Raw genomic sequence first — 288358 nt, 5'->3', positions numbered from 1 at the left:
GTCTGGAGTGAGCTCAGTGCTTGAAAGCAGGAAAGAGGAAGACAAAAGCCCTTTGTGTGAATCCATGAGGCTAAAATGGGCAATGAAAGAGACAGGGCAGGGCCTATTTACCACCTTAGAAGAAGTCAATGAATTCTCACCAGGAGAACTTTGACCCAAAGAATCAAGGATGTGGAGTTCCAATAATTAGGTTAACTGCAACTCTTCTTCTCAGTGGGCTGAGAGAGAAAGGGTTCACACCCACCCTGCTACCCATGGAGAGAGAAGTAAAATCACCTTTCACTGTAGAAACATGTGAATAGGATCAGGAAACTCTTCTCCTAAAGGGGGGCAGTGCTTGCTAAACAGACCAGTGGACATTACATAATAGAATAGGGCCAACAGATATAAAGTAGAGGCAGTCAGCCAACTTGCTCAGGGCCAAGAGATGCCCCAGGATGCAAGACCCAAGCAAACCAGAATGGTTGTTTAACAGAATGACAGATTTCAGTCCAATTAAAGGAATGCATAAGAGTCAGAGCTGTCCAAAACCAGCTAACAACCTCATAATACCACTAGAGATGCTCAAAAATAGGTGACCCTGAGCCAGAGGCTGCCAGCAAGGGAGGTGGCAACTAATGATTTTCAAAGGCAGAACAACCTGTGAAATATAGTACTTCATATGTATAAGCCATGTGAAATGAGAAGATAAGTTCTACATGCCACCAAGGAAGAGATTCTTTACTTCCAAACACGTCTCATATTTTTAGCATTCATAGCTTTTTTCTCACGGTTGATGGCTCACAACTAAAGCCATTACAGAAATCAGTGCTGATGCCCTCCCCCAGGGCCAGCCTCAGGGTCTCAATTAAAGTGGCAAAACTAGGATCAGTTCACAAGAACTGCACAGGAGAGTCATCTGGTGCTACTTAGACTTTTAAAAACACATATCAGAATAGAAGCATTATCAAAGTGATTATCAGTTTGCTTTGGGCACCTGTATAATAATCTCTAGGAAACTTGTAATTGTGTTGCAGATGAAAGTCTCTAAAGCAGACTTGGCTTTCACTTGCCATGGTGGAACAGAAGTTGAACTGGACAGAGGTTGAGTGGGGAAAGGGTGTTTGTTCACTCAAGCCTCTGTCCCTTCCTTCTGTCTTAAGGTGACCTAGTGAGGGTCTGCTTTATTTTGCAGAAAATGGATTGGAAAAGACCAAAAAGGATAATACGGCCACTATTATCAAAAACTTGTGAGGAGATGACTAAACTGTACTTGTGGAAATGTAATAAGTCCCTAGATGGTGACCAACAGTGCTTCCTGTCCACTTTAAGCCTATGGACAAAGTGCTGCACTAAGACACAGTTAAAAGGGCCAGAGCCTTTAGCTCACAGAAGAGCAGAGAGTGGAGGGGGGTTGGTTCCACAGTCATTAGACCTCATTAGGATGAGAGTGACCATGTTTCCATTTTTTCAGAACAATCCCAATTTATTCATGCTATTACTGCATAATTATAAATAGTGCCCCAGTTTGGATGATAAATTAAATACTCACCTAGATATTGCTATTGGGCATGGTCAGACTAGGGGCTGAAATTGGATAGTAACCCCCTGGTCCTTTATTATGTATTACATTTGTAGTATGCACTCCTATTTAGTCCAGGCCTCAAGGAGATTATTAATACCTCTGTGTATACAGGAATATTTTCATTACCATTAAATCATGATTAAAAGAAATTTATGCCCACTCACGAAAGAATACATATTATGAAATTGTTAATTCAAAATGTTCTTCAATTATAATACCTTTGCAGACTCTTGTTCTATTTTGTTTTCATATTTGTTTAACAACAGAAAAGTGGAGAATAATACCAGCTGACAGTTAGTGACTTTAAGTTAGATGTTCTTTTTGGCACTGTTGATGCTTTACCTGTCAAACTGGCCAGACACATCCCCCAAAAATGCACTGGTTGGGCTTCTCATAAGAAAACTCTAATTTTCATTGTCAGTATGTTTCATAGAATAATGATAATATTTTAGTGGCTAGACAACAAAAGTCAAATCTGCAAATAACTTTGACCCAGATACTTAAGATTTCAGAAGAATAGAGACAAGATCTGGACCTTAGCCACCTGGCCCCCAAACAAGGATATTTTGTAGACTATAGAGCAACGTAAGGCTGCTACATTCTTAAACTGGTTCAGAGATGCCCATCAGACACCACCAAAACAGCAACCTGAAATTTATGTTTAGGAAGAAAGAGATTTTATAACTCAGGCACATTCTGCAAAAGAAGACTACAAATGTGTGGCCAGAATGGTGTATGTGCATGGAAAGAAAAGGAAGAAGGGAAAGAGAGGAAACCCAGACCTAAACTAAAGCTGGTCCTACATGGGACTTGGAGATATCCAAGAAGGAGGGGAGCCCATCAGCAAGCCCACCTCTTCTTTGATTGAGGGAGGAGGTAGGTTTTGAGGAGAAAATTCATCCTGATTTTAGAGTCAGGCGGACAAGATTCCTCCAGTTAACAAAAGCCTAGTTGTCGTAGAGAAGAGATGTTTCTAACTATAGCATCGTATCTGTCACTCAACAAATCCTCATTGAGCGTCTGCGATGTGCCAGGCATTGTTCTAGGTGGAGGCATGAGACACACAGTGAACAAGTGAACAAATAAATGAACAAGATAAACTCACATAATAGGTTCTATGAAGAAAATAAAGCAGAGCGATGCATAGAGCCACAGTGGGGGAAGGGAGGGACTATTTCAGAAGGAGTCAACACAAAAGGTCTCTCTGAAGAGATGTGATTCTGAGTGAAAAGATGCAGCCATCCTATGAGCAAGTTCACTGAAGACTGGACAGCATCCATTGGGAGCTCCCCGGTGACCTTAGCAAACCCGATTTCAGTGAGGAGTGGTGTAGATGCCAAGTGAGAATGGGCTGATAAGGTGGGGATAAAGTGAATGTGGGGTGAGGGAGAGGAGATGGAGATTGAAAAAGCTGCCCACTGCAGATCCAAGGTGCCTAGAAGTTGATAGAGTGCATGCAGCTGTAGGAGGGCTGTTAGCATAGACCATCCTGCAACACTGCTGAATGCTAAAGGAAGGATCCCACTTGCAGGAATGTCCTTACAAAGACAGTGAGGACTCATAACCAGAGCCCACATGGAAAGGCTGGTTGTTGACAGGAGGGACACTTCCTCAACCCAAACAGGAAGCAAAGCAAAGACAGGACAGACCTAATACAGAGGGGGTTTTACCATCCCGACAAGGGAAAGTTGAAGGTGTTCCCATTTCATTTTCTTATTAACATGAGAAATGAGGTTGTCAGTGAGAGCATGCAAGACGTGTAGGGAAGGAAGAAAGTATAAAATAGTTCTCCTGAGAATGGCTAAGTTTACTAGGGAAACACTGTCAGGCAGTGCCAAGACCTATTTAAGGAACTTAAATAGGATGATGAATTCATTTAATGTAACAATCAGGCAGTCTGGGTATTGATTTTTCTCCAGCCGAACACAATTGTTCAGACGTAGGTGCAAAGAAGACAGAGTGGAGCTTAAACAGTGCTAAAGTTCTTCTAGGTGAATGTGAGTGTCAGAGAGGTGACTAAAGAAAGTGAGAGCATCCAGAAGGACATAATTATACTTGAACATAAAATCTAAGCTGGGCAAAAATGGAAGGATAGGTATTAGATAATGAAATTGTGGCATTAATGGAGTGGAGTCTCAGCAAGGATGATGGGGGCAGATTCTGAGCTGCGGTGGGAGACAGAAATGAATGAGTCAGATTTCAGAGGAAGTGAGAGACACAGGGTGTGTGGTGACAAAGAGGTGAATAAGATAGAAGAAGGTAGTTGCAGCAGACAAAGCAAAGGAAACAAGACCAAGAAACAGCCTAGTTCTAGAGAACTGACTTCAGAGGCTGGGACCCAAGGATACATTCCTGAATGAAAGGTCAGAAGACCATCACCTGCCAGGTGATTATAATGATTAAAGACATGTGTTCTTAAGTCAGACTGCCAGGGTTTGAATCCCAGATTCCACATCTTCTCACAGGGGCAACAAGAATAACAGTAGTGCCTTGGATAGTAGTAGTAAGTGCTTTCCCTACATTTATACTTCCCAATAATCCAAATAGGTACTCTTCTATTCAAGTGATATCGGTGACTATAAGTATTTTGGCCTCTGTAAACCTCACAAAGATACAATAATAATGATAGCTCCTACCTCATGGGGTTCTTGTGTGTTTTCAGTGAAGCAATCTATTCAAAATGATTGGCACACTGTCTAGCTCAATAGAGGTGCTCAACGCATGTCCACGGCAGCTCTTAGATGAGAAGAAGCAATGGTGTGGAAGCAACATTAAGAAGCCAGGATACTTGCCCCACTTGAAGAACATGGACTGTGAAGCAAAGAAATAAACAACGATGACAAAAAATACATCAATTTGAAAAAAATTAAAATCCTGGCCAAGAACACTCACCTGGGTGTAAGGTAAGGAAAATAACATTAGAGTCGGAGGAAAGACTAAAAATTCTAGGGAGTTTGTTACTCAAAAGAGAGGAGGTTCAGAGCCCAGAGCAGAAGTAAGAGTGAGGTAGGGATGTTGAGTTTGGAGGAGAAATGCACAGAGGAATGTGGGCTGGGCTGAGTCCAGCAAGCTCAACACATCCACGCTTACCTGACAGGCCGGCTGTTCATCTTAACCCTTGAGGAAGTAGTGCCTCGCTTCAAGGGCCATGAAAGTAACAGCTGCTCAAAGAGCTTGGGAAAACAGGAAACAGGTGGTTCATTTTCAGAAACCATGTATACAGTTATCTGACCAAGCAAGATTTAGCCTGAGTCAAGCAGATGTTTTTTGAGCATCTACTATATTGGTGGGGCCTGAGCTAAGTACATTCATGCATTATTTGACTTTTGTCCCTGTTACTTGTAATCATGAATAAATCAACCAGTTATTTTGATAGCCTGAAATTATTGAGGGCTTTTTTATTTTATTTTCATGACCACAGATCAAATTATATGTGTATTTAGAGTCTAAAGACTTAATATTAAAACAGAGTGGAGTATTCAGCAGAGTATATCCTCAAAACTACATAATCAATCCTTCTTAGACAAGTTAAAGGATTTGCAGAATACTGATTTTGCCTTAAACACTAACTATATAAGCCCAAACCCGTGTTAAATGTGATTTCTCTATGCAAGAATTTATTGATATGCTGAAAGGCTTGCATTTTGGTTGGAAACTCCTTATAAGAGGGAAAATGAACAATATGGCGTTGTCTCTAGCCCTGTCTGCAACGGTTTAAGAACTGGCTCTCCTAAAATCACATTAAACATTATAACACAAGGCAGTGTAGGACTTTGGCAACTTTCTCACAGAGTATTCACCAAAACAAAGAGAGGGTATTTCTCTAGATTGGCTCAGAGAAAACATATCATGGCAGTACAGGTGAGGCAGGAAAGAAAATGGGACAGGGAAGGAGATAGGAGAGTGAGGATGAGGCCTCAGCAATTGATAACACCTGCTGTGTGCAGCTATTTGTGAGGACTTTTGGAAATTTCTGGGAAGAGGAATTTATACAATGCTAGAATTCAGAATAAGCAGGTAAGACAAGAGCCAATGAACCAGATTACAGGTGGAAATTCTCAAACCCAAGAGGAGTACTTGGGTAGTAGACTTTAGAGGACTTGTTGGTCTTGTGGTGGTGGTTTATATTTTTGTTATTTGTCTCCTTTTGACTTTTTTAAATGAAAATGTTGTTAAATTCCATTTAACTGGTTTTCAGGTTTGCTTTGAATTATGAGAACTTTTTTTGGTTTGTTTTACTAATCCATAGAGGTCCAAAAATGTCTAAAAACTGTTATGTGAATGCATACAGCTGGAGCACCCAATATATATTTAGGCCCTCAATAATTTCAGGTTATCAAAATAACTGGTTGATTTATTCATGATTACAAGTAACAGGGGCAAAAGTCAAGTTCATTGACACAAGTCAATAAACAAAACACTTTGTTGACAAGGTAGAAACCACATTAAAATTGCAACAAAAAAATTTTTTGTGGTTGATAAACTTGGTAAATAATATCAGAAAACAAAAGGATAATACTTTCTTCACTTTGATTTTGAAATTATGAAGTTGTAGTAATTCTTAATTTGCTCTTTGGTAACTGAGAACTGGCAGGATAATATTTGAAAAATAATATAGATTACAATTAAGGCAGGAAAATATTTTATTTTCCCTAGGAGAATATCTTAGAAAAAGGTGCATTACAATGGGTCAACTTTTACGTACATTACACCACTGAAAATACTTCAATAAGCAATATCATTTGAAGTGCAATTATCAGAGGATCTTGCATCTTTTCTTTTAGTAATGTTGATATACTCATATATTTGACATTATAAAATCCAAAATATGCATGGCTAGTAGACATAGGCTTGATTTCTAAAGTATATTCTGATCCCAAAATTCTGTACTTAGGATATTTATTGTCAAAACCTGTCAGACGGCGGGGGGGGGGGGGGCGGGGGGGAGTGTTGTGGCTCAGTGGTAGGGCACTTGCCTAGCAAGCACCAAATAAAAACAAATAAAAGGTATTGTGTCCAACTACAACTACAAAAATAAATATTTTTTTAAAAAAACTGTCAGATGGAAAAATAAAAATCATCAATGTATTTTATTTTCTAGATAACAAAACCAAGAGGATTTCTGGAATCTAAATTCCAGGTAGAACAGGATGTCAGAGTTCTTTCTTTGCCACTCACTGACCAACTAATTTTTCTGTCCATCTTCATTCATTCTTTTTCCATTTAGTGAGAACTAACTCACTATCAGTTACTATGTCTCCAGTCACTGAGAAATCAGAGATAACGGTTCCTGACCTCCAGGAGTTCAAGGAGGGAAATAATTTCAATATAAATGAAAAAGCACTATGACCTAAGCACAAGATTTAAAATAAACTCACAAGACAGGCAACAAAACCAAATTGTTAGACTTCTCAGAGGAGCCAATGCCTAGGCTGAGTTTTGAAGGATGCACAGTTGTGAAAGGAACAGGAAAAATGTACCAAAGAGCAGCACACAAAATACAGAGTAATACAAAAATACAGAGGCAGAAAAGCGCTTGGCCCTTTCCACAAACTGAGAGTGGATCAACGCAATTTGAGTGAAGGCACCAAAAAATAAGTGGCAGAGTGTAGGAAGAGATGAGTTTGGTGAGTCAGGTAGAGACCAAATTAGAACTTTCTCAACCAGGCTAATGAGTTAGGGTTTTTTTTTCCTAAAGATGTAAAGCTACTAGTACAGTGTCAAACTGGAGACTGAATGACATGATCTGAATTGTGTTCTGAAAAAGTTACTATTTTTTTTAAGGTGCAGCATGGATTTATGAGATCAGGCCTGGACTTAGAAAGAGTAATAGGGTGCCCATTTCTAAATTCAGCCAGTGATGAGAGGAAGGGATGAATTCAGAAGTTATTAAATACATAAAATTGACAGGACTCAGCCACTAATTAGATGTAATGTGAAGCAGAGAATGAAAACCAAAACTGAGTCCCAGTTTATCATGAATAAGGGGCTATCTGCTGGTCCACTGAACAAAAGAGCATACAGGAGAAGATGAGATGGAGCAGAGACTCCAGTCCTGAACTAGTTGGGTTTGAGGTGTCTGTGACATAGCCAAGGATGAAAGTCCAAGAGATACATCCGGGATATAAATACGAGTCTGAGTTTCACTAACATGAAGGTCAGAGTCAAAGCCATCAAACAGATAAAACCTTTCACAAAAAGTAGCAGATTCCAAAACAGAGGTCTGAGTACTTACTAGACGACTAGAGAGTACCAATATCCAGAAGAAAGGGAAAGGATGAAGGAACCCAAAAAGATAGTCTTAAAACCATGAAAGACAATGCAGTGGAAAAGAAGTGGTGAGAATGTTTCATACACAAAACAACCAATAATGCTGAACGCTGAGAAATATTCAGTTAGAAAAAGGTTGAAAGGTATCAAGTTTCACAAAGAGGACCTTGGTGATTTGAAAGGAGAAATTGTCAAGTGTCAAAAGACAAAATTATTACAACTTAAAGGTCTTAATTGACATTATTTTTTATCCTAGAAAATAGTTCCTCCCATAGACTAAGTACTCTAATGCTATTCCGACAATTAAGAGCTTGAAGAAAGCAGAAAGAAAATCAAAAACTGGATTGGTCATTACAAAGATGGTTTCCATTTAAAGTGGAGACAGGGAGATGATAGTAAATAGAAAATAGCTGATTGGTTAACATCAGGTTACCTTTTTGTGTGTGAGGATTAAAGCAGAGGGTACATTATCCTGGCAATTAGAGCTAGTCTGTTTGGAAAATTGGGCTGTTAATTGAAATTTGACTATTGTTTTCTTAGAGGTCAGATAAAAAGCTTGGTGAACTTTAGCAGAAGTGACTCTATTTTAATTTTTAGCCTGATCGGTGGAATTTAGCACCGAATCCCAGTTCAAAACAACTTGCTGCAATTTTTAATCTAACAAGTTAAATGATGGGAATGGACTGCAGTTACATACAAAAAAAAAAAAAAAAAAAAGATCAAGAGGTAGAGACAAGAGTTGTCTTTGGGAGGATTTCAGCTATCGATGAATTAGAAAAATAAACTAACAGATACAAAGGACTGTAGAGTTCATGGAGCTTTCTGTAGGAATGTGGTTTTGTGAATGTGTTTTCTTCAGCATGTTTGCATACTGAAGAGGTAACTTTGAGAAGACAAAGGTGCAGGAGAGAGGGAATGCTCATAGACACAGAGAGGAATGGGGCCAAGAAAACAAAGGAGGAGTAATTACTAACAGTGAGAAAAACAATTTCTCTAAAATAAGTAAGGTAAATTATGTCCTGGTCTCCATAAAGCATGTTAATAGAAAAGGGGTGGCGGAGGAAATAGGAAGTTGAGAAACTTGCCTCCTGATAAACTGATCCTCTCTGCAACTTGGGAGATAAGAAAAGTCATCTGCTGAGAGCCATCTGGCTGAAGGAAAAAGTGTCAAGGCCCAAAATAGTTCAATATAAGGTTGTGCTTGTTTGTTTATTGGTAAATATCTTACTGGAAAAAAAAATACTTTCACAAATAAAAATGTTTCTCAAAATAAGAGTTTACTTCTTGTGAACATTTTCACTCCCTAACTTTTGTATCTTAATTTTATTTGAATCCTGTTCCCTGTCACTAAGTGGCAACAGCACTATGAGGAGATTTTACACAGTCAGCAACAAATTATCCCAAGCCAGGAGTGGTGGCATGTACCTTATAATCCCAGGTACTTGAGACACTTGAGATAGGAGGACCACCCAATTAAAAGTCTCTTGGAAACTTAGGGAGATTCTGTCTCAAAATAAAAAGGGTTGGGGATGTGGCTCAGTGGCAGAGCCTTTGCCTAGCATGTGGTTCAATCCCCAGTACCAAAAATGAAAAGAAAAGGAAAGAAAGAAGGGAAGAAAGTAAAAAAAAAAAAAAAACCAGTATTGCCTTTCTTTATGTTTACCTTTACTATAAAGTTACATTATTTTCCAAAACAGTGGAATTCCTTGAAAATACTTGAGTTGGAGGATGAGCATAAGCCTACATAAATAGGAAACCTGTAAAATTAGTTTTTACATTGAGATTAATACAATGTAACCACAGTGTGCCCAAATCCTTAACAAAGAGCTATATTAAAATGGGTTTCCATTTGCAATTTTTTTCTCATAACCTTTCATTTTGCTTAATTCTACTTTAATTGCATTTTAATTATTGAAAGGAAATAGTAGAATAAAATAAATGACACAATGATTTAGACACAGCAGTAATTTAACTTGGATTGAAGATAGATGATATACAACTGAGGTAATTGAAGAAATATGTTACATGAGTAAGATTTTAAGCGGGGGCTAGGGGGGATCCTGTATTTCATATATAGCTACTGTTGAATTTCTATGGTGTCATATCACTCAGCCAAGAGAATGATCTAAATCTGAACAAAAACTTTTAGTGCAAAAACTCCCAATAATCCATGGAGAATGCAGTGCGATGAACTGTAAATTAAAATCACCTATAAAAATTGAGCTGGACATTTCTCTAAGTAATAAATTTGCTCAATACATTTTTTAAAATCTATTTCATTTCTGGAAAGGACAAAAAAATCAGTCAATCAGAGTAATACTGGTACAAAATAAAATAGCTGTGCCAGTAAATGGCTGTTAGATATGCTACCTTGGATTTGATACTGTCCCTCCAAAGGTACTGTCCCTTCTATAACTGGACCCTTTTAAACTTGAATTAAAATATTTTTAAATTTCACAACAGCCATGAATTAGTCATTGGCAAAATTTTTAAACATTTAACCCAATATCTCTTTCTCCTGTTTCCTAGAACTATACTAGATTTATGAACAGAAAGCCTACATGAGTAATCTCCTAATTAAGGGGCAGTGCCTGATAATAGAAAATGGATGTGTAATTGTGAAATGGGCAATCTGTTGATGAACTTTTCCCATTAAACACTAATACACAGTTTAAGTGAAATATTTAATTACAACTAAAATTCCATTTTAATCCCCCAGCTTTAGTGTTTATAAACATAATATCTTTGTTAATGTAAAAAAAAAATCATTTCAAATTTTTGAAAAAAAATGAAAGGAGAATGGAGGATTTATTTGTATCTTTTTCTCTTCTTATACTTTACACTTAAGAAGATTAAAAAGTGTGCATTTAAAATGCCATAAAACACTAATTGTGGTGTATATAGCAAATGTGCTATCCTTAATGTCTACAAAGCTATTATAAAGACAAGACATTCAAACTTTCAGCACAGTATCAGTAGCAAACATTGAGAAAATAGCCAACCTAACTGCTGTAGTATCATAACATACCAGAGAGAAATAACTAACTGGTTCAAAGAAAGACAACGACATTTGGTTTTAGATTAAAATTAAATTTAAAGTTAAGGTTAACCTTTATTACTTGTTTTAACTCATTAAACTAAGTAGGCATTGTGTAATATTGATTTTATTGTTGAATTATGGTAAAAAATGCAAACATAAAATTTACCACTTAACTATTTTTAGGTGTGTAGTTCAAAAGCATTAAATATATTCACATTGTTATACAACAGCTCTTTAGAACCTTCTCATCTTGCAGAACTATGCCTCTAAAACTATTGACAACCTCTCCATTTCCCATTCCCCCATCCCCTGGAAACTACCATTCTACTTCCCTTTCTGTGTGATTACTTTAGTTTCCTCATATTAGTTGCATGCTTTGATTTATTCACATTGGGGCATGTGACAGAATTTTCTTCCCTTTTTAAAGCTGAATAATATTCCATTGCATATACATATCATGTTTTCTTTATCCATGTATGCATGGGTGGATATTTAGGGCACTTGCTCTTAGCTATTCTATATGCTTCAGTGAACATGAGTGTACAAATATGTCTTCATGTGTCTGTTAGTATTTCTCTCTCTCTCTCTGTCTCTCTCTGTCTCTCTCTGTCTCTCTCTGTCTCTCTCTCTCTCTCTCTCTCTCTCTCTCTCTCTCTGTGTCTCTCTCTCTCTCTTGTTTTTTGCTAAATAATAATAAACTACATAAAATATGCTTACAGAGAATGTTGAATTTATTCTTTTTTCTTTTTTTTTCAGGTTGGGAATTGAACTCAGGGCTTTGTACATTCTAGACAAGTGTTCTGATACTGAGCTAAATCCCTAGCCCAGTATTTGGATCTTTATAAAGAAATGATTCTAAACAAAATTAAGAATGATTACATGCACAAACTGGTAAATGACATAAAAATAAATAAATAAATAAATAAATCGATCAATCTTGGAAATTGGCGACGTTTTGTTTGTTCATATTTTTTTAGGCCCCTTTTGTAGTTTTCTGACTTACTTTAGCAGTCAAGGCAATTAGTACAGTTCAAAGTGTTACACAAAAGCAGAGGCCATTCTGGGAGAAGTTCAGATGTAAAGGGTTGATTATTAGCAGCAGAACTGACACTGACTTACCACCCCAATCTTGGAAGCAAGGGAATTAGGAGAGAAACAGAAAGATGAGAAGGAGCTTTCAGGCAATTATTTATGTTATTTATGGGGTCTGACTTGTGCATGTGGTTTCTCATGACTTTAAAAGTGCATTAATCAAAAACAATTATTTGCTTACCCAAAAATAATAAAAAAAATTCAGACTAAGGGGTTGAGGATGTAACTCAGTAGTAGAGTGCTTGCCTAGCAACCACAAAACTCTGAGTTCAGTACCGAGCATTGCCAAATTAAAAAAGAACTTATTTTTTTCAACATAAACCTCATCTCAAAAGACTTTTATTTTAAATCTAAACTCATAAAATGAGAGAAGTTACCTAAATTATAATATTGCTAATTAACTTCTAAAAATTCTTATTTGAATGTTTTAGTAAAAAGATGACAACTCTATATTATAAACAGTTCTAGGTGCTTAGCAAAATGGATTTGGTAAAATGAAATTTCAAAAGGCCTTAAAATATTTTTCCAATAATAAGATCAGTTTTTCTAAATTTTCTGATATGAAACTTCATTATTTTCATAAGAAGGAAAAACATAAATATTATTTTTTAGGTATATACAAAAGGAATCAGAAAAATCTTTCAAAACAGTCTATTGACCAGCAATACCTGAAAACATGGGTTAAAAAACATACTCAGTGGTCACAGATTGAACACAATGTAGTCAGAAAGAAGGAAAGATCAAATACAGACATCAAAAAGTGCTGTGACCAGAGGGACTTTCTAGTATCGGGTCAACTTTTTCATCACAGTGAAATTGTTCTGTAACTCAAAAAGCTATGTCCTTCCAATGGCTCTATGGTGCTTTAGCCCAGATTTAATATTTAATGCTACAATCTTACAGCAAGTAATACTAATTACCTTCATGTTCTTAGTCCCCAAAAAAGATGCCCAGGTGCCTTCAATTCATAGTGTCTTGCCTTGTGGAATCATACTAACATCTGTCAATGAAGTAGTCTTGAAGCTGATCTTGTTCCTGTCTTGGAACCAGTTTGGAATAAAAATTAATAAATTGTATATGCCAGCAAGACAATCAGAGAGTTCTTCTTAAAAGCCTAGAGTAATATAAGCAGATTCCATCTTTTCTGATTTTTTAGGGTGTGGAAGAATTGAAGGAAATTTGACTTTTTTCAGAAAAATATTACTCCTTTGAACAGGTCTAATTAGTTAATAAATAAGGGAAGCATTTGCTTGACCTAATGGTAAATTGATCAATGTGAATATAAATAGGTAATACTAGAATTAACAAATTAACAATGTGATGATTCTCTTATTAAGAATTTAGGCACATTTCCAAATATTTATTTTGCCAATAAGGAAAAAAGCTTCTAATATATTTCACATAAAACAGTTTTAATTATGGATGTTTCTTCCCGTTATGAACACACTTAAAATGAAAAATAAGAATTCTGTTTTAAATCTTTCATGGAAGAAAGATGCCCAAGAATTTAATAAGTTAAGTCTCTCTCCCACTGGTTCTCAAGTTTTGCAAACTTTGCAAAATAATCAATGGGATGTTTATTACAATGCTGATTCAGGTTTTTAGCTACAGAGGATCTAATATGGCAGGAATATGAAATATATAGGTATACCAGGCAAACAAATTGAGGAAGAAGACTGACTACATAACAGGTAGAAAATGAAGAAAAGGGAAAGAAAAATTAATTCACCATGGTAATAACAGAGTATTAAACCAAGAGCAAGGCCGTTCTAAATGTGAGGTCCTGTATAACTGCATAGATCACAAGTCCATGACGCCTGTCCTACTGGGGAGTTAGCAACATGGTTCCAGGTAAAGTTGAAGTCAGACAACCCTAGATGCTTCAAGAACCCTTGGAGACTGAAATAAAATATACCTCCAATGCTCCAAAGACCAGTCACCTCAGAGCAATAGCCCAGGATGTCTTCTCTTTATGAGGAACCTTGAGGGACGTGACTTATGATCCTCTAAGAAATTATATGTTTTCAAAGTTTTCAGGAAATTTCAAGAAAGTAATATGCCAATGGCTAAAATTTGGTTTACATCTGTTTTTATTTTTCTATTTGATATCTATAGTTCTATATCATCAATGGGATCATTATAAAACATAAAGAGAAGAAAAAAGATTTAAAAAATGGTACATGTTAATCTTTTCTCCAGTTACACTGAGCCTTGGCTGTATGCCCTCACTTGGTTTAAATTTTTAAGCCATGTGTGGAAGATGGGAGGAAGCAAAAAAGACTGTGACCGGGAAGTCCCTGTTTCCTCAAGGACTGTCCCTCCAGTGGCATTCCAGGGGTCACAGAAGGACAAATGGAAGAGATTAAGCTGAGATGGTAGTGCCTGGCAACTAAACCATATGACCAAAACATCTATGATAATAACGTGGGTAACCAGAATATCATATGACCAGAGAAGTCACCAATATCACCTAGACAAGGAGGTCTCAGACTGGATTTCTGAAAAATCACAGAGAATATACATAGTTAGGTTGCAAAGTACAGCACAAGAAAAGCATGAAGGCAATCAATCTCAGCACACAGCCCAAAAGCTTCAAGCAGAAAGTAAAGAATTTATTGAGGAGAAATACAAATTATCTTACTAAAGCAATCATGGAGAAAAGCTCATGAAGAAAATTGAAATCCAGGGTTAATTATGAGGAGCAGAAGAAAACAAAGAGGGACTTGCCATTCAGAACTGGCCTTTAGTCTTAGGATGAGAAAATAGAAGAAAGTCTAGACCAACAGATGAAAGGTTGATAGATAGATGGATGGATGATGAATAGATAAAATCTGCCTTATCTTTAGGAAGGAATATGAAGTAAATATTGCAATTTCTCAAATAATTTATTTGTTTTATATTGTCCTAGGTATACAAGGAAAAAAAATTGAACTGCAGTGGACCTATACCATGCTCTCTGGTTTCTAATTAAGGAATTAAGATTTTAGGTCCAACTTACAAATACATCTGTGAATAATCTTCTTTTATTTTTTATTCTAATTTGTTATATATGACAGCAGAATGCATTAAAATTCATATTACACATATAGAGCACAATTTTTCATATCTCTGGTTATATACAAACTATAATCACACCATTCATGTCTTCATACATGTTAAGAGTAATGATGTCCATCTCATTCCACCATCTTTTGTACCCCTATACTCTCTCCCTTCCCCTCCCACGCCTTTGCTGTATCTAGAGTTCATATAATCCTCCCATGCTCCCCACTCCTAACTACACTATGAATCAGCCTCCTTATATCAGAGAAAAAATTCAACATTTGGATTTTGGGGATTGGCTAACTTCACTTAGTATTATATTCTCCAACTCCGTCCATTTACATGCAAATGCCATGATCTTGTTCTCTATTATTGCTGAGTAATATTCCATTGTGTATATATATCACATGTTCTATCCATTCATCTACTAAAGGGTATCTAGTTTGCTTCCACAGTTTAGCTATTGTGATTTGTGCTGCTATAAACATTGATGACTGTGTCCCTGTAGTATGCTGTTTTTAAGTCCTTTGGGTATAAACCAAAGAGAGGGATAGCTGGGTCAAATGGTAGTTCCATTCCCAGTTTTCCAAGGAATCTCCATACTTCTTTTCATATTGGCTGCACCAATTTGCAGTCCCACCAGCAATGTATGAGTGTGCCTTTTTTTCCCACATCGTTGCCAACAATTAATGTTGTTTGTATTCTCAATAGCTGCCATTCTGACTAGAGTGAGATGAAATCTTAGAGTAGCTTTGATTTGCATTTCTCTAATTGCTAGAGATGTTGAACATTTTTTCACATATTTGTTGATTGATTGTATATCATCTGCTGCAAAGTGTCTGTTCAGTTCCTTGGCCCATTTATTGATTGGGTTATTTATAATTTTTGTGTTTAGCTTTTTGAGTTGTTTATATAGCCTAGAGATTAGTGTTCTATCTGATGTGTGAGTGGTAAAAATGTGCTCCCAAGTTGTAAGCTCTCTATTCCCCTCACTGATTGTTTCTTTTTCTGAGAAGAAGCTTTTTAGTTTGAATTCATTCGTTTCTTGATTCTTGATTTTAATTCTTGTGCTCTAAGAGTCTTTTTAAGAAAGTAGGGACCTAATCCGAACTGATAGAGATTTGGGCCTACTTTTTCTTTTATTAGACACAGGGTCTCTGGTTTAATTCTAAGTCCTTGATCTACTTTGAGTTGAGTTTTGTGCATGGTGAGAGATAGGGGCTTAATTTCATTTTGTTGCAGATCTTAATACTTGAGATTTTTGACAAGACTATGGTCGAGTCATGTAATTTCCCTGAACTTTTGTCTTCTCATCAATAAAAAATGGAAAAATCTTTTGGAACTGTTAAGATTAAATTAAATAGCATGTGTGTTAGGTTCAGGATTCTGGAGAAAAGAAGCACATTCTAGTCATTTCAATCTCACTGCTATAGTGCCAGGACAGTGCCAGACCTCCCAGATAGAGAAGCAGCTGAACCCTAATGATGATATGATTCTCTCTGCCTCTGCCTCCCCAGCCTTTCCCCCTGTGATCTGCTACTTTCTCCCTCCATGCCTACCAACCTGCACTGCCTCTTGGCTTCTTCAAATCCCTCTACATTCAAGCTCTCAAGTGACACTGCTTGGGTTGGTATGACACTATCCAGAACAGTGTTCCTGTTGCATGGCATTCTCTTGTGATGTCTACTCAAGGTCACTGACTGGCCTATGCATGCTGCCTTCAAATCAATTCTTTGTCCAATTTCTGTCAGAAAAATGGCAAGGAATAATTGCCTGTAATAATGCTTTTCAGAAGGGCCAATGACAGGGCCAGAACTTAGAACGACATCCTTCCTGTCCCATAGAATATGGTAAGCTCTTATCTCAGTAAGGAATAACTAGTATGGACCCTGACCTGTGCTAAAAGCATAAAGTGAAGAAATGGAACTATCCATTCTGTGTTCTCCATTTTCAAATGGTGCACACAAACTCTTGGTAAATGCCAACCTTGATATAAATGTCACCATAAATACCATGAGGTATTTATGATTCCCGTGGCCTTTAGGGGGCATAGGGATATAAAAAAGAGAGAATGATGAAGAAAGGGAAGGGAGAGAATGTGTGAGTGTGTGTGTGTGTGTGTGTGTGTGTGTGTGTGTGTGTGTGTACCACATGCAGTGTTGAGGAAGACAATGAATGAGGCCACTTGGCAGAAAGTGTGAGCAGGACAGACTCAGGTAAACAAGGAAAGAACAAGAAAAGTACTAGGGAAAGTAATGAGAACTAGGAGTGCTTAGACCTGAAGTCAGTCTCTGAGACATCACAATCTTTCTGTTTTCACCTTTGTGCCTAACCAACCTCAGGGTCGGACGGAGGTAAAAACAGAAGACAGCAGTCTGAGTTGCTTCCCACTCCCAGGCACTTCTCAATTCTGCCACTTAAACTGCTGCACTCTTCTCAGCTGAATCTGTTTCTCTGACAGTAGAAATATCTCATCAGTTATGTGTTAATTAGGCAGAAATAAATTATCCTCCTGCCTCTGCTGTACTCAGGAATCAAGGATATGTTAAAGACAATAGATTCAGGTATAAGGAAAGACAGAAAACAAAAGATGCCTTCTTTCACTTTTTCTATGTGACTTCCCCCATACTCCCACCTCAGTTTCTTTAAACTTGGGTTCATTGACATAATCTGATGTACTTAGCAACTCTTTTGAAGGTGGAAGTATCAAACACACTTAGGGAAGGACAATAATGCTAACTAGAGTAAGACTGAGGCATTTGTCAGCCCATCTGCTTCAAGAAAATTGTTGCACCATATCCCATTCAAAAACTTCACCCATCCAACATCTAAAAGTAAACCAAAAGTAATCAAATCCTTCACTAATCTTTCAAAAATGTCCCAGTCATTACATTCACAATGTATAGCCAAACTCCAAGTTACCCCTTACTGGATCCTTCTCTCAATGGTTCACACCATGAAAGAGCTCTCCTCTTCATCTCTGCTCCAGAAATCCCTAAAAATACTTCCCCCAAACATAGCTCTTGCCTAATCTCTTCTTTCTCTACTTCCTTCTTTTCCTGGATCTGGTCTTCTTCATCCTGAAGAAACATTTTGCTCTATCCAGTTTAAATCAGGCAAGTCTATGTAACTTCTGCTCCTCTCTCTTACATGTCTGTTACCCCAGTTCTGCACAAAGACCCAAGGATGACCTAACAAGGCACATGGCAAGACAAGGTGAATCAGGAGTCACTCATACATTGCTTATTTTCTACAAGTCATCTTTTTGTTTCCTATATATTGTATATGAACTTATGACTTTAGGTGACCTAGAACATGAAAAAAATAGAAGAAAGAAAAACTTCTATTCTAACCATTTCGTGATTCAGACCTCAGAACAAAGATCTTCACTAGAGGTTTAGCTCAAAGCATCTTCTTTAAAATTTTGCTTGGTGAACACAAGGTTTTATTTCCATCCCAGCTTCAAATGTGTGTACCCCAACAAAAATTATGGCTTGGGATTTATGTTCTGTTCCTATGTTTGAGAAATCTTACTGTTCAAGAGTTAATTTGAGAAACCACTTTCCAAAGTAAATCCTCCTTACAGGAAAAAAAGTAGGAAGCCTTGTTTCTCTGACATCTTATATAAGAACAATCGAAATCTGAAAAACCATTTGGCATTTGGTTTTTTGCAACTGGCTAATTTCACTTAACATTATATTCTCCAGCCCCATCCATTTACCTGCAAGTGCCACCATGATTTTATTCTCTTTTAATGCTGAATAATATTCCATTGTGTATATATACTACATTTTCCTTATCTATTCATCTACTGAAGGGAATCTAGGTTTAGATTTCTCTGATTTAAAATCCTGATTCATAATATGCTGTGTGTGGGGGGGGGGATAGGAGGATTAAATGAACTCTAGATAGGGCAAAGGGGAAAAGGGGAAGGAGGTGAAGGGAGGGGCCATAGGGATAAGAAAGACTGTGGAAAGCAACCGTCATCATTACCCTAAGTACATGTAAGAAGACACGAAAGATGTGATTCTACTTTGTGTACAACCAAAGATATGAAAAATTGTGCTCTATATGTGTAATGTGAATTGTAATGCATTCTGTTGTTTTAACAAGTTAAACTTGTTTTAGCAAGTTAAAATTTAAAAAAATTTAAAAATTTAGTGAGGCTTCTGAAAACAGGATTTTAATTGAAGAATTCTATTATATCGTTTGTTTTGAAATTGATATTCTTAGTTTTTTACTGATTTGCATATTGTTGCAATAAATATAGATTTTTTTTCTCCTGAAAAAAAATAGAACAAACAAAAATGATTGATGAGAGCTTACGTCATCAGTCATTTTCAAGTTTACCAATCAACCAAAATTTGACTCAACCAAAATTTTTATTTATAAACTTTAATCTATGCCTAAACCTTACCCATTTAAACTCACATTCACTAAAACAATTATTTTAGAAATATAGATCTTCATCTTTTTTCCTGACAAACAAGCAATTCCCATTTTGTCCCAGTATTTCACAATTGACCAAGAGAACTACTCATAAGAAATACATCCATTATTATAAAAGAAAAATGTTGATTTAAATCATATTAAGGAGACAGAGTTCTAAGGTATCCCCTCTCTCCAAAACTCACATTGGAGTTTAGTTCCCTTTGAGAGATATAAAGAGAGTAGAAAAGTACTGGCCTTTGGGAGGTGACTTGGATTAGATAAGGTCATCAAGGTGGAGCTCCTGTGATTGAATACTAGTGGCTTCATAAGAAGACGAAGAGGGCTGGGGCTGTAGCTCAGTAGTAGAGCACTTGCCTGGCATGCGTGAGGACTATGCTTGAATCCTCAGCACTGCAAAAATAAAGGAGAGACCAAAAGAGCATACACTCCTTGTCTCTCACCAGGTGATGTCCTGCACTGCCTCAGGATTCTTCTAATAAGTTACAGCTCCTTGACCTTGGATCTCCAGAGCCATGAACCAAATTAAGCCTCTTTTCATCAAAACTTAGTTTGTGGTACTATGTCATTAGCAACAGAAGGCAGACTAAGACACAAAGCATATCATGAATACATAGCTTCCCACATCCATTCTTCTCTTTAGAGGTGCACATGTAGGGCCCTTGCTTTTCCCGGTTCATCATGCTATATTTCAAGAAATTCAAAAGATTTGCAGTCCCCAGGACACAACACCCCATCCCCCTTGCTGCATCCTGCTTCGTATTCCTGGGTGCTAATGACTAAGCAGTCTTTCTAGGTTGCTGGGACTCCCAGGCTGTCTTTCCCTGTCACAGGATCTCCACCTGGTTTCAGAGGAGGTTGTCAGGGAGTCTTGGCAGCGTGGGTGTTTGGAGTCGTATCTGAGTGGAGGATTTTCCTCGAATAGGTGCCAGCCGCTGTCTGAGGGCAGGGTTGCTGAGTCCTGATATGCTGGCTTCTGACCCAGATATGCTCCAGTCAGATCTGAGATGCTATGGGATTTCAAGTTTGTGTTGCTGTCATGCTTGTAAGGGAGGGTGCTCTTATCTGGCTTATAATAACATATTGAGACATCCTGAAAGCCTTTTTGAAAGATGGATTTACCTTTGAAAAAAAAGTAGGTAGTTTACTTTTAAAGTTTATCATTATAAATTTCATGTATTCTGTTTTTAGTTAGAATATAACCCAAAAAAGGCAGAAAAAAAGTCATCCGCATTGATTACAAAAATTTTACAGCATGAGGAAATGTTTGTGATCAAAATTATGCTGATCAACTACACCAGGAAACAAAGTGGTTGATTCTGCTCTTGCTAACTTCACTTCACATTTAAATCAACAGAGCAGAAATCAGATTGAAAGTCATGCTTCAAATACAACTGTTAACATTTTAGTGTGATTCTTTCTGTCTTTTCTGCATGTGTTTTTAAAAAGAAAGCTGCAATGTACCTTGCTAACAATCTTGCAAGCTTAACATTTCTTAAAGAAATCCTTAGGAGACCCTCCGTAATCACAGTTCTCACCATGTATCCCAACTTTTACATTCATCATTCCTAGCTATTTATTTTAGATTTGTTCAGTGGTAACATAGCAGCAAATATCTGACTTTTCATTGTTAATTTCGCCTCAATGTTAAACTTTATACAAATGAAATCCCAATTTATATGTTCTTATGTGATTTGTTGTTCCCTGAACGCTTGTTTTTGACATTCTTCCATGATGGTGCCAGAGACTCTATTTTATTTGTCATCACTGCTTCCTAGTATTCTACCATATAAATCATCTACAATCTGTATTATCCATTCTGCAATTGGGATTAGTAAGGATTAGTGATCTAATCTAGTCTTATAACTTTAAATACAATCTGTATGTTACCAGCTTCCTCATTTGTATTTTGAGCCCAGAACTCTCCTTTGAATTACAGATCCACATATCCAATACCTCACCATCTGTTTGGAAGTCTAACAAACATCTTGAAGTGAGTTTGTCTAATACACAGCCCTCTATTTTTCCTCCCACTCATTTTTCACCTATGTCCTCCCCATTTTAGTTCCTGGCAAATCTATCTTTACAGTTACATTGGCCACAAACTTTGGAGTCATTTCTGATGCTCCTCTCTCCCACATACATTTACCCCCTTGAACCCTTCAGCAAATCCTGTTGTCTATAACTTCAGAAGACACCTAAAATCTGACCACTTATCACATGAACACTGCTCTTCTCCAGGGTCAAAGCTGCACTGTCTCCCATCTGCACTACTGTAATACTCCCCAACCTGGTTACCCTGTTTCCATCTTGTTCCCCATGGTCTATTTAACTGGATTTCACTGTTAAGATATAGTTTAGATCATCTATCTTCTCTGCCCCTCTTTACTTTCATAGTAAAAGTCAACTTCCTTGCAATGATTTATATTTTCTAAAAATCCTGGCCTCCATCACCTCTCTGACCTCCTCTCCTAATGTTCCCCCCAGTTCACTCCGCTGAAGTCAAACAAACTTGATTTTTCTCAGAAGCAACACAGATGTACCAGCCTTAGGGCCTGCTATGCACTTAGGCCAAAGCTTACATACTGATATGACTATATTTGAAGGTAGGGCTTATAAAGAGGTCAATGAGGTTAAGTTTAAATGAGGTCATAAGGGTCAGGTCCTTCTGATAGCATTAGTATCCATATAAGAGACACCAGACACCAGAGTTTCTTTTCTCTCTCTCTCTTTCTCTCTCTCTGTCTCTCCCCCCCACACACACACCATGTGAAGACACAACAAGGCCACATCTTACCAAACCCTGTAAGAATCATGATCTCGAACTTTCCACCCTGAAGAACTGTAAGAAAATAGATTTGTTATTTAAGTCACCTTACTTACTGTTTACAATAAAACTATACATAAATAAGTTCATCTCCATTAATTAATGTCAAACTCTTTTCCACAGTGTTTCTATTTCTATCAACATATCTCCACCAGGATAGGAAAATAATTCTTTTTTAAAATTTTTAACTAATATGTTAAAATGGTACATGGTTATGAGGTACCGTGTGATGTTCAGATACATGTATACACTATATATTGTTCAAATCAGGGTAAACCTATCTCTTCAAATATGTACCATTTCTCTGCAGTGAAAATATTTAAAATAGTCTATTCTAGCTTAAACAAAAACTGTGCATTATCATTACATATAGTACCATACTGTACAATGGTACTCTACAATGTCTTTCTCCTAATTATAAGCTAGGACACTTTAATCAACATTTCCCTATCCCACCTTCTCCACAGCCTCTGGTCACCATCCTTCCACTTTAAATTTCCATAAGATCACCTTTCTTAGATTCCACATATGAATGAGATCATATGATGCTTTACATTTTGTGCCTAGGTTATTTCACTTAACATAACAGCCAACATCTACATTAACACCCATTCATCCTGTTGCAAATAACAAGATTTCATCCTTTTACAACTGAATAGTATTCCATTGTACATATGAACCACATTTTTTTATCCATTCATTGGTGGATGGACACTTAGGTTGTTTCTATTTCTTGATTATTGTGACTAGTGCTAGAATAAACATGGGTATCCAGATGTCTCTTGAATAGATTGCCAGATCATATGGTTCTATTTTTAATTTTTAAAGGAACATATGAAAAGTTTTCCATAATAGCTGTACTAATTTACATTCTCACCAACAGTGTGCAAAGGTTCTCTTTCCTCCACATTCTTCTTAGTACCTGCCACCGTTTGTCTTTTTGATAACAGCCATGCTTACTGGAATGAGGTGATATCTCATTGTGTTTTTAATTTGCATTTCCTTGATGATTAGTAATATTGAGAATTTTTTCATCTGCCCGTTGGCCATTTGTATGTCTTTCTTAGAAAATTGTCTATTTAGATAGATAGAGTGCTCATTTTAAAATCGATTATTTGGGAGTTTTATTTGTTTGATTTTTTACTCTATTTTTATTTTGCTACTGAGTTGAGCTCTTATAAATGCTAGTTGTCAACCCTTTGCCAGATAAATAGTTCGCAAATATTGTCTCTTTATTGTTTCCTTTGCTGTCTGGAAGCTTTTTTGTTTGCTTGGTTTTTGTTTTGTTTTGTTTGTCAGTGCTGGAGATGGAACCTAGGGCTTCACACATGCTAGGCAAGTTCTCTGTCATTGAGCTTAACCTCATTGCAGAAGCTTTATTTATTTTTTTAAATTTGTTCTAATTAGTTATACATGACAGTAAAATGCATTTTGACACATTGTACACAAATGGAGCACAACTTCTCTTTCCTCTGGCTGGACATGGTACAGTCACACTGGTAGTGTAATTATACATGTATAGAGGATAATAATGTCCATCTCGTTCCACAATCTTTCCCACCCTCAAAACCCCTCCACTTTCCTCACTGCAGAAGCTTTTAAAGTTTGATTAAATCCCATTTGTTTATTTTTACTTTTGTTACCTGTGGTTTGGTAACAAACCAAAAAAAAAAAAAAATATTTTCTATCCCAATGTCTGAAGCATTTCCCCTATGCTTCCTTCTAGTTGTTTCACAGCTTCGGGTCTTACATTTAAGTCTTTAATCCATTTTGAGTTTTTGTTGTTGTTGTTGTTGTTGTTGTTACTTGTGTGAAAAGGGTCAAGCTTCATTTTTCTGCTTTGTAGATATCCAAATTCCCAGCACCATTTGTGAAAAGACTGTCTTTTCTCTAATGCATGTTCTTAACAGCTTTGAGAAAGATGAATTGGCTGTAGAACGTGGGTTTATTTCTAGGGTCTCAATTTTTTTAATTTCTATTTGTATATGTGTCTATTTATACCAATAGCCAATAACATGCTGTTTTAATTGCTACTGCTTTATACTGGGTTTTGAAATGTGGTTGTATAATGCCTTCTACTTTGTTCTTTATGCTTAAGATTGCTTTGGATATTTGGAGTGTTTGTGGTTCCTGACAAACTTTAGGATTTTTTTTTTCCTAATTCTCTGAAGGTTTTCTTTGGTATTTTGATAGGGATTGCATGAATCTGTAGATTGTTTTTGGTAATATAGATATTTTAACAATATTGATTCTTCAATGTCATGAACACAGGTTGTGTTTCCATTTTTTGTTTCCCTTAACATCTTTCTTCAGTATTCTCTAGTTTTTATTGTAATATCTATCAACCCAAAGATTGAATTTTTCCTAGATACTTTTTGGTAGTTATTGTAAGTAATATTGATTTCTTGATTTCTGCTTCAAATATTGGTGCATAGGAACGCTAATGATTTGTGCATGTTTATTTTGCATCCTGGAATTTTGCTGAATTAATTTATAAGTCCTGATAGTTTTGTGGCTGAGTCTTTGGGGTTTTCTGCATCTCAGATCATGTCACCTATATACAGTAACAATTTGACTTTCTTTATTCCAACTTGGATCCTTTTTTAATTTCTTTTTCTTTCCTGATTTCTCTGGCTAGGAGTTCCAGTACTATGTTGAATAACACTGGTGAAAATGGGCATAATTGTGTCACTCTAGATGTTAAAGAGAAAACTTTCAGCTTTTCCTCATTCAGTATGATGATTGCTGTTGGATTATTATATGGGGTCTTTATTATGTCGAAGTACATTCCTTTTGTACCTAATTTGTTGTGTTTTCTCCTGAAGCAATGTTGAATTTTACCAAATGCCTTTTCTGAATCTATTGATCATGTGTTTTTTATACATTATTCTGTTGATGTGTATGTTGTGTTTCTTGATTTGCATATGATGAACCATTCTTGCATCCGTGGGATGAATCCCACTTGATCATGGTGAATAATCTTTTAAATATGATATTGGATTCAATTTGTTAGTGTGTTGCTGAGAATTTTTGATCTATGTTCATCAAGGATTTTGACCTGTATTTTTTCTTTCGTTTTGTTGTTTTTTTTTTCTTGTCTGATTTTGTTATCAAGGTAATGCTGGCCTCATAGAATTTGGAAGAATTCCTTCCTTTTCATTTTTTTGGAATAATTAAAGAAGAAATGGTGTTAGTTCTTCTTTAATGTCTGGTAGAACATGGTAGTGAAGGCATATGATCCTGGGCTTTTCTCTGATGGAAAACTTTTATTACCAATTCATCTCATTATTTGTTCTTGCTCTCCAGGTTTTTTATGTCTCTATGATTCAACTTGGTAAGATAATATGTCTAGGAATTTATCCATCTCTTCTAAGTTATCAAATTTGTTTTCATATAATGGCTCATAAAAATCTCTAATGACATGCTGTCTCTGTGGTGTTGATTGTAATGTCTTCTCATCTCTGATGTTATTTGAGTTTTCTTTCTTAGTGAGTCTAGTTAAGGATTTGCCTATTTTATCTTTTTGAAGGAACAGTTCTTTGAGTTCTTTGTTGGTCTTTTATACCTTTCTATTATCTATTTCATTTATTTTTGTTCTAATCTTTATTATATCTTTCTTTCTACTAATGTTGGTTTGTCATTGTTGTTTTGGTTTTTGAGTTCCTTGAGACACAGTGAGAGGTTGTTTATTCAAGATCATTCTTATTTTCCAATGTAGCAGTTGAATGCTATAAACTTTCTTCTCAGTACTGCTCTTGCTGTATCCCATAGGTTTTAGTTTGTTGTCCATTCTCATTTGTCTCAAGAATTTTAAAAAATGTTCTTGATCCTATTGTTCTGGAATAAGTTGTTTAATTTCCTATTTGAACAATTTCAAAAATTTTTCTTGTTGACTTCCAATTTTGCTGCATTGTGGTCAAAAAAGATACTTGATATGATTTCAACTTTTTTAATGTGTAGAGACTCAGTTTTTGGACTACCATATTCTGGAAAATGTTCCATGTGCTACTGAGAAAAATGGGTATTATTAAGCAGCTGCTAGATGGGATGTTTTGTAGATGTCAACAAGATCCAACTGGGATAATGTGCAATTCATTCTGCTGTTTATTTGTTGATTTTTCTTTCTAGAGTCTGAACCATGTTGAAACTGAGGTGTTAATCCTATCATTATTGTATTGTATTTTAATCTGTTCCTTTAGGTCTATTAATATTTGCTTTACATATTTGGATTCTCTGATATATATTTAAAATATGCATATATATTTTAATATATATATATCTTATATCTATTTATGTATACTATATATATATTTTTTTAATTTGCCCCTTTCTCATTACATAATGACTTTGTCTCTTTTTGCTATTTTTAATTTTAAGACTATTTTATCTGACATAAATATAGCTACTCTTGCATTCTTTTAGATTCCAAAATGCATGAAATATCTTACTGTATTTCTTCACTTTCTGTCTATGTGTGTCCTTGGAAGCAAAATGAGTCTCTTGCAAGCAACATATAATTGGGTCTTGTGTTTTTACCCATTCATTCATCTGTGTTCTTTCTTTGGAGAATTTTATTCAAAGGTAATTATTAAAACATACAGTCTTACTACTACTCTTTTTATATTTGTTTTCTAATTTTATTGTAGTTTTTATCTTTCTTTTGCTCCCTTCTCACAGTCTTTCTTTGCGGTTAAATGAATTTCTCAAGTATAGTTTTGATTCCTTATTTATTATTTTTGGTATTTCTATTACAGATTTTTGCTTTGTGGTTAACATGGGGCTTATTAATATCACTTTTTGGTTTCAACAAGCTATTTTTAAATGATAGCAAGCTATTTTTTAATTATATGAGAAGAAACAAAAATCAGAATAGCAAAGAGATGACTGCATACTCATGTTTATTGTGGTTCTATTCACAATAATTAAGGTAAGGAATCAGCCTAGGTGTCCATCACCAAATGAATGGATAAAGAAAGTGTAGTATATATACACAACAGAATATTATTCAGTCATAAAGAAGAATGAATTCTGTCATTGTGTTTAAATGAAATACGCCAAACATAGAAAGATAAGTACTGTATGTCTTCTCTCACATGTGGAAGATGAAAAGGTCAATCTGAATGTTAAAAGGTGATTAAAAGAGTTTACAAAGGGTGTGTGTGAGGCAAGGGTGGGTAAAAGGAGGTTGAATATGATCAGTGCATACCTTATGCATGCTTGGAAATATTACACTGAACTCTATTAGTGCCTATAATAAATATTGTGCTATCAAAAAAGATAAATAAAATAAAAGACAAAAAAGAAACAAGAAAATATGCTAGTAAAAAATTTTAGGGCTGGGGTGTGTTCAGGGGTAGAGTGCTTGCTTAGGTTACATGAAGCCCTGGGTTCAATCCCCAGTACCACACACATAGACAAACAGAAAAACCCACAACTGTACACTACCACCTCATTTTCCCCCACATTTTGAATTTTTGATGTCTTATTTTACATCTTTATCTTGTGCCTGTTTCTTAATGTATTAATGTAGCTATATGTTTGTTTGTTTGTTTTTCAGTGATGGGGATCAAACCCAGGACCTTGCACATACCACTGAGCTATTTCGCCATCTGTTATGCTCATTTTTATTGAGCGTTTTTCAGTCTTTGTGCTAAATATATTAATGGTTTATATACTGTATTCACAGTATTAGAGCATTTGGAATCTGTCTGTATAGTTGCTCTTTCCAGTAAATTGTATAGCTTGTAACATTTTCTTCTTCCTCATTACCAACTCTTTTTTTTTCTTGAAAAATTCTAAAGGGAATTTTTCAAAAGAGGTAGAACAATTCTGGTGGTGATAAATTCTCTCAACTTGAAATGTCTTTACTTCCCCTTCATATTTAAAGGATCACTTTTCTGGATACAACATTCTTGATTGACAGTTTTTCTCCTTCAGTAATGTGAAAACATCAACCCACTTTCTACTGTCCTATAAGTTTTCTGCTGAGAATTTGGACACCCTTTTGATTTGTTTCTTTGCTCTTACTTCCTTGAAAGATCTCTCTATATCTTTGACCTCAGAGATATTGATTATATTATGGCCTGGGATAAACTTGATTGAGTTGAATCTGACTGTGACTGTTCTTCCTGTATTAGATGTGGTTTTTCTCTAAGTTGAGGAAACTTTTTGTTATTATCCTTTTGAATGATCTTTCTCTTTTACATTCTCAAGTTTCTCTTGGACCTCAACAACTCATATATTTGCTCTTTTAATTCTGTACCAAAGTTTCCATTATCTTTCTTCATTCCTCTCATTCTTTTTTCTTTTTTCCTCTCTGACTATATTTTTTAACAATCCATTTTCAAGTTCACTAATTCTTTCTCTGTTTGATCTATTCTGACATCAATGTCTTCTATCCCATGTGGAAGATGAAAAGGTCAAACTGAATGTTAAAAGGTGATTAACAGAGTTTACAAAGGTTGTGTATGAGGCAAGGGTGGGTAAAAGGAAGTTGGATATGATCAGTGCATACCTTATGCATGCTTGGAAATATTACACTGAACTCTATTAGTGCCTATAATAAACATTTTGCTATCAAAAAACATAAATAAAAGACAAAAAAGAAACAAGAAAATATGCTAGTAAAAATTTTAGGGCTGGAATGTAATTTTACTTCATATACTTTTCAGCTCAAGGATTTCTATTTGATTTTTAAAAAAAATCTTCCCTAAATTCTACTGTTACAATATTAAACCATTTCTCTTGTTTTCTTCAAATTTATTGAGTTCCATTTAAAACCCCTGTTTTAAATTTTCTGCCTGAGAGATCTCCCATTTTATACACACACACACACACACACGGATATAGATATAGATATAGATACACATACACACACACTATTAATAGTCAATTTCTGACACATTGTTTTGTTAGGTTCAGTCATGGTGTCTGAAAGTTCCTTATGCTTATTGATAAGCAATATCATCTGCACACTGAAAACAATAGGTATTTATGCTTGTCTTCATAATCTGAATGTGTGCCTATCTTTCCAAAAATTCTAAGCAGTTCACTTGTTTTCTCTGAACCTCTGGACACTTCTGCTATTTCAGCACTTAATGACACCCTAAGTTCAGGTGTACCACAAGTCAACTACTAGTGTATTGTTTCTGATACAGCATTGGAGAATGCTCCAAGCTCAGAGTTATCCTAAATCCTCAGTTAGTGTGTTGATCTGAATAAAAAGATGTGTTGTTTAAAAAGGGTACCCTGACAATGCAAGCCTCTACTTGAGACTGGGATATGTCTCCAGATGCCTCGTCCACAGACATTAGGCCTGGGTCAGGCACCACAGAAGCCTGTTGGAAATTGGGGATTAGTGGGGGAGGCAGTCATTTGATGTCCATGCTGACACTAAGCTAGGTCCTACCTAAGTCTCACAGTTGCGGGACCAGTGCAGTCTCAAGGATGCAAGCCAGGCCCAATTGTAGTTTGTGGGGATGCAGGCTAAAACACAAGTCAACCACTGGGCTGCATGTCACTATCTGATGCTGGGGAAGGGCTAGAGGATTTGTCTATCAGCATGGATTCAATGTGGAGCTGGTCTCACTACCCTGTACTGGCACTAAGCTTTAAGGCAAAGTCCTGTGCTAACTTTCCTGCCCTACTTTTTTATAACTGGAGACTTTTTCTCATTCTTAAAGGAGAGAATTCACTTGAAGATGAGGAAGAGTTAAGGAGGCCATCTCTTGGCCATCCAGGCTGACACTATGCCAGTTTTCACTGGGTTCTCACAGCTTCAGGGACCTGTGCAGTCTAAGGGGTACTACCTGACCCACTCACAGTCCATAATTATACAAATCAAAATATGTCTGTCCTATTATAATGTAGTGTCCTGCCTGATTCTGAGGAAGGTCTAGGGGCTCTGTTGTTGAGCATCTGCCTGTGGATAGGTATCATTGTGCTTATATCCTGTGTAGCAGGCCTGGCATTGAGTTTCCACCCACTAGACACTTACTCCTCGCTGCCTACCAGAGGTTGATGGAGAGGTGATAGAGGTAGTCCCTTGGCCCACCCCAGCTAAGGAGAGACCAGAGGCTCAGTTTGTAGGCACTTTCCTGAAAATATTGTAACATTTACAACTATAGATTTCTAATAAAATCTATATACTCAGTAGAACAAATACAGTCTTTGTCTTCTTATATAAGTGTACATTGACTAGTCTTAGGCTTTGACATCCTGAAATAAAATTTATAATCAGCTTGTTACATTTGTTACAGCCTTCCTCATCTCCAAAGAGAAAATCTATTTGAAACTTTATTGGACCATCGTTGAACCCATAGATCAATAGGGAATGAATAGACATTTTAAAATATTAAATTGTTCAATCATGAATATGGGGGTATCTCTTCTTTAGGTTTTCTTAAATAACTTTAAAGATTTGTAGTTTTCTATGTAAAATTGTTGTTCATGTATGACTATATTTATTCTTTTATACTTGAAGCTTTGATCTTATTATAAATGTTACCCATGATTTTTATGATTTTTTTAAAATTTATTTTAATTAGTTATACATGACAGTAGAATACCTTTCTGCACATTGATATATCATATATAGATGGGATATAATTTCTCATTTTTCTGAGTGTACATGTTGTAGAACCATATTGCTCACACAGTCACATATATACATCCAGTAATAATGTCTTTTTTAGAGGAAGAGAGAGAGTTTTTAATATTTATTTTTCAGTTTTCGGCAGACACAACATCTTTATTTGTATGTGGTGCTGAGGATCGAACCCAGCACCGCCTGCATGCCAGGCGACCTCGCTACCACTTGAGCCACATCCCCAGCCCAATAATGTCTTTTATTCTACTATCTTTCCTATCCCCACATGCCCTCACCTTCCCTCCCATCACTTCCCTCTACTTAATCTAAGGTAATGCTATTCTTCCCTAGTGCCCCCTGCCTTATTGTGAATTACTATCTGCATATTAGAGAAAACATTAGGTCTCTGGTTTTGTGGAATTGGCTTGTTTTGCTTAGCATGATATTTTCCAACTCCAACCATTTACTGGGCAAATGCCATAATTTAACTGTAAAGCTGAGTAATATCCCATTGAGTATATATACCACATTTTCTTTATCCATTCACCTATTGAGGGACACCTAGGTTGGTTCCATTTTTTTAGGCTTATTTAATTAATTAATTAATTTATTTATTTATTATTCACATATGACAGTAGAATGCTTTACAATTTTTCATATCTCTGGTTGCATACAAAGTATATTCACACCAATTTATTTTCTAAATATTTCCATGTTGTATAGAAATTCAACTGATATTTGCAATATGGTCTTTTAGGTCTAGGATTCTTACTAAATTAGTATATTAATTCAAATTTTTAGCATACTCCTTTAGATTTTCTTCCAAATCTAATTTTCTAAGAATGATAAAAATTTGCTTTTCTCCGGTTCTGTTGACTTTTTTGACTATCAAAACACTCCATAATTAAAATGTATAGAAGTAAAGATAGAGGACATCTTTATCCTCAATCTCAATGAAAAAGGTTTTATGATGAATAATGCTTTTTGTAGTTTTTAAAATAGATGTATCCCTTATAAAGACAAGAAAGACCCTTTCTATTACTAACTTGTTAAAAAATTAGTTTGATTTCATTTAAGTTATTAATTAATATGGATATTATTGCTTCCATTTTCTAAATCTTTTGAAATTATTATATAATTTTCCCTCTAATCTGTTTTTTGTTAATTTATATTAATTAATAATTTAATTTTTTTACTCTTCTCATTAATAGGATAAACCAAACTGATCATTTATTTATTTCATAAGTATGTACTACAAAGCAAATGGTGAAAAAGATGCTTAGCTGAGACTTTTGAAAGTGTTAACATTGGTATCAGAAATGCTTATTGTAGTATGCTACTGTGAGTGAGTGACTAGGTTACGGCTATTAAAAGACAGAAGGTCAAAAACTGACAGGGTATGGTCTTAAAAGGATTATATATGTGAATATTGAACTTGCCAGTAATTAAGACAGGAATAATTTTGGCAAGAGTAAAACATAACCAGGAATTAGGGTGAATGACCCAGGTCTCAGTAAATAACTGCAAAAATAAGAAGCTGTATTTCCTAATATTTTGCAATTCAAACTTTGGTGAGGGGTCAGGAAGAGAGAAGAAGAATGAGCTGGGACAGTAATGAATCTCAAATGTCCATTTCTGGGAGTAGAATCAGGTGTGAGGGTGTGGGGGGGGGGACTACCCGAGAAGGATGCATGGGAGAAATGTCCTTTGGAGAAAGTTAGTGTCCACTAATGGTATAGGTGAAGAAAACATGCAAACAAAAATGTTGAGAACATAAGAAGTTTTGCTAATGACTGAATGTCAGTTCCAGGAGGCCCAGTGGAAAGTTTTCAGATGAGGAGGAAAGGTGAGAAAGACAGAAAGAATGTTCAGATGTGTGGGAAAGGAGGGCTGAAAATGAGGAAGACCAGGAATGTGGGGTCTCTTGTGGAACTATCATAGAAAGGGAGAGCAGATATAAAAAAAAATATATGTTCAGATGACCTCTATGTAGGTGGTGGAGGTGAGGTTGTGAGTTTAGGAAAACAGACAACAAAGGGTATGTGGGATGACCTCTTGGCTCCACTTATGAAAACTTCAGAGACTTGGAAAAGGGAGTCCCCACTCTGGTGCACACGGTCTCGCTCTTGACCCAATCTGTGGAAAGCAGTTGAGAAGTACTCTTTGTTAAATATATTATATATTTTGTACATTGTTTATTTGATTTGCTTATAACATTTTTAAGATATTTCCATCTCTGACATAAGTGAAAATGTCCTGTACTGTTCCCATTCTATTTTTGTGAGGCTTTGTTATCAAGATTATGCTAGTTCCTAAAATGAGTTGGGTAATGTTCTTTTCCTACAGTCTAGGATCATTTCTGTAAAACAGGAATTGTTTGTTCTTTGAATGTTTGATAGAATTCAATCTCAACATTATGTTGTCCTAGAGTTACATTTGAGAAAAGACTTTTAAATAGCAATTCAATTTCTTTATTGCAAAAATCAGTAAACTTTTTCTGTAAAGGGCCAGATAGTATATATTTAAAATTTTGTGGGCCACATAATATCTTTGTCCCATATTCCTTTTTACTATTCTTCTTTTTTTGTATTTTTACCTTTAAAAGCTGAAGCAGGACAACTATTGGAGTCCAGGAGTAGGAGTTTTTGTTTCTGTTTTTCATGGGGAGTGGGGGCAAATATTAGGGATTGAACCCAGGGGCACTTATAAAAAGGGAATCCTTAGCCCTTATTATTTTTATTATTTTAAAATCTTGAGACAGGGCCTTGCTAAGTTGCTGAGGCTAGCTTTGAATTTGCTACCAACTGAGTGGCTGGGATTACAAACGTGCTACCATACCCGACAGAAGCAGGAGTTTGAGGCCAACATGAGTAACCTAGCAAGACCCCCATTAAGAAAAAAAAAAAAAAACTTAAGTTGTAGGCTGTGCAAAAACTAACCAGATTTATCCCATGCACCATCACTTGCCAATCTCAGCTTTGGTGGGTTTATTTGGGTTTCTGTCTCCTCTTATATCAGTCTGATATGTGATATTGTCTCAGAAATTTGTTAATTTCTTTTAAATTTTCCATGCATTGGAATAAATTACTTATAACATCTTCATCATTTTGACACCTGTAGAATCTGAAATTAGAACCCCTTTTATTTCTAATATTCCTTTTTTCTAATTGTGCTTTCCAGAAATTTATAAACTTAATCAAAAATTTATCAATTTAATTATAGAGATCAGATTTTTATTTTTGTTACCCTTTCTTCTTTTTTATAATTTCACTAATATCTATTTTTGTTTTCATATTTATTTCCTTCTATTGCTTATTTTGAAGTTTACTAAGTTCTTCCTTTTCTAAGTTTTAAAGTTTCGTGCACAACTCACTTTCAGTCTTTCTAATAAAAGCACTAAAAGCTTTGTTTTCCCCTCTAATAATGCTTTAGCCATGCCCCCCATAAGCTTCAAAATATAGTGCTTTTGTCATTATTCACTTTTATGTACTTCCTAATTTTCTTTATGGATTCTTCTTTATATATAACTTAGTTAGATTTTTAAAAATCTCCTGCCTACAGAATTTATTCATTTGTCAGATAATCATTTTATTAGAGTTTCCTATATTAATTATACTGTGATCAAATAATGTGGTCTTCAAAATGCCAATCTTTAGAAAATTGGCATGAACTTTAGGGACCAGCACATATATTAGAGAAACAAATGTTTATGCTTTAGTTGTGAAACATTTTTATGATTTTATTATAAATCGTGTTATTCAAATAGTTTATATGGAGGCTGGGTTGTGGCTCAGCAGTAGAGTGCTCACCTAGCATGTGCGAAGCTCTGGGTTTTGATCCTCAACACCACATAAAAATAAATAAATAAAAATAAAGGTATTGTGTCCAACTACAACTAAGAAAAGAATTTTAAAGATAGTTTATATGTTATAGTTTATATGCTATTTTTCCTGCTATATTTGTCAGTTACTGAGAGGTATATTAAAATCTCTGAAAAATAATTGATTTTCTTTCCTTACTTTTATGCTTTTTACCTTAAAATCTATTTTGTCTGGTAAAAATCATAAATTCATATAAGTTTCCTTTGACTAAGATTTGTCTAAACTATTTGTTTCTCTTCTTTAAAAATTTTTGTATCATTATATTTTGACATATCTCTCCAAACAATCTACATCTCAATTTTATTTAGTTTGGTTTATAATCTAGCCAATAATCTTTGATTCTTTTTAACTAAAGCTTTTAACTACTGATATATTTGGATTTCTTTCTACCAGACTTTTTAAAAATGTATTTTATCTTTTCTACCATTTTTTAGCATGATTTATCTTATTATTAATTTGGAATATATACATTCTGTTTCTTATTTAGGGCTTACTATAGAAATTTCAATAGATGTAGTTAACATAGCAATGTTTAAAATCGCAAATATTTTTTCTTTCATCTGAAAAATGAAAGAATAGAATACTTTAATTCCATTTAAACCCCTCATGACTTACATGCTATTAATATCAAGCATTTTATTTCTGTTCTTTTAACTTGGTAGATTGTTGTTTTTATGTATTTAGTGTTCGCTCAGATTTCTCCTCATAGTTGCTACTTTCTTTGCTTTTATTTATTCTTGCCTCTCAGATCTTCCATCACTCTCCTACCAAGAGTTAACACTTTTCAAATTTCTTTTATTTAGGCTCTGAGAGTAGCAAGCTTTCTTAATTCATATTGTCTGAAATGTCTTTACTTAACCCCAAAGCTGAAGGCATAGTCCTTTAGTGTTCCAGCTAAATGGGGAGATATTTTTCTGTTCAATACCACACATTAGGTAGGTTCTGGGTCTCATTTCCCATTCTCTAACCCACGCATCAAAATCATTACCCCCTAAAATGGAGATTAGGCTCTAAGTTTGCCAGGTTATACAAATACTTCAACTTTAAATCTCTGGTTACTTTCCTAGGTTCTTGATTTCATTTTCTTTTTAAACTTAATATTCCTACTTTAAGCTGGGGATATTGGTAGAGTTCTGGCCTCACATTCACAAGACCCTGGGTTCAATCCCCAGCCAAAAAAAAAAAAAAAATATATATATATATATATATATATATATATATATATATATATATATATATATATATATAAATCTTTAAAAATGTATATATTATTCAATACTTTTTGAGGGGTCAATCAAGTTACTTAGTGTTATGTTTTTATTTACTCATATAACATTCCTTCAAGAATATTTTTCCACATTATTTCAAAACCCTTGTATATACTGTTTTTAAAAGCTTATGTCACAGCCGGGCACTGTGGTACACTCCTGTAATCCCAGTAGCTCAGGAGGCTGAGGCAGGAGGATAGCATTTTCAAGACTAGCCTCAGCATCCTAGTAAGGCCCTCAGTAACTTAGCAAGACCCTGTCGCACAATAAAAATACAAATAAAAAAAAGGACTAGACAATCTTGGTATCAAAAAAAAAAATTATGTTGCACAAAACAAATCTATTACAGTTTACATACACATTCCTCTACTACTAGGGGTTGGTTTCCAATTTTTATTACTATAAATAATGTAAAACAGGAAACCTTTCAAAAAACAAAAGTAACAAACAGGAGAAAAAATATGAACACTTTACAGACTTGGTATATATAACTTGATACATTTGATTTTCTTCAGTTATTCAAAGAGCGAACACATTTCCATGTGTCTTTATTTCCTATTTATCTATTGACATCTTTGTTCAATTTTTATTCTTTTTAATATTATTATTTTATAGAAATATTGAATAAAGAGTAAGTTTAGTTAAAATGTTACTAAAAATGGTGCTATGATATATTACTAACACCTGTCAAATTTTCAATTTTATATTCATGCTATTTAATTCACTCATGGTCACCATACAATGTGGATAGCAGGGTTGTCTGGAAATATTTGCTATAACTCTGTGAATGAACTGGGAAGATTATTATGTGTTTTTTGGCACAAAATAAAGGATTTTCACACCTATGATAACTACAAAAAATAAAGAAAATGAATGTGTAAATATATATATATATTTAGAAATCTTATTATCTTGTGTTGATTTCTATATTTATAGCCACATTAATCAAGGAAATATGATATTGGAAATTTTATTGATAATACTATATGAATTATGTTTATAATTTATATATATATATATATATATATATATATATACACACACATAGACATCTGTATATATGAATGATATAATTCACATATATATTTATATGTGCATATATGTGTGTATACACACAAACACACACGACTGTAGTTAGTCAGTAACTGTTGTCCCAGATGTGTCATTTCTAACTTTATAACTTACCTCTGAGTCCTGGTCATACAATAAATTTAGCAACTGAAGGTACCTGCCTCATTTTGGGAGATAACTTGAAAAATCAGTCCTCCAGACAACTGAAGTAGACTTCTTCAAAGCTAGGAATAGAGGAGGCACTTCGGGAAAGAGGATCGCCTGAGAATAAAAATGACTTGCTTTGCTATCAATTAGAGTTGGAAGTATTTAAACAACTGCTAATACCTATCTTAGAGAGGAAGATGAGACCTAAAGGTGAAAAGATCAAATCTACTCACAAGACTGGAGTTAGAACCCAATTTTTCTAGTGCTAGTCCAGAGTGCTGTCTTACACATTGTCTTCCTTCTTAAGCCATAGATTATGTATATAATCACATTGAGCTGCAAGATCCATTATATGAGGAGGTTTATAAAATGAAATCTGTCCCTTTATCTTGACAGGATGAGAATTATACATTCAGAAGTCAATTATATTAAAAGATATGCTAAAGAGTGACTTAAACTTGCTCAGTCTCAAATTACTTTTCTTGAAACCTCCTAGAAGTTAGTGACTTTCAGGATGTATGTTTCAAGGTAATGTAATTCCTAATGGATCCACAAATCTGATTGAAAAGATAAAAGTTGTACATATTTGTGAACTGAAGAATAAGCATGTGTAAAAAGCAAAAGGTAACTCTGCTTTGTTCAAGATGTTATGCTAATTTAAAATATCACTAGCCTATGCCAAGGTAAGTAGTTGTCTTCAAATGTTAGTAGATGAAATGGCACCTAACATATCTCAGTAAATCAATTTTTAAGTAAACATTTAATAGTAAAATTTTGAGTGTTTTAAAACAGTGTACTTTTTTTAAAAAAAGATAAAACATGTAGTAAAAACATGATATTTTAAAATTTTTATTGATTGATTTTTTAAATAAATGACAGCAGAATGCATTGCAATTCTTATTACACATATAGAGCACAATGTTTCATATCTCTGGTTGTATATGAAGCTTATTCACACCAATTTGTGTCTTTATATGTGTACTTTGGATAATGATATACATCACATTCCACCATCCTTGCTAACCTCCTGCCCCCTCCCTTCTCCTCCCACCCCTCTGCCCTATCTAGAGTTCATCTGTTCCTCCCATGCTCCCCATCCCTACCCCACTATGAGTCAGTCACCTAATATCAGAGAAAACATTCAGCGTTTGTTTTTTGGGGATTGGCTAACTTCACTTAGAATTATCTTCTCCAATGCCATCCATTTACCTGCAAATGCCATGATGTTATTCTCTTTTATTGTTGAGTAATATTCTATTGTGTATAAGTGCCACATTTTTTTTATCCATCCATCTACTGAAGGGCACCTAGGTTGGTTCCACAGTTTAGCTATTATGAATTGTGCTGCTATAAACATTGGTGTGGCTGTGTCCATGTAGTATGCTATTTTTAAGTCCTTTGGGTATAGATCAAGAAGTGAGATAGCTGGGTCAAATAGTGGTTCCATTCCCAGTTTACCAAGGAATCTCCATACTGTTTTCCATATTGACTACACCAATTTTGCTGTCTCACTAGCAATGTATGAGTGTGCCTTTTCCCCCACACCCTTGCCAACATTTATTATCATCTGTGTTGTTGATTACTGCCATTCTTATGGGAGTGAGATGATATCTTAGAGTAGTTTTGATTTGCATTTCTTTAATATCTAGAGATGTTGATCAAATGTATATCTTCTTCTGAGAAGTGTCTGTTCGGCTCCTTAGCCCATTTATTAATTGGGTGAACTGTAAGAAGTCCTTTGCCTAGAACAGCAACCAGAATATACAACTAGCTCAAAAAGAAGACAGCCTTCCAATGCCTACCTTAATTAATTCTGATAGCCATTATTATCCTATATTAAACAAATTTTGAAATAGAAAATCCAATAAAGATTAGACGCTGGAGAGAATTCAAGAGGAATCACAACTTTGCCTATTCTAAAACAGCAGTTTCTTTTTTATTAATCTAAACAAGTAAGCTTAGGTTTCGAAGCTATGATTAAAATTCTGCCTAGGGGCAATAGAGGACAAAGAACAAAGAATAAGAAAGGCTCTTTTCTTATTAATTATTTATTTCTCCTTCCCCAAACCCTCACATTTGTTCAGTATACAAGTCATTAAGACAGAAGGGGATTCCAACATGGCGGCGGGCGCGGAAAGACCAAGTCTCTGACCTCTTCAGCTGTGCGGGCATAGGGAGTCGTAAATAACCTAAATGTGTTTGCTCAGGATCACTAGGCAATGCTGATCTGACATGGATCTGAGGCGAACAGTCTGGGCCTCTCAGAACACACACTGAGCCCGGATCGGCTGAATTCAAGCTCCCGTTCGCCTGCTTCCCGTAGACAAACAGCTGTGACTCAGCACTAATCCATCCGGCTGAAACAACTGGTCAGCCCTTCTGATCCTACGGAGGTAAATGCCTACCGAGCCTTCATAGGTAGTGGCCACAGGTTTGAAACGGGGCTTGGGAGAGACAGTAAGGACCCACCCGTTGCATTGGTCGCCCGGCAAAGAGAAACGAACTGTCGCCATTTGCAAGAGACACCACCATGGCAGAGAACTGATGTCATCAGACTGTGGCGGAGGAGATAACATCATTGAAACCTGCGGCTACAGGTGTGTAATTCCCTAGCCTTCCCTCTCCACACATCGGGGAAACCTTAAGGGCCCCTCCCAGCTCTTCCGTGAGCGCAATAGCCAGCCCGAGGGAATTAGAGGTGGCTCGGGACCCGCGGCGCGGAACTACCGCTCCCACCAGGGCTGACTGCTGAGGCCTCTTGCACCAGCTACCGGGGGCGTGGCTACCGGAGGGCAAGTAAAATTCGCTGAGGATTCTCAGCCCCAAGCTCTACAAACTTAGGGTCTGAGGGAATGGCAAACTGGAAGAGTGTGCCCAGTCGTTCATGAAAACAGGGCTCCCGGGAGCAGCAGACCTGGCGTGTAGCCAGTATTGTGGTGAGCGGCACCCGTGAGAGGGGCCTGGCTAGAGGAAAAGTGGGAAGTGACTAGACACAAAGGAGGCCCTAGGCACTCAGGACTGGAGACTCGCCCAGTCTGGGAGGAGCTGCTGCACAGTGATTGGTTCCCACGTATTGACAGTAGAAACTTGGCCTGGTGGGCACAGCGCCACCTACTGGAAGAGAAGTTAATCAAACTCTAAGACTGCATTTATTAGTGTTTTTTTCCTTTTTTTTCTTTTCTCTTTTTTTTTTTTTTTTTTGATTTGGGTTTTTCTTTCATTTTCATTTTTCTTCCTTGTTTTTTTTTAAATTTTTTTTACAATTTTTTAAAATTTTTTTCTTCTAATTTTAATTTTAATTTTTTTTATTTTTTTAAAATTTTTTTCTTTTTTTATTTCCTAGTTTTTTCTTCTTTTGTCTTTTCATTTCTTTTCAATTATCTTAACCCCCCTTCCTTGAATTCTACCTGCTTACTCTCATTCTCTTTAGTGAATTCCTCCCTTCCCTTCTAATACCTTTCCTCCCAAGCATCTAATAAATTTATAGGAGTAAACAGTAACTCAGCAGTTAAACAAAACAAGAAGTAACATGAGCAACTTGAAAAAGCAAGGAAGAAAAGGAGTACAAACAATGCAGGACAGCCTAAATATTCAGGAGGACCTAGAGTCATCAGAAAAATGGTCATATAAAGACCTCAAGGAACACCTTAGACAGATGGAATGGAACCTTAAAGAGGATATGACACAGCAAATTCAAGCAGCGAAAGAACACATTGAGAATGAATTACATAAACAGATAAAAGAAGAAGTTAAGCATCTTTATCAGGAGATAGAGATTATAAAAATCATCAAACAATAATTCTAGAAATGAAGGAAACGATAAACCAAATTAAAAACTCAATTGAGAGTACCACTAACAAAGTGGAGCAAGTAGAAGCCAGAACGTCAGATAATGAAGACAAAATATATCATCTTGAAAAGAGTCTAGCCAACTCAGAAAGGCTGGTAAAAAATCACGAGAAAAACATCCAAGAGTTATGGGATAACATAAAAAAACCAAACTTACGAGTCATCGGGATAGAAGAAGGTACAGAGATTCAAACCAAGGGAATGAGTAACCTGCTGAATGAAATAATTACAGAAAACTTTCCAGAAATAAAAAAGGAAACAGATATACAAATTAAAGATGCATACAGGACACTGAGCACACAAAATCCGATCTACAGATTGTGGGGTCGGGCTCCAAATTCCTTAATAGGACACCCATAGCACAAGAGTTAATAACAAGAATCAACAAATGGGACTAAATTAAACTGAAAAGTTTTTTCTCAGCAAGAGAAACAATAAGAGAAGTAAATAGGGAGCCTACATCCTGGGAACAAATTTTTACTCCTCACACTTCAGATAGAGCCCTAATATCCAGAGTATACAAAGAACTCAAAAAATTAGACAATAAGATAACAAATAACCCAATCAACAAATGGGCCAAGGACCTGAACAGACACTTCTCAGAGGAGGACATACAATCAGTCAACAAGTACATGAAAAAATGCTCACCATCTCTAGCAGTCAGAGAAATGCAAATCAAAACCACCCTAAGATACCATCTCATTCCAGTAAGATTGGCAGCCACTATGAAGTCAAACAACAACAAGTGCTGGCAAGGATGTGGAGAAAAGGGTACACTTGTACATTGCTGGTGGGACTGCAAATTGGTGCGGCCAATTTGGAAAGCAGTTTGGAGATTCCTGGGAAAGATGGGAATGGAACCACCATTTGACCCTGCTATTGCCCTTCCTGGACTATTCCCTGAAGACTTAAAAGAGCATGCTACAGGGATACTGCCACATCGATGTTCATAGCAGCACAATTCACAATAGCTAGACTGTAGAACCAACCCAGATGCCCTTCAATAGATGAATGGATAAAAAAAATGTGGCATCTATACACAATGGAGTACTATGCAGCAATAAAAAATGACAAAATCATAGAATTTGCAGGGAAATGGATGGCACTAGAGCAGATTATGCTTAGTGAAGCTAGCCAATCCCTAAAAAACAAATACCAAATGTCTTCTTTGATATAATGAGAGCAACTATGAACAGAGCAGGGAGGAAGAGTAGGAAGAAAAGATTAACATTAAACAGAGACATGAGATGGGAGGGAAAGGGAGAGAAAAAGGAAATTGCATGGAAATGAAGGGAGACCCTCATTGCTATACAAAATTACATATAAGAGGTTGTGAGGGGAATGGGAAAATAAACAAGGAGAGAAATGAATTACAGTAGATGGGGTAGAGAGAGAAGATGTGAGGGGAGGGGAGGGGGGATAGTAGAGGATAGGAAAGGTAGCAGAATACAACAATTACTAATAGGGCATTATGTAAAATTGTGGATGTGTAACCGACGTGATTCTGCAATCTGTATTTGGGGTAAAAATGGGAGTTCATAACCCACTTCAATCTAATGTATGAAGTATGATATGTCAAGAGCTTTGTAATGTTGTGAACAACCAATAAAAAAATTTAAAAAAAAGACAGAAGGGAAGAGGATAGTGACATGCCGCATTCCCTTGGCAGAAAGAAGCTACCCTCGGATCCCTGATCCAACAACCATGAGCCAACAGGTTCAAGGAGATTGTGGAGTCCGAGGTATTTGGAGGTGGAAAAAATCTGTAAAACAGCTCCATCTTTCATTTTATCCACTCAATTTTTTATGATTGTAGGAATTAAGTGATGATTAGAACCCTGGATCACAGTACCCAGTCAAAGGAACCAACACCAATTTTGCATCTCTGTCCATCACTTCTGTCCTCTGGGTACCTTGCTAAGAGAAATGAACATTATTTAGAATTTTGTTATTAGTCCATAATTTATACTTAATATTTTTAACTAACATCCTTTTCATCATCACTTTCTATGACTTAATAGTGTTGAATTTTTACTGTGTAAATTCCATCTAATGTAAATGATGTCTTCTTATTTTTTACCCACAAAATATCCAAACTTACAACCAGAGGAAAAACCATTAAAAACTGTTATAGCAGTAAATTTGGGGTGGGACATCATAGGCAAGAATTACTTTCCAATTTCCTTTCACACTATATTTTCACAATTTATGTATTTCAGAAGTAATATGCAAATTAACCACAGGAAATAAAATACCACTTGACAGTAGAATATATGTGTTTTTCTATTTCCCAGGTCTGTTCGTGATTATAACAGGGGTTAGATATTTTGACTACCTTAATCCGTATTTGTATATAAATTATCTAAGCCATTGCAATATCTGTGGTTTATTCATGAGATTATTTTGAACATGAAAAAGATAATTTATATAAAGCATTTAACAGATAATAAACATTTGAAGAGTGTTAGATATTATTAATTAATCTTATAGTATTCAATTTAAATAGACTTTTTATCCAGAAAATGATAGAAGACACTCCTTCTAGCTTTCACAAACCTAAATTATAATGACGAGTTAAAACAATGCATAATAGAAGACATAGGGTGAAATAAACTGTTTTGGAAGCAACAACGATTTTTATGATTTCCTCACTTTATCCTAGAGTGAAAAAAATGAGGGAAAAACCTTGAGTAAATACACCAAGTATTATATTCATTATCCACTATAGGCCAAGTGCTGAAACCTAGTAGTGAGCGACATTGATAGGTTCCCTATCCCTGCTGAGCTTGCACTTCATGATGAAGGACAAATATTAAGTGCATAATGTTCAACTGCGGTGAACATGAAGAAAGAAACAGCAACAAACAGGCCTCTAAATTAGTGAGATCTGAGTCAACACAGACTTCCTTGAGGAGATGGCAAGATTGCGTACCTTACATGGATATAAGATGTCATTTTTTTTAGAGATTTGAAATAATATGAACTGAATTTTCAAACTTACACATGTGGATGTAATAACTGTAATGAAGCCATCTTAAACAGTAGATTCTGAAGTTCTGGGCTATTGAACATAGCTAAAATTGCTTTGGGAAATCCCTCAAGTTGTAAAGGGAAGGAGGAAGGAAGGAAGGAAGGAAGGAAGGAAGGAAGGAAGGAAGGAAGGAAGGAAGGAAGGAAGGAAGGAAGGAAGGAAGGAAGGAAGGGGAAGGAGGGAGGTAGGGAGGGAAGAAAAAGGGAGAGAGAGAAAAAGGAAAGGGAGAAAGGGAGGGAGGGAATAAGAATGGGAGAGAGAGGAAAAGAAAAGAAAAGAAATCAGTATATGTAGTAATATTTATGTGATATTGACAAGGTTAAATATTAACTGAACCCTACTATGTGCCTGGAAAATAGCAAAAGTTAAGAAATCCACCCACTCTTCTGTGTTCCAGGAAAGGACTTAGTTTAAAGAACATATTTTTCCAGATGGCTTAGATAAGACTTACAGCTGACCCCCTTATTTACCTATGATGAAACCAGACAGACTCTGCAAGTTCTCTCTCTCTCTCTCTTTTTTATTTTTCTTTTTTTTTTTTTTGGACTCATATATGATTAGCTAAACTGCACACCCTTACTGACCAATTAGAACAAAATGCTTATTGACCAAATAAGAGCTTTGCTCTTTCCTCAAGGTCTCTGAACTTTAGCCCAACCTCAACCTAAATCAGTACACAACTCCCTTTATACAGGCCCTAGAGAGAGGAGGCTGGTCTCAGAGTAAAACGTTCTCATGCAACCCTTTCATCTGTCTTCCCCTCAGCAGTCACCCAGTTCTTTCTACTCTTGTTTACTACCCTTTTCACCTAACATGTGAGAGGCTTGCCCTTTTCCCAGCTTGCAATAATCCTTTCAAATAAAGTGTCTCTTTACTAAAGTCCAGATTTGATTTTGGACACTATCTACTGGAATTCAATCCAAAATCTCTCAATAAGCCATGGACAACAGGTTGACTCTAGCATTTGAAGAATTTAATGTTTCTCAGTTATTGAACAGATAAAATGTCTACCTGGTAATGCAGCACACATACAAAAAAAAAAATAAAAAATTATGTAGCTCCAAACATTGCACCATGGAGCAAGATGATTACATCAGAGAGATCCCAAGAAGATCTAAGATCAAAGTAACAGCAAAAGCCTCTCTTCGGCCCACGCTCAGGCCAATATATGTGCTCATGGAGTAGAGTAGCTGTTGAAAACACCACAGTGGGTTTTTTTTCTTCCTTTTCTTCCATTTCCTCCCCTGCAAACCTGAACCCTTTCAAAAGAATTTTGTCCTGGATACACATAGTCGAATTCAGTTAGGTGAAATGCAAGGATGATATGTCTTCTCCATACTTTAAAACACTATAATAAGAAAGGAGAGAAAATAAGGAAAATATAATAAAAACTCAACTCTGAGAAATCCCAAGAGGATATGACATTCTGAAATGTGGAAGATTTGCTCACTTCGATCTCTTTATAGAAATCTTTCTGAATTGCATTGCATATATTACTGCTCCCTTTAAGTAGTCTAAATATAACTTAACCTTTTCTTAGATGATATATGATCATTCTTATTTTAAAAGAAAGTCCCTTGTAGAGTAAAGCAATAATGACACCATTTCTCACTATGGTACTCAGGACTGTGTATTGCTGCACTTGGTGAGGTTTTCTCTGTTCTTCTTCCTCCTCCTCCTTTTATCTTTCCTCTCTACTTTGTCTTGCAGAAGATCTAGAGTTGTTTTTGTTTTTTTCATTTTTGTCATTGTATCTGCCTGTAACAGCAACTCTTCCCCTTCCAAATGCTGCTTTCTATATGCTTTAGATGGGAGAGGAAGGGAAAATATAAATATCTTATACTCCCAGGACCTATTTGAAGCACAACACACTGTTTCACAGTAAACTTTTTATAAAAGTAGGAGTGCACACCAAAATACCCAGAAAAATATAGTATGATGAATACATAAGCCAGTGACATAGCCATTTGTTATTATGATCAAGAATTATAAACTGCACATAATTCTATATACCATAGTTTTGTGCACCTGGCAGTATAGGGGATTTGTTTACCCCAGCATCACCTCAAATCACCTGGCTATGATGTCACCGGGTGATAGGAATTTTTCAGCTCCTTTGTAACCTTAGGGGACCACATGCCTACAAGTACATGCTGTAGGTCATTGACCAAAACATCATTATGTGACGCCATAAAAAAAATGAAAATCCTGGAAAAGCAAGATGATGGTAATAAGGATAAAGGCTGTCTTTGGCAGGATATGAAGGGGCAGGTTAACAAATGATGTGGAAAGATTTGACTAGAAAGATCAATTTCTTCCTAGGTAATACAATTTCTAGATCATTTTTTTTCTCTTAATAAAGGGATCAGGAAATGTGATTTAATTAAAAAAAAAAAAAGAGCCCTGGACTTGGGGCAGAGTGTTTGGTTCAAACTAAAGGTATGTCATGTATTAGCTATACGACCTCGTATAAGTGATTGATTTATTCACTCTATTTTTTAGTTCCTCAATTATCAAATGGAAATAGGAATTCTTGTTCTATCTATATAATAGTATTTCTGTGGAGATCAAAGAAAGTAATACATTTTAAAAGTGATTTCTAAATATAAAATAATACAAATGAATGGACTGTCTAAATACCATGTCATGAATATACTATACATTTTCTCTTTTTATAATAAAATAGTATATATTAGCTATGGTTTGGATGAGTGTCCCCCAAAATCTCACATGCTAAAGCCTTGGTCCCTGGCCTATGGCACTATTGGGATATGGAGGTACATTGCAGGGTAGTGCACTAATAAAAGGAAGTTAGGTCACTGGGGGTATGCCCTTGAAACACATAGAGGACCTCATCCTCTCTTTTTCCTCTCTCTCTTTCATTTAGGCCATGAAGTAAATGGGCTTCCTCCACCACAATCTCCCAGGACAATATATTGCCTTTGAATGAAACCTCCTAAATAATAAACTAAAATAAACCTTTCTCTTAATATACTTAATATTTTTGTTAGAGTAATGGAAAGATGGCTAAGCAATATTTATAGTATACAATAAAAATACAAAATATGTATATACACATATATATGTATATACATATACATATATATGTGAAATGATTACCATGGTTAAACAAATTAACATGTCCATCTCACATAAGGACTTTTGTGTATGTGTACGTATGATGAGAGCACTTGTAAGTCTATTCTCTTACCAAATTTCTAGTATAAAACAGGATTGTTAACTATAGTCCTCATGCTGAACATTAGATATCCAGACATATTCATCCTATATCACTATAACTTTGTACCCTTTGATCTACATATTCCCATTTGCCCTACTTTCCCAGCCTCATGACACCAATCCACTCTGTTTCTAGGTATCTAACTTTCTTAGTCTCCACATATAAGTGCAGTCATACAATACTTTCCTTTCCGCATCTAGCTTATTTTACTTAGCATGATGTTTTCCAGGTTCATTCATGTTGTCACAAGTAGTAATATCTACTTTTTCAAGGTTGGATAATATTCCATTTACTTATAAATAACAATTTCTCTATGCAATTTATCTGGTGAAAGATGCTTAGGCTACTTCCATACTTTGGCTACTGTGAAAAATCCTGTGATGACCATGAGAGTGCAAATGTCTTTTTGAGGTACTGACTTCATTTCCTGTTGGCATATGCCCAGAAGAGAGATTGCTGGATTATGTGGTAAATTCTACATATGCTTTTTTTTTTTTTTTTTTTTTTTAACAAACTCTACACGGGTTTCCTAAAAGGCTCAACTGATATAAAAATTCCCACCAATAATGAACACGGATGTACAAGGATTGGCTTGTCTGCACATTCTTACCAACACCTGTTGTCTCTTGTCTTCAATAATAGGCATCCTAACAGGTGTGAAGTCATAGCTCATTGTGGCTTCAATTTCTTTTTGTTGATGATTAGTTACATTGAGCATTTTTTCATAACTGTTAGCCATTTGTGTGTCTCCCTTGCAAAATGTGTATTCAAAGAGCATTCTGAATCATATTTGTTCTAAATTGCTAGCTGATTGTAAAATAAAAAATAAAGCAAAAAAAAAAAAGCAAAGGGAATCAAAAAGTAATGTCTATTTTGTTTGTTTTTGCTATGTGAGTTGTAAGACTCTTATATATTCGGGATATTAACCCTTATCAGTGTTAGAGTCTGTAAACAAGTCAGGATGGCGCCTGGCATTTTGCCAGGAGGAGTGGTTTGTGAAGTAACGCCAGCGAGCCATTAAGTGTGGAGATTCCTTATTGGTTGACTGCTGTATCTAGTTTATGTTAATTAAGATAAGCTGTGTGGAATGTATAAATACCTCTGTTATCCTACAATAAACGGCTCCTACTCCTGCTGTATCAATCTACACAAGTTGCTCGTCACCCCCCGGTTATTTTGCCCAGCCAGCTGGACTGCAGCATATCAGATGTATGGTTTGCACATATTTTCTCCCAAACTGTGGATTGTCTTTTCAATTTGTATATACAAATGTTCTTCAACTCAAACCAATCATTTGTGGCAGTTCTCTTAAATATCCTGATGATACACAAAAAACACCTCCACAGTACCTCTTGGACATTTGTTGGCCCAGAATTGTGTTGAAATACATTGTTAAATGCAAATTCTAATTTGGAAGGCTGGGAATGGGATGATGCTTCCAGATTATGCAGACATACCTCACTTGGGAGACGTATGCTACGCACATGATAGCTTCTTAGAAATGGAAAATCACCCATTTCTTCCAGACCTACAGAATCAGAATCCAAAATGTAACTGTGTACTTTAAAGTTTGGGAATCACTTTCATAGCCTACAGCAGTGAGTCTACCTATTAGAAATGCAAATTCTGAAACCCACCCAGACTTGCTGAACCTGGAGGGGGAGAAGGATCTTTTCTCACTTTTGGTTTTCATATGCCCTCTGGGTGATTCTGGGACATTAGTAAAGCTTGAGAACCACTGACCTAGAGCATTTCTTAAACGTACAATTTTCTAGGTCACATCTTTGGAAATTCTGATTTAATGGATCTGGGTCAGGACTGTGGAATCTGGGTTTCTGATCCATTTTTGGTGAATTTCCTGTTCAAACAAATTTAGGAAAGACTACAATGGCAGTGGAGTCTCACCTTCTGGACCCTTTCATTTGCCTTTAATTAGCCCTACCGTTGAGACCACTGCCAAACCCATCTCTATTCCACTGAATTCAGCAGTTTCTATTGAGCCTTTCTGTGAATCAGGCACTAAGGTTCAACATCTGAAGTCCTACCCTTATATATCCTAAGAATCAGTCCTAGATTTTAGCAACTCTATAGTCTGTGAAGAGCATTTCTTTACACCAAAACTTCTTAGGCTCTTAAGTGGGTTTTTTAGCAACATTTTATCCGTATATTTGATACTATAAACAGGCCAAAATTTGCCCCCAGAGCGACATAAACAATTTGTTATTTGAAAAGACAATAGTGTTGTTTTCTTTCCAACTGGTTACAACTAAAGCACATACTTACGTAATCTTTAATGTAATAAAAATCAAATCTGGAATTATACTCTTTTCCCAAACAATCCTGATTGGTTAATGTTCATTCATTTCTTCATACAGCGTCATCTGGCACATGGCTATTGAACATTAATTTCATGACTATGTGCTGGGCACTTGGAAAATGTATCTGAAATTTACTTTAAGATATTTTGGCAAGAACAATGTGATGTTATAAATGTTCAGGTTGTAGTCTAAGTGTTTGTTGTTGTTTTGTCCCTAAAAAGACACTGTCTTTCCCTGAGCTCCATGGGTTGTGCACTACTTATACTACTGAAAAAGGCTACACTTTAGATCCAGTTAGCACAAAAGGACTTCAGCCATCCTTATATATATGAAGCCGTGGTCTTTGCAAATTAGCATGATGAATATGAGAAGATCATTTCCTTTGGTAAAATTAGTGGCTTATTAATTAGCATAGTGGATATTAGAAAATGACATACATTAGTAAAATTTATGGCATTCACACTAATGAGTGGGATATTTTTGAGCTCCCTCCATCCCACTCCCCCATTTCCATGAAGAGGGCATAAGAATCTAGAGAACAGTTCATCTTCACTCTTCACCTTTCACCCCTGAAGATGAGACTGAAGGCGAGATCTCTGACTTGCCTTGATCCTAATCATTGCTTGAGACTATTCTGGCAGCTGGTGCCTACAAGAAAGATATCTGAATCCTGATTCTAAACTGACGTTGCACCTGCTTTCAGTAAAACTTTTCATAGATAGAATTAAAGCCCGTAAAAGGACCACAAACTGGGATTTTATGGAACTTACCAGGATATGTAATATATACTGATTTTCCCCTTTTTGTTAATTCATATTTATTTGATAAAATTTTTGAAAAAAAATTAGCCTAAGACTTGCTTACATCACTGCTAAAAGGAGAGATTGAGGAGCACCAGGCTTCACCTTCTACTTGTAGGTTCTATTATCTAACCACCGTGCTTGTCCAAATCGGATGAGATCAGTCCTTAACAAGAAACATTGGTGAGGAAAAACCAAACAAGATCCTTGTCCTTATAAAATTTACTCTCTTGAGAAATAAGACATATCAATCCCACATCACTCAAAGAAATATAAAATGCAACCAGATGTAAAATGTCCCTAATTTATAATGGCTTAATTTAGATTTCTTTTTTTTTTCTTTATAATGTTGCAAAGGTGGTAGGTATTCAGTAGAAACTCTACCTTAAATTTTGAACTTCGATCTTTTTGATGTGGTGTGTGATAGTCTCCTGTGATGCTGGGCAGCAGCAGAGAGTCACAGCTCCCAGTCAGTCATGTAGTCACAAGGGTATACAACCAATCCTTCAAAGTGCACTGTGAGGCTAAGCTATGACATTTGGAAGGCTAGATGAATTAAATGCATTTTAAACTTATGATATTTTCAATTTAAGATGAGTGTATCAGTATGTAACCCCATTATAAGTTAAGCACACATATTTTAGATTAGAGTCATAGGGGACTATGAGACCATGTAATAGACATCCTAAACTTGCCACAGAGTTTGGGAAAGTCAGTTCTTATGGATTAAATTTGTCCTCTCCAAAAATCATATATATTGAAATAATTCTAAACCTCCAAACAACAGTATTTGAAGGAATTGTGTTGTAAGAATGGGGTTTTTATCCAACAGAATTGGTGGCTTCAAAAGAAAGGAAGATTCTTTCTCTCCACAACCCTTTCTCCTTCCTTCCCCAGGCATATACAAAGGAAAGGTCATATGAAGACACAATGAGAAGTTGTTCACCACCACTAATAAACTAAATGTATTATACTAAAGTGTAGAACATTTAGAAAAAAGGACTGTGCCATACCAGTAGTTCTTTTATAAAGAAATCAAATGTAATCTTAGCCCACTCTTCATTTCAACCCTGAGTATTCCATGATCAAGTAGTCATTGCTAAAAATCCCTATAGCCATCCCATTTCATACTCTGTTCTCATAACCCCTATCTCTTCAGTGATTAGTGGCCAATCTGGTTTCTATCACCCTAGGGATTCCATATTCCTATTGAAATCATGAAATCCATTTCTATTTCAGCTTCTCCCACTGTCTCCAGAGAAGAGCCACTACACTTCTTTTGAAATATGTCAGAGTTGTGTTACAATATATACTTTAAAGTTCTAATGTGATACTTTGAATGTCCACACCAAAACTTGCATGGAAATTTAATCTCCATTGTTTTTCTTTCTTTCTTCCTTTCATTCTCTCTTTCTTTTCTTTCTTTCTTTTTTTTTTTTTAAATTAAGAATGTGGAAGCTTGTCTGACTGATCCTTTGCACATAAGACTTTGGGGAGGTAAATAAGTGAGGCCATAAAAGTAGTGACCTAATTCAGTGTAACTATGGTTTTGTAAGAGAAAAGACCTGAAGTCAAACATTCTGTCTCTCCACAGAACATTCTATATCATCGTGGGTTGGGTCTCCGAAGAGTCCCCACTAGCAAGAAGAATCTCTCCAGATGCAGCTGGCTGATACTGACCTTCCCAGACTTCAGAGCAGTGAGCAGAATAAATGATTACTGTTTATAATTTAGTCTGTGACGTTCAGTTATAGCAATAGAAGAGAGACCTAGTAATGGAATGTCTTCTGGTCCTGCTGAAGGGATACTTCAGTTAGATGGGTAACACATACCTGTAACACAACAAACCTGGGATTCTAATCCCCTAATTTCTTGAAATATTTTCTCTACATTATTCTAAGACATTTTTGACATCTCAAGTTCATCTATAATTCCAGGTTCCTTTTAAGCTGCCCAGCTTCTCATTATTATATGATATCAGGAATCCCTGGTAAGTAAATTTGCATCAATAAGTTCAGCCTAATCTAAAATGATACTTCTCCAACTTAATCTAAGATTATATTTTTCTATTCATGGTCATATACCTTAAATTTCTGCTCTTATATATGCACTCCAAATTCTGCTCATGTAAATTGGTAAATCCCAATAATCTTTTGATGTCTAAGCCTTCTTCTGCTAAGTTTTACTTTATAATTGGTACCCTAAGGGTTCTGGGTTTCTAACTATGGATATAAGTCCACAAGTAATTCTAGTTTCCTCTAGCACCCCAACCATCTCATTTAATGGAGTAATAATCAGATGTTGAGTTAATTCCATGCACCTATATATTCTTCAAATAAATTTCTTCCTTCATTTTTTTCTATTTTTCTTCAAATAAATTTCTTCCTTCTTTTTTTCTATTTTTCTGTATTTGTTTTACAATTTGCCTTTTGTTTGCTGTATGTGTATTTTTTATTGTTGTTGCTGTTCTGCTAAAGGAGATGAGTATTGCTTTCTGTTATTTGCAATCAAAAGAAAGCATCTTAACAAAAAAATTGGAAGACTGGAGGTATGACTCAGTAGTAGAGTACTTGCCTCGCATGCATGAGACCCTGGGTTTAGTCCCCAGCACCCCAACCCCCCCCCAAAATCAAGAATTTGAAATCAGAACATAGAATATTACAAAAATCCTTGAGAGCCTTCTTAATATTTTGGGAAAGATAAGTGGAAGGTCATGGTATAGCATGACAAAAAGATAATTAGATTATAATGTTTGGTCACCTGGACTCAGATACCCAATAGGGATAAAGCTCTGGGCATCAATTTTGTTGTACCAGCAAAGAATTCAAACCATTCAGTGGCCAAGGGCAGAAATCTGTGCTTTTGATAGCATTAAAAATCTTGGAGAAATAATTTATTAAATTAAAATGCCTAAATTTTTAACTCATAATTTAAAACTTAAAAACTTAGATATACACAGGTAAATGAACGTTTGTCCTTCTATAAAGCAAAACCAAATTTTTACAACTCCAAACATTAACAGGTTGCCACATTAAAATACCAACATAACTAATTCTTATATAAAATAAGAATTGATTGAGAAAGAATGATCCCCCCCCAAAATGATGAGGGCACAGAGAAAGATTCCTCCCAAATAAACAGCATACAGAGGACTGTAAACATCTCTTAAGAGAAATAATCTGACAGTAACACCAAAAACACTGTATCTGCACACCAACAAGCTTGGAATGAATGCTGATCACTTCCTTGACCTTCAATTATGAAGCAAAGAGGCAATCAGAAAACCCCCAATCACTGTGCTATAACCAGGAAAAGAAGACTAGATTTTCCTAGATTCAGTAACAGAAGGCTGGGAATTCTCTCTCACTAAGATAACGGAGTCTTTCCCAAGGGAGTGTTGGGAGGGGAGGGCCTAAGAAAAGAGGCAGATGTCAACTAGAGATATGGTAAGATGAAGATGTTTTGACACATTCAAAAGAGAATTAGCTAATTGGATATACAGATCTGAAATTCTAAGAGCTCTCGACCAGAAATATTAATTTTAAATTATTTTGCATATATGTGTTAACTGAATCAATGGATATGAACAACATTAGTTAGGAAGGTGGAGAGGGTTGAGAAGATATAAAGTTCTAGGACTGAGTCTTAAAGAAACGCCTAAAGCCTTTAAATAAAGAACAGGAAGAGGATAAATCCAGAGGAAACAAGGGAATTGACCAGAGATGCTGAAAATTAAGAGATTGTGGGGTCACAGAAATCAAGGGAACTCTGTTTCCGAAAGCAGGGAGGCAGGGAGTGATAAACATTGTTGATTGCTACTGAGAGGTAAGGTTGAATGAGTATTTAAAATTATCTCAGGAATTTACAACCTGAAGGGCACTGGCGACTTTCAATGGAGCTATTTTAATGGAATGATGGGGCTAGAAGCCAGACTCAAGAGGGTTGAGCAATGAGTGAGAGGTGAGGGATTGTAGATGGGTGGTATCATTAATAACTATTTGGAGGAATGTATTGTTAAAAGAGTGAAAGGACTGGACCATTATATGGAGGAAAAGGAGGTCTATTTTGTTTTCATTAAAATCAAAAGGAAGAATATAGAAAGCAAGATTGAACATATATAATAGAAAATGAATAATAAATATAATAATGCTACAGAGAAGGTGAGAACTTTGGAAATCCAAAGCAAAAGTTGTAGAGTTGGCTTCAACCAGGAGGAGGTTATAGCTCCTGTGTTGTAACAGAAGACATTCAGGAATCACCATGGTGGGACAAAAACCTGGGACAATGAAATAAACCCCTGAGTGCAAGAAACTGTTGTACCATAGTTTGTAGCTAAGCATGTGGCTTCTCCATGCTCTTTTCAACAGACCTGTCCTGAGAGTCCAATAAAACTACAGAAACACAATGTTTGCACAAGATGAAATTGTTACCAGGAGAAAACCTAAATAGACCCTTGAGCCTCACTTGTTGTTTTTGTTTGTTTGTTTGTGGTACTGGGGATTGAACCCAGGGCCTTATGCATACTGGACAACTGCCACATTATGGCCCCAGCTTCACTAGTTCTTAGCCTAAAAATCACTAATTTGTGAGGTCATACAGCTGAGCAATACATTATAAGACTCCCACTAGCTTTGCTGTAGATAATATCTCTGGTGTGTGATTTATGATGATAAACAGTTGCCTAGGTTACTTTTCAGGAACTTCAAGGCCTCTTTTGCCAAAAACGCTGACTCTTCACTTGGACCTGCAGATGTCTGATAGGTGACTAGTATGGGATCTCTATCTTTACATTATCTGATCCTTTTGGATCAGATTCTGTTTAGCTGTTCATGTGGATGCATTGATTTCCTGTTGAAGTTCATGTTTGTTTTCTTCTACCCCATCCTTATGCCTTTTTAGCAGATATAGTAAAAAGTCCTTCAGCCATATCATCACGTACAGATAGAGCCATGAGGCCAGGATGGTTGCACAGATTGATAGCACCAGTTGAATGAATAACTCAGCAGTTTCTGGAACAAGCTGACTGTGACCACCTGGTGGTCCGAGTCTTAAGCAAGAAAAGACATCTTTTGAATCTATGCTCTGGTCAGGAAAAAAATTATCAGTCTCTAGCCTACCACAGTAAATCAATAAAAGCTTGCATCCTTCTTTTTTTAGAAAGCAGCCAGGTCCCTCTATCTCAGTACTATCTCCCTTCAGCTGAATCCCCAATGAAAGTATTGCCCATATATTACAACTCCCTTGACCCAGTTTCATTTCATCATCACCAAGTCGAAAGTTCTCATCTCTAGTATCAAGAAGATATGAGGGCTGGCTACAGAAATATGTAAGTGATTTCTGTTTGAAATAGAAAAGATGCTGCTGCTATTTTCTCTATCAAGGAAGAAAGGCATATGTTGAGCATGAAGGTGCTAGAGGAGGGTTTTTGCACCTGAGCACTCTAACATTTAGACCAGATGATTCTGTATTCTGTGGGTCTATCCTGTTGTGTTGTGGAATGTTGGCCTTTACCCACTGGAAGTCAACAGCAGTCTCACCTACCTCCAATGGTGACACTCAAAACAGTTCTCAGACATTGCCAAATGCCCGCATGGAATGCCTGTCTCCAGTTGAGAATCACTGGAATAGAGGGAGTAGAAAAGAATGGGGAAGTTCTGAAGCTGTTGTAGCAGTGTGGGAAGGTGAATGAACCAAGGAAGTTTGTCAGGCAGTTGAGGACTGTTGGAGTTGGAGATGAATCCTGGCATTTTTAATCTGCCATATTGTACTTTTCCTTTAAGGCTTGGCTACCAGGGAATAGACACCGAAAGAGTAGATGCTTGTGTTCCCTAGGGATAAAATGACAGATGGAGGTACAAAAGTAGGGAGAGATTGGCAAGACATTTATTGAAATAATGAATCACAGAACCTAATAAGGTTTGAGGGCAGGGAAGATGGGGTTAAAAAAATGACCTCTTTTTAAAGAAAAATAATGGGAAAACTTTAGGAACTAGAAATTAAGCTGTGGCCAAAACACCTTCAAGATACACAGAAATATACACATGAAAACAACTTATTTCAAAAAAAGTTTACATCCTCTATTTTCTTACTTCTCTATGAAGAAAATGAGAATAGAAAATAATGTGCTCAATTATTTCGTAGCCTAATTTCAACTCGTGATTTCCAGTGTTCAGTCTCTCACTAACTAGGTTTGAAAACTTCTGCAAAGAATTTTATCTTTGCATTTCAGATTCCCAAATCCCTTATTTGCTACAGATAATAAAATATAAACAAATAGCAAGGGACTTTTGAAATGACAGAACCCTCTGTTTTCACTTAAAGATTGGTCAACTAAAATGTCATGTAAGGCTGCTGGAGGGCAGTGCCCAGAATTAAATCTTCAGAAAAAAACAGGAACACTGAGGGGAGAAATTAACAAATCTATTTTCACAGATGGGAAGAACTAATGAGCCAGTTTCTTCTGACTGGATAGGAGATGTGAAAGGCAGGACAAACAAAATGAAAAACATAAACATTTTAAATTGTACTAAAACTTCCAAATAAAGGGGAAAGCAAACTGCAACAAAAATGAAGAGCAGCTATACCTTTTTTAGTCAACCAAATGAGGTTCGTGTAATTTGAATTTACTAAAGAAGGCAGAAAAGGCACAAAGAATAAGGAGCTGATGCTAAGTCATCTTATACTCTAAGATTATTGCCCATACATGCCAAATTCTGCAGCTTGGGAAATAAATTATACCTGGAGATTTAGCTGTTGTACATTTATGTGTTTAAGTATTTTTAGTTTTATGTGTATATGTTTAAAGACAAGGAAGATATAAAAGTGCATTAAAGATGACTGTTTCTGAAATGAGAATAATCAGCTTTCTTTTTTTTCTTAATGTCTTTTTTCCCCAATTTTCATAAAAGTATATTTGTACTTAGAAAAAAATAGTTAACCACCTTTTAATTGTGTGGTATCACGAGAAAGTAAAAATTAAAAAAAAAAAATAGGTGGTCCAAATAAGTAGAATAGAGTTTGATTTTGATTTGAAAGAAAAGATCAGTGATAGAACCTCTTTCATTTCCCATTGGTTGCCATTTTTAAAATGAGAACATTTAGAGTTTTAGCAAAAGCATTACACATCCCCATCTGCCTTCAAGGTCAGGCAGGAAACAGAGCTATTACTCACTACATATAATTTTTTTAAAGAAGTGGGGAGGGAGGAGGAGGAAATCCAGAAACAATGTTTGTTTGAAGTTATTAAATGAGAGCATAACTTTGCTGCTTTAAAAGACAAGTGCTTTCTTCTTCCTCTTCTTATTATTATCACATTATTATTGTAAAAATGTTTTAGTCCATATATTGTACATTTTCTGTAATATATAGATTGTACTTGTAATAAGAATAAAAAACAACAAAAAGGTAAAAGATAAAAATAATTTAAAAGAGAAAATATAAGTTTAATGGATGTATGAACACTATATGAATGCAAAATTTTTAAAAATTCTCAGGATGCACTGGTAGTATTATTTACTGGAGGTTTATAGAACAATGGCTTTTATTTTGATAGGATTAACTGAACCTAGAAGAGTCAGATGTGTGTGTCGCTATCAGTTTGATTACATATCCCATTAAATATTTATGATTTATTTTTTTTAATTGAATAGTAGTCAATTCTTTAACTTTATGTAAGGATCTTGTAGAGAGACATAATTTTATCAATTTGGTATTCTTAATATTATTAAGAATTATTAGGATTTATTAATTATTAGAATTTCTGCGCTAAGTTATCTGTTTAATAGCAATAATAATAAATACTAATATTAACTGTTACTTAGTAATTAATAATCATTAATAGTTATTCAAATGCCTGCCTGTTGTAGAGCATCCTTCAGGACACAAGTGATATCTGTTTTGCTTTTCACAGCAACCTTATCAGATAAGAGAAGTCCCCATTATTATACAGAAGAAGAAATTGAAGCTAAGTGACTAACCCATAGAAACATAGCTAATTTTAAAAATGGGTCTTCTGATTTCTCATAGAGCTCTCTTGCCCCTGCAAGCAAAATGTTTTGCTTGAGTGTAAGACCCCTGTACTATGAGCCAGTTAAGCTCTCCTGGAAACATCCCGATTGCTACTGTGTTGTAAGGTATGCTCATCTTAATAGTAATTTTCCACATATCAAAAATATGAATGTTATTTCTTGGCTATGTTCTACTTAAAAGGAATAAGTATCCACCATGGGGGTGATTGAAAAACATTCCCTTGGTTTGACAACTCAACAAAAAATATGTATTTCTTAAGCTAAGAAACTCTGGCATTTTCTTCTGGTTTTGAAAATATTTCTTGATTTTGTACTGTTTACTTGTAACGTTTTAATACTTTAATATTTAATAGTACTATTTGATATGATGTGAGCTTCATCCTGTTATTGTTGTATCTTTTTTTCATTTAAGTCAATCTATTTTTCTTAGGCAAGATAAGTATAAAACAGTACCAAAAGGAAAATATTTTGTAAGTTTATTGAACTATAATTCACATGTCATATGACCACCTATAGTATACAACTTAATAGTTTCATATTATTATATTCACAGAATTGTATTCACAGAATCACGCAGTCATCATGACCATCAAGTTTAGAACATTTCATCACTCCAAAATGAAGCCTAATTCCCTTTAGTGGTGACCCTTCATTTTTCCATCTCCCCAGCCCTCCCCTGTCCCTAAAGAATTACGTACTCTAGATATATCATATAAATAGAATTATACCATATGTCATCTTTTGTGATTAGTATCTTTAAATTTAAAGGCTTATCCATGTTATAGTATGTATCAATACTGCATTCGTTTTTTTGTAAATAATTTTCCTTGTTTGGATATACAACATTTGTTTATTCACTTACCAGTGAACGTTTGCATTGTTTCTACCACTTGACTATTAAGAATAACGCTACTAAAAATTTTTGTGTACACATTTTTTGTGCACATATATTTTCATTTCTGTTGAATATATACCTAGGAGTAGAATTGCTGCATCATATGGGAATTCTATATTTATCCTTTTGAGAAACTGCCAGACTGTTTCCCAAAGCAGCTGCACCATTTTACATTCCTACCAGCAGTGTATATGGGTGAAAAACAATTTTTAAAAAGAGAAAGAGATGATGAAACTACATACACTTAATAAGATGTACTTGAGTACATTATATATAACTTGTTAGTAATTGAAAAGTTCCATAAATTTAGATTTTCTAACTTTCTTCTTATGGTAATTTATTCTACCTTATGAAATAATTATCCTACCTACGAAATAAAAGAAATTAGGTCTAAGATTATGGAAATAAACTAAATTCTTTATAGTGCATACTTAATTTTAAGAACACCGAATTTAATTTCTTGGTGTAATAGATATGGATTTTAAGAATGTAGACACTTGGGCTGGGGTTGTGGCTCAGCGGTAGAGAGCTCACCTCGAATGTGTGAGACCCGGGTTCCATCCTCAGCACCACATAAAAATAAATAAACAAAAGGAAGATATTGTGCCCTCTAGAACTAAAAAAATATATATATATATTTAAAATGAGTGTAGACACTTAAACATTTTCATTTCTTGTTGGTTACTGTTAAAGGTATCATCATACCATAATAGAACTATTATGCCTATTTAATATTTGGGGGAGACTGGAGAATCTCCTGATTTCAGAGAATGATCAAACTTGTTTGTAATCTAAAACCCAGATGAGGTATTTCAAACTCATCAGATTTAAAGCCTGGTAATTTATAGAAAATGTATATGAGGTTCTGCCAGTCCCAACCAATTTAGTTTATTAAATAAATGGGTCAGTAGTTTGGAATTCTCCCCTTCTCTTTTCCTATGGTAATTTCTATACTTCTTTCTCTCTGCTTCCCACAGTCCCAACCAATCTTAATTATATGAATAGACTACCAGTCAAACATTCAGTAGATATAATTTGTTCAGGGATTATCTGCAACACAGGTCTACTTTTACCTTTGCCCCTACATGAATCTGATGTACATTTCAAGAGAATGCTCTAAATGAAAGTGAAAAATAACTTAAAGTGGACAAAGAATCACATTCCTATTCATTTACAGAGACCCAAGGCTAAGACAAAATTCTATCCTCAAGGACAATAAGGACTGAATATCTTGTGCAAACAGTGTATTTTGCAAGGAAATTGGGAAGCCAAGTGCTGTCTAGTCATAGTTGTAGATAGATTCTCCAAAATAGGAACAAGCACATGTGGTTTCATTTCACTTTATTTCATGAAAAACATTTTCAACTGGGCAGAATAATTTATCACATTTTTTTTCTCTTTTTGAATTTGTTTTGTTTTTCTGGAAATGCACATAATCATTTATTTGATAAGAGGATGGAGAGAAAAAATTTTACAGAAAAATATATTCTTTTTAAAAATAAATCTAGTATATTAAAAACTTTTTAAGAAAGGAAAAATGTTATATCTTTCTTTGGTCAAGGAAAGAAACTTTTCCCTTGTTGAAACAGTGTAGTCTCAAGTCATAAATTCTTATATATTATTTTATATACAAGAGTCTGTAAGGTTCATTGCTAACATTCTGTATCTAACCTTTCTGCTCTAAGCCTGGTTTCCTGATTCTTTAAGCACCAACAGGCAATGTCATTCTCCTTACTTGACTTTGCCACTGCTCATGTTTTCCTAAGGCTTTAGGAACTAAAACCCTGGTTCACTAGTAAACTTTTAGGTTCTACTTATACAAGCAGAGAAACATTGGAGGAATTCACCACCTTTCAAACCTGAGCCCACCCATCCCTTATTTTCCAGTGGAAATTATTCAAAGGACAGGATCTGAAAAGTGACAATCCTATGAAGAACCACATAATTCACAATTTCTTCCCCATCACCCTTTTGTGGGTCTTCCTTATAAGAATCCTATAAATACTGTTCTTCTGCCACTCACAGCATGAATTTTGCTGGAGAGGGTTGACTTAATTTTTGTGAACGTCTGCTGTGCCAGACATGTTAGTTATATCATTTAGCCTAAGAGCCACAGCAATGCTGCTGATGAAGAATGAGAGTCACAGAAGATAGGTGACTTATCTGCCATTGTCACACAGCCAAGGACATACATGTCCTCTATAATAAATTGCTCCCTTATTCAAACCCTTGCCCAGTACCTCAGGAAAGCCTCTTCCTGTGCTGATTTCTTTCAGTCACTGTGCTAATCAAATCAAATCAAAACACAATAAAGATCACAGTAAGGATGTCCTTGTAATATTCTTCAAACCAAAAGAAAAGTATACATGATTAAGGAAACCTATATCTGAGAACTCCACATACATTTCTCACCTTGAATGTTGATTTAGAACCTCTCTGAAGCTATCATCATATCTTCTCTTTCAAATAAATGTTTGTCCTCAAGCTCCAACATTCAAGACAAATGAAGTACTTTCTAATTTAATGCAACTTTAATTACTAAAAGTGCAACAGTATTTTTTTCCCTCAACTTTGCAGTAGTCTTCCCTAGGGTCTTAGGTCTTTGAGGAAGAGGCTAGCAAATTTTGTTTCTATGTAGAATAAAGCTCTGAAAGTTCAACAATGACAACAACAACAACAACAACAACAACAACAAAATTTACAAATGCTTGTGAAACCAATGTTTTCAAATTATGGACAGCTAATATTTATGGAATGAGTGTTCAAAAGAAAAACAGATCCTTCAACAGGACACTGCAGGGACAAAGGGGTATGTTGGTTTAGCTCCTGAAAGCCACTCCTTTGGGCCTCCCCAAAAGTGATTGGAATTCTATAAAACAATCTGCTACTCACTTTAAAGTAAACCAAGGAAGGGCAAAAACATGGAGTTAGAGATATAACAGTAGACTCCAATTTTAGTACCAAAACCTTCAGTTAATTTCCATATTAAAAATTCAAAGTTTTGGACTGGGGATATGGCTCAAGCGGTAGCGCACTTGCCTGGCATGCGCGGGGCACTGGGTTCAATCCTCAGCACTACATAAAAATAAAATAAAGATGTTGTGAGCACGGAAAACTAAAAAAAAAATATATATATATATTAAAAAATTCTCTCTCTTTAAAAAAAATTCAAAGTTGCTCACTGAAATATTGCAATTCTGAGATAATGTTCACAATAAAGTATTTTCTGCATATTACATTTTAAAAATACAAGCAAAAAACTATTCTAACCTGAAATTTGAAGGCAATTAGAAAAGATTTTTTTTTACATCAGAAATCTAGCTTGGAAATTTTCAGTAATTACCACATATATATACATATACCGTGTATATCTATCTATCTATCTATCTATCTATCTATGAAAGTTCAACAATGACAACAATGTATATATAACATATATATACATATAATATATATTTTTATTTAAATATAAAAACATATGCCTACTTTTTATATATTTATTAGACTACTTTTTATTATACATATATATGATTACTTTTTATATATTTATTAGACTACTTTTTATTTTTAAATCAGAGAACAAAATCCTCAAAAAGATTCATTCATAAACTTCTAACTGGTACCTTCTGGAAACTGCCTATTAAGAAGTGTTCTTGCATTTTGGTTTTTGAAAACGTAATAATTTTATAAAACTACTAATTCAAAACAAGTTTTTATTAACATTTTGCCAGTTTTTCCTTTGTAACTCTGCTTATAATTATTATATTTAATTTTAGACATATTAATGTGAAAGTTAAATCTACCCTTTGTTAAATTATAAGAAAAAACGGTGAAATTCAAACAATCAAAAAAATTGGGGACGTGTGTGTGTGTGTGTGTGTGTGTGTGTGTGTGTTTTAGGGAGGTTATCTATGACTATAGCTGGGTTTTTTAAAAATGACTTGATTTTAAAGATTATATCTTGAAATATGAACACTCACAAATATTTGTCTAAGACACAAACATTGAAAAAAAGGAAAAAGTAAGAATTATGCTTATAAGCAACTTGCAAAAGGTTCATTCAAGGGAGCTGTACTTCAGAAAGACTGGCTGGTCAAATCAAAAGGCACAGCAAGTATTTAAAGAGAAAAAAAAATTCAACAACATTACAGAGGTTGCCAAGTTTGTATCAGACTACTCATGAGAAAACAGCAATTTCATCTCAATCATTGTACTCACAAAGATCACAACATTGTCTAGGTAGATAAGAGTGGGGAGTATGGTCTTACGGGACACTAAAGATTTTATGAGTTGAGAAACTGGAACAAAAAACATGTTTTTTTTAATCTCAGGGTGCAAAACATTTTTTTTTGTCAACAGGAGAACATGAAGTACTTTGTGACACTAAAATCAAGGCAACGTGTCATATTTCTTCTTCTACAGTAAGTACATTTTTCTTGTTGACTCGACTCTACTCCCTCCCTTACATGCATATACAGGACTACTACGCATGGTGGTTATTTTTAAGAAGCTTGCATGGCTGTTCTGAATGGTATATCTTCTAAGACAACTTTCCTGTGATTTTTAAAACTTTCTCTAGACCAAATATGAACATTCTCATATAGTTATCATTCCCACCTACCACAGACTGGTACCCTTTAATATGAAAGCTAATTTCTTCTTTAACCAATTATTAAGCCAGGTTTCAATCACAATAAGCTTCTGTCATAAGAAATACAGATAATAAAAAATCTTATAATAAGCTTCTTAAGAGTGAGTTAAAATTAAAAGAGCAGTCCTCTAAAATATTTAGAAATAATACAGATAAATCAAATGTAAAGTTCTTAGGGAAAAATCATTCTTAAATCTCAGTGCCAATTTTTCAATGTTTCCACTACAGTCAGTAGAGTCAATGCCCAAACTTATTGGTATCAAAATTAGAGTTCAGAAACAGAATTAGGTTATAACTTCCCCTTCACCGCTATTTTAACATGCACTAAAAAATAGATTTTATTGCTTTTCTGGAATACTTAAAAGATTAATTTAAGCAAAGTTTCCAAATATTTCTGTCACCATAAAAAGTGACCTCTTTCTTAAAACAAAAAATTTAAAAGAATAGGTCAGTCCAAAAATGATCATAAAGCAGTTTGCTTCCTTGGTAATGAATCCCAATTTCTGTCATTTATGTATCCATGAAGTAACTCGGTTTTAAGAATGTTGTTGGAAACAAACAATATTATTTCACAGTGATTCAAATTTTCAGCCTACCTATAACCTATAAATATAGTTTGAAGTAAAAATTACCTTCCCATCATTAAAAAATTATATCATTTTATTTTTTCAGTCCTAAATTTATTACCCTGCTTGGATATGCTGCACTCTTCTGGGCATAGAATTTCATAGCAGGTATCAAAATAACCAAGCCATCAGTTGTCTTTATCAAACCATAATTTCCTATTACTTAGAACTTCCTATAACTGGCGCATTTTACAAAAATAAATATATCAAGCAATAATAGCTAAAATCAATACGTATATGAAAACTGCAATAGGATTTCTGATTTAGTTTTGTATTTTCTCATACAGTCTAACACCTGAAAACAACCATATTGTGGGCGCCTTCCTGAAAGGTGTCAGCTATTTCCTTTGTTATAAGACAACAAGCAGAAACAGAACTAAAATCACATTTCCAGAGTAGGGTGAGGCTAAGACAAGGCTGCTACAAAATAGCTTTCAGTAATGGGAAGTCAGTCAACTTTTTTTTTTCCTTTTTTTTTTTTTTCTGATTACCCCTTACTATAGCAAAGGGGGAATCGGGAACACATTTTGGAAAATAATGCTGGCCAGCCCTCGGGGGGGGGGGGGGGAGTAGTGGGTTACCTACCGATTCGATCCTAAAGTCTTTCTATGTGGTATCAGCAGAGACCAGGACATTCCATGCGATGTCATGGGAGGTGGAGCCAGTCTCCATGACATTCCTTGAGATATCAAATACTGTAAGGCTGTGTTGAAAACATTCTATTGGACCCAGTCCTTACTTCGCTGGAAGTACTCGGATCCAAGACTTAATTTCAACAGTATTCAATTTATTGCTTGAAGCTCTGGCAGCATAAAACTGACTCCTTTGAATGGAAAATCTGACCAACTGCTATGAGGTAAATGAATTTCGAAAGTGAGGGTGGGCGGGAGAAGCACACAACTTTATTTTGAAGGGGGAAAGGGTGCATAGGAAGAGTCCTAAGCACCCACAAAACCATAAGTCTCTGAGGATGTAAAAGGATGTTATTCAGATAGACCAGAGTGCTCAAGAGCTCTCACATCATGGTTCTTCTAACGAGGAACTTTGGTTTAACTGCTATTGAGCACCGGGGAATCTCTGCCTTGGGTAAAAACAGGGTAATTGGAGAAAAAGACGCGCCTCGAAATGACTCAGTGCCCTGCGATCTACTGCCTTTTCCGGGACCCCTGGCAGTGGGTCCCCGACCGCTACGCAAGGTGCTATCCAAAAGCGAGTCCAGGAGGTTCAGCTTCCACCCCAGGTGCCTCCCGGATCTCTGGAGAACCAACCACCCCTGGGACCCGAGCCTGAGGCCCGCGCGGAATAAACTCGGGGACCTGAGACCGCCGCCTCTTCACCCAGGGCCTCCACGCGGGTCTGACCGCCCTGCTCCCGGTGGCCCCAGCCCGCCTCGTGCCTCCAGGACCAGCGACCTCCCCGCCCCCGGCCGGGCCCCCGCGAGGCTGCGCTTCCCGTAAACTCCCCGCCCCGCACTGCCCCCTCCCCGCCTCGGCTCCACCCCCGCGGGACCCTGGGCGGCGTAAGATTGGCCCGGCCTCGCTGTCACTCTCCGGACGCGTCACCGCCCTCGTTTCCGACCGCCCGGAGACCGGCAGTGATATTAGTGCTCGCGGGGCCGTGGTGGAGGGCATCGTGCTGCCCTGACCGTTCTGACTTACCCGCGGGTGGGCGCACTCGCCCACCTGAGTCGCGGCGGGGACTGCAGGGCAGCCCGGGCTGCACGCTCAGACGCCTGTGGGAAGAGGCAGCCGATCTCGGCTCGGAGATGGAGAGCGGGCGAAGTTGAGGAGCCCCCCACCCACGCTGCGCTTTTCCTGACAGAGGTGCGCTGCCCCCTCCAGGGGGTGTCCGCCAGCTTCTCTGCCCCAGGTGTGCGCGGGACATCCTCTACCCGCCGGGACTCGAAAACTTCACCTCAAGTCCAAAGAGTGGGTTGCGAGGGCGGTGCCCGGAGCTGGACTCAGGGTCTCTGAGCAGGGGGAGCTGTCCTGACGGCTCGCCAGGCCGTCGGAGGGCGGAGACCCGCTGGAAACTTTATCATGATTCGCATAATTACTATGTTTTACTGTTTTCTCTCCCCGCAGGCGCTGCAGCCAGCGGTGTGTCACGCGTGCTTGTTTGCAAAGGGAGCCGCCCCGGGGAGAAGATTCGGAGGGGAGTTGTTTCCCCTGGGGAGACCTGCAGCCCAGCGGAGCGGTTCGGGCGGCCTGGATGCGCAGGACCCAGCCCCGCAGCCGCTGACGCCCGACAGCGGCGAAGTTTGGCTGCTGACCCGCTCGGCGCTGGGCCACTGGACAGACGGCCGCCCGGCGGCCGCGGCGGCGGCAGCGATGCCCGTGGGGGGCCTGTTGCCGCTCTTCAGCAGTCCCGCGGGCGGCAGTCTGGGCGGCGGTCTGGGTGGGGGGCTCGGCAGCGGCGGCAGCAGGAAGGGGTCGGGCCCCTCCGCCTTCCGCCTGACGGAGAAGTTCGTGCTGCTTCTGGTGTTCAGCGCCTTCATCACTCTCTGCTTCGGGGCAATATTCTTCCTTCCCGACTCCTCCAAGCTGCTCAGTGGAGTCCTGTTCCACTCCAGCCCCGCCTTGCAGCCGGCCGCCGACCACAAGCCTGGGCCCGGGGCGCGCGCCGAGGACTCAGCGGAGGGGCTACCCCGGCTCCGGGAGGAGGGCGCGCCCGGGAATCCCGCGGCAGCCCTGGAGGACAACTTGGCCAGGATCCGCGAAAACCACGAGCGGGCTCTCAGGGAAGCCAAAGAGACCCTGCAGAAGCTGCCAGAGGAGATCCAAAGAGACATCCTGCTGGAGAAGGAGAAGGTAGCCCAGGACCAGCTGCGTGACAAAGATCCTTTCAGAGGGTTGCCGGAGGTGGACTTTGTGCCTCCCATTGGAGTGGAGAACCGGGAGCCTGCGGATGAAGCTATCCGTGAGAAGAGGGCAAAGATCGTAGAGGTGAGTGCATCATGTCATAATCCCTCCCAGTTGGCTGTTTTTTTTCTGGGAGAAATGGCAAACCTTTGAAACTCTGAAGACTGCAACATTACCCTGTAGTGGGAGATGGAGGTTTTCCTCTTCCACTAGGTGCTATGTCAAAGGTTCTTTCATTTTCCTTTTTTTTAGTTTTATAGTAGATGTAGCTAATTACGATATATGCTGAATCCCATTGCTTTTAACTTGCATGCTGTGGTGAACTTAAGCCATATGAAGTTGGTGTTAATACATCTGCTGGTGATAGACAAACCTCTACTGGCTGTATACATTTAGTAGTTTGGGTACAGTACAGTGCAGGTACTTTACAGCCCCCCTAATATGGCTTGGAAGTGGCTTTAAAGTGAAGCTTGCCAGTAAACCAAAGCCTCATTCAACCAGGATGTAAAAGTACTAACAGCAAGCCAGAGCTCCTTAGCGTTCAGTCATATGGCCCCATTCTGCCAGGTGGCATTTTGTGTGTACTTATAAAGTCAAAAGGTGAAACTGGAGAACTTCCCATCATAGGAGGTATACTATTGTTTACTTTTCCAAAAAAAAAAAAATGAAAATTTAGCCAGTCTACTAACTGTATTTCTAGTGCATAGTCAGAAATAGGGTATTCCATGTGAAGCAACAGGTTTGCTTCATAACAGCACAATAATAACAAACTTAATCTGGGACAAACATAGACTTTGATACATCCTCTGTAATTTCTTTATGTAATTTGTAGTTAGAACTCATAACATGTGATTAGTTCATGAGCAGCTTAAAGCTTAAGGAGACCTTAAACATCATTTCAGGCTGTCATTGCAGTGATGAAAGTTTAAGAGTCCAGAGCTCAAGAATCAGTTAGTGATCAGGTAGGGAATTGAATTAGGACCCTGGGACTTCTTCCCAATCACCTGTCACCAGGATGTCTATGGTCTTGCTCCCTTCCAGAGTTGCTGCCCTATGTGAAATGATGCCAGCCTGGGTTTTACTGAGAATTAAGAGCTGTAGGAACCATATTTAAAGCGTGTCATCCCAAACCTTGAGCAGTTTTCTAAAATACATTATGAATGGAAGTAATATTTTTGCCATTTTGAAAAATGATACATAGTGTCTGTGAAAATAAATTTTGTGTTTTGATGTTGGGTCAGTAATCAGGAAAGGAAGTTTCCTGGTCCCATTTTCAGAGAGGAAACAGAATTTTGAGGTGGTAAAGATGAAGGTTAAGTGGCTGCAGATGGTTAAGTGGCTGATAGATTGCCACAGCATTTTTACTTTAACATAAGACTAGATGAATCTGGGTAAGCTGTAGTTAAGCAAGTTAAAGTGAATTTGGGTCCTTTTCAGTTTTCCCTAGGAAGAGTTCCTTTATCCTCTGCCCTGCACAGAGCTTTCTTCAGTAATGCTTCAGCTTCCTGCTTCTTTGAGACTTCTGCTCAGGCACAGAACCAAGACCTGGGGGGATGGATTCTACTCTCTTGAACAACTCTCTAGCAGTTTCCCTTTTCCTTGAAATCCTGTCAGTATCACCAAACCAGGAGGGTGAAACAAAGCTCTGCCTCTTCCCAAACATCCTGCCATCCTCATCTTTCAGGTTCTGTAAAAATATCCAACCCAAACCATGGGAAAGCAATCCTAAATGATATTTATGTGCTTGTTCCCTTTAAACTTGAAGAAAGCAACCTGTGCATTTCATGCCTGTAGTTCATATGAGCTGCAGGTTAGCACACATCACAGTTTTCTGAGTAAGATTTTAAATACTAAAGATGTACAGGTATAAAAAGCTGTTGTTACTGACCAGTAGTGATTAAAAGTGCTTTTACAGCAGAAGCAGTGATACAATAGTATTCCATTCAGGTTAACAGTACGTGTATCTATTTCTATTGGATCCACCTCATCTGTATCTCTAAATCCAAAGTTCTTAATTTACCATGTTAAGGAAATTTATGTAGTCTCTGTTGAAAGTGTGGTGCCAACATCTTAGCACCAAAATGTGTTGAAATTGCCCAGTCTTGCAAAAAGTTGTAGAGTTCAGTGTGTTCTTTAAAATTCCATGTTGTGAAAACCCAAAATAGCTAGCATAATTAGTTGCAGTGGTTGGTCAAAGGCCAATGGGGGTAAAATGGATTATGTTTTTCATCAGATTAGTTCAAGCAGATGTAGTCCTTTGTTTAAAAAAAAAAAAAAAGTAATGCATGCTGCTCTAAAAGAATTTGGTGAGTGAGTGGTTTTAGGAGGAAAAAGTGGTTGCCCATTGTAAGTAAAGCAGTAGACTTCATACAAGTAAGATTTGGTTTCAGTTACCCCTCTGGGCTTCTTGTAATGAACCAATGAATCTTTGCTTTGGTTTTGTTCTTGTTCCTATGCTTTCTAGATTTTTTTTAATACTTACATTCTTTATCATACCTTACTGTACCAAAATTTTTATAGTTAAAATTTAGAAAATATAAGCAGGCCTAACATGTTGGGTCTTGGGCTGTAACTTAAGTCAAACTCTTATAAATGTGGCTCCAAGGCAGTTAATACTGTTTTTCATAATGCTGATACAGTTGGGTTATTGGTCCCACAGTAACTTTTTAACAGATTTGTGTTTTAGGGGAGATACTTAATTTCAAATTGGACATTGCCTAGTGCCCTTTCCAAAAAAGATGTTAAATGACTTCCACTACTAATTTGTTGGATGATAAATCTTTGATGTAATATTTCAAATTAAAATTATGATTTTCCTGGACTTACCCCTGTGAAAATTTTGTCAATACTCTGTAAATGCATTTACTCTGGAATTTCCCTGAAATTCATAATGCATACAGAATTCCTATTTATTTTCATGAATTGGATCTTCTTGAAATTATGCTCAAGTTGCCCTTAGCTTTAAAAAGCAGTGTTAGAATAATGAAGCTGGAAGCTAAAATAGCACCATGGAATTTTTAGAAAAATAGTCCATTTTCCCCTTTACTTCACCCCTTTTTAAAAATTAGGAAGTATTCTTAGTTTTTTTTTTTTTTTTTTTTTTTTTTTTGGTAGTGGTAGGGAGGTGGGTAGAGGAGTTCTACACAATGAGCTTGCCCTGTCCTTTAAGATTAGAACCCTAATCCAGTTTGGAAGGTGAATATTTTATTTTTCCATTTCCTGGAAGTATGAGGATTTCTCAGTAATAGATCCCGAAGACAAATTATCCCTTCTTAAACTGGAGTCCCCACCAACATAAGAGGCAGGTGGGGCTTGTGCAGGTTGTCATCCTTCTATCAAATAAGGCTTTAAGGCTTTAGGATCCATCAGTTCTTGGGACACAGATATCTGCTCAGTTTTTCAAAAGAGGCTTTTTAAAATTATTATTATTATTATTCCATACTTGTATAATCATAAATTTAAGGAAAATTTCCATATTGGTGGTGATTGGTTAGAATATATTTTTTATTATATTTTACACTAATCTTGTATGTATAGCCTTGGGAAAAGTATATCATTTATATGAACTATTAGCCATGAATGCTTTTGGTAGAGATCAGATGTGGGAATAATCTCAGCAGAGTAAAACAAAAGAGAACACTCTTTATTTTATTTTTTACAGTAATGGAGATTAAACTCAGAGCCTTGCACATTCTAGGCAAGTGTTCTACCACTGAGCTACATTTCTACCCCACTTTTACTTAGGTTGCTGGTATAGGTAGTTCTGGTATGGAAAATATTAATTACAAAGTAATAAAAGTGACAGATTGAAGACCTGACCTGAGGGGTTTAGACACCCTTGGGTGCTTCCTTTGAAACTGCTCCCTGCTCTGGGACACACAACATACTGAACAGAGGCCATTGTGAGACTGATCCATTCAGGGGCTCTTCCCCAGACCAGAGAGGACATGGAGTGTTTCTGAAGGTTTCTCTCTGCAACAAGTAAATGAATCAGTTAAGATTTCAACAGTGTAAGTACTAGAGTAGATGCTGACTGTTGAATGTCAATATACAAAATTAAGAAAAGATTGTCACTGGGTACTTAATTATGTTCAGCTATAAGTTATTGATAATTTCTTCAACAGGAGTATTCTGCCTTCCTGTTAATAGGCAACTAAGATTCGCATAAAAGTACTAATACAGGATTTAGAACCTAGTTAAAATTATGAAAGGAAATTGAAAAACATCCATTTTCAAATCAATGTATCATTTCTTTATGACCTAATAAATTGAACTGTGTTGAGAAATTGAGTCTAGTATTTTATATATAAAAAATTCCTTTGTATGAGATCTGATTTTTTATAATTCATTGTAGAACTTACATAGATTACTCATAAACTATAGTAGTACAAATAAATATTTCATCAAACTATGGTAACATGCATTCTTTGTTAAAGTGAGCTTTAAGTATATGTCTCAAGGTCAGAGGGAGGAATACAGATCTGTGTGAGGAATTAAGGGTAAGAGTATCAGGGAATCAGTATTGCACAGGAACCTGCTTATACGTCCTAGCCCAATAGAGTCCCTGTAGCCCTTTAATTTCTCTGTACCCTACAAAATCATAACATATGTGTTTGTGAAAGATGAGTTTAGACTTGTCAAAATAAGAGTAACCATTGTGGACTCCAGAAATAGTGTAATAGGTTTGGCAAAATGGTCTTCCTCTAAGTAGATAAAAATGATAAAGAAGAAATCTGTTTAGGGAAGAGTTTCCTTGTTTGAGGAAAATAAGTCTTGATTTTTCCCTCAGCGTTCTTAGCCTACAGCTCTGTTTGGTGTTTCGTAATTGAATTACCTGTATCCACCCTCACCACCCACGTCTGTTGAAAGGCCCTTTGCACAAACTATACAAATTGTTTTTTTCTGTTTCCATCAATATGCCATAAAGTAGTGACTTTAAATCTCATATTTTTGAAAACTAAACATATGCTCTAAGTCATACAGTACTATATGTGATTGAGACCTTAGAGACAACTCATTCATTTTATCGTACATGCAACCAAGACACCAAGAATGTTCTGGAAATCACATCACCAGTTAGTGGCAGAGTTAAAATTCAAAGTCCAATCCTCAGTAAGTTTTGCTCACTATCCCCTACACAACTTGACTACTAAATAAAATTCTAAAGAAGTATATTAATTACCCATATTTATTATTTGCAGAACCTAATGTAGAGTATGAAACATGTGCAGTATAATTCTACAATATTGTAGATTTGGTCTCATCTTAGATTTTTAAGTTTTTAAAATCATACCAATGGAATGATGGGGAAGACTTGTTTTTAAAGCCACCCAGAGAAAGTTTGATATGAAGTGTTTTTTTTTCTCTTTATAAAAGTCTCTGCAGGAAGCAGAGGCATTTGTAATTATTCAATTGAACATTCTTTTTGAAGAGAAGTGGGGAGGAAGAAAGAGAGAAAGGAAGAAAGAAAGAGTTGCAGCATATAAGAAAGGCATGTGTAGGTGCCCAGAGAAGAAGGGTGTGATGACTTGGGTGAATTCTTTCAAACTACAAATATCTGTGCTCTTCTGATGTTGTGCTATGGATAACAAAAAACTGACAGCTAACCTGAAAGCACGCTATTTAAAAGAAAAGTGATTTGGAAAATAAAAATACTCTTAAGGATAATAAATAAATAAATAAATAAATAAATAAATAAATAAATAAATAAACAAACAAATGGCATACATTTAAAAACCACACCAATCTATGGGTCATTCTCTCTACTCAAGTAAGTTCTGAAGAGTCTCCACTTGGGTGCCTTTTCTTATCTGCTCCATCCACTTGCAGAGATGTGGTTAGAAGGGTGGATTCTTTACTCAGATTACCTGGGTCTGTATCTATCTGCCTCTTCCTCTCACTAACTTTGTGACCTTCAGCAAATTGCTTCATCTCTCAGAGCTTCAGTTTCTTCACTGGAAAAACAGAGTTAATAATAGTGCCTATTTGGTTGGATCCTAAGGCTTAAAAATTTGATCCTCCACAATAAAGCACTTAGAATGGTATCAGGCATACAGTGATGGTTACTGGTCAACACCTAAGGCCATCAAGCCATGATACTGCCTAATAAGTGAGAAAAGTGGGTAATGAAGTTTTAAAAGGCTATCAAAAAAACAGTTAAAATTATTTTCTCAAAGCTTAAAGAGATATGTTTTCAGTTAAACTAAAGAATCTCTTCATTCCCCTAAAACTTTAGGTATCCTTAAAATGATACCCACTGCGTATATTTCTTCAGCTTCTGTACTTCAAAATTTATGTGCAAAAATTAAGTTGTCTCTTTCTCACAGTCGAACGTGCTTGTTCCTGAAGTGCCATCTTCTCAGAGTAGTCACAGTTGAGTTATCCCCTTAAGCACTGAAATTATTCCTCAAAAAATAGAGAGATGGAAAACAGTGAATTTGAATCTGTTTTGTTTTTGGAAGAATATTTTTAAGAAGTGGGATGAAACTTGTTTTAGTCTGAGCAAAACTTATAATAATTGTGATAAATCTTATTACCAGGGTTTAGTTCGTCACCCAGTAGTTAAATGTTGCATAAATCAAATATATTTCGTAGCTTAAAGAGTTTGGCTTTTTAAAGGAATTTCACGTTGAATTTAGGTGTATTAACCTTTCAAGCCCAGAAGGACCTCAGCACTCATCCTACATATACACAGTAGGGGCTGCTAAAGTGTATGTCCCTGAGGTTGTCCCAGAGTACCAAGGACAGAGCAGAGAACTGCTATTGCAGTGACCAGGCCCCATCAGCCTGTGATATCCTGGATTCTTAATGAGAGGTTGTGCTTTGGAGACTTGGCAGGCTGGGCCCTCCCTTCTCATCTAGGAATGGCAGCTCCGCTGAGAACATCCTAAAGGGATGAAATAGCTTTGCTTGAGAAGGTACTGCCTGAGAGAACAGTATTGGTTAATTCCTTCCTCTGAGGAATGTGGCCAGGCTGCCCCACCCCCAGGGAGTCCTGATAAAGACTTCTGTGATCATTAAGTACTTGAAAGAAAACCAAATGAGATTAAGGTTTAAGAGCCTTTAAGAGTCACAGCCCTCATTTCTGTCATGAATGCTCTGGCAGTTGCTTTAGGTACATCAGAGCCCAGCAGTCCTGCACATAATGCAGAAGAGAGATAATAAAATTAAAAAGTGCAAGTAGCTTTTGTATTTATTTGACTTTGGTAACTAGAATGGCTCCCTCACGCTCATCTTTTGTCAGTCCATTAGTCTCCCTGGCTCTTAAATTTATCAAAATCCCAGTCCTTGATTTGCTCTACTGTTTTCTGATCACTATTATTCTACATCCTCCGTACAGGTGACATTCAGACCAGCCTCAAATGACATTTTTCAGGTACTTACCTGTGGGACACCTGCCTCTATTCCCTTGTGTGGGGGAGTTCAGTGAGAACTTAGTATGAGAGAGGGCGTGGAAAAGAGAACGAAACCTGATGGCCTCCAAGTTCTGAATGGCTGGTTTAATAAAAACAATACTTGCTGCAGCACTAGTGAGGAAGTCAGTTTGCATATGCTAGGAGTCTGTGGGAAGGGTGTGGTGGTAATTGATGTAAGTAGGCCTATGAGTGACTAGTTGAGAAAGGGAACTCACACCATCCCATCCAAAGACCACAGAGCTATTGCTGGAGTCTCCAGTTCTGCCAAATCCTTCTTATTGAATAGCATTTTCAGAGTCCCTTGAAGAGCAAGTGATCCTTCTAAGAGACAAGAGAGTCTCAGAGATAAAGACTAACCCACACTGGAGGTGGCAGTCCAACTTCCCTGAGCTGAGGTTTTAGGACGTGCTTGACCCTAGTTTCTCTTTCATAGGAATGAATATATATATACACACACACATACTGGAGCTAGTAAAAGATGTGTTTATTTTTATCAGGGCATAAGCAAAAAGGACAGACCTGTGGAAATGTTATAGTAGGACAGGGACATGTACCCAGTCTCATTTCCAACTGCCTGAAATATCTCCCTTTCTTGGATGTATGACTTCTTGAAGGCTGTTCTTAATGGAATATCATTAACAATGCTCAGTAGAAATTATTGTACAGGAGATTTGTTATGGCAAGGGAGAAAAATAGGTTTGTAGAATGAGAAACTATCTTTCTTTGTATCTTTTCATTGTAAACAAATGTCTCCTTTGGAAAGAAAAGTTTAAAAGCACACAGGAGTAGAAAAAAGAAAAATAATCCTTCATACTCCTATCAGTTGCAGAAGGGTCAATTCTCCCCCTCCTGTCCAATGTTAATTTTTTTTTTCCTACAGTTAGGACCACACTGTAGACACATTTTTGTTTTGTTTTGCAGTGATGGGTATTGGACCCAGGCCTTGCACATGCGAGACAAGCACTCTACCCCTGCACTGTAACTCCAGACCTCACCTTCTTTTAATATGTGATTTGATTTGATTTTAGGTACCATTGAACTCAGGGGCATTCTACCACTGAGCTACATCCCCAGCCCTCTTTTGTATTTTATTTAGAGACAGGGTCTCACTGAGTTGCTTAGTGCCTTGCTTTTGTTGAAGCTTGCTTTGAAATTGCAATCCTCCTACCTTAGCCTCCTGAGCTGCTGTGATTATACACATGCACAGACATGCCCAGATGATATGTCATTTTATGATAGCATAATATATCAAAATGTTCCTACTGTAACCATTTCCTTGGACCTGAGCATTTAGCTTATTTCCTTTTTTGTTTGTTTGTTTTTAAATTTTAAAAATGCCAAGATAAATGCTTTTGTCTAGAAATTTTATCTCACTTCTCATTGCTCCCCATTTCTATAAGTAGAATTTTCCTCCCTTAAATTTCTAGAAGGGGAAAATGAATGGACTAAAAGTTTTAGTACTTTTTTTTTTTTTTTTTTTAACTGGGGATTAAACTCAGGGGCATTCGACCACTGAGCCATATCCCTAGTCCTGTTTTTGTATTTTATTTAGAGACAGGGTCTCACTGAGTTGCTTAGTGCCTTGCTTTTGCTGAGGCTGGCTTCGAACACGCAATTCGCCTTTCTTAGCCTCCTAAACTGCTGGGATTACAGGCATGCCCAGTGTTTTTAATACATTTGATGGATAACTTTCCAAAACTCATTTGTACTCCCACCTGTGAAATAATGAATGTAATCTATTGAATCTTTATAAGTTTTATAGGTGATGAAACAGTGTCTTATATTTTTAATTTGCCTTTGATTAACATTTGTCCTGTGTTGGTTGACTAGCTGCACTTCCTTGTTGTGAGTTGTACAGAACCAGGAAGTTTTTACAGGAGCAGGATTGGGACAAAGGCAGAACTTGGAGGCCTCAGGGGTTCAGATACCAGAGTAGATGGATCTGGCAAGCTGGCTGGAGGGATGTGATCTCCTAGGGAAGTAAAGTCCTGAAGGACTCCAGTTTTAGTAATAAAAAAATAAAAATTAAAAATTAAAAAAAAAAATGCAACAAATTACTTCTTCCCTGAGTTAGACAGGAAGTTAGGTTAGGAAGTACTTCTGTTGATAGGAGATCTTACCCAACAGTTTGGGATACTCCACTTTCCCTCACTTAGACCCAGTTTCACTGAGCTCATCTGCATTTTAAATTACTGGGATTTCTTCAGCAGAGATCAGATTAGCCTCTGGAGATCTTCGGAAAGCAGAATGGTCTTCCTCTGTTAGGATGATTTTCTAGAATTTTAAGATCATAGTTGAAGATAAGAAATAGTACAAACAGAATTTCAAAGATGATTTTAATGACAGAAAATGATGAGTTCTTTTTTTGGTTTTTCTTCTTTTTGTAGTGGGGATTGAACCAAGGTGTGCTGTAACTCTGAGGTTTACCCCAGCCCTTTAAATTTTTTTTTTTTTTTTTTTTTTTTGAGACTGGATCTTGCTAAGTTGCTTAGGGCCTAAGCTGCCAAGGTTGGCCTCAAACTTGTGATCCTTCAGCCCTGTCTCCCACCCCTCTGAGTTGCTGGGATTACAAGCTTGCACTACTGTGTATCGGGTTGTACGGTTGTACATTCTTAAAAAGTTAAATTCTTTTAAAAAATGAACTAATAAAATACCATTCATAACATTTTATAACAATGTATATTCTTATGTTTGAATGAGCAGACAGCTCTTTCATATGTTAGAGACCTTCGGTGTTTTAAATAAGTTAAATATACATTTTTGTTTAAGGCATGCTATATCTAAATAACAAAAAAGCATGATTTTTTAATGTTTTTTTGTTTGTTTGTTTGTTTGTTTGGGTGAAATTTGGGCCTAGTGTATTTGTTGTTTGGTTTTGGTGGGGGTTTTGTTTGTTTGTTAGCTGATTCCTTTAAGTCGAGTGCTTTTAGTAATGATTTTTAGGATTTTTAGTTAAGAGTTGCATATTTCAAAATGTGTTTGTTTGTATTCTGACCTCAGTTATTTTGTGAAACTCTGACACCAGAACTATTTAAATTTGGCTTTGAGGCCATGTTAACATGATGAATAATGATGGACATAAATGAACTATATTATTTTTGTAAATTGTGGCTTGAGATGATAGTAATTTTAGAATATAAGATGCTGATCTCTGAGGCATGTTATTTCTGTAGTCAACTGGCAGTGTTGAATATTATATCTAGTCAACTGCAGGTTTTCAGCTCATAATTAGAATGCCCGAGCAGTCCATATTGTGATTTAAGGGGTTATTAGCTCAAGTCAGCAACTTTATAAGGAATTCTTATTAAGACTTATAAAGGGAACTTTATGTAGTAAAAAGGGGATTTTATAATTGACATGTATTTAATAGGTTGCATACATTCATTCATGTTAAGTACTTGGCTAGTCTTCATCCTCCTGGGATTACGTAACCTAGAATGTGTAATGAAAAACTCAGTAGCTTTAAAAGGGGAGGGGTGGATTTGAGGAGCATGAAAAATGAAGATGATTTATTAACTACTGTTGAAAGCTGCATTAGCAGTTAGAGTGAATAAAAATTATGATTTATTAAGTATTCTATCAGTATTAAGATAAAGCCATACTGTAGGTTAGAAGTACTTGCTTTTTCTTCTCACTCCAAAAACATAGAATTTCTGTGGCATAGCTCTTTATTGTCATTGATCTGTTCCAGAACTATCATACTGGGGTTGAGAAACCTTCCCTATTTATCATATGTCCTCCAGGTCAGCTAGCTCTGGTCCTTTCCCATAAGAGGACCCAGTAAATATTTGATAAATGAATATGTTTAAACACACACACAGGCAGGAGTTACTCAGGTTAAGTTTGACTGCCTTCTAAGTAATTATACATTCCTAAAGGGTGTCCGCCCATCTTTGAACTCTTTTCCCCACAGTATGCATGAGCTGCAAGGTGTTGTCTTTGGAGGAGTCTTCATTTTTTATTTTATTTTTTAGAGCAGTGTCAAAAGTCTAAGTATATGATCTAGTGAATAAAGAGACTAATGAATGTAGAAAAATGACCATTTTTAGCTTTAAAGCTATTTTTTTAAAAATATTTCTTTATTTGTAGATGGACACAATACCTTTATTTTATTTGTTTATTTTTATGTGGTTCCAGGGATCAAACCCAGTGCCTCATACATGCTAGGCAAGCTCTCTACCACTGAGCCACAACCCTGGCCTAGTTTTAAATCTATTTTTCAGAATGATTTTTATAAAATAAAAATGGCATTTGTTTCTTACATGACTTGTAAACTGTCTGTGAAAGTGGATCATAAAAAAAATCTTTTGAATAAATGTAATATTGCTGAAATGAATGTAGATAATTGTGAGATTTCTTTAAAGGTCAACACTTACTTAAATAAAAAAAAATCTCTGTTTTTACTGTTGAAAAGTCAGTCTGCCTTATATTTACACCCAGCACTTTGTTTTCCAGGTATGTGATTTTTAAATTAGACTTCTCATCCATTTCTGTTCATTATTTTCTAGAGTTGTGGCTATATTTTATGTTTGCTATCATTTTTCTTATCTTTCCATTTTATACATTATACACCTAATTCAAATGTTGGGTTTTCTTTTTCTTTTCACTTTCCCATTCCAGCTAAAGTTTTTGAGAAAATAGTGTTTTAATAAGTAATGCTTATAGTGCCACACAGATTAAAATGTCATAGGTTAGGTATTATTTTCTACTAGAGAATTCAGAATTTCATGAACATGTTCTTTTGTAAGAAGAGGTGACCTTTTTTTTTTTAAAGAGAGAGAGAGAGAGAGAGAGAGAGAGAGAGAGAGAGAGAAGGAGGGAGGAGAGAGATAGAATTTTTTAATATTGATTTTTTAGTTTTCAGTGGACACAACATCTTTATTTTTATGTGGTGCTGAGGATCGAACCCAGCGCCCTGCGCATGCCAGTTACCGCTTGAGCCACATCCCCAGCCCCAAAAAGAAGAGGTGACATTTTGATAGAAAAAACCTTAGTCTTCTGTTTCCCCAGTTTATATTATATCTCCTGAAAAATGCTCTCTCATAAATTATTACATGGCAGAAGTTCTGTGAATTTTATAAATTTGTAAATGGTCCCCTTTCTAATAATCTTCCTAAAATACCATGTCTCTTGTTGTTATCCAAGGAGAGTTTCAGTGGCCCTTCATTTCCTGTAATGTATCCATTGAATCTGATGTTCTTAAGAATCCATCCGCTGGAGGTATGTAAGAACATAGATTACAGGGCTCTGTCCCCAGAGTTTCTTACTCAGTAGGTATGGGTGGACCCCAGAAGTTGCATTTTTAACATGTCCCAGGTAATGCGAATGCCAACAGTGACTTCACTTCGAAGAACATTGCTCTAGAAGTTACAGCTCTCTAGCTTAGCATCCATTGTCTTCTCAACATCTTGCTTCTCTTTCATATCTCCTCTAATGCACAGTGAAGGATTCTGTTCTTTCACTAACTTTGCATATTCTCCAAAACAGGATTTCACCCTGTTTTCTTTGTTGATCTCACTTGCTCAAAATCTATGTTCCCATCAAGCCCTTTCTACATTCTCAACCTTTACTGAGTTTTCCCTTCTCCAAATCCCCATGTCATTATTTCTTTCTGTCTTTGGACATGCTCTTGATAATTTCACAAGCATGTTACCTTCCTACTAATTTCAGACTCGTTAAACATAGAGACACCTTTTCCTATCCCATAAGTTCATGGCCCATAATTTGATAATAGAAAGTGACTCATCTTAAATGTAACTAAAATGAAGGAACAACTTAAGTATATAACCAAAATTCTTCACAACCTGGTTGGATTGTGAGGCAATATGCCAAAGAGGAAACACTTCTGAGTTTCCCTGTCCACACCTGTGAAATGAGGCTAATAATTCTCTTTTGCAGAATTGTTATAAGCATTAAAATAGAAATGTATGCGACTGTCTGGGCACAATGTCTGGCATGTGGCATTATTCAGTAAATAACATTTATTAGTAACTGGGGATTAGTGGAAGTAATAAGCTTGGACTTTTATTAAGAAAAAGCATTGGTAAGTAAATTGGATTCAGGAAGTTATTTCCAGGAAAGAAGAGGAAGTTTTGCTGCAGTATCGCTGTGTTGACCAATAGCTTATATTTTCCATCATTGCTTTCCCTTCTTAGCTGCTATTGCCAAAATCCTTGCTTCCTGTGGCAGGAAAGTAAGCATTATTTGCCTTGTTTCCATTGTTTTGCCACCAAAGTGATGCTCCTCTTTAGGAAAACCTTAGAGAGGGTGTGGAATGGAGCAGTTTCTTACTGATTCATCAGTGTCCAGTTTCCTCTGACTTCCCGGCCCCATGTCACACTCTGATCTGGGAGCAGGAAAGAAAGCTGGGGTGAAGAGTGAAATCTGGAGAAAAACATTCAGAGCGTCAGAAGAAATATTTTGTGAACTGAGAAGAGGAAAGTGTTTCAGCTATGTGTATAAATTTAGCTCAATAATTAGGCATATGGTGCTTTCCACAGCCTTTCTTATAATATTCGTTGATTATTAGAACTGCCACAGCTTTAACTATTTTGGCAGCAGACATTCCTAGTGCATTTAAGCAAGAATTGAAGAGTGAAATGGAAAAATTGAATTAATAATTTGTTTTCGGTGGGTTTTAATCTGCTTTTTATTAACTTTGTAGTTTATGCCTGGAGGATTAGATTTGGAAACACATCACCAATGAATGTTCTAAAAGTTTACTTCCCTTTATTGGAACTGTGTACTCAAAAAGACATTCTGAGGAACATTTTGCCTGCTTTTCGTGTTAACATCAAAAATGATATTTAAGTTCTTTGTATTCAACCTCAAATAATAGAAAACTTTAAATCCATAACATTGTTAATTTTCAGTTATTTGTTGTTGGAATTCAAGGCAGGACTTACTTAATAAAAACTGAGTGATATAAAAAGGTAAAGATATTCTCTGATAGACACAGGGGTATTTTTGTCTCCATTTTTCCTAGCTTTTAAAAACTCCCCTAGTTCTATGTTTTTCAATCTTAGAATTTTGAACTTGCTTGCCTTCAGCAGCAGCAAAAATTTTAAAAATTAAAATAAAAAGATCTATATCCCTTTCTTTCCTATGCCCTGTTAAATGTTTCAAAAAATGATCGAAAGCCATTATAATCTTATAAATTTAGGAAAGCGTTTTATCCCACGGTACAGCATAGTAAAGTGAACTGAAATACAGTGATTTAAAATGAGATGCCTAAGGGGAGTAGGGAAGGGCAGTGCTGTTCATGTCTTCCTTTCTTAATGCTTCTTTAACATAGTCCCATTAGAATATGTCTGAGAGTCTGGGAATTCTGTGTATTACTTCTGTGGTGGTAGTTCTCCACCCACCTGTGATCTTGAGAATTACACTCTAGGTTTTCCTAAGGCAGACACCCTAATATTTGGACATTTAGTAGCAATGACTTTGAGGATTAGGAAGCTTAGCAAACTGTAATTCCAGGCACCTTGTCTAAGAAAACCAGATGAAATTCTTCATTAGGAAAACTACTGCGGGTGTGTATATTCCTGACAGATGAAAGTTTTGATTTAAATTCTCTACTTTTGGCTGATGTGGCAATAGAGGCTTAGGATTTTAGCCACATTGTCACAGGTAATCAGGTGTTCATTTTAGCTTTTGTAATCTGGTAGTAGCTTGTACTTTACCGATAATATTATACTTTCCCTAAACTGTTAATCACCTTCTATCCCTTCCTGTTTTTTCTTGGAGAGAGAAAATGTTAATGCCACAGCAAAAGAGTAACCGAAGTGGGATCATACACGTTGCATGTGTCAGGTTACGAGTCACCTTAGAGATCATGAATTGATTATGGTTATCAACTGGGACTGAGCAACACTGTCCTTTCCTGGAAACTCCAGGGTGGGGGGGCGGGGGGAATTCCAGACATAAAGACTTGCGCAAAGACAGATGAGTTTCCCTTGACCTGCCCAGTACTTGCTTCATTTTAGAATTGCTGAGGGAGAAAGCTGTCTAACCACATGATTGGTTAGCTAGCATATCTGTGGGCCTTTGTCTCTCTGTAGAATTGTTCTAAAGCCATCTCAAGAAGTCATGCCTTTGATTGATTTGAAATCTCAGTCTTACCATAGTGTTGCTGGTGCTTCCCAAAACACCGGAGGATTTTTTTTCTTTTTTTCTTTTTTTATTGGTTGTTCAAAACATTACAAAGCTCTTGACATATCATATTTCATACGTTAGATTCAAGTGGGTTATGAACTCCCATTTTTACCCCAAATACCGGAGGATTTTTATAGTCGGAACTTTAAGGGTGGCAAACCAAACTCGCAGTGAGGAAAGGGTTTTTCTCCACCACTAAGTGAGGCATGTCACAAACCCCAGAGGACAGAGAGCACATTAATCGGCCATTAAAGAGAGCTACTGCTATGTATAATTCATCCTGGAGTTTTATCATTGTTATATAACAGGAACCCAAGTTAGATATTTTTTAAGCAGAATTTTACCTACATATTTAAAATAGGAATATTATTCCTTGACCTTTAAACCTCAGCAGCTATTGATTTGCAGGTATATTTGGTTTATGAATCTCAACTACTACAACAATGTCTGATACTTTTCTCTTTTTCTCTAGGTTTAAAATAGAGGCAGCTGTTAAGAGCACATGTTTAATAGAAAGTCTAACTTCTCACTGTGTGCTATACTACGTACCCTCTTTCTCTTAGTAGAGCTAGTTATTCTTCTTGTCTCCTTAACTGATTTTCTGTGTAACTTGATCTATATATAATTAAAACCACTAGTGACTTTGCATAGACTTTGCCATTTTAATTCTAGACTGGTAAAAATGATTCAAGAAAGTATAGCATACCATTTTTTTTGAGTGTTTATTTCTTATTAGCCACTATTCTATCCACTTGTATATTCTTATTTAATTCTCAGACATCCATGCCAGTTTGGTTTTATTTTCATAGGAAATTAAGTCTGAGAAAGGTCGAGCAAATTTACCAGGGTTACAGAGCTCCCGTGTGCCTCACTGGAGATCTGAACTTGGGTCTCTCTGGCCCTGCCATCCAACCTCCCCACCATCCTTTTCCTAAGCACTCACTCCTACTGGTCTCCTCAATGGCTCCTCAGTGCCTGGGTGTTGACATCTTGAGGATCTTGCCCACCTTGAGTGAGGACCCAGGACTCGTATGGTAGTTACTCCTTTGCCTGAGAAGGAAGTAGAGGGGAACATGGCATTGAGGCCTGACCCTGTTTCCATCCCAGGTTATGCTAAACAACATGCTTTAATTATGAAAGTAAAACCTATGTTCACTTTGTTTGGAAAAGCCTCTTTAAGAGTAATATTGTATAACATTAAGCATTAATATACATTCATGTGTGCATATATACCTTAATAATATATATGTACATAATAAATACATGGTTGTATGTATGTATAATTATATAAATAATGCTTTAACCATCAATGAAAGTAATTAGAGGCTCTGGAAAGTTGCTTAAATCAAAAGGAAAAGAACGATAATAGTCATTGAAAGAAACGGCATCTAAACTTGCTTCTTTTTCTCTCCATAGTTTTGGGACAACCATGACTACTAAATTTTACAATATATAATCTTGCAAATATTTAATTTTAAGCAAGAGATTTCATAAAGTATAATCATAATAACATAAATGAAATTTGAATTCTAAGTTCACAGCAAACTATATTACCAAAAAAAGATGACTTTGAGTTCAAGTAACATGTTGTTACTGACTTTACACTCAAGTTTTGTATAGGAGAGACAACAAAGGCATGGTCAACTGGTAATTAGAGATGCTCCCAGATAGTGTGGTAACTTTTTTCAAAGTATATACCCATGGGGGAGATATAGAAATCATTCACACCCAGCTGGTCTTTAGAATTTTTTATATTGTTTTCCTTCAAAAATCAGATTAAGGATCATTTCTGAAAATGCTCCTTCTATACATATTGAAAAATACCACGTATGCAAGGTACTGGAAGGTCAGCAGTCAGCAAAACAGATGAGCCTCTGCTACCATGGAATCCAATGATTAAAGTGCATATAAGCAGACCAAGAAGTATTGCAGTAGAGCAAGTAGATAGGGTGTGCTGTGGGAGCAGGTGGTAAGGACAGTTAAATGAGATATGAGTTAACTCCAAATGTGCCACTCCAACGTATTTGAATGATTCCAGAACCCTCTCTAAATGAAGTATTAGAGCACCATGAGCGTGAGTGGGAGTTAGCCGGTGATGGGCAAGATGAAGAATGTTTCAGGATAGGTAAGGAGGTATGAGAAGGTGCTGAGTATAGCCAGGTTGCTGGGCCAGTGTGGTGTAGCTGAGAAAAGAGGGCTAAGTATAGGCTACAGCAGTAAAGCGGAGCAGAGATCTATCCAGTTGTTTACACTTGATTTTGAATCTATGGGGAGTTATGGAAGATTTTAATCTGGGGATATTATATCAAATTTGCATTTTCTAATAAGATAGAGTCCGGGACATATGATAGAAGGCTTGATCTAGATGTGAGCCAATGATAGCTGAAATACACAAAGAGGTAGTGGAGACCCTGAGACATTTAAAAAACAAAATGTGTAGAATTTTGTGAGCACTTAAAAAGCAAGAGTAAGAGGGGAAATGGAGTCAAAGATGGTGCTTGCATTCTTGGTTTGAACAAGGGGTTGGCTGGCAGTCGGGATCCCCTGTGAAGGAGGGAATAGAAAAGTGTGATTGGTGTGGTTTGGGGTATGTTTCATGAGAGGAGAAAGATGTTCAAGTGGTGAAGGTCTTCCATAAGCAGTTGGGCATATATAGCACTGCAAACAGGTCGAGACAAGAGGTGCCAGTGTTGAGACCACCAAGCCATGGTATGAGGTAAGATTCCTCAGGATAAAGTATCCTGTTAGGAGAGACAAGGACCTAGAAACCTCAGGAACATCAACATTTAAGGGATGTACAGAGTTAGAGGTGACAGAGAAGGGAAAGTCAGAGATGGAATAAGAAAACTAGCAGAGTGTGGTAACCTGGAGCATTTTTTAGATATTTAAATATTTTATGGAGTGAGTCTCAGCAGTGTCAAATACTGCCAAGAGGCAAGATAAGGACTGAGAATTGTCCTTGGGATTTGATACCCAAGCAGGTTTTAGGTAACTCTGACTGAGGCAGATGCAGTGGAGTATTGAGGACCCATATTGCAATGGCATTGAGGAAATACATAGACAACTCCTTTTAAGAAGGTCATTGTGGATGGGACAGAGAGGTTGTGTGGCAGCTGCAATACAATAAGGGGCAACTGGAAGTCTGAGCAGAGAAACAGAAGGCTTGATGGACGCTGCTCAACATAGCTGGGGCTGGCAGCTGGGCGTTGTTATGATCCCCCCCATACACAGGTTTTATTATTATTTTTTCCTTAGCAGGATTCAGCCACTCCACCATATTTTAAGAAGGCAATAAGGTAGATTGTCCTAGCTTTTAGCCTTTTGTAAGTGTTTGGAACAGAGGGAAACCATATGGTACCCAAGTGCATTGTAGAGAATCTGATAGAAGAGATCATTGGTTTCTAAGAATCTAAATCCAGTCAATTTAGGTTAAACAAGAGGGGCAGAGAAATGTATTATTATAAGGGAAAAAGAGGTATCTCATGGATCTAGGTCAGTCTACCGTAAGACCTTACAGGGCCTGGAACTACAAATCTAAAAGGCACTAGGGACTAGACCACTACTCCTTCTTTCTTATCCTGGTATGTTTGGTCCTTTGTCTCTAGACACATCTGTTTTATTTTTTCCTCTACAGACAACCTCTCTATGAATCAATCTGGAATTTACATAGACAATGAGTTTAAGAACAAATAGAATTTCTTATAAGCATCTCAGAGGTTCAATTCCAAATTCCCAGAAGGGAAACTCTGACCCAGCTTTAGTTAGGTGTCTAATCAGCTATGACCAGAGGGTGGAGTATTGATTTTAGTACAAATGTAGCAATGGCACAGAATCTTCTAAGTGACAGGAAGGAGAGGGCTGCTTACATTCAATGTCTGCTTACTGGAAATCTCTCTGATGTGGGCCTATTTGTCAGAGACAGATCCTCTGAAGTCCTGCTACATATTCACCACAAAAAGTTCTGCCTTCTTGAAGTGATTGTTCCCCAGTTTTAGTATGTTATGTTGTTTGATTAACTGTAATACAGACATGTCTGAATAATGTCAGTTCATGAACTAAACTAACCTGCCCTGAGGTGGCCATGATGTGATGAAGTCTGAACACTGTAATAGTGATCAGTTAAAACACACACACACACACACACACACACACACACACACACACTTTTATTCCAACTTTGCAAAATAATCAGCTCTTACCATTCATCTTTTCAAATCCTACCCGTCCATCAAGACTAGATTTAAATCTTATCTGTTCCATAAATTCTTGCCTATTCTTATTCCCTGCCAGCAGAAAATCATTCTTTCTTTGTGTTTTTAGGACTCTCTTTGTTTAAGCCTCCGTATTCTTTGCCTTCATACTCTTCAAGGCAGCACATACAAAGGCAATGAGAGCAAAGAACCCAGGGCTTTGTCGCTTATTAACAGTCCAACCCTGTGTACATTCACAATGCTTTTGAGCCTCTGTCTCTCATCTACAAAAGTGATGATAATGCCTACCTTACATGGCTGTTGTTAGTTACATAGCTATTGTTAGGCACCTAGCTGGTGAGTGAATTGATGCAAAACTATTTGCATGTTAGGAAACGTGTGCAGATAATATTCAAGGAAATAATTTAAGGGTTTGGAAGAACAGATTTCTAAGCGCCTGTCTGCCAGGTAGTAATTCATGGAATGACAATGAGTGAATTACCGTTTTTTCTTGTCTCGATCATGCTGTATAAGTGTGTTTTCTATCATTGCTGCAACAAGTTACCACAAACATGGTGTTTGAGACAATACAAATTAATATCTTAAGGTTCCATAGCTTGGAGTGAGAGTGGGTTTTTGGTTTCTCTGTACTGCATCTTATGTAGCAATGGCACAGAACCTACCAAAAGAAAGATGTCTCTTTCTGGATTCTTATCTGGAGACCATGAAGGAGAATCTGCTTATAGGCTCATTAAGGGTTTTTCTGTTGTTATTGTTGTTTATTTGTTTGTTTTTTATGGTGAAAACTCTTTAAGAACCTCTCTTAACAGTTTTCAGGGATTTGATACACTGTTCTTAACCATAGTCATCACATTTTACAATTGATCCCTTAATGGTATGGAATGCTTCATGAATTTGTCTATTGTCCTTATCCAGGAACAACAGTGAACTTCCTGTATTGTTCCTAGTTTAGTATATGTGGTGCCCAAGTGAGCATGCCCCTCCATTTTCAGACCAACAACATCCCACCAATTCCTTGCTCAACGGAATCTCTGACTTTCCCTTGGGCTGCCTCTTATCCCCAGCTCAAATAATGCTGTTTTTAAGGACTCGGGTGATTAGATCACACCTGCTAGGATAATCCAGACTGATCTATGTTAAAATCAACTTAATTATCTTCAAGTAACTTTATTCCATCTGCCAGTTCTCTTTTGCCACATAAGATAACAGGTCCAAGGATTAGGGCGTGAGCACTCGTTCTGTTTGCCTCTTGTGGGTGTGGCGTGTGCATAGTATGTGAAGCCAGGCACAATCTCTTGTATACCTAGAGCTACTCAACAGCCATTGAGGATTCCTACAGCCAGTTGCTGTAATTTGTGCCCAACAAACAGACACTGTTACTCATGAAGTATTTTATGCCTCCTGTTACAGGTAGGAGTAACCCAAATGAAAAGAAGCTAGGTTCATAGTAGTTCCTTTGTATTGCCAATTGTTACTATTGCATATGCAGATAAATGGGGAAGGGAAACAAAAAGGCTGTCTCCATTTATGAGGAGTCTTGATAACTAGAAAAAATATTCTATTGTTTTAGACTTTCACTGAAGCCTTCCTAAGTGGCTTTGGAAAAGTTTATTTTAATCCCATTGTTGTTTCTACTTTACAAACAAGCATTTTGAGCTCAGTAGAGCTATTTAAAGTGCCAGTATTTTAAGACTACTAAAAATCTTGAATGAAAAATAATTCCAATTTGTGTTTATTCTCCCTGCTTCTTAGCAAGTCTAGTGTAGAAATTAGGAGCATGAACTCTGGAACCAGACTGCCAAGATTTGGTTCTGCTCTCTGCCACTCATGTGTTCAGTGATCTGTGTACCTTTTTCCTCATCTGTAAAATGAGGGAAGAATAGGCCCTACTTTATGTAGTTATTATTGAGGATTAAAATAAATATGTTTATAAACCTAAAGTGGTTAGAATTGTGATTAACACATAGTGCTCTATGAGTATTAGGGCTATTATTCTAAATGAACACAGTTTGTTTTAACCTTGGGTTTTCAATAAGGGCTATTTGACCCCCAGATTATATTTGACAATGTCTGCAGATGGTGGTTGTCTCATCTGGGGTGATATGTTGAGGCCAAAGATGCTGCCAAGCATCCTGCAATGCACAGAACTGTGCCTCCTCCGGCAAAGAATCATTCACTCTAAACATCAATAAAGTTGAAGTTGAGATACCTGTTTTAAACCAGCAGCTTCTAACAACTTCATTTGCAAATAAGATATTCATGTATTATGAGTGATTTTGAATAAATAGTGAGGATATTTCTGCCTGAAGTCATGAGACTCCATGATAAAATAAAAAGTAGGAAAAAAAAAATTTTCAGGTAATTATAAAAAAATATACAGAACAATATTTTTATATTGTTCTGTATATCTATTTTTTTCAATTTTTTATATGCAACACAGATAGCACTGGAAAAGTGTGTGCTTCACCCCTGGAATACACATTCAGGGATCAGAAATTCTTTGATCCTGTGTCAAATTGAGTGAAATTTCTAATTTTCTTAATTTCCTAATCTTCCAGGGAGCTTTCTTTTGCAGATCATAATAAGTTACTTGAATTTGGGATCTTACCATGTATGTTAAAATGCAGATAGCCAAGCTAACTATAGTTAACCTGGATCAGATTTGCCTTGTAGTAGGTGATTTGCAAGACCTGAAACATTCGTATATGTATGTGTGTGTGTGTGTGTGTGTGTGTGTGTGTGTGTTATACATATATATATATATACTGTATGACAGCATCATTTTTATTTCTGAATATTACATAAAGCTTGTGTGTTTACAGTCTTCACTCCTCCCACCCCACAGACATACCTAATCATGTAGACTGTTCCTTAGAATGTTCTTCAGCTACTCTTTTCTCTACCACCCTCACCCCTGTTGTCTCCACCACACTTTCCCCCCCATCACTTCTCCCTCAACTTTACCAAGAAAGCTGCCTTTCCCACTTTCCAAGACTCTGTTTGTCCATTCTTGTGTTCTCAGAATTTGTTCTTTTGATAACTGGTCAGTTAGTTATCAATACCTGCAGTACCACCAAGTACAGAGAGCCAGTTAGACCAACATCCGAGGAACATAGGAGATAATCTGGAGCATTCCTGCATCTTTTGTTCTGTTATCCGCTTGGAGAAACCAAGAACCACAAGACACAAAACAATAACCTGCAGTTCAATATCATATTGGATTAAGCAAAACACTGATATGCTGGGCGTCAGTGAAGCCCTCAAAAATCCACAAAGATTGATGATTACATGATACAGTTGCTGGTAAAATATGTGAGTTTGTGACCATATTATAATGGAAGTACATTGTCTTGTGGTATTTAACATATTCTTTACTTATATAAAAGTCAACAAGAGGAAGTACTAATTGCAATGGGGATGATCTCTACTTAGTCTTTTTTGCATCATGATGTTACAACTGGTAGAACTGTGTTAACTACCTCTTCACAAACTGTGTGATTAAGAGGGATCAGGTCTTCATGTAATTAGCATCTCTTAAGGGCTTGGGCAAAGTCCAGCTTCTCCCCTGTGATCTCAGGCTGTTAGAATGGAAAACCTCTTCTGTCAGCAGCAGGCTTGCTATGGACTTGATTGCGTATTTGAGTAGCACATCAGAGATCAAGCTACATGCAGTTGAAAACTAGATAAGGCTTCCTTCGGTTTTGAAATGACTGTTACCCAAAATGTTTCACCACTTCATAGTTCATATTATTGTGATAAAGGCATTTTGGAAAAATTCTCAATAGTTTTACCAGTGAAATTTGGGGAAATGCTTAAATTTCCTCATCAAGAATTAGTTGGCCTGCAGAAGAGGGACTTTGAGTTACTCTTGTAAGCAGGTTTGGCCTGGGAGCAAACGTCACAGGACTGTTTCTTGCCTTGTGAGAGTGTGTTTAATGGCATTTTATAATGATAGCCTGGGCCAGTGGCTAAAGGGGCCTAACAACTAGAGATCATAGTAAGAAGACATTTCCTACTATGAAGAAATGATTGGCTGCCGGTAGTTCTGAGACGAGAAGTGAGATCTGAGTTTGGCTTTAATAGACTACAAGTCAGACATATCACCAGAGTCGTAAGGTAAAGTGAGCATGTCCCGAAGATTCAAGTCAGGAAGAGGGAGAACAGCAGAAGTGGACCTAGAATTGTTCCATTTAGTAATATTCAAAGATGACCACAGAGACACACAGCTGTACTCCACTGGGTCCCTTGGGAACAGGAATCAAATGTTAGTGGAGGCCTTGTAATAGAGGTGCTAAGAAGATGTTTGTGGCAGGGGTTCAGCTTGGCTAAAAGGAACAGGTACGGATGGAATTTGGTCTGGTAATGGGACAGGTTGGTTCCACCCTGTGGCCCAGCTGAATCTCCTCAGGCATTTTCTTTTTGCCTGGCTGGTGAAGCTGTGGTTTGCTGCCTTGTATGAGAGTACTTTCTACAGGAGTATCCCCTACAGAGGAGGACTGAAGCTCCTGGACACCAAACCATTGCTGAGTGTAAACAATTTTAGGCCAAGTGGTTGATCCATTCAGTTTCAGGATCTCAGTTCCTTGTCAGTTAAATTCACAGGTGAGTAGTTAGTTTGTTTCTGGTAGAGTGACCTTCTGAGTCAGGGCCAAGGAAGCAGGCAGGATAGACAGATTCCTCATAAATTCTGACAGAGCATCCTGGTAGAAGGTAAAACATTTTCCTGATTCAAAAGAGCATTTTGAACAGGATATTTTAAACCAAGTTAGAGAGTCCTAAGCCAAGGACAATATTTTATATTCAGTAATAGGAAGGTATTTTTTGTCAATGGCGGAAGGTCATACTTCTCTGTTTGGAACAACAGTCTTGTTTCCAGAAATGAAGGATATGGAATTGTAATATTGTTCAAACAAATGTAAAGTATAAGACAGTCAGTTTATATGGAAATTGATAGTGGAAGATGAAAAGTATACTGACCTGATTTGAATAAGATGTGGTATAGTTATAATAAAACTTGGGGGCACAGTTATTTTCTTCCACAAACAAATGTGCATATATACACACACATGCAAAATGAAAAGAAAAAAAAATTGAGAAAGAGAAATTGTAACTCAGCTATGATATTCTTTAAAAGTAGACAAAAATTAAACACTTCAACTAGTATCAGTTTTACTAACAAGAAACACAATACTTAATAAAAATATCATTAGAATTTTTAAATTTTATTCATTTATTTTTTTAACTAGAGTCCTTTGCAGAAACCTAAAGCTGTTTAGTTGAGTTAACAAAATGTATTGCAACTGTTGAAGTAATTCAGTTTTTCGTAGCACAGTGGATAAATTGTGTTATTGAATCCTTAATTAATATTTAAAGTTTTTATCCAAAAATGATAGCATAATCTTCTTTGATAACAGCATTTACTTAAATAATTTATTCCATTTTAAACAAATATTTTACTCTTTTCCAACAAGGTCAAGAAAAACTGCTTAAATTGTTTATGATGTTGCTGTTTTCTGAGTGAATCTAGGAATCCTGACTATATACCTCTTTTAAAAACCATTTATGTGCTCCCCCAGCTTCATACATCAATCATTTAAAACTTGATCAGAGAGTTCCTGTGGTAAACCAGGCCACTTATTATCATACAACTTTGAAAACTTGAGTAGTTTCAGCTACCAAATAGTGTTATAAAAAGAAATACTGCAGAGAAAAACTTCTTGTTTTCCCAAATTGCTTCCATATGAAATCCAATTTTGATCTGGAACGTTTTAAAATAATAACCAAAGAATAACCACTTAAATGTTAAATTCATTGGTAATTGGTGATAGATCAGTAAATAACAAAATAACCTACACTTGAACTTTGAACAAGAACTCGCTGGCTATTCCGTGAAGGACCAGCCACTGAGGTTCTTCTGGGTTTACACTCATGTACAGTAGCAGAGCATCCACCGTGACTGCACAACTACATGTGCCACACGTTGGTTTAAGGCAGAAGGAAGAGGGAAAGAGGCTACCCACAGACTTTGGCAAATGTCCCATTGGCTGGAACCTTGCCAGATGGCCACCTCTGGCTGTGGAGAGATTGGGAAAGCACACATTTATCTGCCTCTTACAGTTCCTGTTCCAGGGACGAAAAAGGAAAAGGAAGCGTAGGTGTGGGGTGAGTCAACCTATAGTATCCTCAATAAGTAGACTATACATTTGTATTTTTCCATTTTTATTTTTGTTTTATAGCTTCATGTGGTTTATTTATAAAAATAAATTCATTTGACCTCTCCTGATGAACCTGCAAGATTTTTCTTTTTCCTCCTCCTCCTCCTCCCCCTTCTTTTTATGGATATCTTTGCCTTGCTTTAAGCTGAACAAAATTGGAAGTCATTGCACTCAACAGTAATACTAAATAATGCAGTCTATTTTAACAGGTCACTGAATCTGGCTTATATTTAATGCTGGACATTTGCCATCCAGTAACAGTCAAATGAATGATGATTTTGAAAAAACGGTCAAGCTTTATCAGATCATAATGCTCAGGCAGAATATTTAGAGCAGTGCACTCTCAGGCCCAAGAGATCTTTGCCATCACTTACAGAACATCTCAGATGATCTGCTAGCCGCAGAAAGAACAGTTTATAGGGTGGTAATAATACAAGGAAATTAGATGTCAGTGCTTGCCTTTAAAATGGTACTGTATCACATATGGTCCAAAATAATTGTTTGTCATTTTCAGTAATAATCTTAGTAATATAGAAGTCTAAATGAAATTATAGTAGAGACAACTTTAAAAAATAATCAATATATCTGTATTTATTTATTTATTTATTTATTTGCATCTGTTTGAAAAGAAATGTGATGTTGCCATTTTAGGGACAAATTTTAAAGTACTATTGATGTTTAAACTAGAATATTGAGCAATATGTCTTTTGTCAATAACCACAAAATGAAATTATTAGTGTGTTCCGTTGGTGATAAAATGTCATCTACAATATCAAGAATAAAGATTATGAGATAACTGTGTGAGACATCCAAGCAAAGATAGATATCTTTCAAAGGGAAAAATTTTTAGCTGTTAAAACTTTCTTAAAGCACTATATTCCAACATGTCTGGTAACTTTTCCCAGACGGCACCAGAACAAGAGTTGTTCTCATGGTTAGTCCCTTAATCTTCCAATAGATTTTATGTTTCCTCTTGAATCTGCAAGTTCTTCAAAAGAAGGATGATTGGAAGCTGGTTTTGCATATCATGTTTCTGGAATTCTCACTCTAAAAAATTTCTGGAAGTCTCACTCTAAAAAAATTTCCCAGAATTATTAGGTAACAGAAAAAGATGTGTACCAGATTCATGTTGGAGCTCAGGCCCCAGCCCAGGACTACCTCCACTGCCCCCTGAGGGAGCCCAGGCCCAGGTTACGCCCAGCACCACCCCATGGGCCCACCCGGGAGTCCAGGACTAGCCCACCTCCATTTTGGGGACACTATATCCATCACCATAGGCCTCCCCATGCAGTAGCCTCCAACTTGTGACAACAGACTGCTACATCTTAGAATAGGCAGCCGAAAGCCATTATAAGGCCCACCCTTTCAGCCCGATCTCTGAAAGTGATTGCGTCCATCTTGGGGCACCTCCACTGCTAACTCAAGTTATCTCTGCTATTGCTGCCACCACCTTTAGTTGCAACAGCATCCATCGCAGGACACCAACAGGGTCTGGAAGCCAGACACGAAGGTGAGGTACAGATAATCTGCACAGTCACTATAAGATTATAGGGTAGAAACTGTACTACCTCAGATCCATACTGCAAGAAAGTATGGATAACATGAAAAAAAAAAAAAAAGGGAAGAAAGTACCCCAAACAAACCAAGATACTACAATAATACAGTCCGTGGATGGCACAGTTGATGAAATGTCAGAGAAAGAGTACAGAATATACATAATTAAAATGATCTGTGAATTAAAGAAAATCCTAAGTGAGCAAACACAGGCAACCATTGATCACACCAACAAAGTGATAAGGGAGAAAATATAGGTAGCAAAAGATTACTTCAAGAAAGAGACAGAGATTATGAAAAAAAAAAGCAATCAGAAATCCTTAAAATGAAGGAAACAATAAACCAAATAAAAAACTCAATTGAAAACATCACCAACAGGCTACATCACTTGGAAGACAGAATGTCAGACAATGGAGACAAAGTGTACAATGTTGAAAATAAAGTTGACCACACAGATGATAAGAAACCATGAGCAGATCATCCAAGAATAATCTCTTTAATAAAATAATATCAGAAAATTTACCAAACATGAAGAATCAATTGGAAAATCAAATACAAGAGGCTTACAGGACACCAAATGTACAAAATTATAACAGATCTACACCAAGGCACATTATAATGAAAATGCCTTAGCATACAGAATAAGGATAGAATCTCAAAGGCCACAAGAGAGAAGAATCAGATCACATAGAGTGGGAGACCAATTCATGTCTCAGCAGAATTTTCAACTCAGACCCTCAAAGGAGATCATGGAACAACATATACCAGGCTCTGAAAGAAAATGGATGCCAATCAAGAATCATATCCAGCAAAATTAGGCTTCAGATTTGGTGACAAAATAAAAACCTTTCATGATAAGCAAAAGTTAAAAGAATTTACAGCGAGAAACCCAACACTCCAGAGCATCCTCAGCAAAATATTCCACAGGGAGGAAATGAAAAATAATAGTGAAAATCAGCAAAGGTAGGAGTTGCACTAAAGGAAATGCCAATCAAAGGAGAAACCAAGTCAAATTAAAAGCCAAAAATAAACCAAAATGTTCAGGAATACAAATCATGTTTCAATAATAACCCTGTATGTGAATGGCCTAAACTCATCCATTTAAAGACATAGGCTAACAGATTGGATTTTAAAGAAAGACCCAACAATATGTTGCCTTCAAGAGACTCATCTCACAGGAAAAGACATCCACAGACTGAAGGTAAAAGGGTGGGAAAAAAAAATGTACCACTCACATGGACCACGTAAACAACCATGAGTTTCCATCCTCATATCAGATAAAGTGGACTTCAAACCAAAGCTAGTGAAAAGGGATAAAGAAGGACACTTCATACTGATTAAGGGATTCATACATCAACAAACTATAACAATTATAAATATCTATTGCCCCCAAAATGGGGCATGTTGATGTATATTCATACATCAACAAACTATAACAATTATAAATATCTATTGCCCCCAAAATGGGGCTTCTCAAATACAAGAACAAATTAGAACACAGAACAATAATAGTGGGTGACTTTAATACACCTCTCTCACCACTGGATAGATCTTCCAAACAATAACCAAACAAGAAACTATAAAATTCAATAATGCAATCAATAAATTGGACTTAACAGACATACATAGACTATTCCATCCATCAACGAGCAAATATACTTTCTTCTTAGCAGCACATGGATCGTTCTCCCAAATAGACCATATGCAATGCCACAAAGCAAGTCTTAGAAAATACAAGAAAGAGAGAGAGAGAGAGAGAGAGAGAGAGAACCCAGCATTCTAACTGACCATAATGGAACGAAATTGGAAATCAATTATAAAATTAAAAAGAGAAGCTACTCCAACACCTGGAGAACTAAACAATATGCTATTGAATGACTCATGGATAACAGAAGACACCAGGGAGGATATAAAAATATTCTTAGTTGGGCTGGGAATGTGGCTCAATTGGTAGCGCTCTCGCCTGGCATGTGCGGGGCGCTGGGTTCGATCCTCAGCACCTCATAAAAATAAAATAAAGACATTGTGTCCACCGAAAACTAAAAAATAAATATTAAAAAAATTCATTCTCTCTCTCTCTTTAAAAGAAATTTAAAAAATTAAAAATAAATAAATAAAAATATTCTTAGAGTAAATGAGGACTCTGATCAACTTATCAAAATCTCTGGGACACTATGAACTCAGTGCTAAGAGGAAACTTTATTATATTGAGCTCGTTTATTAGACAAAGAAAAAGTCAACAAATAAATGACCTGACAATACATCTCAAAGCCATAGAAAAAGAGTAACAAACCAACCCCCAAAGTAGTAGAAGACAAGAAATAATTAAAATCAGGGCAGAAACTAATGAAATTGAAACTAAATAAACAATTCAAAAAATTGATAAAACAAAAAGCTGGTTCTTTGAAAAAATAAATAAAATTCACAAACCCTTAGCCACTGTAACAAAAAGAAGAGGGGAGAAAACTCAAATTACTAAAATTTGTGATGAAAAAGGAAATATCACAACAGACACTATTGAAATACAGAAGACAATTAGAAACTATTTTGAAAATTTATACTCCAGTAAAATAGAAAACCTTGAAGATACCAACAAATTTCTAGAGGCACATGATCAACCAAAACTGAGTCAAGAGGACATACACAATTTAAACTGATAAATATCAAGCAAGGAAATAGAAGATGCCATCAAAAGCCTACCAACCACAAAAAGTTCAGGACAAGATGGGTTCACAGCTGAGTTCTATAAGACCTACAAAGAAGAATTAATACCAGTATTCCTCAAATTACTCCATGAGAGAGAAAAGAAAGGAACCCTTCCAAACTCATTCTATGAAGCTAATATCATCCTCATACCAAGACAAGGCAAAGACACATCAAGGAAAGAAAATTTCAGACCAATATCCCTGATGAACATTGATGCAAAAATTCTCAATAAAATTCTGGCAAATCGCATACAAAAACATATTTAAAAAATAGTGCACCGTGATCAAGTGGGGTTCATTCCAGGGATGCAAGGTTGGTTCAACATACAGAAATCAATAAATATAATTAATCACATCAATACACTTAAAGATAAGAGTCATATGATTATATCAATTGATGTAGAGAAAGCATTTGACAAAATACAGTGCCCTTTCAGGTTCAAAACACTAGAAAAACTAGGAATAGTAGGAACATACCTCAACATTGTAAAAGCTATCTATGTTAAACACAAGGCCAACATCTTTCTAACTGGAGAAAACTTGGAAGCATTCCCTCTAAAAACAGGAACAAGACAGGGATGCCCTCTTTCACCACTTCTATTCAACATAGTCCTTGAAACTCTAGCCAGAGCAATTTGACAGAAGAAAGACATTAAAGAGATATGAATAGGAAAAGAAGAACTCAAGCTATTGTTATATGCTGAGGACATGATTCTATACTTAGAAGATCAAAAACAACTCCACCATAAAACTTCTAGAATTGATCAATGAATTCAGCAAAGTAGCAGGATATAAAATTAATACCCATAACTCAAATGCATTTTTATACATCAGTGGTGAATCCTCTGAAAGAGACAATAGGAAAACTACCCCATTCACAATAGCCTCAAAAAAATAAAATAAAATACTTGGGAATCAACTTAACAAAAGAGGTAAAAGACCTCTACAATGAAAACTACAGAACACTAAAGAAAGAAATTGAAGAAGACCTTAGAAGATGAAAGATCTCCCATGCTCATGGATAGGCAAAATTAATATCATCAAAATAGCCATACTACCCAAAGTACTATACAGATTCAGTGTGATTCCAATTAAAATACTATTGTCATTTCTTATAGAAAAAGCAGTTATGGAATTAATTTGGAAAAATAAGAGACCTAGAATAGCCAAAGCAATCCTTAGCAAGAAAACTGAAGAAGGTGGCATCACAATACCAGACCTTAAACTGTACTACAAAGCTATAGTAACAAAAATGGCATGGTGTTGGCATCAAAATAGATAGGTAGGTAGACCAATGGTACAGAATAGAAGATTCAGAGACAAACCCATATAAATACACTTATCTCATACTAGGCAAAGGCAACAAAAACATACATTGGAGAAAAGATAGTCTCTTCAACAAATGCAGCAAAATGAAAATAAACTCCTACCACTCACCATGCACAAAACTCAACCCCAAGTGGATCAAGGGCCTAGGAATTAGACCAGAGATGCTGCACCTAATAGAGGAAAAAGTAGGCCCAATCTTCATCACATCTAATTAGGCCCTGACTTCCTTTACAAGACTCCTAAAGCACAAGAAATAAAATCAAGAATTAATAAATGGGATTGACTCAAACTTCTTTTTAGCAAAAGTATTCTAAGTATAGAATCATGTCCTAAGCACAAAACAAAAAAAGCTTCTTTTTAGCAAAAGAAACAATGAGGTGAAGAGATAGCCTACATTTTGGGAGCAAATTTTTGCCACACACACATCAGATAGAGCACCAATCTCCAGGATATATAACGAACTCAAAAAAACGTAACACCTAAAACACAAACAACCCAATAAGGAGCTGAACAGACACTTCTCAGAAGAGATACATTCGATCAACAAATATATGAAAAATGTTCAACATCTCTAGTAATTAGAGAAATGCAAATCAAAACTACTCTTAAGATTTCATCTCATACCGGTCAGGATGACAGTTACCAAGAATACAGAAAACAATAAATGTTGGCAAGGATGTGGGGGAAAAGGCACACTCATACTGGTGGGACTGAAAACTGGTGAAACCAGTAGGAAAAGCAGTGTGGAGATTCCTTAGAAAACTTGGAATGGAACTACCATTTGACCCAGCTATCCCACTCCTCAGTCTATACCCAAAGGACTTAAAATCAACATACTATGGTAACACAGCCACATCAATGTTTATAGCAGCTCTTTTCACAATAGCTAAACTATGGAAGCAATTTAGATGCCCTTTAATAGATGAGTGAATAAAGAAACTGTGGTATATATACACAATGGAAGTATTACTCCACATTAAAAGAGAATAAAATTATGGCATTTACAGGCAAATGGATGGAGTTGAAGAACATCATGCCAATTGAAGTAAGCCAATCCCCAAAAAACAAAGGCTGAATGTCCTCTCTGATAAGTGGATGCTGATCCATAACGGGGAGGGGGGAATAATGGGAAAAATGGAGGAACTTTGATGGGGCAAAGGGAAAGGGGCATGGGGGTAGGAAAGATGGTGGAATGAGATGGACATCACTGCCCTAGGTACATGTATGACTGCACATGTGGTACAGTGCTACATCATGTACAACCATAGAAACGTAAAGTTGTGCTGCACTTGTGTACAATGAGTCAAAATGCATTGTGCTGTCATATATACTTAATTAAAATAAATTTTTAAAAAGATGTATACTAACAACAAACACGTGAATGACACTTTATTTGGATGTTTATTTGAAAGGCAAGTTTCCTGAAGATTGCACAGGTTACTTATTTGTCTTAGAACAATATACAGGACAATGTATCATAGGCTTCAAAGAAGCCTGAATTCAGAGCTAACCTCCAATGCTTGGTAGACCATGTTAGGAAGATTATTTAATATCTTGATTTCTTCACCTGTGCACTGGGACTTTCAATGGGGTTACTATATTATTCCCTGTAGGGTTGTTGTGAAGGACTGAGAGACTATATACATGATTTATATACTTCCTAACATATGAGTGTTCAATTAATGCCAGCTATGTCCATTACAAGGGTGATAAGAAAACACTTTTGGGGGACATAACCATTGTGGATTTTAAGTGTTTTGGAATCATTAGTTGATACTCAGAATTATATTTAGGAATCATATTTCTGGTAGTAGTATATAAATTTTACATTTCATAAATAATGTAAATGCTTACTTTTATGCACTTTTATTGTTATTATGCCCTTATAGCAATTTCTAAAACTACTATCTGTAGTATATAAAAAAATTACTTTCAGCCTTTTATAAGATCATCATGGATCCTGACAACAAGGGTATTCCACTTGTTTATTAATAATAGGCGATTTCAAGTATAATTGTTTAAGAAATATTTTCTACAATATGCAACATTTTATAATCAACCATTTTAATTTACAAATTATAATTCACAATGCTGTAGCTAAGAAAATAGTGATTTACGGTTTTAATTTGATCTCATTAAGAAAACACACAAAAGGAAAAGAAAACATATATATTCCGCAACTCTCCTCTCAATAACCAAATGACAAGGCTTGACTCTGTGGGGCTAGTATGCTTTATAAAGGAAAGGGAAGGAAAGGGAAGGGAAGGATTTATTCAGTTAACTTCCCCAATTTTTGCTCATTTTTTATAATATTCAAACCAATTCTTTTTCATTAATCACTAATTATGCTTTCATAATTAGTAACTTTACTATTAATAACTGGTATTAGTACTATTAATGACTTTTTAATATTGTAAAGCTTAAAAGGGGAATCTAAAAGAGCACAAAGTTGATCTTTATCAACTTGAAAAATTCATAAACAAATCCCTCAAAGAGAGCGTATTTCATTTTAGAAAGTCTTTGTATCATTACTGCAGAAAGATACATACAGTGAAAATTATAGACATTATAGAATGGCATGCATGAGTTCAAAAATGTTTCAATTTGCATTTAACATTTTTTTTCAATATTGAGGATTGAACTCAGGGGCACTTTACCCCTGAACTACACCTCCATCCCTTTTTATTTTGATTTTGAGAAAGGGTCTCACTATGTTATGGAGGCTAGCTGCAAACTTGCAATCCTCCTGCCTCAGCCTTCTGAGTAGCTAGGATTACAGGCATGCACCACCAATGCCCAGCTTAGACTTGCATTTTTATTATAAATATTTTTGAGGTGAAATAATATGTGAGAACAGTATTTGCTTTCCACGAAATGAGTTTTTAGATCTCCTTAGAATCTAAATGGAGCATTGTGATCTCAGCAGAGCATACTGTCTCTAAAAATTACTACAGGCAGCTTAAAAAGGTCTGTAGTTGTCTGTGCTTCCCTCATTGGGGAAATCTTCACAGGTCTTGGCTCAAGACCAGAGGTCTTAGCTGGGTTAATCTAATATATACAGTTTTAGCATTAATTAAAAACCATCTGGATAAGCAGACCCAAAAATCCTGAGGTGAACCTTTAAACTTAAGTGACAACTTTTACATAAAGAGACCAAAGACATTAACCACAAGATTTTTTTTTTGATGGAAAATATTGCAAGAAAGCTATTTTATATAACCAAAATATTCTCAACAATAGTGTTTCTTTCCAAAAAAGGAATGTCCTGGATAGTCACATATGAACAAGGGCTTTTGTAACCTCTAACCTTTGAGATGCTAAATTCCTATCAGTATTTTAGGTAAATGATTTTACAAGTTACTCAACTATTTCTTATTTTGCCTTTTTCCCAGTGGTTTGTTGTTGTTGTTGTTGTTGTTGTTGTTTTTGTTTGTTTGTTTTTGTTATTTTCCCAAAATACCCTTCCATTTGGTAACAGCACAAAAGTTTTGTAAAATAATGTCAAAATCTGTCACACAGTAAGAAAACCATCAAATGCTCAGGACATAATTTTTTGAGCTAAAATTAGAAACACTGCCAATTTCTTGCGAGAGTGAGATACTTCTTAGAAACAGGAAGATCTGCCCTCTACAAGTATACAAGTAGTGGATACTAGAAGTTCTTTCTTTCTTTTTCTTTCTCTTTTCTTTTTTTTAAACTGGCTTTATCAGAAATCAGAGTCTCTAATGAACTTGCTGCTGAAAACCAGTCTTTCCTTTCACTGGGGAATTAATACCCAGTGGCCCATTGAGATTTATGCAATTTCATTAAATAATTACTACCTCTTTATACATCTCCTGCTGTCTTTAAAGGCATAACAATGGGCCATGGGAGAATTCAGGACGTCTAAATCTAAAGAATATTCGCACACATGTATATCCACTCCTGATGAAGAGGTAACCTTGAGGAATGTAGTCAATTGCACATGTGGCAAGATTATCCTATTTCTAAGTAGTGTCTCATTCTCTTAAGAAATAAGACAGTGTTTCTAGTGTTAGCTCAAAAAATTAAGAAGTAGAGTTGCAGAGAATGGAGAAAGAAAAACTGACTTGCATTGGCCCTGATGATAAACCACAAAAAATATCTCAGCTGAAGGGAACTGGTGTTGCAGTCAATAGCCTGGCACAAAGAAGACGATTCAGAGTTTCTCACAAATCTAGTGACAGGCCAGGTCAGACTAGAATGGAGCCTTCCTATAGACCCAAGTGGTACACAGGGCCTGGAGGAGAGGATGTGGATACAGGGCTAGAACTGAGAGCTGAGATGGAGGGAATTGGAAGGCCTAGAGGATTAAGGATGTTAGGCAGGCAAGGAAGGGCCATGCTGTAAGCTTCATTCTATGTGTCACAGATCCCAAGTGTGATAAGGTGTGTGTAATTGTGATGCCAGGACTGACCAAGCTGTTCCTTTGACCACAAAGAGAGCTGCCCTCTGTGTGTGAGAGAATTGGAATGCTCAGAGGGCACTGCTGTCTTAAGATTTGAAAGCAGCCAAAATATTAGAGCTCTTTTCAGTGGTTCAGCGGAAGAATTAAGAGTGAGGTTCACATTCTTGCTTCTCTGTGATCTGGCAGGGGGCTTAGCTCCCTCAACAGTAAATTGGGGATTAGGATACCCCACAGGGATGTTGCAAGGATTAAGTGTGGTAAATTGTATCAAGTTCCCCTCACAGTGCAACATAGTAGATATTTGACAAAGTTCATTCACTTCCTCTTTATCCCCTCCAACTGGAAAACCTGCAGTGATGACAGCTCTTAAGGTTTTCTTTGTGGAACAGAGTATTTAAAATTCTAAATGCTTCCTAAAAGGTTGAACTACTACTCAAACAGGGAGAAGAAAATTGCTAAGAAGTTTATGCATAATGCTTTATACCTCTCAGATCTCAAGAGCTCTCAAGGACTTTGCAAATTTGTGGTAAAAAGACATTACCTATGGTGGGGCCAGAGTAGTTCAGGAAGCTGGAACTGCAGAGTAGCCTGTGCTGGAAGTGGACTGGAATTACTGAGCTATGGGGAAGCAGTGCTGGTGGGAAGCTGCAGGCCCACAGTCTTAAGAGCAGAGCCATTAGCTCTAGATCTGTGCCTATAAGCAGATGCTTGCAGTGTAGACTGCTGGACTGTGGGCTGTCTGGCTCACACATATTTTTTCCCCTTAGCCAGGATAGTATTTTTTAAAAAATGATTTTAATCAGAGCCTTCACTCTTGTTTTGCTGCATTCCCCATCATTTCCAGTTGCTCTAGACCTGGCCATTCTACTTTTGTTTGGCCCTTCAGTTTGTGTCCCTTTCTTGAGTCCAGTATAGAGCAGGGCTCAAGCCAGAGAACTGGCAGTGGAGACGAATCCAGGGATTCAATGTGTCCTATTCTTCTAATTCCAGGTAAACAAATTCTGTTTTTTTGTTTTTTGTTGTTGTTGTTGTTTGTTTGTTTTTAAAGTATAGGTATGTCTCATGATTCTACTTTTCAAATCTGGCAACTACATTCTGTCCTCATTTTTAATTCTTGTCCTGGCATCAATAGGTACTTAGTAAGTTGAATTGTTATTGTAACACTAGGAAAGAGAATCTTAGAAATAGAGCATCTTAGTAGCCCTAGGGAAAGGGAAAGATGGCTAATATATTTCAGCATTTTAAGAAGAAATTGAGCTAAATGTATGAATGCATATTTTAGTTTGTTGTGGGGTGAAATGGGCAACTCTCCTGGCAAGAAGGGTTTTTCTCCATATGCCCCAAGGATGACAGCCAGAAGGTAACTGGATGTGGGGCCTCGCTCAGAGAAGATCACTCCCTAGACACTCTTAGGTAGCATTTTGATACCTGTTCAGTGAGAGTGCTCTAAACGCTTTTAGACATAATTGTGACAGACTCCATGGCCTGCAGTCTCTGTGAATGCGGAGTCATGCCAGGCTCTGCATTCTGTCACCTCTGGGTGACATTGGCCTCTTTTCTTTCCTATCTGGTTAATTCATCTCTCCTTGAGTTGCCCTGTCCACTCTGAGTTTACTAAATGCCTGTTTTCTTTCTCTTATCTCTGCTCAACTTCTGAAGCCTTGGAGGGTTCTGAGGAGGGGGTGCTGTGGATAAAGGTCAGAAACACTCCTTGATCATCTTCTACTAGGCTGGTGCATTACCACATTTGATTTCCTGGCCAAGCTGTCAGGGAGATAATATTCTTTTTTTAAAGAGCCTTATTTTTTTAAAAAAATAGTTTTAGGTTTATAGCAAATTGAAGCAGAAAGTCTAGAATGTTCCCACATAGCCCTCCTGTCTCCACATAGACACAGTCTCTCCCAATGGCAATGTTTCACACCACCATGGTGCATTTGTTACAATTGATGATCTGTTTTAAGGATGAGAAAATTAAGGGTTTGGGGGTCTCAGATCCTTAGGCTGCAGGGCTTGGGCTTACCTACTATAGCCTGCCCTGCCATGTGCCTTTGGTAGGGTCTCAACATCAGATCTCTTGCAACCCAGAACTCCTTCTGGCCCTCTAAAACCTTCTTTGCTCCAGGGAGATGTTGATGGTGGGATAACATTAACTAAGCAAAGGAAATTGCTGTTTCTTGTTCACCTACCTGGAAATTTCTTTCTAGTGGATAAGGGAGGGCTGGGAGCATCTGAGAATTAACTCTATCAAGTTACTTTATATCTTGTTGCCGTCTTCCTTGTCCAGTTCCACCAAAGATTGAAAGAGAGGAGGCTAATACCATGGCTTTAAAGATTTTGTGCTAACATTAAATCTTTTTTTTTTTTTTTAAGAGAGAGAGAGAGAGAGAGAGAGAGAGAGAGAGTTTTTTTAATATTTATTTTTTTTTAGTTCTCGGCGGACACAACATCTTTGTTGGTATGTGGTGCTGAGGATCGAACCCGGGCCGCACGCATGCCAGGCGAGCGCGCTACCGCTTGAGCCACATCCCCAGCCCCTAACATTAAATCTTAAAGTTCTAGATGTTGCTTTTTTATGACAGTCAAGGAGTTCCTGGCAAAGTTTGGTGGAAACTATTGTCATGCTTCTAAAGTCAGTGTTTTTCAAAACATCAGCCCTAAGTATAGTTTAAAAAGTAATGGCATAGCACTGTCAGTTTTAAAAACCAGTGAGTTAAATCCATCTCCCACTCTGGACTGCACCTGAGTTGGACCCAGACCTTGTGTTCCCCAGAACAGCAGGGATGTGAGCATCACTGTACTACAGAACTTTTTTTAGTTGTAGATGGACAGAATGCCTTTGTTTATTTTTATGTAGTGCTGAGGATCAATCCCAGTGCCTCACGCATGCTAGGCAAGTGCTCTGCCACTGAGCTACAGCCTCAGCCCCAGAACTCCCTTCTTTTAGTACCATATAGCAATCTCTTTTTATAAATGAGAAGAGGATTGTCTCTGTCTTTGGTCTCCATGTTGCTTATTTCCTCCCCGTAGGCTAGGCTCATTAACCCCCAAACCTCCTGGCAGAACTCAAAGTTTTACACATGCAATTATTTTTTAAAATAGCTCAAGCATATTTTTAGCCATTTTGACCCTGCCTTCTTTATGTATTCCGTGAAATATTATTCAACATCTGTTGGCTGTTGATAAAATAGAGTGTTGTGGTTTCTAGAACTCAAGCTGCTGTTGCTCTTGAGAGTTCTCTGACCCAAAGACTCCTCAACACGCTGCTGAGCAACATCACCTAGTTGTAAGCCCTCTGTCCCACCCCCATCTCTATAAGGAATCCTTTTGCCCTCCTCTTCCTCTGGATGGTTACCCCTTGCCCTGGGCCTCTGGGCAATCTCATGCTGTGAGAGACCCTCTCTCATGCAACCCTGTCTAAGCACCACCCCATAAGGCTTCTTGTGCATTATTGCCTCTTGTGGTCATATCTTTTTCCTAGATCAGCTCCCAGATCCCTGAAACACATCCCCAGTGCAAGCTTACTTGGCACAATTAAGATTTCATGAAAGTCAGCCGATGAACCTTTAAAACTAAAGATCAACTCACGTTACCTTATACCTGAAAAGGACCCTTTCTACACTTTATCCATTCTTCCACCTTTTACATACAAAATAGTCATGTATACTTTTAAATGTATACATTTATAAAGAGTTTGTGAACAATAAATTTGTGTATATTTGTTCCTCCTATTTACATATGTTACCAAGAAAAATTATGAAACTCTTTGAGATTGCAAAGATCAAAGCCATGCTTAAGTTTTTAGTAAGAATATGAAAATGCCTAAAATGTATTGAACACTTACTGTGTGTCAGACCATGTGTTAAATTCTTTATACAAGTTATTTTATCATCACCACAACCAACAAGGCTGTGTTTTTGTTCATTCACATTTGATGGGTGTAGAAACTGGACTCAGAGAGATTAATTGCTTCACTGAGTGTCACACTGATATTGACAGAGCTGGGATACCAACCCAGTTTGTCTGATACCTATGCCTGTGACCTCCCGTTGTATATTGCTTTCATGAGAAAGTTTTCTGTCAAGGCACTCAGGAAGTAAATAAACAGTTTCAGTAGACAACGAGCCATGCATGATGGAGGAGAGGAAGATGATTAATTTGTCAACATTCAGGAATTAACAGCACTGCTTATAGTTCTACAGATCCTCTGAAGACTAAATGTAATTCCAGTGGTACTCCGTGCACATGACTGAGCACTTCACGTCTATTCTCTCTGCCTCCTCATTTCTTACCTTCTATTTCCCTCGTGGCTTAACCTGCCTTTTGACTTTCAACTTGTGGCTTTTCCTCTTGGGCATCTCTACTTCTGTGCTTCTACATCATTTTATGGCTACATGTTTTCTCAGAATGTTTCTAAGTTGCACTCCCCTGGGTGGAAGAGATGGTTGGGTCAGTCCAGCTTCATCCATCAGTGAGAACTCTGCACCAGGACACTTCACCTTAGAGGCTGGTGGCCAGCCATCTGTTGTCTGTCTTTGAATTGAGCAACAGGATCATTTGGCTGGGGACAGAATCACATTGGACAAATTATGGAAATTTTGTATAAGATCCCCTTCAAAGGGGGCTGTAAGTGGGACTTGAATGTCTAGGCTTCTTAAAGTGGCTTCTCTGAAAGCCCCAAATCTTTGCATAACCTGTTTTGTAAAAATGGTGATATTTTCACAAAGATTTTTAAAATATCTCTTATGAAAAATTTAAGATCATATGATTAAAACTTCAAAAAATGTAAAAATATCTGCTAAGGATAGTTCCTAGCAACAAAACACAAGTTATGAAATCTACACATAGTAGAGGAAATTCACACATATTTTCTTTCTATGTCCTTGGTCAGGTCAGAATATACTATTTAAAATAAATGGTTAAGTACAACAGTGAAATTGCAAATAACACTTAATTGGTTTTTCTTATTGTTTTCCTGTGTTGATAAACTTTTATTGACTACATAAGAAGGAAGACTCTTAAGCTTTCATACATTGTCCATTGGATTATAAGAGAGACAGAGTCTTGTATATTTCCCTTCTAGTCCTGTAGCATCTTATTATTCATGGAATAGTGGACACTCAATAAATGATATTGCCTAATTACTCAGCCTTGATATCAATTGAAAAGAAAGTACAAAGTGTTTTAAATACTATGTTTTATGTATATTATGCCTTATTTCCAGCTTCTCTGGGCCAAACAATAAATTGTTATGGAATTTTTGGTTCATTCTCTCGTTTGTTTACAGGTACACAGTGTTTTAGTTATACTTTTCACCAATGCAAATATAATTATAAAAATATCTTTGGTTTGCTTTCAGTTTGTTTTTTTCTGAGGGTTTCAGTGTTGCTGGAATCCCAGTCAGCCTCTAGCATAGGCCTGTTTTAATCCTCCTTCTTCAGATATAAGGGTGTAGAACCCTAATTAAGTTGAGGAAAGGCTACAAAACAAAATAAGGAGCTTGTAAAGAGCAGGGATCAAGCTTATTCATGGACTTATTTGATAACAGTGGAATTTTAGAAGTGACATTCTTGCCTGTCAGCTCATGGTTAACACTGGAGAGATTAAATGCCTTCATCGTCCAGCTCCTTAATAGTGTAAAATTAAAAGCTAGTAACATTTTGGTGTTTTCAGATATCTATATATTCCATAAATCTGTGTTAACTAGTTGATTTTATGTATGACTTGTGACTTCAATCTTACAATTATTCTGTGTACACACACACACACACACACACACACACACGATGTCTTACAGTTAACTTTAACAGGTCAAATCACTTCCAGAGCTGACCAACCACAGGAATCTGTCAACTATGAATGTTTCTCTTCGTTTTATAGATTATTAGAGAAATCACTGTTGATGTTCCATTCAGGGCATTTTGACCACACCACTCACTTTCTTTTCTAACTTTAATTTTAAAATCTCATGGGATAAAGAACCCATTTTGAGAAGTGTGTCACAACAACTTTTGAAATGTAGGAAGCTAAGCAATTAGTGTCAGATTTTCACTTGGGAGTAAAAAAAAAAATAAAGATGAGAAAAGTTAATATATACTACAGTGGTAATTTACTAGCAGTACATCATATAAATGGTAATTTTTGACAAAGCAACAGTTCTCTATGGGGAAGCTTTATGCCATGTTTAAGTCACTAATACTATACGGCCTGGTTTTCATTCATATTTGAAGCTGAACCAATCATAATTTTTTCCTTTTTTATGTCAAGTGTATTCCAAAAGGTTTTGAATTTTTAAAGAATTTTGGAATTTATGGGAATGAATAGTTTGCCAAATGTAGTATATTTAATGGTATGACCAAATAAAACTCAGGTGAAAACTCAAGGTGATTTTGTAGATTTCATATACCTAGTCTTTCAGAGGTTCATTGGTTTCTACTTTTTTGTAATGTGACTATACTTGGTTTTAATATAGATTTAAAGTTCAGTCAACATATGACTACCAGCCATCTATCAAAGCAGCATGCTGGGTGCAAAAACACAGGCCATATTCATGGAATCCTTACTTGTACCTGTGAGGACTTGTAACCCAATTTTTTAAATAAGGAAAGAGTCTCACAAAAACAATGACTCATCCATTGGTATGTGACTAATCTGTGACATTGTAGAGATTATAAATCAAGTTAGCTGACCCTCAAATCTATCATACTTTTCAATAAAATTACTTTATAAGAAGAAAATTTTGAAAGCACATTATATGAATTGTTGGATCAGCAACAATTTGATTCATTAAAGGCCATCACATTTCTGACTCAATATGAGTGGTTGGGTAATGCCTGAGGCTTTGCAGTAAGGCCAACAAGGGGATGAACCCTGGCTTCTTGGCTGTGCAGAACAGTCATGACTTTGAGTAAAGTTTTGTTTTCTTTTTAAATTCCATGCCTCAGTTTCTTCACCTACCAAATGATGGTAATAAAACCATATTTCGTAGGGTTGTAGCAAAAATTGAGAACCATACCAAATGTAAGCATTTAGCAGAGTACTAGCAGATGGTACAGATTGTTGGTAGCTTTTAGTAGTAGCAATAGTGGTGAGAGAGGAATATTCAAAACAATCAAAGAAAGATGCTTGTTATTGTTTTCAGAGATATGTGAGGACTGTTATAAATAAAATTGTATTAACTGAGAGTTTTAGTGATGCACAGCCCTTGAACAGTATCTGTAACTTTCTATGATGTTTTTTAATTACTGTTGCTAAAAAAAAAAAAAAAAGATGAATAATTTCTAGGAAGTTGAGGAGTTCCTAACCCTTTTTAAGAAAACTATGACAAAAATAACTAGATATAGTCTTTGAGTCATTGAAAAAAAGTTTACACAACTAGTTCATGAGAGAGAGATTTGACTGTTAAAAACATGGCTAGTACATGGATTTTCAATTAAGAATATATAGAATCAATCTTAAGTTACATATGTATAGACACATACATATCTAGTTAAAGATTGATTATATTAAAATAAATGGAAGTTTTTCTAAATCTAGCTATTTTAATTTTTTATTTCCTGTAGATATTTCAGAACACTTCTCCATATAGTATTGGTAAAGAAATTAGAGTGTTAAAGTGATAACTTTGAATATTTGTCTACATACCATGAGGTAAACAAAGTAGAAAGAACCTTGTGCAAAAATACAATTTTAAATATAGAGGCTTTACGAATCTTATCTTTTATGAGAATGAAATAGATCAATATAGGAATGATTCATCCTTTTAGGATAAGCAAACTATCTGTTGCTGGGAAGTGAGTTTTGAAAATGGTGTTTTTAAAAAATACCATTAAATAGGATTAAGTGGACTCATAAAAGAAGAGTTTCCATTTGTAAACTTAAAGGGGTAATCTGTGTGTGTGATATACATATGTGTTCTTATTTATTTTTACTATCATCACCTTTTTAATTAATCATCATCTCTTTTTTTACTAAAAAGTGATTTTAATATTTTAACCTTTAAATCTAAAATTTGTGGGTTGTCTCTCCCTCTAGAAATGGCCTGCATTCTCCCTTGAACCTATATTCCTTGCTTTACCCCATAAACTTCTCACTCTTGAGATAACCTACATTCTCCCTTGAATATGTCTCTGCTTTCCTAAATAAACCTTTGTCTGTTTCTCTAGGGGGTGAGGGAGAGTATGTCATCGAATTTGTAACAAAATTTTTGTTCAAATTATAATCTCATTTTTATTTCTTTTCTCAGATGATGAAACATGCTTGGAATAATTATAAGCGTTATGCATGGGGATTAAATGAACTGAAACCTATATCAAAAGAAGGCCATTCAAGCAGTTTGTTTGGTGAGTAGAATGTGCTTTGGTGACATATGTTCTCTCCAGTTGCGTGAGTTTATAGTCTTAGAGAAATTTGTGTGATGTGGTGATCCTCCAGGCCTTCCATGCTGCTTGGAAACCTGCACACCCAGTGGAGTTTTCTTCAAGGATTGTGCATAGTGTGTCATTTAAAAATAGTGCAGTGGCTGCACATCAGAGTGACTTGCATAACTTAAAAATACCGACACACCTGGAGCACACTTCCAGAGAGTCTTAGCTAATAGATGTGAGGTGCAGCATTAGGATTTGTAGATCAAAAGATGTATCCCACAGGAGAGCATTTGGTCTGCTGTATTAACTGCTTCCTTCCAGGTAAAAATGTGTATTTATGGGTAAACTGGCCAAGGCAACCAACCATGGTGTTCTTTACTATATCTCAACCTTGGCTGTAGGTTCTTGCTGTTTGTACCATGCAAAAGATCATGAGAAAACACTGGGCCATGTATTTGGGCTTTTATCTGTATTGCATTTGGTCCTCACAGCACACTCCATGATTGGTCCTGTGGGTATTAATGATGTTTCTAGGGTAGAAGTAAGGAAGCTAAGAAACAGAAGGGTTTGATGGCTCCCACTCAGTGTCTTGTCTACTGCACTTGATATCCTTCAGCTCCCCAGGTTTTGTCTAGAAATATTAAGATGAAAGGGAATGGAGTCTTATTCTGACGGTGCTGAATTCACCAGTAGAAAATGCAGCTTTCCATACTTCAACATAATGTGTTAATTAGTACCAATTCTTATATCAACTAACAATTTCAACTAACATTTATTGAGCACTTACTCTGTACCAAATGCCATTCATGCCACATCTCATTTAACCTCATTATTATACACATTTTATTGATGAGAAAAATGAGGCTCAGGGAATAGCTTTCCCAGAGATAGCCGCCTACTGACTGGTTGAACTTGACTTGAATTCTAGTGTTTCTGGCATCAGAATTCATGTTCCTAATCATTATACTATGCTTTTCCATTTACTTAGGACATTTCACATTTGGCTCTACTTCTGGCACTGGTGTTAATGAAAATAATATATCTTTAAAGAGTTCATGGTCTAGTGCAAAACACATGTATATAAACAGTAAATTCTCAAAGCCTTAGATAGTTCAGTAGATGTTCGTACAAAGTTCTGAGCAACCAGTAGGATTTCCAGGAGGGAGAAGGGTATTGCAGGTGATTGCAAAATAGGTAAAGAGGCCAGGCGTGGTGTGTGTATGCCTGTAATCCCAGTGGTTTGGGAGGCTAAGGCAGGAGGATCACAAGTTCAAAGCCAGCCTCAACAACTTAGGCGTTTAGCAACTCAGTGAGACCTTGTCTCTAAATAAAATACAAAAAAATGGCTGGGGATGTGGCTCAGTGATTAAGTGCCCCTGAGTTCAATCCCAGGTACTAAAAGAAAAGATAGGGAGAACTGGAAAGAGTAGACGAAAGGAGAGACTGCTTGGTCTCTCATAGTGACACAATTTAGAAATGAAGTGAGCTTCAACCTAGCAACAGCATATTTGAAGTTGTTTCAGAGATTTCTAAAATAGTGTTTTAAGACACCATTAATATGGGTGGTGAGAGGTACAAATTGAAGAGAGTAACCCTGAAACTTCATACTGAATCAGAGGTCTTTATATTTTTTTTAATGTTTACTATGACTTTTTAAAAAATCTGATTAGATTTTTACTTCTATCTTCATGAACTTAGTTTGTATCTTTTAAGAAATAACTTGCATGTAATTTTCCAGGTTTATCAAATAGATTATTTGCTTCTTTGTTATATTGATGGCTTTAAAATTTATGCCAGAACTTTAAAAACATACTAAGTATCTGGGCACGGTGATAACTCCTCTTTAATTTAGGAATGTTGAGGCAACTGAATGAGGCCATAAGCAACTTAGCAAGACTCTATCTCTAAAATATATATTTAAAAAAAGGGTTGGGGATCATGCTCAAGTTGCTAAGGGCCCCTGGATTGAATCCCCAGGACCAAAACAAAAACAAAACAACTCAAACAACAAAAACCCCAAATACTAAGTTTCTTCTGCCTTCATTTTTAAAATAATTTTTATTGCATTTTCTTGGTAAAAACACTTTCCATAATCCAGATAAGAACTCGTTCATTAAAAAAGTCTTCAGATATTAGCATAAGAAAATGAAATATTAATATTAATAGTCAAGTGATATTTCTCGTTCCATCTTTGAATTAAATAGGCTACATAAAAATTTTCTTGGTATAGTAATACCAATGTAGCAGGACTTGTTACAAAGAATAAGGTTTTTATTTTTACAGATAAAGGACCTTTTAAATGACTCCTTGAGCTCATTTACTGTTCAGTTCTTATCTGTAAATAATATGTTGTGCTTTATATTCTTCAGCAAATGAGGTAGAAGACAGGAAATTTCTAGTCCCTTACCACCAGGCTTCATGGAATGGCTTTTAGTTTGAGATAGTTTGTTCTGAGTTTAGGCTTTAAAAGCAGCCTGGTGTTTTCAAAGAAGGCATTAGTCTTTATGAATCTAAGTTTTCCCAATTATTAGTGTTCCAGGCTGTTTCTTTCTCATGGTTGTTTCTTTCCAGTTAGGTTGAGCCTCACATTTGTTTCTGAGGGGGGAGAAAACTCGTTACTTCTGCAACTTAAACATTAGTGAACATAAGAAATTATCTCAAGTATCCATCATCCCCAGTTCCACTTTAAACAAGAAACTCAAACTATTTTAAGATTTCAGAGATTAAAACAAAATTTCAAGTGGAATTGTACCTCAAACAGAGATAGGCAAGTGCAAACACTTGACCAGCTATACTCAGGATAAAACTAAAATATAAGAATAAAAATGCTTACTTGAAGTTCTTAATCACTGAAAATTAGATATCAGTGAAAATATGAAGCTACTGTCTAAAATTCTGCTTTAAAATATTCCCTTTATTGTTTCCCTGAATCTATAGTTCTATTTGAAAAATTTTTGTAAAAAAGTTGTCTTTTAGAGAACATTGAATCACAATAAAATCTGTAATGAAATGAAAGTATCTTCAGGTCTTTTTCTCCTTATCATTAGGTAAGACGCTGACTTTATATATTTTTGAAAATATTTTCATACTCTATTGCTTGTGGTTTTCTAATGATAATTTCTCAACATGGTATTTGAAGAGAGTGTGCCAAATGAAATAACTTTTAACGTGGAGCCATTTGAATTAGGATTGGCCACAACACTATCTGAGTAGAGTACCTAGTCTTTCAACAGACATTCATTGGTCATCATCATCACAATCATGCAGGGTTCCATGAAGAATGTAGAAATGAACAACACATGGTCTCTCAGTTCTAAGGAAATTTAGGATGAAAAGAGATGCGTACAGAACAGAAAATGATGAGCACCAGAGAAACATAAGGTCTCCTACTGTGGGAGTTTGGAGAAAATAAAACATTATGGACTGGCTAGGTGGGAAAAGGGAACTGGGATCAGTTAGGGTTTCCTAGAGAGGGTGGGATTTCGTTTTAGAGTACAGTAGTCCCCTCTCTTTGCCCATGATTTTGTGTTTTGAGTTTTACTTACCTGCAGTCAGTTGAAGTCTAAAAGTGTTAATTGGCAAGTTTCAAATATAAATAATTCTTAAGTTTTAAATTGTGTGCTATTCTTAGTAGTGTCATGGAGTATAGAGCCCTATTGCTCTGCACTGCCTACATGCAGTCATCCAGTGTTCACACCAAATGTGTTACACACCTGTTAATCAATAACCATCTTGGCTCATCTCTCCTTGGTATTACCATAACAGTGTTCAAATAACTCATTTCACTTATTTAGAGCCTCAAAGTGCAAGAGCAGTGACGCTGGCAATTCAGATATGCCAAAGAGAAGCTGTAAAGTGCTTCTTTTATAAGGGAAGATATGACATTTCTAAACTTTCTAAGGAAAGGGAGGGAGAAAATCATGCTCAGATTGCTAAGATCTAAGAATGAATTGTCTATCCATGCAATTGTAAAAGAGGAAACAGAAATTCCTGCCAGTGTTTTGCTGTTATATCTCAAACCATAAAAAGCATGGCCACAGTGTATAAGCATTTAGCAGAGCTGGAATAGCCATTTAATTTGTGTATGGTTAGCAAATAACAGTATATTTAGAGTTTGGTATTATCTGATATTTCAAGCATCCACTGGGTTATTGGAACATATCCACTACAGATAAGGGGGTTAATGTAATGATTTCTTTGAGCTATCATTAAACAATTTTAGATGTAGTAGTTATATTTAGACAGTTTATGTTGGTGCACTTTGGTGTAATTACATTAAAGTTAATTTGTGTGTTGCCCTTTGTTTTATACTTATTCTTTTCCTAGAGAAAGCAATCACAAATTAAATTTCTAAGAGATTTATTTTCTACAAATCAAAAGAAACATTAAAGATTTGTCTATCTTCCTGTAGTTTTTGGTTTGGTTTTAATACTTTTTTTATATTTTCTTTTGCTGGGAGAATTTTAGATTGTATTCAGTATTATTGCTTATTAATAGATTCAAAATCACCCTCTTTCCTAAGTATTACGTGTGTGTGTGTGTGTGTGTGTGTGTGTGTGTGTGTGTGAAAAGTATTTTAGTGAATATTTTTTCTGGTATTTCCAGGTAATATCAAAGGAGCAACTATAGTAGATGCACTGGATACACTTTTTATAATGGGAATGAAAAATGAATTTCAAGAAGCAAAATCATGGATTGAAAAAAATTTAGACTTTAATGTGGTAAGTTAAATAAAAGTTGCTAATTGAGTCCTTGAAGCTTAGTTAATGTGGATACATTTTGTATTAGGACAGAATGTCCTATCTTAATGTATCCTAGCAGAAACAAATAATGCAACTTTGCATAGCAAAGATATTACTAGCATGCTATGTTCTTACTCTCTCTTACATACACATCTTTGTTTTTTTGGTAAATGAAGGGTAAGAAAAATTAATATTTGTTGAAACCTACATGTGCCAAGTATTAGTCATTGTTTTATCTCATAATTGATGTTGACAAATAATTTATTCTAAAGAAAAGGAAGCATTGGCCCTAGCATTCATTCATTTATTTATTTTCTTTCTTTCTTTCTTTTTGCCATTTTTTACTTATGACTTCAATATTGGTACTGTTTTTAATCTGAGATTACTCTGCAGAAATCCTAGTAAACCTCTTGTCCATCTGTTAAGCATTCTGTGATATCTGTTGTAAATCTCCATAACCAGGAAGAAGAAATGTTCTGTATGTTGAAATTGGGCAGAGAAAGAGGGTTTTCCTGCCACATCTCTGTTTTGTGGCACTCTTTGTTATTTTAAATAAATTAAGCTACCTACCTTCAAAATCCTACAGGCTTATCTCCAGTTACATATGAGATATCTATCTACCTACCTATTTCTCTGTCTCTCTCTCTCTGCCCACCCTCTCTATCCCTCTCTCTCTCTCTCTCTCTCTCTCTCTCTCTCTCTCCCCCAACTGCCCACCCCCCCCCCATGTCTCTCCTCTCTCTCCTCAAAATTAACTAGATTCCTTCAAAATCCAATGATGGAAAACAGGAAAGTAGACTTAAACAGTAGATCTATGAATCACATCCAGGTCCTTTCCTGATACTTGGATTGGTCTGCCTGAAAATTATAACATTGTAGTCCCAAAATAATGTAGTTTTTTTATGGATAACATAGTATCATTCCCTCTTAAAAACATTATTGCTTATATTTAAATTAACAATTTTTCCTGATAACATTTTAATTGACAGTACAAGGTTATTATACACAATTAATGGATCCAGAAGTATTGTAAGGGAAGAATAAAAATGAAACTGAAGTAGAAATACTGCTGTTGAGAGTTTTATCCTACAGTGCTCCTAAATATAAACAAATTTTGCAGTCAGGGATAAATTTGTTTATATGCAAAATATTCAATTTGCATCACTTAAAAGCACAAAGTAAATGCTTTTCATTGGCTTACACTATCATTAACTAAAACTCATTTTCTTTTCATTAAGGCATAGCAAGTTGATTCATTTGCATACTTGGTAGCACAAAGTTCAAATGGCTTTAATAACTGGCTTAAAATAAATCACTGGGATAATATAGTTTTGGAAGTAGGAGCAAAGGCTTTACAAATGAACCTTTATGTTCAGTTCAAGACTCCGTAAAGGTAATAGATATCGCAGAAAACCCTAAGAAGAGACTCCATAGATAAGTTTTCTGATTTAATTCAAAGTACTCCTTGAACAAAGAGTCTAAGACAGATTTTTGTTTATTCACTATTCATTCACATATGTACTAATTATTTACCAAGTAGTACCCTCTAAGGATCACTTACTTACTCTTATGGAGCTTCTAGTCTAGCAGGAAAAATAGAGTACCCCAGCAAAGGCTGAGTTGTCTAAGGTATCAACAATTGAATGACTGCCTGATAAATTCCAGATATTGTGCTAGCTGATTGTTTTTCATAGGTTGATCTTAATCTTTGTGACAACCCTACAGGGTAAGTGGTATTTTTCCTACTTTTGTAGATGAAAATATGGTTAATTAATCTACCCAAAATTATATAGCAAGTAAGAGCTGTAGTTGCAATATGATCTGCCTAATTCAATGACCCTGTTTTTTTACTAGAGAGGAAATACAAAGAATTGAGAAATATATAGGCAGCCAGAGAATTTGAGTCCTCTGAGGTTAGGAATGTAATCTTAATATTACAGTGCTCATTAGAGTGTGTCATTTAATAAGCATTCAGTAAAGGCTTGTGAAATGGATAAGAAGTTAGTCCCCCTGTCCTACTTCTCAACCAAGTATGTTAGATTCAGCTGGAAGGCCTACTGACAGGGTGCAGAGATAGCTGCATTGTGTCATATGTTTATATGGTTAGACATGATCTGAAATTCAGAGAAGTTAACCTACCTGTTTTTAGCTAACCTACTTTCAGAACAGATTTGTGGTGGTTTCTCTAACAGGAAGCTCATCAACAGATGGACAAACAATCAAGGGTGTTTAACATGAGCATTTCTAAATTTAATTGTGAGTTCCCTCTTCCTTACTGGCACTGAAATAAACAAATAAATAAAAACACTGAAAAACACTTGTTACCTAGATCCTTACATGAGAAGTACTGAAAACTGCCCTTCATTAGAAAATTTTATAGAACATATAGAACTTTTCTTCAGATAACAATTTCTTATATAAACCCTCTGTAAATGCAAAAGCTATATTAAAACTATACTTGAAATGCATCTTTCTATATTGAGGTAAAATGATATCTTGGTGTAAGGCAGGGCTTTGTCTGAGAAAGACAAAGGATAGATGATTAGCTTGCTCAAGACAGTAGCAACACAACTCTAACAGAACTTTGGCAAACACCTGGATTGTGCCTTTGATTTTAATGAATGCCATATGTTTTGGAAAAGAGAGGTACTGGTGGCTAAGGTGACTTTATTTTTTAATTTAACGATCCAGGCTGTTTGTTCTTTTCATTTCAAGGAAATAAGGCAAACAAGCTGTAGGGGTCCCTGCTGGAAGGATGTAAGTTGACTTCAGGAAGCAGTTCTGGAACTTCTCATATGCCTGACTGACTACTTGACTTTGATCCAGAGTTCCATGCCAAAAGAAGGGACTTTTGCTCTAATAATGCTCTTGAAAATGATCTGTTTTGGAGAAGCACACATTGCATCCCAGTGGGCAGATAAATAAGTTAATTATCCTGTTGAATGGAGTTATTCAGTATTTTCTATCTTATATTAAGAAGTACCTGCCAGGAGTGATGATTTGGGCTTTGGCTATACAAGGAGCTGTTCTCTGACTGTGATTAGCAATAGATCAGGCTGTTATGTGAGACCCTTTCTGGACCTGCATGGCCAAACCAACCTATTACATAGACAAGGTGGTGATTTGCCTCTCATTGTGGCCCAGAAAACTTACATTTTGTTAACAACCTGGAGATTTATCATGTTAATTAAATATGAAACTAAAGCTGCTAGGATATACTAAGAATATAAAGTATTGCAATTTAATCTGTTACAAATGTTGTATGCTTACTCTTAATCTTCAAAGTATACCACACACATTTTGAAGTACTAATTATATAATTAAAGATGTATTTTAATTCTAAACAGGCAAGGATTATAGGCAGTTACCTGATTTAATCAGTTACCGAAAAGTCTAAAGTTTCCAGCATATTTCTTAGTAAGGTAAAACTCAGTTATCATACCTGTTAGTAGTGGTGTGGTTATTAAACATAGTTAGTACATTGGGTTTTAAGACAGCAGTTGTTATTAAATATAATTATTGCATTGGTATGTAGTAGAGCAACTGTTATTAAATCTTGCTTATTTCTCAGGTATGATAATAGCCTGGGGAGATCAGAGAACTGCCCTTAAACACACACACACACACACAGACACACACACACACACACACACACACACACCTACTATATTTTGAGTTCACCCTAAAATTCAAGCTGTCATAACTAAAAAGTTCTTGAAATATATCATTTTGTGAATAATTTTGATGAGCAAGTTGTTTCTAAGTTTCAATCCGATTAGAGCTTCTCTGAGTTGTTTAAAATTCTGCCTTTCCTAATGGAGGAGGCTGGACTTCCAGGCACTCATTGTGAAACAGATTTTGAAGCATTCATGTTCCTACTGCTCAGATAGGGTTGGATTCTTCACACACTTGAACTCATGACATTGATTTGAAGGAAGCCTTTCCTAGCAGGAGCAAGTATACTGTTGAGGATTGGGGGAAAGGGACATAAATTATTAAATTTTTTAATAATAAGATTTATAAAAAAAATTTAAAAACCATCTTTTTTCCAATTTTTACAATACTTATCATTTTATATTATAATTTTACATATGTGTATAGTAAATCAGAGGAGAGAAATGTAAAGAAAATGGAGTAACTTAAAAGGAAAATTACCAGGGTAAGGAACCCAAAAGGCTTAGGCACTAATAATTTTTTCCATGATTTACGTTACTCACCAGTTGATTTTTGATATAAATTTAGTAATACTACATATTTTATTAAGCTTATAAATGGATCTGGTTAGGTACCATTGCTGGAAAAAAAAGTCAAAATAAAAAAGCAGTTTCTCTAATCCAGAATTATTTTATGAATACATCTTTAGCCAAAAATTTCCAAGCTGTGCTTGTTCATCAGGTATTATACTAACTAATAAGTTCTTGCAATTTAAATAAAAGACTAGATCTACTTCTTAAATTGAGTCTAACATAGGCTATGTGCTAAGAGCCACAAAATATATAGAGTACACTCCTGGAATGCAATCTTAGAGATTTAGGGGTAAAGTTTGTTTTTATTTTAAAAGTAGCCCAGATGAAATTGATTATGAAATTCACATTAATTGTTAGGGCAGATCAGACAAAACTCTATTTGTAGAGGCTACTTCATCTATGTATGCCCTCTCCTACCCAATCCCCTCTTCTGTCATTAGGATAAGTGAATAGAAAACTTTCAGAACTTTTTAAAGATACTGCTTGAATATTAATAGGAGGACTGTATTCTTTTAAGTTTAGTATGATTATTTTAATAGATATTGAAATCAGAAGTTTGAAAAATGGCCTAAGATCCCTATATTGAACAAATTTTTTAAAATCCAGGTATCATATAAAGTATCTCAAGCCCAAATGGAAATTAGTCAGGATTCTCTATGTCAAAAGAAGGCTTTTCAGCCATTGGGAAATAGCATTCTTGTGAAGGTAACAGAAGATAGGTATTTTGATTGTTCAATACCTCTGTGGAAGATAGGCCTTGGGGTTTTAGGCTGAACTAATATGCAGAGGTAATGGCACCAGTTGTCTGTTGAGGACCTTATTTTTTTTTCCAGGGATTTTGCACAGTGCTTAATACTCATGGGCTTATAATAACTTGTAAGGAATGCATTGTCCCTTTGGATAAATGATAAAATGAAGACTCAGAAGAATTGAGTTACCTAGGTTCTCACACTCAATAGCTCTCACATCAGTTTTTAGTTCCAGATCTTTCTGACTCTAGGCCAGTGTTTTTCTAGTCTGCTAACCAGTTCGGTATAGTGGGAGAATTTTTGTCTTCTTCATTGTTTTTATCTAAGAATCTGTATGGAGTAACCTAAGTCTAAATTTCAGTCTTCTGGTGTAAAACAAAATATAACCTAGAATGTTAAAGGAGCTCAAATAATTTAACTTTGAAAGAAAGGAGGGAGGAAGAATTTATATGGTGGTAATTCAAAAGTAATTCTGGTTTTAAGAGGAAGTTGGTGACTCTTGAGAATTACTGATAGTGATGTTGTGACATTCCTGAACAAGATTTTTAAAGAGAAGGACATAGCAATCATCTGGGACATGGATTTACTAACAAGCCAGATTTGCTTCTTAGAAACTCATTAGAATATTAGATCTATGAAATTTTAAAGTCACAGCAACTGACCTTCAGCATAGCACCTTACAGGGTTATCTTTCAATACCTTAGAGGTAGAGGAAGATAAATAGATTTAGGTTCTAGAATGCATACAGAGCTAGATCAATAGCAGATTGAATAACTGCATCCAATAGGTGATTGATGTCAAGCTGAAGATATATTTCTGGTGGTATTTGACATGGCTCAGTCCTCTACCTGCAATAATTTTTATCAGATGTCTATATAAAAGTCCTGATGATCCAAAATTTTTGTGGGAGGAAGAAAGAATGCATATGTAATGAATCCATAGTCAGAATAAGAACATAAAATCATGTTAACAGGCTTCAATAAACAGAAATGTGGGGGACTATTCTCAGGTTTAAAAATGGAAAAACACAAGAACAAATTGAGAGGAATATATTTGAGGGTTAAGTTGTTAGATTTTATCATTAGACATATTACTCTTAGACAAAGAATAAAGTTGTGTGAACCAAACTAAATTAATAGATTATCTTTCCTTTCCATTATCAGTAATTTTGTAGACTACTAACATTTTCCCCAGTATTTATAAAATCCTCATTCAGAGTGATACAGTTAAAAGATAGATTGCACCTATATAGAGTACATTTAACCAAAATATATTAGATATATGATGCAAATTATGAAATACATTTGAACAAATTCAGCAGTGGTCTTATTTTATGATGCTTTTACCTAAGTTTGGCCTACTAATTCCCTCTCTCAATTTGTTTTCATAATCTTTCTTTTGCAGAAAAAAATTTTTAACATTAAGCAATTACTTAGCTTTACTTCTTAGATCGTTTTATCTATTTAGAGAGTGTGTGGGGGAATGAAGTGAATCGGTAGCTCCTTTATTTTCTGCAAACATTTTCTAACACTAAAATATAGACTCAAGGAGTTCGAGGACCTTACCAGACTTCATTGCTATGTCCTAGCACCTAGGACAAAGCCTGGCACATAGTAGTTGTTTAACGGGAAAGGAGATAATATCTCAAATGATTTTGACGAAGTTCATCAGCCAGATAATTACTCCATATGTTGTAGGTTGCTGCTAGCCCTCATGAATATCAGTGAATGGTTTGATATTAGGCAAATGTGACAATTACTGAGTAGGCCCAGTGAATATGAAAAGAAGTAGCTCATGAAAGCTTGAAGTGTACCTTGTATATATTGTAGGAAAGTAACATAATACAAAACAGATTCATTTAATAGTCAAATATTATAAAATAATAAAAGTACTGACAATAATTACTAACTAGATGCTGTACTTATTTCAGGCATGTGAGATATTATAAAAAATCAGAATAGCAAAGCCCTGAACTGGGAATCAGAGCACACAACTTCAAATCCTGATTCTACCACTTATTAGTTGTCTGACCTTCAAAAAGTCACATTAACTACTGTAAGACTCAGTTTCTCCAGCTCTGAAATAGGTATAAGAACAACAATTAATTCATAAGATCATTGTGAAGATTTAAAGACAGGATCATGTAAAGAGATTAGCACAGATTTGGGAAATTATAAATAATAATAAAAAGAAAGCTATTATTGGTATAAATAAGAACTATTTTAGCAAGATACAGCATACGTTATTATCATTTCCTTCATGTAGAGATGAAATGTCATCTCCAATGGGTGTGACTGTTCCAAGTTGCAGGTAGAAAATTGGAAACCAGTGCTAGAACCCAATTCTCCATGATTTTAGACCCCCTTTGCATTCCATCTGTGCTACTTTAACATAATGTCGTTATGGAGAGCCGCTCCAGAAGGCACTCTAAGTCCAAATTTCAAATCAAAAGAGAGCTTTATTTACCTGGCCAGGGACTATCACCCACCATAGAGATCAAGCTCTGTAGGAGAACAACAGCTTCCTGGTCCAAACACGGAGAATATAAGCACAAAAACCACAATTCAGTGACTTGCTTATCATCATGTAAGCTAGCCAATCATAAAAATTAAAACATTAATAAGTGGAACCTGTGGACTCTTGGCAGGACTGGAATTTTCCAGTCAGCAAGCAAGGGATAAACCAGAAGCTAAAGAAAAAAGCATTAGCTTTGCAGTTCAGTTGACCACCATCTTGAATTCAAGCAGCTACATAGTCGCATCCTGAATTTGGACAAAGGTCTGCAAGGCGAGAATCTACTTCAAAGTCATGTAGACCCACAAGGGCATTCAAACCCAGGATGTAGCTCACCATAACTATCGCTGCATCCTGAGCAGGGTACAATTTGTGGGGTATAAAGTACAGAAAGACAATTTTTTTTATAAGAAAACAGCTTTTATTTCAGTTTCTCAGAAACAGCTCTTGTAACAGTTTTATAGAAGGCAGCAAAATGGAGTCTTAGGCCTGTCTATGACAGTTCTTGCTTTTTAAGAGTCTTATCTAATATATATTTTTTCCTAATCTATAAACTATAACTTACACTCTTATTGATTGTATTTATCGGTTCACACTGCAACAGTGTGAAAATATGCTAGACTAATGTTGAACTCCCAACCACAGTATAGTATGATGGACCTTTCAGGAAGTAGAAGCAAGCAAATAAATAAAATAAAGCAGGAAACAGAATAGAAAAAGCATGCTCTGGTCCTAGTGCCTTTGCACAAAAGAGAATGCCAAATATTATATATTTTGTTGACTACAAGGAAAAGGAAACAATATTTTTATAATTTTTATTTTGAGTGAAATTATTCTTATCTAATTAAGTATATTTTGACACCACTGAAAGGGAGAACTTTTCTCATAGTATACAAATTTCTCTGGACAAGCATAGAAGATTTGAATAGACTTTAAACAATATGTAGCTATCATGATAGTCTTCTGAATTTTGTGCTGTCATTGCATCTGAACCTCCTTCATTCTATTTCCACAGAATGCTGAGATTTCTGTTTTTGAAGTAAACATACGCTTTGTTGGTGGACTCCTATCAGCCTACTATTTGTCTGGAGAAGAGGTAAGATGAAAAACAGTGTATACATGTGAATTATAAAGTATCTTCAAGTCATGCTTATTTGTTAGATTTGCCTTTTGTGGTATATATTTAGGAGGAGTCCATTAAATTTGTATCTTCAAGTCATGCTTATTTGTTAGATTTGCCTTTTGTGGTATATATTTAGGAGGAGTCCATTAAATTTTCATATTTTCATGGGCTCATAGCTTGCATTGAATTTATCATAATATGTGCTAATTAAATGAGCAAGCTGAGAAAGTTTGGCAGAACATATTGTCAGGGAATGTTAAGTAATGCCTTTAAAAAAGCCTGGCTCCATCTATTCTGTTATGTATGGTGTGATTATAACTACAAATTATATATGCCTATAGACAAATTAAAGAGTTTAGGGTAGAGTGGCCTTGCATCTGAATTTTTTTCTTTGAAAATTATTTTAATGTTAGCTTGATTAAAACTTTTTAAAATGAAGAAAGCATGGCAAATAAGATATAAAAATTATAGAATTTATGAAATTGAAGGGGAAAGACTCTCAGCAGCTTCCCAGTGAAGAGTTCTGCAGGCCAGGTGTGCCTGTGCAGCATGCATTGTTGCTCTTCCTGGGTCAATGATGATTAATTAATTATCTGATGCTTGAAGCAAAGGAGGAATTTTTAATTTAGCTCCCTTCTATTGATAAAGAAAGGATTTTTGTAGCATGTTCATAAAGGATACTAGTGCTATTTTCTTGAAAGGGTTTGAACAATTTTATTAATAACGTTAAGTGTCCACTAAGATGTCAGAATAGACCTCACCTTTAATATTGACAGTGTTAAAAAGCTGACATCAAGGAAAAAGCAGTCACGTACTTCAATTACACATCAATCAGATTTGCATTAGCCTCAGCATTCTGGCTGGAGGAAGGGTAAGTCTTACCCAGTGTAGTATTTCATGTATTTCTAAGCCTCAAACAGATTTAGGCAGAGCAATAAAAGTTTAATGAGAAAAGCTGCTTGACTTTGTTCCTGTCTCTCAGGTACTTTCCTAATCATAACAAAACAGTCCTCACACTTTTATATTTTCTCTCTCTCTCTTTAGATTTTATTCCACCATATATCTTTCAAAGCGTATAGATGGCTTCTATATTCCCCAGTATCTTCCAGCCTAAGTGTTAAATTCTGTACTTTATTATGAACTGTGTCACCTTCTCAGCCAGAGTGATGAGAGCCTCTGGTGTCGTAAGCTTTTTCCTTTTTTCCCAGTTTTTCCAGTCCTCAACAACTTCATTTGTCCAGTTCAGTTACACACTCCTAAGTATTAAGCCAAGGAATCTATATTTTTTAAAAAGTCTTGCTTAAAATTAAATAATGCTACTCAACAAATTTCTGCTTTTACAGTGTGTGTCTCTGAGCATCCAATGCCGGATGTTTTCAGTTTTTGAACATGGCATACTAGGATAACCTTGCTTTTAACTTTCTCCATAATTTACATGTAGGTGAGGCAATTTGGAGGAAATAAAAGACTATCCTTCTGTGTCTGAGCTCAATTTGGATAATGGAGAATAGAAAAAGAAACAAACATGTATTTCTTCTAAATATGCATAATATTATTTATGATACTTTCTATAAAGATGTTTTAAGTTTGCATACATATAAGAGTTTCTATTTGTATATGTACCTAATGATACATATTTATGTATATGCTATAGATAATATACTTTGGTTATAGATAGAATCATTTCCTTAAGACCTTATAAGAGTGTTTTTTAAATTTTACATTTAGCTAGCTTTAATAAACAAAGCAATAAGGCACCTCTATTGAAAATGACTCTTTTTAGTATATTTTCATTGTCTTTTTCACTGTGTAAATCTTGTTTACTATAGATTTTTCTATATTTTAATTTTATGAGAAAAAGTTGCTTAAGGTATTTCCTTTCTTAGATGCTTCTCTGTTTCTGTATAATACATTTCAAATTTTGTTCATAAGGATTCATCTTTTTGGCATATGTTTGCTTGATGGTTCCCTAAATATTAGACATTTGGGTTATTTTCATATTTTATATTTTCTATATTTTAAAAAATGCAGCTATAATCAGTTTATTCTCTCACATTGGGTTACTAGATGAGAACTCATTAGCAGTAAATTGATTTAGCATCATTTCCTGCATTTTCTGCCTAATCACCTTGTCACTGACGATGGCCTTTCATTTCTTCAGTGCATTCAGGAGAGTTGGCTATCAGTCATGTGATCAGGAAACATTGTTTTACCCCAGGTCTGTGCATGAGCTATTTGTCCCCATACCAAAATGAAAACATGAGCAGTCATTTAACAGAAAGAACACCAACGTGGCCGAATTATTAATAAGTTAGTTTCAATAGTTCATAAAGTTCTCTTCCACATATCTTTATTAGATCATAGGATTTAAGGTAGTTAAGAAAAATTCATTTTTCTAAACTACTTCATAGAAGCCTTACTATACTACCATAATTTAACATCCTGATGTCATTACTGACGCTTAGGAACATTTTAAGAACATCTTATAAATCACCATCAGAAGTACATAGGCCCACCCTGATACAGTCCAAAAATCTTAAATTATATTGCAAAAGCAAGAGAGGCCACACCACTCGTTTATGTTACATGCTGCAGGAACGTTAGTTAGAAACACTGAGCTATATTCAAGAATGCCACCAGAACTCTAACCTACCAAGAGAAGAGACATGAAATGCCTGCAATAAACTGAGATGATAGGCGTGTATTCATAAGTATAAAATGTCCTTACTCAGTTAAAATATTTTGTAGTACCATAATGTCAAGCTTCAAAATTTCTCCCAACTATAAAAGAAACTCAAGCAACCACAAGAATTACAAACAGAATGGAGATACGATGAATACTAAATAGGAATGATCATTGTTAAGAATAAAAGATAACATTGCATTGCTCTATAATAAGCTGAAGGGGAATGAAAATCCTCACAGAAGACAGTAAATATAGAAGTATCTAGAATATTGTCACCCAAATACGTTATACTCACTAGTTTCTTTTGAAATGGCAGGATAAGTCTGTGATCTCAATGTACACTAAAAATAAGTGTGGAAAAAGCTACATCCCATTTTCTTTCTTGGAAATTCACAATGCACAGAAAAAGAAACATTTAATTTTTATTTATCCTTGTTATTTTCTACATTTTTTATTTATTTTTATGTGATGTTGAGGATTGAACCCAGTGCCTCACACATGCTAGGCAAGCGCTCTACCACTGAGTTAAAACCACAGCCCCTATTTTCTACATTTAATTAACTATAACCCCACTGAGCTTTTTAAAAATGTAACATCTACTAGCACTGAGTTGGAATTATTGTCTCCCAGAACAATTTTTGGAAAACAACAATGTAAATTAGGAGTAACCAACACAAAAATGGTATTGAAAATTTGCAAGTGCAAAATAGAAATGAGTCGATTTAAGGCATTGCAAAAGAAGATGCTACATGTAGAAAAGAGCACGTACAAATATTGTGCAATATACAGAAATCAACAGCTGTATTGAGCAGAGAGTGATTTTAATGGGACAAGGCGATACCACAGAATCAAAGAGAATGCTGAAGAACAATCTGAAACAAAACATCTCTGGTTACCCTGGAAGATCTCTGTAGTTTAACTACATCCCTAGGACATTGTAGAATTAGTAAATGTAGACTATTTTTTATTCTTGTCTCACTTTGTTCAAGATACAAAGTTCCCCAAGAAGAAGGCATTGACAATGTTAGAGTTACACATAGCCCCTTGGGGATTAGGGAATGAAGGAAAGGGTATGCTAGGCATCTTCCACAGGGTTTGAGTGCAGTATCCCATGAAGAATGAGTACAAGGAAGTATAGACAATTTGTGAATGCAAACTAAGGCCCTGTTAGAAGAGTGAGGAGAGTAGATGTTTTGGAGCTTGATGAGATTTAGGTTCACTATGATGAATGATAAGAAAGGCAGAGGAAATCGACAAGCCATATGGAAACTAATAATTTAATAAAATTCCTTTAAAAAAACCACCAACAAAAAAACTTTCCTTGATTTAAAAGCCTCCTTTATTCTTTGAATTAAGGGAACACAAATGAACTACTGGAGTATTAAATCTTCAAAGGAAACATTCTGCTAGTATGTTTGAAGTCTATGAACCAGAAAAACACATAAACCAACAGTCAAATTGGTTGAAGAACTTTCTTTTGATGAAAAAAAAAATAGTAGAGGACACCAGATCCAAGACTCAGGAAGCACAGACAGTAGACTCTTACTCTAAGTTATATCACTTCACTCTGACAAGATAACCTTTCATTTTGGTGGCAGCAACATGATTTTTCTCACAGATTCCCCAAAAGTTGTCTGCTGTGCCAGAGCCAATATAAAAGGTTGGTGAGGGGACTTAGAATAAGAGAAGTAATTGGTACCACCAACTTTTAAGACTGTTAAGGGAGAAGCATGGAGGAGGCTGAGGTTGAGGAGAGGAGAGAAGACTGAATTTAGTGTTTGAAAGATCCATTTGTGTTTCATAACAAGATTCAGATATCTGGAGTGAGGATTAGAAATTAGTTTTTGAAAGTTTTTTTTTCTTAGTGATGAATAGTCACAAAATTATTTAGAGGTCCCCTAGAAAATTGGGGGGGGGGGTGTATCAATGTGGTTACCTTTCAGACTCAATATCTGCCAAGATCTACCAGAAAGAGAGCCATCTCCCAAACTGCCCATCTGTCTCCTGCCTTATTCTGCAAATCAAAAACTAAAATGATTTACAGAAAATAGGCATGATGCAAACAGAACTGTGGAAAAGCAGAGAATAAATTCAGGGCATATTAAAGTTGCAGATGAGATTAGCACATAGCAATGTATTCTGCCATCTTGTTAATTATTGCAGCTTTGGACAGAGATGTGTCTTCAGGTTTCCTAGCGACCAGAGCAAAGAAGGGGAGAGAATTAGGGGCAATTTGGTTTTGCTATTTTTATGAACACAAAAAATTTGATAACACAAAATAACCTACATAAAATACTACTGTGCATTTACTAAATTTTTGATAAAACAAAGACTATCAAAGCTAGGTCACGCTGGGCAGTTTTTTCAGATAAAGCAAGGAGACATGTACCCAAAGACACAATCTCAATTTGGGAGATATCAGTCGAGTGCCAACTGTATTAGACACTGCTCTTGTCCTTGAGATGTACCTGAGAATAAAATAGTCCCTAATCCCTGGCATTATGGAGCTTCTATTTTAATAAGGAAATGTAACTCCTAAATCAAAACTGTAAAACTTGAACAGACCTGTTTAAAAAAAAAAAAAAAGTTTATGTCCTGATTGGAGTATTTGTTTTTGGTGTGACAGGACAGTAGACAGGCAGAGAACTGACTTCAAGTCATCCATCTGAGCTGACCTTCACTCTTCCACCATCTTCCCTCTTTTCAGTTCTTTGGCACTGATAAAAAGGTGTTATCATACCACACAGTCTTCTTGCAAACCCATTCTGATACCTATAGATGTAAAAGTGAAGGCTTTTTGACTTGTTGCATACAGCCTTTATAATTTTGTCTCAGTACCTCTTCCCTTTCCAGTTTTGTCCATTACTTTCTTCACACACCTTTCTCTATATTTTTGTTTTTCTCCTTCTCCACCTTGGCAAATAAACCAAACACATTTCTGTGCTTCTTATATCCACATCCCATCTACCTAGAATGGCTTTTGTCTCGCTCCTTCTACTCCCAACCCTAAAGGTGACCTCATTTATGAGATCTTCCCTGGCTGATCTGCATAAAGTCATCCCCTATGGGAAGATTCAAAGACTTCCTTTCTCTGCATATACTCCCATTAAAGCCCACTGTGCATGGTCTGTGAATCATGTTACCTTCTCAATTCTCTTTCCCCAGTAAATTTGTACAAAAATGTCAATTGAGTTTCCCCTTCTTATATCCCCTTGATTAGCACTGTGTGTCTGGTGGTAGAAAACCTTTAGTAAATTATTGTTAATTGAATGCTCATTAGGTTTTCTGTGACCTTTACCTGTTAAAATTCCAACAGAAAATGTTTCTAGTAACTTTTAAAGTAAAATCTGTGTTTGATAACATAAATAAGGCTTGGGGTAGAGGGTGTGAGGAAAAGAACTTAATAAGGTGATAAGATCTCTAATGCCCCAAAAGTCCCTGAGACTCACCCCAGTCTCCACTTCTGGCCCCCAACTCCAGCAGACACCTTCCTTTTTATCTGTTCTATGCGTGCTGGTTCTTTGGAATAGATAGAACTTTGAAAACCACTGAGCTAGAGACTCTATCTAAATGAAATCATTATTGAATATGGGAGATCATCTATTGTGGACTTTTTAAATAGAATTGACATTGTTAGAGCATTTTCTGAAATTACAACCTAGGAGGAAATTATAAAGAGTAAATGTGAAAAGGATTCTACAACATGTTTTCTTTAATTTGAGGAAACAGTTAAGCTAAGACTTTCTAAACCATTTAATGGCACATTTATGCTGATTTCTTGAAAAGGCACAGTTTTAATCATATTTATCAAATGGTATTATTGAATATTTCCTTGTTATTTTGTACTGTGATTAGCTTTATGATTACTTAGAGATTTAGATTGATCCTCATGTATACTTTAAATATTCATTTCTATTGGTATTCATGCTGAAATTTTTATTAAAAAAGAGAAATAGCTAATATTTTCACTTAAAAAAGGTTTAGTTTAGTGAAATATATAGAGAACAGTAATTTTGCTTATATTATAATTAAATTTTCATGGTTCATGAATTACAACTGGCACACATTGAATATTCCATTATGATTGGTAAATTTAATTTGTACTTTAAAAGGGATATAGCAGTATATAGAATTAATTCTGAAATAACATGCATTTCAGTCAAGTGAAATTACTACCTTTTGTTGCCCTAGAGTGAATGACAGAAATCACACCTACTCCTTAACTCAGGTTTGTTATATGTGTCTTCCTCTCTATAAACCTCTATCTTGTATTTATAATTGTTTTCAAAAGCATAGAGGTTTAATTAGCTATAATAATTTTATCTCTGTGATCCATGAAGCATTTCTACAATTTCTTAATAATTCTAGCCCTAAAACTTACTCATACTGATTAAATGTATAAATGGCCTGACCTTTGACTTAATTGTCAAGCTAGTGCTTAACACCTGAAAGTAAGGGAAAGTCAGAAAATTCACTTATGACTTAATGAACTATTTTTATCCCTTTTACCTTAGCACAGTTCGTTGCACACAGCAGCAAACTACAAATTCAGATCAGGGAGAATGTACCCTAGTGCATCTCAGTGGAATGACAGTGTGGTCTTCTGTGATTTTGCCTTTCTCCACCCTCCCTTCATAGCCCAGACTATGGGGCAGCTGCCAGCTATCATTTCCAGTTGCCATAAGGAGAAGGAGAGGTGGCAAAAGAGAACCTGAAGAACCACTGGCATGTATCTGAAAAACACATGTTGCTTCCATTCACACTTCATTGGTCAGAGCAAGTCACATGGCCACTGTAATTTAAAGGGTGGATATGGGAATGTGGTTATTAAGCTCATATCCTGGGTAGAGGATGTGGTGAAGGGCAGTCATGACTGCCATATTGGCCCCTTGACTTGGATTAAATGTGGAGCCTTCCTGATCACCAAGGATATATACAAGAAGAATCAGTGCAGAGAGAGAAACTAGAATCAGTCAGTCCCCCTGGAAAGAGACTTTCATACTGTAGCACCAAGGTAGTAGTGGTGGAAAGTAGTTGTTTGGAATACAAATATTCATCCTCATTTGTTTACAAAGTTCTGCTTCTCCAAGAAATATCCTCTATTCTACAAACTTCTCTCCTGGCCTTCTAAATTTCAAACAGCAAAACTGACAAACAGCAAAGTTGACAAACAGACATAAATTGTCCCATAAAGGAAAGTCCCTCTGCAGTGTCTGTGGTAAGGCTGACCATCACTCTTCAGCAGTACCTTGTTATATTGACCAGACACTTAGGACCTTTTCCTTCTACCACTTTCTCTTTGATTTTAGTGCTCCTTAGATTGGTCACTTCTCATTTTACAATAGTCTAATAAAAGAGATGAGACAATGTATTTATTTTTCAATTTATGCTAAATGATTGTATAAAACCAATATTTTAAATCTTTATTTTTTGTGTGAATCATATTGACATGGATTTTAAGACTGGATTTTGCCTGTGAGCTCGTGTTTTCAGCAGAAAATTTTTTTTCAGGAATATTCTTGCATATTCTTTTTCTTTGAAACTGTGTCATTCTTTAGAAGGGTTTCATGAGGTAGCTGTAGCAAGGAATTTAAAATTTAATACGGCTAGTATAAAATGCCTTAGAATTGTGGTAATTACCATCTGGTAAATTCATTCATGAAGTGAATCGGCAGATGTTTGCTGAATACCTTCTTTGAGGCATTGCACTTGGCACTGCAGAAACAACAATGAACAAGAGCAACACAGTATCTGTTGACAAACATTAATTCAAAATTTAGTTTCACAACAACCCTGTAAATTAAGCATAGATATTGTTCTTATCCTCATTTTTTGGAGGAAGAAACAGTTATATAATTTGTCTAAGAGTCTATGGAGTAGGTAGGCTTCAAGCTTGGGTAGCCTGGCTCCAAGACACTGCATAGCTGCTGGACATTAGGGTTGTCAAACACAGAAGATAGATGTCAGCTGGATCCTGAACTCATGAGTCATCAACAACTAAATGAAAACTGAAGGAACAGACAGCAATGGTGTTGCCCAGGGCATTATACATGAAAGAAGAAAAAGAACCTTAATTAATCAGCATTAGTGAGAAGAAGGAGCTAGAAAAGGAGGCTGAGAAGTGGTGGTCTTAGAAGAGGAAGAAAACCAGAAAAGTGACAGAACAGAAGTCAAGAGAAAATAGTACTGTGAAAGACCTAGTATTCAGTTGTGTCAAATGCTGCTGCTAGAACAAACTATATAAGGACAGCTAAGTATTTAGATGTAGAATATGGAGATCATGGATGATTTTATTGAGAGTTCTTCTATCAATGATTTGGTTTGAATAGGACTAAGGGGAAGGAAATGAAAACTAGTTTAGGGTCTTTAGAGATGGAAGGGGGTAGGATTAGGAAGACAGATGGCCTTGGAGAGGGATCCTTCTTCCATTGCAGTATAAAAAAGTGAAGGAGAAGATGGTACAAATGTCAGTAACTTCGGAAATTTGGTGGCAAAAATACCAATTTCTATCTGATGGTCCCTGTTAACTGTATGAGGAAGTACAAGACAAGGCTATCTCTGAGACTCGGAAAGAGGACAGACGTTTGAGATGAGTGTGTCTAATTTAAAATGGTCATCCTAGAGAGGGTTACTAGAGAAATATCAAAGAGTTTCAGGGCAGAATTCTAGGGTGGTGACATAAATCATGGTGGCCCTCATCCTCCGATGCATATGACATTTCTTCATTCAGCAGTGCTCAGTGTTTCAGTTATAGGCATGGAAATGGGAGTTAGTTTTACTTGAGTTTGGTAGCCGGATGACACAGAGGAAAATGGCATGAATTTTAAGGTATTAACAAAATTTATTGAAATTATAGACCATGTAGTCCAAGATGAATGAGGGATGATAATGGAAAGGAAGCAGGTAAGTAGCTGATCATGCAATATATTTTAATTGAAAAAATATGACGTAAAAAACAAATCCATGTAAAAAAATGGTCTTTGAAAGCTACCAAGCGTCTGCAATTTTTTTTAGCTTTGCTAACATATAAATATTGTTTACATAAAAGTCATAAATCTGTCTGAAAATATGTACTGATCAAAGTTGCTGCTGAAACAAAAAAATACTTGAGCAGAATGCATTTCAAATATATAATTGCTGGACAAGCATTCATGATTCCAGAACCTAAAGAAGTTAATACATATGAAATTATAGTTGGTGAGTAGAAATGTAAATGAAATACATATCAGCTAATTAGCTGTGTCTAATACCTCTTTATGTGTACCTACATAAAGCTCTTTCTTTTAAATTATGACTACTGGGAATTTTTTTTGGGGGGGGGGAGTGGAGGGAGGTGGCTAGCCAAATGTTGTCTATTTGGGAAATGTAGTGAATTGGGTGATAGTGATGTGAATTTGTTTTAAATTTATTTTAGAAGTTAAATCTTACCTAATATATAAAACTATTATCAAAAATTTAATTTGGTTAATTTTTTTGTTATTTGGCAATTTTGACCCTTCTAAAATAAGTACTCTTAGGATTTCATTTGAAAGTTTTCTTGTAATGCCAGGCACAATGACAATGTCTATAATTCTAGTGGCTTGGGAGGCTGAGGCAGGAGGATTTCAGGTTCAAAGCCAGTCTCAGCAATGCAGCAAGGCTGAGCAACTTAGTAAGACACTGTCTAAAAATAAAAATAAAAAATGAGCTGGGGATGTGGCTCAGTGGTTAAGCACCCCTGAATTCAATCCTTGATACAAAAAAAAAAAAAAAAGAAAGAAAGCTTTTTTGTGTTATCATTTTATGGTATACATTTATATTTTATGTTTTTTTAAAAAGGTTTTTTTTTCCCAAACATCTTAGAGATCACTGACAAATCTTAGGGCTAACCATCTTAGTAATTGAATCCATTTCTGCTACACTGTGAAATGTTTCTCTAAGAGGTCTTCCACCATTCACTTTGCATCTGAAAATGAATAGTTCAGTGCTATAATTTTACTAAAACTTGATTTTCACTAATATTAAAATAAAACCTAAGCCTTGAGGGCAAAATTTATTTCTAACTTAACAATTGATCTTTATTTTAGCTTGAAGTGTTCCATTCCTGTGAAACAGCACAAACAGTGAATAATTCTAGGGTCCTGTAAAATGAGGAAATCCCAGAGCTTTGAGGGGTAGGCAGAGAGCACAAGAATTTTTCACAACTTTTTATTATAAACATTTGTTTTGTTTTTCATGTTTATTATTAGGCAGCATGCTAGGGTTAGAAAAGATAAGCAGAATAAATTGTCTCCCTAGTTTTTATAAGCAATATTTATGCTAATGCATTTACTTACTTCAGCTTCTCTTGATAAATTATTTTTTGGTATAATAATGGCCACAGTTTTTCTAATTTATAAATCACTCTTCTGCATTTCAATTCTTATGTCTAATGCGGTATTGTAATTATTAAATAGTGATATCTGTAGGAACTGCGGTTGTAACTTAGTGGTGGAGCATTACTTATATGTGTGAGGCCCTGGGTTCAGTCCCCAGTGTCTTTCAAAAATATATACGCATGCATATATTTACATGTAAATATTTATATGTAAATATAAATATATTGTGATGCCTTTTCTTTTATATACTTCCTTAAGTCAGGTAGAAAATACACTGATTTATTCAATTTAGGCTTAAATTTTAATTCAAATGATGAATCCAGCATTTATGTTGAGTTTCTGCTATCAAACTAGACACAAAATAATAATAACCCAGACTTTAACCCTAAAGAATGATAGTGAATTTTTCTGTATCATCTGATCAGGCTTTCAATTGTTAACTTGTTTTTACCCTTATGATTCACTGCTTTATTCAGCAAATATGTGTTGAGCATTCATTTTATGGCAGTCTGTGTCCTAGACTCTGGAGGATTCAGTGAACAAATGAACAAATTAGTCAAAGTCTCTGCTTTCATGAAATTTTTATTCCAGTGAGGTGAAATATTATATGTGTCCATAGGTTAATTTCAGGCAGTGGTAAGTACTATGAAAAAAATACAATACAGTACAGTTGAGTAAAGAGTTATAGAGGGTGGAGCGGGGAGTTCATGAGACCACGAACCACTTTAGATCAAAAGGAACCACAACTTGAATGACTCAAAGGAGCCATATTTGGAAAAATATCGCATTCTAAACAGAGGCCCTGAGAGTTCTAAGTATATGGTTGCTTTCTATCATTTGGGATGGAGAAGAAAAAGAGGAAGGCAGCAGTATGAATATAATGGTGATAATAAGACCACTTTTTTAGGGTTTGTTGTAGGTCAGGTATATAGCATCAGTATAGGGCAGAGGGATGGGAGGGGACTAGAGGGGGCATGGAGTTAGAAATGTTGGTGGAATGTGATGGACATTATTATCCAAACTACATGTATGAAGACACAAATTGGTGTGAATATACTATATATACAACCAGAGATATGAAAAATTGTGTTCTATATGTGTAATAAGAATTGTAATGCATTCTGATGTCACATATAAATAAAAAATTAATTAAAAAAGAAAATTATGTAATATCTACATTGTAGATACACTGAAGTTCTGAAAAGCAAATTCCTTAGCTATGCGCTATGTGACTGAAATGGGATCAGACTCTCAGACTCTACTCTGTCTGCTAAGAATTCCATGACCCTTCCCACATATTGTTCCTCAAATGAGTATTACTGCAGTTGGTACCCTAATTTTTTTTTTATTATTTACTTGCTCTTTGTTCAACATTTAAGCCTTGTAAAATAAACTAGCAACAATCTTCTAAAATGCATGAAATCTTCCACTTTCTGAGCAACAAAGAATAATTAAGTTATGAAAACTAATCCATGATATAGTCAAAACACTTGTGAGTTAATAACAGATTTTTATTCAAGTTGCTTTTGAAATTATTTTTTCATTGCACTTACGCCTGTTTCAAAACACAAAGGCAGAGTTCTTTAATTTTTCCACATAGTTTATTAAGTTGCAAACATTCTCTTCTCAAAGTTTTCATTCTACACTCCCTCCCCCATTAGTATGTTAAAATGCTTTTCATAGCCCAGTGAATACATGTAGCAAAAATCTTGCAATATGTATGAAATACCCATGTGATTGCAGCTTTAGTTCCTCTTTACTCTGAGTTAGCATCAGGTACAGTTCAAAATGTCAATAAGATTTATGTCCACATTTTGATGTCACACTGTGATAATTAAGGTATACGGTGAACTTTTTCTTTAGAAGCAAGCATATCGAGGACAAAGTCACTGAGAGCAGTGAATGATGTAAATGTACACAATTTATGAAAAATAATTATTTTCAGTTTTTGAGCATATTTTTGACACAGAAATATGAAGGAAAAAGGTAGTACCTTTTTTATTTCATATAAAGCTAAAATATTTTGCCTTTATCAACAGACATAAATTGTAAAGGCTTACCAATACAATTGGTATGCTTTTATGTAATTAGAGAATTCCAAAAAGCATTTAGAAATAGCTTATAAATCTACCATATGTTGACAACACTTTAATAAATTTCTCTAGACTGTGGATTAAAAAAATCTGGAATCCAGTTGCCTATTTGCTTTTTATATTTATTCACTTAGAATCAGTGAGAAAGGAAGACTCAGATTTATTGTCATATATCATTAAAGTAGCTCCAAAATAATTAAATCTCTTCATCATGGTTATTAAGAATTTGCAGTGAACTAAGACTTTACAGAATGTTTTCCTTTGATTACGTTAATTATTCTCAAAAGAGATGTTTCAAATAAGTGTCCCTAAAGTTAAAGTAATATTAGATCTGAGATCCATCTCATTGTGGAATTCCAGATGTTTAATTAGCATTCACATAGGTGGGTACTACTCACTTAGGTGGGTAGTTCCCACACTTTCAAATATTGCCCATTCCATTTCAACACTGCCTGGTATACTTCTCACTACTTTTACTTATCCATTCAATGCTTCCTTGATGTCCAGACAGATGCAAAATCAGCCATTACCCTCTTTATAAATACTCAAAGTAAAATGTCAACACTTAAACTCCTGCCTCTCCTTATTTCTATCAATTAAGGAAAACTACAAACCATGTTGATACCAAGTTTGGTGAGAATAGAGCAAAAACTCAGACATTTACAAAGAGAATATAGTTTGTTATGGTTTTCTAAATTATTGATTTTATAAGAGGATCCTTAAAAGTATTTATTTAGATTTAGTTAGTCTATATTAGGTAATCTATCCAAAGGAAATAATCTACGATGCAATAATATTATATCTAAAGCAGTTAGTGAAGATAGTTTATGTGTTTAAGAAGTAAGAAAACATCACAAATAATACAATTTGAAGGGAATGGTAGGCCAGATAATAAAATGCTAAACAGTAATAAATTCATGCTTGTTAATTTACTTAATGGCATGGACAAGTATTGGTATAATAAATAAATCAGGATACCAAACTCCATGTCTAATATGATTTCTGCTATAGAAAACATGAAGCAGCTATTCCAAAGTATAGACTACATTTGCTTCTGAGTGATAAATAATCTTTCCTCTACCCTTTTGTTTTTCTGTACTTATTGGAATCTCCATAATAAATATGTAAATAATCAGAAAAAATGGTAAAGAAGAATCTTAACAGTCTTAGGAAAAAAATCATTACTAGGGTTTTGCCCTTACTCTGACTCGGGATTTGTTTGTTCTAACCTCTCTTAAGATTCAAATATTTTAAACTTTTCTTACCACCCTGTAAAGTCTTGAAAGTCACCTTTCTCCCTTTCTGACATCTGTTTTATAAAGAAAATGACTTTACTTAATGATAATTGAATTTCCTTCTTTATAGTCAATTTATAGATTTCCATTTCGGAAGGTTGTTTATTTACAACAACATCTATTAGCTGTTAAAATTATTCTCAGTTCACATGGAAATGGAGGTGACATAGAGCTTAAATAAACAGATTGGTTATAAATCTTTGCACAGTCTCAGTTCCAACTACTTACTCTTTTTAGCAAAAGAGGTTTCAAAAGACAAAGGCTGCTTATAACTACAAGATTGTTGTACACACAAATGCACACCCAAAGTGTGATATAAAATAATATGCATGCAAAGTATTTCATATTCTAAAAATGTACATTTGAAATCTCTTTGCATTTTCTTTAATCTGCTGTTTAAAGTCAAAAGAGTAAAATGATTTGTAATAATTATATAGACTACAATGTTGGCTAACATTTGTATGTACTGCTACTGTAGAAGGAAATTTGGGTATATTGAGGCACCTGGTACGACCTGTGACTCTGTCTTTCCCTGCAGGATCTAATTGAAAGGAGGTGTTAGGGAAGACATAACAGAGAGGCCTTTTCCTGTTGTTACAAGCAGTATTTGTCCCTTAAGAAACTTCAAAAAGAATGCATGCTTGCTTGAGGAAGAAGACAGTCAGAGAAAAGCTGTTCAGTAATGAGCCAGGGAACAAAGGAAACCTGGTCTGAGAGAGAAAGGAGGAGACTGTAAAAAGGGGAGGACAGTCTACCAGAAACCTGTGAGGCTCTGCAAATCAAAGCCTAGACTCCTTTCACAAGGGAAACCCAAGGTAATTAGAAAGTGATTTTTTTTTTCAAATTTGTAAAATGTTACTTTAATTTTTTTTTTTAATCCAAACAAGTAAGACTCTAAGACTATCTGATATGAATTGATAGAGTTTGGTTATGAGTACAAAGATATCGACTTTTTTCTATTTTTGTAATTTTTTAGATGTTTTAGGAATTTACAGAGGTGACTTTTATTAAATTGAAAGCATCTTCTTTCACTTTATTCCCTCCTCATCCCAAGATTGTGCTTCTCCTTCCAGTTATGGGACATTAACTACTTGTCTGAGAATCTGTAATTAGAACAGACTTTTATGTCATGATCTGAGGCTTTTACTACTTATAATTGTATTTCTAAAGGAAATTGCCAAAGTTTGGCCCGTAGGTACGATATTTGTAATTAGGGAACCATTTGAAATAGTCATGATGTCAGAAATATTCACATCATGAACTTAAGAGGTATGTCTTATGGAGTGGAAAGAACACTGCCCTTAGTATCTGAAATTCTGGTTTCACAGGCTCTTTTTGTTTATTGTCTCACTGCATAACCTAAAACAAAAACCTTTTATCACAGTAAGAGTTTCTTCATCAATTTAAAATCATGAAATATGGGGGGGGGAAGTCTGTTAAATATCCTTTTAAATCCAGTTTTCTAAAACTATGATATACTGATTTTCAAGTTCATAGAATGTTATAAATTGAAGGAGGATGTGCTCAGAGAAAATCCTTTGCTATAACTCAAAACTTCCTAGAACATTTTGGGTTGTGAACATGATGATTCCTCTGGTGAGATGTAGAATGGTGCTTCTCGTTGTACAATGCCTAGGTAGTCCGGGTATGTAAATACCTGGGAATAAAGATGAAGGGAAGCTGGACGTCTGTTTGCAATGGAAAAAAAAAAAAATCTTGTGCTCTCTGGAAAAGCAAGTGGTTGATGAATGAATAATGGTAGGGAGATGCTAAAAAGAGAAGCTTCAAGGAAAAATGATAGAGACTGCTATAGACAACTCCAAAACGTGCTGATTCTTCAGTGATGGAATGGCCAGTCTTAACTCCTTTCTGACCTTAAATTTGAATGCAAATTGCATTCCATGACAAATATATCTCCCATTTTAAGGACAAACTCAAAGGGAATTCTAGTAAATGTGGTGAGAATGAGAAATAAGGATTTTATACCCATTGAAGCTGACTTTCAGCTGTAAAGAACACAAGCATGAAATTAGAGAATATTCTTCCAGAAGCCCTTCCTGATGGATTTACCAGAGAAAAAGCTTCAGGCAACCAAAATACAATATATGGTATGATTTCACCCTTCTGGAATGTTCAAAGCAGGCATATCCAGGGAGACAGCATGTACATGAGTAGATGAGTGATTGTCTAGGACAGAGGGGTTGAAGGCCAGGGGGGAATGGCTGTTAATGAGCACAGAGCTTCTTTTCTGGAGTGATAAAAAATACTCTAAAACTGATTTTGGTGAACCAATTCAATGTGACTATACTAAAACTACTTAAATGCACACTTTAAATGGGCAAATTGTATAGAAAAGGTGTTTAAAAACTAGTTGGGAATTTAATTGAAAAATATAAATATGGACATGTATTTTACCTTAGAGATATGTAAATATACTTACATATACATATGTGTGCATATCCCTTGAAGAGACCTAGAAATTATGAAGAGCCAGTAGCTGTGGGCATCCCTAACATGTAGATTATAATCTTGAATTCCCATTTCCCACTAATCAGGGCTTCTGGTGAAATGACTGAAACTGAAAATGTATAAGATTAGTCAAAAAAATCTCAACAGAACAGAAAACCAAAGACTATTAGAGTAATGTCAAAATACTCAGGAGCTAACTTTTAGAGGCTTCCACTAGCCAAAGTTAAGAAATTTCAGTTTTATTAAAAATTAGAAATGTTATCAGCTTAAAACTCATGAAGTATGTTTGTTCGGTTCCTAATCATATTAAAAGCAAAAGTAATTGGTCATTTTCTAAGAATGACAGGCAAGCCATTTATTATCTTGAAAACTGGTGAATAAAGGAAAGAATCAGGCATTTATCTGACCTTCCTATATGAATCATATCACTAGCTGTAGATCAGTACCATCAAATAGTAGATGAGCCAAGTATCCCTTGGTAAAATTATTCCTATTTAGGGGCTGGGGTTGTGACTCAGTGGTAGAGCACTTGCCTAGCATATGTGAGTTACTGGGTTTGATCCTCAGCAACACATATAAATAAAAAAAATTTTTAAAGGTACATCAACAACTAAAAAATATTTTTAAAAAATTATTCCTATCTGTAAATCAGAGTGAAATGATAAAAGTAAAGAATCGCCCATTTTTTTCAACCCATGATGAATTAATAGATCAAGTCTATGATCATCAATAGCACATAACATCTCAAAAGGAGATGAGACTATGGAAATGACCCCTGATAAGAGATCACTTCACCTATAGCTGTGCAAAGAGTAAATTATGGTAAATTATGAAGAAAAAAATGCAAAAACAAGGAGCCTATGATTTAGAAGTGCATATAACTACATATATAGTTCCTGATGCAGACTTGGCTAATAAAACCTTAAAGAAATGTAAGACAGTAAGTGCCAGAATGTGGTTACCTGTGAAAAGAAGGAAGGAACAATGATAGAAAAGGACACCGTGGAGCTTCAGGAGTGGCTGGCAAAGTCCTGCATCTTGTTAGGAGTACTAAGGTGTTGTCTTATGATACGACATGAGGCTATACATTCTGTGTGTTTGTGTTGGGGATGAGAAGATTTCTACTTGGTTTTATGATTTAAATGTATTTTTAAATGAATAAGTAAATATTATCCAGAAGTAAGGGCAAGCTTAATGGAATGTTTTACATCTTGAGATTTGTGTCAGATCTCTCCCTCTATCCTTTATCCCCCACCAAAGAGTATTTAATGTATTGAATTAGCTTGATGTGTATAAAATTATATATAAATCAGAGATTATATTTAAGACTTATACCAAGCTTAATTCAAGTATAATGTATATGGAAATATTCTACATGTCTTAAAGAGCTGCTGTACATTTGGGTGCAGGTTTTTGTGTGGACATAAACTTCCAGCTCTTTGGGGTAAATACCAAAGAGCACAAAGGCTGGATTGTATGATAAGAGTGTGTTTAGTTTTTGAAGAAACTGCCAAACTGTCTTCCAAAGTGTTGTATCTTTTTACATTCCCCCCAGGAAAGAATGAGAGCTTTTCCTGCTCCATATCCTCACCGATATTTGGTATTGTCAGGGAACATCTTGCCTTTTTCTTGATCTTAGAGGGAGAGTATTATGATTTTTCAAATGTACTGTTTTTCAACCAGCACAAGAACAATGTGTTGATTTTCTCTCAACTTTGGATTCTAATCAGTGATTGATAAATGAAGTTTCACCTGTATGAAAAGGGTTTGGAAATACCTTATGAACCTTTTTAAAAATCTTTGGTTATTTAAATTTTCCAAGTTTCCCAAGGGATCCAGACATCAAGAAATATTTATGTATATCCATTAGTTTACATTTTCTTCCAGTTGATTTCATTATTAAGAACTTCAATGAAAATAAATCTCAAATGTACCTTAAGAAATTTGTACACAAATCTTCACACTTTTAGCTTAGCATAAGCTATTGGTATAGCTTTCACTATTGAAAAAGTTTAACTTTTAAAAAATATTTTAACTTTGACTCATTCTATGCAAGAGTTATTTTACCTGTGGATTATCACAAGTAGATAAAATAACTACTTTACATTGGATGATTCTTTAACAATGGAAACTATTGTGAGCTGATTGGCAACATAGTCTTATGAAGCAGGAAAAATGCTAATAAATGCCGTTCTGGGAACCAATAATTAGATTTTCAATGTGGCGTAAAGTACTCACATTCTTGGCCTCATAAATTTAACCATATCTTTTCACTCTAATGCTATTAAGTGACTTAGAGACATTATTTAACAGTAAAATACACTACTAAACCACAGTGGCAAGCGCATAAAGCCTGGTTATTCAGTGATGACATGCCATTTGTTCAGGAATCGGCTGTCCTGTCCTGTTTGCTCTTAAATATAACAACAAATGGAAGTTGGTTGTTAAAGTGAGGATTCAGCATCACATGGATGTACCTCTTGTGCTATCTGCTAGCTTAAAGATTATTAAAGATTGTTGCTTTGTCCACTGCAGAAATAGCACAATACCTGTGGTACTGTACAAATATTTTGATTACAGTATGTTTTCCGGTTTGTTTACTTCCCCTTCTTCTTGGATTACCAGAATATACTGAGTTCAGTGGTTTCAAACTATGGTTACATCAGAATCCCAGGGAGGGCTTGTTCAAACACAGATTTATAGCTTCTGTTCTCAGAGTTTCTGATCCTATAGATCTGAATAGGGCCAAAAAAAAAAAAATATGTATTTCCTTCAAGTTCCCAGGTGAGACTGACTCTGCTTGTCTGTTGGAGGACCACACTTTGAAAGCCACTGACATAGTACCATAAAACCTCTTCTCTGTATTTAATAGGATTCATGTTTTAAAAAATGAGCTAAAAAAAATAGACATCAGAATTTAGCTCTTGTCATTGTTCAGGATACCATTTCTAATTTACGAGGTCAAGAATTAAATAAAACAGACTGGTAGCACATGCTTGTAATCCCAGTGGCTAGGAAGACTGAGGTAGCCAGCCACAGCAACTTAGTGAAGCCTTGTCTCAAAAGAAAAAAATAAAAAGGGCTGGTGATGTGGCTCAGTGGTTGAATACCCCCTTGGTTCAGTTCCTAGTACCCAAAACAAAAATAAATAAATAAATATAAACAAAAATAATTAAAAAAACATTTCTTATATTAGAGAATATAATAAAGCTCTTTTCCTGAACTAACAAATATCATAACTACTAAATGGAGTATAAAACTATTTTAGATTTCCTTTATATTAGGGAAAATTCCCATTAAATAAATCAAATAGAGAGGCCTATTAAAATCCCTGAAGAATATGTGACACAAATTCCTATCATTAATGTATAATGCACAGATTCTTTTTCCCAGGGTTTTTGGTCACTTGTCAACAGCACTTCCTTAGATTGACTAAAATTAGGGCCTGAGTAAGAGTATCTCACTTATATTCTATTTTATAGCATGAAAATTTTAGTATTTGTATTATTTTTTTAGCCAGTGCTTTGCTAGTAATATTGAAATGGCTTGCCTTCATTTCTTTCTATCGGAGCTATCTATGCTTTTGAATAATCTATGGATTCATTCCTTAGCTACCAAGGGTGATTCCTGTCAGAATGATAACCTTCAATATACTGACCAGTCACAGAAGATTTTATATACATGACGTGTATAAATCATATTGGAGGGATGCGCTTTGCCAAAAGCTATATTTAAAATCTAAAAGAGAACCTTGGTAACTTTCTCTTCAGCTTTGTGTTGTTGCCTTTCTATGTATCTGCAACACCTGTGCCAATTTTAGTTGGTAACACTACTTGGCAGCGAGGATTTCTCTGATTACCTTGTACAGGATTCCCAACAGTATTATGTTGTCTTCATTTTCTTTTTTGAATGAGCCATGTAAGGTATTTCTTGATCTTTTTCTGTGTATCATGAACTAATACAAATATTCCTGTGGATGTTTTTCCACTGTCATGCTTTAAAAGCAAGTATTACTGTGAGTCACTGACCACAGCCGTCTCCTATATTATGTGTTCCACATGTCTTATGCGGCTCGGCATGTAGTCCATAGACACTCAATAAATATTTGTGGAATAAATGAATTGGCATTTTTAAAAGGTCAAAATTATAAAATAGGTCCATCCTTTTTAAAAGTTTATAATTTAGAAAGTTCAAACCATTGAGGGGCTGGGGATGTGGCTCAAGCGGTAGCGCGCTCGCCTGGCATGCGTGCGGCCCGGGTTCGATCCTCAGCACCACATACCAACAAAGATGTTGTGTCCGCCAAATACTAAAAAATAAATATTAAAAATATTCTCTCTCTCTCTCTCCCTCTCTCTCACTCTCTAAAAAAAAAAATTGAAATGTCTACATGTGATAAGGTTTAAAAAAAAGAAAAAAGGAAAACAAAAAAAAATTTGTTAATGCAAGAGTGGCTACAGTGAACAAGATAAATGTTTCCTGTTAGTTATTGTTTATATTTACATTTTAAAGAGGAAATGCCTCCCAAATTATTTCAAGTTAATATTTTCAAAACTCTTCTAATAAAAATATTGAGTTATGTGACATTTTAATATTCTGATGATGATTGATATTAATTCAGGGCATTGTTGTTGAATTATTAATGGTGCTATTAGACTGTAACACTGACCTATTAAAAATATATGCAGTGTTGTCACAAAAGAGGATACATGAAAATATTTTAAGACCTTTTAATTTAAATGAAAAATATTTAAGATGCTTTCAAGAAAGTTAACATAATTCAGGGTCTGTAAGGTCCAGACACACTGATTTATTTACCTTTTGCTTATGGCTACTAACCCTACAGCTATGGTGAATGAGCCAACCAGTGAGTGAGTGAGCGAGTGAATCAGTAAATGTCTTCTGACCAGCAATTGCACTTTCAAACACAAGACCTAAGAAAATTATTATGGTATAGATAAGTAGGTATTGAGATGTTCCTTCTTCAGCTTTTGTGGCTCAGCCAAAATTGACCTGAAACCTGTTTTTGTACTATCAGAACTAAGAAGGGTTTTTGCATTATAAACAATTATTAAAGAAAAATAAATACACAGACATGAGCCAGAGCATGTGATTGGCAAAGCCTATCAAATTTACCATCTAAGACTTTAAACATTAAATATTGACTTTGATATAGAATGTAGCTTATGATGTGGATTAACTTGGTGGAGGTTGATGTAAAATATTAAAAAGTAGAGTATGCATAATTATGCCACTTAAAAATGTGAGCAATACCATTTAGAAGGATGGATGCTTAAGATATTAACAAGTTATATGTGGGTAGACAAGATTAAAAGCATCCTATATTTTTGACCTATCTAATTTTGTAACTTTTCAATAATGAGAATGCATTCATTGTATAATAAGAAAAAATAATATTTTAGTTTTGATATGGAGAAAAATAAGAGAACTTCTCAAAGTTAGCTTTAAGGTACAAAGATATGTTGCTCCATTTTGTGGATGAGGAAACTGAGGCTAACAGATGTTAATTAACTGGGCTAGAAAGATGAAATTAGCATTGTTACCGTATAATCTGTCCAGCAGCAGCATTATTGAAAAATTAAAATGGTTATCCATAGCTGACATAAAATTATGGGCTCTGTGACCTAAGGCAATTTAGAGGTATTAGTTATAATGTATGATAAAGAAGAATTTTTCAGGAACCCAAAATCACCAGCCTGATGGAATTAGGTACATATCAAGTAGGTTTACATTTGCTTAGATAGAATGAAAAGGAATTGCTTATATAGTGCATAAAAAAATTAAAAATTATGTGCACATTAGTATTTACTTTAGAAATTCTCAGACTATTACCGCTTAAAAAAAAGTATTGCTTTTCACAACTGTAGAGTCAATAGTTCAATTCAGACATGTGACACAGAAAGGCACGTGTTCTGAAGCTCATATACCCTTCACTATAAAATTGACCCAGAAGAGACATTTAACTAATCCCCATGCCCTCATGCATACAGCTACTTACATTAGAAGGACAGCAAATAAACAACACTGAGAACTTTATTGTAATAAACTGATAGTTCATAATAGAAGAAATCAGTAGGACTGTAAAAGGCAGACACAAAGAGCTCAATGATTTGGGGGCTACTTAGTGTGTGAACAAAAGCCTCATATCCTTCCATTATTCCCAAGGGAACCACTATCTTAAGCAAAGAATGATGATGGTAACTATAACTGCTCTTTAAGAAAACACCTGTGCATTTAATTGCAGCCATTTTTTGATTTTGGAGAATGATTCCTTAGTCACATATTTAGAAACTGAGGCACCAAGAGGTTTGCATTAGTGTTCAGGATGGTGCACATCATTTAAATGGTGACAGGAAACTAGATCACCTGGTCCCATCACAGGGCCTGCAGATGGTGATGCTGATTCAACATGTCAGGATAACTGTACATCTCAGTAAATCAAAAAGAACAGATAGATATGCTTTAAAAACTGATATAAATTAAAGGATAAACTATAAGTGTTTTTCATGCTCTTCAGAGATGGGATTCACTTAACTGGAAAAATTCTCCAGCATAAAGTGCTTCATAACTCAGAAGGGTCAGGGAGTCACAACATACTTGGGTAGATGAAGCTATCATTTTTTCTTAGTCTTATCTTTTTATTGAACAGATATTTTCAAGCCTGGATTTGATGTATTTCAAATGGATTCTGATGTTTACCTGCAAAAGCAATAGTAAATAGAACAGTCCCTATTTTAACACTATGACATTACATATTAACCTCTATGTAGTGGATTCCACAAATTTTTTTAGGAAGTATAGCTAGGCTAAGTACACATTTTCATAATTCCCTGGTCCTTCAGCAAGCATTATATTTTTTAAACAAAAATAAGATACTTTCCTTTTGATGAGAAATGTAGGGTCAGAAACTATTTGGCCTGCTTACATAATATTAAATGTTATTCATTATATATTGTGTATTTTTTTAAACATCAGTTTGGTGATTTGCTCCATTTTGAAAATCTAAATTGAGATGGAATAAACAGCTTGACAGCCCCTCTTTAGGTGCTGCATAATAGCTTGGGTTTTTATCGTGATTTTATTGTTCTTGCTATACTGTATTATTATTTACTATTCTTGGGAAGGTGTTTTAGGAGTTGGAAAGTAAAAAACAGCACAGTGGTGGCACACATAAGGATGATCTTAAGCTTTGTTACTATGAGGTTTCCTCTCCCTTTTCTGTGCATTTTTAACTTCCCTTTTAAATGCATGTTCGGAGAATGTAACACTGAACCATACTGTTTCCTTTCTCCCTGCCCCCTCCTCATTTATTGCTACCACAAATATATACTTTCTTCTTGAAGAAGTATTTTTTTTTAAAGAGAGAGAATTTTTAAATATTTATTTATTTATTTATTTTTAGTTTTTCGGTGGACACAACATCTTTATTTTACTTTTATGTGGTGCTGAGGATCGAACCCAGCACCCCGTGCATGCCAGGCGAGCGCACTAGCGCTTGAGCCACATCCCCAGCCCAAGAAGTATTTTTATAAAGTACTCTGATTATGTCTCAAGATTTCACTTCTTATGACCAATACACAAACACTAGTTTATTGGTTTGTCATTCACGTATGTTTGTCTCTGACAACTCAAAGAAGTTCCATAACCAAAGAGAACTGCAGCTTTTCTGGCTGTCTCATTTCTCATAACTCTGATGATCCAGAAATCTACTTGTCATAAATGGGAGACACTAAGATAGAAAGTGTGGGGACTTCCATAAGACCCCAGATATGCTCTTTAACCACCCCCTTAGACTTTTCTCCTTTGAATTTAAAGCCATTTTCTTGTTTTACTTAATCTTTATGTTTCTTTTTTGCCATTTTCTAGACCTTATTAATCTAGCTCTCTGCCTGCTATGTATCATGAAAAGCTCTATGCACCTCCTTCTCCCCTGTACTTTATCTCCTGTCTTCCACATTAACCCAAAGTATGTGCACAGATGTGTGCATCCTCACCTCAGATAAGCACATACCTGCCCCCACGTGACTGCTACCTCTTCAATCTTACCTCTCTCCCAAGACACAATGCAGTCTCTCCTTTTATTCATATTGTCATTTTTTGACTGTGAGTTTATGTAGTTTTATATGACTGATTTGTCTTTCTGATTGTGAGCTCCTTTTTCCTCCTGTATCTCTCTTATAGCCCTTACTACTTTGGTAAATATGTAGTAAGTGCTTACTACTCCTCAAAAACATGTCCTATGGAGCAGAAAAATAATTCAGAAAGTATGGTACCTTGGTCCTCATGTCACAAAAGAGGAAAGTTAGAACAGTGAAGTGACCTGTCTTCATTATGGCAGGACTACTAACTAGCAAATGCTGAACTAGAGCCTAGGAGGAGGTGGCAGTGATTGCTATCCAAATGGATAGTGGTGATGTGCCTTCCCTGAACAATAACCTGAAATTCTCCTGAGTATTTCTCCTGATTTTTCAGCTTCCCCTCATACCTGTAATAAAATCCTCCCCACTTTAGAGCTATGGAATGAAATTACAGTCCTTTCTGTGGAAAAATTCAATATCAGAATGCTTTTTTTTTCATTTATTTATCAGCATTTATTCGTTTTTACTATGAGATCGTATAAAAGAAACCTCCTTTTAAAGTTTCACCAGCTGTTAAGTTTTTCATGAGAATAAATATCTTTTAAAAAGCTAGACAGATCTAAAATGCTTACTTGCTAGAACATCCTACATTTAGATTTTTAAATTATATTCCAGAATTTCTTCCTTCATTAAACTTTGTGCTTTCATATATTAAAGAGCCAAGTTTAAGGGACATTCATTGATTCTACTTTGTTGTGACCCATAGTTACTGGCAGGTTATTTCGAATAGACAAGTTGGAGAGTTTTGTGCTTTAATTTTTCAGGAAAATGAATAACACTCTTTCCATCTACTTGCTTGAGGGCTAATTGAATTGTATGAATCACAAGGAAGAAAAATAAAACAATTCACAAAAGCAGTCTTCTAATTAAATGTATAATTTCTAAATGAAGTTTATAATGCAATTTGATAAATGGAAGAAAAATTTTTTTTTATTATAAAAGCTTCACTTTTAGGTATTGATCAGAAATTAAAAGGAAAAATTGGAAAATTAGAAAAAGTCAATGAAAGAAGGATGGGGGCACACACATATAGAGATGACCCACAAGTGAGGGTCCCTCTGGATCAAAGAATTTCATGAATCAGAGATGACAGGAAGCTGCTATTCCCTTGACTATACCTGTCCACAAACCTTTAGACATTTAACTAGGAGAATAGAGTCTCTGAACTTCAGTTTCTTTATCTGTATACCAGGATTATGGAACTAGATAACTTTTGATGTCCCATTGAGGTTTCTACATCATTAATTTTTTTTTACTTTATTTTTATTCTGATATTTAAACCTTTCAAAGTTCCACACGAAATTGAAGACCCCAAGAAGCTTAATATGCACGTATTAGTTGAATGACGAAATTTGACCCTCAGTGAATGATATGTAAGTTATTTTAGTTATTTTCAGCCAAAGATATTTATCATATTTATGGCATCTTGTGCTGAAAGCTTTATGTTTTGAAATGAGTAATAGTAAACTCTGCTTGTATTAATGGGGAATTAGCGTTTGATCTTTTAACAGTGAAATTTTCAACATGAACATTTGAAGAAAGTCTCTGATATTGATTGTGCATTTCAAACTGAAGCAAGTCTGAACTGGAAATGTTTCTTTCCAGAACCATCTGTTTTTATTCATTTCTTCTTTCTTTATTCTTTGCTCTGGCATGTATATTATTCTTGTACAGTGTTCTTCAGGGAACTGTAAACTAGAAAGACAAAGAAAGCCATACATCTTGTTTACAGCCTTGTCCAATCCTATCTGTAAGGATAAAGTAAGAAGATAAATGTTTCTGTTTGACAGATTTTAAATTTTGAAGTTTTTATTGAACAAAAACATTGAACATTGAACAAAAACAGCAATAAGATTGTGATGATGTTACTTAAGTGTAATGAAAAGATATAATGTTGATGTGGTTATTTTGAAATTCTTAACTTTTGACCATAAAAGTTCCTATTCAAAGCTACTTGTTAGTTACATGCTTGAAATATTATTTTAGGAGCTATTTCATCATATCTTACCACCCTTCTTTCAGCAAACTATATTAGTTTTGACTTTTGCTATCAATGTAATCAGAATCTCTATCATGCAAAATATTCTTGGAGATTCTTGTTGGATCATATCTGTCCATCTCAAACTGATTGCTAATTATATATACAAAAGCCCCATTTTATTTTAATACTTTTTTTTAAAAAATAGGCAGAAAATATCTTCTATTATAAGCAGGGATTACATTTTATGAACTTCCATTTTTCATCTTGCCCTCTTAACATAACATCTATCCCACCAAATGAAGGTACCAACAAACTTTGGAGACCAAAATTGACTATTATTTGGGTGGTAAATTAATATTTGCCTTTTTAAAAATTATATTAATAGTGCCTTTTTTCCAGATATACTTTAGTTTTGTGACCCTTGTATACTAGTTTTTCCAGTGATAAATCAAAAGTAGAAATGATCAGCCCTGATTTTTCATTGTACTAGGGAAACTGAGAACTAGAAAAAGAGAAGCAGAAATAGGCTCAGATCTGAGATCAAGGTCCTTAGTCCCATCTCTCTGTCTTCTCTATCATATCCAGCCCCTTGGAAGAAGCACTGAAGTGCCATTTAGTGTGCTTTTTATAATAATGTGCTTTTCAGCACATCATCCAAGATGTGCTAGTTAAAACTTAATTGCCCTTTAGAATGATTTGTGACATGTCGCCTTCATTCTTTTAGCAATATTAATCCTACAAGTTAATTTTATTACACACACATTATTTTAGGTAGAAAGATGTTCTCTTTTAGAATCTGGAATACTCCTCCAGGTAATGTCTCTTCAAGTCTCAGGAGGAGATAACAAATCAAAAATTGAGAATTGAAACCAATAGGGGTACGTATATGATTTTATTTAAAGCATCAATGGAATAATTAAAATTTGTATCGAAAATTATCTTGGTAATTGTCCCCTAATGATGCCCAATGTTGAGATTCCAGAATGCTTGAAATAATTATTTGCAGACAACAGCAGCTAGTGGAGTAGGATGGAGCACTTTGCAAACACTATAAGACCAATGGCTTCTCAGAACACTGGCCCAAGCATATTAATCAATCTTTGATGGGTGCATTTATTTATTATATAAACATTTATGGAGTACCAGATACTGTTTTACTGAATACTGGATACATATATAGCAATGAACAAGGAAAAGTGTATGCCCTCATCTTGTTGATATCTAGTGGGTTGTCAAACAGTAAAACAAGTATGCAAATAAGATAATTAGGAGGTGATAAATAATGGAACAGAAGTGAACGGGCAGATATGCTAAGACATAAATAAGGATGCCAACTTTGTGAGTTGTTAGGAAAAGAGCTCTCTTAAAAGGGGTCTTGAAGATAAGAATGAGCCAGGCATGCAAAGAGCCTTGCAGCCAGAGGAGACAGCAAGGTAAACACTCCTGAGAAGTGGCCCTATCTGCTCATTGACAATACAAGTGTCTTCCTACCTACCACTCAGAACACTGTGGTGATATCAATAGATGTAAATTTTAATCTCCGTTGGCTATCTATGCCTAATAGTCAATAAGGGAGAAGTTGAGGTCTTTTTCTGTACTTTGAGAAAGAAAGGAAAATTATCAGGGGGGACACAAGAGAGTAACTAACATATGAAAACATTTAGAGATAAGCGTTTGAAGTTTTCAAATCCTGCCTTGTGATGCCAGCTGTCGATGTGAAGGTTCCCAAAAGCCAAAGATCTTGGCCGGGTGTTGAAAATTGACCCGACCCTTGATGAATGGACAAATTTGGATTGACCAAAAGGAGGCGGTAAAGGGTGTTTCACAATGAGAGGACTGTGTAAATAAAGATGATAAGGTGGACCGAATTTGAAAGAATGCTTGAAACCAGGAAGTCTCAAGAGCACTCTCCAAGGGAACAGAAAGTTCATAGGGAGTGTTGAAAGATCAGTAGAGCACTTTTGACAACAAAGGGAATCATTACAGTTTCTTGAACAAGAAAGTAGTATGGTAAAAAGGAGAACATTTGTACTATTAGATAAAAGTTAATTAAAACTAGAGGAAGAATCCTGAGAGGCTGGGTAAGAGAAGCTTCTTTTCATCTGTTTCATTGTTTCTGGTGATGAGAACATGGCCTTATGCTCATCTCAGAGAGTATGCTGTACACAAGACATGGAGGAGTTGGTGATGACACTTAGTTACTGAAGGGCAATAAGTCAATTGTCAAAATGCCAGCACTTGAGTCCAAGAAACTGAACAAGCAGTTATCAGTGATAGAACTAGGGATGTTTTTCTGGGATATTAAATGATCCATGCAGAACTAGAGCAAAAGTGGAAAGTTGAATCTGGGAATCTAAACAGGTGATGAAAACTGAGGGCTTAGCTCTTGGGAATGAATACTTACCTGGAAGGTGATAAGAGTAGGTGGCAGGGGAAGATGGGGATTAACAGAGTCAGAAAGATAATAAGCACGTGAGTAGGGAGAATGCACCAACACACCAAAACAGCAGTTGTATAAAGCCAATATAAGAAGGAATTTCAGGCAGTAAATAGAGAAAGTTCTTGAGGAAATACCATTATCATTGTCACTGTAAAAATGACAATTAACCTTTTAGAATAATTACTAGGTGTCCCAAGTTTTTTAAATATAATAAAGTATTTATTTATTTCCATAACCTTTAAAAAGAAAATGCTATCATTATCTCCATTTTACAGATGAAGAAACTTAGGCACAGAGATTAAACAATTTGCCCAAGATTACTCAGTTTGAAGAAGTGGAACTAAGATTCAAACACAGGCATTGTGCCTTCAAAGCTTGAGTCCTTAACTCTCATGCCATATGGTAATACCCAAAATGGTGTTTTAATTACATAGTTTAACTTCTATCTTATGTAAGTGTCTTGAAAAGGAGTTAATTAACAGTTTAAAAAGTTGGGTAGAAACCAGGAAGTCAACAGATGGCTGGACAGTGATTGGATAAATCTTTACAGCAGAAGACACCCTGAAATTCTCTAGGGTGAGGCAGAGAAAGGGAAGGAAGAAGAATGTACCCTTTGATCTATTTTTTCTTTCTCCTCTTCTCCCATAATACTATTAGTTGTCGATAAAGGAAATTGTCCACTTTGACAAGAGAAGCGATACTAATTTGTGAGGCGAATGGCACCTCTATTTTATATTTAGCACTTTCTATATATTACAAATATGTGCATCTTTATTTGTGTACAAGGAATGCCAGTTTATTTACATTGATTGTCAAAGTTTTAGACTAAAATTATTTGTTTCTTAACTTTCCTTACAAAATGAGAGTTAGATTCCCAAAACCTAAGTCTAGATAGTAGCCTCAATGTTGGTTTTACTGGATTACCCTCACGGAGTTCAAATCTTGGGTTTTCTCTATTGGGAGGCTCAGGTCTTAGAGCAGGAGCTGTGGACAACCGTGCTGCCCTCTGGAGCAGACAGGCATGCTTTGACAACCACTTTAATCATGTCTTTCTCATTGCCTGAAGAAGGCATTTTCATCCATGCCCTTCAGGGCTCCTACCATCTTTCTCACTTCTCCCTTGTTTGAAGAGAAGGCAGAAAAAAACGTTAAATTCTCAGCCTACCAGGCTCACTAAGGAGTGCACCTGCATGGTACCACAGCTATCACAGGGAGAGATATGGTAGTTCTTCCTTCAGTGAATGAGGTAATGCCTTTCTTTGGACTTTAAACTCTGAATGGTTATGATCTGATCATTTTTTTATACAGCAAAATAATGTCCAATAGAATTGGCAGCTCAGAAACTTTTCTTATTTTTCCACTTAAACAGAATAAAATTCTTAGCATGACTCTTCATGATTTTGGCCCACATTATGGGTAAGGCCCACTCTTATTTGCAAGTATTCCCGTTTGGTCAGGCACACTGCGCTATTCCGTATTTATTCTGCAGTCTTCTGCTTTCCTTCCTCTGTGCTTAGACTGATCCCACAGGGAGACTCTCTCTTCCTATTCGTCTCTCCAAGTCTCTAGCAGTATTGGCCCCAGTTCAATGGTGCATACACTCCTCATGTAATGTTATCTCCACCACACAACCTTGCTGAATTCATCTAAACAAGATAAGATTGCATCTCCAGCTCTCATTTTATCTGTTCTAGATAATTGTGTGCATATATTATCTTCCCTACTACACTGAGGCAGAATCTGTATCTAATTTAACTATGTATTTTCCATATCACCTACCCCTAACAGAAAGTTAAAGCTACAAGCTCTAAGAGAACATATACATACTAGTGATAGTATGTCTTTCTAAAACTTCTCCTTTCTCTATGTCCTAATTAATAACTATGCTGAACTGGGTATAGGAACAGATCTCCTGGTTCTCAGTCCAGTACTTACTCTTTGACAATGGTGCTTCTCCTTCTAATATGCACATTGAAATGTGCTTTAGAAATCCCCATCCAGGAGCCCCAAACCATAAAAATGAAAATCTGGGGAATGGAGCCCACACATCAGTTGTGTTAAGACCTCCACATGATTCTAATATGCAACCAAGACTAAGAACCCTACAGCTTGAAGGCCCCTGGATCATTTTTTGTTTACTAGGTAATTTTATTAATTTGAGAAACTTTTCTTTTTTTTAGATAAGCAATATTTGAAGTAGAAAAGTACTAAACATAATAGATCATTTTGTTTTGCTTGCAACAGTAGCTTACTTAACTGTTTAACTTTTCAGATTTTTCGAAAGAAAGCAGTGGAACTTGGGGTAAAATTGCTACCTGCATTTCATACTCCCTCTGGAATACCTTGGGCATTGCTGAATATGAAAAGGTAAAACTTCATTTTCAACAACATATTTTAAGGGGAAATGGTTGAGATTGTGGACTAATAAAGTAAACACTAGATGGATTAGTACTTGTGTGATTATAGTGACAAATTGACCCCAGTGGGCTCTGTCCTTGTGTTGGAAGCTATAAGCTTTTCTGTGTTCCATAGCCTCAGATGGTTCCATCATGAAGAGCATAGCCCCAACAGGATCATGTAAACCAGGCATGATCTGAGGTTTTCACTATTTCATGGAAAGATCACATCAGTGATACTGTCTCTCTCCATAAATATCAATAGCATCTCACTGTCTTTTAAGTCTTCATGAAATTGTTTCACATCAGAGAAAGCAAATTCCTAAGAGCATTTAGCTACTGGGGATATTACAGAGATAAAACACTTGGAGAAATCAGATTCCCCCAAACAAAGGGGCTGGTAAAACTGACACTTGGAGCACCTGAGACTTTCCTGCACACCGTTGCAAGGAAGAAAGGGGGCTGATTCATTGACCCAGATCAGTCCAACCTCTCATCCTCTTTGGGTGGGGAAACCTGGTATGCCAAGTCCATGAGAATATGGCCCCAAGAAGAAACCTAAATTAAACAACTTTCTAGTGTTCTCCCAGGGAGTTGTTTGGGTTTTCACAATAGTTTAAGCATGTCATTTAAGATTCTTAATTTCTTCCTTTTCATGAATTATTAATGGCTTATGGGCCTCTCTGAGATTACAAGGATGATGGTGAAGATTGCCACTATTATTATCATAAAGTATGGTGGGTTCTTTACACTTATTACCACACAGAAGTTTCACAACAGCCCAGTAAGGTCAATACTGTTGTTATCTCCATTTTATTCATAGGGAACTGGAGTCACAGAGAGATTAAGTAATTTACCTAACATCATACAGTAAGTAAATGGTAGAGCTGTAACACGTATTTAGATGTTTATGTATATACATCAATGCATAAACACAAATGGGTTTCTTAGAAACACAAAAAAAATGAACAGGGTGGTGTGGCAGGATTAATGGACATTTATTCTTAATTATTTTTAGTGACATTCTTTCCTGAAGTTAATTATGAAATTGCTGATTATTTTTTAATAAATAAATCCATGAAAGGCCATGCTTTGTTTTGATTCATCCTGTGCCTTTCTATAAGTGTGTGTTTGTCTGGAGGGTGGACATGTTGAGGCAGAGGGATGGGGAGTCTCCACACCACTGGGCTTCATTAAACTCATATAGTTCTCTGCTCTATAATGTCTCAGGGTCTGCTTTTCTGAATAGGACTCCTAAGGCTTTTTCTTATCAGCTTGAAATCTTTGCATGTTTTGCTTGCAACAGTAGCTTACTTAAGGTAGGACAGAGTCTGAGCTTGGCTTGGAGGCAAGTTGGTGTTTATATGGAGGCCCATACATTTTATATTTGGCTCATCTAGACCTTCTCTATTGCATTCCATATCAACAGACTCTATATTTATTGATAGCATTCTGACCAGAATACCCTTTTCTTATGTAAGGTAACAAAAGCATTGCTCAGTTAACTCACTTTTTCCCCTATCTGCCCTCTGAGAAAAATGATGTGGGTATAGTAGTACCTTAAACTAATTGGTTACCAAGAGACCTGCTTCTAGGTAGAGACCTACTTGAGGTCTGCTTTCAGAGCAGTCATTTAAACTCTCCAGTCTTATTTATAAACTGGAAGGTAGGCTTGTTCAGTAGTTCTTTTGTGGGCTTCACAGACTTTCAGATTCCAATGAAATCTATACCTCATCTCATAAAATACAATTTCCTGAGTATACAGATTTGTCCACAATTTCCAAAAGTTAACAGCATCATGGGTGCCCCCTAGGACCTGAGAACCTCAGGTTTGAATTCCTAGAGTAATGATCAATCTAGGTTCCTGCTGTAGGATTCTGTGGAGCTAATTTCTCTTACTTCCTGGAAGGTAATGAAATCAGATAAAGTCTTACTAAAATTAATAGAGACGGTGTGGGCTAGTTATTTGTATAAGTTGAGTTAGTTATTGTAAGTTGCTGATATTTTATTAGTTCTGACATCTCTTGAAATAGAGATAAGAAACTGGATTACGTTGAAGTATATTTAACTTTACTTAGTGTTTATTTGTAATAGTCAAGTGGATTTTTCCTTAGTGAAATCTATTTTTTAGTGTACTGTCAAGATTTTTTTCAGTACATAAGGAATAATTAACTATTAAATTCTAAATCCTTTATTATTATTCATATCTGTACCTATCAAGATATGAACTGTGGTGTGAAAAATTTTTATAATACTTAAGACTTTATGATTAATTTCAAAGATTGCAGGAAATTTTTATGTGGTGAAAAATAATGGTCGTTTTCATTTATGTATTCTCTGATGTCTTCAAGTTAAACCAGAGGAAATTAGGTAATCCTTGGCAGCTGATATGATATCTTCCTGGCAACTTGAATGAATTTTTTATTATGTGTTTTATTCACCTTTATTCTCGTTTACCAAATAGCAGTGACTTACCCAAATTCACACAATGAGCATTGGCAAGGTTAATAGTAAAGCCCACTAAAATTCTTCCTATTCCTTTGTCCAATCAACTATATTCTTATAATCCAGACACCTTTTATCTGAAAGCCTGATTTATTATATTGAGCTCTTTCCTATAAGGAAATAAAATGATATTTCCTATTTATCCACAGTATTACTTTTCAAGTGTACATAGATGCTATTTTCTCTGAATCTTTGTGTTTTCACAGTCAAGACCTAGGAATGGGAAGGAGGGGGAGTCTTTTCTAGCTTTTGAAAGCTGTCACTAGCAAAAGTTTCAAAGGAGAGGGGGAAAACATGTCTGGCCAAATCGTATGTTCTTAATTACCTTCACAAAATAAGAGAATGTTAGTGGAAGGATGCCCAAGGTGGTGGCATGGAGGGCACTTTTTAGGCTAGAAATATATTCACTGTGAGCTAGCTTTGACTCTCAGCAAGAAAGATGATAGGAGGGACACTGAATATACTGGCTATAATATCATATTCAATTTTTAAAATCATTATAATTTTACCAATACCTGTATTTCAACAAAAATATGAACTTCCTGGTATTATTTGTTCACATACCCCTAATGTTCTGATTTTTCCCTAAAGATAATTAACATCTTTACTTTTTCTGTGTCAAAAACAAGCATTTCTTTGAGTTCCTGGCATGATAACAGTTCTGTTCTAAGTCCTGGGAAGATTTTCTCTTTCTCTTCACTTTGCTCAAAAAGATAACAGGCATGTCCTTTCCCTCAAGGGGTTCACAGCCTAGTTGATAAAGTAGAATATATACTTAATATGTCTTATTTTACATTCACACATGTAATTGACAAATGTAAGGTAGTCTGTTCCAGTAAAAGATAATAAATGCTTACTGGGTTGAATTTAAAACAAGCAGGGGAAGTTTATATGTTTGGAGTCAAAATACCAGTAAGAGGAATTGGACTTCCATATTTGTGCAAACTGAAATTACAGAGAACCTAAATAATGTGTCATATGCTACCTTAGGAACTCTGTCCCAAAATCTGCTCAGAAAAAAATATTTTTATATTTTCTCTTATGCTGAATCTATAATAAATTCTTAATTTAAGAGCATCCATATTAAGTTATAAGTTAACTAGAATTGTGATTTAATAGCAAGTGGTCATTTGGTAGGCGTGGTGTTACAGACAGTATCAACCAGGCAAATATGCCCACTTCACCTGTATAGAATGAAGATGCTTAGGTTATGTAATGTCTCTGCTAAAAGAGAACCATTGCCTTTCTAACAGATTAGATTTTGATATAACTCAATTTCTCTAATGTGAAAATGTCAGAGATTGATGTCTGATCTTGTTACTACTATTAGCAAGAGGCCCTGTGCAGTTTTGTCTCTAACTGCAGAAAAAGTCACCTCTGTGGTTTGTAAAATCAAGCATGTCCCCATTTCCATATTTCCAGGTAATGCAAGCCTGGTGTAAAGGAGACTTAGATTAGATTTTGGACTTTCTAAAGTGTGTTCTTAATTTAAAATAATGTAGTTAATGTTCCCATTATTCATTTCTATCACAAAGCATACAATGTGGGCATTCCTATTAATTATTCTGTCTTTCTTGATAAATGACTTAGTTTTAGCCAGGTACTGTTTTATCACTTGTTCTGTTGTGGTTTTTTCTGAACTGCCACTTGCCTGGTGGTTATATTAAGTTAAGAACTGTCTAGAGAGTATGCTTTCATTGCACATATTGAGGCATGTGCCAGGCCTGGCCTATCTCCATTCAGATTCTCATAAGTCAGCAAAGTGATGAATGAGGCCCATCCCCCTCACCTGTTTTTATTTCCTTCTTGTAAAGTTTTATTTACTGATTATTCTAATTATCTGACAACAATGCATACTGTGTCATTAGTTACACTGAAGCTCATTTTATTATAATTGCAAAGTCCTTTACCTGAACAGGGCTTTATTAAGAGCAGTACATGGCTTTTAATAGTGATAGATTATCCTATGTGAAGTGTACATAGTGTATATATTTTAACAAAAGGTGATAGCCTTCTTATTGGGGTTTGATATCTTGGTGGTATAAAGTGCTAAAATAATAAATTATAGTAGTTTGTTTTTTAATTGACACAAACAAGAAGAGCCAGTTTAATGGGTTAAATGTTTTTAAAGTATTTTCCATATATCTACATTAATAAATTTCTACATTATTAAATCTGCTAACCATTTCCAAAGTTTCTTGATTTCAAATTTGAAGGAAATATATGTTTTAAGATGAAACAGAAAGCAATTCCATACTTTCACATCATCGGAATAGTATTAAAATATTAATAAACAAATTTCCTGAGCATAAGTAGATCAAACTGACTTAATGATTTGTTAGTATTCAAGAGGCAAAAAATACTCCTTAATTACCCCAAAAATGTTATACAGCCTGTGATGTAAGTCTGAATGTAAAATCAGAGCCTCAGCTTACAATTTATGTTTTATTTATATATTTCACAGATCTGTTAAGAATTCAAAGATAAGTTTACCAACTCAAAAAAGTAAAAAGAGAAGTTATAGTCTTGCCACTATCTTAAGCTAAACTTTTCATGGGTTCTTTTACCTCTGGAATTCTTTTATCCTCTGAATTAGACATTTTGTTATATTGGATTTCCCTCTTTTGTTTATTTTTTTTTTCATTTGTACTTTTTCTGGAAATGGTAATCAATCATACTTTACATTTCAAAAATGACAGGCCAGAGTTATTAATATCAGACCTTTGAACAGTTATTACTGTTTCCTCTCAAGGTTCAGTTTTGTTCACCCCATTACTGCCGCAGTATTCAGGCCACAATTAGTGGAAAATGAGTCAGGTTTAATTAGGAAAAGCTTGCTAATAGGGGAGGTGGCCAGACACTCATCCTAAAGACCATTTCAAAGAATTCAGTAACTGAAAGGATTTTTTATGGGGAGAGAAAAAAGCAGGAAAGTGAGTCAGCTGAACAGGTGTGAATTGGGCTGCAGATATTCAAAGGTGTTTTCCTTTCTCTTAGTAGGGCAGTCCTGTAAGTTTGCCCTTAGTAGGGCAACCTTCTGCTCATGAGCCAGTTTATAAGCATTTAAAGGAACCATGGTATTTTCATGCAAGTTAAACATTGTTCTTTGTGATTATCAAATACTTTGATGTTATTTGAAGACCACCAGGTGTTCCAGGTTCTGAAAAACTAAAGATCACTGACTAGGAGGTCCAGGAGACTAATGTTTTTTTTTTTCTCTTCGGCCCTTTTTACTAGACTAGTTGACTCTAGTAGTTAATATGTCAGCCTCTCAAAGTGGGGATGTCTTTTAAAGATAAGCTTTTTGTGGGCTGGGGTTGTGGCTCAGTGGTAGAGCGCTCGCCGGAGGCCCTGGGTTCAATCCTCAGCACCACATAAAATAAATAAATAAGTGAAATAAAGGTATAAAAAAAAAGATAAACTTTTTGTCCTGTCAAAGTTGCAATGCTGAGCAAAGGGAAAAACAGAATAACTTTACAAGGGGGAATTTTCAAAATCTCAAGTAGGGTAGTGTTAAAAACAAAATGGTACAGACATTACTGTTGCGATATTATCATAGTTAAAGCTCTACTTATTAACACTGTCAGTATAAATTTCAACCATGGATAATTGACTATCAGAGTTTGCCTTCTCATAGTGAAGCTAAAACAACAGCAATATGGCATCTATCCTGATGACCTCACAAGGCTTTGTTGAAAATGTAATTGAATAATACCTTGAAAAAAACATTGTAGAGTGTCGGGAAATAAATGCATGTTGAGTTTATTCTTAACTTATGGTCTTATTGTCAATATTTGACTATAAAATAGTCATATACAGATATGGCCCGTGAAAATGAAGGAGTTAAGGACGTGCCATCTCAAAACATGCCACATTATTATATTGGTTATTTCAAGCTGAAATCACCCAAAGAACTGTAACTGCACAAGGGCCATTTGACCTGTTCTTTCCTACATGCAGATTCTTTTGAGAAGATATGCCCTGCCCTTGCAGGCAAGAAAATAACCTGCATCACAAAGAGACTGGCAATCTGAATAAATAAGCTCTTTGGAATAACCTGATATATCATTCACCCAATATATCTGTCAGTGACATCCCTAGAATTTACTGCCCTCATCCAGTGATCCTTGTATCCTATTATTACTTCACAAATTCGTTGGTCCCTGTTTAAAAAGTATGAAAGTATCTTGCTTTGGTCATTGTGCCAGACTTCATGTCATGTGATCCCCATATACATATGAAATCCATAAAACTTGTCCTTGTATGCTTTTCTCCTGTTAATCAGCCTTATATTAATTTGGTTCCTAAGTCCAGCCAGAGAGCTCATATAAGAACTAAGGCAGAGGAGGAAGAGGATCTCTCCTTCCCCTGTAATAAAATTGTAGATTGCTAGAACTAACTTGGTGCTAATGTCCTTTCAGTAGTCTTCAGCTGTTAGGCCATCAATGCCCCTAACCTATTCTCAAGCTGAGTTCTATATTCTTAAGCCAATAAGGGAGATGGTATTGGTAGAACTGACTAGAAATATGGAGTATGTGTCTCCATGAGGTCTGTATAGAATGATGTGGTTTTGTGCTCAAGCTTTTATTGTTTTTCTTTAATTATTATTTTGGATCCAGTATGTAGGGTCAAAACTGAATTTACTCTATAAAATTACATTTACTGGTGAATTATCCATTCTAGAAATTAGAGCTGTGCAATCTATGAGATTTTAAAGTATGTGAGGCAATAAAAGGTTATGTTCTTTTTTAAAGTCCAGCAGGCTAGCTAATGCCTAATTATTATGGTACAAACTCAGTCTGAAGAACTGGGTGCATTCCTGCTATAAACATCCACATAGCCCTATTTTCTTATTCTTAGGCTATGCTGCTTCTACTAAGTGTCTAACCACTATGGTAACTTTACATCAGTTATTTTCAACCTTCCCAGTACTTTGAAATAATGGAGAAATTAAATATATATATATATATGTGTGTGTGTGTGTGTGTGTGTGTGTGTGTATCCATATATATGTATATATATACATATATGTATGTATGTACACACACACACACAAAAAAAATATTGCTGCATTCCTCATCCCTTTTCTTCCAGTCTGTTTTAACTGATTTGGGGGTTGGGTCCTGGTATTTATTTAAAGTGTCCCTGTTATTCACAATTTGCTGATTCCCCCTCAAAAAGGGAGACCCCCAAAGCAGGATCTTTTTCATTCAGTGTCACAAATACAAACACTTGGGACCACTGAGTTCTAACAGCACAAGTTGAGGTAGTGGCCAGAGAATGGAGAAGCAGGAGACCAGTTTCCAGATAAGCTTCTCAACCCACTGGAGATGAAATCATAGATATGGGGCGGGGGAATGAGACAGAAGAACAAGCTAATAAAGCGGAGAAATATTCATGTATTTTCATAGATGGGGATTTTCCAGAGCTCAGGCACAACCCCTTTTTTTTCTCTTTTTATGGTCTCATGCTTCCCATCCTGGTGTGTCACATAGTGTAGAAATTAGATTATAATGATGTGAGAGATTATCTGGTGGTCACTCTCAGCCATCTTAGATCCAACTGGTTCGGTCTAGTCTACTTGAAGGAAAATTTCTGGTCTTCAGGTGTCCTGTCTTCAAAGACAAGCAAGATTAGAAATTCTAATCAAGTAGAGTAGTTCTGCTAGACCAGGTAGGCAGTACACTGGGTAACATCCCAGAGTGTTCCAATATTCAACAAAGGTGAGGATCACAACTTTAGGGTTAGTATTTATATGCCAAGGAGAGCTTCATTTCTTCCTCACCTTTGAAAACTTTCCACCATCCTTGATGGTCAATTTAATTATTGAAATATAACAATATCAGAAAATTAGTTTGTAAATACTCAACTTTAGGAGAACAATGTTTTTCAAACTTGGACAGTATCTGAGAATTTCTGGAGAGCTTGTTGAAACCTATATTACTACATCCTATTCAAAGAGTTTCTGATTTGATCAGGTTTTAGTAAGGTTTTATAGTTGCTCTTCTAATCAGATCCCCACTAATGCAGAAGCCTCTGCTGCTGCTGCTCCAAGACCACACTTTGAGCAGTATTGTAATAAGAAATGACTGAGTCATCAGTATCTATAACCCCAGCTACTCAGGAGGCTAAGGCAGGAAGATTGCAAGTATAGGGCCAGCTGGGGAACTTAGATCCTATCTCAAGCAAAATTTATGAAGAAAAGACAAGACTGAGTCATCTGCGTTCTTTATATCTTATATGTCTTAGCTGCTCAGTGAGGCAGCTAACTCCACTGTTAGGAGGGTGGTACCAGGGTATATTCTTTTGGTCATTAATTATACTTTTGTTAATGACTATGCAAAGTTTCCACTTAAGTTGAAGCAGTTTGTTGCTTCTTCTGAAAAGCCACTAATTCCGAACATTAATTACCTTAAAATAATTTACATGTTCTTTTTTCCCCTTGTACTTCTTTTTTTTTCAACCTAATGAGACTAGAAAACCAACTTTGAGCCATCCTAGCATAAAGAAAACAAAAAGGTATTTTTAATTAAGAACTTGAGGGTAACTGTTTAAAAGCAAAACCATTTCAATAAAGCCATATTTGTGGCTTCAGGCAGAGTAACTTTATTATAAGCAGCAGGGGACCTGGCTCCATAACTTAAGGTACTACAAAAGCCAAAGAAGAGGCAGGGTTTATCTTCCCTCCAGATTAGTAGGAGGAAGCAAAGGCCTCTTCTGAGATCACTTAACCCTCTCACTAAACCTTGGATCACTGTGTCCACCATGCACTCAGCATATTGACCAAACTAAAGGCATTTACTTATTGCACGCAGACAGATAGCAACACTTATTTAAATGCTCTTTGTTATAGCCTCCATTATAAGAGGTAAGCAATGAACGGTTTGAACAGAGAATATTTTGATGTTATTAGTCATGCACTATAATGCAGTTATAGTGAAAAAATTTCAGGATTCCGAAGTAGCTTCCTTGCTTCTTACTTCCCAGGTCATGATTGAAGTTAACACCCAGGTAGATGAGATTTTAAAGTATCTTTTTATTCTATGAAAGAAAAAAACAGACCACATCTGCTTCTAAACACTGGCTCTGGGATTCTCATTTCTTCTGCATCTTGCCCTCTGAATTCCACCTGCACAGACATCTTCTGTGCTTGTGACTGGCAAGGGAAGAAAATTGAAATGTGAATGGAGTGGCCTAGTTAATGGATCCCGCAACCATGAATTAGATATTTTAAAATATTTTTCTACACTTACAGAAGTTCCTATATTTTAAGGGTAAAATGTAGCATATGAATAATAAGTGCAGGAATTTGTCAAAGGTGATGTGCAGATAATTGAAAACCAATCTATCCCAAGAAGGTTACTTAAATCCTTTTTTTAAAAAATTACTGGTGATATGTGGGATGTCTGTTAATGCTACCAGAGTTCTAGACCAGAGGCCCAACTCTTCAGGTCCCAACAAATAAGATCTAGCCACTTGCCCCAAAAACCAAGTGGAAAAAATAATAGTAAAAAGCAGGAAAAGAACTTTAATCATAGTGTATCTATTCTAGAAAGACAAAAGGGACCAGCATTTCCAGCCCTGTCTTCCAGGGATACATCCATGAGCTTCTGAGTTAGATAGATAAAGGGGGAGCCAGTCTTGGTCAGACTGTGATCTGGTTGATCATTCTCTCAGGATTAGTCATCCAAGGCCTCATCTGATACACAAAAGTTGCCATTACCTGGGGTTAGTTTGAACTGAGCACAAGATGTTTATCAATCAGATCTGTTCTTCCTGGAATTCAAGGTGATTGACGAATAGCAAAGAAGAGATACAAAACGGAGGCAGAGACGCCAAATGTTTTATCCTGCTTTTAGTTACCCATTGAACATTTGTAGACCCATGTAAAGAGTCTAAGTTCTTATTACATTAAGAGACCTTCCTCATGCTTCAATTTGGGGCAGATAGAACCTTAGTACAAAGTATATGGGATTGAATTGTTAAGTATGACCACTGCTTTCCCCATCTAGCACTCTTTAAACAGTTAATTCACTAGGAAATTTTTATATAAAAACAATTATAGGTATTTGAATGCAGTGAACTAAGTTTTTAAAATGCACAGAACTAAGATTTTACAGATTCAGCTTTGTTCACTCTATTCACACAATTGGTAGCAAATCAGCCTTAGCAATTTAAAATTTATGCTGTGTACAGAACTTAGATTAGGGACAAGTCAGAACACATAAATTCATATACCGCCTTTGCAGGCCAGCAATGGAATAATCTCTTCAAGGAATTGACTTCCCCAGGTTTTTAATGAGCCAGCAATCAATTTTCCTGTGATTGATCTCAAGACCAGGCTTCTGTTGTTAGTGTGGGGCCAACCTTTCAAATATCTAATTAATAAAATTTAAAAGTTTATGAAGTAGTTTGAATAGATATTTGAAAATCAGCCCAGGTATCAAGGCACTTTACCAGCCCTTATAATTGTTAATCATTGTAAATATTCAACTTAATACATTGAATCTGAGTGGAAGTTGGAAGGTCAATATAAAATATTTAGACTACAGCCAATAATTTTTAAAAGCCTCCCTGTCTCAGTGGTACATTAACCACTCCAGGTTTCTTCCTTGTGCTGTAATAGCTATAGTGGATCTCTTCTGGAAAATGGGATGAACAATAATTGATTGCAGTCTCTTATTAACTGGAGAAGGAAAGTGATGGAGCAGTACTAAGAATTAATTGTAATTTACGAATCTGGAAATTAATGTGCAGCTGGGCATGAGTACAGGCAGTGCAATTTGGTGATTTAGCAATCATGACAAATTATCTTCATCTGTAAGGTGGAGAGTTGTTAGAGTTCCTTTATTCAGTTTTTAGTAGCAGACGCAGCTTCAGGAAGACTTTATATGAATGCTCATGTTGCCCTTTTGTCCTGAAAATGTCAATTGGTACTTAGTATTATTAATTAAATATCACTTTCCCTCTTTGTCATGTCATGCTATAGTTTTTATAGAACATTTGTACAAAACAGTGATTACTGGTAATTGACCTGCATATGTTGAATAATCTTAAAATGCGACTGAGAGTTTAATGTACCTTGTAAATTGAGAGGATTCCAATTAAGTCAAGTTCTTAAGATAATCACTTTCAAAACTAATCAAGTAATAGGACATTAGTAAAGTTCTTATTGACTTAATTGTGACAAATTAATAAACAGATCCAGTGCAATTACTACAATGGCTTTATCAGTGAACAGTTTTCCAAAATTTAAGCATAAATCGGTTCTGCACCCCCATCCAAAGTAAAACAAAAATTAAATAAGTCATTTTAAGGTTGGTATAATTTCTAATAGCTGTGTTTGAAAGCTCTTAGAAGTTTGGATTTTTTGTGCATTTCTTTTAAAATATCATTACCTTTGTTTATTTCAAAGGTCAGTGAATCTACTTTCTGAGCCCTTAGAGCACATGACTTTACAAGAGACCTTTCATATGCTTTGGACAAGACTGTTACCTCTTATGTGTTCTCTCATCTCGGCTTTTTATGCCCTGTGCCACTGTATTGGTGCATCTTCTCTCTGTTGAGAGCTATAGAATGTCTTCTACTCTCTGTCCCCAAGAGCTATCCCCATGGTATGTTTTTATACCTGGTAGGCACTCTGCAAATGGACATTGGAAAGTGAGTGGATTATGAATTAAGATTTGCCATACTTTTAAAATATTTGACAGTGCCAATTTCTATAACTGGGCTGATTGTATTTAAGAGAGATCAGCAGAAACAAAGGTCAGCAGAAAAAGCAGGGATATAAATCAAAACATATCAAACTCGTGTGTGTGTGTGTGTGTGTGTGTGTGTGTGTGTAAGATGCTGTTTTATTGAATATAACTTTCTTAAGTGTGATCACAAGTCCTCTCTAAAAATTGGCCCTTATAACTTTGTTAAAGTAGAATTAATAAGTAGTATCAGTTTTACAAATATAATGTTTATGATAGAATCTAGAAATCTGAGGATCTGGAGAGTGAGGTCATTGGGACCCAAAAGAATAGATAGCTGTGTAATTGCAGGCCCCCAGATGGGTCAGTGCCTGCTTGCCACCCCTTTATATCTCCAGAAATCATCATGGAGCATCTTCACCACTTATGATTGAGTCATATGTCAGGATGCATGGATTTTCTAGTAAAGAAGTGTGTGCATGTGCATGTGCATGTGTGTGTGTATGTGTGTGTGTGTGTGTGTGTAGTGTGTGTGATGTATACACACATTTGTAATTCTAATGGTTCTCTATGTATTCTGTTTATAACGCACAGTACTCCGCAAACAAGGAAGCATTATAGAGTCCTAGTAGTAATTGTCATCATCTGGGACAACAAAGGAAAGTACACAATGAAGCAACCCAGCTGAAGAAGGATGATTTTAAATTATCAGAATACCCTAAAATGAGACTGAAATAAGGACTAAAGTTACAGCAATTTTCCTAATTATGAAGTATTTAATTGCAGTTCTTAAATTTATTAGGAAAAAAGAGAATGTTAATACTGTATAAGTGGAGCACTTTTAGCCATTTATTTACATGTGAATCAGTATAACTGGTTTCATGATGATATAGGGATTTGCACCCCACAAATTCATCAAGACCATAAACCAGTGGTTTTCAAACTCTTTTGGTTGCTTTCTCATCAGTAAAATATTTTTGTACACTTCCTGTTAATTTAATATATATATAAAGTTATATAACATTATGATATGTATATTTTAAAAATATATAATTTTATAATATATTTATATATGCATATATAATATACATATATACATACATATATACATGCATCATTGTATTAATGTCATGATCATTATAAATAACATTCAAAAATTAAATTATAAATTACAAATTAATAAGATATAGATAAAATGAAATATTTATAAATTATTGAGAGTAGAGGAATATTTTTAGTGAGACCAGAATGAAATATATATTTTTAAAAAGTCATTAAAATTTCAGTTTTGGTAGTGATTCAAAGGTTTTATTCTGTGTTGCTTATGTTAAAACTTTGTTAACATCTGTCCCAGGTAGAAAAGATAACAAAATTGTGTTGATGAAAGAAGTTCAATATTGACTGACCTTCCTAAAACATGTTTGTTTTAAATGCCACTGTTAAGTTAGACAAAGAATTTTCTTAAAATTCTGGTAGAAAATTTTCATCTTTCATGGTACTATCATTTATTCTTACAAATTAATAGAAAGGTGTTTTGCATGTCTAATTTTAATATATAATTATATACATTTTTAAAATTTTAAATATGTAAGTTGTTTTTATATATATACATGCACGCACGCACACACACACACACACACAGTTTGTAAAAATGAATTCAGAAACCCCTGAAATGCCTTCTCTGGAAGACTTTAAAGTGAAGTAGAAAATTCCATGTGTAAGTTTGGTACAAATATGAGTTTTATAGATGAACCACTTTCACAAATATTTTCATAAACATCCAATTTCAAGGTGATCTTTCCTTAGAATGAGTTTCTTTCTAAATGCAGATGTTTTATTCATGTTAAATTGTCGCCTTTATCTTGCAGTGGTTGATTGTGTTGTTTTCTTCCTATTCTATTCAAATATTTCATAGGTAGCATACTAATGGACAACCACTTGTCACAGAAAACACAAGCGAGCTAGGAGGTACCTTTCTTTCTGTGAAATGACCACTCTTGATTAAATGCTTGACCTCAAGACAATCAGAAAAGTTCCATTTGATGCAAAATATTATGATGGTCGCTTTCCAGCTTGTTAATGAAGTATTGTGATATTGTAATTATTCTCCATTGTAAAAGTTTTGGAATCTACAATTCATCGAAAGTCACTGGAAGCCATAAAACAAGGACAGGTTCCATTGCCAAGTTCTAGTTGTGGAGTCTATACTGGAACCTCCTGTATGGAACTTTTCACAGAGGCACCAAGAGTGAGCAGTGTGTATCTGAATATTTAATTTTATAAAGTTTTTTTCCCCACTTTTAAATAAAATATTTAGAAATAGCAGCTTTGATAGCTTCTTCTTACACCCTAATTAAGAGTCTGGCATTCAGCTTCAAAGGCTGCTGCCATGAACAATAAATATCTGAATGTCATCTACCTGTAAGTCCAGACCAATTTCTTATCATTTGGCAGTTCATAATGGGCATATTGTCTCATTATATTAAGTGGGCTTTGATCTTGTTTAGATTATTCTTGAGAACATTTTTTTAAATTGGCTTAGAGGAAAGTTCTAAATTACTTTTAGCTAGATATAAATATTATGAAACTCAATAATCCTATGACACATTCTCTTTTATTTGTATTCATTTTCTCCACTTTAAAGTGGGCCAACTACAGGTGTATGCTCAAAATGATTATTGATTAGATCAAGAGGGTTTTTTCAGATGAAATAGCTCAGAAAGTGCTTAATCACATGAGCCCTTAAATGTTGGGTGAGTAGGCAACAAAATGGTGGAGGGTGTAGGTCAGTAGGGAAAGAGAGATGCTGTAAAATGAACAGCACATTTGGTGAGAATATCCAAGATTTTTAGTGTATTCATAGGGATTCACACTACAGAATTCACTAATTTCAGCTTCTGAGTGCTATGAGCAATAAATCCACAATATCATATTTATACTTAAAAAGGAGCTTCAAAAATAAAATTCATAGAATTAACATAGCACCATATATAATAATGTAGAACTATAAATTTGCTCTTCAAATGGTGTGATTCTATTTCATGTACAACCAGAGAAGTGAAAAATTCTGTTCCATTTGTGTATAGTGAACCAAAGAGTTTTCTACTGTCATGTATAACTGATTAGAATTAATTTAAAAAATTATAAAAATTTTGAAAAATAAATGAATTTGCTTTTCAGGTTTTTCTAAGAATGGCAAAACCTAGGTCCCTTTCGAAACTAAAGGTGATGCAAAATATACTTGCTACTGTCTTGATTCTAAAGGAAAAGAATGTAGAGGGGAAGAGGAGGGAGTTGGGAGGAATTGTGAGTACACAAACTATGGGCGTCTCAACAAGCCAGTAGTGATGCTTTAGGCTTCCACAATTCCCTAGTTTTCAGAGAACTTCCAAATATTTTTATATTTTCAAGGTCTCATTAATTTGATTTCATCTAGTCTGGCATAGACATAATATCTTAATTTTTGAACTCTTGGAACTAAAAGAAATAATTTTATGCTTTAAGATTTCCCAGTACCTGGGGGAAAGATAGGGAAGAGAAAATGATCTTAGCATTTCACTGGGACTGTAAGGTATTACTGTTAATGTATTTAGACCATATTCATCACTAATCAATTCCAAGCTTATTTTAAAGGCTTTCCATGGGTCTGATTGAATTTTACGTACTTCCAGAACTAAATTTGACTGGTCAGATTAGGTTCTGCTGTACATGACCACCTTTTGTTAGCCTCACTCTCACTATTTAAAACTAAAAGTAAATATAAACTTACAGAATCTCCTCTCTGGAGAGTTAAAAATGGGAAACAATTTTAATAGCACCTTTCTTATCAGGATGCAAAAGCTAGAATTATGTAAATCTTTTCTTCATCTTCCCTTCCAGAATATGAGACCTGAGTTCTTTTAAATGTCTTATTAGAACCAGTTTCCCTTCCTCAGTGCCATCCTTTGCCTCCTGTACTTTTTGCTCTCCCCTCTCTTTGTGATAATGTGATGAGAACTTGAAAGTGTATTCTGGAGGAACCTCAGTGATAAGGGTGAAAGTATTCTCTGCAGTTCTATCACTTCCTGATTCCAGGCCCTTCATGTGCAGGAGTCCTCTTGGTCTTTCCTCCCCCTTCAGATCTCCAGCTCTCCTCTCTTCACCTTTCACGTTACCCACACAGCGCCTCATTCCCCACTCTATAGCGATAATTACCAGACTCCCCGGAAGCTTCTCTAGGTAAAGCATCTCAGTAGTTCTTATGTTTGGGTCCTGAGATTGTACCTGAATCACCTACCATTACTTGCCTAACTCAAAAAGTAGAATCTATTGTCAGTCTTTGTGTTCTTGAAAGAACCCCATTCTCATTTGCCCAGAAGCTTGTTTCTGAGCCCTCTTTCCCTTCCCCACCCTGTCCTTTTTCCTCTTGCTAATACTCATTATTATATATCACAGTATGTTTCTCTGTTCCTTTATACTGTTCTTACAGTTCTTTTCCCTTCAATTCCCTTCAGGCCCTTTATTAGATAAGGTTCTCCAGACATGTTTAACAGAACCAGTAGGAAACACACACGCATTCATGGGAATTGGCTCATCCCATCATTATGGAGGCCAAATAACCCCACAATCTGCCATCTGCAAGGTGGAGACCAAGGAAATCTGGTGATGCAACTTAGTCTGAGACCAAGAACCAGAAAGCACTGGTTTTAGGTCCTGGTGTTCAAACACCTGTGAATCAGGAGCTCCAGTGCCCAAGAATCTACTCTCTGGAGAGATAAAAATGGGAAAATATTTTCATAACACCCAGATAAAAAGCCAGATAAAAAGATGCCACATAATCTATACATATATATATATATAACATATATAATTTATATAATTTATAAAATATATATATATAATTTATAAAATATATATTAGAATATATCTTTATTTATTTATAATATATTTATTATATATATATTTTATATTACATAAAATATATATATATATAATTTATAAAATATATAACATATAAATAGATAGATAGATAGATAGATAGATAATTTTTTAGCAGTATGCAAAAGCTAGGATTAGGTAAATCTTTCCCTTCATCTTTTCTTCCAGAATAAAAAACCTGAGTTCATCTAAGTATCTTGTTAGAACCAGTTTTCCTTTCTCAGTGCAAGAGAATATGATGTCCCAAAGTATAGCAAATTCCCCCTTTGTCCACCTTTTTGTTCTATCCAGGTTTTAACAGCCTGGATGATACCCAGCCACACTGGTCCTTAGCCAGTCTGATTCAGGTGTTGATCTCTTCTAGAAACACCCTCACAAATACATTCAGAAATATTTTACCAGCTATCTTGACTTCTGCAGTCCAGTCAAGTTGACACATAGAATTAACCATCACAGGTCCTTATCATCACTTATTTCAGCCACTGCAATAAACTTTAATGCATTTTCTTGCTGGTTTCCATGCCATCTACCTCTCAAAGTCCCACACTGTTGAAACTTTATACACACACACACACACACACACACACACACACACACACACCAGGGATTGAATCCAGAGGCACTTAACCACTGACCCACATCCCCAGCTGCTTTTCTATTTTGTTTTGAGACAGTATCTTGCTAGGTTGCTTAGAGCCTGGCTAAGTTGCTGAGGCTGGCTTTGAACTCGGAATCCTCCTGCCTCAGCCTTCTGAGCTGCTGGAATTATAGACTTGTACCACTGCCCCCTGGCTCTGTTGAAACATTTTTAAAATGAAAATGTCACCATGCCATTTCCTTGTCTCTTCTTTAGTGGCAACTTATTACCTTATATATAAAACCAAAATTAGCCAGATAAAAAGATGCCACATAATCTATACTTATGTTATATACATCTCTACATTATCTCAGTTTTGCCATAATTTCTACTTCCTCTGTTTGCTCTCTTTGTTCTATCTGGAACAACCTTCACTTCTCCCTTCACCTTCAAGTCTCAGTTTGGGCATAACCATTCTGGAAAGTCTTCCTCACCTGCCCTATTGTGCTCAGTTTCCCTCTTTGCCCTTATAGAGTGGCCTTGCTTGTCTCTGTCCTGGAATATTCTCCCTCAGTTACAAGTGTCCAGATGCTCCTTTGTGGATCTGGTTGAACCCTCAAAGATGTTGGATAACATTGTTCCTTCAGGCATTAGTAAAGGACTGTGGCTGTGAGCAATTCCAGGATGTTAGACACCCTGGCTTCGAGGCACAGACATCTAAAAGATTCGAGGAGTCACTGACCTGGGGAGTAGTTATTCCCAGTACCTGTCACTTCCAGGCATCCAGGTAGATTCAGGTGTAGGTAAGTGAATATATACACCTCTATAGTTGTACTGGCTGTTTCAAACCCTTGCAGGCAAACACATCAGAGTCCCCCTATATTGTAAGACAATAGTCACTTCTTATTCTTAAATTCTTAAATCTCTAGCCCAGTCCTTGCTAGTGAATTTTATCCTTATATCCAGCTGGATGCAAGATAGCCCCTCAACTTAATATGTCAAAAAATCATGTGCCTAATGTTAACCCTCAAACAAGTTTTCCTTCCAGACTGACCTTTTGTTATACCAGTAATCTCAGTTCAAAACCCTGAGGTCATCTTTAAATTCTTTTCCCTGACAGTCTGTCACCAGATCCAATCTACTACTTTACCACAATATTTTTGACATGTCTCACAGTTGAGTTTCTTTGCCATTCTCACTCCATCACCCTGCTTGGCTCCCATCAGTTCAGTTCTGCTATAGAGCAATATCTTTGGAAATGGTCTTCCTGCTGCCAATTTCTCTTTCCTTCCTTTTGACTATGTGCATGCACATACACACACACACACACACACACACACACACACACACACACACCCATCACAGCTAAATTTATCTTCTCAAAACATATTATTCCTCTGCTCTCTACACTTTCTCCCTTCAGTCCAGAATCTTTAATTGCTTCCCAGAGATGCTGGGCTTTTTTCAAATAGGTATTCTGCTCTTAAATTCCTGTATTCATGCTTATATAGCACCCTTTGTTTAGAAGATCCCTTTTACTTTTTACCTCAAACAACCCTACTATTTTTTTTGAGGTGCTAATTTTCTTATAGAAGTTTTACACATTTCACATCCTCGATGCACATTTAAATGACAAGGATTAAAGAAATAAAGGGAAGACACAGCTTTGTATAAAAAGAGGGGGGAAAAACCCTTCTGAGATAAAGTGTTAGTTTTCTTTGCAAGAGGGTTGAGAATGAGGATTTGTTAGAGTTGAGAGGACTATATTCTTTTTTTAATTAAATTATTTATTCTAATTTGTTATACATGATGGCAGAATGCAATTTATTTCATATTACACATATAGAGCACAATTTTTCAAGTCACTGATTGTACACAAATATTTTCCCACCATTCATATCTTCATACATGTACTTAGAGTAATGATGTCTAACTCATTCCACCAATATTCCTACTCCCCACCCCCTCTTTTCCCCTCCCTCCTCTTTGCCCTATCTAAAGTTCCTCCATTCCTACCATGCTCCCCCCCATCACCATTATGAGTTAGCATCCTCATATAAAAAAAAAATTCAGCCTTTGGTTGGGGGATTGGCTTGCTTCACTTCACATTATGTTCTCCAACTTCGTCCATTTACCTGCAAATGCCATGATTCAAGCCTGCTATTTTTTTTTATTTATACATAACAGCAGAATGCATTACAATTCTTATTACACATATGGAGCACAGTTTTTCATCTCTGGTTGTTGTATACATAGTATATTCACACCAATTCATGTCTTCATACCTGTACTTTGGATAATAATGATCATCACATTCCACCATCATTAATAACCCCATGCCCTCTCCCTTCTACTCCTACCCATCTTCCCTATCTAGAGCTCATCTCTTCCTTCCATGCTCCCCCTTCCTAGGAATCAGTCTCCTTATATCAAAAAAAAAAAAAAAAACATTCGGCATTTGTTTCTTTGGGAATGTCTAACTTCACTTAGCATTATCGTCTCTAACTCCATCCATGTACCTACAAATGAATAATATTCCATTGTGTATATATGCCACATTTTTAAATCCATTCATCCACCGAAGGACATCTAGGTTGGTTCCACAGTTTAGCTATTGTGAATTGTGCTGCTATATACATTGATGTGGCTGTATCCCTGTAGTATGTTGTTTTTTAAGTCATTTGTCAACCCTGCTATTTTTAAAGATCCAGTTGTGTCACCTCTGCCATGAAAGATTTCTTTAAATCCTTTCTATCATGTCCCCCCCCTTTTTTTTGCCTTGAAAAAGCTGACCACCTCCCCCTTTTTTATTCTCCTAACACTCTGTCTCCTACTAGAAATGGAAGCTCTACCACTGAGTTGTGAGATTTCAAAAGTTCTGTATTACTGTGTTGAATCTACAAAGGTGAAAACTTCTGAGCAGATTAAAAATGAATATGTTTATTTCCCCTTAAAATAAAAAAAATATATATAACTTCTGGTTAATCCCTGTCATGTAAACATGGCACTAGTTATTTAGCAAAAAAACAAAAGTCATGTTTTCATCCAAATGGTATTTTATCTTTTGCTGTTTTTGTTTGACATAGCTAGATAGATAAGATATTGAGGCTTCTCCATCATTTGAAAATGGTCTGAATATAATCTTTAAAAACTTATGTACCAGGGCTGGGGATATAGCTCAGTTTACAGTATAGTGCTTGCCTTATGTGCACAAGGCCATGGGTTCAATCCCCAACACCACGGGGGGGGGGGGGGGGGGGAGGGGGCACCTCGTGTACCCAGCACAGTGATTTATCTAAATACTGTTTAAATTATTTTATTCTAGCATGATAAGAAAACATTAGTTTTAGAAAAAACTTAAGATGCTTTATTTAAAGGACGGAAGAAGATGTTTTGTTCAGGTAGGATAGTTTTAAAGTAGATCCCATGAGGACTTTAGTTAATAATATTTAGTGTGTACTAGAAGTTTTCTGAGAGAAAAATTGAGCTATTTTTACCAGGAAAAAAAAAAGATAATCTGTAGGTGATGGATGTTAATTTGCTTGACTATAAGAATCATTTCATATGTATTTGTAGTATATCAAAATATGATTTTCTACACCTTAAATTTATGCAATAATTTTTTTAAAAATAGAGATATTACTTTTGGGAAAATACTTTGTAATTTTTCTAATATGAGAACATTCTAATTAGAAGATGGGGAGGAAAGTTAATCATATTAACAATGTGTAAACGTGAGTTCTTTGGCCAGTGTATCTGTAATGAGAAAAGTAGAACATCATCAAGCTCCGTGAATCACAGGCCTCCTTCCCAGTGCTAGCAGTGCTTTCCTCTTGCCCTCAATAAAACTTCAAAAATACAGTTTTAATAATAAAGAAACTTTTTCCAACCATAATCTCCTTTTTCTTAGCATTCTGATGAGCAGTTTCCAGGGTTAATGACAGGGTAAGATAAATTTCATTAATGCTTTGGCACAAGAAATTAACATGCTCATGCATAGCACATATTTGAGTTCAGTCAAGTCAGTATTACTGCTTATCTCTGTCTCTAGAGCCAGGAAGCACACTGCCAAATCATGGAGAATGCCATCATCAGCAGAAGGACCACATGGTTCAAGACATGCTTGTGATTGTTACTTGATGCCCAGTTTTTTATTTAAGTCACAGTTGCTACAGCCAGTTTTGTTGTTGTTGTTGTTGTTTGGTTTGTCTTTGTTTTGTGGTACTGGGGATTGAACACAGGGCTTCATGCATTGATGCTAGATAAGAGCTCTACCTCTGAGCTCCACTCCCAGCCCTCCTACAGTTATATTAAAGTGAGGTGAGCACAGGCACAGAGAAGCAACCTAGGAAAAGGGGTCAGTGAACTAGACATGTGCTGTAATTGTGAGGAATTCAAGGAACTCCCTAGTTTATTCCGAAAATATCAGGTGAACCCCCTTCTCCTCCTACATCCTGTGCTTTGTGCAGGCCGCACCTGGTAAACAAAAACACTTTCTTGGTGACTACCATGGAGTTTACAGTTTAGGGAAGCAACAGACATTAAGTAATCACAAAAGCATATCGTGTTACAGGGAGCTCAGAGATGGCCCTCCAGAAGAACTGAGATCAAAGAGATGTGCAGATAGTATTTAGATAGAGAGAGTAGGTCATCCAGGCCCTGAGGCACATGTTGTATGAAGTATGCTGGAAAAAGTAAGGTAAGGCCAAAAGACTCAACAGGCTGGAAACAGAAGCTGGAACAGAGTTCACATCACTTTTAACTTGGCAGCAGTGGGGGGCTGTTGAAGATTTTCAGGAGGGTGGGCAGCATGGTTGAATTTGAGTTAAGTGAAGTTAGGATTACTGCTCATCTCTGTCTCAAGAGCCAGGAAGCATATGGCCAAATCATGGCAACTATTAGGAACTGATAGTTTTAGATTTCGATATTTACATCTTTGACATTTCTTTTAACTTTTTCCCCCAAACATAAGCCTATGGAGTCCTACATATGGAGTTCACCACTAGTTAGGCTCTTGAAATGCTGGTCATAGTATTTAACCCTGGTTGGCCTTTTGTTCTTGGTTTTGCCATCAGGTAGTAGTCTAGAAGATTTCTATTCATTATAAGCAATCTCTTGCCATCAGAGTCTTTGAAGAGGAAGTCCTAGAAAAACAGGTGAAACCTCTGAGAAAAAGCACATAACGTATATAAATAGAAAGTTTGTATTTAGTTCTGCTCACTTGTTTCAGATAGCCAAAGATGACTAAAAAACAGAAACCTGTTTATTTAATTTGGTGAAGAAAGAATCATGTTAAAATGGATTCTGGTTCAGAGTTGCTACAACTTAGGATGAGTCCATTCACCAAAAACTAGACTCAGAAAGTACAAATATGTGTGCTTATTCTTTTTAATATTTTTTTTTGTCAATGGATCTTTATTTTAGTTATTTATATGCAGTGCAGAGAATCTAACCCAATGCCTCATACATACTAAGCAAGCACTCTCTACTACTGAGCCACACCCCCAGCCCTTGTGCTTATTTCTATCCGCTGATTTTATGTATTTTTAAAATAGAAAAGGAATTACCTAAGTTGGAAACATAATAGAAAAAATAGCAGTGTAGAAAACTAACAAAAAAAAACTTCTGAAAAATGAAACATTTTCACATTGTTGAAGCATTGTTAAGGCATTTAAACACACAGGACATAAGTATGTGTTATTGATTCTCAATCAGAAATACTAGCAACTCAACTGCGTTTGTTAAATGCAGCATAGTAGAATTTATAGATATTTTCCAAACTGCATTACACAGGACATTATACCCATGAAATATTATTAACTGATCTAAGTGATCCATCAAAAAAATGGAACCCCATATGTAAATAAATATGTAAACATTAGTTCAAAAAGGTTTACTTACTATAAATGTCTCAAAAGAATTAACTGGCTTACGTGCAATGTACATTGATAATCTCTGGGATGGAGCTTTCTTATAACATTATTTCCCAAACTTCTTTCTCCATTGGAACCCCTTTCATACAGGATACCTATTACCTGAATTGTACTTGTTGTCTCTAGAACAGTTTGATACTCACTGATTCTGATGAATGTTGTTATATATCCTTCAGAGAAGTCATCTTAATGAATATATATTATCCTAGTAATAAACTTCTTGCCCCAAATATATTTGGAAATAATTTGAAGCATATAATTTATTATACATTTATACTAGAATGCCATGTATTAAGTAATATGAAACATTCATCTAAGAAAGTGCTCACTGCAGAAAATTAGTAGTATTGCTTATATATATACTTCTTTTTAATCAAAAAGGAGGAGGCTTGCAGGTGCCTTCATTGAGAGTATCGAACATACTCTCAGGTATTGGGGAGATGATAGAGTGACACAGAGTCACAGATCAGGCTTTGCAAGGAGCCAATAAGAATGCACATATTTGTTATACCTATATTTTGTCATTGATAAGAGGTATAAGATTGGTACAATTAAACTACCATTTTAATTTATGGGTAGGTACCTCATTTGCATCTTTATTTATAAAGATTTTATTATTCCATGTTTTTGTTTGTTTGTTTTTTTGTCTGGTTTGGTTTGGTGCTGGGGATCGAACTAGGGTCTATGTGCATACAAGGTAAGCATTCTACCAACTGAGCTATATCCCCAGCCCATTCATGTTTATTTATAAAGTTCTTCTGGTTTTCAATTTCTAAACCTTGTAGCTAAGAAATTAGGGTTTCTTAAAAACAGTTTTCTAAAAGAGTTTGACCTACTTAATTTTTGTGAAAAATATAAGATATGTAGTTGTAAAATTCTATTTTTCTGAATGGCAAAATAGGCCTTATTTATTCTGATAACTTATTTACTGGGGAATTGAATTCCAGGTACTTCTTTACCAGAAATGCCACATATGCCACATTCTCAGCCTTTTTTTTTTTTTTTTATGTCAGGGTATCGTTAAGTTATATAGGGCCTCAATTAGTTGCTGAGGCTGGCTTTGAAGTTGTCATCCTTCTGCCTAAACCTCCTGAGTTGCTGAGAATACAGGCATGTGCCACCATGGTCAGTTTCTGATGCATATTTAAATGACAAGTAGAGATGGTTGCGTTTCTCAGTAAAACTAAGGTAAAAATTTATTTAAAGATGTTTAAAAATTTTATATATATTTTGATACCACAATAATATGTTTTTGGTATGATCATTTATATTGACTAAAGCTTTGAACTTGTTGTAAATATGAGAATACCAGTAAGGTTGGAATGAAGTTAATCAGATTCTCTGTTCTTGAACTACAGGTAAAACTTTCTTCAATTAAGTTAATAAGGAATAAGAACACACGTGCACAATCAACAAGTAATTACTACAAAGCTATATTACAACAGTCTCTCCGAACCATATCGCTTTCCCAAGTTAATATTTCAACATTGTTTAACTTTTAGTTAAGTATGTTGAAGTGAGAACCAGGAAAGCAAACATCTTTGCTTGACTCTTTTTTCATGTATCATTTGAATACCAGAAATGCACCCTTTTAAAGTATAAATTTCAGTGAATTTTGACAATCATATACACCTGTGTAAACACCATCACACTTAAGATAGACAGATGTCATCACCCACAGCACCTTCCATATGATCCTTTGCAAACATTCCCTTCTCTTCATCTGACCCCACAGCTGTCACTAAAGATTGTTTTTCCCTTCCTAGAATTTTACCCCAAGGGGATCATACATATCATATGTATTCTTTTTGTCATTTCTTCTTTTTCATATTTTATTGGTGCATTATAGTTGTACATAATGATGGGATTTGCTGTTACATATTCATACATGCACACAACGTAACAATATAGTTTAACCAATATCATTTCCTAGTATTTACCCTTTACCCACCCTGCTCCCTACCCCTGGTACCTTTTAGTAACTGTACTGATCTCCCTTTGATTTTCATGTAATTCCCTCCAAGCCTTTCTTTTTCTTTCTTTTCCTTTCCTACATGTGAGAGAAAACATATGACCCTTGGCTTTCTGAATTTCACTTCTTTCGCTTAACAATGTTTTCAAATTTCATTTTCCTATTCTTAAGTTCCGTTTTCCTGCAAATGACATTATTTCATTCTTCTTTATAGCTGAATAAAAGTCCATTGTGTATATATACCATATTTTCTCTATCTATTTATTCTTTAATGGACACTCTAGTCTGGTTCCCTAGTGTGGCTGTTGTAAATTGTGCTGCTATAAATGTGGGTATGCATGTATCATTATAGTATGAGGACATTAATTCTTCTTTGGGATAAATACCAAGGAGTAGTGTAGCTTGGTCATATGGTGGTTCCATTCCTAGTCTTTTGAGGAATCCCTGTAACTGATTTCCATAGTGGTTGTACTAATTTAGAATCCTACAAACAGCATGCATTATTATTTGTATTCTTGATGACTGCCATTCTCACTGAAGTGAGATGAAATCTCAGTATAGTTTTGATTTTCATTTTCCAAATTACTAATGATGTTGAACATTTTTTCATAAAAGTGTTATCCATTTTTATTTCTTCTTTTAAGAAGTGTCTGTTTAATTCATCTGCCCATTTATTAGTTGGGTTATTTGTTTTTGTTTTGGGGGGTTTTGTTGTGGTTTTTTGTTTGTTTGTTGTTGTTAGTTTTTTTTTTTTTTTTTTAGTTATTTATATATTCTGGATACTAATCCTCTGTCGAAGAATAGCTAGCAAAGATTCTCTCCCATTCTGTAAGTTGTCTCTTCACATTCTTTATTGTTTCTTTGCTTTGCAGAAGCTTTTTAAATTTAATGCTACTCCACTTGGCATTATTTCCTTAACTTTAGGGGAACTATTGAAAAAGTCATTGCCTATGCCTATATATTGGAATTATCTTTCTGGTTTCTTTTGACAGAATAGATTGAGGTTCATTAATATTATTATAATTTATTCTTTTTTATTGCTAAGTACTATTTAATTGTATGATTAATACAAATTTCATTTCCTGTTCTTAAGTTCCATTATAGGGAAATGAATGGGAATCACATTTTTTAATCATATCAATTTTTGTTATAAACTGTCTTTTCAGGGATGTTTACACAGTAAACAGCCCTAGGAGATGAGCTAAAATATCACCTTTTAAGGGGGTTGGCAGGATTTTTTGTTTTTCTTTTTTCTTTTTTGGTCTTGTTGTTTGCTTGTTTATTTCTTTATGGAGGAAAGATCTGGCAGGCTTGCCAGCAGCCCATTTAAAAGATTAAGTTTTTTCCAGCTGTAACACAAACCAACCAAGTGTGCAGATTGCACTGAGACAGCTGTGCCTTACCCTTATGTGATATGGGAGGCAGGTAACTGAGGTAGATGTGAAACTCAGGAAGCCTGCTGTTTTTATTTACCTTCTTTTCTCTGTGTGTGTGAGGTGTGTGTGTGTGTGTGTGTGTGTGTGTGTGTGTGTGTGTTAAATATGTTTTAGAATTTTAATTTGATCTCTCTTTTTTTACATTACTATATTATCTATGTCTTTTCATTCAAGTTTGTTTTGTTTTGTTTTTTGTAATCGCTCTAGGAACTGTAGCCTATTTAGAGCTAATATTGTATTTCAGGCAATTATAGGAATTTTGCAATAGGATAGTTATTTTTAGCCTCACTATTGTTTGGAAAGAAAAAATTCAGATGGATGGATAGATGAATGGATGGATAAATAAATACATAGACAAACTGCCTTTATGTTTGCCATATAATTTACAATTTCCAGTGTCCTTAATTCCTTCCTCTAGATCAGAGTTAACATCTACAGTTATTCCCTTCAGCTTAAATATATTCCTCTAGTATTTCTTTTATTGCAGGTCTGCTGGTGACAAATGATCTCAGTGTTCTGCTTATCTGAAAATACCTATTTTCCTTTCACTTTTGGAGGAAAGTTCTATCAGATACTGAATTATCAGTTCTCAGATTCTTTTTCGCAACACTTTAAAGATGCCATCCCTGTGTCTTGTGGCCTCCATTGTTTCTGATACTAGGTCAGCCATTCCTCATATCATTGTTTCCCTGTGTGGAATGCATTCCTTGTTTTCTGGCTGCTTTCAAGATTTTCTCATTACTTATGGCTACCAGAAGTTTGATATACCTATAGCCAGGCATGGTTTTCTTGGTATTTTCCTGCTTGTGTTTGTTGGATTTTTTAAAATTAGTAAATTCATGTTTTCCACAAAATTAAGAGAGTTTTTAACCATTCTCTTCAGATAGTTTCTCCGCCTCTTTTTTGTTCTCTTTCTGAACTCCAGTTATTCTTTGGTTTGGTCCCTAAGTGTTACTCCATAGGTGTCCGAAACTCTGTTCATTTATATTTAATCTGTTTTTTTCCTCTCTCTGTTCTTTAAATACAATCATTTTTGAAATTTTCAAGTTTACTACTACTTCTTCTGCTCATTTCCTTAGTATATTTTCCTTTAATTTTTTGATCGTATCTAAATAAGTGCTAGACGTTATTGCTAAATCCAACATTTAGATTCTCAGAGAGTTATTTCCTGCTAAATGTCCTTTGTACTAAGCCCAGGTCACATTCTCCAGTCTCTTTACATGTCTAGTAATTTTGGGTTAAGAACTGGATATTTAAATATGTTTAGCATCTTAGTGTTGTTCTTCTGCGGATTATTTTGTTGTTATTGTTCAGCAAGCAGTTAACTCACCTGGATTCCAACATAAACTGTGTCACCCCTGCAGAACGCACCAGCTGATACTTCTGCTCAGTTTCTGTTTCCAGCTGTTGTTTTTTAACCTGGCCTCCTAGGGATTCTCGTTGTACCTGTGCTATTTGGCATTCAGTCGAGGAATTGAGCAAAGTTTGTAGCAGGTCATCTTTAAACTCTGTCCTCTGACATTTCAAGTTGATTAAGATTTAGCTTTTTGCCTCCAGAGCTGGGTATGGCTTCAGGAGTACCAGAGGTCAATAAAGAGCAACAGACTCACAAAAATCATCTAGCACAGTTCTGTCTTTCACAGGTAAATATACCTTTGGTTTCTGTCAGTTTGGGGGTTCTTTGGTTGTTGTTTTGTTTTTTTCTGTTGACTACCCAGTGTCTCCCATGTGCTTTTTTAGTGTTTATCCATGTGTTTGAGACAGAGATTATGCTTAGACTTTTGGTCTCATCTCTTCTATGGTTCACTTGTTTCCAAGAGTCCACCTTAAGGGGGCGGAAAGGACAGTAGAATGAGACAGACATTATTACCCTATATGCATGTACGATTACACCAGTGGATGTGATTCTGCACCATGTACAGCCAGAGGAATGAGAAGTCGTGCTCCACTTGTATACAGTATGTCAAAATGCATTCTACTGTCATGTACAATTAATTAGAACATTTAAAATTTTTTAAAATATCTCTAACCACATTTAAAAAAAAAAAAAGTCTACCTTAAATTTTCTGAAACCAGGCAAAAAAAGAAAAAAGAAAAGAAGGAAGGAAGGAAGGAAAGAATGAACAAACAAAGGAAGGAAGGGAAGGAAAGAAAGAAAAGCCCTCTAACTCAAATTCTTACACTTTGCAATTATCTTCAGTCGTTGGTACCCTTTTAATCTAGGCCTGCTTTTGGTCACTGCCTAATAACTTTGAATAGTTGGATTTTTTTAAAAGTTCGTATAATGTCCAGGAGTATTTGCCAAACAATTTCCTTCGCCCTTAGTAGAGACAAGAAGCCTTTCCTTTTTTTTTTTTTTTTTAATATCATAAGGACTTTTTTTTCAGTAGTCTAAGATGACCTTTAATACATGATATTAAATCTTTGAAGTATGTCATAATTTTTAACCCAGCTTCTGTTGCTAGATATCCAAATTCTTTTTACTTTTTAATAACATAAAGAGTATTATAATGTGCAAACCACATATTATTATATAGTTGAGGATGTAAGTAATTATACGTGGGGATAAAATCTTAAGTGAAGTATATGGACAGTAGTCCCCAGGGAGGGAACTCCTGCCCTGCCTTAAATTAACCCCACCACCAAAACTCCTCTCATGACCTGGCTCTGGTAAGGCCCTATAAAACCCAGAACTTTGTGAGGACCCACTGCCATTTTCCCTCCCCCCAAGATGTGCCCCTCCAGTGCTGAGTAAATAAATCATCATCTCTGATCCTCTGAGGTCTGCCTCCATTTTCTTTTTCTTTTTGTATTCTCTCTCTCATGTGATTTCAGTAACAATGTCTGCAGAATCAGTTACTGTAAATAAAATTATTAATTAGTGAGTGTGAGTATATTAATACTTTTGGTATGTTTTACCAAACATTCCGGAAGAATGTTTGTACTAGTTATAGGTATGCTACCATGATACGTAAGATTACTTACTTCCTTTTTATTCAGATTACCTTAAATTTATTATGGGATTGAATGTTATTTTGTTTTGCTTTTTGGTAAAAGAATTATTTGGTTTGTAAAGCAAAAAAAATGACTCCTGATTATCCCTTCTTAGTAAGAGTTTTCACATTATGTTTACATTAATAAGAATCACACTTATAACATTTATGTAATCAAAATAGAATGAGTAGGAGTTTTAGTTTGTTGAGTTTAATTATTGAGCTTTTATTTTAGTAAATAGGAATACACAGAAAAATTGTAATTCTACTCTAGGGAACTAATATGTAGAAGTGGGTTTTATGTTTATTCCTTCCATTGCTTTTTTTAAAAATATACTTTATTGAGGTACAGTTTAATTTGCATACCTTACAGTTCGATCACTAAAAGTGCATATTCACTGTTTTTTAGTAGAGTCACAGAGATGTACAACCATCACCACAATCCATTTCCCTTCCTTTTTGAATAATAAAATGAAAGTCCACATGGAATCCTGGCAAGATCAGTGAACTGAGAGGGTATGGGGCAGAGAAGGAAGATCCTGCAGCAAGGAGAACTGGATTTTGTCCTCCCCACTCCCTAACTCTGCCAAGATTTTAGCCATGATATATACTTACATTTTTAAGGTAAATTTGTGCATGCCAAGCTGTAGAAAGCCAGTCATGTTGAACATTTCCTTCGCTAATGTGAAAATGAAACCAAGACAGAACTATTTTTTAAAAGATGAAAGGTACTAATAAATATAAAATATGAACAATAACCAAAATTAAACAGTTTAGGGTAAACTTTTCTATAATACCTTATGCTAGAAATACTATAGCAAAAAATGAATTCTATTAAAAAAATACAGTTCACATTTTGGATGTATAGGGGAAATTTGAATATGAACTATGTACTAGATAACTTGAGGAAATTATTACTAATACTCTTTGTTGCCAAATTATAATGTGCACATAGCGGAAAATACTACTCTTTGGAGCTGAAATATTTAGTGTCTTGATGTTTGTACTTTCCTAAAAATAATCCCTGAAAAGCGTGTTAATCAATGAAACAAATATGGCAAAATAAATTTCATATTTGTTAAATCTAGGTGGTAAATGTGTAGGTAAATGTGGTTTTTTGCACTCTTGCTTTACTGTGTCTGAGTGTTTGGAATTCTCATTAAAATAAAGTTTTAAAAGTTAGGTCTCTGGATGTTTTAGGCAAGAAGTGAAAATATTATCTTAATGGTATGTTTTAGTCTTCTAGTATTTATGTAAAATGGAGAGGATATATCGGGGCTGGGTATGTGGCTCAAGCGGTAGCGCACTTGCCTGGCATGCATGCGGCCCGGGTTTAATCCTTAGCACCGCATACAAACAAAGATGTTGTGTCCGCCAAATACTAAAAAAAAATAAATATTAAAATTCTCTCTCTCTCTCTCACTCTCTCTTAAAAAAAAATGGAGAGGATATTTATTCATGTTTCTTAATATATGCAAAAAATCTTTAGAATGAGATAAAAGAAATTGATTATCTTGGAGAGGGAATAGGAAAAGTTGATGAGATAGGAATTGGAAGTAAAATATTTTTAAATTTTTATACTTTTTTATATTTCAGAATATTTTATTATCTAATAAAATTTTGTATATATGGAGAGAAAGAGACAGAATGAATGAGGAGTCAGAGGATATGGTCTTAAAGTACTAAAAGGATTGAACCTTAAATTATAGGAAAAAATTATTTTATTTTATACTCAAAAGACTTTTTTAGATATTGATAAAGCATCATGCTAGTAAATTTAGTAGCTATCTTTGACCTAGTAACAATATGGTTAGAATTTGGGGGGACTTATTATAAAATTGAACTTGTTTTACTTTATAGCAATATGTTAACATTGTTTCTCTTTTATTATCACTTCATAGCATTGTTTCACTGGAGACTTGTATTTAAAAAAAGAATAAATTATTAGTTGGTTTGTAAATGTTGGTTTCTTGTTTTAATGTCATCTCGTTTAAAATAGATAAATATGGATTGGTGATATCTCACTTTTCAGTGCTAATACTTCCTCTTTGCTGTCCTAGAAAGGAAATTGCCCAGTTTACTGGTAACCTATATCGGAACATGAAAAATGACATTATGTAGTATATGGAAAGAGCAGGGCATGCATCATGGAAACCCACCTGTGCCTGCCACTTAGTGACTAGAACAAGTCACTTGACCTGGCAGAGACCCAGTTTCCTTTGATAATTAGTAAGATAACATTGCCTACATGGTTATTGTGAAGATTAATTGAGTTATGTGAACAACCTCTCACTTGCAACACCCTCATTTAAAGAAGACTTGTTTTATGTTTTAAAATATGAATTACCAGTAAGTAAATAAAGGACTTTCAAAATTAATTACATATAGTGCTTTATTTATTTACAGATAATTCTAATGAGAAAGAAGCAGTATTTTACATGCAAATAGAACACTGTATTGATTTTTAATTGAATTAAAATGTAATTAATATCTTTTCAAGGTTGCCAAAAAAAAAAATTCCTGACCCCTTTAGAACTAAAAACGTCCTGTTTCATTTAACTCATTTACTGATGACAGAATCTTCAGCTCTAACCAATGTACTTTACAAATATGATATATAATCTATAGTAAAACTGTCATAATGAACAAGTTTAGGACTAAGAAAGATTGATCTGCTTTATTTTTGGAAATCATTCTAAAATATTTTTTTACTAATTTCTTATGTATATAGACATTCAAAACTATTTTGTAGGTAATGATTCTCTGTAAGTGTTTATATTTGATTGTTTAGCCACCTTATAGAAAGGCTATAGTACACCTGTCCCAAACATCCTGATTTCTTTACCTTTTGGAAGAAAATCAATAGACAAGAGTTTTCTAGTCTTTCTAATTAAATTATATAAAGTATCATCAGTTTCTATGGCTACCTATAACTATTAGAAATATTTTTTAAATTACCTTTTTCTACAAGACTGGTAAGACATAAAGGAGCTTTCTTAAAATGCTACATATTTGATAATTGTATAGCAATTAAATTGCTTTAAGAAAATTGGCTGTTAACAGTAGCAGTTTGTTACATTTTTAAATCTTGGGAATGCCTCACTTGGTTTCATTACTACTTGTTCTATAATTCTATCTCCAAGTGAACATTTGGTGAATTTATTTTTATTGAGTAGACATCTCTAAAATTGAAGAGAAAACCCAAAAAACAGATTTCTTTTGGTTAGCTAAATGTCAGTTGCTTAATCTAACAAGATAAAAATATTTTTTCTGGCCTAAACCCTGTAGTTTTAGAAAACTCTTGTATTTCATCCCATTTGATCCCAACAAAACCCTATAAGGAGGGGTATGCAGGGTTACTTTGTTTTTGTACAATCAGGGAATTACTACCTTAGAGAGTTTAAAGGGCTTGCCCAAGGTCACACCTGAAAATTCTGTAAGCGCAGAAGTAATGCCCATTCTCTGTTTACCTTCAGCCTCTCTATATTTGTCTATATTTTTCTGGATAAAATGATCTCGTTGTTTAAGTGCAACTTGTTTCCCACCCTCTTGATGGGGAAATATTGATGAAACCACTAAGTCTCCATCAAAAGTAAGTAAATCAGTGAAATTTTGCAGTAAAATCAAAAGGAGAAAGAAATGGCTTAGAGAAATTAATTTTAAAATGCTCAACTATTCAATACCATAATTAAGTTATTGGACAGATGAACTTAATGTATATTTTCTTTAAAAAATGTGTCCTATGATATGGAAAAGAAAACTATTTATAATTGAAGTATATAAAACTTATGCTTATTTATAAACCATGCTACTATGATTTTTTATTGTTAACCTTAATTAAAAAGAGAAATTATTGCCCAGATTTTCAGGATTTTTAAAACATAAACTTGGGTGAAGGGGGAGAGCCTTTCTAAACTCAAAATACGTGCAGTGCAGTAGAAAATATTGAAAATTTTTGCCAAATAAAAATTAGTTTAACAACAACAACAAAAAAAGACTACAATCAAGACAACAAATTGGGAAAAAACTACAAAACACAAGATAGATAAAAGGCAGTCTTTCTTAATGTATAAAAACTCTTTGTAAAAGCATTAAGATGAATTTGCATGACTAATGTGACATGATTATAACATTTTTTAAAATTATGAGAGGTTTACCTATTTAGCAATAGAGAATTGGTTTAATAATATGTGATCACCCATTTATTGAATGATATTATACCATTCTTAAAAACAATTATCCTAGAAAGACATCTGTGATGAGCTATTAAATAGAGCAGGCATGTTGCTAATTAATGCAAATAATGTAATCTTACTTTATTGAAAATAACATATATATATATATATATTATCCATCCTTGAAGATGGATGGATAAAAATGGTTAACTAGAATTGGCAGTTGGCAGGTTGGGGATGCAAGAATTGCAGAAGAGTAGGCATACAATGTTAGCATTTCCTAAAGTCATCTTTACATTGTTTAACTCATTATAATGAGTATATATTGCTTACATGATTTTTTTTAATTTATAAAAACAAAAGAAGCAATAACATAAAGATAGAAGTTCATAAACAGGTACTTTTCAGAAAAAGAAGTAGCCATCGAATATTGGAAGCTTTTAACTTAAAATATGCAAGTTGAAACAGCACTAAGACATTATATTTCATCCAGCAGATTGACCAAGTTTTACTACTTTGCTAACTGCTTAGAGAGCAGCTAGACCATTCTCATACATGTTTAAAGGAAGTATGTATTTAATTTAACATAACCCACTGCTTTCTGAACATAACCCACTACTCTTCAGAAGGCAGTTGGGTTCTGTTTGTTACATTTTCAATACATTCTCTTTTTTTAATATTTATTTTTTAGAAGTAGTTGGACACAATATCTTTATTTTATTTACTTATTTTTATGTGCTGCTGAGGATCAAACCCAAGGCCTCGCATGTGCTAGACGAGCACTCTATCACTGAGCCACAATCCCAGCCCCTTCAGTACATTCTTTGCAACCTAAAATTTCACTTGCAGGATTTTATCCTGGAGACCTACTCATGGAACATCATCACTTATGATAGCCAAACTTGAAAAAAAAAAGAAAACTGTTAAATAAAGTCAGGGTACACCACTTTCTGGAATAACATGTAGCTATGAAGAAGTACATATATTTTAGAAGTAATATATTTTAGAAAATATATTAATATATATTAAATATATATTAATATTTATATATATAAATATTATACATAATATATATAAATTTTTTGTATTATATATGTATTTTTTAAAATTTCATCTCTTCTGTACATGACCATACACTAGGAAATTTGGGGAGATATTTCATTAAGTTGTTGATGATATTTACTCTGAAATTACAATAGAATTTGAAGTATAAAGCAGCTGTGTCCTATTATATAATCTTTTGTATCTTCTCAATTTTTTACCATATGCAAGTTATTTTCATAATCTTTAGATGCTTTCTGAAAAGCGATTGCCAAAAAAGTTCCTCAAATTGAACTTTTAGGTCATTACATTTAAAATAAATCCAAATGCTTGCCTAAACCTAAGGTCCTTGTATGATCTGAGCTAGAGTCCCTCACTGTCTTCTCCAGCCACACCAGCCAGCCTTCTGTTCTCCTGCTTTACAGAGTCATGCCCACCTTAGAGTGCTAGCAGGAGCCACTCCCAGATCTGCTATGGTGGGTGCATGTTCATCATTTCCAGTCTCAGCTCTAAATTCTCTATTGCAAAGTGTTTTCCCAACAAGCCAGTCTTAAAGAAGCCACCCATCAGACTCCATCACATCATCCTGTTTTATTTTCTTTTTAGCACTTTACATCATAATTGTGCCATTTTTCACATTGACATTCTGCTATTAACTGAAGTAGGTAATCTGAAATTCTAAGAATGTACCTTTTATTCATGGGATACAAGAAAGCAATTTTATTTTGAATGAGGGCAGGGGAAGTAGCCCACAAACATTGTTATTATTTTTAAATTTACTTTCAAGGAAATATATCATTAGAACCATTAGATATATTTTGTACCAAGAGTAGATCCAATCCATGAAACCCTGGAATTCTTCTATTCATTTATTGCTTCATTTCACAACAGCCCATTTCAGAGCAAATCTGTCTGGAAAAGTCATAGCTTGTACAAAATTCAGCTTCTCCCTTTCCATTCTAGATTCCTCTCTCAGAGACTCTCTTTCACTATATCATCGTTCCCCATCCTCAGTGACTGAAAGCGACAACCTTTGGGGTCTTATTATTACATAAAATTTTCTGTCTGTTTTGCTACAGACCTTGCTCTGCATGGCTAATGCCACATAAAGCTCAGACTCCATTAGCAAAACGTAAAGATGAAAGGCTTTAGTTTCTCTTCCTTTTTCATAAAGGTAGAATGAGGATGGTTATTACACCTAATTTCAAAAATAATATTTTGATGTTTTTATTTTAATAGTTTTATGATGCTTTCTTTAAAAAACAAACTTAAGTTACTAAAAGCTATAGTTTAAATGTTGGCACTCACTAATATTGAGTACTTAAAGGTAAAATAGCAATTATAATTTTTCATTTCAAAATACCATGCATACTGCTGTTTTCATTTTTTGCATTAAAAAGCAAATGCATATTGTTTTTATATAAATTTTAGTTATGTCTCTCAACACTCATGTATTTTGAATATTTCTTTTAGAAAAGTAGAAGCATTGTTTTACTATCCAGGTTTTACCAGCCAGTTGCTTAGTCCTTTGAAATATTTTTTAAATGTTAATATTATCATTAGAAAGTGACCAAAAGTTCAAAGCATGCAAACTACACATTTGGGTATTCTTACTTTATAAAAGTTGTTGGAGTTTAAGGACATTTTCAATATTTTTTCAGTAATATAATGAACCTTAGTCACTTAAACTCTATAAACGCATAGTAAAGTTAAACATACAAATTGACAATACTTATAAAATATTTTAACTATGAGTAATAAACCTTGCTCAGAGTATTTCCTGAATTTTATAGAAATCTTAAAGATTACTACAGACTGTTAGAAATTGATTAATTTCTGCCATGTATAAATGCAACAATTATCAAATTACAGTTCCTACTTCATACATAACTATTTGAGGGTAAGGTGGTAGTAAAAGAAACATATCAGTCTTCTGTCTTTAGATCTTATTCTCCAGGTAGGAAGATAAGCTAAGCATGAAAAACAAGATGCAGAAGACATCACAAAGTAGCATATAGCTGATCATACACTGACTGTCCTTAGCAATGACTATATTCTATAAAGATATTTATAAGGACCAAACAAGTCAGACGTCGATTTCATTGTCATCATTCATGTGCTGTTGAGAAGAATTACCTGCCTTTATTGTTGCTCTTTATTCTTCCTCTTTATTCTTCATAATCTTCATTGTTCCTTTGTCATGGCTTTTGTCTAATTTTTTTTTGAAACTTTAATTGCTAAACTGTATTATAACACAGCTTCTAATAGCCTCCAAACTGTAAGTTGCAGGCAGAACACAGAAACAGAAGAATGAAGTAGTATGGTATCTGTTGAGAGTAGTCCCAGGATCTGTCTGTTCTTGCTACAAAGCCACACACAGTTATTTGTATGTTACTTCTTACATTAAAAATTCAAATCTAAGAAAAGCTACTGTTTTAAATTATACAGTAGTTTAATAAACCATCTCAGCTCTTTGGGTATATTAGATTTACATTGTATATTAAGATAATACCTAAACTTGCATAATGTAGCTTAGAAAGAACACCTTAATTATTGGTCCTGCTTATCTAAACAGCATATGTTTTCTTCAACTTTCTTATTATTAATTCATCATTAGGGAATTTGACTAGCAATTATAGTATTTTAACTACATTTTCTCACTACAGATTCCTTAACTTAGCATTCATTTCAATGATCTGCCTTTAAAACAATTTATTACCCACTCTGAAGTATACTGATAATGTAATTTATTAGGCATCAAGGAATGAATCCTTCTTAATTACTCCCAAGTGGTTTAATAGCAGGAAAAGACCTACAGTAAAGATCTGCTGAATTGGGTAATAAGATATCAATGTGCTTTGTATATCAGTCAGACAAAGTTCACTTTATTTTATAAAACTTTAATTAGACCCACTTGATTTCATAGCTAAAAAACTCTGAGGAATACCCACAGAAAGGACAGAAATGGTTCTCCAAAAATTCTGTTTTCTCTGCTCAGCTGCCAGAATAAAAATTTAATTGTAATTAAGACCCCCAACCCTCCCAAATTTCAGGGCAGACCATCTTTACCTTAAAAATCCTGAGCATATTTCCTAAAGAGTTTGCATTGCATGATAACCATTACATAGTAAGCATTCCATGACTTAGAATTGACTGGTTGGCTCAAGTCTTGATTGCTGAGTTTGGCAAGAAGCATCCCAAAGTGCTTATTTTCTAACCTGTTGAACAGAATCATTTAATAGTGTCCTTCTATACCTCAGTATTTCTGCCAAAGACTGTCATTTGTTTTGACATAATTGATGGTGAACTATTCTTTCCAATAGTAATTGCTTTTTGGCTTTAGTGGTCCCAAGATCAATGATGCCTGGCTTTTAACTGTCACAGACCAACCAGAATCTTCCAAATTATTATGGAGATGCCAGCCTCAGTGAAGTATACAAAACAAAACTTACGTACCATTATTATTTCATTTAAAAAGAAAAAGACAGGCTTATCACAAAAATAGGAAGAACATAGATTTAGAATAAAAAATAATCATTATAATGGAATAAAATTTGACCTGCAGAAGAATTTATCACTCTGTCCTTATTTTCCTCATTTTACCATATCTCAGCTCTTAGAACTCACAACTTCAGACCACTTCAAGTTTGTGATAGTAAACCATATGACCATCTTAAAGGAGAGTGTTTTTCTTAAATTGACTATCAGGGCACATGTATGGTGGCATTGAATATAGGACTGTGTCCTTTAAACACAAATTTGGAGTAGACGTCAATCCTACAATTCTTTTGTTTTTGGTTTTTAGTTATATTAGGTTAAGAACATACTGGACAACTTTGTATCTTGGCCAGTATACTTGACTTTAGGATTACCCTGGTGGATAAAGCAGGTTCTCAGACTCTGATAATCTTAGAATCTAGTAGAAGATTGGCCACTAAGATTACAGCAAGAGACAATAGGGCAGATTTGGGGGAATCATTAGAAGCCTGGAGTCCATGTTAATTTCATATAGCTTGGTCCATACATAATTTGCTGACTCAAAGAATGAAAGGCAGACAAAGAGATAAACAAACATAGTCCAATTTCAGTGTAGTCTTCATGTCTTTAGTAAAGTTTTAGAATGGTGTTTATGTGCTAAACTAAGGATAATGGAACAATTGTATATAAGTAAGGAGGAATTTGAAGGGGTTGTCTGGTAAGCTAACTTAATGAATTACCATTGCTGAAGATGGACTATACTATGCATCTATTCTATTCTGAGGTTTTTTAGAAAAGTGTCTGGATAAAAATGATTATGTATAGTTATTCCATCCCTAGTTTTAAAGGACTTGATGCCATCATTTATAACACGTGAATCTGAGATATATTAAGAGTTCCCGGAGACTTCTGAATGTGGTGGAACATCACAGGCCCACACTATAAAGAAAAATAACTCTGGAAGTAGTGGGCACTTATGCCTTCAATACATATTAGCAAGTCTGTCCTCTTTATCAGTTGCAATAATTAAACTAACATCTTTCAGCTGGAATCTATGTAGATATTTCTATCTTTTAATAAGCTAGCTTTAAAATGGAACTAATTAGACACACCATTGAATTGTTTATAGTGGCAAAAATAAAAATAAATTATCTTTAGTGTTCATCAGTAGGATATATTTAAATAAATGAGAATACATCTAGTCAGACACTATGAACTCAATAATGATGATGTACATTGATTGGCATGAAAACTGTATGAAAAGTGCAATGTATATGTAAAACAATGTATGATGCTTTTTTGAAGTAAAATAAATGTGTGTGCATACACATATATATTAAGTGTGTCAAAAGGCTTTCTTATCCATTCTGCTCGCCTTTCCAGTAGTGGTCTTTGAACTTAATGATAAGTTATGCCAGTTTGTCCAATAACTGGGGAAAAAAAAACTGTGTTCAACTTCTCTATAGTCTGTTGGTAGCAGTTAGCAAAGAGATGTTACCCAAAGTTCAACTGAAAAGAATTACAGTGTCTTGAGACCTCAGGAACAGATTATTTTTATGAAATTTGGGAGGGTTTCTCAGCATCTGAGTCTTTGTAACCCCCAACTTCCTCCACAATTCAAGACAGTCAGATGCAAACACAGAAGTACTGACATCAGAATAAACTAAAATAAGTCTTCAATTTCAACATTGTCTGAGGTAACTATCCCAGACAGGATTGAGCAAGACATGGCTAGTTTCAAACATTATTTTAGCCCTTGGTTAAGAGTATAAGTGTGGAAATTCCTTAGAAATTTAGCCCACGTGCTGCTGCTCAAAGCAGTAGCTGTGGATTATGAATGAATTCAATCCAATGTCTGTCCTTTATTAGCCACCTTGTCCCTGAGAGGATAGTTCTCCTATAGAATCCCTACAGGATTTCCTATGAATGGTCTGCTGGAGTGTCTTGGCTAGTCTTATTGTGCTAGTTCCCTAGAAGTGTTCGTCCAACTCCTACTGAGATCTTAGAATGTGAACTTGTAAGTTTAGCATTGTGCAGACCTTTTCAGGAAGGAGGCATTTATAAGTGAAGCTGAAATTGCTTTATCTCAGAATCAATTGGCTTTGGGAATACAGCTAAATGAAACAGTCATTCATGAAATTTCTAATTATTCTTCCTTAATTTGTACTAAAATCCAAAAGGAATAATATCAGATTATTTGCTCTTTTGCATTAAATATCCCTGTGTGCCATTCCATTTGCATATGTGAGTAAGGATTTATAATATTAGGATATAGGGGAATTTTTCTTCAAAAAATGGATAAATTCATCACCCCAAAGAGTAAACTATACAGTGGACTATGAACTTGAAGGGAGTTTGCTCACTGATCAGTTAATCAGAAATTATGCAGCCAAGAATTCTCAAACAAGAAGTATTTTTTTTATTCTTTATATTTTAATAAAATTCTTCATTTCCCATTTTGCACAGAATAGCAAGTGGCAAGGAAGAAGGGTAAATCAAAACTCATAGCTAATTAGAACTGTATATCTATTCAATGCTTTGTCAATATATTCACCTGGTACCTTTTTAGAATCATTTCAGTTTTTAAAATTCTTTACTTGTAGCATTTCATTATCCCAGTAGCCAGATATATGTGTTAATTATCCAGATTATGTGTGGACAGTCACTGTAACATATACCTTTAGTTACCTCCTTTTAAGATTCTTTTGAAAGGACACATCATCCATCCAGAACAATCCTGCAGCTACTTGAATCATTACAGGCTCTAGGGAAGGAGTTAGCTGCTTTCCCATGGGATTCAGCATGAACGGAATAGCACTATTAGTACTATAACTCCTTCCTCTGGCCATTCCCAGGAGACAGAAGGAAAAGCATATGAAGTCCATTGCTTATCAGAGCTGTGAGGTCAACAAATTATTATGCTTTCTTGCTTTTGAGTACAGTGGGATGAGGAAGTACATCACAACTGCTAATAAACCACACTCAAATTACAGTCTGTAAAGACACAAAATAGTAATCCACATTCTCTAAAGAATTACAGTGATTCAGTTCTTTTAAGGATGTGTTTCTAAGTTCATTTGCCAAAAGCAGTTATTTTTGTTGTGACATGTTTTATTTTCAAATAATTATTACCCTTGTAGAATGTTGAAAATTTAACTTAAATTGGAAATTGAAATGTACATATTAAGTAATATTCCAGTTTAAAATGGAAGAACTAGGGATTGGATGAAACAGAAATAAGTGAAACAAGAGTGATACAACAGTTTAAAGTTCTGTTCCAGGATCCTTTGAACCAAAACACTTGGCAGCTCCCCAAATCATGTTAATTGCCTTTTTGTGTATGCATTTCGGTAAGCCAACTCATCGTTTTGGCTCAAGATGTAGTCATTATAACAAGATTGGGAATATTTAAGTATTCCTCCCTTTCATGTCTGTCCTATAGAACTAATAGTTTCTGAACACAGACTGTTATTTTGTGTTAAAAATATTTTCCTAGAATATAATTGATCTTTATAAAACAAACCATATAAAGAATACCAAAACTGCCTATAAAAACACTTGTGATTATGGAATTAAAGGTTAAGGCATTTCAAATCCCCTGCTCCCAGAGATGAGAGTCATTTTGGCCCACAGGTCTAGAATTCCTGGCCTTTGGTAACATGGGATATAGACCTACAGACCTCAAGAGCAGAACACTCGATTTACTCAGATCCCTTTTTCACCAGCCCACCTTTGTAGGGTCAAATGCCTACTGTCCATACTTCATAGTAGTGATGGGAACCTTACAAATATATAGATTCCTCAGGAGACTCAGAATCTGGAGGCAAAAAAAAGAAAAGAAAAAGCCTTATAAATCATTCTGTGCACCCCCTATTCAGGTGAGTGACCAACACTTGGTTTTGACTCAGTGCCTGCTTGCAATGCAAGAGTGGCAGCAGCCATTTCCAGGACACACATGTCAGCTGTGATACCCAGTCGTGTATGTCCTGTGTTCTTCCCAGGTCAACCTGCATGGCTTTGCAAGAAAAGACAAGTGACCTATATAATCTCTAGGTAGAGTTGTGCCCTCTAGAGTTTCTTGAACCACTCCCTGATGTATATTTACATACAACCATTACAACCACTGATGTTTTTAATAATTTTACTGAAATATCTTAATTCTGCAGGTTGAATGCATAATAACTGGAGCCATAAAAACATACCATATATTCTAAATCTGGCTTTCTTTCTATTAGTATGATGTATGCTTTTAATGTTCTTGCTCCTTATAAACTAAGTGGTGATAGAAAAAAGGGTTATTTTCCTTCTGATATGCGTATCGGGAGGAGGAAGAAAGGACAATGAAGGAAGGACATTAAAATTTAAATTTTTTAACATTAAAAAATTGTCATTAGACCTCTAGTTTCCTCTTGATTCTCTACATTAATAGCAGGGAACAAATGCATGGATACAAAAGAAATTTGAGTTTGATTTGGGACATTGCTATTGCTTAACTGCACATATGAGTGTGCTACTACACACTCTAATCCCCTGGATTGAAAAGAATGAGTCCCTGAAGATCTAGAAGGGGACTGGGCTTCCTCAGCTCCCTGTTCTCTTTCTACTTCAGGATGAAGTCACCCCCTCTTACATTGAACCTGTCTTATATTGCTGCTTTGTTTTTAATATTTCACAAAAAATATGGAATTTTTTTTGTTTTGCTGAATAGGTCATTGACTTTGCTCAGTGACGGAATGCCTAGAATAAAAAAAAATTGATATGTCATGACAACAAATTAATGACCAATTACTATGTGTATTGGCCATATGGTAATAAAATCTGAAAGTAGCTCTTCATTTCATTTGGATGATTGGACATTCCTTTTATCTAAACCAACAATGAAAATAAAAACTGACTCACATAAAAAAACTGACTCACATTCCCAGAACCTAAAATTTAGAGCATTTTCTAAAATAAATGACTATGTGATTTTCAAATATCTGATTTATTTCTCTCTACTTTTGTTAGGAGTACTGTACTTCTGTGTTTTAGGGGGAAAAAAATCTGGTGGGTTTTGCGCTAAAAAAGAACAAGAATATGAATGAGTCTATCCCAGAACTTCAGGCGCCAGCCATCCTCATCGTTCTCCTTCCACATTCTCTCAGCAGCCTGTCTGCAGAGCCAACAACAGGGCTGAAAGGGTTTATCCAAGCAGAGGAGTTCAGTTAGGAAATTGAGGGGACACCATAAAAAGCATTGAAATGGGATCAATCTGGGAAAGAAAGGAAAGTGAGAATTCTGCAAGCCTCCAAGAACTGGCCTCAGCTTGTCCTTAACCCTTCTCTCCCAAGGAGGGCTCCTGAGGGGTGCTCTTCTCATCCTCCTTTTCCTCCATTCACCGGCATCCAGAGCCACCTCAGGTTCCTGGCTAGCCCTTCTGCTTGTGCATTCTCTCCGTGTCCAGCACCTTTCACCTTTCCTCACTAAGGCTTATCCTGAGGAGTCTCCTGCTTAAAGCAGTCTGTGATCCCTAGGACACTGGATTGTGTGTCCTGGCTTTAGATACTTAGGGAAATCTACTCACATTGATCTCGGCATTTGCTGTATCCTATCGGGATTATTTATGCGTAGGCCTTTCTCTCTCATTACACTGTAAAGTCTTTGAGCAAAGAGTGATTCATTATTATAACTATACTTGTAAGCCAATGCTGTGTGCTTAATCCCTGGCAAAACAGTATACAGTAAATGTACATCTCAACTAAAGCCAAAAGGTGCATTTTCATGTACTGGACAGGGAATTTATTGGTCATGAGAATAATTGACTTATTTAAATTACTACATATGTCTTCAAGTTTTAAGTGGTTCTTCAAAAATAAACTGTATCCAGGAGTCTGACCACGTCTCAAGAGTCAATTCATGCATATTTATATACATGTAACCCTTGTAGACTATCTCTTTTATTTTCAAATAATGATTGCCTGTGTATTTGTGTGCATGTAACCCTGGGTCAGGGATGTAGCTAAATGGTAGTACTCTTGCCTACCATGAATGAGGTCATGAGTTTTATCCCAGGGTGTGTGCACACACGCACATGCACACACACACACACACACACACACACACACACACACACACACACATATTCTCCAGGATGAGCCATAAGGCAATAATGTTTGAGTCTCATGTTTTTAACATCTCCTGTATTTGTTAACAAATTTATTTGGATTCCTGAGCATAGATTAAATAAAGACAAGGAATGTTATTGCCTTAGAAAATAGATAATATAATGTGAAGATAAATGTAAGGAAGGAAATCTAGTAAGTGAAGGGAGAAAAGATTGGAAAAGATTGAAATATATAACTAATGAATCTTTGAAATTTATCTTCTATACAAATGGATTTTTGTAAATATTGTGAATGTCTAAAATCCTATAGAATCCATATTAGTCAGCTTTCTGTTATTATAACAAAAAGCCTGAGATGATCAACTTAAAAAGAGGAATAGTTTATTTTAAATCAAAGTTTTGGAGGTTTTAACACATGCTCAGTTGGTCCTGTGGCTTTTGGGCCTGTGGCAAGGCAATACATCATGGCAGGAGGTTGTGGGCAGGGTAAAGAGAGAAGGAGGAGTCAGGATCCCATTATCCACTTTCAGAATATGCCCCCAATGACTAATACTTCCCACTCTGCCCCACCTCTTAAAGGTTTCTATGATCACTCAATTGCACTAAGCTGGAGAGTCATCCTTAAACACTTGGGCCTTTGGGGAAAATTCAAGATACAAACTATAGCAGAATCTCAGGCTGACATTAATTAAAATGTTTAAGGGTTTGGCATGGGAAGAGTGTTTTCATCTGATTTTGTTTTATATTCTACTTGGAATGGTTGTACATCTCTGTATTACACCTATATCTTGCTAAATATTTGTCTGTTCATCAATAGCAAGTACACAACCACTTCTTTCTGACTTAAGTAAACACTAATTCTCGATTTGGAGATAAGAAGAAAATCCTAAAGCCAATACTCAAAGAAAGCAATGCTCGGTTTTACAATATTCAGCATGGACTATTAGCTGAAAAGCCACTGCAAAAAGCTGCCTCTTACTTCTACTATGTAGGACTGTGAAAATGGAATTAGTCTAACTCATAATTCTTCAATCTTCTCTTGTTTAGTGGTATTGGAAGGAACTGGCCCTGGGCATCAGGAGGCAGCAGTATTCTGGCAGAATTTGGAACACTGCATTTGGAGTTTATGCACTTGAGTCATTTATCAGGAAACCCCATTTTTGCTGAAAAGGTGAGATTCTCTAGTACAAATTGCATTGCAAAGCAGGTCTTATGAGAAATAATATCCTCTCCTGGGAGATGTGGTAACACTGGATGTGGAAAATAGCCACCAAGGTTCACACAGCTCTTTAGGAAGTTTGGTAATATGTAGCATTGCATTTGACTGTAAACCCTCAGTCTTTTCATGGCACCATCTGACTCAGGAGGAGAAGTCCTGTGTTGAGAGCCACAGCCAAAGGGGCCCCAGCAAACTTCCAGCTGCCAGCAAACTTCCAGCTGCCGGCTGATGATTGGTTCACAGCGGCCCCAGCAACATCTAGCTGATTGGCTCCTCTGCTGTGATGTTCATTGGGCTGTTTCCCTGCCCTTCAGACTGCCAGCTGATGATTGGCTCACAGAGGGCCCCAGCAACATCTAGCTGATTGGCTCCTCCACGGAGCTGCTCATTGGGGGACTTCTTTGGCTCCGCCCATGCAACCCAGCCAATCGGCCTCAAGAGCAGGAGGATTGTGGGAGGTGGTGAGGCTTGTGTGGGTGAGAGGTTTGTGGGAAGCCAGTGGTGGCAGTTGGGCTCTGAGGGTTTTTTCCTGAGGAGCTGTTTTGTTTGGCGTTTGTAGTTCTAAAAATAAAGTTAGTTTCTTTTGACAAGTGGCTCCTGAATTGTGCCCAGCCAGACTGCGGCAGTCCTGGTTTCCACATTTTCTCTCTGTACTTTAAGTTACTTCGTCTGATTTTTTTTTTCCTCATCTAAAATATATAATGTTGCATGGACTATATGAGGCAAGCATGTAAAAGGCTTAAACTCAAAGTGTTATAAAACTGTGAGGTAAGACTTGAATTAATTTCTAGTTTTCAGAAAGAAAATGCATAGATATTTGGATAAATTCATATCCACCCTCATAACTCTGTCCTTAGCTTTCACTCCACTTTTCTGCTCCCCTTTATAACAATTCCTTCTAAAGCTTTATCTGTTGTCTTCTCTTCTTGTCTCCCACTCTTGAACCCTGTCCTCTTGGGCTTTTCTCCCATTGACACTTAACACAATGACCAACGAGTGCCACATTGTCAAGGCCATTTGTCACTCACCCTTTGTCTTCCCTGCCCTCTTCAAATTCAGTATAGCTGGTCAGTTCCTTCATCAGGTACACTTTGCCCTTGGCTGCAGGCATAGAAAACTCTACTGGTTTGCCCCTTTCTTTGCTCGGTGCTCCTTCTTGGATTCTTTTCTTGGAACCTACCCTAGCCTGTAAGCATTGGAAAGCACCAGGACTCAAACCTGGGTCTCTTCCTTCTTATATTCCCTTCCTACATTGTCTCATCCACTGTCAGGGCTTTATATACCATCTCTATATTGACCCACTGTTTATAATTCCAGTCCCAGACTGTACCTTGAACTTCGGATTCTGTACACAATATTTATTCAACATCTCCACCAGGAGGCCTAATAGACAAGTCCCACTTAAAATCCCCAGTCCCAGACCCAACCCCAGACAGACTTCTACACCAGTTTACCATTTGGGCAAGTAGCACATCAGTTTATCCAGTGGCTCAGGCCAAAGATGTTGAAGTCATCCTCTTTCTGTAAACCCCAGGTCTACTCCATCAAGAAACCTCTGGCACTATCTTATTGCCTCTGCCGCCACCCTGGTCCAGGGCCTGTTGTTTCTCACCAGCACTCTGCTGTGGCCACTTTCCCCCTCCCCTCAGTCACACCAGTTCTATAAAACAGTAAGCCTTTGCTGATACTCAAGAGTAATAACAGCCCTTATTGTTCCCTGTGAGGCCTGTGTGCCTGGGCACTGCCCACTCTCCCAAGTGCTCGCCACCATTCTCCCCTTTACTTCCTTACCTCTGTCCTCAGTGGCCTTACCAAACCCACTGTCCTCTCAGAACTTTTGTATTCATTCCTCCCTCTGATCAAATGCTCTTCCTTCAAATCTCTCCATCTACTCAGACACATCAGCCTTCCTAGACCACCCTGACTAACAGCATACAGCTTCTCCACTTCACTCTGCTCTGTACTGTTACCCTCTGTCTTAGCTCAGGTTTCCCTAACACAAATGCATAGATTGGGTGCTTTTAAACAACATAAATTTATATCTAATTGCTCTGAAAGCTGTGGAATCCAAGATCAAGATGTGAACAAGGCAGTTTTCATTCTGGGGTCTCTTGACTTACTATCCTACCACTATCCTATCATGTGCTCAATTGACTTTTTATTTTTACACAGAAAGAAAGAGAGACAGAGACACAGAGAGAGATATCTTGAGTCTCTTTTAAAAGCAATAATTCCGTCGTAAAGGCTCTACCTCCTGACCTAATTACCTCCCAAAGCCCTATCTCCATAGAGCCTCAACATATAAATTTGAGAAGGGATGTTATTCATTCCATAGCACCTTTTTAAAATTATTTTTATGAAATTTCTATTGACAGACTATTTTTATTTGCTTTTTTTTCTGTATCATCCCCATAGTATGTAAAATTCTAAGAGACCAGTGACTTTGTTTACCCACTTATATCCTTAGTTCATAGTATGGGGTCCAAATATGGTAAATAATCAGTGTGATCATAGTCACCACTATTATTTTTGCAACAATAAGCTGATGGCAGTTATTTTTGTTCTAACTTGTCATCATTTAAATCCACTTACTTTTTCTAGAGTGGCAAAATAATCAAGAAAGAACAACATGAAAATTTTTTCTTAATTCATATGTTGAAGCTCTAAGTGTTTCTTAGTAGTAACACTTCATTTTCTGTTGTAGGTAATGAATATTCGAAGAGTCCTGAACAAATTGGAAAAACCAGAAGGCCTTTATCCTAACTATCTGAACCCCAGTAGTGGACAGTGGGGTCAACGTAAGTCAAAAGATTAGCATTCATTTAGCTCTTTGTGGTACCCAGCTCTGTGCTAGGAGCTGAAAGAGGGAATACACCTCTTGTTGAGGAATGTTTAATAAAAAGAGAAAAGAGGAATGGTTCCTTTAATAAACCAGTATCTATCATAAGACAGATTGTGTTATATGGAAACTGGACAATTGACTTTCCATGTATAACTGTAAGTATGACATATGAGCACATTCAAAAGTATTCTTCAGAAAGGGAAAGCCTGGTGGGGGTGTGTGGCATGTCAGTCCCTAACAAACTGACCACGTGGCTAGAAGGAGAATGTATTCCTCTCTGCTAATGATGAGGGTTTTGCCCTGAGCAGCTCATTCATCCCACTTCATTACGTTCTCTGCCTTTCTGCATGGAGGTGCGAACAGGGTGCTTTTTCTACTTAATTTAAAAGCCACCAGATAAAGATTTCTTGCCAGAAGAGTTACTTTTAATGTGGGAATAAGCATTATACAAGGACTTGTGATGCCTGAAGCGCTCACTTCAGAGTCTTCAGATAATTTCGAGCAGGTTATAGAGACTTGAGACTAAGTGAAAGAAATGTTCTCAATCTAATTTGGATAAAATGGTGGTAGGCTAAGCAGCAGCTGAAAGCAAGTAAAGAATATTACATGAGTTGCCTGGCTGTGGTGAGAGTTTTGGCACTGCCTTATAATTTCACTTTAATTTGTGATTTTTCATTATACTTAAATATCTCATTCTTAGATGATTGTGCTTCTCTATTATTTCAGAAGTGCCTCTTTAATGATTAACTAAGTAGGAAAAAAAGTATGCTAAACTCCATATCCATGTTAATGATGGATAGTGGTGAAGGTTGCCATTTATTCGGTGTAGTCTACATGTCACAGAAGTCCTAGGGGTCCACAAGATCAAGAGCACTCTGATGATATAATATGGAAACTTTCCAGTTTTTCACTGCGCTGACATCTGCACTCAAGTTGCAAGAGCAGCAGTGGCTAGAACTACCAAAACCTCAGTGAGAATCAAGGCAGACACCAAACAATACTAATACTCATTATATTCTTCACCACAGTTTAAAGAGAGAGAGAGACCAGGTTTTTTTTAATATTCTTTTTCTAAATTTTTTATTTGTTCTTTTTAGTTATATATGACAGTAGAAAGTATTTTGAAATATCATATATACATGGAGAATCATTTCCCATTTTTGTGGTTGTACATGATGTAGAGTTTCACTATTCACGTATTCATATATGAACACAGGAAAGGTATGTTCAATTCCCATCCCCCCTTCCTTCTTCCCACTCTACCCTGGCCAATCCAATGAACCGCCCCTTCTCCCTCCTCCTCTCTCCCCCACCCCCACCACCTATTGTGAGTCAGCATCCACATATCAGAGAGAACTTTCACAGCCTTTGGTTTTTTGGGAGTGGTTTATTTCACTAGCATGATAGTCTCCAGTTCCGTGCATTTAATGGCAAATGCCATAATTTCGTTCTTCTTTATGGCTAAATAATGTTCCATTGTTTATATATACCACATTTTCTTTATCCATTCATCTGTTGAAGAGCATGTAGGTTGGTTCCATAGCTTGGCCATGGTGAATTGAACTGCTATAAACAGTGATGTGGCCTTATCACTATAGTATGCTGATTTTAAGTTCTCTGGATATTTATCAAGGAGAGGGATAACTGGGTTAAATGGTTGTTCCATTCCAAGTTTTCTAAGGAATCTCCATACGGCTCTCCAGTATGGAGTGGTTGCGCCAATTTGCAGTTCTACCAGCAATGTACCTTTTTTCCTATATCCTCGCCAACATTAATTGTTACTTGTATTTTTGATAATTGCCATTCTGATTGGAATGAGATGACATCTCAGTGTAGTTTTAATTTGCATTTCTCTAATTGCTAGAGATGTTGAGCATTTTTCATATATTTTTTGACCAATCATATTTCTTCTTCTGTGAAGTGTCTCTTCAGTTCCTTTGCCATTTATTCATTGAGTTATTTGGGGTTCTTTTGGTGTTCAGCTTTTTGAGTTCTTTATATATCCTGGATATAAATGCTCTATCTGAGGTGCAGGTGGCAAAGATTTTCTCCCATTCTGTAGGATCTCTCTTCATGTTCTTCATTGTCTCCTTTGCTGTGAAGAAGCTTTTTAGTTTGATACCATCCCATTTATTGATTCTTTTACTTCTTGCACTTTAGAAGTCTTGCTGAGGAATTTGTTTCCTAAGCCTACATGATGGAGAGTTGGGCCTACTTTTTCTTCTAGTAGGTACAGGATCTGTGGTCTAATACCTAGGTGCTTGAGCCACTTTGAGTTGAGTTTTGTGCAGGGTAACAGATAGGAGTCTAATTCAATTTTGTTACATATGGATTTCCAGTTTGCCTAGCACCATTTGTTGAAAAGGCTATCTTTTCTCCAATGTATGTTTATGATGATATAATTGTATTTGTGTGGGTTTTTCTAGTTTTTTCTATTTTGTACCATTGGTCTTCATGTCTGTTTTGGTGCCAATATCATGCCAGTTTTATCACTGTAGCTCTGTAGTATAATTTAAAGTCTGGTATTGTGATGCCTCCTGCTTTAATTTTTTCACTGAGGATTGCTTTGGCTATTCTGAGTTTTTTAATTTTCCAAATGAATTTCATGATTGCTTTTTCTATTTCTATGAAGAATGTCATCAGAACCTTATTAGGAATTGCATTAAATCTGTTTAATGCTTTTGGTTAATATGGCCATTTTGATAATATTAATTCTTCCTATTAAAGAACATGGAAGATTTTTCCATCTTCTAAGATCTTCATCAATTTCTTCCTTCAGAGTTCTGTAGTTTTCATTATAGAGGTCTTCTACCTCTTTTATTAGATTGATTCCCAAATATTTTTTGAGGCTATTGTGAATGGGATAGTTTTCCTAATTTCTCTTTCAGTTGACTCATCACTGATGTATAGGAACAAAATTGATTTATGGGTGTTAATTTTATATCCTGCTACTTCGCTAAATTCATTTATGGATTTTAGAAGTTTTCTAGTGGAGTTTTTTTGGGTCTTCTAAATATGGACTCATATAGGGCTGGGATTGTGGCTCAGTGGCAGAGTGCTTACCTAGCATGTGTGAGGCACTGGGTTCAATTCTCAGTACCATGTATCAGTAAATAAAATAAAGGTCCATTGACAACTAAAAAAAAAATTTAAATATGGAATCATATAATTGGCAAATCGAGATATTTTGAGTTCTTTCTTTCCTATTTATTTCCCTTAAATTTCTTCTAATTGCTCTGGCTAGAGTTTTCAGGACTTTGTTGAATAGAAGTGGTGAAAGAGGGCATCCCTGTCTTGTTCTAGATTTTAGAGGGAATGCTTTCAATTTTTCTCCATTTAGAATTATGTTGGCCTTGTGTTTAGTATTTATAGCTTTTACAATGTTGAGGTATGTTTTTATGAATATTCTTAATGAAGCAGTATACTAATTATTGATTCTAGTAAATGTCAACTCTTGAGTCCATGTCATGGTAATGTTCTGTATGATGAAATGAATGTCTACAGAAAGCAATTCTGTTACATAATGAAAAATAATAGTTGCAACTCATGTGATTGAGTTGAAAAGTTATTGTTGATTATTGATTATTATTGTTAGTTGCTTTGAGATCATTGTGATTATTGTTTCATGGATCACCACCTTTACTTGAAAGAATGGCTAAAAACAAACTGGTTATTCAGGCTTGGGTAATTAGTAGACATGGTCTCAAAAGTGAACCTGTCACTTCAAGAAAAAGTGACAGTATTTGTGTCAATGATGATAAAATAAAAATTAGAATTTTGGAAAACTTGTATATGCCCCCATGTGCTTGATACCAATAGTGTTCCTATATGATTAGTGGTAATATTAATAAATAGGTTTTTTTCATATTGTATAATGAAATGTGTCAACACTTGGAAGATCTGCATAACTCAACCAATCAGTATTTTCCAGATGACCAGCGCATGCTATTACAGAACCATGCATGAGAGAAAGATCCACTCAAAGTGAAAAATAGACTAATAGATTTTTATGTAACACAGTACAGAAATTCTTCGGTATAATTTCTGATGCTACAGAACAACTAAACTTTTAAAAAAATAAACCTTTAAAAACCGAATGTCAAATTCTATCATATTATCAAAGAAAAATATCCACAATTATCTGAAAACAATTTTATATATACTATTCTTCCTTTTCCCAACTATGAAGCTCTGCAGCTTACTTTTCTGCACATATCTTAGCCAAACAGCATGTAGCAGTGGATGGAAATTAGAGCAGATGTGAGAACCCACCTGTCTCCTAGGAAGGCAAACGTTAAAATTTGCAAAAATGTAAAACAATGTCAGTCTTCCCACTAACTTTTTTGTGGTTGTTTTCTAAAATATCACATTTGCATGAGAATTATTTATGTTTACATAATGGATGTATAATCGTTATTTTTAATGAATCAACCAACAAAAATGCTTTTAATGGGTTTTGATTTGCCAGTATGATAAATATTGATAGATATTACTCACATAAACAAGTTATTCAGGGTACCCTTTATTTGTCAGACTGTAAAGAGTCCTGAGACTAAAACATTTCAGGGCCGCTAGACTGCTGAGATAGATGATGTTCAGCTATAATTCTCTAAATGGGTAACCATTGTTGGAGTCCTCTTCATCGCAGATTTCAAAAGCTGAAGAATAGTCTCCCTGATTTACCATTTTCCTCTCTTTAATTTAGGATATAGAAGTCACTATAAAGAGGGACAGAAAGAGCCAGTTGTGTTGGAACATCCTGGCTTCACCTTCCAGGTCACTCATATTCTATATATTTGGCCCTGTTTCCTGTTACAGAGTCCTTTATATTTGGATTGCTTATGGGCCAATTTCCTAATGGGAAAACAAACAGCGTTGATGAGTCTCATTTCCTTCTCCTCCCCCATCCTTCATCCTGTGTTTCATCCACAGAGACACACTTTCTTCTTCTTTAACCAAGGCCTGCTTGGCCATATCTACATCTTGTCCTCTTTCTTTAGCCCTTCAGCCTCTCTTCTTCCTCTACTGAGGCCCAGCTTGATTGCCATTCCTTCTAGAAGCCTTCTTCTTCAACACCCTGCTTGGAATTTGAAGCTTCCTTTACTTCTTTCTCTCCTACCCTGGTTCTTTGAACACTTTCCTATAACAATCCTTTTTCCCATGATTCACCTACATGCCCGTCTTCCCAGGGATCCCAGAGCTTTGGAAGGTGGCAACCCCGTCTTGTTCATATTTGTCAATCTGACACACTGTACCTTGCACCTAGTGGAGGTTTACTTAATTGAATTTTGTGAATACTCAAGTGCTTTGTATCTTATCTTTCCACCTCTGCTTTTACTAATGATTCTCTTTATTCTAACAGTTGCCCGACCTGGGTCCTCAATTGTAGCTGAGAAGCATCTTCCTGTCCTGGCCCCTGATAATATAAACAGGTTTTGTGACCATTGATGGTGGGTGTAGGATTACATGTTTATACACAGAACAATTATCTCACATATAAATAACAACTGTGTGTATATATAACTAATATTGTTGAGGAATGGTTTCAAAATCAAAATTCAAATTCAGATTAAAATCTATAAGCAAATTAAGAAGTAGAGATATTGACTATTTTAATCTTCCTTTGTCTTTCTGCTTTTGTTCTTTATTGTTTTATCTCCCTTTTTATATTAGAAATATTAGAAAAATATTAGATATTAGAAAAATTATATATCAGAAATTATTTAAAGGGAACTATTCCCATCACAAAGAAAACCGTAACTTACCTCTTCAGAGAAGAACATAATATTTGCATGACTACAGTATACAGTTAGAATAAAAATACCATATATGTTCCTCTAAAAAAATGGCAGTATTTTCCTTCTGAAAAATTAGGTGCTCTCTCCTACATCCACAAAGATGTTTACACAGTTTGCTAATGCAAACTGTCATCCAGGCCCTGGGGAAGTTTAGTGAGGGGCATGTTAATTATCAGAAAGACATGTTTCACCTTTATGTTCCTTTATTTTGATTTTTTTAACAAATGTGAAATTTTTATAGGCAAAACATTTTAAAAGTTAACTAGCATTTACCAACATCAAAGTAAATATATTATTACGCAATCCTTTTTCCTTTTTTAAAAATCTCCCAGTGCCCAAACCTGTTTCTTTCATCCATTACAGAACCATAACCCAAGGGAAAAAATTACTACACTGCTTCTGGCTGCTGGTTTTCAGCTCTTGTTGCTGTAACTCTGAAGGACACGTCTGGATCATGGCCATCATTCCCCATTACTTCATTTAGGCCTTGTTATTTTGACAGTAACCGGACAGTGATTTGCTTTACCATGCATCACTTGCATTTGTCTCCTACAATCATGTTTATGACAACAGGGCTTATTATTGACGAGATAGTACATAGTCTATTTAGTTAGTAAATGTCAGAGGTTTCTGCCGTGATTTATTTAGGAAACTGTAAAGGTCACTTCAAACACTGCTTATTTTGAGAATCAGCTCACATTTTCCCATTAAGATTAATTAATGTAATTCTGGACTTTCTGCAATAAGGAAGTTGCATATTTCAATACTTAACAATATGGCCCTCATAGCTTGAATGAGAAGTCAATATTTAAGGCTGGCTTAGAATAATTTTGGTTTTCTTGTCAGTTGTTTTTTGAGTGCAAGATACTTTGTAGGGGTGGGTGTGGACTGGGAGACATAATGGGCCTGGTTTCTGTTCTCTTGGGTCATGATCTTGTAGGAATGGCAGAAAACAGTTCTACCACATTGTGAAATTACAAGTGTGTTAAATGTGTGTTATCACAAAATTTGTGACAGAGAACCTAGTGGGGACATCAGGGAAGGCTTCTCTGAGGAAGTATCCTAGATATGAAGTATGCGCATTTCGGGCAGAAGCCCTGAAGTGGGATGGAGCCTGATATTTTTTTTCAATTTTTTTTTAGTCATACATGACAGTAGAATGTATTTTGACATATAATACATACATGGAATGTACATACATCAATCATATGGTCTATTCTATTCTGCTACCCTTCCTATCCTCCCTACTCCTCCCTTCCTCTCCCATCCTTTCTCTCTATCCAATCTAATGTGACACACTTTTTTTTCTTTTTCTCATTACAACATCATATATGTATTCTGTATAACAATGAGGTTCTCCCTCCATCTTCCATGCAACTCCCCTTCTCCCTCTTTTTCCCTCCCACCTCTCTTCCCTATTTAGTGATAGTCGTCGTCTTATGCTCTTCCTCCCTATCCCATTTTGAGTCACCCCCCTTATATCAGAGAAGACATTCGGCATTTGTTTTTTAGGGATTGGCTAACTTCACTTAGCATAATCTGCTCTAATGCCATTCATTTGCCTGCAAATGCCATGATCTTGTTATTTTTTAGTGCTGAGTAATATTCCATTGTGTATAAATGCCACATTTTTTAATCCATTCATCTACTGAAGGGCATCTAGGTTGGTTCCACATTCTAGCTATTGTGAATTGTGCTGCTATAAACATTGATGTGGGCCTGATATCTTTGAGGAAGGGCCATACAGCAAGTGAATGGAGAGCAAGTGGAACAAGACTGATAATACAGAGAAGATTGAGAGCTTGTAGGGGGGCTTCTTGGTCTTCAGAGACACAGAATTGAAGGGCTTCAAATAATAGATCAGGATTTCTGTAACATTAGTGTGGGGAATAGACTGGAGTGTTACTGCTGTTAGAGCCTCCTGCGCTTGGTGGCAATGTTCTGTATCTTTCCTGTCCAGTGTAGTAAGAGTTACATAGAGCTACTGAGCACTACCATGGCTGAGGAACTGAATTTTCTATTGAATTTAAATACATTTCATTAGACATAGCACACACTACCAGAATGAAAGCAAGAAATTAAGTAATTGCACATTTCAGAGGCAGAGGTAGGAAATAGTGGTGGCTTGAACCAGGAAGGTACTGGTGAGGAGAGAGGAGGGTAAATGGATTCAAGAGATAGGTGGGAAGTAAAATTTAGAATTTGGGAATTCATTGTGTGTAGAAACAAAAGAGAGAAGTAGTAAAGAATGACTACTTGGTTTCTTTTTTGTAGTACCCAGGTCCTCGCATGCTAATCAAGCACTGGACCACTGGGCTATACTCTTAGCCCCATTGACTACCAGATTTCTAAGGGTATAGATGGGAGGATGGAGACTTGGGCAGAAGATAAAGCTCAGGAGGAAAAGATAATGAATTCAGTATCTAGTCTCTTTGATTTTAGATGCCCATATAGAATTCCAAGTGGAGTTGTTGGGAAGGCATCAGAATAGTTGCCCCCCCTCCCTATTTCCCCCTCTCCCTTTCTCCCCCTCTCCCCCTCTTCCTCTCCCCGTCTTCCTCTCCCTATACTTACACCCCTCTACATGTATATATGTATGGTTTATTTTGTATAACTATGTCAACAAGTAAAGATTTTATTTTTAAAAAATAGATAAACAAGTTCTGAGTTATAAAACTTAAAAGGCTATCTTGTCTATCTCAAATTCTCTGAATTTTCTAGAAATTATGTTTTAAATAGGTTGCATTTTTTGGTTTATAAACAAATATGCTTGAAAAATAAAAAATATTAATTCAAGCCATAGGGAAAAACATATATATGTCTTTGGTATTCTATGATGTCGAGTAGGCAGATCCTAACATGAGGCCCTGTGTGGGCTGTGGAGTCAGATGGCACTGATCAATGTTGTAGTCTCATTTAGCTTCTCTAAGCCTCAGTTTTCTTGCTTTTAAACTCAAGATATGGGCCTACAGTTATAGGGGGTTGGTTGTATTTCCAGTGGGTCGGGCATAATAAATGGCAGTGGAAATAGATTGTAAGAATGAAGCTTTAGGAGGAAACACTTCTGCTGCCCGATCTTCTTTCTTTCTATCCCCACCTCATCAGTTTTTAACCTTTCAGATTCATAGCACTAGAAAACTTATCAAATAAAAAAATAATAATAATAATAATAAAAGGCAAGAGCCTAAGGAGTGTCTTGTTTTACTAGTCACTTCTTAAGATTTGCTCATACTCATAGGTTTGACAGAATTTTATATTATCCAGAAATAAAACAAATAAAAGTTTATTGAAATACATACTGTGAAGCATTTTTAATTTGGTATTTTTAACTAAATTTTTAGAATTAGGTATCATTACATATCTTTTATCATCATGTTTACGAACTACTCTGGTAATTATTAAGAGCATATCACATTAATTCACAGTCCATCTGCTTATTTCAGAATATCTGAAAATAAGAGATTTGTTGAAATTCAAATGTAACAAGCTGCCGTCGACACGGGTTTTTGCACCCTAGTTGCTAATGTGATTTCGCTGCATTATCTGAATTAAAAGCTGAGTCACTCTGAAATTCATTCCCCTCTTTTTTCAGATCATGTGTCAGTTGGAGGACTTGGAGACAGCTTTTATGAATATTTGCTCAAGGCATGGTTAATGTCTGACAAGAGAGATCTGGAAGCTAAGAAGATGTATTTTGATGCTATTCAGGTAACCTGATATTTAAATCATCTTCGCCACTCAGCTCTAACTTATAACTTGCATATTAATCAAGCTTTAATGAAAAAATGAAATACTACATGAGTGGGTTACGAAATTATTTCCTGTGAGGCAGAGTGCAGTGTCTGCCAATATAATTGTAACAATAGTTATCATAGGTGATATTCTTAGTTCTAATTTTTTTTTTGGTGTTTTGTTGTTGTTGTTGTTGTTTGTTTGTTTTGGTGGGTTAAACCCAGGGCCTTGTGCATGCTAGGCAAGATATAGCTCTACCAACTGAGCTATATCTCCAGCCCCTATGTCCTTAGTTCTAATAGAGCAGTTGTAGGATTTTAGCATGGTTCAAACCTCACAAGCCATGTGTCTAAAAAAGAGTCATGCATCACGTAACATTTCAGTTAGTGACAGACTGTATATATGACAGTGAGCCCTGTAAATTATATTGCCTAATGACGTCAATGCTTAGTTTGTACACTCCATGATATTCACACAATGAAATCATCTAACTGCACCTTGCTCAGAGTATATCCCCTCACTAAGAAAAGCAAGACTGTATTCTTCATGAATATGAGTTCCCTTTCTTGAGCTATATATTAAATTATTGGAGAAAATCTTGAATTTATACTCTGAAAATTGACTAAATTAAAATTGCCCAAGATTATAGACAATCTCAAAGTAAACGTGTTTCCAGAGATAAATGGACAGTACTGAAAAGAAATCTACACATAAAAATCTCAACAAACTGGTATTTAAGGAAAGCTTATTAAGAGCTTCAAAAATCATAATACAGGAGGAGTAAGAGAGAACCAGTACGTGTTAAACTGTGTACTGTGTGTTGAGCTGTGTGATATGTAGGTGTTTTTAATGAAGTGAGGAGTTGTAATTTTCTTTCTCATAGTACTTTAAATATTCACCCAAATTTACAGATAAGGTTGTCGAGCCTCAGAGAGGTTATGTGACAACCGAATTCAAACTAAAATTTGTCAACATTTGCCCCTTTTTATTTTACCACTGTGGATTTATTTGTGAATAAGAATCCCCATACTATATTTAAGGGTTTATTTATAGGCAATAAGTTACTAAGATAAATTAGAAATTACTTAGTATAGTCTATAGGAGGTAGCTAGTAAAAAGTAAACTAAGAAACACTACCAATGAAACACAAGGAGAAAAATTAAAATAAGATTAGGATGTAACAGATTTAAGAAAAGAATTATTTTATATAAAGTACTTGAACATGTACCCCAGTTTTCAGAAACAAAATTTTTAGCAGGATTGGGTCCCTTTGTGATTAGGAATTGTGGATGGTTAATTCACGTATATTCTTTAAATATTAATCGTTATCAAGATTTCTCAATAGTATTATTAAATTGTGACTAAATCCTCAGAAAATTGATCTTTTTCTTGACTGCTTTGAACTGTTCTCTTTTTTTCAATCCATAGTATTAATTCATAAGAAAAAAATGAAAATGGCCACTAATGTAGCTGCTGTTCTAAATTTGATCTCTCTGACAAGAGTTTTGGATGATTTTGACATAGGTGGATTTATTGTTTAAACATAAATGTAGTTTATATTTATAAATACTTTGATTAAATGGATTGAATATTCTATTGGTAGATCACTGGGAGCTTCACTAAGCAAAGCACATACAGTTAGTTACTCCATGTACAGGAATCATGAATACCTTAGCTAGAACTTTGGCCTTTATTTGGCCCAGCCTTTATTAAGGACATATGATGTACATCAGAAACAAATTAGGAGCTAGAGAGAAATAGAGACAAAAAATGAACTGGAAAAACTTTCATGGCAAAACTTTGTTCTTAGAGTTATTGTGTTTCCCATAGTTTGGTTTTCCAATTGTCATATATTTCAAAAGCCAATGTATTTCTCTGTTCCTCTCCACTAATTTCCATGGGTTTCTGTCACTTACAAGCAATGGGATCCTTATTAATAAACTGTCTTGAGAGGTTGTAAATAAATGCACACATTATTTTGCTTCTTAAAAAAAAAGGGACTTCTCGATTATTAGGAAAAGCTTTTTCTATTTTTTATTAATTTATTTATTTATTTTGAATCCAAGAAAGATTTATTTTCATATATATAATATATATATATATATATATATATATATATATATATGACAACAGACTGCATTACAATTCTTATTACACATATAGAGTACAATTTTTCATATCTCTGGCTGTATACACAGTATATTCACAAAATTCGTGTCTTTCATACCTGTACTTTGGATAATAATGATCATCACATTCTACCATCATTAATAACCCCATGCCCCCTCCCTTCCCCTCCAACCCCTCTGCCCTATCTAGAGTTCATCTATTCCTCCCATAGCTCCCGCTAAGATTTATTTTCATAGTCAGCTGGGCTGAGAAGTTTGGTCTTAACAACTTTTTGTCAAACTTACCTGCCTCCCTCCTTCCCTCTCCTGTCCTTCCATCCCTCCCTCCTCCCTCCCCCCCCCCATTTCTTTTTCTCTCTTTCTTGTTTTGTCTCACTTTGTTGCGCAGCCAGGAAAAGCTTTTTAGATATACAGTACTACCTTTGGGTACTTTCAAAATTGAATTCCCCAAAAAGGAAATCATTGCTGAAATATTCTGTTTTGAGATGGTTAAGAGAATATAGTGGACAATGTAAATACTCATTAATATAATATGTATTTTTAAACAGTATGCTCATTTGAAGTATCTCTTCTTTGTACAACACAAATCATGCTGTAAATACTTTTTATATTTTATGGGAATAAATAAAAATAAAGAAATGATTGTCTTCTAACAAAAAAAAAAATAGGATATTGCCCATTGCCCATGTGGTCTTACCCTCATTTGGTAACACTAGAAAACTCCTTCCTATAAAGTTTATTTTTCCTCCTTCTTATAGGATTTCAGGTTTTGTCTAGGGAATTCTTAATGTGTTATAATTTCTACTATGTCATCTTCTAATTACCATACTGGCAGACATTTTAATTATTCTAATATTAAGGTGGCCCTCTTAAAATTAGAATCTTAAGATCTCAATATTCCAAGAAGGACGGCTTTAAAATATTCTTTTTTAATATTTCCTTTCAGTTTCTGGAACTCTACCCATGCAACTTTAGTATATTCTGTTCAGACAAATCATTACCAGGAAAACTCATTAAGAATACATGAAGTCAAAGTGTTTCCTGTTTGTCTTAATAGCAAAAACATTTTCAACCCATTTCATATTTTCAACTTAGGGAGAAAAGGTAGAACAACTAAACTTCTGATTTTGAGAAGTACCAATGTCATATATGACAAAATTTCTTTCTGCTAAATTGTACTTTAAAAGATCATCATACATCTATAGTCCCAACTACTTGGGAATATGAGCCAGGAGGATCTCTTGAGTCCAGGAGTTCAAGGCCAGCCTAGGGAACATAGGAAGACCCTGTCTTTAAAAAAAAAAAAAAAAAAATCATCACTATCAAGGGGAGGATGCCTTCCATTATCATTCAGGATAGTTGAGTTACTGAAGATATGGTTACTTAGTTTTAGCTTCCAGTGGATTCTGGAAACCATTTAATCCCAGAGGGATATGTTTTCTTTGGTTGGTTTAACAACAAAATACTTTGAGATTTCAGCAGGTTGTTCTGGCCCTGTTGAGAGGCCACTCTTAAGAATCTACAATAGTGAATGATACCTGGACAGATGTTTTTCAAACATGGAAGGATTAAACCACAGAATAGGTAGTTCCTTTCTAATCAATTCTCCATAGCCTTAATATAAAAATTTATTAGAGTCACTAAAGACTATTTTTCATTCTTTTTAAAAATATTTTTCTAGTTATAGATGGATACAACACCTTTATTTTGTTCATCTATTTATTTATTATTTATTAATTGTACTTTCCAATTTATTTATTTTTTATTGATTTTTTTAAAAATGAATGACAGTGGAATGCATTACAATTCATATTATACTTATACAGCACAATTTTTCATATCTCTGGTTGTATATAAAGTATGTTGACACCAATTCGTGTCTTCTTACATGTACTTTGGATAATGATGTCTATCACATTCCACCATCCTTGCTAATCCCCTGCCCACTCCTTTTTCCTCCCACCCCTCTGCCCCATCTAGAATTCATCTATTCCTCCCATGCTCCCCCTCCTACCCCACTATGAGTCAGCCTACTTATATTAGAGAAAACATTCGGCATTTTGGGGGGATTGGCTAACTTCACTTAGCATTATCTTCTCCAACGCCATCGAACCCAGTGCAAGCAAGTGCTCTACCGCTAAGCCACAACCCCAGTCCCAACTATTTTTCATTCTTTATACTTACTTACATTTTCCCATTTCCACACAAAACCATTGCTTTGAAGATCTTGGAACTTCATTATAGTTTACTTTAGGGAGTGGCCTAGTTGGTCAGAATCCTGCCAAAAATAATATAGCACTTTATTCAGGATCCATAACATGGTAATAATGTTTCTCTAATATGTGCTCAAAAGCTATTACTCTTGCCATGTAGAAAGAATAATTTCTTGGGTGATGAACAAGTATCTGCTTGAAGGACTTTATTGCAATTTGCGTTATGAAAAGTGTAAATAGCTAAGATGTTCAATTGCATTAAATAAGAATGAAATATTAATGTAATAACTAAATCATCAATAAAATTAGCTTAACCACAGTTAATGAGCACAGTAGCATGTTCATTTATTTTGTAGCCATCTTGATTTCATTTGTTTATTTCTAATAAAGGTAGAAAGGTTTTATCTACTTGTGTATTCATTTTAATTCATTCTTCTCTATCTACTATTCCCAAGTATGCTTCCTGAAAATCCTTCTTTGTGTTTGTGCTAAACCTCCTTTCATTTTATTTTATGTTTTAATTTTTTTTATTTTTTCCATATTTTTATCGATGATAGTTGTACATAATGATGGGATTTGTTGTTACATATTCATACATGCACACAATATAACAGTATAATTTGGCCAGTATCACTCCCCAGAGCTTCCCACCTCTTTCCCCTTCTTCCACCTCTTGGTCCTTTTCCTCTATTGATCTCTCTTTCATTTTCATATTTTATTCCCCACCTCTCTTTTCCTTTTTCCTCTCTACTTTCTGTATATAAGAGAAAACATGGGGCTGGGGATGTGGCTCAAGGGGATGTAGTGTGCTCGCCTGGCATGCGTGCAGCCCGGGTTCAATCCTCAGCACCACATGCAAACAAAGATGTTGTGTCCGCCGAAAACTAAAAAATAAATATTAAATATATCTCTCTCTCTCTCTCTCTCTCTCTCTCTCTCTCTCTCTCTCCTTTAAAAAAAAAGAAAAAGAAAACATCTCTTGACCTTCTGAGTTTTACTTATTTCACTTTACATAATGGTCTCTAGTTCCATTCATTTTCCTGCAAGTGGCATAATTTTGTTTTGTTTTTTTATGGTGGAATAAAATGTCATTGGGTATGTATACCATATTTTTTTTATTCATCCATTGAAGGACACCCAGGTTGGTTACATAGTTTGGATATTGTGAATTGTTCTACTATAAACATGAGTGTGCATGTATCCCTGGGGCACAATGACTTTAATTCTTAACAATAAATACCAAGGAATGAAATCCTTCTTTTTTGATAGTAGTGATAAGTATAGACACAATCATGGTCTGTTTCCCTCTGTTATATAATGGAGGGAACACTTTCTATTAGAGAAAATGGAAACTAATATAAACCAAATACTTTATTTTTGCTTTCTAAAATATAAGGATTATTATATTTCTCTGTCTAGATTTATTTCTATTTTCTTTTTTTCTTCATCTAGTTTTTAAAAATGTCATCAGTCCTTGAGCAGAAGTAAAATATATTTTCTAATTCACTTTTTTTAAATTTTAGTTGTTGATGGACCTGTATTTATTTATTAATTTTTATGTGGTGCTGAGAATCAAACCCAGTGCCTCACACATGCTAGGCAAGCACTCTACCACTGAGCCACAACCTCAGCCCCTTTCTAATTCATTTCTAATTGGTGTATTATAATTGTGCGTAATAGTAGGATTCATTATTCCATATTTGTACATGCATATAACAATTTGATCAATCTCATTCTTCAGTACCTTCCTTTGGTCTCTCCTGCTCCCTATAAGTCATTTTTGTAAATGTTAGCATTTCTCTCATATTTAAATATCTTTATTCTTTTTTAAAATTATCGACTTATTATACACTAATGTGCTTTTCAGTAGAATGATTAGGAAAGAACTTGACTCAACAGTTACCACACTGGAGATATAAATGATGACAAATGACCTTTACCAAATGCCAATTTCAAACTGACTGCTTTATAAATACAATATTTCAGACTTCTCTCAGTAGATAGTATTATTCCCGTTATATGAATAAGAACACTGAGATTTAGAGCTATAATGAGCAAATTACCCACAGAGTTCAGAAGAGGTGTCCAGGCGAGAATTTGAAGCCAGTTAATCTAACTCTAGAATAGCCTCTCTTTGCATCTCTATTTTGCTACCTTTCCTGGTTGAAGGAAGGAAAGAAAGAGTAATGCCATCAGCCTAGATCCTATTAAAAGTATGCTTTATTCATCATCTCTAGTAAGACCTGGATTTTGAGGTGTTTCACCATTTGTGAACATAAAAAATGCCAACTGTCTCTACCACACCAGTGGCCTGTCTTTGAGAAGGGGATGGATTTGGGGTTTTGAGGATAACATATTATATATTTGGTCACAGAACAAAACAAAATCGACATCGTTGGCCCAACCATGTACATTCTAACTAATCAAACTAAAAAGGGCATTAGCTAGAAGAAGCACACCAAAAGCAATGACGTAACATTTATGGTTAAATTGGATTTGTAACACCAAACTCAAACTATATGTCATTTTTTAATTATAGTATAATAATACTGTAGAATTTAGTATAAATTTGAGAAGACATTACACAATGTTAAAATAAGTATTACTTTCAGGCCATTGAGACTCACTTAATCCGCAAGTCTAGCGGGGGACTGACTTACATCGCCGAGTGGAAAGGGGGCCTCCTGGAACACAAGATGGGTCACCTCACCTGCTTTGCTGGAGGCATGTTTGCGCTTGGGGCAGATGGAGCACCTGAAGCCCTGGCCCAACACTACCTTGAACTTGGGGCTGAAATTGCACGTACCTGTCATGAATCTTATAACCGCACCTGTGAGTACATGTTATTCTTCATTTATAATCCATTCCCCCATTCCTTGAGTTCATTTTGGTAAGGAACTTTGTCATTGTGTCCATCAAAAGAATATCCACTGGGCCTGGTGAAACAGATGACCACAATTAATATCTCTATATGTTTACTCTAAAAGGCACTGCTTTTATGCTTAAAAGCATATATCCTTAGTTTGCCAAGTAACAAAAATCAAGGCCTAAAGACTAAGCCAGCCTAACTTACTGACCCTTCCTTTAGCTCAAAAACATTGAGTAAGGGTCTCTGACCCAGTACAAAAAGAAACCATTTTATAAAGCAGTATTAACACTTTCCACATATCTCTCCATAAAACAGACTATGAATCTGGCTGGCTTTCTTTTTATAAAACATGAGCTTTAACTGGTCTTTTGTGACAAAAATGACAGAATTCTTAGCCACTGAGTTTCCAGCTAACTCGTAAGGTTTATTATGGTGACTTGTGCTCACCTAATGGATACTCAGTAAATGGGGGTCAATGAAAAAAAAATACAAAATTGTTAATATTTTATGAAGTTGATTCTTTTAGATAACTAAATTTGGAAGTATATTGAATATTGTGCATCATATAATGTTTATAACTAATACAAAAAAATGATTATTTTGGCAATCTGTCTTGAATGTTGTTAAGTATTTTCTAGTCCTATTGAAGTTATAGACACAAAGCATTGTACAAACAATTATCCTTGTTAACCTGTTGCATGTCCATTAGTTATGAAACTGGGACCAGAAGCTTTCAGATTTGATGGCGGTGTCGAAGCCATTGCTACAAGGCAAAATGAAAAATACTACATTTTACGACCAGAAGTGATTGAGACTTACATGTATATGTGGCGACTGACTCATGATCCTAAGTACAGGAAATGGGCGTGGGAAGCTGTAGAGGTGAGGCTTTAATTTGCATATTTCTTACAGATCAGTGTCTCAATGAAAAATGTTCACCAGTACCTATAAATGTGTCAACTCAACTTTTCTATGTAAAGCTTTCAACAGTTTTTTTTTTTTTCCAGTTAAGTCCCTCCCTCCCTTTGGCTTCAGTTTTGCTTTATAAAACACTGATATAAGGATACTACTGTTAGACTGGGTATTGACGAAGATATGTAACATTACGTTCCCATGACTACAGAAAAAAAATGGTCACTTATTTCCAGAAAGGGTTGCTGGCAAGTTGGGGATATTCACCCCTGTTTTGTCTGTTTTAAGAAATTGCACAGATACATGTGTTTTTGAGTTGGTCTTGGGGTTTTAAATGATAGTATACACTTTTACTTCAGAGCAAATTAACTATTTCAATTAACTTTTAGAAAGAATTTACAGAAGAAATACTTTGGCCAGGCATGGTAGTACGTGCCTCTGATTCCCAACTATTTGGGAAGGCTGAGGTAAGAGGATGGCAAGTTTGAGGCCAGCCTGAGCAATTTGTGAGACCCTGTCTCAAAATAGAAAAATTACTTTGTCAAAGAGTATTCCTTTACTATTCTCAGATTTCTCTGAGTATCTGTAAACTTGTCATGTGTTCTTGTGTGTCATTTTAATTGTCTGTCATCTCCTGGGTCTTTTCCTGCTAAATATGGTGTATTTTCTTTCTAAACTAACCTATTGGACATTTTGTGTGCTAGAGGCCAGAGGAGGTGCCCTCCAGGATATGCATCAAACAATGTCTAATTTTAAAAGCTATTATTCTCTAAAGAAGTGGGAGGAAATTCAGGGAATAAGAACAAGAAACTGCTTTAATTACAGTCTCATTCTCTAATGCTCTTTGTTAGACAGTCAGCTTTCTTTAAAAACTGTCCTTAGGAATAACTTCTTCTCTCAGGAAATCTAAAATGAATACTGGCTTTGTGTGGAATTTAACTAATATCTTGGAAAGCCTTTGATGAATCTTACTTATTATCCTCTTCACTTACTGTGTCTTATCATGAATCATCAGTCATTTTAAGTAATAACATTTTAAGTAAAAAATGCAAAGTTCTCTAATTGTGTTCATTCAGTAGTAATTCCAATTTCTTTAAATTCCTGTTTTATTTTTTCTCTGAAAAAAAATGTGTTTAAATTGAAGTTCACCTAAGCTTTAGTGATAGGGAATTATTTGGTCTTGAATTTACCAGCAACTTAATTATGAATTTAAGTCACATCTTATACTTCATCAAATCTAATACATTACAATTTGTAAAAAAAAAAAGAATCATTATTTAATATGCCATTAAATAAGAGCAAGCAACACTACCGATTACAACATGACACACCAAGTTTATAGAAGTTAAAATGTGAGAAATGTTTGAAAGAGATGTAATCAAAAATGGGAGGAAATAGATCTCTGTTGCTAACTGGGCAGGAAGCTTTGGTTTGCTTGATTCTTCAAGGGACTTGTTTGTGCAATACAAAGGTTGGTTTGGGTGTTAGGATTTTTATCTCATATCAGCTCTTTAGCATAACATAAGATGCAAAAGTGTTTCCCCATATCATAACACAGGATTCCCCCTGTTTTTGCTTCCAGTAACTTCTGCTGGAAATTGAGATATAATGGTGAGCAAGAATCCTTAGAAGGCATGGCAGCACTTGCTTTTTTTCTGTGATACATCCCTTTGGTCTTCTGTTCCAGCAGCAGCCCCTACAGACAGTACCCCTGTAACCTGGCAGCTCCAGACTCATGCAGCCAGTGCTTCTGAGCTGTTTTTGACCTAGACTCAGTCTGGCTGCCTGGACCTGAAAGACCACATCTGGAAACCATGTTAGAGAAGGAGGAAGAATTTTTTTCCTAAGCAGCTGACTGTCTGAGTTAGATGGGGATGTTAGCCCCAGAAGCAGCCTTCAACCAATAAGGTTTTAAAGTTTATGGATAACTGTCCTGGGCTTCCTTCTTTAAAAAAATAATTATGTGATGTACAAGATCCTGGGTTCAATCCCCAGCACCACAAAAAAATAAAAAGAATTCTGCAATATTAGTTTCTCGGAGGGTTTTCCGGCAGGAGTGAGCCCCTACTCCATATATTTCATTTGCTCTGCTCCTGTCCCTGTTTCACTCTCTCCACTCACTTCCTGATATCACCTCCTCAACTTCCTGTTTCCAACATTGTCTCATCTTCCATTTTTAAGGGACCCAAATTAAAACATAGGGAGTCACCTAGTTTGTGTTTCTACTCAAGACGACTCCTTGGCATGTCTTTGCCAGACGACTATTCCTCACCAACTCAAGAAGTTTGCAACAAAGGAGAATGTACTACCTGATAAAGTAATTCATTCTGGTTTTGAATGGCTGAAGGTGTTAAATATTTGCTCCTCTGAAGCCAGAATTTACACTGTTCTGAGCTATGGGTTGGGGGAAGGGGTGGACTCTCTTCTATATCTCAGTTGCTTTATTATCTGAAAACAGCACATTCTGCCATCTCTTTACTTTCTTATCCATTCTCTATGTTCTGGTTTCCAACTGTGGTCCTTCAAATCTGCGCAAAAATGTCCCTCAGCCTGAAGTCAATTGTTCTTTTAGTCCATTTATAAACCCTTGGCCAATCCTGAAATTATGGTCAAACAATGTTATCTATTCTAGCTACCATTGAGACATCTCTTATGCTCAGTACCTGTTTGGGTTTACTCTTCTTTCACTTTGTGAAGAACCATTCTTCTATCTTCCAAATACTCTTTTCCCAGCCTTCTGTCACTGACACACTTCATAAACCTGATTTGCATGTCTTAATTAAATATCTTAATAACAATGTCAAATAAGATATGAAAAAGTATGTAATACAGCAGGAAAACCCTGGAGACATCCTCCACAGTGAACAGAAATCCACTAATCAAGGTGTCCAAGCTTTTGTGAACTCACAAAAGTAACAGAAGTAACTTCCAAATGATATTTCTTTTGCTTTTTCTCAGTATCATAATAAACTATATTACATTCCTTGCAATTAAACATCTGACAACTTACAGATGAGCTTTATCAGGAATTAATTATCCATGCACATGCATGTAAATTACGAAGTCATGTCTGCTGGTCTGTAGTAGAGGATAAAGCCTAAGTAAGGGCCAAGTGCAGTAGTGCACGTCTTAATCCCAGCGGCTCAGGAGGCTGAGACAGGAAGATCCTGAGTTCAAAGCCAGCCTCAGCAAAAGTGAGGCACTAAGCAACTCAGTGAGACCCTGTCTCTAAATAAAAGAGGCTGAAGATGTGGCTCAGTGGTTGAGTGCCACTGAGTTCAATCCCAGGTACCCTCCCCCCAACCAAAAAAAAAGCCTAAGTAAGGCTTTTTCTTTTCTTTCTTTCCTCTGGTTTTTTTTTTTTTTTCTTTCTCCAGATATTTTTCTGTAGTCACCTGAACCTAACCCTTTCCATGTGGTCATTCTGACTCTCAGTGATTTTGCTTTCCTCTTCCTGCTTCTGCCTCCCCAGGCTCAGTCCCAGTTTCCAAAGTCTTTTTGATATATTCATGCACTTGGATTCTCTGTTTTCTGCCCCTGAGTTTAAACCCAACTCTAGCAGACAGCCTTAGCAGCATTATTTTTTTTAAATCTCCATGGATTAGTTATTCATCTAATCTGGTCAATGAGAGAAAGCGTTCTGTCTTCACAATCATGGTTCTGACTTAGGATTTAACTGATGCTGCTTGCTGTTTTTTTACCTTGCCCCTCCAAACCCAAAATATGGATTTGTCTTTTGTATTTTGTTCAGAGATTTAGCCATCTTCCTATATCCCCTTCTCTGTGATTAGCACATCCAAGCCACATATGGTTACCAATAATATAATCATTTACACAAAATCCAGGTGATCCCTGTGCCAAAAGCCTGAGTCCCTGCAGCAGACTAGAGAACCCATGATCTGGTCACACTGTGCTGAGGCACAAGACTGCTTCCCCTGTTGAGATATGGGTTCAATCTGGCTTGTGATGGAGGCCCAGGAAAGCTCCTTGTCCCCAGCTTCACATTCGTAAATCTTGAAATTTAGACTTTTGATATGAAGGTATTTCATCTCTTCAAAGTTAAGAATGCCTCTTTTGCATTTTCTCTTTTTAAAAATTATTTTTAATTTACTTAAAAGCTTCAAAAACTGAAAATTGCAAGGCTACTTTGACACTGGCACTTCTTCACCTTGTCTTATTCTTACTTATTCTTATAAGCCTGTGCTGATAAGATGCCCATTACCTGATCAGGGAACCTCTGAGGCCAAGTTAGGAAATGCAGAACTGAGGATTTGCTCTCCCCCTTACCCCCAAAGTTGACTGTGTTCTTGATTCTGTGAGGACTATGGGGGAAAAAGAGTGAACAGGGTGAACTGGAAAGAAAGGCGTCTGAACATTGTCTGCAACCCAAAGCATCTATTTTTCTTCACAAATGAAGGAACTTAAATATCTATAAACAAGAAGAAGGCTGTTTATCATGCCTGGCTCTCTCATTAGCTGATCACCAAGGAAATTCAAGGGAACAACCCAGAAAAGTCTTTATGGTTGAAAGAGTTTTAAGGAAATATCTAGAAACAGGGATTCATTATGGTATGTAATAAGCTTGCCAGTTTCTTTTAAATCCTGATTTTTTTTCCTTTACAAATAATTTTTGGCCTATTCCGTGTATCTGATATTTGGCTTTTTATCAGAAAGTTCTTTTCTCAGGAAAAAAAAAAAGGAATGATGGAAAAAAGAAAAAGGACCTAAGAATTTCCATCTTCAGTCTTATCTCTGATTTGTCTTATTGTCTGGATCTTAGAATGTAATTGAAGCATCTTCTTAGGTTGATTATTCCTTTTTCTGCAGGATTTTTAAAGTACCAAATCATGAGAAATTTTCTTTCTTTATTCATATAACCTGCTAATTAGATTTTCTTTAACCTAATAATTAAATGCTTTTCCTCATGGACTCACATTCTTTCTTCTCTGCAACCAAGATGTGAAAAAATCGATACCCTCATTATCAGTGTCTAAAGACAGAAACTGAGCTCTTGGTGCAGCGTCCCTTCTCATGAGCAGCAAGGGCTACTCCTTGTCTTCTCTTTCCTTTTTTCTGTATCCTTATTCTTAGAGCCTTATTTTCTTCCAAAACCCTTTTCTAGCCAAGGAATTTTTTAAAATTAATATGGCAAACTCAATCTGTGCTTTAAAAAAAAAATAGTATATAACTATACATGTAAAAGAGAGAGGGGTGGGGGAGAGAGGTTCAGAGTAATTCAAGGAAACTAAAAGATAAAATAAAAATGACATGGGATACTAACAGTAAGTTTTTTTATTTTTTCTATTTCATAATAAATATTAAAGTTTTAGTTTTAAACTTTGTTATTTGTCTGCATAGTCTAGAACCAAATTTCAGAAAGCAATTTTTGTGCAATGGGAATTTTTGTTTCACCATATAATTAATAGAATTAATAGGATGTAGTGAACAGAAAATAACTTGCCTAAAGGGAAATACGCTTGGGTATCTAGCAAAACCAGCAGTGTCATCTCAAAGTCCAAACAGCACAAAATATGATTCAAAGTGAATTGAAATTTAAACATAAGATCTGAAAAAAATAAAACTCACAGAAGAAAACATTGGGGAGAAAGCTCCCTGACATTGGTCTTGAATTTTTTTTTTTTTCAATTTGATACTGGGGCAAAGGCAACAAAAGCAAAATAAAACATGTGGGCCTACAGCAGATTAAAAGGTTTCCATACAGCAAAGGAGACAATCAACTAAGTGAAAAAGTGACCTAGAGAAAATATTTTTAGCCATATGTAGGATTTGCATCAAGGGTAGACCACATTTATAATGACGGTCACATAGGATGATAGCTCTCTTAGTTTGTGTAAGTACACTCTTAGTGTTCATACAACAATGATATCATCTAACAGTGCAGTTCTTAGAACATATTCCCATTATTAATTGAGACTTTACTGTATTTGACAAGGATATAATATCCAAAATCTATAAGGAATTCATACAACAATAATGAAAAAGTAATAATCCAATTAAAAGTGGTCAAAGGACTGAATAGACATTTGTCCAAAGAAGATGTACAAATAGCCAACAGATATATGAAAAGAAGTTCAATATCATTAATGATCAGGGAAATAAATCAAAATTATAGTAAGAATCTACCTTGTTCCTATTATTGGCTACTATCAAAAAATTTAAAATAACTAGTGTTCTCAGTAATGTGGACAAAAGAAAACCCCTCTTCATTTTAGTGATGCACGTTGGTATGACCATCATGAAAAACAGTATGAAGTTTCCTCAAAAAATTAAAAATAAAACTACTGTAAAATCCAGTCTACTTCTAGGTATATACTTCTAGGAAATCAGAGATATCTGCACTCTCACATTCATTGATTCGCAAAAGCCAAAATATTGAAACAGCCCATCATATTGAAACAGTGTCCATCAGCATATTGAAACAGCCCAACATATTGAAACAGTGTCGATCAACAGATGAATAAATAAAATGTGGTATATATATACACAATGGAATATTATCCAGTCTTAATAAAAAGAGAGAGAGAAGGGAAATACTGCCATTTGCAAGAACATGCATGAACCTGGGAGACATTATGCTAAGCAGAATTAGCTAGTCACAAAAAGACAAATACTGTATGATACCACTTCTATGTAGAACCTAAAAAAAAAAAAAAAAAAAAAACAGAAGCAGAAAGCACAGTGGTAGTTACAAAGAGCTGAAGGGTAGAGAAGAAAGGGAGATATTGATCAATTGGTCAGATGTTACAAAATTTCATTATAGGGTGAATAAGTTGTAGAAATCCAATGTATAGTATGGTAACTATAACAATAATGTATCAATGGATTTCAGGTATTCTCACCACCACACACACAAAAATAAACAAGTGTGTGATACGTGATAGACATGTTGATTTGCTTGATTGTGGTAGTCATTTCACAATGTGTAGATACATCAAAATATCACATTGTACATCTTAAATATATGCAACTCATATTTGTCAATCATACATCCATAAAGTTGGAAGAGGGTGTATATTTTAGAAATAGTTACCAGCCCCATTTTTCTCATGGCCTTCCATTTTGTTCTTCTAACCCTGTCATCATTATCATTAATTAGCACCCTATAATCAATTTTTTAAAGAAATAAGATGTGACTACAGTAGCAGCTGTTTGGGGTCCAGTGCACTTTCTCAACTAGTGGTTTATAATCTCAGTTGACATCAATAATCTTTCTGAACCAGGAATCAACAAATTTATTTTGTAAGGCCCAGAGAGTACTGTTTGGGACCATACAGTCCCTGTTGCAACTATTATTTTGTACTACAACCTGCCATTTATCCTATGGTCTTTAGTTTGCCATATCCTACTCTAGACCATAGGACAAAATGGTGAAAATAAGTGAAAAATTATTCTAAAACTAATAAAAGTGTTTCTCATTTGTAAGATATATTGCCCATATGTCCTTTGACTTTTCATATTTTATTTATATTTCTGCGTAATGGTTTTTAATTTTTTTCCCTGAAACTGTTAACAAGCTTTCATTAAACTGAATCTTTGTTTTATCAGAATTTAACAACTTAATAATATAATTTATTGACAATCATTTACTGAATTTTCCCCTTCTTTTCATAATTCAGGCCCTGGAAAATCACTGCAGAGTGAAGGGAGGCTATTCAGGCTTAAGGGATGTTTATTTCATTTACGAAACTTATGATGACGTGCAGCAGAGTTTCTTCCTGGCAGAGACACTAAAGTAAGTAAAAATTATTCTAAAACTATATGACTGATGTGCCTGACAGAACTTCTTTGTAGGTGTCTTTAGTGAACACTAATTCAAAATGTCATTCCACACACGACAGTAATTGCTTACAGGTGTTTCCAGTCATTCCAAAGTTCAGTGACTTGAGACTGCTTTGTGTGATTTCATAGACTAACACCAAAGGACAGAGTAAATTACTCCCTATTAATGAGGATATCCCTCACAGTTCTGATAGGCTTGACTTGTCCATGATGCTTCACAAGATGAGTACAGATGCTGAGGGGGTTTTCACTGTGTCTTTGTGGTTTTACAGCCTGACATGGTCTCTTGGGGCTCATATACTCACATTTTTTCTCTCCAGATATTTGTACTTAATTTTTTCTGATGATGATCTTCTTCCACTGGAGCACTGGATCTTCAATACTGAGGCACATCTTCTTCCTATACTCCGTGAAGATAAAAAGGAAGTTGAAGTCAAAGAGAAATAAAAATATATTTTATATTTTACTCTGCTTCATTCCCTTCACTGCATACCTTAATAATTTCTTTTATGGTATCCAGGCACATGATAAACTTTTATCAATAGGTCTGTGATTATTCTAAGTTCTAAAATTGTTTTGCAGTCTTTTATGTTTATTATCATAGGCATAAATGGACCTAAATTTCTTATTCCTTTATTATCTAGCCAGTAGATCCACACGTTTTGTTTGTGTAGTATTTTTTTTCTCTCTTAAGTAACCTCTTATCTCTGGAGTTCATAAAATTGTGATATTATTTTCATTAAATTAATAGAAAGGTATACCAATGACCTCTTAATTACAATTTGATTTGACTGCAAAACTTTTTCCTCCTCTATGAGGAGATGATATCGCTTTAAGCTGTAATGTTTTGCCATGTTGCAAAAAGCCATAATAATAAATTAAATATTAAAAAAGCTTTTTCCTTTTTGATTTTATGTTAATCTGGTTTGTCTATCCACCAGAGAGACAGATCTTATAACTGTGACAGCCTCCTTATGCGGGTCTATCGTTCTTTGATAGAATGTCTTCTAAAATACTCATTCACATTGTAATTCAAATTAGAAAGTCATCCCAGAAGAATCATCTCATGTTGACCTCATTTCATGGGAACTGCAATTCCAATTGCAGTATATTTTTGTTGGTTAATTATATTAGTGTTTCCTGAGTTATGAATTTTTTTTCTTTACTTTTAATGCCCTGTGTCATCTTTCTGGATCGTGTATTGCTTGATTTCTTCCATACCACATAGCAAGGTGAGCTCTGCTATTAATGAATTATACTTTTTTCAAGGGAAACAATTCAACTATTAATGTTCTAGCTTTTGCTTTTAACTGAATATGTAAAGAAATTTGGTTTTGAAAGAAAGGGTGAGAATTTCGTGTAGCTATTAGTTCATTTGTTTACCTTTTGTTTTTTAATTTTTCTCTTAAGAAGAAAGAATTCCATTCTGCTGAAAAGACATGAAAATGGCCCTTTCTCAAATGTAGTAAATTTCTTCATTTCAGTTTATAAAAGTAGGAATGACTTCATGAAGGAAGCTTTGCCAATTTGTCTATTCACTGTCCATTAAGGAAAATTTAATAAACTCTTAGTCAAATAAGAATATTGTGTATCTACTATGGCTAAGTTCTATGTAAAGATTCCAACTTAGAAGCAACATATAGGAAAGGACACTCCCAATTCCCCAAATTTGATCTGCAGCGGATCAAAATAATTATATATTTCTTGTAAACTTTAAGTGCTGAAACATAAATGGTTTTCTCAAGAACAGAATTTGGTGACATCTTTGTGTTTTCTTATCATATTGGCACTGTGAATGGGCTAATGTGATGATGCACAACTAAGGTACAAAGGCTTTGACCATCTAAATTTTCAGTTTCAATGATCAGGTAAATCAGTACAACCCCATGAATTAGGCTGAAGCATGTGACATTGCTGCATTTGTAGTTTAAAAACTCTAATATCAGCAATTTCATCTAACTCCAACCTAGTATTTTTAAGAGAATTATTTTCTTAACTCTCAATAGACAATAGTCTTAGCTAATTCAGCTTTTGAAAGTGTTTCCAAAGATTTCCTTTGTCTTACAAAACCACCTTTTATTTTCTTTCAATGTTGCACTTTAGTATATGTCAAAGAACAAATTAGTGAAATTAGTAAATTTAAAAGATTCTTTAGCACATCATTATGACCACATAAATGTGCCTCTGTGACCCAAAATAACTTCCCATGTCTTCAGCCTGCCTACTGAAATGAGTGGATAACAAAAGTTCTTTTTTCCAAAAACTTTAAGGTAAAATATTAAAAATCACTGCCAAAATTAGGCCATATGTATTTAGATTATAATTTTCACATCACTGTCCTTGGATCAACCATTTAAATAATTTTTTTCATTTCAATTTTATTTAAAGAAACACACATATTTCTGCAGCAGATAGGATATTAAAATCAGGTTGTGTGTACGCACACTACACTGTACCTTTTGTGTCCTTGTTTAAATAGACAAGAATCTGTACTCCATGTTGCTGTGCCAATGGCAAGAAGTGTTTTCAGTTCTAGAACTTGGATTTTTTAACAGAAGATCCAAAGCACCAAAAATGTATACAAGGGATTAATACTATAATAATGTAATTTAATTAAAATTATACTTTGTGTTACTTTAAACAACTGAAGTCTCTAGGTAGACACTGTCCTTCATTCATTCCCAACAAAATTGTGCAGTTGAATTTATATATGTATTCACATCCTTAAAAGATGAACAATTAAAATAACACTTAATTTTGTGTTTATGCAATATGTTTTTGATATATTTTGTGCACTTAATAGTACACATGTAAGTTGTATGCCAATTTACAGAACTCAATGACTTCTTTATCATGACTTTTTCATGTGTATTACCCACTTTTTTACATTGTTTTTGATTTGTACATAAATCCATTCTGTCATATACAACTTTATATAAATCTCTAATGTTATGGGAAGCATAATAGATTGACACATAATTTTTAAAAGTTATATTTGTAAGATTTCTCTATTGTGAATAAAGTCTTTTAATATATCTCCTCCTGTATTATATTTTTTCCTTTTAACTAAGTTTTCATATACTAGGGGTGAATGTATACAGTTGTAAACAGAAATTAGATCCTAATAGCAATTTTGTAAAATACCTAGAAAATCTTTGCAAGGCGACATTTCCCATTAAAAACTTTACATTGCAAATTATTTTGTGTACATAGCCTTTGGCTAATCATGTTCCTTTATTAAGAGTTTAAGGTAGGTTCAATACCAGGACATGCAGGGCAGAGGCAGGGATTAGTATCAAAAATGGCATAAAGTCTAATGCATGCTCTTAAGTTTGCTCTCCAAGGAGATCAGTCTAATCCACCCCACCCCTAAAACAAGACAAAACATCATGTAGTTGTGTTATGTTACAAGTTAAATTCTGCTGTACAAATTCAGAGGAGAGAGAGGTTCATAACTTTGGGGTATTCAGAGAGGCTTAGTAGAAAACAACTTGGGCCACAGGAGGGCCTCCAGGAACTTTTGAAAAAAGCCTAGGTTTTAAATTTTTATTTATTTATTTATTTATTTATTTATTTATTTATTTATTTATTTATTTATTTTTGGTACTGGGGAATGAATCCAGGGGCTCTTACCCACTGAGCCACATCCTCAGATCATTTTTGTATTTTATTTAGAGACAGGGTCTCACTGAGTTACTTAAGGCCTCGAAAAGTTGCTGAGGCTGGCTTTGAACTTGCAATCCTCCTTCCTCAGCCACCCAAGATTCTGGGATTACAGGCATGCACCACCATGCCTTGCTCTAGGTTTTATAATTTTATTTTGTACTTTTTTCAGACATTTTGGTTGCAGTTCTTGCCACCTAGAACTCTCTTTCTCCAATGTAGTATAGCTTATTCTTTTAGGTAGCTAGTCAGCCAGGAGTGAGTGAGCAGGAATAAGATAAGGAAGGCCCACTGGAAACCACGGGGAGCCTTATCTGACACATAAGCACCTAGAAGATGAGGGCCTGATACGTTAAAGCCTCCCCCCAGCTAGTTACATGTCCTCCTGAGGAAAAACCATTGTTCCAAGATCAGGTCACCAACTAAGTGTCCTGGCCCCTCCCTATCACCAAAACTATCACCGCCCCCTGCTGAGGGCCATTGCCAAGTAGGAATGACGCATCAAAATTTCCTTGCTAGCGTACCCCATGTTAAATGGATTTCACTGTTGACATTGCATGTAAGGTGACCTTGCTCAAGGACCAAGGCGGATCTGGGTTTAGAGCTGATCAGGTTTGAGGAAGTATCCCGGTCCTTGGGTTTAGGGCGTTCCCGGTTTAAGACAATAAGGGTTTTAGGGAAGTTGGAGGTTGAAGATTATTGATTAGGGTGTTCCTGCTGCTTGTTCCCCGTTGAGTTCTTGTGAGATTCAAATGGGATATTGGAAAAAAGCCTCGTGGAGTAATTGAATTGGGCGGAGGAGAACTGGGATTGCCCCAGAGCGTGTGTGGAGGCCGGTGTGAGTTCGGGAATAAAGAATTGCTGTTTGAATCTACAAAGCGGTGTGGTGGCTCGTGATTCTGTGCCCAGCCAAGACATTGGCAGCCCCCCATTCAGTTGGGAAACTGAAAGAAGAGCCCCAGATCATGTACACTCACAAGACACTAATTCAAAACAAAACTGTAAGTAAATAGCAGAAACATCAGTAGAGTAGAGGGAAGGAAACTGGGAGGGAGGACTGTGGGCAGAAAAGGAAGTGATGGGGACTGAATTAGAACAAAATCATATTCCATGCTTTTATAATTATGTCAAAATGAATCTTATGTACAACTAAAAAGAACTAATACCAAAAGGAAAAAAAAAAAAAAGCTTACTGAGGGTTATTCAAAGGGTAATAAATGGATTTAAGGGGCAGGAAACTGAGGCAAAAACAGGGACTCAATTCCTCTCTGCACCACACCATTGGTCTTTGCATTGGTGCATGAAGTTTCTATGCTGTCAGTCAGAAGGCAGACTTGGGTAGAACTCTGGAACTGCCCTGGGACCCCCCAATAAAACTGGAGGGCATACTGTCCCTTCCCTCTCCGAGAGGACCCACTCCCTCTCTTCAGGGTGTCCCCTTTTCTCCTTTCCTATCACTTCTAATAAACTCATGTCTGTTACTCTGAAGGACATGTCTGAAATATTTGTGGTCTGTGATTGTAAGAATCAGGGTGAAGAGGGGGATCTCCACGCTGCCTCGGTTGTAATGATTTCCTTACCTCATTCAGGTCTGTCTTCAACAGTCACCTTTTCAGAGTGGTTTCTTTGACAAATCAATATACAATTTCCCACAACCCTTTTCCCTTGCCCTATTTTATTTTCTACTTAGCATTGCTATATTATGTATTTACCTCCTCACTTGTTTATCGCCTGTCTCACCTCGTATTTAGTGTTTAAGCCCCATGGGAACAAAGACTTTATTTGCCCCCTACCACCACCAACATCTTTTTATTTCCAGTGCTTCCACAGTACCGCAGAACCTAGCACATGGTAGTGACAGGGGACAGACAGATGTGAATGGCAGGTACAGGAGGTCACAGGAATAATTCTATAAAATGGGCCTATTGTGTTCACCCCCCTCATGCTTTCATTTTTAAAAAGCAATTTTCCTACAGCCCTGCTGGCTTAAGCCCACAGGATATGTTACGTTCCTCAGCAAACTACATGTTATCTGCAGGAGAAATGCAGGCCCAGAAACACCAATGACCAGAAGAACACAAGTTACTCTGAAGGGAGTAAGGGGGACTTTTGTGACCCTTACACAGACCAGATCCTGGAACTCGGGAGATAAGGATAATTCTCCCTAACCATAAAATCTGTAAGAACAGGTTCTGATTAAAGTTTGTCAGCATGAGCCAAAGTGACCCACCTAGAGTGGTCATGGCAGCAAGGACTTGAAAGTCTGATGTGATCCTGCTCTCAGTCAAAAGTGAAAAGGTCAACCTGGGCAGGACTCTAGAAATTTCTCTGTGACTCCCAATAAAACTAGAGGGCAGGGACACACCATCCCTTTCCTCTCTTTCATTTTCCCCATCCCTTCTAATACACTCATGCCTGTTACTCTGACCGACATGTCTGAAATCTTTCTGACTTCATTGCAAGAATGCAGGTAGAAAGGGAGCCTTCATACTGCCTCAGTTTCCCAAAAGGCCCCAGCCTTGTAGCAGTTTGGTGAATGAATGCATGAATGAATGAGAATGATTTATATTTAGAGACTTTGCTACAAATACTTGCAAATATCTTCATCAGCAGTTTTCTTTTCTATGTTAAAGTAAATTCATATTTGGGACTGGAATCAAATTTCAACTGATTTTTTTTAAAACACTTATATCATCATTAAGGTATAACTGTGAAAAATAAAAATTTAAAAAAAGAAATTATAAAGTAAATCATGGTTCCTCCCATATAGGGGTTTTCAGTGTTTTTGTTTAAATAACCTACTCTTATTTTGTATGACTGAAGCTCACAATCTCTGCCTCATATAGAAATTAAAAAAAAAAAAAAACTTGATGTCATCAAGCAAAATAACAGTTTTCCACCTAACAAAAAGTTAGTCAAATGGGAACCTTCTAGATTCAACTATTTGTAACACATATAGCATTAGTTGTGTTTTCTCTGTTGATGACAAATTTATTAAAATTTATTCTAAGCTTGTTTTTTATTTATACTAAGCATCAGCTATTCCTACAGAAATGGCAACTTGGCAGCCAATATATCTAATTTCTGATAATGATATGTAGACAGTTATTTTAAATTTTTTTTTTAAAGAGAGAGTGAGAGAGGAGAGAGAGTGAGAGAGAGAGAGAGAGAATTTTTAATATTTATTTATTTATTTTTTAGTTCTCGGCGGACACAGCATCTTTGTTGGTATGTGGTGCTGAGGATCGAACCCGCGCCGCACGCATGCCAGGCGAGCGCGCTACCGCTTGAGCCACATCCCCAGCCCAGTTATTTTAAATTTTAAGAAAAATTAGCAAGATAAAGATTTTCTTCATTCAGGCATGGAGTTTATATCTCTAATTGCCATTCTAGCTCCTTAGGTATTTCCTGAAATGTGCAGGTGACATAGGGAATCTTCTTAAAACTCCAATTTAATGATCCAAAGGCTGATTTCTGGTTTTTTCCAGGCTCATTCCATTCTCACTAGCCAAGGCCTGAGTCATAATTTTCAAGAAATGTTTGCCAGGCATTGGATATGCATTTAAAGTATTAGAACTACGTGGGAGTCTAGACAGCATTTAGCCCAACTCAGATATGAAAAAAGTAGATTTTCCATAAGTTAGAAACAGTTTTGTATCCCTGTTCTGTGTTCCCAGACACAGGGATGTGATAAGATTTTATGCAATAATAAAAACTGATGTATGAAAACACAGGTGTGTCCAGCTAGCCACTCTAAAAGTACAAATTCAGGGTCCATCCTCGAAAAGGGGTCTGCTGCTATCTTTCTCTGTTGAGGTGAGGCTACAGAAGAATATAAGTGGGTTTTTTTTCTACCTTTTTTTTTTTTTTTTTTTTTTGTAGCAGGGATTGAGCTCAGAGGTGCTTAACCACTGAACCCATCCCCAGCCCTTTTTCTTCTTTCTTTGAGAAGTTGCTTAGGGCCTCGCTAAATTACTGAAGATGGCTTTGAACTTGGAATCTTCCTGCCTCAGCCTCTCCAGCCACTGAGATTACAGGCATTTGCCACCACATCCAGCTCTCTACTAAGTCTTTATAAAATACAGATTCCAGGAGCTGGGGTTGTGGCTCAGTGGTAGAGTGCTTGCCAAGCATGAGCAAGGCCCTGGGTTCAATCCTCAGAACCACATAAAAATGATTAAATAAAGGTATTGTGTCCAGCTAAAAAATAATTTAAAAAAATATAGATTCCAGGTCTTCCCCCAAATTTAGCAAATCAAAATTGTGATAAAAGCCCTGTACATCCACATTTAACTAGTTCCTTATGCTATTCCTATGCATACTAACATGGAGAACCACAATTTTTAAGTTGTATGTAGGTGGAAATCCCAGAACTACTAAATTAATGAATTAATTTGCAAGTCATGACAAGCATATATACGTTTTTCTGTATTTTTTTCCCATCTCAAAAGTTTAAGTACAACTTGACAATTTTGACCACTTTGGAAATAGATTCCTTCTTTTACAAATGCATCTCTGAGCAGTAAGCTATACATTTAAACCTTTTAGAAATAGATTCACAGTGGATTTTTAAGCATAATTCTTTATTTGGGGAATCTCTAAAGTATTAACTTCAATCATCCCATTTTTTAATTCAGCAATTTTCCTTTGCTTTTTTCTTCCCCTAGTTGCTTTTAAAGTCATTTTTCAAACTTTTTTTTTTCATGCATATTTTAACATTATTGTCACTTTCACAGTCTGCACAGAACTCCTAGTTTATCCAGTGTCATACAAATGCATAAAGTGTTCTTGGATACCTCTGAAAAGCACCTTCATTTCCTCCACCCCACTGGTGCCCAGGGCTTTCACTTTCATTTTTATGTTAATTGTCAAAAAATTGTTGGCTTGCCATTATTATGATCATTTTGAATCCCCTTAATACATGTCGTTACTTACTGAATAAATAAACTTAAATTTGTGTCACAATTCCATTTAATTCCCCAGTGAATGCAAATTACCATGAAATGTTAGAAAACAGCAATAGATCTATAGATGTAAAAATAAAAATTAAAATTTTTTCCACATACTAGAACATTTTGGCCATAGGCTACGAGCACATATTAATTCACAAGTCTACAAACAGGGCCATAAAATGTACTGCTTTTCTCAAATATAATTTTCCAAAATAACTGTCACCTCAGAGTTTTCTGTTTGCTTTGTTTTGTTTTGTTGTTTAACTCTCCTAGGAGAAACAAGTGAATAATCCCCATTCCCAGACTCTTTGAGAACTTAGCTTCTCACTTTCCAACTCTTGGAATTCTCAGTGGAAAATAGAAATATATAACTGGGAATCAAATTACCTCTTAGAACAAGGAGGGGAGACCTCACGGGATACCACCTTCTTGAGAAAGGCAAAATATTATGATTTCCCTTCATGGATGAGACAGAACCCAAGGATCTATTTGGTTGGTGGCAGAAGGAAAAGCAGACTAAATTTCCTCTTTATTTGCATAAAACCTCCTTACCTACCACTCTGCCATTTAATGTAGCAACTTAACTTCAGTGTAAATAAATCCTAAGTGTGTTTGATGGATAATTGTATTCTTTTTCCATCCTGCTTTTGCCAAATTGATAACTTTGTGATTTATAGAGTCTTCTCCTGAAGCTGCAAAAAATATATACATTTTAAATGTCCCCATTAAAAATATATAAGAATAGCCAGGCGAAGTGGCTCATGCCTGTATTCCCAGAGGCTCAGGAGGCTAAAACAGGAGGATCATGAGTTCAAAGCCAGCCCTAGCAACTTAGCAAGGCCCTAAACAACTCAGTGAGACCTTGTTTCTAAATAAAATATAAAGAGGTCTGGGGATGTGGCTCAGTGGTTAAGTGCCCCTGGGTTCAATAAAAAATATATATTTTTATTTATTTATAATATATTTATTTATTTTAATATATATTTATTTATATATAAAATATATATGTGTGCATAAATATATTTTTGAGTGTAAATATATATTTATACGCATATACACATAAATACATAAAGTCCCTTCAGTCTTTTCTGCATGTAATTCAGTGTAGAAGGGGAAAAGAGTGGGTGCAGTTGGGTCGATGGGAGGCCAATTTCACTAGGAATCAAGACAACTGGGTTCCAAACTTAGCTCTGTTATTAACTCCCTGTGTGATTTGGAACAAGCACTTAAAGTCTTCACATATTATTTTCTTCATATGTAAAATAAAAATTGCAATTAGCCCAGGCATAACAGCTAGCACATTGAGTGATATCTGTCATGGATATTCAAGCAAGAAACATCAAGATTATTTATCAATGGACAAGAGGCTACTACCCCCAAATTACAAGCCATTAAAACACTAATATCCTGATCCATAAAATGGAAATAATCACATATACTTCCCAGAGAATTAAAGTGCCTAACTACAATACTAGTTAATCGTCCCTAATCCAAAATCCAATATTGAAAATGCTCCAAAATCTAAAACGTTTTGAGTGCCAACATCACAAGTGGAAAATTTCATACTGTGAAACTTCGCTCCATGCACAAAATAATTGAAATTTTTAATAAAATTATCATCAGACTATTTGTACAACGTATATATGATACCTCAATGAATTCAGTGTTTAGATTCAGGTCCCATTCCCAAGATATTTCATTATGTGTATGTAGAAAATTTTGCAAGTATTCCAGGTTCAACAAAATCCTATTCAATTCTGGTCCCAAGCAATTCAAATAAAGGATACTCAATCTGTGTAATGTAAAAGTTCTTAGACCTATTCCTGACTGATTTATGCTTTCAATCCATGAGTTCCATCTCCCACTTACAGCTCTCAATTTGTGTGAAAGAATCATCTCTCCTCTACCTTGGGAAGCTTCCAGCTTTTTCTGTTATGGCAACACATTTGCTATTATTTTGCTTGGTGTTTCCAACTACCCTAGGCTTTTTTGGATGCCTTCCTTCAATCAGACTGCTTCAAACACATGCTATTACTCATATTCTAAGGTCAAAGTTTGGCTCTTTCTGACATGTGAAGACATAAATAACCAGTTCTTTTTCTTCACACTTGTCTGATGAACTAACTGAGTATTTTTCACTTTTTTTTTAATGAAGAACAGAGTTGTTTGTTTGGTTTTTTTAAACCATTGTAGCAGAAAAGAAATAGGGATCAAACTGCATGACTGATGATGCATCGGCCAGAATACTGTTGTCATTTATGTCACTGGTATATTCAAATAATCCAGTGAAAATAAGACAGTCACTGAAAGCAGTTAAGAACTTCTTTTAGGTTGAAGGGCAATTTTGTGTCCATCCAAGAACAGCTTTAGAAACCAACAAAATCAATTTTATAAACTAGGAAGTATTACTGAAATAACTCTTTTGAAAGATCCAGTGTTGCTTCCAAAATCAGGTTATATATTTGACAATCACTTACACTGACTTAACCTGATCACTTCCAAAGAAAAATGAATAGAATAATTTTGACTTAGAGTTCACTTACCCATTTCCCACCACCACATCCCCTCTTAGTTTCTATAGCACTGGGGACATGACTTATATCGATTAACACTTAGTTATATTCTTGCTACTCCCCTCAAAAGGGGCTTGTAGTTCCGCTGGGAGATTCTGCTTCACAAAGGAAGCAACATTCTCAGTGTTCCCTTCCCTCCCCCACACACCACATCTGTTGGGTTTCATTCTTCTGCACTCTGCCCTTAAAAGCCCTCCCAGTCAATCTTCTACTCTTCCTGGAAAATGTCTACTCTTGTGCTATAGTTTAGATATTAAATGCCACCCCAAAAGCCTGTATATTAGAGACTTGGTCCCCAGCCTGTAGGAGGTAGTTGAACCTTTTAAGAAGGGGGATCTACGGCTTCCTTTCCATGCTTATTGGAAACTGGAGTCTCTTTTCAGTCCCAGACCAAATCGTCATCTCTGTTTCCATGGGGAAGCAGGATTTGAAGGTTTTACTCCTCTTCTAGAAACTGATTTTATATCTGATCTTCTATCTGTTTCCTTTTACTCCATTAACCCAGCCATCCATAATGAGGAAAGGGGGACCAAAGTGTGGCACCAATTTGTAAGGCAAAATAATATAATTCTTCTCTGTCCCACCACAGGACAAAGTTGAAGGATTTCCCATAAATGAAAATAGAGAGAGAAAATAACATAAAATAGAAATTGCAGTAATTTGGATCTGAAATGTCCTCCAAATATCCATATATTGGCCTTCAGCCTTAGGTGGTGTTAGGAGGTGGTGGAAATTTTAGCAGGTGTGGTCTAATGGAAGGAAGTTAGGTCACTGGGGCATGCTCTGGAAGGGCATCCACTGGGGGAGTCTTAAAACATAACTCCCACAGATATGTCTCAGTTGCAGCTTTCCATCCTTCACTAGGAAGGCACTCAGTGAACAACTATTAAGAAAGTGAGCAACTATTAAGAAATGATGAGAGAGTCCCAAAACTTTTGTTCAAAATATAAACACAATTTTCATCTTAAAATTGCCTACAACAGGACACAATCCCTGCTAAGTCCTATTAACTCAAAGTGGCACTTCTATCTGCAAAGTTGAGTACAGTTTCTATTTTTAGTGAATAATCTTGTGTTCACCTTAACTGTGAGATACCTAATTATAAGCTGTCATTAGAAAAATTTCATCACTATATTTGCAAAAGTAAACTCACCAAAAATAAGACCGTTTTCTCATCTTTATTATGTTCCAAACACCAACCATCTTGGGGGAAACCCACAAGAGTCCAAGCAGTATTACTCTCTTGTAATTGCTTTTGGACCACGACTGTCATAAAGATGAATATACACCTCAGCTACTCAACTCCACTGGAGTTTGGTTTATTCATTTTGGAGGGGAGAGGGGTCTGGGGTTGGTTGTTTGACCATTATGATAAAGCCTCTTCATTGGCATGCCTACATATCTGGAACTGACTTTTTCTGATTAACAGAACGCTTAAGGGACACTGTCAGAGCTGTAAATAATAAAAGGCTTCTATGTAGTGACCGCAAACTTTTTGTAATCTTCTTCAGTGATGGGACAAAGGATTCTAGGACTAAAGTAAATCTATTAATAATTTTGTTGCTATATTTCTTCAAATAAGTTCAGCTTCCTTCTCCCAAGCTGGCCTTTCTTCAACTATTCTAGCTGTTGACAAAAATGACTGATTAGAATTTCACCCTCAGTCACCTTATCTTCTTGTCTGTAACCTCTAGAGCAGGTGCTAATATAAATGAGCAAAGAACAGAGAGGGAGAAAAACAAAGGATCTCAGAGAGATTAATCAGTCCCTAGAAATCTGAAAGTGACTTTTGTCACTATTATAAATCAATATACAGAATTTCTTTAAACACCAGATAAAAACCATACAGTATGTCAAAACCATGATTAAAAGGTAGATAAGCATAATGAATTTTAACAAGATCATGAATTTATTTTTGCTGCTTTAAAAAATTATAGAATAGATTGCTTTCTTTTTTCTGGTCTCCTTCACACAATGATGATGACATTAAAGGCGAAGTTTCAAAATTTCCACATTGTATATCTGGGCTTTTAACCTCTTCCAAAGATCAGATAAAAACTGCCAAACCGAAAAAGCATTCTTGGCTCACGTACACAGCTCGTTCTTTAAATAGGAGCTTTAGCACATCCAGGCAGGAGCAAAGACTTCTCCAGAGTTTTTACCTATTGATTAACTGTAGAGGATATTCTATTTAAAATAAATCTTGAATACTCTCTAAAATGAACATTTTATTCTGCTTTAGAGTAAAAGGAATAATGAAAAAACGAGACAACCAACCCTCCCTCAACCTGCAAATATATGTTACTTTATATTTTTGCCTATGGTATTTCTATAAAAAGCTAGAAGCAGAAAAAAAATCCCTTTAGCAATGAGATTGTACTTTTCCTCCTGTGATGAAAATCCAAGATCAACTGCCAATTACCACTCCACAGAGCAGAGGTCACATGGTGGCTTCTTAGTACACATTAGAAGCTATCTTGAGACTTTAGGTTTAATTACTCATTGGCCCCATATCTGAAAGAAGGCCAGGAAAACCTCCCTTTTACTGTGATTCTAAGGGTTAAGCACACACTAAGATTTCTAGATAGAAGCCTGAGGAGTAGGTATCATACTGATGGGATTAATTTGAAGTGAGAATTCCTTCATTGCTTTCTTATAGCCATTGTCTTTATCACAAGTGGTATATCAGCCAAGAAAACAGAAACTGAGAAAAACTACTACATTTTCAATAGCCTCAAAAAAATAAAATAAAATAAAATACTTGGGGGGCTGGGGTTGTGGCTCAGTGGTAGCGCATTTGTCTAGCATGTGTGAGGAACTGGGTTCGATCCTCAGCACCACATAAAAATAAATAAATAAAGGTATTGTGTCCATAAACAACTAAAAAAATAATAATTAAAAAAAATACTTGGGAATCAACGAAAGAGGTGAAAGATCTATATAATGAAAATTACAGAACCCTAAAGAGAGAAATCAAAGAAGACCTTAGAAGATGGAAAGAGCTACCTTGCTCTTGGATAGGCAGAATTAGTATTATCAAAATGACCATACTTCCAAAAGCACTAAACAGATTTAATGCAATGCTTATCAAAATTCCAATATGATATTCCTCATAAAAATAGAAAAAGCAATCATGAAATTCCTCTGGAAAAATAAGAGACCCAGAATAGCTAAAGCAATCTTCATCAGGAAGAGTGAAGCATGTGGCATCACTATACAAGAGCTTAAACTATACTACAGAGCAACAGTAACAAAAAGAGCATGGTATCAGCACCAAAACAGACTGGTAGACCAATAGTACAGAACAGAGGACATAGAGACTAATCCACAAAATTACAATTATCTTACGTTAGACAAAGGTGCCAAAAACGTGCATTGGAGAAAAGATAGCCTCTTCAACAAATGGTACTAGGAAAACTGGAAATCCACATGCAACAAAATGAAATTAAACCCTTATCTCTCACCAAGCACAAAACTCATCTCAAAATGGATCAAGGACTTAGAAATACAACCAGAGACCCTGCATCTAATAGAAGAAAAAGTAGACCCTAATCTCCATCATGTGGGATTAGGCCCCAGCTTCCTTAATAAGACTCCTGTGGCGCAAGAATTAAAATCAAGAATCAATAAATGAGATGGACTCAAACTAAAAAGTTTCTTCTCAGCAAAAAAACAATCTGTGAGGTGAATAGAGAGCCTACATCTTGGAATCAAATCTTTACCCCTCACACATCAGATAGAACACTAATCACTAGGGTATATAAAGAACTCAAAAAGCTAAACACCAAAAAAAAAAAAAAAAAAAAAACAAATAACCCAGTCAATAAATGGGCCAAGGACCTGAAGAGACACTTCTCAGAAGATGATGTACAATCAATCAACAAATACATGAAAAAAAAAATGTTCAGCATCACTAGCAATTAGATAAATGAAAATCAAAACCACTCTAAGATTTCATCTCACTCCAGTCAGAATGGCAGCTATTATGAAGATAAACAACAATAAGTGTTGGCGAGGATGTGGGGAAAAAAGTACACTCATATACTGCTGATGGGACTGCAAATTGGTGCAGCCAATATGGAAAACAGTATGGATATTTCTTAGAAAATTGGGAGTGGAACCACCATTTGACCCAGCTATCCCTCTCCTCAGCCTATACCCAAAGGACTTAAAAACAGCATATTACAGGGACACAGCCACATAAATGTTTATAGCAGCACAGTTCACTAGCTAAACTGTGGAACCAACCTAGATGCCCTTCAATAGATAAACGGATTTAAAAAAATGTGGCATATATACACAATGGAATATTATTCACCAATAAAAGAGAATAAAATCATGGCATTTGCAAGTAAATGGATGGAGTTAGAGAAGATAATGCTAATATTATTCACTAATAAAAGATAATAAAATCATGGCATTTGCAGGTAAATGGATGGAGTTAGAGAAGATAATGCTAAGTGAAGTTAGCCATTCCCAAAAAACAAATGCTGAATGTTTTCTTTGATATAAGGAGGCTGATTTATAGTGGGGTAGGGAGAGGGAGCATGGGAGGAATAGACGAACTCTAGATAGGGCAGAAGGGTTGGAGGGGAGGAGAGGGGGCATGGTGTTATTAATGATGGTGGAATGTGATGATCATTATTATCCAAAGTGCAGGTAGGAAGACACAAATTGGTGTGAATATACTGTTTATACAATCAGAGATATGAAAAACTGCTCTATATGTGTAATGAGAATTGTAATGCATTCTGCTGTCATATGTAAACAGAAAAAGAAAAGAAAACCAGGAACTGAACACAGGGAATTGGTTTACAGGTGATAGAGCTAAAAAGCCACAAAGGGGGGTGATGAAGTCTGATGACAATTAAGAAGTCAGGGACAGCAGGACACCACCATCTGGGGGAGGATCTGGAAAGACCCAAAGGGGAGGTGATACTACCACAGATTAGAAATGGGGGCTAGAGTATGAGTTGGATCTACAATGGAGGACTTTCCAGCAGGACCACAGAGGGAAGCAATTGTCCATCAGGGGCTATAATCCTGGAGGAAATATAGCATTTTGTACAAATAAAGTATTCTGGCTGCTCTCTGTCTCTTGCCTGAAGATCTTCTATTAATGTCTTCCATTGGTTAAAATTATCAGGGAAACATGACAAAGGAATCTAGGAAATAAGATACATAGCATGCTGGGGAAGTGACAGAAAAGAGGTAAACGTCTGGCCAAAGTGGCCATCGCGAGTCACTATTCACCATTGAGATCTCTGCCTAGCTTAAGAGGTCTCCATTGAATTAAACAAGACTCAACACCCCAGCTGCTAGAACCTGATAAATATAGAGACTTGATTGCTGTCATCTATATGTCTCCCTGAGATACAGCACATTTTTGAGCCAATATGAGCTCCTTCACATCTCAGTGTGAGCTTGCTAGTGAGAAGCCACATCCACCACTCCATGAGAATTTGAAAAAGACCTTTAACAACCACTTTCAAAGCATAAACTTCAAAGAAGAAAATCTGTGAGTTTATGAAGCACTTTTCCCCAAGCCGAGAAACAAGGGCAGATAAGCCTAAAATAAAATCTGCAGAGGGGGAAAATGGATGGAACTAGAGACCATCGTGTTAAACAAAATAGGTCAAAATCAGAAGGTCAAGGATCCTATGTTTTCTCTCAAATGCAGAAGCTAGAGAGGAAAAAGGAAAAGAAAGGTGGGGGCGAATCTCATGAAAATCAAAGGGAGATCAGTAAAGGAAAGGGACCAAGAAGTGGGAGGAGGGCTGGGAAAGGAAGTACTGGGGAGTGATTTTGGCTAAATTATCTTATTATAGTGTGTGCATGTGTGAATATGAAATAACAAATCCATCATTATGTATAACTATCATATATTAATAAAAACGTGGAAAAAAATAAAACCCACAGAGGGCACGACCATCGTTTTGAAGATACCAGTGATTAAACTTTGGCCACCCTGCTTTGAATCATAGCTGATCCTAACTCCTAATTTTCATGTGACTGAAAGGAGCACTTTGCTAAACCCTCGTCCCCAACCCGCATTCATCAGCCTAGTTTTATATTCTACTCAGTGGAGCGTAAAAATGATGCAGCTAAATGATCATGGCAGAGAGAGAACTTAGATTTTTAAAAGACATTAGTTTAACAGTAGTCACCAGCCTGAATCCTGTGATGTAAAGAAATATATATGAAGATGAGATGTTTTAGAACATTGGTGTTTGCCCTCCTCCCTGAGCTTAGATGGCAATGCCTACTCTCTCAAGCCCAGTTCATTCGTCACCTCTGAAGATTTCCTTGTCTCCCTCCTTTTTTTTCTGCTAGAATCTAGTATAAGACTTAATGATTATGCTTATTAGATGTTATTGCAATTATTTGTTGCCTGTCTAGCTCTCTCTATAGTGACTTAGATCAAAACAACTTATTGGAAACAATTTAACCTTACAAATTGAACAAATGTAAGTTGGTCAGCACTCTCATTTGGTCAAAAGGAGAATATTCCCAGCCATCGGTACCAGTAAAATGGGATTGGGTTGCAACAGTTAATGAAGCCAGAATTGAAATATTTTTTTTGTCGCTTTTCTGGAAATAGATTTTTCTCATTTCTTCTTAATTGATTTTCAGCTAGTTGTTGCTACCCCGTATTATTTATAATAAGTATAAGTTGAAACAACCAAAATATCCAATTTAGGAGACTGGTTGAAACCAATTTTCAGGAGACAAATTGAGACGACTGTAAAATCCAAAATTGATTGGCTGGAAAACAATATGTAAGTTATGTTTCCCTTTTTATAGAAAAATAATTAAACCTATTCATCTTTGACTTCATCTCATGATATATAATAAGTATCTAATAAATGAGTAAGACTACAATTTTTGTTCTTTTTCTTTCTGAGTGCACACCATAGATGGCACAATAGTTGGCCCCCACTCTCTCAGGCATTCAACAGATGCATATGTAATGATTGACCAGAGGTCTTTCTTTGGGTTTCCTTAGATTTTGCATGAATGCACTACTTCACACTTGATTCTACTGAGCCAAGATGCTATTTTTCAAACTAGGAAATAAATGTTGAATCTCTCTTTTCTCTTCCCTCAGACAGAAGTCTGTTTCTTTAATTTCCAGTTCTCATTTCTCCACTCCTCATCCCCAAATTCTCAGCAGAAGTCTTACTATGTCATAAACCATATGCCAGGACAAAGTTATCCCTTTCATAATTATTTTCTGCTCAACTCCAAGAATTTTATTTAGACAACATTCTTGAGGACCCTCCATATTTGCACTATATATTATTGCTAAAGGCACCAGCAAGCTCATCAATTATTCTTCACTAGTTACCTACATCCAAAGACTTGTAATAGGCATTCTTTGTAACCAGTCCTAGTGTTCACTAGCATTATTTCCAGTATATGCTGAAGGAGATGTGAAATCTAATTTGGTATATAATGAACACTAATGGCCTATAATCACCTTATAATAAGAAATCAGTTAAACAAACAAGTAATTGGCTTGCTTAAAATGTAATTAATAAAATTATTAATTCAGGTCTGAATTTAATTGCTTTTGACAAGATCTCCTTTGGAGGTATTTCTAGAAACAAACTCCACAGAGAACAGTGGGAAAATGTTTTGGCTTTTTATTCCACATAATGCAAAGGGCTTTATACATAGTATGCCCCCAAAAGTATCCATCCTGCAGAAAGTAGACATACAATGCTTTTTTGACTGAAACAAGCACAAAGAAGCATTTAAATTACAATAATGGAAAGGTTGCATTTTAAAGTATTTTTCATATAATAATTTATCTGCTGCAACATCACTCAACAGCTTTAGTATTGAATTTTTAAGGAGCCAGTACAAATAATAATAATTTTGATATCCTCACATTTACTTTTTTATGATATGTCTTCACAAGCATTGTTTCCTTTAATAATTCCCATAGAGAGCATGTCATTCATAAATGTAGGAAGTATGTGTTCATGTATGAATGTAAGCAGTACACTCTAGAGTATATCCCAAAGAACATATAAACACAAGAGATTTCTGGCATCATAACAGATGAGTGACTGTAACCATAAAGTACATGGATGAAGCCTCAGAAAGTGTAAGTGTATGTGTATTTTTCAGGGATAAGGCTCTAAAACTTTAATCAGATTCTCAATCTGGGAGGAGGAGAGTCTGTGATTTGAAAAAGATTAGAAATCAGAAATCACTGTTTTAGATAGATGCTACAATAAGTAAGTAGTAAATATAGATGGTGTAGTGAACACAGGAGCTTCCCACTTGTCCATGTGTTGCACTATTTGGATCTAGAGAATTCTGCTAAAATTGCTCATTTTTCTCTCTTGCTCTTAGTTAATATACAGTGAACACTTCTATTCACTTAGGTGCTTATGAGAAACATGAAGAGATGAACGTGTGTACTACTAGACTACGTGAGTTTGTCAATGGTCCATGGACAAACTGCATACTGATAAGCTATTACTCTTGGGAAATTGAGTTCAGATGCTCCCTGATTTACAATGTTTTGACTTATCATTTTTCAGCTTTACATACCGATACAAAAGTGATACGTATACAATAAAAACCATATTTTGAATTTTGAATTTTGATCTTATCCTGGGCTAGTGACATGGTATAATATTCTCTCATGACTGAGCTGCAGAAGTGAGCCACAGCTTCCAGGCAGACACAGTCAGAGGGGAAACAACCAATACTTTAAAAGGCATTGTGCTACTAAGCTACGACATTCAGTTGGTCAGGAGTATTAAGTGTGTTTTCATCCTACGATAGATTTATTAGGACAGAATCCCATTGTGAGTCAAGGAGCATCAGCATATTCTCTTGAGTCACCAGAGTGTTATTTGAAAGATGTGTTTTATTTACTTGTTAGGTGGCCACAAATTGACAATCTGAACCTTGAGACATGCTTCAAGATCTTCCATTACAAAACAAGTCATGAAGCAAAGACGTATATCCAGTGGGAGTAAAACTAAGAGAATCATCCAGAATTAACTAAAATATTGCCATACACATTCCAAATACTGAGACATTTGCAGACATCAACTTCTTGTGGTGGGAAACCATATAGAAGAGATTTATTTTCATTAAGCCCATTTTCTAAGTGCTGTTCACAAGAACATGCATTGGTTTCCTAAATGTCATCAGCCAAGGCCTAATTTGTGCTTGTGTCCTGATTTTTCTCATCATAATATCCCCCAAATGCTCTGCTTTATAGTTATATGTGCAATCGATCTCTATATAGAGATTTATGTCAAAATAGATGCCACAAGCTAGGAAATGCTAAATTAATCCCATTACTCTCTCTTGCAGGAAAGAAATGCTTGTTGTTGACCAAATATCAGCCTCACTGGCTGTTCACTGGCTGGGTTAATATGTTCCAGAATGGTATTCCTGAGCAGTTGGAACGTTCATTAAACCATTAATTCCCAGGCTATCCTAGAAACACTAACAGTAAGCCAGGAAGTATTAGAATAAATATAAATGTTCCCTTTTACCCAACACCCATACAATGTGTAACTTTTTATTACTAAGCTATTGAGATTACAATGAAAATTGTCCTCAATGCCAACATAAATGAGGTCAACTAATAACAGGAACAAAAACAGGAGAAATAAACAGAAACCAGAACCACAAGCATAACAAGCAAAAGACCAGGTGAAAGGAAGTTCAAGAGAGAATTTAAACTGAGGAAATTGATTTAGAGCTTAATAGTTAACTGTGTGCAACTTTAAAGCTGATATGCCCTGCCATTTGGTCCAATTCCACCATCATGTATAGGATTCCTTTGCCATGAATTATCTCCATCCCAACCCTAATTAGAAGCAAATAGAATATAACAACGGCATCAGCCCAACCCTAAGTCTCAATGCATTCCTGCCAGAGAGTAGCCACCCCGGCCACTTGGGGTTTCCCTGCTCCACTGGCTTCTCTCACACCATCCCAGGCTCTGTTCAGCCCTGGCATCTCCAGTTCATGTCTGTTTCCCTTTATCATTTCCTAGAGAGCAAATCCTTCAAGCTAAAGCTGGGAGCCAACTCTGGATTTGACAGGTGTCTAACTTGGAAAGATCTCAAGCATGTGTCTTGAGCATCCAGCATGGGTCTAACAGCTTGTGCTGTTTTCAGAAAGGGCTCATTTGGGACACTTCCAAGGACCATAGTGTTTGGTGACCTGTGACTAGGAGCATGCCACTTGGTTGGAACAGCAGGATGCCAGCAGCAGGTCGGCCCATAGAGCAAACCAGTCATGCAGGAAAAACAAGGTGAAGTCCTGGGTTCACAAACATAATATTGGTACCTTTGCTAAGAGGGAGCAGTCTGTTGGAGAAATCTAATTTATACACAGCTCTTGAGCAGTCACCCATGTGCTCCATACCTGCACAGGCCTTAGATTCTGTGGTGGGAAGGCAAGATGACCAGCTTTGGCATTTGATCTGCTTCTAATGAGGTCAGAGCTAGGTTGACCTTTCATTAAATTGATTCATCAGCTATTGATTGAGTGCCTACCAATGCCAGTCATAATTCCAGTGCTTGGAAATAAACTGGACAAAAATAACCACATTTCCTGCCCCTGGGAAGTTTATATTCTAAAAGACAATAAATTACATGAATAAATAAATTATAAAAGTGTTAAGAGACAATAAGAAATATAGAGCAATTTAAAACTAGAACAGGATAAGACCATCAGAAGTGTCAGGAATGGTGGAGTAAAGGCTATTTGCATTGTAGGATTAAGGGCATATAGTCAGGATGGGCCTCATCAAGAATGAACATTGGAGGAAAGGTGTGAAGGATATGAAGAATTACTCAAGCAATTAATTTAGGATATTAGGGGAAGAGTGTTGCTGAGAGAGGAACTGACTAAAGCAAAGGATTTAAGACAACATGGTATGGAAAGTCAAGGAACAGTGAGGAGATCGGGGCAGCAGCAAAAGTGGATAAGCCCAACTCTAAGTCCCAATGCATTCCTGCCAGAGAGTAGCCACCCAGACCACTTGGTGTTTCCCCAAGTAGGGAAACAGAATAAAATAATGAGAGATGAGAACAGCAGGAAGAAGATGAGACCATTCTGACTGCCAATGTCTCGGCTTGGCACAGAATCACCAGCCACCACACACCTTGTAGATTCAAACAGCAATTCTTTATTCCCGAACTCACACCGGCCTCTACACACGTTCTGGGGAAATCCCAGTTCTGCTGCCCCCCAATTCACCTACTCCACAAGGCTTTTTTCCCAAAATACTCTCTGAATCTCACGAGAACTCAACGGGAGCTCAGGTAGCAGGAACGCCCTATTTCCAGCAGCAATAATCCTCAACATCGAACTTCCCTAAAACCCAAGGTCTTAAACCTGGAACGCCCTAAACTTGTCTTAAACCGGGAACGCCTTAAACCCAAGGAGCGGGATACTTCCTCAAACCTGCAGGATACACCCTAATCCTGGATCCACCCTGGTCCTTGAGCAAGGTCACTTTACATGCAATGTCAACAGCGAAATTCCAAGGCAAGTCCATTTAACATGGGGTACGCTGGCAAGGAAATTTCGATGCGTCATTCCTACTTGGCAATGGCCCTCAGCAGAAAATGGGACCAAGTGCCTCCTCTTGGCCCTCATTTCCTCTTCTGCAAGGGTCTGTGAAAAGGTGACAACAGGTGAGGCCTCCATAATGTCTGTGGTTTTTCTTCCACTCCCTTCACCCCAGATGGGATAAGTAGTACAAAGGAGCCCAAAATTGGGACTGGAAAACTGGAACTGTGCAGAGAGCAAACATTTTTTAACAAGACATTTAAAGATTTGATTTTTTTTTTTGAACAAATTTGAACTTTCCATGACTCTAGATTTTCAGCTCCAGTCAGCAGTCTGAGCTTGAGGCCACGTCCATTCCTGGCACAGGGTAGAGACTGGACAGCCTACAGAACAAAGGTCAAAGGGGAGAGTCCATGATGGGAGAATGTTCTTCACAAAACATTGCCTTTGTCTCCCCTCACCTTTCCCATCTCCATACTTGTCTCGTCCCTACACTGTGGAGTGAGGTCTTCTCCTGCTGCACAGGGTCCGACACGCGGCCCTTCTGGCTGTGTGCCAAGAGATACCCACTTACTTCTTTGGGGAGGAAAGTGGGCATAAACTAGCGGGTTCTTGGGAGCAAGGAAGGTACGCCAGGGAGGAGAGAGAGCAACTGGTAGGCCTCCACAGAAGAGGAGCACTTAGCTCCAGAGGCCTGGAGGGCTGCCCCCTTCCAACCTTCTTGGTGAAGGCAAGGGACTTGCAGCCTTCTCCCTCTCCTCTCTCATGACCATTACAAGGAAATCAAGATGGAGGTGTTTCCACTTTCTACCTTGGAAGAAATGCAGGTGCTTTCAATAGGAGCCTACTGCTGCCAGGCTTCCAAAAACATGATTTCTTGTGGCAAATGTCTCTCTCCTTCACACAAAGCCTCCTCACCCAAGGCATGGCCCAACATGGAGAGGTATGTGAATTCCTTCCCAGAAGAACATAGGCTTTGGTTTCCTCTCCAGAGCCCACGTTAGATTAAAGTGAACCCTAAGAACAGAATAGCCTTGGGGCAGAAATTCAGGAAACTGTGGGCTTTGTGGGTCTGTTCTGCTTGTATGTAAATAAATTCTGCGAATGTTTCTTCCTACTGTCAGCCAACCACTGGACCACTCCTCTTCCTCTTCCAAGAGCTGGCTGCCTTGTCCCTCTCTGTTCTATAGCAGGTCATGGCTCAGAGCATGAATCTCCTACCTCACAATTCCTAAACCCAGTGAAAACTCCGCCCTTGTTCGTATTTTTGCTTTTTGACTTCATATAATATTTTATGTTGTTGTTCTAGTTCTTGTTCTTGTTGGTTTTGGCTTTAGTGCTGGAGATTGAACCTAAAGGGAACTTTACCACTAAGCTACTTCCCCAGCTCTTTTTACTTTTTTATTTTGAGACAGGGTCTCATTAAGTTGCTTAGGACCTCACTAAGTTTCTCTGGCTGGCCACCAACTTGCAATTGTCTTGCATCAGCCTCTGGAGTAAATGAGATTATAGGCATGTGTTATTTTTAATTGACCTTTTAATAATTCTACATATTTTGCCTAGCATGTGCAAGTCCCTGGGTTCAATGAGCAGCAATGCAAAAAAAAAAAAAAAAAGTACACACTTATGGGGTATGGTGTGATAATTCAATATATGTATATAATGTATAATGATTAAATTATGGCAATCGGTATTTACCTATACTTAAACATTTTTCACTTGTTTGCTTTGGGAACCTTCAAACTTCTTTCTTCTATTACATATTTATAAAATATAAACTGTTATAAATTCTAGTCACCCTACAGTACAATAGAGCACTAGAACTTAAGTCTTCCTATCTGTGTTAGGTACCCCTTATCTGACCTTTCTCTATCTTCCCCAATCTGGAAACCACTATTCTACATTCTACTTTTATGAAATCAACTTTTCTAGCTTCCACATATGAGATCATGCAGCATTTGTCTTTCTGTGCCTGACTTATGTTGCTTAACATACTGTCCCTTGTTTCCATCTAGGCTGATGCAAATGACAGGGTTTCATCCTTCTTTATGGCTCAGTAATATTTCATTGTGTATATATATCACATTTTCTTTATCCATTCATCTCAATATACACCTTGGTTGATTCCATTTCTTGGCTATTGTGAAGAGTGCTATAATAAACATAGGAGTATAGATATTCCTTTGATAGACTGATGCCCTTTATCTGAGCTTACCAAAGTTGGGGTTTAGGGAAAATAATTAGATAGTGACCCTGACCTCAGCACATTTTTACGAAGAGTTGGGGGAAGGCAAAACTGACACAAGAGATCAGGGTGAGCTTTGGGAAAGAATGAATAGTCAATTCCAACCAGATGCTAATTACCACTGATGATCAGAAGGGAGGAGAGTCAGGAGACCTAGAAGATTCTATGGAAGATGACAAAATTCACAAGGGGGCCCACAGGGTGACCAGACTGAGGAAGGGATGTTGAGGACAAATGCAAAACAACTTGCATAACCAGGGTGGGACCAGACAACGCAGTATGTTGGAAGTCAGGGGGAATGGTTGGAACTCTGCATTTGGGAAATTATCCATTCGGAAACATGGGGTCACCAGAGGTTTCATGTGCTGGGCTGATGTTGGTGATGTGGCAATGAAAGAGCAGCTGCACAGCTGTCTTAGCTTCACATCATGCACAAGGCCAAGAGAGTGGCACCCGCTCAGTTGTCACCAGGAACACAGGCTGCCTGCCCAGTCCCCACGAGTGGCCAGTCTCAGAGAATGTTCTTCTCAAGTGGACTAGATCTCAAGGGAAGCTTCCTGACCTGGATACTCTATTTCTGTCAGACAAAGAAGGCTGCCAGGATATGGGAAGCTCTGCATATGAAAATAATGTCAGCCGCCTCTGGAGGGAAGGTTGGAAGCAAAATCACTCTGCAAACTCACAGATGGCAAGCACAGACTGCAATGTTTTGGCACCATCCATTTTTGTTCTTTTATTTTGCATTTCCAGGTTCCAGTCACAGTGGCCTGGGAAACATTTTGTAACAGAGAGCTAGGCTTGGTCGGGGAGAGGGACTGGAAGGACAGGCTGGGTTCGCTACTACCAGACAGAATCCCCCCGCCTGGTAGTTGGTTGCAGCACCTCACCTGAAGGCCGCAGGGATCACAGACACCCATAGCTGACTCCCTGAGCTCCACTTCACAGCTGCTCTTATTTGTATCCCCGTCCAGGGAAGAAGTTGCACTCTCCTCTCCTTGTTCTGTCTGGAAAATGGAAAAGACTTTGCTAAGGTCAAGAACTCTTCCCTCTCTACTAGATCATCGTGGGTTAATCTGAATGGAGGGGACATGGGTGGGGGAGGGATGGCAAACTGCAGGAGACAAAATGAAAAGGAAAAAATGAAAAGGCACTCCCACTGCATTATCTATATTGTCCTCCCTTCAAAGGGTGGAGGTTGGGGTGGGGAACATGACTTCTACTGGGAAAAGAACTAGAGATCTTTTCTTGCTTTTAAAATGTTTCTTTACTTCTCTTAAAAGTTATTGATGGTAGGGCTGGGGCTGTAGCTCAGTGGCAGTGGGTTTACCTAGCATGCGTGAGGCACTGGGTTCCATTCTCAGCACCACATAAAAATAAAAATAAATAAAGGCATTCTGACCATCTACAACTACAAAAAAAATTTTTTTAAAGTTATTGATGGTTGAAATTGCTGATTTCTGTTTCCATAAATAGTTACGGTACACCTACTCCATGGTGTATAACACATGTTATATGCTCATGTTAAGCCAGTAACATTCAAGGTCTCCAGCCAGCATCCACACACTCATCTCTTTTAACAGGGTACAGGATCATGAACCATATCAACTCTTTGGAGAACATCTGGGAAAAGCCAGATACAAGGAATCCATAGCATCTCAGTTCGACTTGGGTTTTGTCTACCACTCAAGTCATGGCCAAACCCCAACCTCTGCATCTTCTTGTTCTCAAGTGTAGACTAAACTATAGCCAATCGCTTATTAACTATACAAATGGGTTGAATGTCAGGGAATTAAGAGGGGCTGCAGTAAGGCAAGCAGGAAGTCCTAGTGGGAGTGGTAAGAAGCAATGGTAGCTAGAATGGCATCTATTAAGGCAGGCAGTAGGCCTGGCTTGGCCGTGAAAAGATATATTGAGCATTTGATGAAAGCTGGATGCTGGGCCTGCTTTGAGGTCAATGATCTTGAGGAGACAGTTCCAGGCTCCTACAAGTAGAGCTCTTGCCAGTGCTGAGATCGGCTTTTGGAAAAGATCACTGGCACTTACTAAGGCAAAGGTTAGGCTGGGAGAATTTCCCAACTCTAGTTCTGAGATATATTCTCAGGGTTTTAAAATACTGGCCCCAGGGCTTGGCTTCCCTGCCTCCAAATGGGAGGTCCCCACTCTCTAACACTACTTCCACAAGCCACCAAAGGTACAAAGGTGAGAACTTCAACCTAAACATATAATACACATCACAGAGCCTCAAATGGCTCCCCTTGATATACTCATGGGCTACATGGATTGTTCCCCTGGCATCTCCAGCCTTTCACAAAAACATGGTGTTGTGTTATGTACCACAATATTCCACTGCAATTTGGCTCAACATCACATAGTGTTGGCAGAATTTAATAGCCTTGTAAAAAAAAATATATTGGCAAGGGTTGTTGGCCATGTGATTATTTTTTAAAATCATAGTGTTTGGGCTACAGTTAAAATGTGTGTATTACTTATTTAAAGTTCATGCTATTAATTAATAAATGCCTTTTTTAATCCTCCCTCTCATCTATTTCCAAAGAGTTTATTTTATTCTTAAACAACAACAAAAAAAAAAATCTCAGAGCAGCAGAACAAATTCATTGGCTGTGAACTTGGGCATGTATTAACATTATCGACACCTACCCTCTCCCATTCTTCTTACATTGTCCTTGCCTCTGTGCTCACTTCATGCATGGAGTAGGCAGCTTTTAAACACATTACTCCAATCCCCCCAACTCTCCAAGGACTTCTTTCTCCTGGACCAGCCAAACTCTCAGGGAACTGTAATCCGTGAAATTTCTTGAAGTAGAAGTAGATGCCTGGTGTTCTGACCCTCTTGGCCCTCTTTTGAGCCACATGACCATCTTGAGCACCAACCTGGACCATCAGCTACATCTTACTACGGTGCCACTCAGCCTCTATCCCAGTTTCAACTGGAGACCCTAGGCCAGTGGCAGGAGGGATTTACACAGGATTTAGTGCACAGCTGGAGCCCATAACTAGTTTTCAGTCTTAAGTCCCATGGAAATCTCTATTCATCCAAATTTAAAATCTATAGCCACTTAGATCTTGCTGGGGAAGGGCTGCCTCTAGACCAAGAGTCTCTCCTGCTCTGGAAGTTGACATTGCTTTTATAATGTACTGGGCTAAAACAATCCTCATCTCCTCTTCTAGTGGAATATCATATCTGAATTCTTTTGTCTTTGATTTTATTTATTCATCTATTTCTTTCTTTTGAGATGAAGTCTTTCTATGTTACTAAGTCTGGCCTCAAATTTGTAATCCTCCCCCCTTAGCCCCTCAAAGTAGCTGGGACTACAGGCATGTTCCACCATGCCTGGCCTGTTAGAATATTTTAGACAGCAAAAAGAAAGGATGATCTGCTGCCCCACACTGTGTTTATGTAATCAGCACGTCCTTGAGTTTGTGTTAGAGTTCTGAGTACTCTCCAAAGGGTTACCAGAGGCATAAACTCAGGCATTGGTTAGGTCAATAGGTGTTCAGGATGACTGAAAGCTATCATAAAAATGCACTTACCTTTCATCCTTTCCACCCAAAGAGCACTGAATGGAGTCCATCAATCCTGGCCTTTTAAAAGCCCTTCTTTGGCTTTGGCTGCCATAGAGGTGTCTGGAGTACCCAGACTTGGGGGGAGGTGGGATGTAAATTGTTATTCTGTCTGGGATAAAGATTCACTTCAGGAGGTGGTCAGAAGCTAGAAAATAGAAATTATTCGGTCATTTTCTTTGAAAAAAAAAAAAAGATGGTCAGCAACTAATAGTTGGTACAATATTTACCTTTATCCAGGGTCACTAATGAAAGGCAGAAAATGGCAGTGTTTACTCAAATTTGCTTCCCTGAACAATTTGGGAGAAAAAGAAGAGCTTAGAAATCTATTCTAAACACACATTTATAAATTGAACTTATATTCAAGATTTTCACTGTAATATTATTTATACTTATGAAAAAAGCCAACCTATGTTGATAAATAATAAGAGAAAATAATTAAAATTACAGAACATCAATAAAGTCAAATATTAATATCCAAAATATACAAGAAAATGAAAAAGCTAAGCACCAGAAAGAATACAATTAAAAAATGGGCTCAAGAGCTGAGTAGATACTTCTCTAAACAAGAAACACAAGTGACCAACAAATATATTAAAAATTGCTCAATCTTATCAATCACCAGGGAAAAGCAAATCCACAATAGGATATCATTTCACCCTAGTGAGAATGCCGATAATCAAAAGGTAAAAATAAAAATGTTTGTGAGGATTTAGAGAGAGGGAACTCTTATATGTTGTTGGTAGGAATGTAAATTAGTACAGTCATAATGGAAAACAGAACAGAGATTCCTCAGAAAAATAAAATGAAACTAAAAATAGAACTACCATATGATCCACCAATTCCATTACTGAGTTTTTATTCAAAAGAGATGAAATCATTTTTTAAATTTATTTGTTTTTTTTAGATATACATGACAGTACAGTGTATTTTGACATATTATATGTATATGGAGTTTAACTTATTCTAACTAGGATCCCATTCTTGTGGTTGTCAGATGTGAGTTTCAATGATTGTATTTTCATATATGAACATAGAAAAGTTATGTCTGATCTGTTCTAGAGAAGAAATCATTACAACAAAAAATCACTTGCAGGGTTGGGGTTGTGGCTCAGCGGTAGAGTGCTTGCCTAGAATGTGCAGGGCTCTGGGTTCCATCCTCAGCACCACATAAATAAAATAAAGGTATTGTGTCCAACTACAACTAAAAAAAATAAATATTAAAAAAGACACTTGCACTCTCATGTTGTAACCATATTCATAATAGCTAAAATATTTAATCAACCTAGATGCCTTTGAGTGAGTGAATGGATAAAGAAACTGTGGTATATATACACAATTTATATTATTCAGCCATAAAAAAGGATAAAATTCTGGCATTGGCAGCAATATAGATGGACCTAGAGATCCTTGTGATAAGTGAAATAAGCCAGACACAGAAAGACAAATAACATGTTCTCACTCATTTGTGGAAACTAATATGTTCATCTTATAGAAGAAAAGAATGAAATAGTGGTCACTAGAGAATGATAACTGTCTTTCTTTCGGGACCCTTAAAGAAGTTCCATAAGGGTCACCAAAACATAGAGAGAAGGAATTAGTTCTTTTTTTATAGCACAGTGGAGTAACTATTGATTAAAACAATCTATAATGTATTTCAAAAAAACTTAAAGAGGATAAAATTCCCAACACATAAAAATGATTGCAGAGATGGTGATGCTTATTACCTTATTTGGTTATTACACATTGTAAACACGGATGGAATTACCATAATGTACAAATATTATGCCTCAATAAAAAAACTTTTTAAAGTCAGATATTATATAGCCATTAAAATTAATGTCAAGCAAAAAAAATTAATGATGTAAGAAAATAGTTATGATTAAGTAAAAAAGATAAAAAATTATGTAGGCAATATAAATGGGACTACATTAACCACTCTGATTTTGATGTAGGAAGATTCTGTATCATTTTTATTTTCTTCTGTGTCTTCTACAACATGTATCACTTGCATAATCAGAAACACCTGAAGGGAAGACTAGAAATTTTATGTAAGATAAGCACTTTACATAGGACACATCAAATGTATCTCAAAGTAGTTAGTTCCCCTATTGCATGAAAATATGATTTAATTTTTACCTATAACTCATTACTTGAACAAATATTTTATTAAGTGCCTACAGCTTTTTAGGTAATTTATTGACCCATGTGATAAATATATATTGGAGAATGAGCAGGCGGTATAGAAAATAACATAATAGGTCCTGTACCCTCTTGGAACTAGGAATTTACTACGAGTTGGTGATACTGAGATAAAAAACAAAAGTGTCCTGTAAGCAACTCCATAATCAGAAAGAGAGACAGACAAGTAAATAAAAATTGATGCCCAGAATAAATGATAATACTCTGCTAAATGTACATTGCGGTCTGAGGAGATCTGCAAAGCCAGAAGCATTGAGGGGGAACAGGAGCTGCTGGTCAGGAGACCGGTCCTCAGTCAATGCAGGTCAACTCCTCAGGGTCTCCTTCTTTGGGCTTAAAATAGATCTCATTTCATTATTCCCTCTACCTGAGGCGTTTCAACTGTGTTCAAAATAGAATCCTTTTTTTTTTTAAGTGTCCACTTTTAATTGAAAACAAAAAATATCTGAATTCTCCATGTTCATACCCATGCCACCATTAAGCAGAGGAGTCTCCCATCTTCGTTTATTAAAAACACTATAGAGGGCTGGGGCTATAGCTCAGTGGCAGAGCACTTGCCTGGCCTGTGTGAGGCACTGGGTTGGATCCTCAGCATCACATAAAAATAAACAAATAAAGGCATTCTGTCCATTTACAACAACAACAAAAAAATTTTTTTTAAACTGGTTTAACAAAAATGCTTAGATTCAAGGCAAAAACAAAACAAAACAAAAATCTGGGGAGGGGCCAACATCTGTCTTCAAACTGTACCTTCTCTTTCTACCTTCTTAATGACTATAAAATGCCTTTGGTGACATGCAGACAAGAGAGTCTTATAGGCTAAGATCCCAGAGAGACTAAGTAGGATCCCAAATCTGGTTTCATATGATCAGTGAGAACTGGCGACCACTGCTTGCCCATCTATCCACATAGATCGATGTCTGTGAGAAATTGCTCCTATTTTGTGGTGGTGGTTGTTTTGTTACTGTTTGTGTTGTGACTGGAAGGAAGATGGAAACGCAGGGAAAATGAAGAAGAGCAGTAAGTGGAGGAGGAGTCTGACACTGACAAGCGGGGCCTAGCAATCAGGAAAAAGCATATGACTCGTGAACATGTCACCCCAGTGTGCCCCCATGCTGGTGGGACGAAAGACACTCAAGTTCCACATATCATCTCTTGGAAGACTTCTCTCCAATCACTGATCCTCGACCTTTGAACTTTCAAGAATCTCAGGGTCATATTTGAAGCTTCATTACAAAACCCCTGTACAACCTGGGAACATATTTTTCCTATCTCAGTCTTCTTTTTCTAGTGTTTCAGCTGTTCTGTGGAATTTCCTGGTTTATATTCTTTAATTTACCATTCTTACCTTGTGTGGTATCTGTGGTCCACAGATCAAAATCAAAATCTTGTTTGGTGGGAAACTGAGTACTAGGAAATACATGAAATGTGATCTCCCCAAAAAACCCCTGTGGAGAGCAACCTGTGTTTTGATTATCCAGATGGGGACACTAAGGTGCCAAGTGTCAAATTGTGTACTGTTGTGTTACCTGTAGTGGTTGTGTGTTACAAGAGGGAGGTGCTTACCAAAAGGAGGTGACTTAGAGGAGAATTCCTAACATCGACATCCGTGGAGTAGATCTTTGCTTTCTCATATAGCAATAAACCTAGGCTTGTCACGGTAACTGATGCCTGTTCTTACTGAAATATTACCTGTCTAGCTAAGTCATGAAAAAAAATGATGGAGAAAGAACTGTCAGGTGATATAGGAAGTAGCGTTTAGTTCCCCCTTGGAAAGGATTACGGCCACAGACAGGAAGATCATCTGCTGGAAGAAAAGAGAAAGGGTTGGGGAGGGGGCAGCTGAACAGTTCTAAATGAAAAATTAAATTAATTTAAAAATCTAATTTAAAGCAAAATGGAGCAGCAGATGTGGAGGGAGTTGAAACTCCTCCTTGGATTGTATCCCCTAAACTTTCCTGTACTTTCATTCAGGCTGAACATCATCCTATTTATACCAAGTAGCAAAACTGGATTAATTAAGAAATAAAGTACTCCAGACAGTTCATTTCTAGGGATTGTTTGTACACAGCATGTGTGAGAGGAAAGAAATGCTTGCAATTTTAATTTCTTCAGAAAGAAAGACCACCAATGCTTCCTGCCTCAAACTTTAAAAGTATATTTTCCTGTGAGGCTCCTCTACTGACCTTTATGCCCCAGAATTGTATTATTAAAATACATATTTATTTTTGCAACTCATTCATTCTTACAACAAATGTTATCATTATCCAGCTTCTCTGACTCAGGAGCTGTGCTGGCTTCTCTGCGAGGCAGGTGCTTTTGGAGATTCTTCTGGCTTGGAGACAGTTTGAATGTCAAGACCCAAACTCAAGTGACAGGCCAGATCGGTTCTGCAAGACTTCTGCATGGTTGTCATCTGCGCAGCAGCTCATATCAAGAACTGAGAGAATAAAACTGCTTTCTTTGTGCTGTCACAGAACAAGTGTAAAAACAGCAGCCACCAAGGAGCCCTGCTATGAATCTTGTGCTTCTCATGAAGTCAACTTCCACTCCCCGGAGATGTGTGAATAGCAAATCAGGATGCCATGCTCCACCCCCACCTCTGCCCTCACTGCCGCTGCTGTATCTTGTGCTCGCCACAGACCTGACATCTACCAGAACACCTTGCAATTTAATCATGGATGTTGTCTGGTTCCCCCCTCACCTTGTATAAAACCATTCTTAAATCCCAGGTTTTCTCTTTGGTGATCTTTGTTCAGGATGCTTACATTTTTTTAAAATGTAATCAACAGCTGATTATCCCTTTCTGCATATGTGTCAGCATCATAATGAAAACAAAATTCTAGTAACCAGTAACCATGCAGGATAAACTGGCTGGGACTATCCCTGGTTAAAGGAGTTGATGTTAGGAAAGGTAAGAAACCTCACTTACCAACATCAACAGCAATAATTTTTTTTTTTGGGGGGGGTAGTACTGGGGATTGAACCCAGGAGGGCTTAACCACTGGGCCACATGCCTAGCCCTCTTTTGTGTTTTATTTAGAGACAGGGTCTCGCTGAGTTTCTAAGTGCCTCTCCAAGTTGCTGAGGCTGGCTTTGAACTCCCAATCCTCCTGTTTCAGCCTCCCGAGTCACTGGGACTATAGGCGTGCGTCACCGCGCCTGGCTCAACAGCAATAATTTTGAACATGCACTGAATGCTTGCCAGGTGCATGCACTGGGTTGCATGCCTCCAAGCTGAATTTGTTTGCTAGGACTGTCATAAAGGACCACCAACTGGGTGACTTAAATAGGCGAGATGTCTAATGTCAAGGTGTCACCAGAGTTGGTTTCTTCCGAGGACTATGAAGGAGAATCTGTTCCATGCTCTCTCATAGTTTGTGGTAGTTTTTTGGCAATTGTTGGCATTTCTGGCTTGTATGCATATCATCTTTATCCCTGCCTACATCTTTATATGGAGTTCTCCCTGTGTGTATGTCTCTCTGTGTCCAAATTTCCCCTTTTTATAAGGGCATTAGTCTATTGGGTTAGAGCCCTCCTTGATGACGTCATCTCAACCTGATCATCTGCAAAGACACTGTTTCAAGTAAAGTCACCTCACAAGCACTGAAGTTAGGACCTCAGCACAATCAACTCCTAACATAGTTATTATCTCACTTGTTGCCCACACAGACAGGACTATGACTATCAGTATCACAGACTGAGATGCTGGGGCTTGGAAAGCTTTGCTTGCATTTTCTGAATTCATCTATTGCACAAATGGTCAACTAAGGTTTATGTGCAGACAGTTTGGCTCAAACTGTCTTAATCACCACATGATTAAGAAGCATGAAGAACTTCACCAACCTTTCAGTTGTTTGTCTGTAAGTTATATACTGTGATCATTCACTGTACTCAAAGGAAAGCTAGCTGCCTTCACTGAGCACCTATTACGCATAACACATTGTCTCATTTAATCCCCCAGACAAATTTAGAAGCCAGTAGTCTTTATCCCAGTTCACAGGTAAGCAAATTGAGGGGCAAATAAGAGGAGAATATTTGGTCAAGGTCACAAAACAAGCAAGGGTTGAGCCAGGATACAGTCTCCTGCTACCACCCATCACCACTTGATCCTGAACATGTATTTTCTCCCCTTGTGCTACACTATCTTTCATACAGAGCTGGGGACTATCAAGCTATCATGCAGTCTCACTGAAAAATAAGAAGCTGAACCAAATCCCTCAGGGCTCTGTTTTAAAAAGCATGCACAGAACAAACCTCAATTCCAAATAATTTCAATCAGTCAACGGAAGGTGTAGGAAAACATCAATATCCGGGAAGCTTTGCCCATGCTATGTAAATGTGTAATGACTAATCAGTCAGGGCAGATGAGGAATTTTTCCATATTTGGGCAGTTTTCATTTGCATCTATGGTTTGCCAAGCTATGTGAAGAGGGGTAAATCTTCTATTTATTTAGCATAATGATGGGCCAAAACAAAACGAGAAATTATTTCACTTAGATAAGACATTCTTAAACTTCTTTAATTTCTGTGACAATTTCCGTGTTTATAGCAACTGGCAGACTATTTAGGACAGAAACATGCATATATTGGATGCCAAGAGAGACAGAATCAGGTGGTGGGATTGTGTGCTGCAGAGAGTTAATGTTTGACAAGTGTCAAACACAAATGGCCATTGATTAGGAAGAAACCTTAAATAATGTCAAGGTTTTATGATGGTTGTTGACCATTACCCGTTTTCAGTTTTTTTGACATTCATAAGAACAGGAAAATATAGATCTCGACTCCCTGGGGCTTTGCAGTTTGACAACTTTTGGAGACTATAGGCAGCTTTACAGTGCCACCATGTGGTCACCTCCCAATCTGCTAAAAAATCATGAATGATTCATACATCACTGTGGCAGCAGCTTGGGAGAAGGTTGCTGGCTACTCATGCATCTGACACAGGCCGCAGGGGCAGGAGCCAGGGAGCTGGGTAGGAAAGGTCTAGGGAGGTCCCTGCAGATAGTGAAGGGTGGGAGGAGGAGAATCCATGCAGCAGGACTTAGCCAGATAGACCAGCAGCTAGCAGAGAAAGAATTTATCCACTAGGGGTTAGGGCCACATTAAAGGACTTGGGTTCACAAAAAGACTAAGTCCTGCGGAGGATTTGGCAGGAGTAAGGGTAGGCCACAATCATGGTGAGGTGGGACTGGGAAATAAAGTAGGAACCAGAGCTGAAACCCAGTAGTAGTCTGGTGTGGAGAGCCATTCTGACACGTGATTGGGTGACTCCCATTAAGGGCCTGAGGCGCTCTGGCTGTGTCGGAGCTTTCCCGACCCTCTCCTGATGAGAGAGCCCATCCGTGTGGGGGTGTGCGTGACCACTGACCCCGGAGACCCAATCACTGACCCTGACCTTGGAGTGCAGCCCCCCCTCAACCTTCATTGGATGGAATTCTCCCCTAAATCTCTTGTTCCCCAAATAAAAGGCTACTCCCAGGCGTGTTCGCTCTCTCTCTCTCCTGCTAGCCCAGAGTAATCCTCGCTGCCCTGCTGGGCGGCTGGAGGCGGGAACCAGGGAGGCGAGCCGTCTCGGACCTAGCAATGTAAAATAAGGTACTGGTTTGTGTGTTTTATTTTGATCTCTTCTAACTAACTTAATGCCTAGAACCTCATTAATGAAACCACTGCGCAGGCCGCGTGGTAGAGTCTGGCCTGATCACTGGCTCTTAAGAGAAGTGGCAAGCCACTTCTGTGGCAAGCCCTCGAGGTATACCCAGCTCTGCCTCCAGGAATAAGCTCCCACCAACACCCTCTTCTGTCCCAGCTCTTCTCCTAGCAAAGGAAGAAATCTCGTCTACACAGCACAAGCTGAGATTTGGGGTCTTATCACTAGGCAAGGCCCTAAGGTGGGGTGGGTAGAAGAATAAGCAGGTTACACACAGGCTCTGTGGAAGTAAACAAAGATCACCTCAAAGAGGAAAACAAGGCTATTTAGTCTGAGCTTGCTATAGCAGGGAGTTGGCCACTGCTACTTGTGTTTGGGCAGAAACCCCAATGCAGGCAGAGGAGCCAGAAAGCTCCATTGTGGAAAAGAAAGAACGCTTCAGGTATGCCCTGATTGAAGGCTGCTGGTCTGGGGAAGCTACCAGTGGGCAAACCAGGACCAGCACATCCTGTGGGATCCATTAGGGGCGGGCGCATATTTGGAGTTCTATGATTGGTCCTCATTTGAAAGAGGGGACAAAAATCAAGAGGAGCTGTCAGTTACTAATCAAGTCTGGCCATTTGGAGCTGAGTGTTATGAAAGTTACCATTTATCTTCCTGGACTGTCACTGGAGAGAGCCATTTGGCTTCCTGCAAGTCTTGACTTATAGCAGACTGGCTTCCTAGGTTGTTTATTATAGATAAGGAATCAGTTTCCTGGGCATGTTCCCTGCTGCAAGTTGCGGTTCAAAGTTCTGTCTGTGAAGATATGATCTGGCACATTTGTAGATGCATTCTCTCAACTCTGGGGCACCATGACTGAAGGATCAGCCCAGTAAAAAGTAGTCAGTACCAGGCGGCATCGTCTTCAGTCAAACACTGAGGGGTTGAAATTGGCAAAAGACTCATCCTACCCTCTCCTGGTCAGAATCATGTCTTCGAAAGGACAGGACTAGTTGTAACTAGTTTTGTGTATCATGGTTCAGACCAACAGCTAAGATGAAGCCAGGCTAAAATTATCCTGACCAGTGACAGAGGTGTTAGGGTGGCACATTTTGTGAGCATCTGGGAAAAGTAGGTGACATGAAACAGACCATGTCACTTCCCCCAAAGTGTCTGGGACCCTAATCCTGTCCTGTTACAAAGCTATATTTGGTTTTCTAGAAATGCAGTGACCCTCATTTGGAAGGGAGAGGGATACTGCGCAGGAAAGTCTGGGGGGACACATCTCTGGAAGGAAACCCTGGGTCAGGCGCTCTTTTCATTTGAACACAGCTGAAAGAGCTCCAATCTGTGCAGCAGGGAGGTTGTGGACTTTCCCTTTCCTATTAGTGATTTTTAACTCTACTTGTACTTTTATAGCATCTCAACTAGGAAAAGTTGAAACAGGAACCCACACAACTCTGATATTAGAAGGGCACTAGTCCCTTATATTTTGACTCTCAGGAGCCCACTGGTGGCACAGAAACCCTAGTTGTAGAAAAACTCATGGTATTGTGAACAGTCTTCTCTATAAATAGGCAAAATGTGGGTGAGTTAATCAGGAAAGGTGTTTGGGAACAGATGTGCATATATTTAATTGTCTTAATTTATAGCAATCTTATTTGGTATGGACACTTAGGGCTTGTTGAGAGCTAGTGTGGAGTATAACCATGAATTTCAATCATAATTTTGGTCATATCTATACTCATCCTACACAGTTCTTTCATATTTTTCTTTAAATTTATTTATTGTTTTTGTTACATTTATTTTGAAAAGGAAACTACACTTGTATTGAAAATGGAAAACCAGTTATCACCTGTCATAAATAGAAGGTAATCTTAAATAGAAATACGTAAGTAATCTAATAATACTCCTTTGCCCATAGTTGGTCCCCAAATCATCTCCTATTCCCCCAATAGTACTGGAGCCACATTTGGTGGATTATTTATACAATATTTAAGAGCTCTGGTTCTGGTGTTAAAGGCCTGGGTTCAACTTCTAAAACTGGGAGCCTCTCTACATTTGATTTCTCATGTGTAAAACTGAGTGTCTTAGCCTCTCTACATTTGATTTCTCATGTGTAAAACTGAGTGTCTGCTTCATGGAGTTTTTGTTCTTAGGATTTAATAAGATGATATATAAAAGATTTTTCACAGTGCCTAGCATATGATAAACAACAAATATTAGTTGTCACTAATATTGTTATTATTTCTCTTTTGGAGTGGGTTACCGGTGCATAGCTCTTCCTAATGGCTGGTCCTCAAAACACTCACACCTTATCTGTAGTCTGGGATAATGGGCAGAACATGTAGAAGGTGGATGTCTTAAAAGATTTGTAGACCACTGAAAATAAAATGTTAGCCAAGTCAATGGAGCTGTTGGGTCTTTAATGTTAAAAAGTCCAGTCAGCAAGTCAGTGAACCTAAGTACATCAATCAACTTTTGATTTTGATTTTGATTATTCCTGGTCCTCTCCTAGCCCCCTTGGTTTTCTGGGATAACTTTTGACCTGGCATTCATTGAATCCTTCAGAGTCCCAGCAGGATCAAATGGTCCCAAAGGAGTGATTGAAGAGTTTTTAAAAAGAACTATTTATGGAGGTGTGGGCAAGATTAAAAGAAGCCAGACTTGGGCCTGGGGTTGTGGCTCAGTGGTAGAGAGCTTGCCTAGCATGTGTGAGGCACTGGGTTCAATTATCAGCACCATATTTAAATAAATAAATAAAATAAAGGTCCATCAACAACTTAAAATTTAAAAAAAAAGCCAGGCTAGAAAATGAACACTCAGGACCTGGCAACCCCAGGAGGCCATTATACCCCTAAAGCCTAAAAAGGAAGGGAAGGAAGACTGTTGCTGGAGCCCTGGAGGGCACTACCCCCTCCCCCACCAGAGTGGAGGCTTTAGTAAGGTCCAGCGGGGAGGAAGCAAAGAGAATACCTGTCGCAAATGGACTCTCCTTCTTCCTGCCTATCTCTTGCAGCACCTCCCAGGAACTGAGCTCAGTTGGAAGGTAAAGGACTATGGAAGCACAGGAGTTGCCACGCTTAGAGGTCAGTCAAAGGGGCTGGAAGCACACATTTCATTAGAACCATGACATTTATAGGTCTGTGATGCCCCTTTGCATTTCCTAAACTCTCAGTAGAACAAGTTGTAAATGTCCAATAAATCAGACTGTGAATGTGTGTGCCAGCTAGGTGCAAAATACCAAAGGCTCCTTATCTTATGATGGGTCATAAATTACCCATCACTGAGTTGAAAATATGTATGTAGAAAATGCATTTAACACATTTGAATTACTGACCATCACAGCTCAGCCTCACCTACCTTAATCGAGTTCAGAATGCTTACCTCCACCTACAGTGGGCATCATGAGAGAATCTACAGTACATTGCTAACCCAGGAAAAGATCAAAAGTCAAAATTTGAAGTAGTTTCAACTGAAGGCATATCTCTTTCACACCATCCTAACAACAACAACAACAACAAAAAAAAAAAAAATCCTAAGTCTAACCACTGTAAATCAGGGACCATCTCTAAAGGAATGTACCACTGTCCTGCAAGGGCTCAGCCCCTGAGAGATTTAGGATCCTGACAAGTGAAGGAAGATGAGAGGCACAATTCAATGTAGACATGCCTTATTTGGTGGTGGCAGCAGCCCCGGTCCTCCAGCATCTTTCCATAGGCCTTTTTTATGTTCAGGCCAAAGAAAGAAAGCGCAGTGCTAACAGGTTACATAAATGAGCACATGCTCACAAGCAGATGTTGATAGTCTTGAGTAAATATGCTGAATCAGGGTGTCTGTGAGGAAGCCTAAGTATAGCCATCTTAAGTCTGCCCTACAACCACCCATCTAGAACACTGGGAGACAGCCCCCAGCAAGCCTGAGGCCTCTTCTCATGTGGGAGTTAAAGCCAATGCTGCACCAGTCAGTCAGAGCTCTGATACCACAAGGCATGATTCTGGAGGTAAAGGAGACAGTTCCTTTGGAGAGAGCCTCATGGCTTCCATCTTCACCATAAGCTAGCATAATTCACCTCCAATCAAAGAACAGTTATGTTCCCTAAGTTTTGAAAGAACACAGCACTGTCTCTGAAGCATATGCTGAACACCTGAACCAAACTTCCTCTAATAGCAGTTTGGAATTAATAGTGGCTGAGTGGGTGCTGGAGTTGTGGGCTTCCAGGCCCCAGCGAAGGAAGTAAGCAATCCCCTTCTTCTGAATGCTCCCCTAGGGTAAAGCCCAGGCAGAAACAGTATTCTCCAGTAAGGAAAATAGCCTGTTCTATTTAGCGGCCTTCTCATAGCCATGACAAGGAAGCCTTGTCCACATCTCTCACTCTCTCTTAATTGTGGTAAAAACACACACACAAAAATTATCATGGGCTGGGGATGTGGCTCAAGCGGTAACGCGCTCGCCTGGCATGCACGGGGTGCTGGGTTCGATCCTCAGCACCACATAAAAAATAAAATAAAATAAAGATGTTGTGTCCACCAAAAACTAAAAAATAAATATTTAAAAATTATCTCTCTCTTCTCTCTCTCGCTCTCTCTCTCTCTCTCTCTCTCTCTCTCTCTCAAAAAAAAAATTATAAGCATACAGCTGAGTAGTGTTAAGTACATTCATACTGCTATAAAATCAATCTTCAGAACTGTTGTGGTTTAGATGTGATGTGTCCCCCAAAGCTCATGTGTAAAACCATACAAGAAGGTTTAGAGGAGATATGCCTGGGTTATGAGAGCCTTAACATAATCCTCGAATTAATCCCCTGATGGGATTAACCAAGTGTTAACTGAAGGCGGATAGGATGTGTCTAGAGGAGGTGGGTCATTGTGGGGTATGCCTTTTGGGGTGTATATTCGGTGAGTCTCTCTTTGCTTCCTAGTCGTCATGTGAACCCCTTTCCTCCTCACACTTCTTCTGCCATGATGTTCTGCCTCACCTTGAGCCCTGAGGAATGGAGCCTACCGTCTATGAACTGAGAACTCTGAAACTGTGAGCCCCCAAATAAACTTTCCTCCCCCACAGTTGTTCTGGTCAGATCTTTTAGTCACAGCAGCAAAAAAAAAAAAAAAAAAAAAAAAAATGACTGAAACAGGAACTCTTTCATCTTATAAAATGGAAATTTGATACCAGATAATTAATTTCCTATTTCCTTTTGGCTTCGATTATTCTATATGTCCCTCATGTAAACGTGATCATGCCGTATTTGTCTTTTTGTGACTGATTTATTTCACTTATCATAATGTCCCAGTGACATACCTAAATTGCAGCCATGTCAGAATTTCATTCTTTTTTAAGCCTGAAAAACAGTCCCTTACATGACCACATCTTGTTTATCCATTCATCTGTTTGGGATACTTCAGTTGTTTCTACTTCATGGCTATTGTGAATAATGCTGTGAACATACCGCGTCTCTTTGAGGCCCTGCCTTCAATTCCTTTGGGTATATATCCAGAAGTAGAATTTCTATACATCTCTTTATTATTCCATGCCAACTGTTTTCAGACATAGAGATCAGTTAATTTTCTAAACAGGCCCATGTAACCCACATCCTGTAAGACAACGTCACATAGAGAGACAGGTCTAGGACTTGTCATTACAACTCTGGGTTTCAAGTCCCCATTGGAACAGTTTACCTGCTATATAATCTTGGGCAAATTCCCTAAGCATCTCTGAAATCTGTGTTTTCACCCTATAAATGGAATACTCACTTATTAATTTTCTAGGGATGCCATAACAAAGTACTAAAAACTGTGTAGCTTAAAATAGCAGAATTTTTTTCCCCCACAGATCTAGGCACCAAAAATCCAAAATCAAGGTGTCATTAGGGTTGGTTCCTTCTTGCAAGATCAGAGGGAGGATGTGTCCCATACTTCTCCTTGGTTTCTGGAGTCCTTGGCTCACTGCTTTATAACTCAGTATCTGCCATCTTCCCCTGGTGTGTCTGTGTCTTTGCTTGGCTTTCTCTTTTCTGTGTGTCTATATTTCCCTCATCTTATAAGGACACCAGTAATTAGGGCCCGTGCTAATCCAGTGTGACCTCACCTTAACTTGGCTATATCTGCAAAGATCCTATTTCTAAATGAGGTCGCATCACAGGCACTGATGTTTAGGCTTTAGCATATCCTTTGGGAAGACACAATTCAAGCCAGCATGCTCACCCTCCAGATTTCTGTAGGAATTAAATGCATTCTGTAAATGTTGAAGCCTCATACTGGATGGGAGTAATGGTCACAGCTGAAGTGACATTTAGCTTCTGTATCCTTTTGAATTCAAGAAATTCCTTCTCCCTGTGTTGCTTGATTTAGAGTGTCATGTCCATTCTTGTTTATTGAGTGCCACTCTGGCTCCAACTGGGACTGCATTAAATGTGAGATGTTAAATGTTCAATGTCATTTTCATCCGCCAGAGGAGGAAGCGCATTAAGGTGAACTTCAGTATACAAAACCTGGCTCCTTAAGGTTTCTTTTCTTTTTTTTCTTTTTTTTTTTTTTTTTGCTTTTGGTGTCTGAAGAACACACTCTCTGCTGCTTTGCATTGCCCTCTTTGTCTTGGAAGACACTGTGTCCCAGGGAGTGAGACCATCAGAACCATTAGAATTGCAAGGTCACCATGTCCTTCCCCAGCCTATTCAAGAGTCACCACATTAAAAAATACCACACACCAGAGAGGCCTGGGCTGTCTAACAGATATATTGTCTTCAGATGTTCGCCCATGTTCTACATAACGTATTCCAAGTTGGGACACACAAAACAGATTTACTGGGAATAGGGGTGGGAATGATTAACTCTCAACAGTTTGTATTGCTGGTAAATGACCTACTTGCCCATGTTTCCTGCACTTGTGAGGAAAACCATTTTCCACATATGACAATCAGCATTTCAAGAAGAGATAAAATAAGAGAGGCTTATTTGGGTTGACAAAGAACTCATTATGTGATTTCTTCAAGGAGAATATGTAACAACAACAACAACAATAATATAAGAGTTCATTTAAACAGTTTGGGAACTTTTCTATTGTAAAAGAGGCTACTGAATACCTATCATGTGACCTCCTTCCAGAGTATGTGACTCTGGGGCCCTGAGATGAACTTTTAATGGAGTTCAGCCACAGCATTCCACTGACCTTCTCTCATTCAACAGCTCGGTAGCCTACAACCAGCAGCTCAGGTTGTGCAGACTTGCACTAGTCTGTGGAACTGCAGGCAGCTAGAAGAAAGAAGTGACAAGCTCAGTAACACAGACTTCTCAGAGCCATGGACAGGGCTACCTGGTGATTTATTTACAGAGGCAGCTTTGCTTTAAGATCAAAACCAGGGCAATTTGAATAGGCAGGTTGCTAAACCCTAAGGCAAAGTCAGAGTTTTAAAGTGGTTGTTATCTTATGCTCTCTGTGTCTAGTTGGTTTTAATGAGCTGTGGATTTCTAGTGAAAGAATGAAAGAACAATTCTTAACATGAAAAACTCTAACCAAGGGACTTAGAGACACAAAAGGCCACCTTTCCCTCTGTCCCTGATACCTACTCTCGACCATATGAAGTATCACTGTCTTGCACACCTCCCAGCAGACAGAACATCGGGATGGCTTATCTCCAGTTGTAAAAGCCTGCTTAATGCTACTAATAGCACAAGTAATTTTGCTGGAGAGCCTAGGGAGGGTTCTTCCATTTATTACCTAGTGAATCAATTCTAGCTTTAATAGAAAAGCCCATAGAACTGCAGTCCACAATAAAGTAACTTATGTAAATCCTAGCAGGGCTTTGATGCCAGGATTCTGAAAGGGAAGGAGAGAGTCTCCCTCACCTCCCTTTCATCCTTTTCCCTCCTTGGGGTATGGGAAAGGAGACACTCTGCTTCTGGTAGGAGTCGCCTCTGTTCTTCCGCTGGTGCCTTTGACACTTGAGAATGTAACTGCAGAGAAGGAAGGTGAGGGAACCAGGCTGCAGGCATTGAGTTGCCAGCAGCTGAAAGGTGTGGATGAGATGATGCTGATTACAAGGACTGAAAGTAGAGGGCGGTGTTTCTGAAAATGTTTGGAAGAAAGAAAGGCCTGTGAGTCCAGGAAAGTGGATATTGCCCACTGGGTAACTCTCATGCATTTGTCCTTCAAAGATGAGGCTCATTCTGCCGGAGGTTAGTTTTGTTGCTTCTCCCAGGGGCTCTCTCATGAGCAGGGAAAACCGAGAATCATTTCCATTGAAGAAGGAAATCTGACCAGATGACCAAGTAGATAGGAAATTACAAACTTAAAAGACACATGACCAGAAAGTTCATTCTCCTGCCCCTTTCCCAGCACACCCTTGCGTCATTGACATTCTCATCTGTAATGCCCAAGGCATACACTCACAAGGGCAGATTATGCCATTTGCCTTGTCTTCTTGAACATTCTAATAGCCAGACTCCCTCTCAAGCCACACATTTTCAACCATTCCCCACTGCCAGTCCTTAAACCCTTTATCTCCCAGGGCCTTAAGGTCCAAAGTGACCTGGGCAGTCCCAGCCAGGCACAGTGGTATAAGGCTGAAGAGTGAGCACCCAAGATTAAGGCATCTTCAAACCTCCCTTGCATCTCACTGAACTGTGCAGCTATAAGGGTCAATTTTTCACATACTGTAACTGAGTTGGCAGGTTCTTATGTGGAATCAGAAAAATTCTTGTCATTTGCTTGAAGGCAAGAAGAGGGCTTGAACACAACCTTCTTTTCCTCTCAGCTGCTCCTCTACAGGGGCTTTGGGGAGAGATTCGTAAAATTTCCGCCTGGACCCTGATGATGAAATGCCAATTAGTTTCATTTTAAATGGGTCACTAAATATCCCCAGTGGTGTTTTTCTCATACCTCAAATATGCAGCTTTATGGGAAAGAGTAATGCTTTCAGGAATTGCTTAGAATCTTTTCCCCTACCAGGAAACAAATTTCATATTTTCTTATTCATCTGAATCTTTTTCCTGTCTCTGTGCTATAAAATGTGTCAGAGTATTCTTTAAAGGGAGCACCTCTTCTTCCCAGTAGTAATCCTGTAGGTAGGAAATATCACTCCACAGAGCTCTCACAGATTTCTGTACCTTAGCCGGAATACTCAGAAAACAGTGTGTCAAGTGTAATAACCAGAAACAACCTGCTGGGTCCTTCTCCCCAGCGGCACTGAAAGAGTCCTGCAAACTTGACACTTGACTCCCTAATAAAGAGGAAGCTCTCCAGGGTTCTCTTGAAACCTCTCCGGCACAGAGGAAAGGGACTGATTTCACTTTGGTTGTCCCTGTATTTCAGCCACTTTGCTCCTCATTTGCACAGTGTGAACACAACTGAAAAGAGAGAAGAGAAAACGTGCTTCTGATCATGATTTGGGATATCCATGTGCATGGGGAGGGCAGACGGCACCAGGTGGAGACTCCCAAAGATGCCCACATCCTAACCCTGAGAATCTGTTAGTGCATCACTGTACAGGGCAAAAAGGACACTGCGGATGACATTAAGTGAAAGATGGGGAGGTTCTTTGGGATTATCCAGGTGGGGCCCAAACATAATCACAAGAATCCTTGTAAGCGAAAGAGAGGAAAGGAGAGTGAGGGGCAGAATGGCATGATGAGAAAAAGACTGAACTGGCTCTTGTCAGTTTTGAAGAGAGACAGTAGCCATGAGCCAGGAATGCAGGTGGCCTCTAGAAGTTGGAAAAGGCAAGGAAATGGATTCACCCCGAGGGCCTCCAGGATGTAGCTCTACAGCTACTGGGTTTGGGCCCAGTGACAGCCATTTTAGCCTTCTAACCTTCAAATTTCAAGATAATACATTTGTATCATTTTAAGCCTTAATGTTTGTGAGAAGTTGTTATGATGGCAGCAAAAGGAAACTAATACAGGGAGGAAATTGAGGAAGACTATTCTCTAGAGTTCAAAAAACTACAAATCCCAGAGTACCCATTCACATTTTTGCTAGCTTGCATAGAGCATTTAATCCCATCTAGAATAATCGCACTAGAATACAAACAATTTTACTAGGAAGTCAGCTTCGAAAGGTCCCAGTCTTTATTTTGTTCTATATGTTGGGCATCTAGAAACACGTCTAACATAATGTAATTTCTCAATAATTGTTTTAGAGTACACGAGTCAGGAAACAACACTATGGACTGGTTAGGCAGATGTAATACAATCTGTAGGCACCGTGGCCTGTTTAAGAAATGACTCACATGTTTATTTATCTCTATTTTTCCCGTCCAATTCTAAACCATTGTTCTTTGGGGCCACTTCACTGAACTAGCCACAATCACTGTTTTAGTCAGTTCTTTCACCTCCGTGACCAAAATACCTGACAAGATCAATTTTAGAGGAAAAGTTTATTGGGGGACTAGGGGTTTCAGAAGTTTTAAGTCCAGAGATGGCCTACTCCATGGAGTGAGGTAGAAGGGTGTGCAGGAGGAAAGCAGCTCAGGACATGACAATCGGAGGGCAGAGAGAGCCCTGCCATTCACTGGGGACAAAACATGTACCACACAGGCATACTTCCAGGGACCTACCTCCTCCAGCCACTCCCCACCTGCCTACAGTTATCACCCAGGTAATCCATTCAAGGAATTAATATACTGATTTGGTTAAGGCTTTTATAAGCCAATTGTTTTACCTCTAAACTTTCTTGCATTGTCTCTCACATGAGCTTTTGTGGGATACCTCACCACTAAACCGTAACAGCCACCTCTACTGGTTTCCAGTACTCCCCCATGTTCTAGTGTGATCTTTCAAAAACACATGCCCAAGCACGTGCTGTATCCCCACAGGAGCTGGAAGGGAGAACAAACTGTTTTCAGGACATGATGGATGCCTCTGCCTTGCCCAGCCTCATACTGCATCACCACTCTTCCCAATGTACCCAGGCCTCCACCTCAAGGTCTGCACTCCCCCGTTTCTCCCAGATGACTCCTACTCATTCTTAATTTCTCTCCCAAGAGCTATTTCCTCAGGAAAGCCTTCTGCGTTCTGTACTGCACAGTCACTGTTCCCACCCCAGCTTCATGCTCTTGCAGCATCTTATACTGTGGCCTTCAAAGCTCATATCACCGATTTCCCAATATCTAGCACAACACCCACAAGTAAGAAAAGTTGTGGCATCATGAACTTACTGAAGTTTAAGTGATTTCCCTAAAGGCAACAGTTTGGAAGTGCTGGAACTAGGAGTGGAACACAGGTGCTCTGGCTTCCGCGTGTTCCTTCAATTTCACACAATTCCTCCAAGTAATTCCTGTTAGGTGTCTGAAGAATGGAAAGAGGAAACTACAAAGATGAGAGCACTGAGTGCAGTAGAGATGAACTGCAGAACAGGAATAGACTCTGCAAGCCAGCCTGGCACATGGACATTGGAGATAGGCCCTTGGCCTTGAGCACAGCGCTGCTTGGTCTAGAAGGAGGCGAGGAAGGGCCCAACAGCAGTAATCCCCACAGAGGCTGACAAACCCCTGACAGATGAGGCAGGAAATGGCTGGCACTTACTCACTGGACTTTGAAATCATATTTAAATGGAGAGATGAGAAAATGATCAAAACTGAAGTAGCAAATCATGAGTCCCATGAATAAAATCATGTCCTACAAGTTTATATGTTGAAGCCATAAACCGCCAAGGTGACTATTTCTAGAAAGAGCCTTTAGGAAGGTAATGAAGATTAAATGAGGTCCAATATGACTGTTGTTGGAAGTGAGACTTTTAGGAGGTGATTAAGGTTAAATGAGAGGTCCTAAACTATTAGGATTTGTCATCTGATAAGAGGAAGAGAGGGGTCTGTATCCACAGACATGCTTTGAGCAAAGACCATATGACGACTCTGGGAGACGGAAGTTGTCCACAAGATAGGAAAATGCCCTCACCAGGACCCAACTGCTGGAATCCCAATCTACACACCCAGTTTCCAGAACCATGAGAAAATAAATTTCTGCTGTTTAAGCCGTGCAGACCAGCAGACTTGGACAGTGCCTAGATGTTTGTAACATTAATTTATTTTGGTTTTTTTGTTTGTTTGTTTGTTTGTTTGTTTGTTTTTAAAGTTATGGTCTCCTATTTATTTTGTTACAGTCATCTGTGTTTTTGAGGTATGTTGATTGCATTTGAATGGTGGGAATGGGGTAGATGGTGTGCCCTTCACATCTTTTTTTTTTTTTAAAGAGAGAGTGAGAAAGGAGAGAGAGAGAATTTTTAATATTTATTTTTTAGTTCTCGGCAGACACAACATCTTTGTTGGTATGTGGTGCTGAGGATCGAACCCGGGCCGCACGCATGCCAGGCGAGCGCGCTACCGCTTGAGCCACATCCCCAGCCCATTAATTTATTTTGTACAATGATTCTGAATAAGAATATTACAGCAAAAATAATTTCTGTTAAAGGACATAGAGTGGTTATCTGCTCTTTTGGCAACCCAACCTCAATGTTCTTTCAGTAACAGCACCTTTGGAAAATCTTGCCCCTCACCTAATATGCAACCCTATAGTAGCAGTCTTAGAGAAAATGTCCATTAAAATGTACTTTCCTCTTATCAAGAAATGGTCACATGACCCAAATCAGTCCAGATCATAGCAGAAATTTGAAAGTTGAGCACAATGGCAGACGAATCAAAAAAATAGTGAAGCTAATCTATTTTGATTATTGTACCTAGGGAAAAAAGTACAGACCATTAAGTCCCATTATGTAGATTCCTAGAGCTACTATAATTCCTGCCTTTCAAAGTCTAGTTGCTCAGTTGCTTCTTCACTTTGATAAAACATTCCATATCCTTTCTGGAAATTCTTTTTTTAGTTCGACTCAAATCATACTTGAACTTGGTGGCTTGCAACCAAAGAACTCTCTACGTGATACATGGGTATATCAAATCTATGCTGCTGATTTTTTGTGCCAGTGAATTATTTTTATATAATTATGTAATTAAAATGCATAGACATTATTGAAGGTATCTATGATTTGGCAAGAGTTTTACTTTCTAAAACTTTAGTGATTAGTATATGCATTAGAAAAAAATGTCTTTATTTCTGGAAATATTCTTTCTACTAAATTTTAATCATCAGAACCCTAGTATTTAAAGCCACTTAGCTAATAGTGAAGTTGCTAAAATTTCTTGTCTGAAACTTTGAATAACAATCAGGAGAATAAAGAAGGCAATGTATATTTCAAGATTAAAATTATGGATGCTACAGACCTGAAAAATAGAATCACCCAATAAGTCAGTTTTGACTAAATTCTAATTTTTCTCTTGCACAAAGTTGGGATTGGGGCTGCTATTTTAGCTCTTCTCCTGAAATTCCACATCAGAGCTCTGGAGCCAGACAAAGAATCAGTGGACCCAGGCAAATTACTATGCCTTTTAGCATAACAGTTTCAAATTAAGGAAACTCCACTCTCTTTTCCAGGCTCGGTACATTTATACTTTTCTATTTTGACAGGGAAGAAAGGAGGATGGGGAGATGCTTGATGCATAATGATGAATATTTAAGAACATTCATTGCTCACTGAAATAGCTCTGACATTTTAAATTGTGTCCTTTTTAAAGAACACTTTAATTTTCAATGTTTTTCATTGTGAAGCATATCATTTTTACAAAAGGACTGTATAAATGTCTCAGTAGAGTTTAAAGAATAATAAGCTCTCTATTGAGCTCTTTATATTGAGAAATAGAATATCAGCAGTTCCTTAAAACCTTTTATGAACCCGTCTCCAATTGCTTCTTGATTGCTTTCCCACAGAAATAGCCACCATCCTATGTTTTGTATTGATCATTCTTTTCTTTACAGTTTTACTTCATACATATGGCTCTCTAAAAAAATATATTGAGTCTATTCCCTCATGACTTGAGTCTTTTGTTCAACATTGTTTTTCAGATTCCCTAAGGTTGACACACGTACCTGTATGTAGTTCACTGATTTTGGCATTACCATATAGTATTCCACTTTATAGATATAACGTAATGGTCAGTTTGTGTTACTTCAGTGAAATACCTGAGGCAACTGACTTCATAAAAAGAAAAGATATACTTAGCTCAGAGTTTTGGAGATTCAAGGTCATAGGGCTTAGGCCTCATGGGGGCTGTATTACTTCATGGAGTGAAGCCATGGCAGGAGTACTATTGGAAGCATCATCACATCTCCAACAGGAGCAGAAGGGAACGTGAACCAGACCAGGCTTGTTCCTTTTATGATAATCCTCTCTGAAGAACTTAAGGATTCACACCATAATAACCTAAGGACTTAAGGACCTCTCAGGAGGCCCCACCTTTCAAAGTCTCCACCACCCCCCAACAGCTCCCCCTTGGGAGCCACGCCTTTATGACGGGTCCTTATGGGACACAAGTATATTTAATCCATAGCACAGACCATAATTATTTTATCTACTTATAGATTATTTTTGAATTTTTGATATTTTGATTTAAATTGCTGTGAACATTTTATCCAGTGCACATGTGCAAAGGTGTCTTTAAGGTACTTGATAGGAATGGAGTTTCTGGATCACAGGTTGGGCACAAGTTCAGTTTTTCCAGAAAGCCCACATATTTTTGGATGTGGTTGTGCCAATTTATAATCCCACAAGCTTATTTCTATTCCCACAGTTTATATTACCATAAAATAGTTTTTCTATTGCTCCACATCCTTGGACTGAGGAGAGATGACTTGGCTTATTATCCCTCAGGTCTTTCTTTCTCCCCAAAAGGATGGCAAGTGAAGGAGAATCCATACAACATGATAACTCTTCTGCCTGCGAGTTATCCTTACAACTCTGATGCATGTGACTGTGTCCCTTTCATGATAGGGAGTGAGAGACTTTTTAATTTTTGTCAATTTTTCGGATGTGCAATTTTGGTAACTAGCCTCACAGAAGGTTCTCACCTCTTGGTAATCACATCCTTATGAAATACACTCTCACGGTGAACACAGCTGATTGGTGTAAGCAAAAAGATATTAAAGAAATGATGGACTGTGATCTCTGAGGCAAGATCACGAAGGACATCAAAGATCTTAACCATCTTTGGAATCAGTCATCCTGAAAGAAGCCAGCTGCCATGTTATAAAGGTGTACCTGCACTCTCCACCTGGGAACCTCTGACATCAACTTTATATTCTAGATACTAATTTTTTGTCAATAATACAAGTTGCAAAAACCTATAGACTTTCAGTTTATCTTTTTCATTATCACTATTGTGTCTTCCGATGGTCTGAGTTCCTAATTTTAATATAATTGACTATATAATGCATTAATCTTTTCCCATGTTAGTTTGCACTTCTATGTCTTCTTTAAGAACCCTCCCTTACTCAAGTTCTTGAAGATATTCCCCTATATGCTATTCTAAAATTTTCTGGATTTGCCTTTCACATTAATTCTTTTACAATCTAGATTGAGTTTTGGTTTCAATATAAGATAAAGTGTTCTTTTGGTTGTTTGGGTTTTTTTTTTCAGGACTGTTGCTACAACCCAGGGCCTCACACATTCTTGGCAAGTGCTCTACCACTGAGCTACATCCCCAGCCCAGACATCATTATTCTTAATTACGAAGTCTAATAAGTTTTCATACCCTGTAAGCACAAGTTTTCCACCATTCTTCCTCCTTGGTCTTTCAATCTTTCATGTAAATTTTCAAATCAGCTTGTCAAACTCCACAAAAGCCACAGTGAAGATTTTTGTTGTATTGGAATTTCACTAAATTCGTAGATGAATGTGGAAGAATTTAAATTTTTACAAAACTGTTTTCTATACACAAACATTATCTATCTTTCCAGTCAGGTATTCTTCAATATTTTTTTAAAGTTTTAATCATTTTCTCCATAAGTCGATTATACATTTTTATATTTATTTTCAATTATTTTCTATTTTAGGCCACTGTAAATGGTATTTTTACATAAAGTTTTTACATAATCATTGCTAATTTATAGAAATATAACTGACACATACACATATATATTTATTTTGCTTCTAGTGATGCTGACAAACTTTTTTTAATTGTAATTATTTTTAGATTATTTTCATCATAGGCAATCAACAACCTGCAAATCACAGTTGTTTTGCTTCTTCATTTTAATATTTAAACATTTACTTTTTCAGGGCTATCACACAATGCCAAATAGAAGTAGTAATAATGGTCTGATGTCTTTTTCTCTTAGGAGGAATACTTTCAACAGTTTAATATTTGACATCTGCTATAGGCTGTGTGTACAAACTTCCAAGGCTTGGTCACCAATTAGTGGTGCTATTTTGGAAGTTATAGAGCATTCAAGAGGTGGGGCTAGAGGAAGGAAGTTAGGCCATTAGGGGTGTACTCCTGAAGCTGGTATTGGGACTGGGGCTGCTACTCTCTCTCTCTTTGCTTTCAGAGGACCATGAGGCAAGGGGCTTTGTTCTATCATGCACTCCCTGCCATGAAGCTCTGCCTCACCACAGACCCAAAAGCAACAGAGTCAAGTGACTATGAACTTGAAACTGTGAAACCTAAGTCAAAATTAATCTTTCCTCCTTATAAGTTGATTATTTCAAGTATTTTGTCACAATGATGGAAAGTTGAAAAGCACAATAAGTTTTACTAACTACTTCATATGACTCCCCAAAGATTTGACGAGCAGTATTTTTATGATTCAGAATGTAATATTTTCTAATTACTGTAATCTTTTTCTTTGATCCTTAGGTACATGTGGTCTCAGAATATTTAGATATATAGAATTTTTCTATTTGTATTTGTTTAATGACTCCTAATTTGGTTGTGTTGTGGTTAGTGAAGTGATCTAAATGATACCAGTCCTTTGACTTGAAGTAGCTCACTACAAAGTAAATACAAAAGCTCTGGTTATGACAATGTCAATTTCGAAACATCATATATACTTCAAAAGAATGTGTAGACTCTAATTTGAAGGATCGAGTTTACCAATTTTGTTCTTTAAATCTTCTCTATCCTTATATTTTGTCTGCTTTATCTGTCATTCACTATGATCGATATTTAATATCTCCCATTATGCTTGTAGATTTATCAATGTATGTTTGAAGTAATGCCCAGTTTTGCTCTCTATATTTTGCGATGTCATTAAGTATATGCAAGTTTTGATTTGTTATATCATTGTCTTAGTCTGTTCAGTCTGCTATAACAAAATACCATGCAATGAAGTAATAAATAACAGAAAAACTTTACTTGTAGTTCTGGAGGCTGGAAATCCAAATCAAAGCATCGGCAGAAAACTCTTCGGGAGATTACCTCTTCTAATCTTCTTTCAAAAAATGCCACAGAATATAATTGTTTCTTAAGCTTGAAGGCTTTTAAACACTACTCTTTAAGCTGCTTATTTAGCTCATCTCCTTTTGCTGTCAAGGTATCATGACTGATTGTCAGAGTTCTTTGCTTCTAAAGAAAAAGAAGGAAGAGAAAAAGTTTTAAGCATTTTGGTTATGCTTTGAAGAAATCGTTACAATTTTAGAATTCTAGACAGAGAAACAACAACAAATATCACCAGGGGATTTGTGTCTAAAGAAGGCCCACTTTCTGGTTCACAGATGACACCTTCTCCCTGTGTCATCACACGGTAGGAGGGGCAAGGGTAATGCCCTAACCCCATTCAGGATAACTCTGTCTTCAGAATATAATCACCTCCCAAAAGTCCCACCTCCCAAAACCATCACTTAAAGGTTAGGATTTCAACAACATGTTTGGAAAGACACAAATTTTGAGTCCAATCATCCAAATTTAACTTTTTCATCATGAAGTAATTTCATATTTAACCCATAAACTGTATATTGCTTAATATTAATTTAACCAGTTTTCCTTTAAGGGGAGCATAAACTAATTTTTATTCACATCTTTTTCTCCCAGATTTATTAAACTGTAATTGACAAATTAAAATTACTTGCATGTGTATATATAAATATTTATGATGCACAATGTGATGTTTTGATGTATGTATACATTTCCAAATGATTACATCAAGATAATTAACACATCACTTCTCACACTTAAATATTTTTGGGGTGAAAGTATTTAAGATCTATTTTCTTAGCAAATTTCAAACATATATTATTATTAAGTACACTCACCATGCTGTATTATAGATCCCCAGAATTTATTCATCTTGATGAAAACTTTATACCTTTTGACCAATATATCCTCTAGGTTTTCTTTAGATGTAGTTTGTGTTATTTTTCTAATCCTTTGATTTTCAATCTTTGTGTTTTTATGTTTAGCTATGTCTCTCATAGAAAGCATGTGGCAGTATTTTATTTCATTTGAAAAAAATTTCTCTTTAACGCAAATTATTGTGGTTACTGTTGTATGTGGATTTATCTCTAGAACTGTAGCATATACTTTCTATCTATCTTCCTTTCTATTTCTTTTTTATCTTTTTTCCTCAGCTCTCTTGCCTTCATTTAGATTGACTAAGGCTTTTCTGTTTTGTTTTTCCCATTATGTTTTCATTATTTATTTATTTGCAAGTTATACTATATCTAGCCTTTTAATGGCAACTAAAGCTAGTTTCACATACATACTTTAAAACTACACTTAATCAATATTTTATTTCCATCCTAAATAATATAAAAAACCTTAGGGGCTGGGGATGTGGCTTAAGCGGTAGAGAGCTCGCCTGGCATGTGCGCGGCGCTGGGTTCGATCCTCAGCACCACATACAAATAAAGATGTTGTGTCCACCGAAAACTAAAAATAAATACTAAAAAATTCTCTCTCTCTCTCTCTCTCTCTCTCTCTCTCTCTCTCTTTAAAAAAAAATCTTAGAAAATGTTTAACTCTTCTCACCTCCCCCCTGTACAAGCCATTGTTGTCTAATATTTCAGTTTTACCTTGCTTTTCTCCCACAAGTAAAATATTATTATTTTATACAATATACATTTACATTTATCCACAGATTTAGCAATAGTATTGCTAAATATTGCCATTCCTTCTTGCATCTCAGACCTTCTGATTGGGACAACTTTACCTTCTCCTATGTTATATGGAAATTTCAGAGTTTTCTTTCACAAGAATCATGTAATGGAGACTTTCTCCATTTTTATTTGCTTAAAGCCTGTTGTTTTTGCCAGTCATCCAGGGCATCACCAACCTGGGGCCACTTTAAATTATATTCAGCACCTGAAGGTTTTCTGACCACATGGGCAGCACAAATTCAGAATTCTTGCCCATATGAACCCAGCATTGCACCATGAAGTCTCTACAGAATTGAACTTTGTCCCTTCACTTGGTGTCAAGGTCAAGACAGACAAGATTTCTCATTGCCTACTCTGTGCTGGGCTTTTTCTTATCACCCTGAGACTGAGGGGTATAGCCTTTTGGGGTCTCATTGGATGTGGATGCCTCTGGTGGATTTGTATTTAGGGCAGGCCCTGGGCTTTGCTTCCTGGCACCATATTCCATGCATGAAGCTAAAGGGGTCCTAGGTCTCTGAGATTTAACAGGAACCCTTAGAGAAACAGGTTTGAACCTTCTTACTTCCAGAATTCTTCTTTCATCTCTGTGTGGAAAGTCTGCAACCTTACTTTTCTGTCAGAGGAGAGTACATTAAAAAAATAAAAGTTTAAAAACAACTTGCCCAATATTTCAGCATTTCAAATAGGAAAACCATTCTGGATGACTAATCTACCATACTTCCAAAAGTGGAAATATAAATTTTCCTACATTTTTAATCAGTTAAGATCATTCATAATAAACAGTAAACCAATCTAGAAAAAATAAAACTCACTTGGAAAAGCCTGCATAGGGACTGAGCTGTGGAATGCAGTTGGCAACAACCAATTAGTAGAGCTTATTTACGTGCCAATTTTTATTTGCCAATTTTTCTCTTCTGAATATGTGCTTCCTCCTGAGAATTTAATAATTCTCAAACCTCTGGTGAAATTATCATTAATTGGTTAGACATAATATCCGCAAATGGGTATAAACAAGTAAAATCAAACAAGAATTACTATGACTCAGTTCTTCAACTCATTGAGAAGTCCCAGACCAGTAATATTTATGACCAAATCCTGTCTTTATGGCCCCATTGGCTCTTTGTCCTCTGATATTTTCAAGTCTAAGTGTTGATTAAAATGAAAGCAGCATTCTGTGAACATCTGGGTCCCAGTTCAACCCATTCTCTAAGCTCCTCAGCACCAAGGGAAATGTGACCAGTAATTGAATCTAATGTTCCTGAAATAACAACTTAAAGCCAGAGTAATAAATAGATGTCATCCCAAGTGCCACCATCCAACTCAGTAGCAACTACTTGGATCATTATGTTGTAGAGGATTAGAGGACTCTCCCCATTCAAAAGAAAAATGAGTTGTGACCCATTAGAGATGTCTCTCTCAGGTTAGTGAGACAAGGCAGAAGTGTGGAGTGGCTAGCGGTATAAGATAACAAGAGATTGAGTAAATAAGAGAAATTTGCAAATAAATGAAAAGCGGTATTTACAATTTTAATTAACTTTTTCTTC

The 288358-nt window shown here is 36.3% G+C and overlaps 1 protein-coding gene across 1 annotated transcript; it reads left to right on the top strand.

The window, feature by feature from the left end:
- Positions 1-66279: 66279 nt before the first annotated feature.
- Positions 66280-231955, top strand: MAN1A1 (mannosidase alpha class 1A member 1). Its single transcript, XM_081293716.1, has 13 exons — positions 66280-66498; positions 66760-67620; positions 111785-111881; positions 116511-116626; positions 125173-125253; positions 157033-157127; positions 203028-203151; positions 205904-205997; positions 215432-215547; positions 222526-222745; positions 223492-223664; positions 231332-231447; positions 231815-231955. The coding sequence occupies exons 2-13, from the start codon at positions 67006-67008 to the stop codon at positions 231939-231941; spliced, it is 1974 nt and encodes a 657-aa protein (XP_081149842.1). The 5' UTR covers positions 66280-66498; positions 66760-67005; the 3' UTR covers positions 231942-231955.
- Positions 231956-288358: the final 56403 nt, after the last annotated feature.

The sequence above is a fragment of the Spermophilus citellus genome (assembly GCF_964194105.1).
Source record: "Spermophilus citellus genome assembly, chromosome: 5".
NCBI classification, from domain to species: domain Eukaryota; kingdom Metazoa; phylum Chordata; class Mammalia; order Rodentia; family Sciuridae; genus Spermophilus; species Spermophilus citellus.
This window is presented reverse-complemented; position numbering and strand designations above follow the sequence as displayed.

Bases quoted from the DNA above. Each gene is read 5' to 3' on its own strand.
- MAN1A1 (XM_081293716.1), top strand. From the start codon at position 67,006: ATGCCCGTGGGGGGCCTGTTGCCGCTCTTCAGCAGTCCCGCGGGCGGC. The intron at 67,621-111,784 runs GTGAGTGCATCA...TTCTTTTCTCAG, and splicing joins AGAGGGCAAAGATCGTAGAG to ATGATGAAACATGCTTGGAA. The intron at 157,128-203,027 runs GTAAAACTTCAT...TCTCTTGTTTAG, and splicing joins GCATTGCTGAATATGAAAAG to TGGTATTGGAAGGAACTGGC.